Source organism: Callithrix jacchus, chromosome 2 (assembly GCF_049354715.1).
Source record: "Callithrix jacchus isolate 240 chromosome 2, calJac240_pri, whole genome shotgun sequence".
Taxonomy (NCBI): Eukaryota; Metazoa; Chordata; class Mammalia; order Primates; family Cebidae; genus Callithrix; species Callithrix jacchus.
Window position 1 is genome coordinate 167,078,144 of NC_133503.1, and position 288,358 is coordinate 167,366,501.

The following is a 288,358-nucleotide window of genomic DNA, read 5'->3' on the forward strand; positions in this document are numbered from 1 at the left end:
ATTCTCTGCCTTTCTTTTCCCTGCAGCTGGGCCTCTTCAGACTGCCCCTCGGTCCTTCCCTCCCAGGAAGAACGGCCTTCTGGGGTGGGGGTTGCTGCTGGAGCTCAGAGGGACTGGAGGCCCCTCCTGCCGCCTATTCTTCCTCCTTTGGGAACTCACAGTGCTAAAAACAAGCTTTCTGAGAACCATATTTTTCTGGGTTAAAGGTGAAAAATGCAGCGTTTCCTCCAAGTGGAAAGCCCTAAGCCTGCCAGCTCCAGCTCCGGGCGCTTTTCCGAGCTCCGTCCTCCCACGCGGGGAGGAGGCAGCAGCTCCTGCAGGGCGCAGAGAGGACGTGGGAGGGGAGGAAGGAGTGGGGGCAGCAGCAGGAAAGTGCCAGTGCCCGTGCCAGCAGGGCAGTCAGTGTGTGGACACCAGCCGGCCTGTTTGTGTTGGAGCGGCCCGGAGACTGGAACGGGACTGCGTCAGGAAATGAAAGACAAATACCAGGGTGGGAGAGCGAGCAGGCTGGGGCAGCTGCCTGGGCCACTGCAGGAGGGGACACAGAAGACCCCACAGACCTTCCTGAGAGAAATCCGGAGGGTGGGGGGCTCCAGGAACATTCAGGGTTAGGAAGGCCATCTTAATAGGAAAAGCAAGGACATCCTCACCCCACACCCGGTCACCCTTGCCTCAAACATGTGGGAGGTTCTGGGGAATTTTCTCGGCCCCTGATTGTGGGATAAAAGCTTTTCAGGATCCTGTGCCCCAGTCTATCTTCCCTCCCTAGTACGGGGACTGCTGTTAACCTCCCAGCTCCCTGGTGACACCCCAGACCTTTCTCTCCAGCTAAGAGCCCTGCCGGCCTTCAACATGCTCTCCCCACAGTGGCTACCCAAAAGCCAGGCACAGATCGCATCTCCCGGCCGGTCCAGTGCCTCCTCCTCAGAACAGCAACAGGACCAGCTACCAAGGGTCAGGGAGCAGGTGGAAGGAGGGCAAGGGGAAGAGAGGGCACCACAATGCCATGGGGGAGGGCAGGTGTTGTTCCCACCAGGCCTGGCGTAGCCAGGCACTGAAGATGTCATGGACTTTGCCTCCTGCCCCAAGGGTTAGAGAAGGTTGGAGAAGAGCTGTGGCCAGGGGGTCACAGCATCCCTACTGCACCCTGCTATGAATGACACAGGACTTGCTGGCGTGGACAGGGATTGCGTCAGCAGCACTACTTTTCCAGTGCTCCTGAGTCCATGCCCTCTGCCAGGTGGCTTGATAGTTCTCTCACGCTGGAGAAGAGTCCATATGTCACAGTGGGGGTGGGCCCATTTCTTCCTCTCTTGAATCCATAGATAACTGGTGTGTGGCAGTGCCAAGCTGAGGCAGCGAAAGGCCTTCCACCTTTACTCTCGTGCTCGTGCCCTCCACCATCTTCAGGAGAACGGCATGCTCAGGCCAGCCCATAGGCCCCAGGAGGAGGACAGGAAACACGAAGCAGACACAAGCCACCTCACCAACCCAGCCAAGGCTGTCCTGAATTAGCAACCCTGCCACATGTGAGCAAGTCCAACTGACACCAGAAGAACCACCTAGTGAAGCCCAGCCAAGATTGGCAGAGCTGCCAAGCTGACCACTCAAGGCATGTGAGGAAAAAACACTCATTGCTGTACGCCACTGTGGTTTTGTGATTTTTGTTATGCGGTATTATTGTGGCCATGCCAACAGATACACATAGAGAGAAAACTGGACACCCACGAGCCCACGTGGGATACACTGTCTCTTCCCTGTCCACTGACCCCGAGCCTCCCAGGGCATCAGCTCCTCTTGGATTCCTCCACTCTGCTGCTCTCTCACCTATCAGATCCCTACTCCCCTGACCCTGCCATCCCATTGGTCTTCTCCTGAGCCTCATCTGCTTCCCACTCAGAGGCAGGTGGTTCTACTCCCAGGCCTGCATCCCTGGGTCATTGCATTTTTCTCTGGGTATTACTTTCATGAAACAACTCAGCAACAGCTCTTCTAGCTTCAATTCAGCTGAATATTTCGCTAAAATCACAATGATATTTATAGCTAGAGGTAATCCATTCAAAATGGGCTGTAAAAGCAACTCCATGACATCTTGGGAAGCACTGGCCCCAACAGTACCAAAGGAAAAGGTGTTGGAGTGAGGGTGTCTAGGAGGTGGAGAAGCCACTTGCTACCATGTGGCATTTCTCCGGATTACACTCATGTAAGGTTGTATGTCTAGGAGTGGATGATGATGAGGATGATGATTACCATGATTCCTTTGGGAGAAGGGATCCTGGCCATCAAAGCTTCCCAAAGACAGGAGATTGGGGCACAAAGTGAACTCTCTAGTTTGTTTATTCATCTTTTACAATTATATATGTGCTTAGAACTGTGCCTGGCACAACCCCAGAAGTCTTTGCTGAATGAATGCTGCACAAACAAAAGTAGAGTCATGACTGGGACTAATTATAGGCTCTTGCATGAGTTAGATCATATTTCCCTCCTGTTTGGAGGCAGCGTTCATCTTACCTTTCCCTTAGTCAGTCCGGTCATGGGGATCTGCCAGTGAACCAGCTGTCTCTGGGGTCACGTGCATGCACAGCAAAACGGCACAGTTCATGGTACAGAAGGAAGATGTCCTGTTTCTCTGATTCTCACCCAGATGCTCTGACCATCCCGACGGCATGTCCCCCACCCCTGCACAGCCTTAGAAACACTGATTGTGTTAGTATCTGTTAGTACGGACCTGACCTCCACAAAATCAGTAACACCTCCGTAAGTGAATGGATGAAAGAATGAGTAAGTTCTAGCTTTCTTTGTCCCCTTTATTCAAGTTTACTACAGATATCTCCCCCCTTAAAACAAAAATGACAGTGACCTACCTCGGTGACACATGTTCCTTTTAATCTGCTTATCTTGGAAAGCTTCATATTCAGCCCCTTGAGCCGTCAACATTTACCAAAAGAGAATGGTCAGCTCCCCAAGTTGCCCACTCAAGTTACCTATCCATTCCACTGACACCGGAAACAGCCCAAACAAGTTTGTTTTGGGAGAAAATTTTTAGGAAAGGTGTGCAAGAATTCAGGGTCATCCACCCAAACTTTCAAAAGTATACTGTGTGGACAGTCTGCAGCTATAAAAATATACACATACAAAAGTACAGCTACAAAATCATGGAGCTCAGCTTCTTAACTTTGCATTATAAAAAGTAGGGATTTCACATTCGAGGTAAGCTCTGGGGAGGGGCCCGCATTATGATTATGATTCTGTGTTTGGTCTCCTTCCATTTTTATTTTCATGGATTGGTCAGAACACAGTGATCCAGCCAGTGAGGAGTGGAAGCGGTTAATCCAAACAATCCACTGGCCAAGGTAGGAAATGTGACGTTCAAGGTCACACAGTCATTCTGCTGTCAGGAAGAGTGTCATGAGTCAGGGAAGGAGAGAAGTATTTTAATACTGCCCTGCGGGTTTCTTTCTCTCTCTCTCTGTCTTTAATGTACTATGAATCACAACACAGTCATTGAGCTACAGCAGACAGGCTCTGGAATTTGCATTGATGTGTGATCTCTGGCAGCCGCTACATAGTCAATGGACAAAGTCCGATGCTTCCTACACAGAGGATTCTGCTGGGTCAGCTCGCAGAGTGTCAGCAGGAAAGGCCACCCAGGGATGCCTGTCTTGGTTCTCAGTTTCTCATCTGTGTGTACTTTCTCCTTGACGAGAGGAAACACACCTGGCCCTTGGGCCCCTGCATACAGCATCAGGCAGGGTCTCAGGGCCCCTGGGATTCTCAGAATAGAAGGCTCTGTCCCTTGGGCAAGGCCAGCTGGTGTTACTTGGCTCCACAAGTGTTGATGTTTTTCCCATCCACGGCATCTTCCACGAGGGAAATGTGGTAATCGGTGGACAGGGTGAAGTGAGAGATGCAGCCCACGAGCCCTCTCATATATTGCCTGTTAGTGTGCAGAGCAATTTCCTTCATTCCACCTGCCAGGAAGCAAGAGGGAGATGAGGTAAGCCAAGGGCAGGTGTCAGCAGAGCAAGGTCAGGGTTCCATTGGGGCCCCTGAATATCTGCTGACCAAGGCATCCCTTGATTAATAGGACCGTGAGGGCTGCGGGTGCCTTGAACTGCTCAGTACCTCATCTCTCTCTATTTTATAATGATTCTTGAAGGAACAGATTGACTTGGATCAATTTGGTACATGATCAAAAGCTATAAATTCATTTCTCATGTGTGATTTCTGGCCCAACTGACCACCTTGAGACCAAATAGTGTCTAGTAAATTTTGAAGTGTGGTATAATGTCAACAGAACGCAGTGTATAGTTACAACTGATATCATCTTAAACCAAAAGAAATGCGTTGATGTCAAATGCTTTCAATAGAAAATATCACACAGATAAAAACAGTTTTTCATTTTTATGTATCTGTACTAGTGAATGAATTACAAGCCATTTACAGAAACAGTGATTCTATTCTGTGAGGGGACAAAAAGACAGGTCCTCGTTTGTCAGGGAAAATTCATGGAGCTATATTTAGCAGGTTCCTGTTCTATAAACAAGAAAAGCCTGGTTTTCCTGGTGGATCTGTTCAAAGCATAAAAACATTGAAGGGAGCCCTTCCTGCCTTCTCAGCCATGAGTCAGCAGTTCAGAAAATTAAAGAATGGAATATTTGGAGAGTTTCCTGATTTTCAGGTATTTGAGCCAGCAAAGTGCACAGCCTTGGCACAGCAAATGGAAGACTAACCAGAAAAGCACTGATTGAGTTTTGGTAGAGGGTCACTTACCCACATACAGAGCTCCATTGATGTTAAGCTGCCGCATCGTGCCTGGAGATTTGCCTGTTCTGGCTCCATAGTCATCCACAGTTATCTTTCCTGACTGGCCATCCCTGTAAAATACCAAACAAAAAGCCAAGCATTTTTGGAGCTCATTCAATCATTCATTCATTTCAATACAAATGTATTAAAGCACCCACTATGTCCCAGGTACTGCACTACATGATGGGGCTGCAGAAATCAAAGCAAAAGGCACATCTGTGGCCTACTGAGGAAGTCTCCTACTCAGGAGTCTGTGGTCCACTGAGGAAGACGAAATGTCATACTGTGATTGACAACACAGTGCCAGCACTCCACAGCAGAGGACCACAAAGGTGCCGTGCAATTACACTGGAGGAGCAGTGTCTAACTAAGACTAGGGAGAGGACAGTTATTAAAGAGATGGTCAGAAAAAGCTGCTCTTAAGAGATTCTGTTCAAAATGAGTCTTGTAGGCTGGGTAGGTAAGTCAACTGAAGGAGAAGATTATGCAAACAGGGGAAGCAACAATAGCAAAGAGAAAGACCAGGGGTTAGCACAGAGTTAGGAACTCAGAGAACAGTGGAGCTGGGAAAGATGAAGTCCCAAGCAAATGGTCAAGAGCTTGTAAGGAGTTGAGGATTTTTTTGTTTGTCTGTTTGTTTTTTTAGATGGAGTCTCACTGCCACCCAGCCTGGAGTGCAGTGGCATGATCTCCGCTCACTACAACCTTTGCCTCCTGGATTCAAGCGATTCTCCTGCCTCAGCTTCCTGAGTAGCTGGGACTATAGGCGCACACCACCACGCCCGGCTAATTTTTTGTATTTTTAGTAGAGATAGGGTTTTGCTGTGTTAGCCAGAATGATTTCAATCTCCTGATCTTGTGATCTGCCTGCCTCGGCCTCCCAAAGTGCTGGGATCACAGGCTTGAACCACCGCGCCTGGCCTAGGGAGCTGAGAATTTATCCTGAAGGTGGAAGCAGGCCAGGGAAGAACTTTCAGGTGAAGCCCAGGGGAGGAGAGCTGGTGGTGAGGCATGGCAAGCCATGGGGAGCTGGGATTCCAAGTACAGTGAGAAGCCAAGGAAGCAGTTTTTGTAGGTAGAGGATTGGGCTATGGGAAGATTGGCTCAGAAGTTTCTAAAGGACCCACAGAATCCAAAAGTGACTCTAAAGAGAGGAAAAGGGAGGTGTTCACTGGTGGCAAGGGCTTTGCAGTTTTCAAAGCTGTTTTCGAAACCTATCTAGCCCCACCAGCCTTCTTCAAGCAAATACATTTGCTTTTATAGCACTGGGGGGTGGACCCACTCAGGCCTCACTTCTTAAAAGCAGCTCTTCTAGAGCTTTGCAGAACTTTTACTGTCCCCATCCTTGAGATCACAAACTTCTCATTTGGGAATTGCTTTCTTAGAATCCCATATCTGAAAGCTGTGACAGGCAGCATTGCTTGCCTTGCTTGCCCTGTCTTTAAAAAAGTAATTATTCTAAGATATTCCAGTTTTTCTACTTACTCTAGTTCATAAACTCTAAGAATTTTTCATTTTTGATTTCTGAAATGAAGATATACCTTATAATCAATGGCATCTTTGATTTGAAAAAATGTGCTATCACCTTGTAACAATAATATGCTTCTTTATCATGTTTATTACTTATTGTCTGTTGCTTCCCATTAGTATGCAAGACCATCAAGGCAAGGGTGTTAATTTTCTTCAATGACGTATCTCCTGTGTCTGGAATAATCTAAGGCTCATCCTAGAAGATGAATGAACAACTGAATTTGTGGAGCTTCAGCATCCTCACTTGAGATGGAGATAACTGTAAAGCTAGTCGCCTCGCCAGGAGCTCGGACACGCCCATACCTCTCCGTGCCTAGAGACTAAGTCACCACTCTGTGCCGGGCACCAAGCTCTGCATTAGCACCTAGCCTACCGTTGAAAAACCCCGCTGAAATTTAAAAATCCCGCCAAGACCTGCCCTATGCAGCTGGCCCCGAATGTCCTCAGCCAGCCCACTTCCCAGCAGCCCCGCCTCGCTGCCAATAGCGGCTTGCCTCGTCCATACTCAGTGCCTTCATAACCAATGAGACTACCTCCACTTTATTTCCCCCACAACCAATCGACTCCCTATATAACCCCACACCCTAAATAAAGTGCGACTTCCCTAGCCCCTTTCCCCAAAACCATAGAACCTCGCCCAAGTGTTAAATAAATTAATAATTTTCTTATACTAATCTCATTTCCTCATTCTAAACTCAGCAATAACCCTTACAATAGCTATGTCCATCTCTCAAGACTATTGTGGAGATCAGACTTTATGCATACAAAGCACAGAGTATGATACCTGATACTATCTTGCTCTATAAAGACTGGTAGAGGAGTGTGTCGCTATTGTTATCATTATCATCATATTATCATTTTTATCAACAAACTGAAGATTATAAAACCTAAGTTGCTGTGAATATTAACGGAGACAAAGTATGTAAAGTACTTGGCACCTGGAGATGTTTAATAAACTGGAATTTATTTTCTCTTTTCCACTGGGATTAACGCCTGCAAGACCAGGATTCCCCAGAGTGACACAGTGTCCAAAGCATGACCCCCTGGGCAATCTCCTCTTCATTGGCACTCCAATCTCTAACCCTGGGGCCCGCTACAGAGAATTAAAGTATCCACCCAATCCTTCTTGCCATAATTGATATCCGTGGCCTTGACCCAGTTCCCCCTGAGATCTGTTATACCCTCTCTTCTAGGCCTGTCTGCTCACAACTCACAGCATCTGCTGGAATTCTTCCATTCATCTAGTTCCTGGGCTCAACTCCTTCTGTTCAGCCCTCATTGCAACCTAAGACCCACCAGGAGAGGTATCCCTGATGCCAGTAGGAAAAGCCAAGTCCGCTGAGCCATCTGCATGGTGCCAATCCCTGACACTCTGACATGTGAAGTTCTTCCTGTAGAACATTCCACTGCCTTATCCCTCATAAACATGTGAAATCCCGGCTGTGAGTGGGCTGCATCATGGGGTAGGATGGAAAGGGCTTTGAGCTGGGATTCTAATCTTGGCTTTCCCCACAAACAGTTGTATAGTCTAGGGGAAGGTCATTTAACATCAGTTTCCTTAGATGTCTAGGAAGTGCCTGGTATCCTCACCAGTGTGTATCTTGATATACATAATTAAACCACAACAACCGTGAGGGTATACAAATTATTCCACAATGTGTGAGGATTCTACCAACGATCTCCACCCAAAGAAACTAAGAGAAAGCTGTTCCCTGATGTTCCCAGGGTGGGGATTTGTAGGAATCAAGTGTGATTAGAGGTAAAGAGCTTAAGCATTTCATATTCCTTTGGATGTTTCTGGCCAAGCCCTTTTAAAGATGGGTAAGAGAGAGAAATGAAGAAGTTAGAAGACACAGAGTTTGGAGTTAGGTGGACTCCATGAATTTCTGACTTGTAGTTTAGAAACTATTTGAAATCCAAGCATATAGATATTCATTATGGGAAAACATTTCTTTTTTCAGAAAGTTAGAGGTGGGACTTCATCAAAATCACCCCTCTGTCTCAAGGGCTTTCTAGGCCACGTGGGAAGCTGAGAGGCACAGAACTGCCTCTGTATCCTCATTTCCTCTAGGGTTTCAAAGGCAGACCTGGCAGCCAGGGGATGGGGGCCCAGCAAGGCTCCCCCATCAGAGCCTACATGGAAGCTGAGTCGGAAAGCAGCCATGGTGGGCCCCATGTCTCCCAGACCTCACCTATGACTTCAGCCACTGACTTCCCCAGAAAGGGTTATGATAAATCCTCAGGGAACCCCAACCAGGGCTTCAATTCAGCTTATCTTTTCCTGGGACCTTTATCTAACATGTGTGATTGACATTTCTAAGTTTCAGTCTGCTATTTGGTTTCTGAAAACATATTATCAGAAATACAGACAAAGGTATTAATCGTAAAACTATTATATAAAGAAGAGCAAAAAAATGATTCATCCAAAGTTAACCAGAAGTCAGCGCAGTGATTACCTCTGTGATATGTAATTGGGGGAGATAAGTAATTGGGGCTGGGTGAACTACTGACAGCTTCTAAGTTTCAGATAATGTTTAAAAAAATGTGTCTGGGTGCAGTGGCACATGCCTGTAATCCCAACACTTTGGGAGGCCAAGGCGGGAGAATCACTGGAGCCCAGGAGGTTGAGACCAGCCCTGGCATGTAGTGAGACTCCGTCTATACAAAAAATAAAAAAAAAGGCCAGGCAGACGGTATGTACACCTGTGGTCCCAGCTACTCAAGAGGCTGAGGTGGGAGGGTTGCTTGAGCCTGGGAGGTCAAGTGAGGCTGCACTGAGCCATGATCATGCCATTGTACTCCAGCCTAGGAAAGAAAAAAAAGCTGGGGGAGGATTGCCAGTACAATGAGATTTGAAGCAGTGTTTTTTTGTTTTTTTTTGAGATGGGGTCTCACTCTGTGACACAGGCTGGAGTGCACAGGCTGGCGCAGTTCTACTACCTCCACCTCCTGGGCTTAAGCGGTCTTCCCACCTCAGCCTGCCGAGTAGATGGGATTACAGGCATGTGCCACCACACCCAGCCAATTTTTGTATTCTTTGCAGAGACAGGGTTTCACCATGAAACTCAAGCTGCTTTTAAACTCTGAGCTTAAGCAATACACCCATCTCGCCTCCCAAAGGGCTGGGATTACAGGTGTGAGCCACCACGCACGACAGAAACATTCTTTAAAGTCCACATACCCTGCACTCTCAAGGCCTCCTCCTCCAGTTCAGCCATCAAAGGGCTTTTTCTCCAGAAGGGTACTCTCAGTGAAGCCTCGAGGGTTCCGTTTCTCTGGTCTATTAGTGTCAGTGTAGGGCACAGCGGGAGTTGGTGGAAAATGCCCTGAATGGCCTGGATTGGGAGTACTAGGATCCCAGGCAAAGTTGGGGAACAGGATAGCACAGTACCAGGGAACTGGACACCGCATCCCACCGTTGCTCAGCTCTGGCTGTCTCACGCCATGGTGGAGACTCACCTAACGGCCTTAACTCGGTGCCACCGACCGTCGTTGAAGGAGCCATTCACCATGATGGATGCCACGCCACTGCCCAGGTTATAGCTAAGGCATTGCAGAAGAAGACAGAAAACAGAATAAAACACTCAGGCACAGGTAGACACTCTTCACAGAAAATTCTCAGGGCAAAAGTTCTTTGGAACTCAGAGTGCAGTTTCCTTCACACAAAACAAGATTGCTATAAAAGGTGGTGGGTTTCCAGGCTAGTTCATGAAATTTAAAATTACCAGACTTCTTAATTATGGTAAAATATACATAACATAACCATGGCCATCATAATTATTTTTAAGCACACAGTGCAGTATTCATATTGTCTGGCTAGCAGTCTCCAAAACTCATCTTATAAAACAAAAACATTGCATAAATAATAACCCCTCATTCTTCCTCCCCCAAGCCCATGACAACCAGCCTTCTACTCTCTGACTCCACGGATTTGACTCTTCTACATACCTCATATGAGTGGAATCATAGAGTATTTGTCTTTTTTGTGACTGGCTTACTTGTAGCATAATGTTATCAAGATTGTTTTTTAATGCCCTCATGTAATGAAACATGAGCACTAGAGTATCAGGAACAAGAAGGGCTCTATCATGAGTAATGTTTCATATTGTGTTACCATGATGGTCTAGCCACCCACCCCCAAATTCATGTCTACACAGAGCCTCGGAATGTGACCTTATTTGAAAATATGGTCTTTGCAGATGTCATTAGTTAAGATGAAGTCATACTGGATTAGGGCAGCCATGCATCCAATATGACTAGTATCTATATAAGGAGAGACTTGGACACAGACTCAGAGACACACAGAGACAGGGAACGCCAATAGGACAATGGAGGTAGGGACTGGAGTGGGGCATCTACAAGCCAAGGAACCCCAAGGGCTGCCAGTCGCCGCCAGAACCTGGGAGACAGGCAAGGAGCCGACTCTCCCCGAGCCCCTCCGGAAGGAGCCGATTCTCCCCGAGCCTCTCCGGAAGGAGCCGATTCTCCCTGAGCTCCTCCCGAAGGAGCCAGCCCTCACACCGCATCATGGATTTCCAGCCTTCAGAACTGCCAAAGCCCATTTCAATCGTCTTAAGCCACCTAATTTGAGGTCATTTATTACCAGAGGCCTAAGAAATGAATACATCTGTTTTCACTTTTCTGTTTAAACTGAACATTGCAGAGTAGGGTGAACCCCACAGAGATTACGGGAATTTGCCTAAAATCACAAGGCTAATGTGGAACTTGAACTTGGTGTATCCTCGGCCCTCATCCTCTGTTTAATTCTGATGTCAGGTCTCTCTAGTGGCTTCTTATTTTCTATTTCTGTTCCCAGATATGCTGATACCACAAGGGTTTCAAAAACATGAACATGTTGTTACCAGAGAGAAATTCCCCTCTTCATCCAGTTATCCATTCAATTACTCTAATTAAATTTAATTCAACAAATATTTAGTGAGTGACTACTCTAGCTCAGGCACTGGGCCAGCTGCCCAGACTTTCCCTGGATAATACACTAAAGCCTATGCCGCCATGCTTTTGAAGGGAAGTATGTTTCACCTGGGATAACTCCCTCCTCATTTTGTAAGAAACACATCTCTCCTTCACCTCATTGCCCAAGATAGAAGGATGTTGAGACAAAACCTGATTAGTTACCAAACACTCGCATGTACTGATTCTGAGAAAACAGCAAGAATAGAAAGTGCTTGGTTTTCTCCAGAGAAAGCACCATAGGTCATTCCTTTAATAATGGAGGCTCAAAGAAGTCACACAGCTCATTGACATTTAACCAAGAATAGGACTTGGGGTGACTTGACAAACCCTGGGACAAAGCTGCCACTCTGACCCTGAAAACCCCACTGTGGTCTAATGAATTTTCCCACATCAAGTATCTCCTTGTATAAAACAGCCTGGCAGAAATTTGAGATTTCATTGTTTGGCGGCTAAAGGCTTCTTGAAAGAATAGGAAGTAGGGCGAGCTGCTCGTGGGAGGAAACTTAGCTGAATTACTATCTATGGCTGTTCTGAAAGGCAGTGTGGGGTGACAGAAAAAGCACGGACACTCGAATTCAACAGACCTGCTTGATCCCCAGATATGCCAGCTAATAGCTCTGTGACCTTGGGCAATTTGGTTCATTTCTCTGAGCCTACATAGTCTCATCTGTCAAATGGGGCTAATAATCCCTTCCCAGAAGAATTCTAGGGAATGCTAAGTAACATAACATATGTAGGAAGCACTGTACATCACAGGAGCCAGATGAATAATCCTACTACTGCAAACAGAGGGAGCACTTAGTGCAGCTTGGATACGGGGTTGACAATGCACCCCAAGGGACTGGTAGGAAGGAGAAAGTTGCCACTGAGGCTTGAATATGTCACACCTCTCCTGGAAGAGTGGCCATGTGTGACAGCAAGCAAACAAGCCGTCAATATATAACCAAAGCAGTCTGGAACACCCAGATCTCAGTATCAGAGTGACCTGTGTAAGTGCAGGAAGGCTGGACTGGAATACAACTGTGATCCAGTGAAGGAAAACCTTTTCAGTTGTCTAAGATCCCATCTAGACAGAGGGTGCGCTTCCTTCTGTTTTCCAGCCCAACAACTCTCCTGTTCAGGCTAAGAGCCAGAATGTACTCTAGGGAGTCAACCATGAATCTGGCAGATGGGAATCCAGACATCAAACTGGGTGGGGGCAACTCAGTTGGTTTCTCCATGGCCTGATTCCCCAACCCCCCAATTCCAAACGATTTCAGACCCTCCAAAGAACCTCCCACTTCCCCTGACATGCTGATACTCACCCAGGAAAAGCTCCCTCATTTATATAACAATAAATGACCGAGAATAGTGGTTACCTTCACCGGGAGAAGGACCAGGGAGCATTTTTGGGTGGTGGACATGTTCTATATCTATATACTATCTAGGCGGTAGTGATTCTATGCTTACATATTCTAAATGTATCAAGCTCAACACTGAACAGGTGTACATGGCATGCAAGTTATGTCAGTATAAAAATGTAGAAACAAAAGCAGCATACAGTGCAGTAGCATTAAGTACATATTCATATTGATGGGCTGGCAATCTCCAAACTCATCTTACAAAACCAAACCATTGCATTAAATAATAGCCCCTCATTCTTCCTCCCCCAAGCCCCTGACAACCAGCCTTCCACTTTCTGACTCCATGGATTTGACTCTTATACATACCTCATATGAGTGGAATCACAGAGTATTTGCCATTTTTGTGACTGGCTTACTTCCCTTAGCATAACATTATCAAGACTGTTTTTTGATGCCCTCACATAAGAAAACATCAGTACTAGACTAGAGTATCAGGAACAAGAAGCGCTCTATGGTGAGTAATGTTTCATACTGTGTTACCATGATGGCCTGGCTGCCCACTCCCCATTCCCACCCTCCCACTGCCAAATTCATGTCCAACTTCTCTACCCACGTCTTGGGAATCTGACCACCGTGATGGGTTATTCTGAGCCGCCGAGCTTAGTGTGCACTAGAGGCTGTGAGGCAGAGCACCCCGGCAGGCCACCCAGTAATACCTTTCAGAGAGGCCTTTTGGAAACCACTTGGCCACCTTCCTGCTTTCCTGTGGTGGCACTTTGAATCATGTCCCCTTTAACCTGTAGCACAAGGCACTTCACTAATGTAGTCTCTTCCCTCTCCCTGTTGCATGACAATGTGATGAGGTGAAAATAGCAGGCAGTGTTCACTGTGAATGGTCAAGTGATGTTCACAAAACCCGCTGGTGATAGGTTTCATGCCCCACGTACAATCACAAAACAAACTGAAACAAAACGAAAACACAGCAGAAAACAGAAAAACACACTCATTTTTCTCTGAGCACTTTGATTTCCTTTTCTGCTAAATCTTGCACCAAAACTAAGTCTATATACATATATAGATTTTTAGAATCTCATTGTTTTCCCCTATTCTCCAGCAGAAAGGCTTTGAGCACTAAATTAGCCAAAAGACCAGAATTTAGGTAAAGAAAGTCATGAAAGTTGAGACTATATTTTATTATCTTAGGATTCCTCTTCCATTGTTTTGAGCCTGGATCAGACACTGAAACCTCAAGAACAATTTGTCTGCTCCGTAGAACGATTCACTCTCCGCAAGGGCAGGGCTCATGACTTATTAAAAATAACAATAACAGTAATAAAAATACTACATTTTAATCATAACTACATGTTCTCTCTCTGAGGTAAAGCCTTCTAAAACTCAGAAAACGCTTGACCATGGATCATCATTTTTCTTATCATTATCCTTAATTAGCTACACCAGACACTGTACAGAACCCTTTATATGAATTTATTCATTTGATTTTTACAACAATCTTGGTCGTTTTGCAGAGGAGGGGACAGAGGCTCAGACTTAGGTAACTTGCATGAGCTCACATGGGGGATCAGGCATGTGTGATTCCAAAGCCGCTTCGGACCCTGTTTCTCACGGCGTGGTTCCTGGAACCACTGGAGTTCTTGTTTCTCATCAGACCCGGTGCCCACTGCAACTGCTGCCTTGGAATCCCAGGGGGCAAGCCCAGGAGTCGACCTTTGAAACAAGCTCCCCAGTGACATCTTCAAACCACTGGCCTACACTGGAATTCCTCTCTGTCCCCAGGGCGCTTCCCTACATCAGTGTCTGGGGGTGTGGATGTGGTGAAATAACAGTGCAGATGGAGGAAGAACAGAGCAGCAGCGATGGGGCGGCTCCGGGACCGGGACAGGCACGGAAGTCGGCCTTGGCCTGGGTTCAGCCTTGTATCTCACACAAAACACAATCAGAACTCCAGGATTAGAAGAAAAACACAGGGCCAATTTTCAGGAACTGGAGAGAGAAATGGTAACAAGAAATATGTCCAAGATCCTAAGCAGGTGGGAGAGGGGAGGGGCTATCCGGGTCTGGGCGTGGGAGCTGGTGGGAGCTGTGGCAGCCCCAAGCCGACCCTGTTTCCCTGCTGGGGTAAAGTGGGTGGTGAATAGGTTCAGCTGGCAGCTTAGGGGGAAGTTGGACTATCCCACCCACAGCTGAGCTACTGTTTCAGTTCTCTTTTCTGAGCACAATCAAGTACTTGAGGCCTTGATGAGGTTAACCACAGGAAAACCACAAGAAAATGGCTTCAAGGCCGCCAGCCTGAAATAGGGTGTAAAGAGCTCTGTGTTCAACCTCTGGGTCAGCAATGGGTGGGAGGCTGTGGGGGACAGGAAAGTGGACATGGTGAGAAGCTGCCTCTCACCTGCCAGCCTCCAGCCTCAACTAACATGACTCTCTAAGGTCCCCAACAATCACAGGATTGAGTCACTTAGTATGCTCTGCTATTTAGGGATGAGCTTGACATTGGACAAGTGACATTTCCTCTCAAAATGTCTTTTATTCAACTGGAAAGATTTCTGTTATCCTACCTAGGCTGTCAGTAATCTTAGCACAGGACCAACAGGAACCCCAGAATTAAGTCCTCAACTTCTCCATTGTTCAATGAGCCCTCCTTTGTCCATTTCAATTCCAATGACTTTCACATCATTGAGCGAACACTCGAGCTAGTCATCAGAGGGGGAAGTAAGAAGTAGCAGCCCCAGAAACGCCTCCCCCATGGAGCTCAAAGCTTCAAGGGTATCAGAATTGCCTGGGGAAATGGCTGCCACACTGGTTGCTGGATCCCACCCCTAGAGTGTTTCTGGTTCAGTAGATCAGGGTGGAGCCTGAGAATGTGGATTTCTAAAAAGTTCCCAGGTGATGTTGAGGCTGCTGGTCTGGAGACCACACTTGGAAAGCCACTGTCTAGGTGAGTGATTTCTAACCTCGTGTGAGAATGTGTCATGACAATCTCTGGGAAGTGTTTTCATGTTACATGAGACAGTTCCTGCCCCATGGAAGCTCAGCTTTTACCCATTCTGGTAAGAAGGGTGGCGAGAAATCATTCAGCTCATTCTTTAACTACTTCATAGCTACCCATTTGACAAATTTGAAAATAGTCTAAATTCATTTAAAAAAGAGAAGAATTGGCCGGGCACGGTGGCTCACGCCTGTAATCCCAGCACTTTGGGAGGCCGAGGCAGGTGGATCATGAGGTCAAGAGATCGAGACCATCCTGGTCAACATGATGAAACCCCGTCTCTACTGAAAATACAAAAAATTAGCTTGGCATGATGGCATGTGCCTGTAATCCCAGACACTTGGGAGGCTGAGGCAGGAGAATTGCCTGAACCCAGGAGGCAGAGGTTGCGGTGAGCCGAGATCGTGCCATTGCACTCCAGCCTGGGTAACAAGAGTGAAACTCCACCTCAAAAAAAAAAAAAAAAAAAAGGGAAGAATTTCTGGCACTGCCTTATCAGTAATACCCAAGAAATATTTACCAAACTCTCATGATGGTGGATCTATTGAGACACGAAGCTGTGCTTTGTTCCTCTGGCAGCAGACACTGGAAAGCAGGGGTTCTCCTTCCCACTCTACACAGCTAAGAGGGAGCGGAGTCAATTTAAAGTCAGGGCTCCTGGAGCTTAGCGTTTTACACCTTCCTGAGCTGCTGAGTCTCAGACTGAGTACTCGCTTCCATGCTTGGCCTTCATCCTTGGCAGTATCCAAGTCCTCTGTCTGCTCCTTCCTAATTTGTGAGTAAGGAGCATGCAGCAGTAACACGCTAGAACGAGGGCACAGAACTGTTCCTCACAGGGCTAGACGGTAAATTCCTAAGGCTCTGCCATGCAGTTCCTATTGAGGCGACTCAAGTGTGCCATTGAAGCATGAACATGGCCATAGACAATATAGAAATGAAAGAGTATGGGTCGGGCATGGAGGCTCATACATATAATCACAGCACTTTGGGAGGCCGAGGCGGGTGGGTCATGTGAGGTCAGGGTTTGAGACCAGCCTGGCCAACATGGTGAAACCCCCATCTCTACTAAAAATGTAAAAATTAGCCAGGCATGGTGGCACATACCTGTAATCCCAGCTACTAAGGAGGCAGAGGCAGGAGAATCACTTGAACCCAGCAGGCAGAAGTTGCAGTGAGCTAAGATTGTACCACTGCACTCCAGCCTGGCTGACAACAGCAAGACTCCCTCTCAAAAAAAAAAAAAAAAAAAAAAGAAAAGAAAAGAAAAGAAAAAAGAAAAAGAAGAGAGTACTGTAGTATTCCCATAAGACATTTTTTTTCTTTTTTGAGATGAAGTCTTGCTCTGATGCCCAGGCTGAGGTGCGATGGCACTATCTCAGCTCACTGCAACATCAGCCTCCCAAGTTCAAGCCATTTTCCTGCCTCCCTCTGAGCTGAAATTACAGGCACTCACCACCACCATGCCCAGCTAATTTTTGTATTTTTTAGTAGAGATGGTGTTTGGCCATGTTGCTCGGGCTGGTCTCAAACTCCTGACCTCAAGTGATCTGTCTACCTTGGCCTCCCAAAGTGCTGGGATTACAGGCGTAAGCCACGGTGCCTGGCCCCAATAAGACTTTATTTACAAAAGAGTGGTGGGTCAGATTTGGCCTGCAGGCTGTAGTTTGCTGACTCCTGCTCTATAACATGAATGTTGGAAAGAAAGACCAGGAGCTTCCAATAAGCACTGGAGCTTCAGGCTTCAGCCAATTCCAGCAGACTGTGTTCTGGCTCCTTTCTGAATCACTCTGTTTGGCACGATCTGTACTGTCTGAGAAAATTGCAACGTGCTGCTGAAGGCCGCTGGAGAGGGGGTTGGTTACCTGAACACGAGGGCTCCATCCCGAAGGCCCAAGGAAATGAAGTCGCTATTGGGTCTCATGGGGCTGTCTCCCCTCCACAGCAGAAGGCCGTCCTTGGCAGTTGTCTTAAACCTCATGAACACATTTGATCTTGATCCTGACACCCTGGAGGAAATACACAAACAAGTCCACCAAATCAACCACCAACATCTGTTTCCAAGTAATTCCAGTTTTGTCTGCCAGCCCTGAGCAACCAGATGTTAAGGATAATCTGGCACTTTCTGACACTTACTTCATCACCATGAGTTGCCCCACAAGTCTAAGGTCTGGACTGCTCGCTCAGCAGCAGTCTCCCTCGCTAAGCACCGTGATCCCCCACCAGAGAGCATTCGCTGAGTGACAGCTTAGCAAGACTATGGCCGGTGCCATGGCTTAGGCTGCACCCCCGAACACACCTCATTCTTTTCTCTTTCCTGTTTTACTACTCCAGGTCCCCATTCCCCAACAGGAAGTGTGTTTCCCAACTACCAAGAGACTCAAAACGGCAGCCACCCTGGGCTAGGACCATGGCTATGGATAGCCAGTTCTGGCCGGTGACTGTCCTTAGGGGCAAGGTCTAGACAAGGGAAATGCCCAGGTGGTGGCGTCTCAGACAAGGAATATGGCCTGAGAGGTGAACGGTCTGGAGTGGTGCTGAGGCAGAGCCAGGGTGGAGAAGAACAGGAACTTCCAGGAAAGGAGGGGTGCTCAGGCGAGGTCGGCTTCATGCCCTACAGCCATGGCTGGGGATAGGTTCACAGGCTGATGTGCTCTTGGCAATGCTTGGGAATAGACTAGTTCAGAAATTCATTCTCATTAGCATGATCAGTGTTTCATCTTGCACAGGGAAAAGAGGCAGGCTGAGGTCCTTGAATCAAGGGTGAGATAGGCAGATCTTAATTTAATATCGCTGCCAGCATAACGCTATTGGGAAAGTTTCTTTGTCCACTCTCCAGTCACTTGTATCATCCCTCTCTTTGTCCCACACAGCTGGGTCTGTGTCTGCAGAGTGTCCTCAATCATGAACAGTGGAGGGGACTATTGTCTGGGCTTCCCAGAGCCTGATCTTGTTAGGAAGAGACCAATTTGCGTTCCCCATGCAGGGTCTCAGAGCAGTGAGGGAGCGCGCGGTTCCCAGGCTAGGTGCAGAGCAATCTAGCACTGCCTGTTCCCTAGAGACCCGCTTTTCCCACCTTTGGCTCCAGGTTCCTTCCCTCTCCCGTCTGCCTTGGGTATACTGATCCGCTACAAGTCAATCAAGAGGTTCCCATTTCTCTCGCCAGTGGTTGGTTCACGGGCAGGCATGTGGCAGCACAAAAGAGAGACACAATCGTATGCCTTTTGTCCAAAGAGACACAATTCTGGGAAGAATTCCTTCTCTTTTAAAAAGAGTCATATGAGGAAAAAAGTCTTTTTGATTTCCACTGGATAGAGTCATCTTACGTGCGGCTTATGGACAGCTGGGGAGTGGCCTCTGGAGAAGATGCTGAGGACAGTGAGCAAGAAATATGGACGAGGTTGGAATCTTTGATGGTACAACTGCTTCTCTTAATTAATCAACTCGAGATGCAGTGTCAGTCTGGACTCCTTGTGGTATGAAATAGTAAATACCCCTCATGGGTAAGACATTTTAAGATGAGCTTTCTGTTACTTGCCACCAAAGATATCTGACCAAAATAGACCCTGAACTTGACTTTTACCTGGAGCCTCACATACATGCATCTGTACCCACACATACATACATACACATGCACACACACACGTGCACACACACACTCACACACTACTGCACGCTATTGGAGTTGCTGTGGGTTTTGGCCTCATGTCTCCTGCTCTCATCAAGCCCCTCTACTTCCCCAAACCACTGGTGGCCTCTTACCGACCCCCAGAGCCTGAAGATTTGCACCCCTTTCACCCTGTCACTGCTTTCTAGGGACTGAATGACCTTCCATCTTTGGAGAGAAAGGGCTGAAGGAGGAGGAAGGTCTCTCTTGGCTAGGAATCCATTTTACCTAAGTCCCCATGCCAAGACAACATAGATAAATACAAGCTGGGATTAGAGAAGTGAAGCAATGTCTGCCTGGTGTGTTTTCGCAGTTACCAGAGACATCCAATGCCCTTGGAAAATTCCTCCCAACCACTTTTGTTCCCTGAAAAGCCACCGAACTCCACCCTAAGAACTGGATGCCTTTCGCTTAAAGATTTGCCTTCCTGTGTTAAGATGCAGTCCATTGGAAGAGGAAGGGAAATCCTAGAATGACTGTGTGGGCAGCAGAAAGGGGACTAGCACATTATAAACCACAAAGAACTGAGGGGAGGGAAAGAAAGAGACAAGGGGCAAACTGAAAGTGCCAAAAACAAGCTTGACCGAGTTGAGGATTTTGTCACGTAAAAGGCTATTCCAAACCAAGACCAAGGACTTCAGGCCAGGCTGGGACTTCTGCCCCCAGGGATGAGATGCCATGGCTGTGGCTTGAGCATTTCCCTGTGCCATGCTCTTGAATCCACATGAAGAGAGCTGAGAAGCCCCTCATTGAACTGGCCAGAGCCTGAAGAGGACACGAGATCTTTACTGATGAAGACACAGGGTAGGTACGGACCCAGTGGGCAATGGGCTTGGATCTGTCTGTCCTGCTGCTGGCCCAGGTCAGACTTGCACACTCTGGCCATGGCACAGCATGGAACTGCCCTGCTCAGAGAATCACACTCTTCACTCAGGCTTCAGGAACGTCACATGCTCACTGCTTCTCAAAGCCTGAATACTGGAAACTCTGGGACAAGCCATGTCTCTTTCTCCAGGCCCTATGACCAGAAAGATACTGGATTGTTTGTAACAGGGTTATTTGAAAGGTCAATTTCTGAAGTTTAGTTTGTTTTTAGTTTTATTTTGCTCCAGTTTCTATGTTTATTTCATGTGTGTGTGTGTTTTTCCCCTGAGGCCACTGCTGAATGGTCGTCTTTGAGAATTTTCTTCTGGCATGAAATATAAGAAAAAGCCCTGAGAAGGATATAGAGAAATTGACCACCAGAGAGCTGAGGAAGGTGGCTGTTGAAGCTTATTACCTCTTCAAGATATCAGGGTTGTCATACGTCAGGTAACTGCGGCCAATAAACTGTGGGATCTCAATGGCTTCTATGATTGCTGGAACAGAACAGAGAAAGGTTACATAGTATGTAGCTCTCTTGACTCCTGCACTCACACACATGGCAGGAAAATGCCCAGAAAGGCAGCTCCTGGAAATAGGATGTTTAACAATGTATCAGCCCCTTCCCTTCAACTGCATGCGCATTTGGCCAGGTTCACAGTTGCCCAGACCCATAGCCTGAAGTTGGCTTCTCCCCCGTTTTCCCCTCCTGGGGAAGTCCTGTTCCTGCCACTGGCCTCAGCTGCTGAGAAGTCCTCACAATGTGCTGAAACTTGAACTTTTTCCAATTATTCTTGGAAGCAAAAGATCAATATGGGGAACAGCTGGGGATAACCCCAGATGTTCTCCAAGGGAGGCAGAGAAAACAAATCCCTCAGTAAGGGCCACTAGGATTCTGGAAGCCTGATTTGCTATAGAACCCTTTAAGCTATGATTTCGAGAGGCTCGAAAGCACTGTGAATGAGGCTCCGAGTCCTGCATTTCTGATCACCTTCCAGTGTATTTCACAAGACCTTTTTTTTTTTTTTTTTTTTTTTTTTTTGAGATGGAGTTTTGCTCTTGTTGCCCAGGCTAGAGTGCAATGGCATGATCTCGGCTCACTGCAATCTCCACCTCCCGAGTTCAACCAATCCTCCTGCATCAGCCTCCTAAGTAGCTGGAATTACAGGCACCCACCACGATGCCTGGATAATTTTTGTATTTTTAGCAGAGACAGGGTTTCACCCATGTTGGCCAGGCTAGTCTTGAACTCCTGACCTCAGGTGATCCACCTGGCTCAGCCTCCCAAAGTGTTGGAATTACAGACGTGAGCCACTGTGCCTGGTCTATTTCACAAGATCTTCACTACAATCTCATGAAGTAGCAACTCGTATGGGGGAAGGGAATGGCTGGTTATTCTCATTTTATGGAAGAAGAATGTGAGTAGAAAGCATGGAGGAATTGCCTGAGATCACGTGGTTAACAGAGCAATAGGCTGTGAACCTGACCGGCTCTTCTTAATTCTGGCTTCTGGCCCTCTAAACTTTCCAATATTTTAGAAATTCATTTTCTTCCTCCCAAACTCTCATCACTATGTTTTCCTGAGGAATCACCCTTTTACACACAGTTAGCAAAATTATAGTTTAAGTGACTGTGTGGTGTCACGAACAGGGGATGAGGCTAGGGGATTTCTGCTAGAGAAATGACAGCATATCTCTTTCCTTTTTGGAAAGATACAGAAATGGTGGTTTAAGGAAATTAAGGTAGAATAAATCTCGAATTCAAAGAAATGTGCAAACTGACGGAGAATAAGCTGGCTAATAAAACATGTTAGAGTTTCAAGAAAATATGTGATTTGTGCAAAGAAGACACTGAATGAAGGACTTGCCACCTGGAGACTAAATGGATAATTATTCGATGCTATGAACAATCATACAGATTAAACTTAATCTTCAAACATAAAAAAAGAGAGGAAACAGCAAAGTTGATGACGTGCCCCCAAGTTCCAGTCCCTGTTTTGGCAGCTTCCCAGAGCCCTTCATAAAAACCAAAAAAGAGGCCAGGCACAGTGGCTCACACCTGTAATCCCAGTACTTTGGGAGGCTGAGGTGGGTGGATCATGAGGTGAGAAGTTCAAGACCAGTCTGGCCAACATGTTGAAACCCTGTCTTGACTAAAAATACAAAAATTAGCCGGGTGTGGTGGTGTGTACCTGTAATCCCAGCTACTCAGGAGGCTGAGGCAGGAGAATCGCTTGAACCTGGGAGGTGGAGGTTGCAGCGAGGCAAGATTGCGCCACTGCACTCCAGCCTGGGAGACAGAGTGAGATTCCATCTTGAAAAAAAAAAAGAAAAGAAGAAAGGAAAGAAAACAAGAAAAGCAAAGGATGAAAAAGAAAATATAAAAGACAATTTTGGAGGTAACTATCCAAGAAATGGCTCTGTGGTTCTCCGAAGCTGCGCAGCCCTGGACAAGGGCCTGAGGCTGCAAGGACCCAACAGGACGGCGGTGAAGGGCTCTTGTCCCTACAGTTTGGGGGTTGTACCCCCAGCCACTCCCTTCTGACAACGGGAGGTAGAAGGAAGAGGAGCAAGGAAGGGAAACAGAGGGAGGAAAAGAGAGTGGGAGGCAAAATGGCAAGAGGACGGGAAAGGAGCCAAGCAGGAGCACAGGTGGGAGGAGTGAGAAAGAAGGGACACTGCGGCAAGAAGAGGAAGGAAGAAAGTGCGGAGAAAAGACAGCGTGGAGGGTGGCCGCCAGGCACAGAAGGAAACGGAAAAGGAAAGAAGAAGCTGCCGGAAGAGGAGGGCCGGGAATGGACCCAGAGGAACAGAGAGAAATGCCAGGGATGAGGAGGACGGGCGGGCGGCAGGTAAGGGTACAAAAACGGAGGAGGTGGAAGGAAGCTCTTGGCGGGGGCAGCGGGCCCCTCGTTTCAGGACACCATGGCTGGGAAGGGAGAAGGAAGACAGAAGATCTAAGCTGATGGGCGGAGGAGGCCTTCCTGGAGCCACACTGAACCAAGGAGTCCCTGGTGGGTTTGGCTCACCCCCAGCGGGAGAGGGACAGCCGGGGCCCATCCCTGCTGTTGTTGTCCATGGCCGTGGCCATGGGCCTGTGGCCAACACCCATCTTTCTGAACTCCTTGCAAGGGTCAGGACGTGCCTGCCACACATCAGCTCTGCACGCAAGCTTCCGGGCGGGTCTGTGGGAGCCCCCAGCAGCTGCCGGGTCAGCCCCCAGCTCAGGAGAGAAGTGTCCTCTGGCCAGCCGGCGGGAAGGCTTCCCACCGAGTGTAGGCGTGTCCCGGCTCCCACACCACTCACCCTGGATCCCCTCTGCATGCGGTTGGCCTGCCATGGCAGGCCCTGGCCCAAGCCCAGAGCACTCGCACAGTCTCTCGTAGGACTTACTGTACTTACTATTGAGGCAGTAGTTCCCACACTCTGCCCGGTGCCAGCATGAAAGAAAACAGGGAGAGTCAGCCTTGCACAGTCTTTGTCAAATCCCAGTTGCTCTGGTTGCAGATCACTTGAAGTCAGCCTTGTTTCTCTCACAAAGCTCTGCCCGAGGGTCCAGAGCGTCCTCTTAGGGAATGTGAATATGAGCCCCACGGGAACCACTGGAAATCTCTCCTCAGGATGACTGGCACCGAGCCACCCGCCTCCCTGTCTCATCTCGGCTTAATGAAGGTGGGGGTGGCGGTGGACCAAGATGTCTAAAGTCAGCTGTCTGACACTTCTGAGGCTCCCTTGCCTTCAGCTGACAATCTGCATTTCTTCTAAATCTAGAGAAACAGCTCGTGCTCAAGAGTTACCTTGTCAATGATTATTATACTTTCCTTGGCTCTAGGCTGCCTGTGAAAAAGGAATGATTAGCCAGCCAGCTGCCTCTTCTCTCTCCCTGGTGGAAAATACCGCCCACACTCCCACCCCACCCCATCCCTCCTTGCAGGATTCTAGAGCCCTGGTTATCTTGTGATTAACAAAAGGCAGAGGCATTCTTGAGAAATAACACTACTGGATACAAAATGATAAAAATATGTTTCATTGAAGTGAGTATATATAGGGACATATTATCCCATCCAAAAATCAGAGCTCGAAGTGGCCATTGAGTCCTTTCTAGCCCTTTTTAGTTGGTTTAAATGTTGTAAGCATTATTATTATTAATTATTATTAGAGACAGAGTCTTGCTCTGTTGCCCAGGCTAGAGTGCAGTGGCACGATCTTGGCTCACTGCAATTTTTCCCTCCTGGATTCAAGCGATTCTCCTGCCTCAGCCTTCTGAATAGCTGGGGCTATAGGTATGTGCCATCATGCCCAGCTAATTTTTGAATTTTTAGTAGAGTTGGGGTTTCATCATGTTGGCCAGGCTGGTCTCGAACTCCTGACCTCAGATGATCCACCCGCCTCAGCCTCCCAAAGTAGCAGGATTACAGACAGGTGTGAGCCACCATGCCTGGCCAACATGATTATATTTTAATGTAACCCTATACCTAATTTTTTTCTTTTATTTTATTGAAAAAAATTTAATTGACACATAATTGTACATATTTATGGGGTACATAGTGATGTTTTGATACATATAATGTATAGGGATCAGATCAGGGTAATCAGCATATCCTCATCTCAAAATGTATCATTTATTTGTGCCGGGAACAGTCAAGGTCCTCCTAGTTATTTGCAACTATATAATATATGATTGTTAACCACAGTCATCCTACAGTGCTATGGAACACCAGGACTTACTTCTCCTATCTCCCTGTAATTTTGTATCTTTTAACCAATCTCTTCTTCCTATTCCCCCACTTCTTCTACAATTTCCAGTATACCTATTTTTTTTTTCTACATTATCTTTTCTCTGTTGGCAATGGCCTCAATGATTTATTAATTGAAATGCATTTTTGTTATTTTCTTACATTTATATCTAAAAGCTTGTGCCATCTGGTGACACACACGCGCGTACAAAAACACCCCAGTGGATGGCAACCTCCAAGCCAGAAGCCCTGCAGCCTAGGCAAAGCAAATTTTCCATTTGAGGAACTTGGAATTCTTAATAGACTATAAAGGGTTAGCCAGGTGTGGTGGTTCATGCCTGTAATCCCTCCACTTTGGGAGGCCCAGGCGGTGGATCACCTGAGGTCAGGAGTTTGAGATCAGCCTGGCCAACATGGTGAAACCCCGTCTCCACTAAAAATACAAAAATTAGCCAGGTGTGATGGGGCATGCCTGTAATCCCAGCTACTCGGGAGGCTGAGGCAGGAGAATCACTTAAACCTGAGAGGTGGAGGCTGCAGTGAGCCAAGATCACACTACTGCACTCCAGCCTGGGGTGACAGAGTTAGACTCCATCTCAAAAAAAAAAAAAAAAAAAAGTTGAAGGGACCACTGGTTCTTTCACATGTTTACAGGACCTTAGCACAGGAAAGGGCCCTGTGGGCATGGAAGGCCACCTTCCCCAACAACCAGGGCTCCTGTCAGCAGCATCCTTGATGGATGCCCATCCCACCAGAGCAAACATTTCCCACAATGAGTAGCTCACTCTTCCACAAGGTGGTACCTCCCGTGCTGGACCATTCTACTAGGTACAGATATCTTTATTATAGTATGCTGACTATAGCCACAAAGTAAAAACAAAAAACCTTTCCCTAAACTAGCAGCCCTTCAACTATCTACGATAAACATATACACTAAACACCCCAGATCTCCCATTCTGGGGGTGTTTGATGATATACCATCCACAGAAAAGAAATTCCCTTGAATTTGGCTCTTGCAGTTGATTTAAATGTTTTCTAAAGAAAGTTGTCCTTGGCATTGTAGTGCATAAGTACATCAGAGCATGATTCTAATCATCTTATATTTTTTATTTTCTGACATGAAGTCTCGCTCTGTCACCCAGGCTGGAGTGCAATGGCACGATCTCACTGCAACCTCTTCCTCCTGGGTTCAAGTGATTCTCCTGCCTCGGCCTCCCGAGTAGCTGGAATTACAGGTGTGCACTACCACACCCAGCTAATTTTTGCATTTTTAGTAGAGACAGGGGTTTCACCATGTTGGCCAGGCTGGTCGCGAACTCCTGACCTCAGGTGGTCCACCAGCCTCAGCCTCCCAAAGGGCTGAGATTACAGGTATGAGCCACCGCCCCTGGCCTGACTCTAACCATCTTAAAAATATACATTGTTATGAGGTATCAGGGCATCCGAATGTCTGGTTGGCCTCGGGTTTGTCTTTGCGGGCATTACTAAGCCGCTTCCTTAGCCACAGACATCTTACATGACTATGTGACTGAAAGGAATGTGCCTTGCTAGTTTTAAGGTAGAGTTGATTTTTAAAATGGTGTCACCCTGGCTCTCTGCGCTCCTGTTTCCCTAGCGAAGGTGCAGGAATCTTGGGAACCATCTTAGAATTGTGCTATTACAGGTTCCAAGGACTAAAGGAGGAAATGACCAGAATGAGGGACTGGGAACAGCCAACGTGGTCATTAGCCGAAGGACTGCAGGGAAAGAGTCTGGGTATTTGTTTAATGTGTATGTTTGCATGTTTCACTCTTTAATTCACCTTGAAGATAAATGTGATTAAATTTTTTTTCCTATATAACAACTGAATTACTTGTGTAACAATAATTAAATAACCTCTCTTTTCCAATTAATTTGAAATGACTTATTTTTAATAAATTTTCCTGTATAACAAAAAAAAAAAGAAATTCCCTTTAGTAGCATAATTTTTGTGCTTTATTAATTTGTGGTTTTATAAACAATGTTCTTATATTTACAGAAGCTATTTTTTTATACACTGGGACAAAAAAAAAAAAATCACCCAAATCAGACCCTGGACATGATGTGACTCTACTAAACAACACAGAATACTGTAAATGTTGCACGTGTGGTAGGTCAGTACCAATCAGGCAGCACTGGATACTTGAGGGCTGCATGTCCGCGAAGAGTACTTGCCCTAGCCTAGCTTTGTCTCAACAGCTATTGGCTCCGTCATGTGCGGGGCCACCTGCTACAGAGAAACACCGCCATCTAGTGGCCTGTGGGATCCTGCACAGTCTGAATTGAAGCTGTTCTAATAATACAGGGAAGGGAAGGAAGGGTCAATGCTTAATTTCCCAGGTGACTTGTCCACTATTGACTGAGAGAACCCAGAGAAAACAGCTGTGTCCTGCACTCACCCCTTAGACACTCAGAGCATAGCAAAGGCCCTGAGAAGTTCTGCAGAAGAGAGAGAATTGTCTTTTCACTCAGGATTATCCAAATGTATTTCACCGTAGAAGCCTCCTCCCATTTTGCGTATGTGAATGCTTGTGTGTGTGAATGCGTGTGTATGTGTGTGTTTTGTGTACAAAGCAGCCATTAATATTCCTCAGAACTTAGTTTTTTTACATGTGCCTTGTGAAACTCTGCTAGGACATTTTAGTAACTTAGATACACAAGCTCTGAGGAGCTGGGACACAAGATGGGTCCATTTGGATGCAAGTAGAGAAAAAAGGAAAGATGTCTCTAAGTATGGAAGTAATTTTTGGCAGGGGAGATCGTGGTAAGAAAAAAGGGGGCCTAGGTATTGGGTAGTACATGGGGTGCTGAGGTTGGGGTGGAGAAGATTCCTGAAGGTGACGGCCACCAAATGGAAGGTGAGGGGACCCCCCAGGTCAAAGCTTATGTTTTTTCTTGTTGCCTGAAGTCATGCTGGGAACAAGAAGAACCTCTGGCTTCTCCTGTCCTGGTGGGTCTTGAAGTTGGGACAGACAGGTTCAAGTTTCTGCAGTGGCCACTGCTACAGAAGCCTGTGGTACCCCGAGAGCATCTCAGATGCTCGGTGGGAGCTCAGTGTACCCCTCAGTCTGGGTCAGGTCCTCCTGCTCCTGCCTCCAGCCCCACAGGAAAAGGGGAGACCCTGAAACCACCAGGTAGTCTGAGTTTCTGGCCCTTGCTTTCCTGAATTGCAAGAGGTGGGAACAAGTGTCAAGCTGTCCAACTATGGCCCTTGTGGAACTCACTTGCCACACCCTCTGATGAGGCTGAAAACATAATCCAGAAAACCAAAGTCCTCATGTATGGACTGGGTGAGGCCTGGTGCTGGGTATTTCTATACCATTTTGCTCCATGTACAAGGACTGGTTTAACTTCTGTATGAATGCTGGGAACAGGTTCTTGCTTTTGAAGCATGGTTTGATTACGAGGCAGAAAAAGAACCCCAACTTTTAAATATATGAGGCTAAAAATCACCTTGCTGAATGAGACAGGATTCTTTCTGACAAGCACGGATGGCTTCTCACCATTCAAGGTCTCTCAGACTAAGGATTTACGCTAACTTTCTGTGTATTCTCTTGCTTCTCTGTGGAACAACACAATTGCCCATCTCTTTTCCTTTTCTTTCCAATCCTTACAATGGGACTAAATGCTTTCCCCAATATTATAGCAGACTGTATGGCAACTGCCCACAATTGGTACCTGCTGGGGCCTGGAAAAACTGTCCCAGAGCCCCCATTAGTCCTTTCCAGCCATTATGATCGAGAGGAAATTATGGGACAGGGGCCATGCCTCTGATATATGAACTGTCCTAGGATTTGCAAAGGATGCCATCTTTCCAGAAGCAGTATCTTGATTTCCAAACACAATCGGATACTGATTCAACATGGAGGGTGGCTGCTGGCTTATCTGGATTCCAATCTTGGTTCTAGACTGCTTTGCAAGAAAACAGGCCCCAGTGTTCTACAGTTCCCTCACTGTTGTCAGTTCCCACAGAGCTTGCCAGATCTGGGTGCTCACTGGGATCTACCCCATCATTCTGGTGAGATTTCTTCTCATTGAACCTGAACCTATAGTTACAAAGCTATAAATGTGAGCACGATATCTCTGTTATGGCGAATGTTCTACTGCAGGAAATGAAAGCTAAGAAGATTACATATTATCCTTTCCTTTTTCCTTTAATTCCCAATGCTAAATGTTCATTTAAGTCCAGGCTTTATATATTGACCATTAAGGTTAGATAAAAAGCAGGCAAAAACTCAGAGTGCCTGTGGTAAAATCAGAGGCTTAGGAAATTCAGATGCTGATATGTGAAATCCAAACCCAATTTTCTGAAAGAATGAGCTACTCTTCAGCTAAATCTCTGCAAGTACAACCTATTAGCTAAAGAGCAATTTGCTTGTTAGGATTATAATCAGCATAATTCACAAATGGGTCAATTAATCTTCCTTGTTAAAAATACATTTCATGATGTGCCATGTAGGTTTCAAAATTCATTTAAATATAAGAAATACTATGAAGTCTTCCAATTGGCAAATTGGCATCTTTCATATTTTCTAAGACTGCTGCAAAACAACTTCTCCTACCATTCTATATATCAATGTAACTACCTGTAATTTTTTTTTTTTTTTGAGATGGAGTCTTGCTCTGTCACCCAGGCTGGAGTGCAGTGACATGATCTCCGCTCACTGCAACCTCTGCCTTCCAGGTTCAAGCAATTCTCCTGCCTCAGCCTCCCAAGTATCTGGGACTACAGGCATGCACCACCAGCTAATTTTTGTATTTTTAGTAGAGATGGGGTTTCACAATATTGGCCTGGTTGGTCCTCCTAACCTCATGATCAGGCCCACCTCGGCCTCCCAAAGTGCTGGGATTACAGGTGTGAGCCACCACACCCGGCCGACTACCTATAATTTATAGTTTTCCTCTCAGCCCTAATTCTGATAAAAATCAAGAACCTAGAAATAGAAAAGACAGTGCTCATTCCTTCAAAGGCTCACTGCCTTATTTCCTCCAGGCCTGTTTGCTTTTTGGGCAGGTGAGGCCACACACTGAGACTGGAAAACAAAGGTCCATGTGGTCCAACATGATGGAGGTATGTGGGAAGCATATTCTAGATACCAGGGCCATGGCCTCTGGTTCTTATAAGCAGGTACCGAATGCAAATCCAGCAGGGTCTCATGGTCTATGACCTGCCCTGACTTTGAGTCAAGGGCAAGATGGAAACTGAGGTGCCCACAGCACCTGCTGATGGGTTTTATTTTTCTCCCCACTAATAATAATGACTAGTATTGGTTGGTTGGTTGAATACTTACCAGGCCCTCTCCCAAATGCTCATTGAGTCAACACCATAACCCTCTGTGTTACACACACAATACTATTGCTATTATTATTCCCATTTTACCGTTGAGAAAACTGAGACAGCAATTTGATAGTCTAGAAAATAGCACCATACAGAAGGCCATGCATACTTTAGTTTGGAGTAACTAATGTATAATTTATGTTGTTCTGTATTTGGGCAAGGTTTCTCTTATACAGCACTCACAGACAGGAGTCAAAATATTTATCAGCCTATAAAGCATAGGTATCCGTCTATCAGGATAGGCTCTGGGAGTGGCTCAGATGCAAAAGTCCTGGAAATCTCTACTCTATTATGGGTTAACTTTGGGGTAGCTAGACCATGAGGCCATTCTCAAGGAAGGAGCCAGGGCAGAGGATGGGGAACCTATTTACCCACTGTTAACAGAAGTATTTCAGCATTTAATTATTATTAAGGAATTATAGTGGTTTATAAATGATCATCTAATAAGTTATTGAAATAACCGATCAAAATAACCAGTGTAGCTGCACCACTGTTAAAACTCTTCAGTTAACAGTTGCAGTCCCCCAACTGGCGATCCGCTCCCTCCTCTCCCTCCAGGGAGCTGTGCCTCAGACCCCTGAGTGTACCTTTCTGGCAGTGAAGCCCCTCAAAGCCCAAGGGGCAGTCGCAGTCATAGCCCTCCTTCCTGGGCCGGCAGCTGCCCCCGTGGGCACAAGGGGCCTTCACGCAGGGGTGGGCCGCATTCTCCACATTCACTCCGGATGTGAAGTCATGCTTGACATGGATGGTTCGGTCGTTCAGGGTGATCTTGGGAGAGAAAAACATAAAGAAATTCAGGAACTGAGAACACATCTTTGTAGTCTTCTAAAGCTTCCCCTTGGCACATTAACCTAAGCTACACATAGGGAGATAAAAAAAGATTTTTTTTAAGTCCAGTTTTTCCTTTTTTTTTTTTTAATTTGAGATAGAGTCTTGCTCTGTAGGCTAGGCTGGAGTGCAGTGGCACAATCTGAGCTCACTGCAACCTCTGCCTCCTGGGTTCAAGAGATTCTCCTGCCTCAGCCTCCTGAGTAGCTGGCATTACAGACACCCGACACCATGCCTCGCTAATTTTTGTGTTTTCAGTAGAGATGGAGTTTTGCCATGTTGGCCAGGCTGGTCTCGAACTCCTGACCTCAGGTAATTGCCCACCTCAGCCTCCCAAAGTGCTGGGATTCAGCTCCCGTGTGGATGACAAGAATACAAAAGTAGAAACGAGGCCGGGCACAGTGGCTCACGCCTGTAATCTCAAGTTGATCCATTTGGGAGAATCTACAGAGTGAAGCGCTCCTCTGGTTCTGGAAGACTGGCCGGTTAGGTTGTAAAGAAGTTCTAAGAACTACAAAGTTTGGATTTCAACCTACCTACACATCAGAAATACCCGGGGGGGTTTTAAGAAATACTAATGCCCAGACCCACCCAGACCCACTGAACCAGAATCTCTGAAGGTGAGACCAAGTCATAACTTTAAAAAACTTTCGAGAGTCACTTCAGAAACCCAGGTTGGGAGACACTGCTATATAAACAGAACGGGGAGAATGCAAAACCCAGGGTGATGGACTCAGAGGTCAAGCAGGGTACCAGGGCTCCCCGTGGCTGTGGAATCCAGAGATGCTTCCCCGTGTACTCCTGTTAGTTTTCATCTAATGTTTTCAAGTGGTCTCTAAAATTCCATCAGCTGGACCTCACCGATTGTCCCACTCCTGCTATCCTCCTTCCCTGACATTCCTGAATCCCCTCCCTCTGCACATTCCCTTCCCCACTTAAGAAACAAAAGTGAAACCCAGGTCACATCTTTACCCCACTGTGCACAAATTTACTGGTGCCGAATAGCTCCTTTGCCCCTCTCCCTGGCAGTGTGACTGTGGTGAAACTGATCAATATGAGGAGGGGATACTGGGTTCCCTAGCCCCAAATAAATGGCTCCAATGTCACCAGCCCTTGGTTCAGAATATGGATTTACTTTGAATTGTTGCTGGGCTTTGTAGAACTTGGAGACAGAAAAGAATACCTCCCAGGAGAACCCCCACTGCCCAGAGGTCATAAGAGGTGAGCAACGGCACCTCCTGCCACGAATCTAAGTTTCCAAAGGCTTGCTGGCCCTTAGAGAGCATTGGGAGAGCTGAGAGAAAACTTTCCCCTAGTCCTGAATCTGAGAAGCTGCTGGAGAGTAGCCAGGATCCTTCTACAATCTCCCCCTTTCACACTGCAAGTGAAGGACCAGGAAACTGGATAATATGTGCTGAGACAAGCCAAGAACGGCACTGTTCACTCCAGGACATGGCCCAGCCCAGGAACCAGGCAGGAGAGGGCAGTTGTTCCAGCAGAAGACGGGAAGAGGGTTGTGTGTGCTGTGTGAAGGGCAGGGCACAGCCTGAGAAGGGTGGGCAGAGGATGGGAAACATCTTAGCATCCCAGCTTGTTTCCTAAGTGAGAATTTGAAGCACATGGTTCAGCATGGCCAAGCCCACTTGTGGGGGAGAATGGTCTGGATTGAGGTGTCACAGATCTCGGAGTTCAGTAACAAAGGGACAGGGTGACTGCCAGCAAATGTTGACCGGGCCTGACACTGTGATGGGAGATAAGATGGTCACAGCCACAGGGGTCCTTTTCAGTGAAAGGAGGGACTTCTTTCATCTTTCTTCCTTCACCTTAGCCTCCCTCATGCTCCATCTCAGGTCTGAAAAGGATCCTTTAGCCCCCACTGGTCACTAAAGGAAAACAGGATGAAGCTAACATCCAGGAACTAAACATGCTTATCTTCAAATCCTTGTGCTCCAAGTGTTTGGTGGCTGCAGCCAGGGCGTGTCCTCAGAACCACAGAGGTCATGGGCAGCACCAAGAGAAGGAATAAAACACAGAGAGCAGGGAAGTCGGTATCTTTTACTGAACTTCCTTTTTCTGAACCTTCTAGGGAAGGACTCTTTAATCTATGCTCTCAGGAGGTTGGTTTCATGATCAATGAACGATGCTGAAGTGTGGGGGTGAGGATGAGCATGGGCTGTAATACTGAGCAAACTGCAAAGTACCGCCAAAGAGAAGCACAGAGCCGAGGCTGCTGTTCACCTCCACACTCCTCCTTCCTGCTGTGGAAGTATCTGCAGACACCTGATGCCATTTAACTCTCTCAGCAGTCCTAATAGAGTTCGGTAGATTTACTGTAAAAATTCATCATCACCAAGTGGCATTCATGGAATGTCTGCCGGGCACAGACCCAGGAGCAGATGTTACAGGAAAGTGAGGTTGGGAAGCCATGCTGCGGGCATTACAAAATAAAATCTTAGCAATGTTCAAACTTTCTCCAAGTGTCTTTCTTGGGCGCAGCAGATGACACCGGTCACAACCCTCACTTTCATTTTTTGCAGTTTGAGTGGCCCAGTAAACATGAGGAAGAGACGTCTGTACCTTCTGGATGCTCCCACTGAAAGGCCTCAGGATACCCGAGTTCTTCTTCACGTCATCGTAACTGGGGACTCCGCCAATAAAAATGTCTGTGTTGCACTTAATCTGTGTGAAGCCTCCCTGCCAAGGGATTAGAAACAAAGCATGTGTAACTTTAAAACAGATGTTCAAAACGGTCAAATGGGGTTTTGGTTCCCTGTTGGGGAAGAAAATGGCAGGCACAGCCTCAAGATGCATCACTACAGTCTGTCCACAGATGTGCTTCACTTTCACGGTGTTTTTCATTGCTACTTCCCACCTGCCTGAATGTTGGTAAATGTCTTCATGTCTCTGAGACATCGTTTTATCGTCTGCAAAGTGGGAGTCATTGTATCTACCTCACAGCTATGTCATGATGCCTGGAAGGGTGCACTACTGTTCACTGGTACCCCTCCCCACAGGAAGATTGCCTCCAATCTGCCAGCTCAGATGCGCTTGTGTGACTTCCCATTTTTTTTTTTTTTTTTAGATGGAGTCTCGCTCTGTCACCAGGCTGGAGTGCAGTGGCCTAATCTTGGCTCACTGCAACCCCTGCCTCCCGGGTTCAAGTGATTCTCCTGCCTCGGCCTCCCAAGGTGCTGGGATTACAGGCATAAGCCACTGCACCCAGCCTTGTGTGACTTCTTATAACCAATACATGAGCAGAAGAAAAAATAATCACTTTTGGGCAGAAACTTTCAGAGCCAGAGAGTAGTCAGCTATGCCCTTTTCTCCCTCCCTCTGTTCCTTCAGCCTGGATCTCAGATTAGAGCTGCAGCTAACCATTGGTGGGTACGTATCATGAGTGAGAAATACATTTTGAATTTGAGAGCTCTGGGAATGAACACTTTAGGTAATGTTAAAGTTATTATTTCCTTTGATTTACAATAAAATAAATATAAATAGCAGCAGCTTTGATCATTTATTTAACAAATATTATTAGGCGCTTACTATAATATGCTCCAGCCACTGTGTTAAGTGCTGGACAGACAACAGAAAATAAGAAAGAGCCAGTCCCTGTCCTGCAGGGGTTTACGCAAGTAGGGAACACAGACAAGTAAAAGAGCAGGTGAGATCAGCGCTGGGAAGAACCAGGTGGCTGTGGGTGCACCGGTGCCAGACATGCGAGTCTCATATCCTACTCTAGACACAGGGAGTGGGAAAGGTGGTCAAAGAGTTAACACTGTGGAAACTGGAAGAAGTTGGGGCTTAGAGGGAATGTGAGTATCAGGCACAGGCGAGAAGGGGCCAGAGCATGCAGGACCTTATACGCCACATTAGGAGCATGAAGTTTACCCAAAAAGCAATGAGATTTAAGTAGAAGAGAGAGAGGTCTGTGCTTTGGAAGATCACTGGCTACAGGGAGGAAAATGAATTTGGGGTCAGGTCAAGGATAGAGAAGATGAGACAGGCGAATCATGGAGGAGGAGGTTCTGTTTATCTTAGGGCGTGCCCACGGCGGCTGGGTCCAGCCAGGTACCTCAGGGAAATTTCAATTAGATTAATAGACCAAAGTGCCTTCTATCAATAGCCTTCGGGCAGCTCTGAGGTTCTTACTTAGCTAGGAAGTTATCAAAGAAGCATAAAATCTTTCAGGAATTCTTGTGGCCCAACAATAATACCAAACCAGTCAGGAACTGTCACCACAAACCCACAGGCATCTTTCTTTTGTCATTGCTCTTACACAAAAGTTAAAATAAGATGGAAAGAGGAGAGGAGGAAGGACACAGAGTCAAGGAGGTTTCCGAGCAGCTGGCTTCTAGGAAAAAAAACCTTTGCATTATGATGTGTCCAGCAGCAGGGCTTCGTGGAGTGAGGAGCAGTTTCTTTTGGCTGCTCATCAAAATCCTCATCCAGCACCCTCCTGCTGACAAGTGGAAGGGCTGCAGCTGTCACGCCCATGGGGGACCACAGGAGAGAAGCGAACAGACCCCACCAAAGCCAGGCCTACTCTGCAGTGAGGGGCTTCATGTCTGAATCCTACACTTTGGCTGGGCTGGAGCAGTCTGCAAAGCTGAGCAAACCTCCAGGCTGGAGTTTCCTGAAAGCCGCAGAAGCACTGCTCCTCCATGCATCTCGAATAGTCAGATTCAACCCCAGGCTTTTGGTATTTCTCAGTGCTGCCAGCTGAGTGGTCTGGTGGTCAGGTTGAGCTGCACATGGGCTCTTAGCTTCTTAGGTCCTGGGTTAGCCCCTCAAAGTGTTCTCTAACCCCTGCCCTCACCTATCTCTGAGCTCTAAGACCACTGACCTGTCAACCACATTTCGACCATGATAGGGACAGCTGGGGAGCAGAATTCCTTGTGGAAAAGACTTGAATAAGGTTTAGCACATGGAGATCAGGCATTGGCCTTCCCACCCTGGCTCACAGCGGACTCAGCAGAAAGTCCTTCCAATGCACACACCAAAGCCACACCTTCTTGTGGGTTCGTTTTGCTTTTCTTTTGTGTTAAAACTCCAGTCTGCTCCATTCACCCACAGGCCGCCAGAGGTCAAAAAGCCAAAAGGGAGGGCACGGGCTCCACCTTATTGGTTTCATGCTGTTTTGCTGATGTGCAGTGATAGAAACTCTGTGCTGTCTCTTAGATCCTAATAGTAAATACTGTGTCCTGAAGAGTTAACTTATTTATAATCATGGACCTTGCCCCTACTGTTTATAAACATTCCCATCTGCAGCTTTTGTTCCTGTTTTATAGATATTTACAACTAAGATCTAGAGAGATATAATTGAATTTATATAATTAAGCTAACAGACAGCCAGTTGTATTCTCGCGAGCTTCTAATTCTGTCTTGGATTAAAGTTGGCTGCTAGAATGTTCTGGATTGTACCAGAAGTGACTCCGATTCCCCCTTTAAAATCAATTTTCCTTCATCCCCTCCTTTCTTCCCTTCCTCCCTTTAAAATCAATCCCCTTCCTTCCTTCCTTCTTGCTTTCTTCTTTCTTTTCTTTTCTTTCTTTTTCTTTCCCTCCTCTCCTTCCCACCTCCCTCCCTCCCTCCCCCCCCAGATATATATGGAACATTTTCTAGGTGTGAAGTGTGCCCACCTCTTGACATAGAACCCAATTTTGGATTCCCTTCATTCCCAAGGAGGTCCTCCTACCACTGCAGCCCCTCAGGCTGGCTTCTGGACATATCTGTCCCTCTTTCTTCTCTCTCCAATCAAGTACCTCTTTCCCCACCAAACGTCTCGTCTTCTTCCTTTTCTTTTTTCTACTAATATATTTGCTTATCAGTATATCCAAATTTGTCAACGTCCTCTTTAAATCTTCCTTTGAACAGAATGAAAACTGGTGGGAACTAAGGTACTGGCCAATCTAAAGTCCCCTCTATTTTTAAGGAACTGTAAATTGTGTGTGTGTGTGTGTGTGTGTGTGTGTGTGTGTGTGTGTGTTTGCAGAATCCTAGCAGGCTAGAGTTTAAAGTAAATCTCCCTGACTTTCTCTTAAAAATGTTATCTTTCTTTGGATATGACCTTGGAATTAAAATCATGGAGGGAAGTTATACACTTGAGTAGAAATTCTCCCTTGAGTCCATAACTGTACACTATTAACCACTGCTGCTACTGCTACCCCTACTACTACTGCTACAGAGAGCTATTTACTGCTGACCTGGCATCAGGTACTATTATGTTTTACATGTACAATTCTTTTAATTCTCACAACAATTCTGTGAAATAGGCACTATTATCATCACCATTATCCCCATTGATATGAGTGCTCCCGCCAGCAAGTGGAAGGGCTGCAGCTGTCACATCCATGGAGGACCGCAGGAGAGAAGCAAACAGACCCCACCAAAGCCAGGCCTGCTCTGCAGTGAGGGGCCTGGTGTCCAGATCCCACACCTTGGCTTGGTTGGAAGCAGTGTGTAAAGCTGAGCAAACCTCCAGGCTGGTTTATGAGGATAATGCTGGGATGAGAAAAACAATCTTGGTGGTAGGTCAAGTAACCAGTATGAGCTCACCCCACTGGTAAGTAATGGAGCCAGATTTTCAGCCCCAGGAGTCTGGTCTCACAACCTGTTCTTGTCCAGCCTCCCCCATACACCACAGGCCCTACCCCAGAGTCCATGTTCTTACCTACTACCTGGTACAGTTGATAACAACAAAGGTGGAGGTGGGAGGTTAAGAGGTGAAAGGCAATTCTTTAAGTGCTGAACGTGTTGGGTATCAACTCATTTAATCCTCACAACAACTCTATGAGGCCCATACTATAATTATCCCCATTTATAACTAAGCAATAGAAAAGTTAAGTAATTTGCCCAGTGGGAAGTTGGGATTTTGACACAGGCACTGAAGTCCATGTACTTAACCACAACACTGTGCTGCTTTTTTACCAAGACAGGCAGGAAACAGTGATCTGGTTCACACTGACCATCAAGAGAAAAGGCGTGCTATTCTTACCTCTGCCATCCCCTCCACTACCTTCTGTTTATCCACCTGTAAGATTCCATTTTTTGCTGTGCGAGATACACGAAGCTCGTGCCAGTTGCCTAGGGTGAGGGGATCTTCACTCCTGTGGAAGGAAGATGTGATGTTAATTTTATGTATCAAATTGACTAGGATAAGGAATGCCCAGAGAGCTGGTAGAACATTGTCTCTGGGTGTGGTTTCTGGAAGAGATGAGCACCTGAATCAGTAGACTTAGTAAAGATCTGCCCTCACCACCTGGCAGGCATCATGCAATGTGCAGAGGCTCTGAACTCAACAAAAAGGAAGAGGAAGGAGGTGTGCTCTCTCTTCTTGAGCTGGTACATCCACCTTCTCCTGCCATGAACATCAGTGCTCCTGGTTCTTTGGTCTTCAGACTGGGACCAAGACTTATATCATCAGCTTCCTGGTACTTGGGCCTTTGACTTGGACTGGAACTGACATCATGGGCTCTCTGGTTCTCAGGCCTTTGGGCTTGGACTGGAAATACACAACTAAATTTTCCCAGCTGCCAGCTTGCAGACGGCAGGGCATGGGACTTCTCAGCCTCCATAATCAAGCAAGTCAATGCCTCATGATAAATCTCTCTACATATCTACTTATAGCCTATTGGTTCTGTTTCCCTGGAGAACCCTGACTAACATAGAAGGAAACTGAGCATGGGTTAGCACATTATGGATAATTTTTATCAATCTAGCCATGAGAAAACCAATGCTAATCGTAGGCACCCCAATCCATTCGGTAAAAAGAAAACACTAATTCCTGCTTAGTAACAACAGCCGGATTACCTACCATTTATTGGACCCCTTCATACAGTAGGAGCATTGCATTTATTATTTTATTTATTCCTCACAATGAGCCTGAAATGGGGTTCGGTGAGTCTGGTTTTCTAGATGAGAGGTGGCATGAAGCTAAAACATAGTTATAATTGTGTATAAGCTTGGAAGAAGAGAAAAATTTCATGAGCTATGGTGTAAAAAACAAATTATTTGGTGTACCAATGTCTGTAACATACTTTGAAATACATAAAAAATAAGAAGGACCTTTCTGCTGTAGGCCTGAGCGGCTTCTGTTGAAATGGGCAAGTTTGTGAAACCTGGGAAAGTGGTGGTGGTCTCAGCCAGGTGCTACTCTGGACGCAAGGCTGTCACAGTGAAGAGCACTGATGATGGCACCTCAGATCACCCCTACAGCCACCAGATAGCCCCTTGGACAAAACCGTTATCAATGAAGACATCTTCAGAGACCCTGCTCTTAAACACAAGGCCCGATGGGAGGCCCAGGTCAAGTATGAAGAGAGGAACTGATGGGCAAGAACAAGTGGTCTTTGAGAAGCCGCAGTTTTAAATGCTTTGCTTTGGTCATTACATTTTTTTTTAAAAAAGGACCAGGCACAATGCCTCACTTTAATCCCAACACTTTGGGAGGCCGAGGTGGGTGGATCATGAGGTCAGGAGATGGAGATCATCCTGGCTAACATGGTGAAACCTTGTCTTTACTAAAAATACAAAAAATTAGCTGGGTGTGGTGGCACGTGCCTGGAGTCCCAACTACTCAGGAGGCTGAGGCAGGAGAATCACTTGAACCTGGGAGGCAGAGGTTGTAGTGAGCCAAAATAAGATTGCACCACTGCACTCCAGCCTGGGTGACAGAGTGAGACTCCATCTCAAAAAAAAAAAGAAGGATGGATGGACAGATATAACAATGGCTAGATACGTGATGAAGCAAATACAGCAAAATGTTAACTACAGACTACAGGTGCTCAGTATCAGGATGCTTACTGTACAATTCTTCCAATTTTTCTATATGTTTGAAATTTTTTATAATAAACTATTGGGCAGGAAACAGATTTCATATTTTCTGATATTGTAAAAATGATTAAAGTGACATTAAAAGTTCAATTATTCATTCGAAGTGGAAGTGCTTAAAGTTTAATGACATTTATGCAAGTCTTACTCATTACGTTTTACAGTGAGGTGTGCAGAAAGAGTCTCATTATTGCATTTGTGTTTCCAGCAATGTCTAGTTCCTGGCCCTGGCTGAACTTCCCAATTATTTTGTGGTCCTGGATCATCTTTAGAAAACCATGAGGAATACCAATGGGCACAATTATTGAAAGGTCACCACCCCCTCACTTGATTTTTTGCTTTGGCAAATGCTTTTGTGATTTGTTCTTAGCAATTAGAATTTAATCACCTTGGCTAAATCAATATGCAATAATGAAACAAGCAGCCCTTTTTAAGTGGTCTATCTCCATAACTGAGCCGCTTCATGTTTTTGTGCTGCAGAGGTCACTTGCTGTCGATGCATCATCTTCCTCAACACCCTTTTATCGATCAGGGCCATCAAGAACTCATTCCAAATGTCTTGATTTTTTAATCAAGTTCATAATGAATTTGCCCATCGTATCCTTTTCCTAAAGTTAAAATGATTTGGCCAATTCCACAACTTCCTGTAGTTGGGGCTTTCACTGCATTTCTTAATTAAGCAAGAAGTCTTTGAAATGGTTTTCAAAATAAACAGCTTCCAAAGGGGCATCTGAAATACCAGGAGTAATCACTGTTGTCAGGTAACAGTCAGGACAGGATGGGGTAAGGGGGAAGATGGTGATTTGTCCGTTAGAAACTCTTGCCTCATTTCCATCACCTAATTCTCAAAACTTCTTTTTCCAGTTACCTTTCCTGACACGCAGAGAAATACTGTTTATAAAAAAAAAACTAAAAACACGTTGTGTCAAAAATAGGCACAGAGTTATGAAAGAGAAAAATGCTGGACTTCTAAGGGTTCCATGTGCTTGTGACCCCACAGCTGGAGCTGCCACTGCAGACAGGCAGTGTGGAGAGGGCAGCTGGCCCAGGAGGGGGGCTGATGAGCCCCGACCCTCTCCTGGATCTTTCTGATCATTCCTTATCCAGAAAAAAAACCATTTAAAAGTGCAAGGTGATATTCAAGGTGTCTTCCTTCAATACAGTTCTAAGTGAATTGCTTAGACTATTTTGCATAATCATATGTAAATTGAATCAATTAAATCCCCACCAAAGTTGTCTTGAAATATAGGATGTTTTTGCATAACCAGAGGTACAACAATATTTGTCTGTTCCCCTGGGGAGAAGGTGTCACCAATGCGTAGGAATTCAGCCACAAGGACAAAAATAAACTGTCCTTTCTAAGAACTGTTGAAACCTAATGCAGTGAGCATTTTCCATCAGCCAGGAAAAATGATCAATAGTTAAGGGCAATGCACGGCTGTTACATCTCACCCACGTACTCTTTTTAAACATGACAGTCTAGCAATATGAATAGTGATCAAACACAGTTAGCAATATTCTTTGAAACAACAACAGACTAACTGATATCCTGTTACAGGGCAGCATGGAGCAAAACATCCTTGTGAGTTTCAAAAGAGAAGCATTAGACAAATGCAGGAGCAAAGAGTATGTCTGCATTTGATGAGTGGTCCATCTGGCTTGGAGGTTAAAACTACCACAGAAGGAGCACAATAAAAAGACGGAGACATAAACAAATAAAAGCAACTGCATGTACCAACTACAGGCTCCAAGGAACAACTGACCTGCTAAGTAATTTAATAGTACAAACCAGACAACAGTAGAAAATTTTGACTACTCAGATCAATTCTACAAATACCAGCAAGTACTGCAAAGCACCCACTTCCTGCTGTGCTATGGAAACCACGCATCATGCTTCTCTCTTGAGCGTATCAGTGAGGGAGCAGGTCTTTGCAGTGCTGATAATTCACTGTCAGTTTCCATTAAAAAAATAGTTCAAGAAGAAAGTGAAAATTTAGAGTGAGGTCATCAAGGACATTTTTGTTCATAAATACTTGTTAATACTTTGTTACGAGTTGACATCTATTTGCTGGGTGCCCATCATGTGATGCTCTGTATAAGATGCTGATTAGGGGCCGGGCGCAGTGGCTCAGGCCTGTAGTCCCAGCACTTTGGGAGGCTGAGGCGGGTGGATCACGAGATCAAGAGATGGAGACCATCCTGGTCAACATAGTGAAACCCCATCTCTACTAAAAATACAAAATATTAGCTGGGCATGGTGGTGCGTGCCTGTAATCCCAGCTACTCAGGAGGCTGAGGCAGGAGAATTGCCTGAACCCAGGAGGCGGAGGTTGCGGTGAGCCGAGATTGCGCCATTGCACTCCAGCCTGGGTAGCAAGAGCGAAACTCCGTCTCAAATAAAAAAAAAAGATGCTGATTAGTTACAGTTCATCAAGTTTCTGTGGCCAGCATGGCATAACCTTAGGAGGAAATGGGGGCAGTTTACCTCCAACTGAGGCAAGTCCATTTTCCCTAGTTTGAAGCATAGAACTGCTAATTGCTGGGTAGTTATTTGAGAAAAGGCAACAGTGTGGGCAGGAGAGCGCTCTCTATAGGAAGCCTGTCACCTGCATGAAGCAGGACAAATCAGGACAAGTTTCAGAGGATAAGCATGTAGAGAAGACAGGATGAGTTTAAGCTGTTGAATGGCAATTTTTTTTTTTTTTTGTGAAGGAGTTACTCTTTGCCTTTTTAAGGGAAAGGGTCCCAGAAGGTTTCAGCTCTCACCTGAGAATACCGGTCCCAGAGCCACAGTCAAAGCGGAACTCCACGTGGCCCTCTGCCATGTTGATGGATAGGAAGTCTTTGCTGTCTGTGTCATAGCTGTACAGGAGGACACCGTTTCCTGAATCTGGCCGAAATGTGATTTCAAACTCCATGAAAGAAAGGTAATGCTGGGGCTCCAGTGGCCAGGGCGTTGCAGCGTAGGATCTCAGAGACTCTCTGAATTGCGGAATGGTCAAGGTGAAAGCTAAAGAAACAAACACGGTGTTGGAAATCCCTCTGTGGCAGAAACTAACCAGATGTGCACCCATAGCTATGTTCTTTTTTTCCTGGATCAGACCTAAACTACAATTCCCAGCAGCCCTGCAATAGCTTGGTGGTGTGACTGAATTCCAGCCAGTAGAACATGGGTGAAAGAATCACACAGTCTGGCCCCTAAAACTTCCCTCCATCCTCCATGTTCTTTCTCTCCTCTCACATGCTGGCTGGATGCAGCTATCAGTGGAGGACTCCAAGGCCCCAGAAGAGCCATTAGATGGCAGAAACCTGCATCCCTGTATAACTGTGTGGAGCTGAACCCCTCTCTTACCACCATCTCTGCAGTGATTTTGTAATGTGAGCAAGAACCAGCTTTGATTATATAAGGCTACCGAAGTATGAGATGGTATGTAACAGCATTGGCTTACCTTGACTCATATGCCCTTTTTTAGGTGACATGTGATTTGAGAATTACAAAAGTTTTCCCCAGTATGGTATCTTAGGTCTAAATCTGAATTAGGGAAGAATTTGACTAGTTTTGTAATCTTAGCCTCAGTTTTATTTTCTTTTTATTTTAATTTTAGAATTCTGGAAAACTGATTTTGCAAAATCATTTTTGGAACTCTCCATGATCTTCCAAAATCTTTGAAATTTTCTGTTATCATTTATGTGTGTGTGCACATATCTGTATTTGTGTGCATGTGTTTTATGTATATATATACATATGTATGTACATGTATATAGTACATATTCTATGTATATACACTATTAAAGTGTGAAATAATTTAGTATAACAGTACAAAAAAAGGTTGCTTTTGTCTCATCACATTGTTAATGTTTCTGTATCTGTGTCTATCTTCCCAATATATATATATATATATATATATATATATTTTTGGAGATGGAGTGTCTCTCTGTTGCCCAGGCTGGAGTGGGAAGGCAGCCATGGGCACTTCCCACTTGCCACACTGCAAACTCTGCCTCCCAGGTTCAAGCAGTTCTCCTGCCTCAGCCTTTTGGTTACTTAGGGTTACAGTTGCACACTACCACGCCCAGCTAATTTTTGTATTTTTAGTAGAGAAGGGGTTTCACCATGTTGGCCTCATGATCTGCCCGCCTCAGCCTCCTAAAGTGCTGGGATTACAGGCGTGAGCCACCATGCCCGGCCCCAGCTTCCCAATTGTTCATCAGAAATTAACAGATACTCTAAAGGGCATAAGCATGAGTTTTAAATATTTTGAATTCAGTCTGATACAAGCCATACCAATACAGGCTCTTTAAAAGTCATTCAAGGGCCAAGAGGAGCCCATTCATTTTTGGCATCTTGAAATAAACATATGTTTGGCTGAGGGACAAAAGATGCCCCATAGTAAGAAGTTTGAAAGGCTCAACACCAGATGAGTGAGTTCTCTCTACCGAACACATTTTTGTACTCAGAGATGCTCCAACCCGGTTACAAACAAGTTTCCCCCATCTCTCCCAACAAAACAACACTGATCCCATAAAAACGTATGGGGCTTTATTAGCTTTGCTAAAAATACATTGATGAGGCTGGGCATGTGGCTCACACCTGTAATGCCAGCTCTTTGGGAGGCTGAGGCGGGCAGATCACCTGAGGTTGGTAGTTTGAGACCAGCCTGACCAACATGGAGAAACCCCGTCTCTACTAAAAACACAAAAAAATTAGCCAGGCGTGATGGCGCATGCCTGTAATCCCAGCTACTCGGGAGGCTGAAGCAGGGGAATCACTGGAACCTGGGATGTGGAGGTTGCAGTGAGCCGAGATCATGCCATTGCACTCCAGCCTGGCCAACAAGAGCGAGACTACGTCTCAAAAAAAAAAAAAAAGGAAAAAAAAGTTGCAAAGGGAGGAAAGGTAGAAAACAAGCAGTTTCCAACAACCCAGATAAGGGAGGTAAATTAAATATACAAAATTCAAGCTGGAAATTGCTGCTTTTGTTAGGGAGCCTTTGTCTCTAAGAAAAAAGTACACTGATGTTAAAGTGCATCTACAGGAATTAACATGCAGACGGAAACTGCCATCAACTTGCTTCTTTCTCACCATCTTCACAGTGTCGACCTTTAAACCCAAGGGGACAGAGGCAAATGTAGGAGTCGGCTTTGATTGCTGTGCAGGTGCCACCATTGATGCACGAGGCTTCATCACAGATTCCACTGCTGCACTCCCCTAAATACAGAATGAGAATTACAAAGCCAATCCGCCGTGTGTGCCAGTCCAGCACAGCGGCGCTGACTCCACCAGCAGCGCATGGCTCTGAATAAACACAGTTCAGTTCTTACTCCTGTTGATTTGCAGCCCTGCACGACTGCAAACGGGCTTTCAGGGTAAGTGGATCCTGCTCTTCACTTTAATTTGATTTTGGTTTGTCCTGTATGAAGAACCGTAGAGACTTTAAAAAACATGATGGACACAATAAATCAGATAATACATTTCTGGGCAATTTTATGACCACTAACTGGGATGACTGAGCTGTTTCCGCTTTACTTCATCTCTGTGTTGCTCCCACAAGAGCATATTTCAATCCCCCCAATGTCAACAGGGTGTTTATGCTAAAAGCGTTCTAAATTGCACCACCCCAATTAGCTTAAGTGCTGCTGCCTTGGTTCAAAGTTGAGACAAGCAAGGTAAGCATGGAAGGAGTTACCCAGCCACATCTAAGCTGATTAACTCACCTGGATTGTGGACTCCTCTGTCTGGGGCAGGGAGCTGGGAGGGAGCTGGGAGGGAGCTGGGAGGGAGGGCCCCATAATACGCTGGCACAAGGGTTTCAGAATCCCTATTTCTACTTCCAAAGTTATACTCTTATGAGGGACAGAAAGGTGGGCTGCAGTGATGAGGGCTGAAAGGCTCAACATCCGATGAGTAAGTTCTCTTCACCAAACAGATCAGAGAGCTACAGAAAGGGTATCCTTTGTCATTTTCAAGTGTAGGTCATCAGAGGAAAACAAACGGACTTTTCATGGGCTATTTTTCTTCTGCTTGTGTTTTCTCTTTGTGTGTAAGAAATCAGTTAGACAGATGGACCACCATCTGGCCCAGAACCACATGAGGGAGTACAAAACACTTTTTTCTGGGGGTGGAGGTAGAAGGGTGTTCCTCTGGAAGTGAAGGGTCCAGCTGTGCTCTCTCCGTCTTCAAGGCTGCTCTCTGCATGAGCTGGTAGCCCACCCTGTGACAGCAGGAGCCCTCCTTGGCCTGAGTGTGTCACCTCAGCAAGATGAGTCTCTCACCCTTCCCTCCTTGAATTGGTCCAGCCTTTTCATAAAGACTCACTGGGAGGAGGGGTAAGGAGCAGGTACCCAGGGTTGACCCAGGAGAGGAGACTGTCTTTATGGGTTGCTAACAGAATTTAGTTAAAGCCCTTGTAGATGGCTTGCCACCCCAGCTGCCGTGGGCTAGCCTCTGCTGTGAATTCCAGCTGGTGGCTACTGGCTGTTCACGCAGACATGACCAGTGGTCTCCAGCCACAGCCCTAAGAATTTTGCCCACAACATTCAGTCTCTACAGAGATGCTGGCTTTGATCTTAAAGAGCCAAACTCTCAAAGGTCCCTGAGCCCCGTCAATTTCTGTGGGTTGTGATTCCTTCACAGAGCTTGACTGGATCCACAGAAAGAAGCAGGGTCCTTGTGTTATTTTAGATGTACAGAGATGAATTACTTTACAAATCTTCTGTGTTTTAACTATTTTTAAGAGGTGGGCGTGGGGTAGGGGAGGTCATGAAAGCCAGATGGAAGTGTTGACTTGGTGAAAGCAGCATTTCAGCAAGATTCCTCTAGGAATGGCATGCAAGACAGACTGATGAGTGACGGGTGGAGGAGAGGAAAGAAGTCCTATAGGGGGTGAACAGGGTGGCCGCAAAGAAAACGGAGAGACTGTGAAGGATCAGACACCCAAGGAAGGAAGAAATGAGAGATTCATTCTAGAGGCTGAAGGGGCAAGAAGACTCCTCCAGCACAATCTCAAGGTTTGTTGCTTGGAAAACTAAAAGAATGGTGCGGGAGGGAAGAAATGAGGGTAGCTGTGGACAGAAACTGGCTTCTGCGCAGCAAAGGGAGAGGTTGGATTTAAGTCTAAGATGACTGTGGAAATACTCAGTGCTGGTAGCAGGCCTTGAAAGAAGGGAGAGAGGTTCCCAGAGTTTCCAAACCAGTGCAGGTACAGGGTTACACAAGGCATGGCACTGTGTGAGCTGGAAAGAACCTGAGCACGGGTGAATAAGCCACCACAGGGGCTCTGTGAACCTAGATGCAAAAAAATACGGCATCTCTATTTTCCCTAGCCTCTGCCTGGAGCTGGGTATGCATGTCCTTCAGCTTTCAATGCAGGCAAGATACTTCTAGTATTAGTAGTTCTGGTGGCTTGTGACCAATAGACCTCACAGTTGTTGTCACATCCCATTTATTGCAGATATTTCAAAGTATCATTTATACTTGTTGCTTCTTTAAAGTCATGGGAGTTATTTCACCCACCATTAAATAGTCCTGTTCCTTAATGCTTTATAAGAAGCACATATATTATTATAAAAGCCTAACTTAAAAAATATGTGATAGAGCTGGGTTTCAATATAACTGTTTCCCCTTATAATGTTATGTGTATTATTTTTCTGCATTAAATAACATCATTATAAGAAGAGGTCCATGGGCTTCCTCAGATCACCAAAGGGGCTGCAATGCAAAAAAGGTTAAGAACCCCTGGGCTATTGAGAAGAGAGAACCCTGGCAGCAAGGGCCCAGGGAAGCCAGAAAGGGTAAGCGGAGAGTGTAGCTGAATAGGTTCGTTTTAGGAGGAAAACTCTCAACTCAGAGTGATGGGAAGGAGAGGTGGGTGTGGCAAGGTCATGTATACACAGACCTCATCATCAATATGTAAAGTCACTTTCACCAGCGCCTACCATAGATCGGCTGTGGTGTAGATTTCTGTTAGATAATAAAGCGAGAGGTAGAAGAGAAATAAGACTCCTAAGGAGGGAAAAGAATGTGGAACATCATTGGGTGGAGTTCCTTAAAGAGACCATGAACAAGAAGAAAATTCCCAGTCCCCAGCCCCCAACCCATAACCAAGGTCCACCTATTTCTCCCCTAGTGATTTGTTAGATCCGTTTTGGTTTCTACCACCACCACCACTCCTAGATCAAACTGTCATTTGTCATGAGACCTACTGCACTAACCCTCAGCTGGTCTACATGTATCCCTGAAAGCCCCTCCCAGTTAGCTGTCAGAGCATCTTCTCAAATTACAAACTAGATCATGGCATCCATCTCCCTGGTCCTATTTCCCTGAAACAAGCCCTTCCCTCTGCCTGGAATGTCCTTCCCTCCCTTCTCTACCTTTTCACTCCTATTCTTGCTTCATATTAACTTCCTCTTCTGACAAACTCGTTCCCCACCCTCCAGGCCCTAAACCCTCCCTATTTAATATCATTGCTCTGTCACTTCTCCTTCATAACACTTACCCCAGGTGTAACTTCACCTTCACTGTGTGATTATTATATTAACTTCGTCTCTCCTCATGGCAGCCATATGAGGGCTGAGGTGGATCCTGTCTTGTTCATGACTTGATCTTCAGCACCCAGCATTGTGACAAGCACTAAGCAGGTGCTCAGTGAAGTATTTATTGAGTGAAATGAGGAAAAGAACTGGTCAGCCATGGTGAGACCCATGGTCACCACAGACCTCTTGAATCTCAAATACCTTGGGAAGTGGCTCTGTGACTAGCAGAATGGGGTTATCCAAGACAGGATTGACATACATGAGTGGCAGAAATATAGGTTTGAGAATCTGAATGAAAATAATCAAGAGCTGGACCAGAGAATGCAAAATTTTCTGAAATTGCTGACAGACTATTCTAGAATGTGACTTTCAGAGAGCACAGGAGCTGGGAACGGTCTAAGGAAAGACAGGAGATGAAGTGGAAGGAACTGAGTAATGAAAGGCCCCTCTGGGGAATGAAAATGAGTTTAGCGGGAAGGCAGAGAAAAAGTTGAAGGTGGCAATGCCAAGTTAGAGATATCGGATGGGGAACCATGACCTCCCTGGTGAGGCCGCATTTGACTTATAAAAACTGGAATTTCAGGAGGACTAACTCAAAGGACAGCAAGCATGGAAGCTGAGGAAGCTGTGGTGACCATGGGTCTCACCTTATACCCCAGAGGAAATAAAACGAGAACTGTAAATCACCAACATGGCTGACACGTGCCATTATTAATCACATTCATCTATATAGCAATCCAGTAGCCGTGTCCAGGGAGCTGGAGCCCTCAGGGTAGGTCCTTTTGGTGCCACCTGTTGGAGAAGTTGGTCTCGCACTGTGTGGGAATTAAAGCTGGCAGAAATCAGTTCTTGCCCACTTTGCAACCTCTGAACTACCTGTTAGAGGTTGTCATGCCATCTCAGGACTGCTGGCTTATTCAGGGAGTGTTTTCCTGAAGAAACAGATTATAGCTGATTTGATGTGTAGGGGTTGAATATTAATAATAATATTAAAAACAGGAAACATTATGAAATGTTTGCAATGGGCAAGGCCCTATTCCAAGTGCTTTTTATGCACAACTCATTTAAACAAAATAAACTTATAAGGTCGATACTATTTCTAGATGGGGAGACTGAGTTGCAAAAATTTGTCAAATCCAGGGGCTCTGCCTTCAGAGTCCAGGCTCTTAAACAGGGCATGTGACTCCTGATGGGACTGCTGATTCTGCATCATCACAGAGAGAAGGGGGATTTTTGGAGACACTGTCCTAACATAGTGACAGCTTCAATGATTGTTTCAGTCACTGCTGCTTATTGTTCACTTTGACCAGGTAATCAATGGATGGTAAACTTTTCTCGTTAAGTAAACTTCATCTTTTGTACTTTTAAGAGTGAACAAGGTGGAAGGAAACAATTTGGTAGCTGTAGTTGATTTTGTTAAGAGGGTGGGTCCTGGTGCCAGAATGGCTGAGGTCACATTAGGCTCTACCGCTTATTAGCTGTGTGGTCTTGGGTGAGTTACTTAACTCTTCTGTACCATTGGTTCTTTTATTCTTTTTTTTTTTTTTTTTTTTTTTTTGAGATGGAGTCTTGCTCTGTTGCCCAAGCTGGAATACAGTGGCATGGTCTCAGCTCACTGCAACCTCTGCCTCCCAGGTTCAAGCGATTCTCTTGCCTCAGCTTCCTGGGTAGCTGGGATTACAGAGGCATGCCATCACACCTGGCTAATTTTGTATTTTTAGTAGAGACAGAATTTCACCATGTTGGCCAGACTGGTCTCCAACTCCTGATCTCAGGTGATCCACCCACCTCAGCCTCCCAAAATGCTGGGATTACTGATGTGAGCCACTATACCTGGCCCCATTGATTCTTATCTGTAAACTAAGACTGATGTCAGCACCCACTTCATAATAACCTTGGAAAGATCAAAGTAATTTACAATGGTGCCTACTTAAAGTAGGTACTCAACTAATATTAGCTACAAGAAAAAACAAAACAAAAACTGTTCTGGGAGTCATGAGGATCGAATCCTACCTCTGATTGAGGAATAGAGAGAGGGATGAATTGATATGTGGTCAAGAAAATGCAGCAAAATGTTAATGGTGGAATTTAGAAAGTGAGACTGTGGTGTTCACTGTGCATTCTTTCAAAAGAGATGGAGGGAAGAGACTCAAGGAAAAGACCTGCCATTTCTTGCCAAGGACAGTCATGAGGATGTGGTGCTGGAAGTAGTGAGTGAAAAGGATGAATATCAGAGAGACACCAACTCAGAGTCCTGAAATCACAGAGACCCTGTTACGGACTGAACTGTTTTTCCCCTAAAATTCACAATTGAAGACCTAACTCCCTGTATTTGGAGATAGTATCTTTAAGGAAGTATTTAAGGTTAATTGAAGTCATAAGAGTGGGGACCTAATCCAGTCTGACTGGCGTCATTAGAGGAGGCTATTCGGACATACAGAGAGATACCAGGGGTGAGCATACACGGGAGAAAACCCTGCAAGCACACAGCAAGAAGGCAGCTGTCTGCAAGCCAAGGAGAGAGGCCTCCCCAGAAACCAACTTGGCTTGCGCCTTGATCTAGGACTTCCAATCTCCCGAACTGTGGGAAAATTAATTTCTGATGTTTAACTTGCCTAGTCTGTGGCATTTTGTTATGGCAGTCCTACTAGACAGTCCCTGAATTAACCAACCTTGGAATTATCTATCTGCTGCCTTCTGTGATAGAATTAATGTTTTAAAAATAAGCCTAGTTTCTTCATCTATAAAATGGGTACGATAATAATTTCTACCTCTTAGAGTTAGCATGAGGATAAATGAGAGAGCGTATGAGAAGATGTTTGGCACAGTGATCATGAATCAGGATTTAACCACTTCTGTTAGGAGCAGAGAGTCTATGAAAGCTCTTCTTACATTACTGTGTTGGCTCTTTCACTGGTCTGGTTGAGGTAAGTTAAAAGGGTTAGATTGCTTGTTGCTTTGTTCAGTAAGACCATGCCATATTTCATGATGAGGCTAGCAGGACACAACCAGGGTTTGGTGCTGTTATACTGTTATATTGTTACCATATATTGGTGTTCAGACTCTGGGTCACATGTCTGCAGAGCACCAACCTCACCCCTGGGGCCCACCTGCCCCCTGAAGTTCTGCAGGTACCAGCTTCCCAGGGTAGCACCTAATATTGCTGCTCCCTCCCTGGCCCAAGCCTGAAAGGCAGTCTCATAAAACATAAGTCCTGTAAGAGTACCCCAACTCACTGGGCAGCCACTTACCCACATCAGCCCCACTGAGTGCTTTTCCCAGGGGCCATGGCCTCATGTCGATTCTCCTCCCATTAACAGCGAGCAACTGCACACAGCCTTGAAAGCCTCGATTTGTTCCTGTTGCTCTGACCAACCAGTAAGCACTGGGAGCCCCACCAAGGTAGAGAGGTGTCCGGAAGGTAATTTTACTGTACTGGCCCTTTAAGAAAGATGAACAGTCCTGAACACTCTCACTAAACCAAATCAGAAGCCAAAACACAACAGATTTTTATGAGGGACGTGGTTAAGACATCTATAACAGCCCAGCGTTTTCTGCCATGTGTATTTATCTTCAAGACCTTGGCTTACTGGAAAATTAAACCCATGATTACCGTACGGAACTCATTGAGGTTCTCAGAGGGCTGTGCTTTCAGAAGGCAGGATTTTGGAATGCCGAGAAGGGAAGGGAAGGGAGGTCAGAGCCACGCCCGACCCACCAGGCAGGGGACCATGCTAGGCGTCCAACAAAAACGTTCTTTCCAGTCCTGACACCAGTTGACTGTGTACTTTGGAAGGGTCTTAGGGCTATTCTGTGCCTCCAAAGGTGATGATATTAATTTTGTATACAGTGGGCTAACAATTACCCTTTCACTGTCCTAGTCACTTTCATACTATACCCCGAGAGAAACATTGTGGGGGGAAATTACCAAACATATTATGATCCAACGTGTTTTGAAATTTGCTTATGAATATGACCTTTTTTTAAAGTGTTGTTATGGTGAGGTAGGGAAACTTCCCATCTTAGACCAAACCACAATCTGGATTACAGGCTTTAAGGTTACAAAATACAGAGCTGAAGATTAGGTGGGACAAAATTAAGTCACCCTTGGTCTTTTTTTATGATCAAAATATCTCATTCATTTCCATTACAGGATAAGGAAGAGTGTCAGGGAAAGGCATGCTGCCAGAACTTATAAAATGTTCAGAGTGTAAGACTCTGAAACCTAATCTTTATCCTTTAAACTTCTGTTACCAGCAAGTAAAAATCTAATAATTGTTTTATCTTTTCTGATGAAGAGATAAGAATCATTTGTAAATAGCAGACTGATCATGAGCTAGGCAGTGGGTTTTCAGGGTCAGTTACAGTCCGCCAGCCGCTGAGCATGCTATTTTCATTAGATGAGTTAAATGTCCTCTTGGCTTCTTTCAGCAAGATTCTCAGAATTCACTTCTTCTGGATCCCATCCTGGCCCTTCCAGTCTTGTTCCCTGATGTAGGACCACAGCAGGAGTCCTGACAGCTCCATCCTTTTCTAGAGCATAAGGTGCCTTATAGGGGTGGGTAGCTATTTTGCTGTGCCCTTCACAAGATCCCGGGGAATAGTCTACAAACCTGGCTTTTACATTTCAGATGAGGGTTGCCTTCTGATCCCTGGAGCCTGCTTTGCCTGCCTATACAGAGAAATGAAAGTGCCCTGGAATTCACATTCTTTCAGGACGGCCCTTAAGAGTTTGGGATGAGTCTGAGGTATAAGTTATACCCCAGAGCTCCTCTGCTGAATCAGGCAGAAGCCATACTCTGAAAAACGTGACCTGAGATCTCAGTCTTGCTGATATCCTCTTCTTCCCTGTCCACCTCCTCTCTCTTAGCCATTTCTCCTGAGAGCACTTTCCTAATATATCAAGTGGCACAGGACTCCACATCTCAGGTCTGTTGCTGGGGAATCCCACTTAAGACAGAATCACTGTCTCTCAAAACAGTTCATTAAACATCCACATCTGTGGTCCTGCTTTACAACTTGCTTAGCAAATCTCACTAGTATGGAGGCAATCTTTGGCCTGAGTATCCATAAAGCTACATGCTTCTTGCAATTAATTCTTTAAAAAAAAAAAGGTGGTGATATGGCTTGAAATCCACCCAAATATCATCTTGAATTGTAGCTCCCATAATCCCCACATGTTGTGGGAGGGACTCAGTGGGAGGTAACTGAATCATGGGCGTGGTTACCCCCATGTTGTTCTCGTGATAGTGAGTTCTCATAAGATCTGATAGTTTTTTTCCCCCTTTGCTCAGCACTTCTTGCTGCTGCCACGTGAAGAAGGGCGTGTTTGCTTGCCTTCCACCATGATTGTAAGTTTCCTGAGGCCTTCCCAGTCATGCAGAACCATAAGTCAATTAAACCTCTTTCCTTTATAAATTACCCAGTCTCAGGTATTTCTTCATAGCAGTGTGAGAATGGCCTAATACAGGTGGGGTCTGCCTGTGTTACCCAGGCTGAAGTGCAGGGCTATTCATAGGCTCAATCATGGCTCAATGCAGCCTTGAACTCCTGGGCTCAAGCAATCCTCCTCCCTCAGCCTCCCAAGCACCTGGAACTACAGGTACATGCTACCACACCCCCCACTTTTTGTTTTTTCTTGGAAATAGGGTCTTGCTCTGTTGCTCGGGCTGGAGGGCTGGAGGGCAGTGGCACCATCTCAGTTCACTGCAGCCTTGACCTCCTGGGCTCAAGTAATCCTTGCTCTTCAGCCTCCCAAGTAGCTGGACTACAGGCGTATGCCACCACTCCTGGCTAATTTTTCTATTTTTGGTAGAAATGAGGTTTCACCATGTTGCCTACGCTAGTCTCAAACTCCTGAGCTCCAGTGATCCTCCTGCCTCAGCTTCCCAAAGTGTGGGAATTACAGGTGTGAGACACTGTGCCCAGCAATTAAATTAATTCTTTTTTTTTTTTTTTTTTGAGACTAAGCTAAAGAAATGATAGGCTGTGTTAATAGAGTCATAGCATCTAAACAAGGGAGGTGATAATCTTATTGCCCAGGCTGGAGTGCAGTGGCACCATCTCAGCTGACTGCAACCTCCACTTCCCAGGTTCAGGTGATTCTCCTGCCTCTGCCTCCTGAGTAGTTGGGATTACAGATGCCCACCACCCACACCCAGATAATGTTTTTATATTTTTATTGGAGACAGGGTTTCACATATTGGCTAGGCTGGTCTTGAACTCCTGACCTCAAGTAATCCACTTGCCTCGGTTTCCCAAAGTACTAGGATTAGAGGCGTGAGCCACCGAGCCTGGGTCAATTAAAATAATAGAATTTTGAGATGAATAAAAAATATAATAACTCTTATAATTCAAACTCTCACTGGCTGTTGGATTCCTGGTACATCCCTAACAAGAAGTTTAGATAAGTTATCCTTTGAACACCCTGCAAGGATACCCCTCCCTCCTGAGATAGTCTGTTGCACTTCTGTCCCTTTGTATGATTAGGTGAAGCTAAAATCGATCTCCTGAGGCTCATTCCATTCATTCAGCTTCAGACTTGAGGGTCCATGGAGTAAATCTTTCTTTCCCAAGACTCTCCCGTTAACTCTGTAATGAAAAGCTGCCTTGCATGTCTTCATCTTCTCTTCTCCAAACTAAACACTGCTCCTTCAATCAGTCATTGAAGGGATTTCAAGTCATCTTCCCGCTTGGGTGACAATCCCCGGAACATGTTCCAGTGTGTCTGTGGCCTTCTTAAAATGTGATCCAGATGTGAATGTAATCCTCTCAGAGGACTAGAGTCACGAGTGGAGTCACTAGAAGCTATCACATAGTCACCACAATAGAATAAGATTATCACCTCCCTTGTTTAGATGCTATGACTCTATTAACACAGCCTATCATTTCTTTAGCTTATTGTTTCCACATGACCCTGTTTGTTAATGGTTATGAAACTTCCCCACTTTAAACCATTAGACATTTTCACAGGCTCCTATTGTAGCTTCCCATTTTGCCTTCGTGTTAGTATTTTGGACCCAAGCTAGAAGTTTCTCTATTCCCAGCCAACTAACTTTTATCAGGTTAGGCCTATAGTCCTGGCACTGATGCAGTTCATTGACCCTGTCCTTTTCTTCCTGAGCCATCTGAACATAAACAATCTCCCTGGACTCACATTTACTAAATTTGAATTCTTGTTCCTTTGGAACCAGTGGGATCGAAATTAATGAGATGTTTTCTTCTATTTTTTGGAAGGCAGGATATCAGCAAGGCATGGCCCTTTATATCAGGGTCTCCAATCTCTGGGCCATGTACCCACACCAGTCTGTGGCCTGTTAGGAGCTGGGCTGCACAGCAGGAGGTGAGTGGAGGCCGGGTGAGCGAGTGTTTTACCGCCTAGCTCTGCTTCCTGTCAGATCAGCTGTGCCACCAAATTCTCATAGGAGCACAAACCCTATTGTGAACTGCACATGTGAGGGATCTAGGTTACACGCTCCTTCTGAGACTCTAACCATGCCTGATGAGCTGAGATGGAACAGTTTCATCCTGAAACCATCCCCCAACCCCAGTCCATGGAAAAACTGTCTTCCACAAAACTGGTGCCTGGTGCCAAAAAGGTTGGGGGCTGCTGCTTTATATAACGTGTCTTGCTGGCAAAGAGTAGAGAGGAGCCCAGGCAGGAAGAAGATACAGGCATATACACAAAGGTTCTCTTACTACATTTTTCCTCGGAGAATACAGACACCTGCCTGATTATAATTACAGGCTCAGTTCCTTGGCAGGCTGCTAATCCAAACTGTTTATTCTGAACACAGTCCTAAAATTGCCCAGACCATAACAAATATGTGAATACTAGGTGATTTGCTGAGTAGCCCGAGAGTCTAATTTATTTTTTACCATTTCCTACAATTATGCCCCCCCAACAAGGGTAGATGAACAGCTTATTCCTGCATTTTGAACCAAGTGAACCTTTCAAGACTATTTTCTAAAGCCACAGGATTGCAACACCCTTGCCCTAAAAGCAAGCTTTGGGTTTGACACTAATAATGGGTTCTAGGCCGGGTGTGGTGGCTCATTCCTGTAATCCCAGCACTTTGGGAACCCCAGGTGGAAGAATCACTTGTGTCCAGGAGTTCAAGACCAGCCTGGCAACAGAGTGAAACTCTGTCTCTACAAAAAACAAAAGAAATTAGCCAGGCATGGTGGCACATGCCTGTAGTTCCAGCTATTTGGGAGGCTGAGGTGGGATGGTTTGAGCCAGGGAGTTAGAGGCTGCAATGACCCATGACTATGCCACTGCACTCCAGCCTGGGGGACAGAGTGAGATCCTGCCTCAAAGCAGTAATAGTAACAATGGGTTCTACTCTTCCAACATGAGCCTTCTTCTACCGCTGGCTTTGATGTACTCAGGGAAAGACAATTTGTCCTTGGGCACAGGCCTGAAGCATGTACCAGTGCACCAAAAGCAAAGATGCTTGCAAGTTTAATTCCTCTCTTCAGTAGATGTTGGGTGGATATGTGCCCTGAAAGCTCACCTGTAGTGCAAGAGCACACAGGAGCACATCAAAGGTCTGTTACATGGGTTCACCATGTGAAATGGGCCTCACCAAGCCCAATCAGAACTTGAATCATGCAGGCTCTGCCACGGCTCCCTGCAGTGAGTCCCTCTCAGGACTTCCGGTGGGCGGTAGGTAGGGTGGGCAGGGTGTGGGGCTCACACTCACCTGGGACTGACCTGTCACCGGGGTGCCATTGTTTAGCTGCAGCAGCCCGTTCTGCCCATCTCTGTAGAGCATAACTGTGTGCCAGCCCCCCAGTTTGATTTTGGTCTCACTTACAATGATGGCAACCCCAGTTCCACAATTAAACCTGTTTGGGGAGAAAGGGAAAAGCAGATTCTTTGATTAACTAGCTCATTATGCTTTCAGACTCCATGGACATCACTTCCAGGACAACAGCTCCTTTCAGAGTCAATCTGTTCAGAGTTATGTTTCTGAATATCAAGCACTGTTGAAATCAATACACAGAAGAACTAGGCACCTCTTCCTGGGGACGATCTCTGTCTGGTAATCTTTCATCTGCCCATAGAACCTTTCAATGTAGGGCCTTTGTAAACCTGATTTTTTTCTGGAGCTTAGGAAATGATGTGCATATAGGTACTGTGCTTGCCACCTGTGTGATGGGATCTATACCCCAAGCCTCAGCATCATGCAGTATTCCCATGTAGCAAACCTGTACATGTACCCCCTGTATTTAAAATACAAGTTGACATTAGGCTGGGCATGGTAGTTTACGTCTGTAATCCCAGCACTTTGGAAGGTCAAGGAAGGTGGATCACTTGAGGTCAGGAGTTTGAGATCAGCCTGGCCAACATGGTGAAATCCCATCTCTGCTAAAAATACAAAAATTAGCTGGGCATGGTGGTGGGTGCCTGTAGTCCCAGCTACTCCAAAGGTCGAGGCAGCAGAATCACTTGAACCCAGTAGTCAGAGGTTGCAGTGAGCTGAGATCACACCACTACCTAGGCGACAGAGTGAAACTCTGCCTCAAAAATAAATAAAAATAAAAAATAAAAGTTGAAATTTTAAAAAGCTTGGCACGGTGGCTCATGCCTGTATTCCCAGCACTTTGGGAGGCCAATGCAGGCAGATCACTTGAGGTCAGGAGTTCCAGACCAGCCTGGCCAACATGGTGAAATTCCATCTCTACTAAAAATACAAAAGTTAACCAAGCATGGTAGCACATGCCTGTAATCCCAGCTACTTGAGAGGCTAAGGCAGGAGAATCACTTGAACCCAGGAGGCAGAGGTTGAAGTGAGCCAAGAGTGCGCTACCCACTGCACTTCAGCCTGGTTGACAGAGACTCTGTCTCGAATGAATGAATGAATGAATGAATGAATGAATGAATGAATGAAATTAATGAAAGGTAATAGCTAATCTGCATTCCATTTTCTTTTTTTTTGAGATGGAGTCTCACTCCATCACTCAGGCTGGAGTACAGTGACGTGATCTCAGCTCACTGCAACCTCTACCTCACAAGTTCAAGTGATTCTCCTGCCTCAGCCTTCTGAGTAGCTGGACTACAGGCACACACCACCATGCCCAGCTAATTTTTGCATTTTTAGTAGAGATGGGATTTCACCATGTTGGCCAGGATGGTCTCAATCTCCTGACTTCACGATCCACCTGCCTTGGCCTCCCAAGTGCTGGGATTCCAGGTACGAGCCACCATGCCCAGCTTCCATTTTATTTTAACCAGAAGTAGATGATTACTTCTGCTCAGAAAAAAATTTAGCTTTCTCTGTTTCTGAAAAGGATAGGACCCATAAGAAAAGTAAAGGAAAGATCATAAGAAAGTAAAAAAGAAAAGAAAATGATGGGCAACTGGGAGCTCCTTCTTGTTTTCAGTGATTGCCAAATGTTTAAAGTGAATTCAAGGTACAGTGAATTAGAATGTGAGTTACTCTGCTTCCAGGGATTTCTCTGGGGACTTTCCCTGACTCTCAAATAACAGGTTCAGTGATACTAATAAAATATAAAAGTCCAGGTCTTCACACTCATTTTGGCAAGCTGGCCAGCCCTGCCATCTGTGCTTAGCTGTACCCAAATACAGGTGAGGTCCATAGGAGGCTCAGGGGTGAGGTGAGATGGAGGAGGAGTGTCCTCAGATGGCTGCATTATTCTTGTTTTCTTCCCAACCTCCCCATGGCCCAGGAGTGCTCACTATGCCTAACAGGTGGAATCTTGGACCTTTCTGCTCAACTTCCAAAGAGTCACCAGGCCACTTCCACCTGGATCCTGAGACTGCCTGTGGGGAAGGAGTCATGGCAGGCATTTTCCTTATTAGGATTTTCATTAACGGCAGCCACTCTCAGGCACTCCTTTTGTCTCAAGTTCATCAGTGAAGTGAGATGCAGTTAAGAGGCATTGTGGGACAGGCTTGCCCAGAGGAGGATAACAGATTCACTCAGTAGGAGTTGCATAGTTGGAGGGCTGCTACAGCTAACAACTGCCAGTGCTACTGAGAGTCTATCTGATCCTCAAAGTGCCAGAACCCCACAAGGTGAAACCCACTGCTCAAGATCCTGGGGGCTAACACCAAACTTCCATAAATCACGTCATTTAGCAAAGCACAGAGACCCATTTTCTAGCCTAAGTGGGATGCTGAGAAGCTTTCTTCAACTTAACCAAAAACACATTTTATGCTGAAAGCAATTTAAGAAGACAATAATGGTTGACGCTTATTGAGTACTTGCTCTGGGTCAGCACTTTTATGAATTAACTCATGTAACCCTCACAATAGCCCCATGAGGACACGCAGGCTTGGAGAGGTTGTGTCATATGCCAGAGGTCAGGCAGCAGGGGGTTGGTGCCATGAGGATGTCAACCAGTGCACCACAGAGGATGAGGCTGGCGCCCATTGGTTGTTCACAAAGAGGTGTAATGCACACCTCCACGAGAATCTTTAAAAATCCTCACCCCCCCACAAAACTCTGCCCCCCAGAAAACCACACCTAAGCTAAAGGTGGCTTCCAGAGTGTGTTGGGGAGAAACAATGAGGGCAGTGGAGGCTGAAGAGCTCCCCAGTACAGCACAGAGGAAGATGAGGGTGGGGAACCCATGGGAGCTTGTAGGCTTCTCTTGGTCCACACCTGTTGGTCACATTTACCAAAAGGAGATGAGAAAACCCCAGCTTTCTTTCCATCACATCCACTAGAGCTCCAGAGAAAAGGGACTGTATTCCTTTGGCCTACTCTCCATCCTCGAATTGATAGCAGTGTCAGGTACACTGTAGATGCTCAAGAAACATTCAGCAGCACCTATAGCACCAGGCACATCCAACAGCACCTCCAGAGCCAGGTACATTCAACGGCACCTCCAGAGCCAGGTACATTCAACAGCACCTCCGGAGCTAGGTACATTCAATGGCACCTCCAGAGCCAGGTACATTCAACAGCACCTCCAGAGCCAGATACATTCAACAGCACCTCCAGAGCTAGGTACATTCAACAGCACCTCCAGAGCTAGGTACACTGTAGGCACTGCTGAGTGAATGAATGATTACAAGGTTCCAAAACTCAAGTTTTATAGATTATTCTGCAATCCCAATACCCTAGTATTTTGTGAACTGATTCATGCTCATTTTATATAAACCATTCTTTTATCTACCAGAATCTATCCCGTATATATTATTTTCATACTATAAAAATGCAAATACAACGTAAGATAATGTAACAACAACAACAAAAAAGTGTGAGACTTTTGGCAGGAATTACCTGAACTGGAGGGAGCGTCGGATGATAGCCAGGGACATGAAATCCCCTCTCCCGTGTTCGTTCTCCCCACAGTAGAGCAGTAAGCCATCCTCCGCCTCCGCCTGTGATTATACAAACAAAAGCCACATGAACAGTAAGTGCCTCCCCTTCCATAAAGTGCCATCTGGAAAAACTCACAAATGTGAAACTTGAGCATTTTCTCCACCATGATCCTATCTACAAAGGGTCATGCACGTGGGCTCAAATTCGCTCCCAGATACCTGGTCCCAGTTCATTTTCAATAAACAAATTGCCGTGATATAAACTGTGTGTGGGGTGCAGTGAGGCGAGAGGAAGTTGACCCCATCTTTGACCCACTCTTTACTTGTCTTTGTGGACACACCTGCAGAGCCTCAGAAAACCAAATGTACAAAGGCCACGGTCACCGTAAGGATGTTGCTGGTGCACATCCAATTCTATTCTCACCAAAGAGCATTCCATGTTTCACTTTGTTCTTTCTATTTCCCTCCCTCTTGGGAGGCATGCAAATTTGCTTTTTCTATCAGGAGAACAGGATGGTAAGAACAGCTCAGCCGAAAGCTGTGCTGGTGGTCTTGGACTAAGACAGGTCATTTCTTGAACACTCAACACTGTGGCCATGACTTCAAATGGGACTTCTTTACAGACTTCCAGACCTTTCTGTGTCTTTGGAGACACCCAAAAGAATCAGTTTAAGCTGAGGTCACTGATTAAATTCTTATTTGCAGCTAATTCAGATCAGAGAACCTCCACTGGGGCCTCATGATGCAAGGGTTGCATAGAGAACTTTTTCTGTTTGTTCAGTGACAGCTATCACAATGAAGACACAGAATTGGGCTTTCCTTTTAAACAAACTGGAACGAGGAATGCATTGTTTCTTCTCAATCCTGACCTGGGAGAAATCACTGTTATAAACAACATTGCTAGGACCCCAACATTCTTACTTGGAGCCTTCACAGCAGCCCCTCAATAGTCCAGTGATAAACAAACCCACCCTCTCCTCATTGTCACACTTGAATGCTATGACCCACCCTCTCCTCACTGTCACACTTGAATGCTGTGACCCACCCTCTCCTGTCACACTTGAATGCTGTGACCCACCCTCTCCTCACTGTCACACTTGAATGCTGTGACCCACCCTCTCCTCACTGTCACACTTGAATGCTGTGACCCACCCTCTCCTCACTGTCACACTTGAATGCTGTGACCCACCCTCTCCTCACTGTCACACTTGAATGCTGTGACCCACCCTCTCCTCACTGTCACACTTAAATGCTGTGACCCACCCTCTCCTCACTGTCACACTTGAATGCTGTGACCCACCCTCTCCTCACTGTCACACTTGAATGCTGTGACCCACCCTCTCCTCACTGTCACACTTGATGCTGTGACCCACCCTCTCCTCACTGTCACACTTGAATGCTGTGACCCACCCTCTCCTCACTATCACACTTGAATGCTGTGACCCACCCTCTCCTCACTATCACACTTGAATGCTGTGACTGTGCTCCTCATTCCCACTGTCTCATGAGCGGCTTTAGAGACAGGCTCTGTGTAATCTTTACCTTTGATCGCTCTTCCTGCTGCCTCCCTTCCTCTCCCCCAGCCTTTGAATGTAGTACATTGCTGTGTTAAAGTGTCCAAAAAGCACTCATCAAACAACACATCCTCTTACCCTAAATTCAAGAGTAATTTGAAATGCCTGATAGGAGTTCTTCAGAGGTTCAAACGTTACATAGGAGTGGCCAAAGAACTGAGGATACTGGATAACAATATCTGAAGAAGAAAAAAGACCACACAAAAGAATGCCATTTCCTCACTTCTTCAAAAGCAAAAATCAATATACAACCTTGCCTGGATACCACTGAGTGAGAACCCTCACTCATCTGTTCAATTTCACTGTCTCCTTTTCTAGACTTTTTATACCTACAACTCTTATTCTTAGAGACTTTGAGCTTCTGAAATTCTTAGGAAGAAGCTGCATTTTTGGAGCCTGGCCCTGGCTTTTCTAAGAAGAAACCAATGGCTTTAAGAGCACTGTCACTTGCCCTCAGCTATAAGGGCCTTTGTGTAATATAAGCTGGCCCAATTGTTTTCCTTCTAAACCCTTGTGGATATGTTTTAGCTGCGTATTCTGGTAGAGATGAGATTATAGTAAAATCTACCTCCCTAAGGCAGTATCAGGATGATTTATCGATTGCTTTAAAGGAACTACATATTTGGCACACATAGAAATAGGGCTGCTGTCTACTTAGAAGCAATGAAAGTTGCCTCACAATTTGCCTTATATTGCTAATTTAATGACCAATATGCGGAAGAAGGAACTCACCTTGGAAAAGGGGCTAGAAGGAACTATGTTTGGATTACAGAACTGCCCTCTGGTGCTCAGCGGTACCAATTCATCACCACATTCTTCCTCTCCCCCAAGGACCTACCTTCTGAGCAGCTCTCACCACCTTTGCCGAGGTTGCAATGGCATCGCGAGCCCCCCCAGGTGTAGTCATTGACACAGAAGCTGTCGGCAGGGCAGAGAGTTTCATCACAAGGCATGTCAAAGAGCCTTGACATCATGGCCACACTATTCTTCCCCTTCCTCTCTGCAGGAATGGGCTGGGGAGCCACTGTGGCCACAGGGAGAGATGCTGAGGTAGGGGGGACAAGCCTGGAAATGGTCTTTGGGTTAGATATAGATATCCTCTTGCTTTCCACCAAAAATTTCTTCTTCCCTCCTTTGGTAGCAGGAAGTGGTTTAACCTAAAGCCAGAAAAGGAAAGGGATGAACACAGGGCATGGCAACCAGACTGCTTCATTTATAGTTGTTGCCTAGTACTTGAAAACATGGTCACTCCCAAAAACCCTAGGACGGAGATGGGCAAGATAGCACTGACTCCAACTTATGGACAAGGGGCTTGATGCTCAGGGACTTTCAGTGCCTTTCCCTGTATTACTCAGAAAATCAGCAGTAAAGCTGATATGACATGATTTATTCTTATTACAATATTATGAAGACGCATGACTTTGTCAAGGAATTGTTCATTTCCTTATAATGCCTGCTTTTCTGGAATTTCCCTTGATGGGAAATCTAAATGTTTTTGCCAGATTGTGAAGTCCGCAGGCAGGAGCTGCCTACAGAACTTCAGCAGGGCTGGTATGTCCCTACCACTAATTTATCAGCTCCTGGAGACTGGTCGTCAGAGGAGACAAATCAGTGTTAAAAGCAAATGGGCCCATTTAAGTTTTAAGTAAAATGTTTACAGTCCATTGGCTAAACTGCCTTGTTTGGCAAGGAAACATAAACACCCTGGGTTTTGAGAGCAGAGATTACTGTTACCTCCTCAAAGGAAATATCCAAATCTAAGTCGTCTTCAAATCCTTCATCATCCTCACCGGCTCCCATGTCGGTGATATAATGGGGTCCATATCGGCCACTTCCTGCCTCCTCAGGGCCTTCACAAAGAAAAGCAGCATGCCTTCCATCAGCACAGGCTTCACACCATGTCTAGCCTAACTCAGCCACAGGCAGAGCTGTACCGAATGGAACGCGGTGTATTGGAAACATAACAACAAATTCAACACAGAAAAGGAACCATCAATGACCAAAATATATTTTAAAATGTTTCCTCTTGTAAGTTATTAAGGAATTGCCTCCATTGAAACCAGAAAGAGTTTCCATTTTATACTGACAACACTGGCAAAAATGTCAATCAGGTAATAAAAATATTACTAAGGATGGGATCAATGAGGACTCCTACTCACTGTGTAAACTGGTCCAGCCACTTTGTGAAATACTTGGAAATATTTCATAAAGTAGATGTTTGTTCATACCTAGCAATCCCACCCTAACTTACAAAAGCTAGAGACACTCTTGCACATGTGTACCAAGAGGCATGTGCAAAACAGGTTCATAGCATCAGAATTTGTGCTCTTAAAAAATACTCCAAATATGCTATTTATAAGAACAAACGACATCCCAAATGTCCATCAACAAAGAATGACTATGTTAGAATGGAGTACCATATAGTAGGGAAAGGAGGGAGTGATCATTTAAGATATCAACATGGCTTAATCTCACATGATTTCATGCAAACAATGCAAGCTGCAAAAGGACACATCAGGTCAATGCCATTAATATAAAAGACAAGAGCAAGCAAAACAATATATTACTTAAGGATACGTATACGTGTAATTTAAACTCTAAAAGAGCAGGACAATCACAATCACATAAATACCCAAGGGAGGACAGAAAAAGGATGTGAATGAGGTGTGATTCACAGGGGCCTTTGAGGGTATTCCATAATATTCTATTTCTTAAGCGCTGGGTACATGTAAATATTCATATTATTTTTTAATAATATATATTATAAAATATATAATATTTATATATATTATATTTATTTTTATATATTAGATATATATTTATATATATATACACTTTTGATGTACGAAGTATTTCATTAAAAGGTCTTTAAATCAAGAAGGGAGACTGTAGTAAATACTCCCACGATCCCCCCAAAACAAGGGGGCCCTATAGGTATCTTGGGGGCCAACCATTTCATCCATTTTAGCAGGACAACCAAAATCTTTCAGAACTGAAAGCTGGGCTGAGAAAAGCTTTCAGATGACAATACAGAGCATTGTCCTTTGAGGGACGTTCAGTTGGCACTTTCTTCAACTATCATCCACAAAATCCACGGATCCACGGTGCTCTGATTCAGGCTGCACACAGGAAGCACTCCACCAGGAGAGGGCAGCCTTTCAGAGAGCGGCTCCAGGGCACCTGCGTGCTCTCACAGTGGGTTCCGGCCGGCACAGGTACTAACTTGCTGCCTGCTCTCAACTGAACAAACCAGGTGCCAGCCTTCAGGGCAGTAACAACTTTGACAACAGAAACTGACTTTGGTAGGTTGCTGATGCCCATTAGTTATTAGACATCCTGCGTTTGGATGACTAGCGAAAAAGGAAAAGGAAAAATTACACAAAAAACATAAACTAAAGTTAAAGACATTTTGCTTTCAAACTAAGCTAAGTCAAGGACCATTCTCACAAAGACAAACTCACCCTCCCACTTTGTCCATCCAGGCTGCGATAAAAGTACCATAAACGGATGGCTTGTAAACTGCAAACATTTATTTTTCACAGTTCTGCAGCCTGTGAAGTCCCAGCTCAAAGGGCTGGCAGTATCTAGTGAGGGCACAGATGTGCCTTCTCCCTGCATCTGCGCATGCTGAAAAGGGCAAACAAGCCCCTTTGGGCCTCTTTAATAAGAGCGCTGATCCCATTTGCAAGGACTCCACCCTTATGATCTAAGCACTTCCAAAGGCCCCACCTTGGGGGTTAGGATACAACAACATACAAATTTGAGGGAGACATAAACATTCTGACCATAGCACTCCTCCAAACAAAATAGCAATTGGATTGAAAATAGAGCAGAAGGAAATGGCAGAAAGTCATTTTTGTCAGGGGGTGTCCTGTTGACCAGAAATCAAGAGAGAAATATGGTCAGCAGATGACCCAGAGGCAGGGTGGAGTGAGCTGTTCTCAGGGGTTCAGGTTCATCTTGGTGGAGGTGGGATAACAAAGCAGAGGTGGTGTTCTCACCCCTTCCACAGCAGCTCCCCAGTTCTATTTAAAGTAGTCACCTGTCAACTGAAAATTCAACTTGTCAATGCTAGATTTATACCTGGATGCAAGTTCTCTCAAGCCACATGCGTGCAGCGTATCTGTGTGCCAGACGTCTCCACACAAAAAACCCTCGAGGACAGCTCCCTCCTCTTGTCTCTATCTCTGTACAGCAAGCCGTCCCCCTTATCTATATTTTTGCTTTCTGCAATCTCAGTTACCCTCGATCAACCACAGTCAAAAAATGCTAAATGGGAAATTCCAGAAATAAACGATTTATAAGTTATAAGTAGCACGGTGACATGGCACACTGCCCTGCTCCGTATCCACACTGCATATGCTCCCTGCCCATTGGTCAGCAGCCGTCTCAGTTGTCAGATTCACCGTGGTGGTATCCAAGTGCCTATGCTCGATTTCATAATGGCCCCACAGTGCAAGAGCAGTGATTCTGGCCATTCAGGTATGCCAAAGAGAAGCCAGGAAGTGCAACTTTTAAATGAAAAGATGAAAATTCTCAACTGAATTAAGGGAAAAAAAAAATCAGATGCTGAGGTTGCTAAGATCTTACGGTAAGGTAAGCACAAATCTTCTATCTGTGAAATCGTGAAGAAGGAAAATGAAATTTACGCTAGTTCTGCTGCATATATAGTGTTCAGTGCTATCTGTAATTTCAGGTATCCACTGGGGGTCTTGGAACGCATCCCCCATGGAGACAGACTATTGTATCTCTCTCTCCTGGCCCCTCTCTCTTTCTCTTTCTTTCTCCCCTCTGTCCCTTCCCTTGCTCCCCATTTCTATCTCTGCCTCTCTCATATATCAGAATTGTTAGATTCCAGAAGAAGAAATCCATCTGGTGGTAAAAGAATTACATAGCAGATACACAAAACGAGCTGGCTTTTGTCTTCAGTAAGTTGGTCTCTCTCCATCCAGGCTGTTCTCCCTTGCCCCGAGCACCTTCTTGGCACATTCTCAACAATGTTAGGTTCTTTTCATCTTTATCCTATGGTTTTCTATCTGAAAAATCACCTTCAGTGACTCTCCACTGTGACAATATAAATTCTAGGCTTCTTGGTCAAGAATTCAAGGTTTTCAAAATAGCTCCTCTTTTCCTTCTCCTTTCCCCCATCACCATGATTTATTTAATTCTCCCTTTCCTCTTCCTACCAGGTATTATTGGGTGCTTAACATGATATATTTCTAAACCCTTCAATAATCCTATAAGGTAAGTATGACTAACCCCATCTTGTACATAAGAAAACTGAAGCTAAGAGTAGTTAAGTGATTTGCCTAAAATCAAAGAGTTTATAACTGGCTGAGCCGAACTCAAGTCCAAGGTCTGTCTGGTGACTGCTCTCCCAATCGCCGGTTGCAGAAGAAGCCACTGGGGAGGTAGGAATATCCTAGAATCTGAGAAAATTACCATATATGGATCATTCTTCATGTGCCAGGAGCTTTTCATACATCGCTTAAGTTAATCCTCACAAAAGACTATAAAATTGATGTTATTACTCCCATTTTACCAAGTGGAGATACAGACACAGAGAGATGAAATAACTTGCTCCAAGGCAGGCAGAGGGTGATGGCAGGGCTAGCATTCATCCTTGGTCTCTCTTTTTACCACATCATTCTACTTCATCTGCATCCTAATTATGTTTTCAGGTGTTTGTTGTTTTTTAAAAACATACTCTTTAAAGCTATATAATAGCCAAACTGGTCTACCAGTTGCCTCCCTCATGCAGCTTGTATTTTCTTACCCTAAGATTTTGGTTAATGCTTTTTTTCCATTGCCATCTTCTCCCCACTCCTATCTCCTTACACCCAGCCTACCTATTATCCCAGGTGGCATGCATTCTGTGGAGACAGACCTGAATGTGTGCCATGAAAAGACAAAAATAAAGCGATATTTAAAAAAGAAAACAGACCCTTCTGGGGAAAAATGGTGAATCCACAAAGTAAGAAACCAACAAGACCTGTAGGACATTCCTTCATCTTCTCCTGGGTAGGGCTGCCCAGCCATGGATATATGCCTCTAATCATGAGCTCGGCAGACATGCCCATTGCTTGATAAAGTCAATGCATGCATAAGGTGGTACGCACATCTTCTGGACTCCTGGCCTTAGACTCTTGCCTTTGTGTTTACCAACTCAACTGCAAACCCTTTGAGGGCAGAACCCATATTTCAGATTTCTTGATATCCTTTCCCTTCCTCCACATCACTCACACTTCATGTACTCGACAAAGGTCAACACCTTGGAGAGGAGCGAGAGAAGACACCCCCACAGTGCTGAAGTATGTCCTGCCCTTGCCAAACATGGTGGGATTCTGCCTCCCAATCCAAAGACCCCCAAAACTGCCACCAATTCTGTGCCTTTCCCCAACTCAAGTTAGAAGTAAGAATGGAAAGAGACCTTAGATACCACCCAGACCAATCTTCTCATTTCACAAGCATGGAAACTGAGGCCACAGAAGAGAATTGACTTAAAACCAAGACCCTGCATCTCAGGAAAGGAAGCTGTCACTCTAGAACCAGATCATATGACTCCTAGTTCAATATCCATAAGACTCCGCCACACTATTTTTTTGGCATCAAGTATCTAGAGATAGTTCCGTCAGAAGAACCTGGAACCTAGGGCAGCTGAGGGTTACAGTGCAGGAGGCTGAGATCTCTTACTGCCCCTCCACCTACTCTAGGAAGTTCTGTTTCTTTAAGGGAACTCTTCAAGACCACAAACGAATTGCTGCAGCTACGAAATGATACCATGATGAGAATGGACATAATCCTAGATTCTCTGCTCATTTCATCAAGTAAAATAAGGCACATATTTCTCAATGGATAGAGTTCTTTGGTCTTTGTAAAAATTGTTTCTGTTTTGACACGTTTTCTAACCTATTTCTTTGAAACCTGAGTTCACTCAGATTGGGGAAACACAGGGTATGAAAGAAGGATGGGAAAAGGAAAATGGAATCACAGGATTTTGAGTCAAAGAAATTTTAACTTTTGTAGAAAGACTGCAGGGATCAGCTAACACAACCAGCCCATTTTACAGAGGAGTCAACTAAGGCTCAATGAATCCATGAGACTCACCCAGAAAAGCAGCTCATTAGTGGCAGAGCTGATCTAGAATTCTGGGCTCCTGCTGCTGCGACCCAGTCCTCTTTGCAGCATCCCAAACTCCCTCTCTCATAATACTCCAGGATACTAGTCATTTCCCATTTTTAGTAAGAAGGAAGTGAGCACAGAGAGAACCAGGCACAGCATGATAGAAGAAATCTGGAACTAAAGCCTCACTGCTTTTGTTCCCTCACTGCCTCGCCACCTCAGATCCCAAATCCACAGCTTACAGGAAGTTTTTACCAACATTATTTCTAAGTGAGCACAGAATGGACCATCCAAGCCAGTGATAAGAATTCTCCCTGTAGCCTGGGGTTATTGTAATTAAAGTGCATAACTTATCTCTTTCCACTTGGCACTTTGTTAATGAAAAGAGAACATTAAAAAGGAGGCATTTCTTAGAACCAGAATAATCAAACCACTAGTTGAGGGGTTATTCCACTGTAAGAAAAGTCAATAAAGAAAACACAAAGTTTTGTTAATAGATGAAAGGGTGACTTTTATTTTATAAAAAACCTGTGCTTTGTTTTATTAAAGGCATCACAGGTTTTCTATAAATTGTGAGCTTCTCAGCTATATCAACATGATGCAGTTGGAAATATTGCTGGTCATAGAATCCAAATAATTGGGAGGAGGACACAAACAGCAAGTCCTTGAGCAAGTCACTTAATCTCTCTGGGTCTTGTGTTTTCCAATAAAATAAGAAGTAGGATTAGACTTGATGACCTTGAAATCCTTTCCAGCACTTACATCCTGTGACCCTAAAAGTCACACTTTTAATTTAGACATATTGCAGGCATCTGTCATATGAAGCAAGGTTTGAAGAAGAAACAACTAGAGCATTTTACTTATGTGGATTAAAGAGAAAACAAGTTAGTTCAGCATGGAAGTCATATGCTTTAGGGATTGTAGCTTTATGTTCTCCTGTAAGAGGTGATCCATCATCATTTCTTAGAATCCATTTTCACTCAAAAGAACCAGGCTGTATTTTGAGTCCCTTCTCTTAATGTCTTTTAGCAATGACAAGGGAGGAGCACTTAATCCCTACTCTCGAAGTTCCAATCATGAGAATAGGGTTCCCCTAAGTACTGCTAGATTCTTGTCCAACCCCTTTCCTCCCTACAGAGGTGGGGACAGTGACTTGGCTGCTATGTGGAAGCAGTAGGTCAACATTTCTGAAGGAGGGGAGCTAATCTATCAGATGACCTTGGGGGCCAGAGCTGTGGCTCATGCCTATAATCCTAGCACTGCCATTGGTGCTTTTCATATGAGTAGTTAGGGGTGGGAGCAGGTTGGGATAGGTTGGAGAACCCAGGGGCTGCAAAGATCTGGATGGCTTTCCTTGCTCCTCCCTTTCCCCCAGATAATCTGCTGGAATCAGTCCCTTCCAATCTGCATGAATCTAATGAATGCAGGGGTTCGTTTCTATGATGGTAGGGTTGGGATTGGTGGGGAAAGTAGCTCTAATGCCGTCCATAGGCAGATACGTTGTTCTTTAATGCTCAACACGCTTCATGAAGCTCTTATTTGACCAAGTTCAAGAATGGCACCTCAGGCACCCAGTGACTTCCAGAGCCCTCACCTCAAAGCTTCTCGGATGCCTTTATCTTTATGTATGTCCACGCACATGGTGCATAACCCCTGTGGGGTGTTGTCTTTTGAAGTACGTAAGCCAGTCAACCAAACACAAGCCACTGTGTCTTTCTCCCTCAGAGTTTCCCTTTCTAAAGACAATGGGGCCATATAGAAAGTTAAGCAGATGGCCAGAGACCGAAGTGTTATGCACCTGCTTCTCTGCCACCTGCTGATGGAGGAGATACATACGCAAAGCATAATGGGAGAGGCGGCTGTGAACACAGCAGGAAAACCCAAGGCCGTATTTCCATCATGGTGTGTGAAAAATTTCAGGCTTGGAGCCTTTGCACATTTAGAGAATAATGAATAATAATTTACTGGCAACCTTCTGTGGCAATACTTCAGGACTGGAGGTAGGGTGGGCACTGCAAAATTCAGACAGGTGATTAAAGCTTTTCTAAACAGCTGAAATGGTGGCTGACATTAGGAATTCAGTGTTATATACACAGCAGGCACTCAATACCTATTTGCTAGATGAGTAAGTGAGTGAGTGAGTAAATGAGTGAGTGAGTGAATGTTTTCTATATGAGCCAAATCTTGCAGGGTGCTCTGCATATGGTAAATGCAAAAATAAATGTTAGTTGAAGGACCCCAGTTATAATCTGATTTGCTCTATGTATCTAATCAGTCATTTTCACTGGGAGTTTGGTAGCAATTGTAAACTGTTAATGGCAGAAAATTATTGCCCATAGAATCAGAAGGCTACGGCTTTAAACAGAAGCTTGCGCTTTGGTGGATTCTCTCTCTCTTTCTCCTTCTGTGGGATAATCGGGCAGTATATATCACATTCCTTATCATTTACACTTTTTAAAAATAAATTTAATGGCATGTGATATGTTTATGGGACAACATTATTTTTAGAAAAATGTGGATCATTGGTGCTTTTCATATAAGTAGTTAGGGGTGGGAGCAGGTTGGGAAAAGTTGAAGAAAGGAGGTTTTTAAAAAGTGGGCACAGTGAATGTAGAAGACAATAACTCTAGCTTGAAGGAAAGCAGGGAGATGGAATGGTAGGTGGCAGGTTGTGAGTATAAGGAGAGTCTTTTCTGTGAGAGGGAACAAACACACATCGGTGTGCTTATGGGGATGATCCACTAGAAAAGCAGAGAGGAAAAGATGAATCATTTGGAGAGACAGGAGTAACTAACTGAAAATTGACATATGTAATATAGTCTCCAATTGACTCCCTAAAATAGAGGGCTCAGTTCACATCTTGTACTCAGAAGTCAGGAGCTAGAACAGGGAGAGTGAAATGGCAAAGAGAGAGCAGATATAGTTTGTCGGTGGCTCACAATGCAGTGGGGAGGGAGACATACACACTGGCGGCTGTACAGCAGGAGGGCTGAAGCTAAGATGTGAGCACTGAGTCTGTGGAGCTTCTCTGTTCCTTAAAGTGGCTTTGCATTTGAGTACCAAGCACAGTTCACTTCTCCTTTAGGAATTCAGATTGGCAAATTGTTCAAACCAGAGACACTTACACCATCTCTTCTCACTCTTTTAAGACAAAGTGCTAGGAGAAAATAATCGTCCACACAATATGCTATATTCAGCCTGGGCAAGATGCTGAGACCATGTCTCTCCAAAAAAAAGTAAAAATTAGCCAGGGAGAGTGAGGATCCAAGATGGCCAAATAGGAACAGCTCTGGAGTACAGTTCCCAGCAAGAGCGGCACAGAGGATCAGTGCTCACTGCATTTCCAAACAAGTTTTCACTGCCCACAGACCAGGATATTCCCAGACCAAAAAGCGCCAGGAGTGTGGCGGTTTCAGCCGGTGCCACGTCAGTGCATGGAAACTCACACAAGTCTGGGCTGCCTTTTCAGCTGGTACCTGGAACGCCTGGGAGATAGAGCCGCCCATTCAACTGAAAGGGAGGGGACTAAGACAGGGAGCCAGGCAATCTGGCTCGGAGGGTACTACCCCCACAAAACAAGAAATCTGAAACACTGGATTGATAATTTAGCAGCAAGCACAGGGGACCCAGGACCGTCCAACTCAGTGGGGGGAAGGGTGTCCCCCAATACTGAGGCAGTCTGCCACTACCAAGGCAGTTCACAAAGCAGCAGGGCAGAGCCTACAGCAGCTCAGTAATGCCTCTGCTGGCAGACTGTGACTAGACTACTCCATGTGGGGCAGGGCATCTATTTAAAAAAGGCAGCAGCACAACAGGAACTTACAAATAAAGCCAACCTTCCTAGGACAGAGTACCTGGGAAAAGAGGCGATTATGAGTTCAGCTGCAGCAGACTTAAAGGTACCTACCCAGCAGCTCTGCATGAAACAAAAGAGCTCCCAGCACAGCACTTGAGCTCCTATAAGGGCAGACTGTCTCCTCAAGCAGCTCCCTAACCCCCATATACTCAAAGAGACACCTCATAAAGGGGAGCTCAGGCCAACATCTGGTGGGTACCCTTCTGGGATGAGGATAGGAGAGGAAGAAACCTATGGCAACCCTTGCTGTTCTGCAGCCCCTGCGAGCAATCCCCAGGCAAGCAGGGTCTGGGGTGGACCTCCAGCAGTGCTGCAGCAGAGCCTGACTGTTAGAAGGAAAACTAAGAAGCAGAAAGAAATAGCTTCAACATCAACAAAAAGGACATCCACTCAGAGGCCCCATCCAAAAGTCACCAACTACAAAGACCACAGGTAGATAAAACCACTAAGATGGGAAGAAACCAGCACAAAAAGGATGAAAACACCAAAACCCAGAATGCCTCTCCACTTCCAAAGGATCACAACTCTTCACCACCTAGGGTTCAAAGATGGATGGAGAATGAATCTGATGAATTGACAGAAACAGGCTTCAGAAAGTGGGTAATAACGAACTTCTCAGAGCTAAAAGAACATGCTCTAATCCAATACAAAGAAACTAAGAACCTTGAAAAAAGGTTAGATGACATGCTAACTAGGATAAACAGCTTAGAGAAGAATATAAACAACTTGATGGAGCTCAAAAACACAGCACAAGAACTTCGTGAAGCATACACAAGTTTCAATAGCCGAATCAACCAAGCAGAAGAAAGGATATGAGAGATTGAAGATCAACTCAATGAAATATAATGAAAAGGCAAGATGAGAGAACAAAGAGCAAAAAGAAATGAATGAAGCCTCCAAGAAATATGAGATTATGTGAAAAGACCTAACCTACATTTGACAGGTATACCTGAATGAGACAGAGAAAATAAATCCAAGCTGGAAAACACTCTTCAAGATATTATCCAGGAGAACTTCCCAAACCTAGAAAGGCAGGCCAACATTCAAGTCCAGGAAATACAGAGAACACCACAAAGATATTCCTCAAGAAGAGCAATGCCAAGGTACATAATAGTCAGATTAACCAGGGTTGAAATGAAGGAAAAAATGCTAAGGGAAGCAAGAGAGATAGGTCGGGTTTCCCACAAAGGAAAACCCATCACACTCACAGCGGATCTCTCAGCAGAAACTGTACAAGCCAGAAAAGAGTGGGGGCCAATATTCAACATCCATAAAGAAAAGAACTTTCAACCCAGAATTTCATATCCAGCCAAACTAAGCTTCATAAGCAAAGGAGAAAGAAGATCCTTTATGGATAAGCAATTGCTCAGAGATTTTATCACCACCAGGCCTGCCTTACAAGAGCTCTTGAAAGAAGCACTAAACAAGGAAAGGAACAACTAACACCAGTCACTCCAAAAACATGCCAAATGGCAAAGACCATTGACAAAATGAAGAAAATGTGGCAACTAACCGGGAAAACAACCAGCTAGCATCAAAATGGCAGAATCAAATTCACACATAACAATATTAACCTTAAATGTAAATTGACTAAATGCCCCAATCAAAAGACACAGACTGGCAAATTGGATAAAAAATCGAAACCTATTGGTGTGCTGTATTCAGGAAACCCATCTCATGTGCAAGGACACACATAGGCTAAAAATAAAGGGATGGAGAAAGAAGAGCTAACGATCCTAAATATATACACACCCAATACAGGAGGATCCAGATACATAAAGCAAGTTCTTAACAATCTACAAAGAGACTTAGACTCTCACACAACAATAGTGGGAGACCTTAACACTCCACTGTCAATATCAGATAGAGTAACAAGACAGAAAATTAACAAGGATATCCAGGACTTAAACTCAGATCTGGACCAAGCGGACCTAATAGAAATCTCCACCCCAAATCCACAGAATACACATTCTTCTAAGCACTGCATGGCACTTACTCAAAAACTGACCACATAATTGGAAGTAAATCACTCCTCAGCAAATGCAAAAGAACGGAAATCATAACAAACAGTCTCTCAGACCACAGTGCAATCAAATTAGAACTGAGAACTAAGAAACAAACTCAGAACTGCACAACTTAATGGAAACTGAACAACTCCTGAATGGCTCCTGAATGTCAACTGGATAAACAATGAAATGAAGGCAGAAATAAAGATGTTCTTCAAAACCAACAAGAACAAAGACACAATGTACCAGAGTTTCTGGGACACATTTAAAGCAATATCTAGAGGGAAATTTATAGCCATAAATGCCCACCAGAGAAGTGAAGAAAGATCTAAAATCCACAACCTGTCATCAAAATTGAAAGAGCTAGAGGAGCAAGATCAAAAACTTCAAAAGCTAGCAGAAGTCAAGAAATAATTAAGATCAGAGCAGAAGTGAAGGAGATAGAGGCACAAAAAATCTTTCAAAAAATCAGTAAATCCAGGAGCTGGTTTTTTGAAAAGATCAACAAAATAGAACACTAGCCAGATTAACAAAAAAGAAAAGGGAGAAGCATCAAATAGATGCAATAAAAAAAGATAAAGGGGATATCACCACTGACTCCACAGAAATACAAATTATAATCAGAGACTACTGCAAACAACTCTATGCACATAAACTAGTAAACTTGGAAGAAATGGATAAATTCCTGGACACTTGCATCCTCCCACACCTAAACCAGGAAAAAATTGAAACCATGAACAGACCAATAACAAGGGATGAAGTTGAGACAGCAATTAATAGCCTACAAACCAAAAAAAGTCCAGGTTTAGACGGGTTCATGGCTGAATTCTACCAGATGTACAAAGAGGAGCTGGTACCATTCCTTCTGAAACGATTCCAAACAATAGAAAAAGAGGGAATCCTTCCCAAATCATTTTATGAGACCAACATCATCCTGATACCAAAACCCAGCAGAGAACCAAGAAAGAAAGAAAACTTCAGGCCAATATCCATGACGAACATAGTTGCAAAAATCTTCAATAAAATACTGACAAGCTGATTGCAACAGTACATCAAAAACCTTATCCATCATGATCAAGTAGGATTCATCCGGGGATGCAAGGCTGATTCAACATATGCAAGTCTATAAATGTAATCCACCACATAAACAGAACTAAAAACAAAAACCACATGATTATCTCAACATATGCAAAGAAGGCCTTCAACAAAATTCAACAGCCCTTTATGCTAAAAACCCTCAATAAACTAGGTATTGATGAAATGTATCTCAAAATAATAAAAGCTATTTACAACAAACCAACAGTCAATATCATACTGAATGGGCAAAAACTGGAAGCATTCCCTTTGAAATATGGCACTAGACAAGGATGCCCTCTTTCACCACTCCTATTCAATATAGTACTGGAAGTTCTAGCCAGAGCAATCAGGCAAGAAAAAAAACTAAAGGATATTCAATTAGGAAAAGATGAAGTCAAATTGTCTCTATTTGCAGACAACATGATTGTATATTTACAAGACCCTATAATCTCAGCCCCAAATCTCCTTAAACTGATAAGCAACTTCAGCAAAATCTCAGAATACAAAATCAATGTGCAGAAATCACAGCATTTCTATACACCAATAACAGACTAACAGAAAGCCAAGTCATGAGTGAACTCCCATTCACAATTGCTACAAAGGGAATAAAATACCTAGGAATACAACTAAGAAAGGACTTAGAAAGGACCTCTTCAAGCAGAACTACAAGGAAATAAGAGAGGACAAAAACAAATGGAGAAACATTCCACGCTCATGGTTAGGAAGAATCAATATTGTGAAAATGGCCATACTGCCCAAAGTAATCTATAGATTCAACTCTATCCCCATCAAGCTACCAATGACCTTCTTCACAGAACTGGAAAAAACCACCTCAAACTTCATGTAGAACCAAAAGAGAGCCTGCATAGCCAAGACAATCTAAGCAAAAAGAACAAAGCTGGAAGCATCACACTACCTGACTTCAAACTATACTACAAAGCTACAGTAATCAAAACAGCATGGTACTGGTACCAAAACAGAGATAGAGACCAATGGAACAGAACAGAGGCCTGGGAGGCAATGCCATACATCTACAACCATCTGATCTTTGACAAACCTGACAAAAACAAGCAATGGGGAAAGGATTCCCTGTTTAATAAATGGTGTTGGGAAAACTGGCTAGCCGTGTGCAGAAAGTGGAAACTGGACCCCTTCCTGACACCTTACACTAAAATTAACTCCAGATGGATTAAAGACTTAAATATAAGACCTAACACCATAAAAACCCTACAAGAAAACCTAGGCAAAACCATTCAGGACACAGACATAGGCAAGGACTAAAACACCAAAAGCATTAGCAACAAAAGCCAAAATACACAAATGGGACCTAATTAAACCCCAGAGTCTGTACAATCATTAGAAAAAGAAACAATCATTAGAGTAAACTGGCAACCAATGGAATGGGAAAAAGTTTTGGCAATCTACCCATCTGACAAAGATCCAATATCCAGAATCTTCAAAGAACTAAAACAGATTAACAAGAAAAAACAAACAAACCCATCCAAAAGTGGGAGAAGGATATGAACAGATTTTTCAAAAGAAGACATATACGAGGCCAACAAACATATGAAAAATGCTCATCATTACTGATTATTACAGAAATGCAAATCAAAACCACATTGAGATACCACCTCATGCCAGTTAGAATGGCAATCATTAAAAAATCTGGAGACAACAGATGCTGGAGAGGATGTGGAGAAATAGGAACACTTTTACACTGTTGATGGGAGTGTAAACTAGTTCAACCATTGTGGAAGACAGTGTGGCACTCCCTCAAGGACCTAGAAATAGAAATTCTATTTGATCCAGCAACCCCATTACTGGGTATATATCCAAAGGATTATAAATCATTCTTACTATGAGGACACATGCACCACATGCACATGTATGTTCATAGCGGCACTGTTTACAATCGCAAAGACCTGGAACCAACCCAAATGCTCATTGATGACAGACTGGACTGGGAAAATGTGGCACATATACACCATGGAATACTATGCAGCCATAAGAAAAGATGAGTTCGTGTCCTTTGTAGGGACATGGATGAACCTGGAAACCATCATTCTCAGCAAACTGACACAAAAACAGAAAATCAAACACCACATGTTCTCACTCATAGGCGGGTGTTGAACAATGAGAACACATGGACACAGGGAAGGGAGCATCACACACTGGGGTCTGTTGTGGGGGGCCAAGGGAGGGACAGTGGTAGGGGGAAGAGGTCAGGGAGGGATAACATGGAGAGAAATGACAGATGTAGGTGACGGGGGGATGGAGGCAGCAAACCACATTGCCGTGTGTGTATCTATGCAACAATCCTGCATGATCTGCACATGCGCCCCAGAACCTAAAGTACAATAAAAGTAAATAAATAAAAAATTAGCCAGGCACAGTAGTTCACATCTGTAGTCCCAGCTACTCGGTGGGGGAGCTGAGGCAGGAGGGTCCCATTAGCTCAGGAGTTCCAGGCTGTAGAGAGCTATGATTGCACCACTGTCCTCCAGCCTGGGTGACAGAGCAAGACCCAGTCTCTTAAAAAAAAAAAAAAAAAAAAAACTTATGTTCAATTAAATGATTGTTCAACAGTAAGAGTGAAACAAAGACGTGATCACAAAACCTGAGACAGTTTATCACTAACAGATATTTAAACATTTATTCAAAAGTATATTTCAAGAAGAAGGAAAGAGTAAGATGCGAAGAGTTGTGGGCACAGAAAGTGGTAAATATGTGAATAAATCTAAAGAAGCATTACAGTTAGAAAAAAAAAAAAAAAAAAAAAGCCTAAACATGTGGCTACTAAGCCGGGTGGAACAAATATACTGAAAAGTAACACGTACCACAAGAAGGAATTGGTTTGGACTAAAGCTGCTAAGGTCGCATTGATACAGAAGGGCTGGGCTCCTGGCTAAACCCCACCCTGAAGTCTGGAACCACGGCCCTAAGTGAAAACAACTGACTCCTCTTCCGCCCAAATGTTGCCTTTTTGGCTCGCTTCGCCTCTGTCCTGTGCCCATAGGACTTCAGCTGGCACAGCAACAGAAGTGGCTGAGTGGCGAGGAGACAAGCAGCTGAGCAGCGAGAAGCAACAGAGTGTTGGACTACACACAGACGGACAGACGTGGCTAACTTCAGACGGGGCGGCTTCAGAGAGGCGCCTGGCCGGAGACCGCTGGGCTTCAAGAAAACATCACCTTCCCATCCCCCTTCCAGCCTCCCTTTCCACTGAGAGCCACCCACCACTCCATAAAGTCTTCTGCATTCATTGCCTTTCAGTTCGTGTGACCTGATTCTTCCTGGATGCTGGACAAGAACCCGGGTGCCAAGAGAGCAGGGACTACCCTCTACTGAGCTGGCTGGCACTTGGCTGTCCCTGGATGGTGGAGCTGAAAGAGCGTTGGTTGTAACATGCTGGGACGCTGCTGTGGGGCCCGCACAGAGCCTGCTCCTGCCGGAGAGGAACGATCAGCCAGCTCTAGCATTCCTTCCCTCTGGTTACCACACTCTTCCTCCCGCGAGGGGTGGCCTGTTTTGCACATGCCTCTTGGAACACATGTGCAAGTGTTTCTCTAGCTTTTGTAAGTTGGGGTGGGATTGCTAGGTATGAACAAACATTTACTTTATGAAATATTTCCAAGTATTTCCCGCCCATGAAGGGGGTCAAGGGAACTAACCTGTCTCATCATTACTGCTTTATTATTGTTCGAGAGGAGGGTAATAGAGTTTGATGACCTTTAGACTGTTTGAGAGTTAACAATTTATGGATGGTAAATAAAAGAACGTATAATTTCATCCTAATATAGGGGAAGAAGGGACTAAGAAAATACAGTCAATTCTACAGAAAATAGAAAAGGGCTGGGTGTGATGGCTCATGCCTGCAATCCCAACACTTTGGGAGGTTGAGGCAGAAGGATCACTTGAGACCAGGTGTTTAAGACCAGACTGGGCAACATGGTAAGATCCCATCTCTCCAAAACATCTTTAAAAGAAATTAACCAGGCAAGGTGGCACGTGCTTGTAGTCCCAGCTACTTGGGAGGCTGAGGTAAGAGGGTCACTTGAGCCTGGGAGGTCAAGGCAGCAGTGAGCTATGATTGTGCCACCAGATTCCAGCGTGGGTGACAGAACAAGGACCCATCTAAAAATAATAATAATAAAAATTAAAAATAAAGAAAATAGGAGAACAGCAAAACAAAAATCCTTCTCCAATAAAAAATGGAAAAAGCAGAGTAAATATAATAGCACAAAATAAGATTGTAGAAATAAATAATACATGTCAGCCATTATGATAACTATAAATGCAATAAACCTGTCATTTAAAAAACAGTGCTTGTCAGATTGGATTGAACACATTTGAGCTACATGCTGCTTCCAGAAAGTATCTAAAACACAACACACAGAAACATCAAAAGTAAAAGAATGCACTGTATATTCCAGGCAATACATAAGAGAAAGCTAGCGTACCTATGTAATTATTAAATGACGTAAATGTTAAGTGGGAAAAAGTTCCATTAATGATAAAGATGGTTATTAAATAATAATTAAAGGAATTTCCATGAATATAACATGATTCTAAACTCATATGCTCCTAATATCACAGCCTTACATATCCATCAAGAACAAATCTGGGAGACATATAGGGAGATAGAGTGATAAATTGTAATGTATCCTCTTAGTAATTGATAGATCAAGCTGACAAAAAAATCATAAGGATATATAAGATTTGAACAATTATATTAAAAATCTTGATCAAAAAGCTAAAACAGACTTCTGAATATAAGAGACTTGGGAATAAATTTAACAAAAGCTATAAAGAACCTTCATGGAGAAAATTATTTAAGTACACTAAAAGACTCTGAAGATCTAAATGAGATATAATGTGGTGATTTGATGATTCTATATCATAAAGATGTAAGTTCTTTCAAAATTAATTTATAAATACAATATAATTTTCATTTTAAAAATTCAATATATTTTCATTTTTAAATCCCAACAGAGTTTTTCATAAAATTGCAAAAACGATTCTAAAATTTCTATTGAAAGGCAAAGAATCAAGAAAAGACAAGACATTGTGGGCCAGGTGTAGTGGATCATGCCTATAATCCCAGCAATTTGGGAGGCTGAGGCGGACAGATCACTTGAGGTCAGGAGTTCGAGATCAGCCTGGCCAACATGGTCTCTACTAAAAATACAAAAATTAACTGGGCATGGTGATGGGCGCTTGTAATTGCAGCTACTCAGGAGGCTGAGGTACAGGAATCACTTGAACCCAGGAGGCATAGGTTGCAGTGAGCCAAGATCGCCCCACTGCACCCCAGCCTGGGTGGCAGAGTGAAATTGTGTCTTAAAAAAACAAAGAAAAGAAAAGGCATTGTGAAGAACAATGTGGACTGAAATCATCTACCGGATATCATGACTTTGTAAAGTTGTAAAATTAAAACACCATGTAAGGCCAGGCGTGGTGGCTCTCACACCTGTAATCCTAGCACTTTGGAAGGCTGAGGTGGAAGGATCACTTGAGGTCAGGGGTTCAAGACCAGCCTGGCCAACATGGTAAAACCGCATCTCTACTAAAAATATAAAAATTAGCCAGGCATGGTGGCGGGTACCTGTAATCCCAGCTACTTGGGAGGCTGAGGCAGGAGAATTGTTTGAACCCAGGAGGTTGTGGGTTGCAGTGAGTCAAGATCAGGCCACTACACTCCAGCCTGGACAATGGAGTAAGACTCCGTCTCAAACAACAACAACAAAAAGGAAATTAAAACACTGTGGTATTAAAGTAGGGATAAAGAAACTGACAGAGTATAGAACTCAGAAACAGATCCAGAAATGTATGGAGATCTGATATACCAGAAATATGTCATTATAAATTAATAAGGGAAAGGATGAATGATTCAATAATCATTCTGGAAACTGGTTATCTATATGGGAAAAAATTAATAAAGTAGGTTCTCCATATCTAAAAGTGAATTCCAGGTAGATTAACACCCTAAATATGAAAAGCAAAAATTTTAAACTTTTAAAATAAAAGCTATTGCCTAAGGACCTTGGAAAAAGGAAGTTGTTTTTAGCCAGAAAGCATAAATCAAAGAGGAAAAACTTGAGATATTTAACTACATTGAATTAAAACACTACTTCATAATAGATAACACAACTGAAATGAAAAATAAGTCACAGACTTGTAGGAGATATTTGCAACACATATGATTGACTAAGGATTTGTGTTTAAATACATATTTAATATTTATTACACATATAGTATATGCTAAATATACAATTGATACACATGGGTATTTATGCCAATAAAAATGGACATAGCATCTAAACAGTCAATTCATAGGATGACTAATAAAATTATAAAGTCATGCTTAACTTCATTAGAAATGGAGATGTACAATTGAAAATAATAATAATATATTATTGTACATTAATCATATTGGTATTTAAAAGTCTGATAATACTAAGTGTTGGCAAGAATGTGGAGTAAGAAGTTCGAATATACTGTCAGCAGGAGCGAAGACAGCAGTGAAACTGAGGAAGAATTTTATAATAGGTATCAGAGCTGAAGATATGCATGCACTGCAATCCAGTAATTCCACTTCAAAGCACATGCTGAAGAAACCTCTTGTACACATACACAAAGAAATATACATAAGACTGTTCATTGTAACATGGTTTATAATAAAAAATTGAAGCAACTGAAATGGTATACTCATATAGTAGAATGCTATATAACACTAACACTGAATGCCCTAGAATGTTATAATTCAACTTGCATAAAAGTCAAAAACATAAGGTTGTAGAGAAAAATTACTTGCAGAAGGATACTTGCCATGTCATAGCCTTTATAAAAAAAATGCTAAAACAGGTGTGATGGCTCACACCTGTAATCCCAGCACTTTGGGAGGCCAAGGTGGGCAGATCATGAGGTCAGGAGATTGAGATCATCCTCGCTAACACAGTGAAGCCCCGTCTCTACTAAAAATACAAAAAATTAGCCAGGTGTGGTGGCACACACCTGTAGTCCCAGCTCCTCGGAAGGCTGAGACAGGAGAATTGCTTGAACCAAGGAAGCTGAGATTGCAGTGAGCTGAGATTGTGCCATTGAACTCCAGCCTGGGTGACAAAGCAAGATTCATCTCAAAAAGAAAAAAAAAAAAGCTAAAACATTCTAAACAATATCATAAAGCTTGCAAATAAATATACGTATGTTGGTACAAGAATTAAAAGTAATGGGGGGAATCATAAATACCAGATTCAAGCACCTCTCAGGAAGCAGGAAGGGATAGCGTTGGGAAGTATGTAGGTGCTGCACTGTACCTTTAATGTTTTTTCTCTGCCACTGAAAGATATGTGGTACCTATTAAAATTTTATAAAGCTGGGTCATGAATATAGTTTTTGCTGATACTTTTCACTATGCTTAAAATAACTCACAATAAAAAAACAATGTAACAAAGCCTAAATTTTATTAGGAGAATAAAAATCCACACCTATGATAATAAGAAACAAAATCAATTCAGTAGAAATTTGAATCAGTGGCATGGGGGATGAATTTGAGAAGTTCTCCCAGAATGCTAAGAAAAATGTCAAAGATGAAAATAGGAGGGGAAATGAGGTGTATGGGTGTGGATACAGAAAACAAAATCCAAACTAAGAGATTACGAGTGTTTCTTTGGTATTTACCACAATAATGGAAATAAAAATATAAATTAAAAAAATAAAAATAAAACTTATCTGGGTTGGGGAAATGAAAAACAACCATAGAAACCCTGGAACAGCTTAGAGACCTACCCCTACGTATAAACCGACACAATTTCTACAGTATAAAGAAAAGCTAAGACTCAAGATGGTGCTTTCCACATAGACAAGCAATTAGGCAAATAAATAAATAATTGATGCTGACATACAGAATTCAAGAGGTGATTTATCTAGATTGTATCCGACTTAGTCTAGACAAATTAAGAAGGAAAAGGAAGTTTTATTACCTTCAGAAAGCGTGTCTGAACTAAAAAGAATTAAGATACTTTAGAAAAATTATGTTGAACTGTGGTTTAAAAGAAAAACTCTGGCATTCAACAGAATGTATCTTAGGTGACCATCTCTAAAACATACATGAGAAATTTGCTGACTAATTCTAAAGAACATGTTAATCATCAATTCTCCTAATTATCTAAGGGTTTTCTTTCTGTCAAGTTGGATCATCCCTGTGGAAATGCCATTCCTCAACTACAATTCAAATTGACTTCCTTAATTTTTAATGAGGATTAGTAAAAATCTAGCCATGCAAAACATACTTTCTCATCCACTATAAAACTGCTTTGAAAGTCACTATTCATCATGACATTCAATATTCTTTATACAATGATTCACTGGGTAATTTATTCTTGTGTATCGATTAAAAAATATTTTCACTGAAAAACTCGTTTGCATTTTTAAAGGATTTTTAAAAATTTTTTCTTAAGACAGGGTCTTGCTGTGTCACCTACCCTGGAGTCCAGTGGCAAAACCAGGGCTCACAGCAGCCTCGACCTCCCAGGCTCAAGAGATCCTCTCACATCAACCTCCTGAGTAGCTGGGACTACAGGTGTGCACCATTGAGCCCAGGTAACTTTTTTTTTCTTTGAGATGGAGTCTCACTCTGAGTGTTGCCCAGGCTGGAGTTCAGAGGCCCAGTCTTGGCTCACTGCAACCTCTGCCTCTTGGGTTCAAGCAATTCTCCTGTCTCAGCCTCCCAAGTAGCTGGGATTACAGGTATGTGCCACCATGCCTGGCTACTTTTCGTATTTTTTTTAGTAGAGACAGTGTTTCACCATGTTGGCCAGGCTGGTCTTGAAACCCTGACCTCAAGCGATCCACCTTCCTTGGCCTTCCAAAGTGCTAGGATTACAGGCGCCAGCTAACTTTTTATTTTTTGTAGAGACAGGGCTTCACCATGTTGCCCAGGCTGGTCTTGAATTTCTGGGCTCAAGCAATCCTCCCACCTTGACCTCCCAGAGTGCTGAGATTGCAGGTGTGAGCCACTGTACCTACTTTGTATTTTTTGATCAGACATTAAGAGTTCTGTAAGATCTTGATTTCTTTTTTTGTCTTTGCTAAAGGGAAGCTCAGAGTTGAGTGACATCGAGGGCTTAAGTAACTATCTCATCTCTAATCTTGATATAATCATGCCCCCTATCTCTATTTGATTTCTGATTATATTCTGATTAATTAAAATTATCTGATTTTAATTAAAAGGGTATGTGTGTGTGTGTGGCAGGGTGGTGGGGAGAGACTGCCTCAAATCATGTTTGCACTTGAGTGGAAATAAGTATCCATGATTTAAAAATACATTCAAATGTCTTGAGTAAACTCACATTCCAAAAGTCTAGCTCTAGTAGACAGGCTTCACTGTGGGCAGAGAATAACAGTGGCAACTAAGCTGGGGAGGGTCCCATCAGTGTCCCATAGTGAAGAAAACCTCCCTTACTTTATATATAAGGTCAGACAAAGGGAGTCAGTCTTGAATCAGGGAAACAAGCCTGGCTTGAGTCTTCACTGACCCATAACCATTTGCAACATTAGAAGAAAACTTCATAGATGGCCTGTGACAGGAGCAAGGCAGCCTCTCTCCAGGTCATAAGATTAATCTGTGTCCAAGAAACAGGTTTTCAAAATAAATAGGAACAAGAGTAGTTGGTTCTCATTTTCAAATAGGTATTGGCATATTGATTAAACCAAGACAAAGAAAGAGGAGGAACCAGGAGCACAGCTGAGAGCTTCCAAGCATTGAAGCATCACAAAGTCATTCTCCATCAGAAAGGATATCATGAAATGCCAGGACTGAGAATTCACTCTCTGAATAACAAATGGAATTGTGTGGTGGGCGAGCTCACCATGGGTTGCTTTCTAATGGAAGAGTTTCTGCAGTGATTTGCAACCTACACCTTGAGGAAACACCAACTACCTGGAAATTACTGATCAGAGAAAAGATGAGGAGATGGAATGGCCACAAAGGCTCCTGGAGACAGTTGGGATTGCTGGTATACCATCTGCTGGCATGGCGGGCTCATGATACGAAGCCAGGAGGGGTTGGCTGGGACTGAATTGTGAAAGATGGGGAATGTCAGGCTATCATATGGCCTTTACCCTGAGCGAGGAGGAGCAGGAGAGCAACAAGCTAGTGTGTGGGGAGTAGAAAAGTTCTTTTTTAAAATTTCCTTTCTTGTTAAAAAATAAGCTTGCTAATAACCTTGTTAAGCCCTACCCAATGTAGCTGTTAGATATGCCATGCTTATAGGCACATAATACATTTTACGTCCTTATACATTAACCAAAATATCTGTGCTGGATGTGCTCATAGGCATGTCCCAGCTCTCCATTGCTTTTATCTGTTTAGAAAAGTTTTAAGTTCTTAGCCAATCGGGTCCCCAGATGTGTAAGGGATAAATTTTACTGCTTTCCTTTGTTCACTGTACTCTCATGGCACAATGGCTGGTGAGGGTACCCTTTCTGCAGTCCAGGAAGTAAACATTTTGTTGCTGAAAGATCGTTTGTCTCAATGCTAATTTTTCTTTGCATCTATTTCCAACATAGTGGAGGTGGTTTTACATTAGCCCAACAGTGGGGTGCAGGATGGGTTTCTACTTTCTGCCTCTATGCCCCTATGCCTTTTGGCCTCTGGACAGTATCTGTGGCTATTCTCCAACACCTCCCTCCACACTCAACCCAGAAAAAACCTTCCGGGCCGGGCGTGGTGGCTCACGCCTGTAATCCCAGCACTTTGGGAGACCGAGGCGGGTGGATCATGAGGTCAAGAGATCGAGACCATCCTGGTCAACAAAGGTGAAACCCCGTCTCTACTAAAAATACAAAAAATTAGCTGGGCATGGTGGTGCGTGCCTGTAATCCCAGCTACTCAGGAGGCTGAGGCAGAAGAATTGCCTGAACCCAGGAGGCGGAGGTTGCGGTGAGCCGAGATCGTGCCATTGCACTCCAGCTTGGGTAACAAGAGTGAAACTCCATCTCAAAAAAAAAAAAAAAAAACACCTTCCACCTGATTCTCTTGTTCCTCCTCACCTCCCCCTTTGAAGACACTCCATAACCAGTCATCCCCAAACTCACTGTGCTGTGAAAACCTGGCCACACTACATCCCAGTTCCCTGACCCACAAAACCAGCATCACCCTCCTCTGTGCTACAGAGCAGTTTCTTGAATCTGCATGTCACTATATGCGTAGCCATGTGTCTGTGTGTGTGTCTATTCACTGAACTGGATTATAACCCCGGAGGGCAAGGGCTGCCTCAGCTCCTTCAAAAAGGTTTGGCAAAAATAAGTATTTGTGGACTGAGTGTGGTGGCTCACGTCTGTAATCCTAGCACTTTGGGAAGCCAAGGTGGGTGAATCACATGAGGTCAGGAGTCCGAGACCAGCCTCGCCAACATGGTGAAACCCTGACTCTACTAAAAATACAAAATTAGCCAGGTGTGGTGATGCCTGCCTGTAATTCCAGCTACTTGGGAAGCTAAGGCAGGAGAATTTCTTGAACTCCAGAGGCAGGGGTTGCAATGAGATGAGCTCGCGCCATTGCACTCCAGTCTGGGCAACAACAACAAAAAAGGATTTGTGAAATGAATGGCTGATCCTTTTGTTAACTCGTATACCTAATACACCCTTTCTTCATTCAGTACCCTAACATATAGTCAGATGTCGCATAGAGACATTTTGGTCAATGATGGAACCCATGTACAATGCTGGGCCCATAAGATTATAATAGCATGTTTTGACTGTACCTTTTCTATGTGTAGATGTAAGCACTTGCCAATGCTTACATTTGCCTGTGGTATTCAGTACTGTAACATTCTGTTCAGGTTTGTAGCCTAGGGGCAACAAGCTATACCATAGAGCTTAGGTGCGTTGTAGGCTATGCCATCTACGTTTGTGTAAGTCCGACTCCAGGATGTCCGCACAATGAGGACATCACCTAATGGTGCATTTCTCGGGATGTATCCCTGTTGTTAAGTGATGAATCACTGTACCTAGTTCAGTATTACAGAGTTTAAACCCATCAGTGAATTATAAAAATAATTCAATGGGGCATGACCTCATTTTAAAACTTGGAACTGAATGGTAGGAGAAAATAGGAAGTCCTGCATTTAGCAATGGTGAGTATTGCTCTGTGACATATTTGCACATGTGCACATGTGCTTTGATACAATTGACCCCCCATATCAGGGCCAGTGGGTATCGCAGCTGCAGATTCAACTAACCACACATCCAAAATATTTGGAAAAAAAAATGAATGGTTACGTCTGTACTAAACACGTACACTTTATTTTACTGTCATTATTCTCTAAACAATATAGCATATCAATTATTTATATAGCATTTACTATTGTATTAGGTATTATAAGTAATCTAGAGATAAATATGTAAAGGATACAGGAGGGTGTACATATGAAAATACTACTCTATTTTATATAAGAGACTTGAGCATCTTTGGATGTTGGTATTTGGGGGGCAGGTCCTTGAACCAATTCTCCACAAATGCAGAGAAATGACTGTTTATGTGTGTATTAGGTTGCAATGTAATTGCATATACTTATTTTGTTGGTAGTCCAAAGAGGTGTGAGAAATACTTCACTCTAGTTGTTTTATTAAGTGTCAGTTAATTTCCCAGCTGATTGCCACTTTATTTTGAACAGAGACTAGGCTTTGAAATTGGATTTTGTCCTATAGTCGGGTTCCTTGACTTCAGTACTCTTGACATTTGAAACCGGGTAATTCTTTGTTGTGGGGAGCTGTTATGTACGTTGCAAGGTATTCATATTTAGCAGCATCCCTAGTCTCTACCCACTAAATGCCAGAAGCACTTCCCTGCAGTTGTGACAGCCTAAAATGTCTTCAGGCATTGCCAAATATTCTTTAGGGATCAAAATCACCCTCAGTTGAAATCTACTACTCTATCATGCCCCCAGATGCTCAAAAGTATTTGAGAGCACCACAGAGTAGTAGCAGTTATGAAGCAAAGACCCTGTGGGAGCAGACTACAGTGCAATGGACCTGGGATACTGATCCCTAAACTTTCTTAATGTCTGTTGGGTTTACAGCCAGGTTCCTATGGCCCACTGTGTCACCGCACACTGTCTTCAGTCAAACCGCAGGATTTTCATGTGTGGGACATGCAGCAGGACACAGAAGGTGTTCCAGTTCAGGAAGTGGTCCTGAGGCACTAAGAAAGCCAAGGGCATCCCAGTACTTCTGGTTCATATAAGGAGATATCTCAGGGAACTGATGTAGAAAGTCCCCACTTGGGACCATGGGAGCAACACTCACGCTATTCTCAAGAGGAACCAACAGAGAATGGGTGAGAGGGGAGGGGCGGTGTAACCACGCATGTCAGCGGGGTCTCTGCAACAGAGAGGAGGACAGGAAGTGCCAGGGTCACTGGCTAGAGAGTCCTGTGAATCCAACGCTCATGGTGACTGTGAGATCTACTGAGAGTCACATCATCTGGCGGTGTCTCAGTTCTTTATCTGAAAATTGTGGAAGTCTGGCTAGGTCCTTCATTAACTCCCCAGTTTCAAAATTCTATGATTTCCATTTAGTGCCCTACCTCTTTCTTTTCATGTCTGTTCTCCTTAAAGCAATGTAAAACTGCCTCCTTATTGCTTCTCCTTCTCCACTGAGCTCCACACTGTAGCCACAGCAATGCTGCTTAAACTGTAAGTCAGCCCATGTCACTTTGCTGCTCAAAATGTCAACATCTTGGCCCTTAACTCTGAATAAGATTCAAATTCTTCACCAGGACCTATAAGGTTTGACATGCTCTGACCCCTGGCAAACTTTCTGACCTCACTTCCTCTTATTCTTCCCCTCACTCACCATGTTCCCGCCACGTGGGCCTCCCTCTGTGAGCTTCCGGTGTCCTCTGGGCCCTCACCCCAGGATTTTTGCACTTGCCACTCCCTCCACGTGGAGGGATTCTGCTCAAATCTCTCAAGAGAAGCCTTCCCTGATAGCCTATCCTAAGCAGCAGCTCCCACCATCCTCTATGCCCTCTGAGTCCTTCACTTTTCCTCTGGACACTTACCATTACTGATATTATTTATGTAATATAATGCGATACAGACTTATTTCACAGACTCTCCTGCAGGTACACCCCATGAGGGCGAAGACAGTATCGATCTTGTTTACTACTAAAACCTGAGCACCCAGAAATTCCGGGGCATAAACAGGCATCAAACATACATTTTGGAAACTGTGTGAATAAGTGCTTAAACAAGTGAAATAATCACTGCAGAGTCAGAAATTAGGTTATTACTCGAACATCACCCAAACAGTTTTCAGGGGTAATGATTAAAAAAGAAGAAAAAAAAAAGGCTGACAACTTTGTTTGTAGCCTTTCTCATCACTCACTCTTCTAATTTTCATTGTTCTAATTCTTTCTGAATTTTATTTCATCTTATTCTGAAAAGAAATGTACTGTGCCTGCTACCTACATCATTAGGACACAGCATTTATAAAATGTTATAAACGCCAAAGATGGCTGAAGAAATCTGTTTTTGCTTGTGGACATTTGGTTGTAACAGAAAAATATCTAAAATTAGTTCCCCTCTCCCATGTTGGCTGGGACTATTGAACTATAGAAGGTGCCTCCATCCGACGCAATATAATGGAGCTGCCCTCGAGGTCAACCACTTCAGGGGACTCCAGACTGATTCGCAAGGGCTCTTCCGGCTATGCAAGTCTGGGAACTACCGCCATCTGCTGGATGACTGTTGGTACTTCCTCCTGCGCAGCTGTGGCTGGCGGGTACCTCTGGCTTGAGGACTCTGGAATCTTCTGTTGGCCCCTGCACTCCCTTTGCAATCCTGTGATCAACACCAGTGATGGGAGAAACACTCCACTGGGCCAAAATGGAGGCGTAATCACATTTTAAAATATGGTAGATGCCGGGACTAGAGTTCAAAAACAGCACTAATCTGCGTTCTAAGGCAGGCCTCTGGCTCCTCAGACAGGCTCCTCTTAGCAGTGGGAATGAGAAGCTGGTACCACCAAAAAATTCCAACTGGGGCTCAAATTTGGAGACAGATCCTCACAGCAGCTGACTTGTTTTTCTATTTGAAAATACATTTTTATCTCAAAAGGTATATATGAATATTATGTGTTAATAAAAGATTAGTGAAACATAGACTAATGGTTAAATTCATGAACTAGCAGGTAAGAGACGGGTTCAGAACACCATCCACGTGATGATCAGCTGTGCACGTCAGTCTATCCATCTAGAAACTAAGGGAGAAGTAATGGCCCTGGCTCACTCTGCTTCTAAAAGATACCAGAAGGGTAGATGAGGTTGGACAACCAAAAGACAGGTAACATTACCATCAAGAGGCCCAGCTTTGTTTGCACCAGTGAAGCAATCCAAATGTCCATCAGTGAGGAATGAGTTTAATAAATGTAGCACACCTTTATCATACATTGCTGTTATTAAATGTTATGATGTAGATCTATTTATTTGTATTTATATATGTATACAGTAGTTTGTTGCACAGAAAAAGTATATGTCCTACTCATTGTAGGATTAAAAATACAATTCTGGAAGATACTATCTGCCAAAATATTAATAGCGACTATATCTAGATGCTAAAGTTAGAGATAATTTTCATTTCGACTTTTTAACGTTTTTTATGTTGTCGGAATTTTGTCACTAACAATAAGCATTATAGAGCACAACATTCCTTTTCTATTTAGCAATAACACAAATGCGATTTCTGTTTTGTAATTATTGCAGTGGCTTCCTCAGTTCCCCTGTTTTTGCCCTTGCCTCTCTATATTCTACTAAGAGCAATTTTGTTAAAACCTTAGTAAGGTCTTTTCATTCCCCTGATTAAGTGCCCCCAGCCCTCCCAGTCTTATCCCTCTCTGGGAAAAAGCCAAATCCAGTGGCTTCCAATTGGCTCCAGGTCCCTAACCAGCCTCCACCAACTGTGCCCTCCCTCTCTCTCTAACCTCATGTCCTTCGACTTTTCTCCCCAAGAACTCCCTTCTCCAGCTACACTGACCTTGTTCTTCTCTGAACACGCTTGAGGAATCAAATCTTTAGATAAAAGGAATCTCACTAATTTTGGGAATCAAGTACAAAAAGGTAATCACCAAACTGGGTTCTGGTCAAGGATCTGCCAGTAAGTGACCTTGAGAAGCTTGCTGAGCCATTCTGGGTCTGTTTCCTGATGTGTAAAACAAGGAGGTCGGTCCTTTACAGCTCTAGGACTTGTACAACCTCAATCAACAAAAAATGAGGTGTGAGGCCTCATTGTCTACTGTGTTCAAGGTTATATGCTAAATACACAGGATGGATGAAAGGCCAGTGCATTCAATCTGTAAAAATAAAAGCCAGGCTGGGCTTTGTGGCTCACACCTGTAATCTCAATGCTTTGAAAGGCTGAAATGGAAGGATCACTTCAGCCCAGGGGTTCAAGACCAGCCTAGGCAAGAAAGTGAGACTCTGTCTCTAAAAAAAAAAAAAAAAAAACAGCAGGGCACAGTGGTGTGTGCCTATAGTCCCTGCTACTCAGGGGCAGAAGGCTGAGGCAGGAGGATCGTTGGAGCCCAGGAGGTTAAGGCTACAGTGAGCTATGACGGCTCTGCTGCACTTCAGCCTGGGCAACAAAATAAGACACTGTCTCAGAATAAGAAAGAAAAGAAAAGAATGAAATGAAAATAGAGAAAGAACAAACAAAATTCATATATTCGAAATCTATATAATAGGCACCTTTCTCTTATTCTGTGAGATGATACTATTCCTTCTAATTGTGCCTTCCTTTCCTCTATTCCTCCGATCCACCCTCTGTCCTTCCCCACCCTGCCCTGTGCCCTGGGAAGCTGACCTGCCTGACTTCCACTCGTGTCCTGCCCATTCGGAAACACTAACAAGAAAGAAGAGAGCGGAAAAAGAACCAGAGTGTTCCTCGAACTTCTGCCCTACAAGGTTGTCATGGAACATGTCTGAAGGTCACAGCTCTTGATGGATGGCCCTCCCTGTCCATCTGGATGCTGGTCCCAATTAGCACATGACCAAGCTTTTGCAAACAGTCTTCTCATGAAACTTGCTTCAAATCACTCAAGTACTTATGCCTCTATTTCCTGCCAGGAGCCTGATGAAAACTGAGAAAAGTCCTCTTTTCTCCCACAGTTGCTTCTCATTGATATCTGTACATACATGTTTCATATTGGTTGCATTATCACATGAGATCCATCAAACTCAACCACACTGCACCAGGTCCTTCCTATGTGTCTGTCACTGTATTAAGCTGGTTTCACAGACCACCTCTCTTTGTGCAGAACAGCAATTGTGACCCTGCCCTCTCATCAAACAACTGAAACAATTCCAGAAGTTAGATGCTAAGACACAATCCCAATGAAGAACTATATAAAAGCAAGAAATACTCCAAAGAAAAGAACAGAAAAAATTAGCCATGAAACGATGAGTGTGAAGGAGAGAGAACAAAATGGATAGTAAAGTAAATAAAAGGAAACAAAGCAAAAATAGTTAGGATGTGTGTGTGTGGATATGTGTGTGGCTGTCACCTTAATATATTGTTTAAAAATCTATTGAGTGGAGTAAACAGTACATGGCTGCACATCCTGTGGCCATGAACTATCAGCCGACTAATGGAGCAGATGCTCCACTTGAAATCAGAGCACCATGAGTTCCTTTACTTTGAAAACTTACATTTCCTTATCACTTAGTCTTTCTTCTCTACCTAGCTAGAGGGGGTAAAATATCCGTGTCCCGATTATAAGTAAATGTATGATAATGTAAGATGCACAAAGGCCTCAGAAGAGCAATTAGTAGGTGGCGGGTATTTAAACGGCAAAGTGGATCATTCCCTTTAGAGCCAATAAAGTTGTGCAAATGACTGTTGCTCAGATTTACACGCATGGAGGCATCAGCAAATCAATAGTGCGATTGCCATGGAGGGCACCCTGAATGTAAAATCACATCTGAAGTTATACCCATGCTCAAATGCAAACTGGAAATGCAGTTCTGTCTAGGCTATGAGTGAAACAAATTATTTATCGCTCCTCTTGTTCCCTTTTTCATTTCACATTCTAAAGATTTGCAAATCCATGAAGCTCACCAATTTTTCGACCTATCCCAAGCTCCTGGAATAATGCTAGCAAAGCAGCCCCTTCCTCAGTTTTCTTTTTGTTTCTCTCCAATGTCACCAGCACAAACTGGTTCCAAAGCGGTTGGACTGCAGGCTCTCCAGGTCTCTTCTTTAAGAACATTTATGTGAAAATTAAATCACAGAGAGCTCTATCAAGGGAACGATTTCATTACTATGCGCTAATTGATTCCTTAAGAGCTTGACAAAATTGCTATCTAAAAGGGGATTTACCAAATTTCCCGAAGAATTTCTTGAAAATTTAGGGGAAAATACCCCCAGCAGTATAGGACAGAGGTCAGCAAACTATGGCCCACGGGCCAAATCCAGCCTGCTGGCTGTTTCTGTACACCACCAAACAATGGCTTTTACATTTTTAGAGGTTGGGGAAAAAGTTTAAGAAGAATAATTTCTTGTGACATAAAACTTAAATTCAAATCTCAGTGTGCATAAATAAAGTTTGATTGGCACACAGCCATGCATAATTATTTGTTGTAAGACTGCTTTCCTGCTATGACAGCAAAGTTGGCCTAAAAATCCTAAAATATTTACTATCGTGCCCTTTATAGAAAAGTTGTCTAAGTAAATGGTTATTTTGGGGAAGACTAAAAACAAACAAAGCTAGAGGCACGATACTGTAACTCTAGAGTTTTTCTTTTTTTTTTTTTTTTTTCCTTTTGCCTGAGTCTAGAATGTGCTTAAGTGGTAAGAGACATGACATTTTATTGTTATCAGAGCTTGTGTCTTGCAGTTTTATTTCTCTGACATCAGATCACTGCAGTCTTTTAAAACTAAGCAACCAACTGAAGAAATTCAGAAACTGCCCCCACCCCACCTCCGCAACACAAGCTGCTTTGCTGTGCTGATTGCTTCACACTGAGGGCACCTGGGGAGCCACATATTCAGTGAGGGGCTTTCTCTGAACTTCTCTTATCTGCCTGAAGACTGATCCTCCAAAAGGAATGCAATTGTCAAGGGATCCACTCCCCAATATCTCATTACCCAGGGAAGATTAGCTCCCATCTTGGGAGGGGAGATTGGGGGTTAACACCACACCCAGACAGACTGCCATGGGCTCTCTGTCACCTACCCTTTGGAGAGCCCATTCATCATTTACTCTCTCCTGTGTTCTCTGCATCCTCCCTCCCCTCTTTATAAACTTCTAGATCCCACTGGGTTCGGGGTTATTCACTTTTCTTTCCTTGGGTGCCCCTGTGCATATAAAAAAACATGTATACCTTTTCTCCTGCTGTCCATTTATTTCATACACTCAGCTATTAAACCCTCTGTGAGTAGAGGGAAAGTCTTCCCTCCCTGACACAGCCAAGCCCCATCCTAATGATTCTGTTGGACCTAATTCATAGGGCTTCTTTCATTTTTCCACTTACCAGTGAGGAAAGGTTTTGTTCTTGTACTTCTGTTTCTAAATTCTGGCATTCTGATGTCTTCCAAGAACAGAGTTCAGGGTCTGGAGTCTAAAGAAAAAGCTACAGAACCCTGAGCAGCTGCTGCTGTCAGTTACACCATCCTTTAGTGACTACGCATGGAGGGAACATCTATTAACATCTCCTTCATCTTGGAGAGTGGGCAGATGCCTTAACTTCTGTTCCACTTGTGTTTTCTTAAAATAACTCTGAGAAGTAGAAAATATCACCTACCTCAGGCATTATTGTACCCATTTGAGAGATGAAGTTGAGGCCTAGAGATACTCAGTGTCTTTTCTGAGGCAGTCCCACAGCAAGGTAGCAAGAGGATAGTTTCCCTGGACCTCAGACCCAGACTTGCCTGCCAGACTGTTCTCTGTCCAAGGGTACAGATGTCTGGGGGAAGTGAAGAGCGCAAAGGTTGCCAAGAACTTTTCATAGGCATGGATTGAAAGAGGCTGCAGCTATACATAAGCTGCTGGAGAGTACTGATAAGTCATAGGGACTTTGGAGCACTTCCTGATTGTTTCCTACTCGTCCCAGAACATGCCACTATCTTCTGTCTCCACTTGCTTCCCCTCTGCTCACTGCTACAACCAATTCAGGGGCATTGCCACCAGCCCTCATTTGTGAAAAGGGATAAGGGAAATCTATTCTGTGGCTCTATGACAACATATGCCTAGGGACCCTCTCATGCTGTAGCTGGTCTCCAGGCACACAGGCAATGAAAAACAGGAGCCCAAATCTCAGAGCAAAACTAGACAAAAGCCAGACTCACACATGGGCACTTACAGGACAACGGATTTACACAACCAACAGCAGCTGTACTAAGCAAGCAGGAAGGTGCAGAGAAGAAAAGAGGGGTGAGATGGGAGGGTGCTGTGGAACAGCATGGAAACAGATTTATTGTAGAAATCTGATTTGACAAAAGACACAGACTGGCAAGTTGGATAAAAAGTCAAGACCCATCAGTATGCTATAGTCAGGAGACACATCTCATGTGCAAAGACACACATAGGCTCAAAATAAAGGGATGGAGGAAGATTTACCAAGCAAATAGGAAAAAAAGCAGGGGTTGCAATCCTAGTCTCTGATAAAACAGACTTTAAACCAACAAAGATCAAAAGAGACAAAGAAGGGAATTACGTAATGGTAAAGGGATCAATGCAACAAGAAGAACTATCCTAAATACATATGCACTCAATATAGGAGCAGCCAGATACATAAAGCAAGCTCTTAATGACCTCCTAACAGACTTAGACTCCCACACAATAATAGTAGGAGACTTAAACACTCCACTGTCAACATTAGACAGATCAACGAGACAGAAAATTAACACAGATATCCAGGACCGGAACTCAGACCTGGACCAAGCGGACTTAATAGACATCAACAGAACTCTCCACCCCAAATCCACAGAATATACATTCTTCTCAGCACCACATTGCACTTACTCTAAAATTGACCACATAACTGGAAGTAAGTCACTCCTTAGCAAATGCAAAAAACAGAAATCATAACAACCCATCTTTCAGATGGGTTGCAATCAAATTAGAACTCATGATTAAGAAATTTACTCAAAACCATACAACTACATGGAAACTAAATGACTACTGGGTAAATAATGAAAGGAAGGCAGAAATAAAGATGTTCTTTGAAACCAGCGAGAATGCACCAGAATCTCTGGGACACATTTAAAGCAGTGTCTAGAGGAAAATGTATATAGCAATAAACGCCCACATGAGAAGCAAGGAGAGATCTGCAAGATCGAAAATCTCAAAACCTAGCAGAAGACAAGAAATAACTAAGATCAGAGCAGAACTGAAGGAGACTGAGACACAAAAAACCCTTAAAAAAAATCAATAAATCCAGCAGCTGGTTTTTTGAAATGATCAACAAAATAGACCACTAGCCAGATTAATAAAAACAAAAGAGAGAATAATCAAATAGATGCAATCAAAAACAATAAAGGAGATATCATTACAGATTCCAAAGAAATACAAATCATCATCAGAGATTATTACAAACAACTCTATGCATATAAACTAGTAAACTTGGAAGAAATAGATAAATTTCTGGACACTTGCATCCTCCCAAGCCTAAACCAGGAAAAAGTCAAAATCCTGAATAGACCAATAACAAGGGCTGAAGTTGAGGCAGCAATTAATAGCCTATCAACCAAAAAAAGCCCAGGTCCAGATAGGTTCACAGCCAAATTCTACCAGATATACAAAGAGGAACTGACACCGTACCATTCCTTCTGAAACTATTCCAAACAATACAAAAAGAGGGAATCCTTCCCAAATCATTTTATGAGACCAACATCATCCTGATACCAAAACCCAGCAGAGACTAAACAAGAAAAGAAAACTTCAGGCCAATATCCATGATGAACATAGATGCAAAAATCTTCAATAAAATACTGGCAAATTGATTGCAACAGCACATCAAAAAGCTTACCACCATGATCAAGTAGGCTTCATGCCAGGGATGCAAGGCTGGTTCAACATATGCACGTCTATAAACATAATTCACCACATAAACAGAACCAAAGACAAAAACCACATGATTATCTCAATAGATGCAAAGAAGGTCTTTGACAAAATTCAACATCCCTTTATGCTAAAAACCCTCAATAAACTAGGTATTGATGGAACATCTCAAAATAATAAAAGCTATTTACAACAAACCAACAGTCAATATCATACTGAATAGGCAAAAACTGGAGGCATTCCCTTTGAAATCTAGCACTAGACAAGGATGCCCTCTTTCACCACTCCTATTCAATACAGTATTGAAAGTTCTAGCCAGAGCAATCAGGCAAGAAAAAGAAATAAAGGGCATTCAATTAGGAAAGGAGGAAGTCAAGTTGTCTCTATTTGTGACAACACGATTGTATATTTAGAAGACCCCACCATCTCAGCCCAAAATCTCCTCAAGATGATAAGCAACTTCAGCAAAGTCTCAGGATACAAAATCAATGTGCGAAAATCACAAACATTCCTATACACCAATAACAGACTTAAAGAGAGCCAAATCAAGAACAAACTGCCATTCGCAATTTCTACAAAGAGAATAAAATACCTAGGAATAAAACTAACAAAGAATATAAAGGACCTTTCAAGGAGAACTACAAACCACGGCTCAACAAAATAAGAGAGGACACAAACAGATGGAGAAACATTCCATGTTCATGGTTAGGAAGAATTAATATCGTGAAAATGGCCATAGTGCCCAGAGTAATTTACAGATTCAATGCTATCCCCATCAAGCTACCAATGACCTTCTTCACAGAACTGGAAAACACCACCTCAAACTTCATATGGAACCAAAAAAGAGACCACATAGCCAAGTCAATTCTAAGCAAAAAGAACAAAGTGGGAGGCATCACACTACCAGACTTCAAACTATAATACAAGGCTACAGTAATCAAAACAGCATGGTACTGGTACCAAAACAGAGATAGAGACCAATGGAACAGAACAGAGGCCTCGGAGGCAACACCGCACATCTACAACCATCTGATCTTTGACAAACCTGACAAAAACAAGCAATGGGGAAAGGATTCCCTGTTTAATAAATGGTGTTGGGAAAACTGGCTAGCCATGTGCAGAAAGCAGAAACTGGACCCCTTCCTGACACCTTATACAAAAATTAACTCCAGATGGATTCAAGATGTAAACATAAGACCTATCACCATAAAAACCCTAGAAGAAAATCTAAGCAGAACCATTCAGGACATAGGCATAGGCAAGAACTTCAGGACCAAAGCACCAAAAGCATTGGCAACAAAAGCCAAAATACACAAATGAGACCTAATCAAACTCTAGAGCTTCTGCACAGCAAAAGAAACAATCATTAGAGTGAATCAGCAACCAACAGAATGGGAAAAAGTTTTTGCAATCTACTCATCTGAAAAAGGGCTAGTATCCAGAATCTACAAAGAACTAAAACAGATTTACAAGAAAAAAACAAACAAGCCCAATCAAAAGTGGGTGAAGGATATGAACAGCCACTTTACAAAAGAAGACATATATGAGGCCAACAAACATATGAAAAAATGCTCATCATCACTGGTTATTAGAGAAATGCAAATCAAAATTACATTGAGATACTAGCTCATACCAGTTAGAATGGTGATCATTATAAATCTGGAGACAACAGATGCTGGAGAGGATGTGGAGAAATAGGAACACTTTCACACTGTTGGTGGGAGTGTAAATTAGTTCAACCATTGTGGAAGACAGTGTGGTGATTTCTCAAGGACCTAGAAACTGAAATTCCACTTGACTCAGCAATCCCATTATTGGGTATATATCCAAAGGATTATAAATCATTCTACTATAAGGACACATGCACATGAATGTTCATTGCAGCACTGTTTACAATAGCAAAGACCTGGAACCAATCCAAATGCCCATCAATGATAGACTGGACTGGGAAAATGTGGCACATAAACACCATGGAATACTATGAAGCCGTCAAAAATGATGCGTTTGTGTCCTTTTGTAGGGACATGGACGAACCTGGAAAACATAATTGTCAGCAAACTGACACAAGAACAGAAAATCAAACACTGCATGTTCTCACTCATAGGCAGGTGTTGAACAATGAGAACACATGGACACAGGGAGGGGAGCACTGTTGTCTGTTGAGGGGAAATAGGGGAGGGACAATGCGGGGTGAGGAGTTGGGGAGAGATAACATGGGGAGAAAGGCCAGATATAGGTGATGGGGAGGAAGGCAGCAAATCACACTGCCATGTGTGTACCTATGCAACAGTCTTGCATGTTCTTCACATGTACCCGAAAACCTAAAATGCAATTATAAAAAAACAGAACCAAAGACAAAAACCACATGATTATCCCAATAGATGCAGAGAAGGCCTTTGACAAAATTCAACAGCCCTTTTTACTAAAAACTCTTAATAAACAAGATATCGATAGAACATATCTCAAAATAATAAAATCTATTTATGACAGACCCACAGCCAATATCATACTGAATGGGCAAAAACTAGAAGGATTCCCTCTGAAAACTGACACAAGACAAGGATGCCCTCTCTTACCACTCCTATTCAACATAGTATTGGAAGTTCTGGCCAGAGCAATCAGGCAAGAAAAAGAAATAAAGGGCATTCAATTAGGAAAGGAGGAAGTCAAGTTGTCTCTATTTGCAGACAACATGATTGCATATTTAGAAGACCCCATTATCTCAGCCCAACATCTCCTCAAGATGATAAGCAACTTCAGCAAAGTTTCAGGATACAAAATCAATGTGCACAAATCACAGGCATTCCCATACAAGTAACAGGCAAACAGAGAGCCAAATCATGAGTGAACTCTCATTCACAATTACTACAAAGATCATAAAATACCCAGGAATACAACTAAGAAGGCACATGAAGGACCTCTTCAAGGAGAACACAAACCACTGCTCAAGGAAATAAGAGAGGACACAAACAGATAGAAAAACATTTCATGCTCATGGTTAGGAAGTATCAATATCGTGAAATGGCCTTCCTGCCCAAAGTAATTTATAGATTCAACGTTATCCCCATGAAGCTACAATTGACCTTCTTCACAGAAATGGAAAAAACAACCTTGAACTTCATATAGAACCAAAAAAGAGCTTGCATAGCCAAGACAATGTTAAGCAAAAAAAAAAAAAAAGCTGGAGGCATCAGGCTACCTGACTTCAAACTATAATACAAGGCTACAGTAATCAAAACAGCATGGTACTGGTACCAAAACAGAGATAGAGACCAATGGAACAGAACAGAGGTCTCGGAGGCAACACCGCACATCTACAACCATCTGATCTTTGACAAACCTGACAAAAACAAGCAATAGGGAAAGAATTCCCTGTTTAATAAATGGTGTTGGGAAAACTGGCTAGTCATGTGCAGAAAGATGAAACTGGATCCCTTCCTTACACCTTATACAAAAATTAACTCCAGATGGATTTAAGATGTAAACACAAGACCTAACACCATGAAAACCCTAGAAGAAAAACTAGGCAATTCCATTCAGGACATAGGCATAGTCAAGGACATCATGACTAAAACACCAAAAGCAATGGCAACAAAAATTGAAATAGACAAATGGGATCTAATTAAACGTAAGAGCTTCTGCGCAGCAAAAGAAACTATCATTAGAGTGAACCGGCAACCAACAGAATGGGAAAAGATTTTTGCAATCTACTCATCTGACAAAGGGCTAATATCCAGAATCTACAAATAACTTAAACAAATTTACAAGAAAAAGACAACCCCATCAAAAAGTGGGTGAAGGAAATAAACACTTTTCAAAAGAACACATTTATGTGGCCAAGAAACATCTGAAAAAATGCTCATCATCACTGGTCATTAGAGAAATGTAAATCAAAACCACATTGAGATACTATCTCATGCCAGTTAGAATGGCGATCATTAAAAAATCTGTAGACAACAGATGCTGGAGAGGATGTGGAGATCTAGGAATTCTTTTACACTGTTGGTGGGATGTAAATAAGTTCATCCATTGTGGAAGACAGTGTGGTGATTCCTCGAGGATCTAGAACTAGAAATACCATTTGACCCAGCAATCCCATTACTGGGTATATACCCAAAGGATTATAAATTGTTCTATTATAAAGGCACACGCATGCGTACGTTCATTGTGGCACTGTTTACAACAGCAAAGACTTAGAACCAACCCAACTGCCCATCAATGATAGACTTAATAAAGCAAATGTGGCACATATACACTATTGAAGGCTATGCAGCCATAAAAATCGATGAGTTCATGTCCTTTGCAGGGACATGGATGAAGCTAGAAACCATCATTCGCAGCAAACACAAGAACAGAAAACCAAACACCACACGTTCTCATTCATAAGTGGGTGTTGAACAATGAGAACACATGGACACAGGGAGGGGAACATCACACACTGGGGCCTGTTGTGGGGTGGGAGAGCTAGGGGAGGGGTAGCAGGGGATGGGGGGATTGGGGAGGGATAACATTAGGAGAAATACCTAATGTAGATGATGGGGGGATGGAGAAAGCAAACCACTATGGCATGTTTATATCTATGTAACAATCCTGTGTGATCTGCACATGTACCCCAGAAGTTAAAGTATAATAATTAAAAAAAAAAAGAAATCTGATTTGAGCCAGAGTGTGTTTTTCTTCACTCAGTGGAAGAGTATGTTTCTGAAACTAGAAGAAAATAGTTTATGGGGAGAACAGAATGGCAAAAACTAAACCAAACCAAAACATCTCTCATACTTCCCTATGTAATCCCTGAGGATATGAGACCATAATTAGCCTTATTAGAAACAGGAGGAAAAGGTAGTCTAGAAATGTTAATGCTTATTATAATGATCAAGTAAGAACACAGGGGTAAATGAGTACTTGGTTTGAAAGAGGGTTAGAAAAGGTCTCTCCTGGCCGGGTGTGGTGGCTCACACCTGTAATCTCAGCACTTTGGGAGGCCAAAGTGGGCAGATCAAGAGGTCAGGAGATCAAGACCGCCCTGGCTAAGATGGCGAAATCCTGTCTCTACTAAAAATACAAAAATTAGCCGGGTGTTGTGGTGTACACATGTAGTCTCGTCTACTTGGGAGGCTAAGGCAGGAGAATCGCTTGAACCTGGGAGGCAGGGATTGCAGTGAGCCGACATCCGGCAACTGTACTCCAGCCTGAGAGACAGAGAGAGACTCTGTCTCAAAAAATAAAAAAGTCTCTCTCCCTTCATCAACCCCCATCAGCAAACTGTACTCTTTTTAGAACTAGAATCTCATCCTCACAGCCTTGAATTTAAATGCACTGCATTTTCTCTCTTCCTTCTTTGCTTCCTCCCTCTTTAACTCTGTTTGTTTACCTTTTCCTTATTTATACCATTGCAATTCTGGGAGTTCACTTTTGCTTACGAATCTTGCCAATAGGAAATTCACTTCTGGCCTAAATGGGTTTCTAGAACAACTGTTTGCTTTCATGTTGTCTTTGAATTTCCCATACAGCAGCAGTAGGGAGTTATCCAACTGCCAAAGTAGTCACAGACTCCTGGCTTGTTAAGTCACATTCACTCATTTACATACTCAGTAAATATTTATTGAGTGCAGACCTTGTATAGGGTATTAAGAACACAACATTAAACAAGTCATTCTGCTCCAATATGGACCTTATCTTAGAGAGGAGATACAGACAATATGATGCATAAAAAAGATTCAGGCAGTGAAAGTGCTATGGAAAAAATAAAGCAGGGCATTAGGCTGAGACCACAGAAGTCTGGGGCTGGGCACAGTGGCTCAGGCCTGTAATCCCAGCACTCTGGGAGCCAAGGGGAGCAGATCACTTGAGCCCAAGAGGTCGAGACCAGCCTGGGCAACATGGTAAACCCTTGTCTCTACAAAAAATGTAAAAATTAGCCAGGCGTGATGGTGTGTGCCTCTAGTCCCAGCTACTCAAGAGGCTGAGGTGGGAGGATTGCTTGAGCCCGGGAGCTGGAGATTGCAGTAAACTGAGATCATAGCACTGCACTCCAAGACCCTGTCTCAAGAAAACCTGAAGCCTATCTGAGAAAGTGACATTTCAGCTAGGATCTGAAAGAAGAAAGGGAGGAGGCTGGCAGCATGATCATAAAAAGATCTGAGAGAAGAGAGTTCCAAGCCCAAGAAACAGTAGATGCTGCAGAAAAGAGCAAGACGGGTTTTGCTAGGAACAGAAACAGTATCATCTCCTAGGAACTGATCTGAGGATACCAATTCACTTCAGTGAAAAACGTATTTGCTCTTTCTCTGCCCATATCATAAGGATAGTACCCTAAAAATTAAGTGGTTTTGGTGGTTCAGACCAAGTTCTATTCCTAGAAAAGTTATATAATTTTATAGTTGATTATTCATGTAAGTTATTTTTTATTAAATTCCTGTGTTGGGGAAAAAGAAGAAAGGCATGTGACCTTTTTACTTCTGCCATTTCTATGATTTACCATTCATGTCCTTTTTATTGGCTTTCATTCTACTTGAGGAAAGAATGAACTCAGTAAGCTTCAAGCTCAGTAGCTGATGGCCGGTGGATGGGATGAGTACATCCTTTACAAAGCCCCTAGTTCTGCACACCAACTGCCTGATTTACCAGATCAAAAGCAACTATAACGCTGCTGGTGTTTCTTTATTGCAGGGAAAAAAAAAATGCAGCAGGATAGGGGTAATGAGTGAGAGGTCATGATTTGGGTCTTCTTTGTATTTTCTCTTGGAAACAAAACAGGTGCTGATTTGTGTGGAATGCCTCCCAGGAGAGGATGGAAGAACATGTAGACACAGGGTCACATCATTATTATTCAAGGTCACCTAAATAATCCTAGTTCTCATTAGAGGACCTAGATACTAAAGTCTTGTTTTTTCCTCTGTGTTCTACTTATACTGTTGTGGAGCTGGAATCAGATATGGACACTGCGCAGACTTCTCAACATTCCAGTGGAACCACCAAAACCATCCTCCTTTCTCACTTCAGCCATGTGCCAGTTAACGATAACACTGGGCCCTGGCTTTCAATAACTACCAGCACAAGAGCAACTAAGATCTTCCAGTTGCCCCATTAAGGAATTAAGTTGCTAATAGTTCCTGGCACTAATAGGCTCAGTGGGAAGTAAAAGCTTCCCCAGTTAGTAGGGCTGAAGTGTTATATTTTCTCACAAAAGAGTTTAGACCTAAGATATACAGGCCATAGAGGAGCCCAGGGAGTGGCCTGTGTCCTGGGTGGGATCTTAGCCTCAATGGTCTCCTTCATCATTGTGTTGTGCGGTTGGCTGTTCAAGGAAGTGGGCATCAAATCAAGCGAATATTCACGGAGATGGAGAGGAGTGAGAGAAACGAGACTGGGACAAGCCCCACATGTAGAAATACTAATCTTACAGATGCAGAGTAACGTTCAAAACATTTACTGCCTTGGTTTGGGTCCAACTAATCTAAAGGGCTGCCAGCTGTAAAATAGTAGGACTATACCGATTTACATGGGTTGAATTTCAGTCCACATATATGTTTTACTTGTATTTCTGTATGTGCAATATACCTTACGAATTTTAAAACCAAAAGCAAATGGAACAAAAACAAAAATAGACAAATGGGACTTAATTAAACTAAAAAGTTTCTGCAGAGTCAAAAAAATAATCAACAGAGTAAACAGACAACCAACCAAATGGGAGAAATATTTGCAAATCATGCCTCTGACAAATGACTGATATCCAGAATCTACAAGGAAGTCAACTCAACAAGAAATAACCCCGTTAAAAAATAGGCACAGGACATTGAAACTACCTTTGCAAAAATTATAACAGAGGAAATTATGACAGTGAAAGAGATCAGACTTAACTGACTCCATCTTGCTTTTAACCTTTAAGCTGTCCTTATTCATTCCTGGGCTTTGGCTGAACTAACCTTGAGAAGGAATTCAGTTTATGGTTTGATTCTGAAACAAAATTGGTAATAGCCCTTTCCCACAAAGACCCCCTTCTTGCCTGGGACCAGTCAGTTTTTGTAGGAATAACAAATTAGCTAAAGATTAGAAAGTACGGTTTAGGAGTCATGCAACCACTGGCTTTAAGAGCCTGAGCTTCCCCAAATTGCTCCTGGGGATACATCACTATTGCTAAACCTAAAATCAGTGCTTGAGATATTTTGCAGACCCTGTACTGGATGGATCAGCTGACATCACCCAGACCAGTAATCTGGATCAACCAGTTCTGTGATCCCACCCAGGAACAGAAGACAGCAAGAAAACCTCACTTCAGCCCCCTAGGATTCCATCTCCAACCTGACCAATCAGCACTCCACACTTCCCGAGCCCCTACCTGCCAAATTATCTTTAAAAATTTCTATCTCTGAATGTTCAGGGAGACTGATTTGAGTAATAATAAAACTGTGGTCTCCTGCACAGCTGGCTTTGTGTGAATTACTCTTCCTCCATTGCAATTTCCCTATCTTGATAAATAGGCTCTGTCTAGGCAGCAGAAAAGGTAAACCCGTTGGATGGTTACAGCATGAACAGACATTTCTAAAAAAATGACATACAAGTGGAAAAAACTCAAGAAAAAAAATGCTCAATATCACCAATCATCAGAGAAGTGCAAATTAAAACCACAATGAGATATCTTACACCAATCAGAATGACCAGTCAAAAAAACACTACTCTGAATAAATTTGTGAGGCCAGTATTGTATTTCTACACGTTGGGCTTATCTCATCCTCACTGCTCCCACTCCCCACCATCTACATGAATGTTTACTTGATTTGATGCCAACTTTGCTATCAGATGTTGGCATGAATATGGAGAAAAGGGGAGGCTTACACACTGTTAGTGGGAATGCAAATTAGTACAACCTTTATGGAAAACAGTATGGAGACCTCTCAAATAACTAAAAACATAACTATCATTGAACCAGCAATCCCACTACTGGGCATCAACCCAAAAGAAAAGAAAACATTATATGAAAAAGACTCCGGCACTTGTATGTTTATTGCAGCACTATTCACCATGGAATATTACGCAGCCATAACAAAGAACGAACTCATGTCCTTCAGGCAACATGAATGAAGCTGGAGGTCATTATTCTAAATGAAATAACTCACAAAAGAAAATCAAATACTGCATGCTCTTGCTTACAAGTGGGAACTAAATAATTGATACATGGGGACATATAGATGGAAATGATAGACACTGGGGACTCCAAAAGGCAGGGGGGAGGTTGGAACGGGGGTGAGAGTTGAAAAATTACTTCTTAGGTACAATGGTCACTATTTGGGTGTTGGGGACACTAGGAGCTCAAATCTCACCATTGTGCAATATATTCATCTAACAAACCTGCCCATGTACCTGTGAATCTAAAACTTAAAAACAAAACAACGTTTAGAGGTTTATTCTGTGCTGTCAGAGTCTCCTTAGCCCATAGACTTAGACAGTCTACAGGGACTGTCCTGTCTTTTATTAATTGTTACCCTAACCATTTTCACGTTGCTTTGCATTAGAAGAAGAACAGCCTTCTCTAAACGTTTCTCACTCAAAGAAGCAGCTTTGCAGTCAGCCAAACCCAAGTTCAAATCCTGCCTTTACAATAATCAATCTTGCCAAAATACATGACCTTTCAAAAATTCAATTTTTCAAATCTGTAAAAAGGGGACACTATTCCTCCAGCACAGCGTTTCTGTGAGGATTAACTGGGCTTCGTAGGTAAAGCGCCCAGCACGATGTCTGGCTTGTTGCATGCGTTCCCCAGGGTAGCTCTGACACTCCAAATTTATTATCATTCGGATAGTGCTATTTGGTAATTAGGTAATTTTATGTATGGGAAAAGCATATTTTGGAAGCAAAATGATACTCTAAACCAATACCAAAATAAAAATATATAAACGTATCCCAGAATAAAGGGTTTTCCAAAACATCAGAAGTGATCAGGAGAAAAACCACACTTGAAATACTAATTATAGCACTTTCTTCTGTATTCATGAAACAAGCCATCTAATACATTTTGTTATTCTGATCTGAGTAACTGTATATACCTAAAGGCAGTAAAATTATGTCTATTTAAGATTGTTTCGTAACTGAGAATTTTCACTGATTTAGCATGGTTTTGTCCACCATCCCGCCCAGAATTATTTGAAATTTAAAAATTTTACTTCACATAACAGACCAATTATAATAAAAGGATGGCAGGGGATGGGGGGATTGGGCAGGGATAACATTAGGAGAAATACCTAATGTAGATGACGGGTGGATGGAGGGAGCCAACCACCATGGCATGTGTATACCTATGTAACAATCCTGCATGACCTGCCCATGTACCCAAGAAGTTAAAAAAAAAAAAAAAGATCAGAGTCTTCAAACAAAAAAGTGCCAACATTTCCATTCTCAGCTTTCCATGCTACACAGAGTTCTAGGTTTACAGAAATACACCCTCCGTTCCCCAAATACAAAAAACGTCTAAACTAGGCTGGGCTTGACAAAGTGGTCTAAGCCCTTGACAATCCAAGAATGGTTCTTGGCATTGCATGGGTTTGTTAAAACCCAGACCAAAAACAGGATCTGACTTTAACAAAACCCCCAGTGATTTGATAAGCACTGGCCCAAGTGTCTCGTAGGCACTGTGAGAACTTCCACCACTGGCCACAGCCCCAGCTCCGTGACAGCGCTCAACTTCTTCAATACTCCTAAACTATCTATCATTCAGAGGAGTTGATGTTTTTTGAACATCCTTGATTTTTAGGCAAACACGAACCCTGAAGCCTCAGAGGGTAGCCTTAGTTTTTTCTCCTATGTTTTTAAGATAAACTCATTTTCTCAAAATACGAAAAGAAGGGGGAAACTGGACAGCATTTTGCTATGTGGTCTGTTGTGTGACTGTGAAAGAAAACTGACCTCAGACTTCCCAAGGATGATGCAAATATAAATCCTCTACTGAGCTCCAGGACATAGAAACAGCCGGTGTCCCTGTTGACAGCCTCTAACTTCCCAGGGGCTGGGAAAACCGCAGGAGGAAAGCCTGGGATTAGCCCTTTTCCAGGCTGTCCTTCCGCACGGCATCCAGGTCAAGAGAGTCCTCATGAGGCAAGCACAGATATGCAGCTCCCTCTGTCCTTCAGAAGGGCCATGATACTCACAGAGGGTCCGGATGATGTTGCTGGGCCAGCTGCGGGGGCTGGGGCCATGGGAATTCATTGCCCTCACAGCAAATTGGTAGTTGGTATCTGGATCTAGGCCCTTGATAACCATGGAGTCCATCTGGATCCGCTCATGGATTAAGGTCCACCTCGTGTCGAAATCTGGCCTTTATTGATTAGAAAAAAAAGAAGCAGTAGTTCAGAAATACCAGAGGAAAGGGAAGCTAGCTGGCTGTGTAAACTAACGGTATTTGAACTCTGGGAGCAATACTCATAAAAGTTAACATTTCCTATGTGAAAGTCATCCTGATTTGAAATCACAAGTCATCATTTGCAAGTCCCTGACGATAAAAACGTAGATTATTTTCAGGGCCAGTTTTAAACGCTGCTTAAAGACCATGCGCTTTTCCTTGCAAGGCCCTCCATACGATGAAAAGATCTCCACATAGGAATTCACTTTCAAGGACTCTGCCTTCCAGATGTTTCATAAACAGTCCTCCCTTTGACAGTCCCCATCCCCAGAGGTCAGAAGAATGTAGATTCCATCTATTCACAATCTGTTCACAAAATAAACAAATATACGTTTTATAGGGTGACTAATTGCATGAATTACCATGGGAAAACCCAAGAAGAATCTGTTCACGGACATTTTTAGTCTTAACAAATTATATAACTATGCCAACTTGTGCTGAATTTTTACATGTCCTTTGGAGGACCCTACAGAGAAGGCAGACCTTTGTTTGGAGCTCCCATGTGGGAGGTAATATACAGAAGGTGGGAGGATGAGCTCTGGAGTTCAAACCCTGACTCTTCTACTTATTAGCTGCTACTTAATTTCTTTAAGACTCAGTTTTTCCATCTGTAAAACGGGAATAATAAAAGGTCCTACCTAAGTTAACTGCCATGAAGATCAAATGAGATATGTATCTTCAGGCTAGTACTCGGCATCAAGTCGTAAACACTCAGCAGGTACCAGTCAAGGGACTTATTCTTAGAACTAGTAACTTACAGCTGCCTGCTTCCTGTATAACTGCATGATCCAATATGGTACCCCATGTGGTAGTCAGCACTATCACATGGGGTACCACATGGGGTACCATACTGAGAATTACTATAGTAATTGAGATGTACTATAGTTTAAAATGTGAAATGTAAAGAAAGAAAAAAATATGAAATATCTCAGTAATTTTTATATGGGTTATGTTAAATGAGTATATTTTGGATACAGCTGGTTAAAATAAATTATTGAAATTCATTTCATTTCTTTCTATTACCCTTTAAATGCCACTCTTAGAAAATGTCAACTTTCACATAGGCTTGCTTTGCATTTCTACTGGATAGCACTGCTCTACATGGACATCCTAGTTGGAGGGGAGAAAAAAGAGCATTCCAGGTAATAAGAACTACAGATAAAAGTCAGAAGTAATTGTGCATGGCCTGAGGACAGTGTGAATGGCCTAAGTGGAGTAGAGGTTTTGTGTTCATGGCTAATAACATCAAGGGCTTTCCACCTACCAAGCACCATTCTAATACTTTAACTCATTTACTTCTCACAAATGCCTATGTAGTAAGTACTAATATTAAACACCCCCACCTTTTTTTTTTTTTGGACAGAGAAGGGAACTAAGGCACTGAATGGGTAAGTAACTTGCTCAAGGTCACATAGCTGATAAATGGTGAGGCCAACCTGGACTGGTAAGATGAGGTTAGATTTAGAAGCCCCTTAATACTGGACGGAAAACGAGTGATGGTGGGTGAGAGGCTATTTCCGATTCCTTTGCTCGCTCCCTGCCCACCTCTCAGGTGTTCTGTTGTTAAATGCCTCTGCTCACAGATATTTAGAGGAAGGCAGGAAATAAAAAGTTCTGTTTGTCTTTGATGAACAACTTTCCAGGCAAGGAAACAGAGACTCATTTTGCTAAAAGAAGATGCCAGGGTGAAGAGCGGATTTCTTTTCAATGAGCTCACCCAGTTTTTCATTAAGCAGGAATGATTGAAAGCCAGACGGAGTCCTTTCATCATTTACACCCAGTAAATGTGCTCAAACTCACAGAGCTGGGGGTAGTGTGCTAATGTGTTTGGAAAAGCAGAGTTCACAGGGTATACCCACAGAGGAAGCAGGGCTGGTTTTTCTTTCCTAATATTCCTTCCCCAAAGATGGAATTCTCATGTAAACTAAATTTATCATCAAAGAGGAAAACCCATGAGTAGAAGGAAGCACATTTACAAACTCAAAGTAGAACTAAATCACTTTGCAGAGGAAAACCACAGGGGATACCTAAAAGTAAAGTCAGAAAAGATATGATCTTTAGATAAAACTCTCCTGTTATCCTTTGCTAAGCTTCCCTTGTGATATTTAGAGAGGAAATAACCCATATCTATTCTCAGAGTGTGCTGTTATTTACCCAGGACTACCCACAAATACCTGCAACAATCTTCGTGTAAAAACTACAGCAAAACAAAAAAGAGATTATTTTGTACATGTTGTCCATTTAATGCAGAAAAGAAAAACTCTTATTTCCAGCGAATAAGAGATTGAAATCATTAGCATTTATTTTTATTCCATAGAGCGAGAGACGAGCTCATGCAGATTGAATGCCACTTCAAAACGTTTAACATTTTGCCTCTGATTTTGTCATGAGTTTTTTATTGGAACGTTTTTAGATTCTCTAAGTACAAAAGTACAAAGGTCAGGTTGAGAAAGAGACAACCAGGCAAAAGAACTGTCTTAAATCATACCCAAAAACATCTTTATCTTTTTTTGACTAAAGAAAATTACTTTATCCTAACTACAAAGTTGTTGGTCAGATCACCATAGCAACACTATCAAGTTGACTGACAATGGGCTGCCACCCCCCGTGAACAAATGGACAACTGGCAGGGTGGGGTGGCTCCAGCCTGAAATCCAGCACTTTGGAAGGCTGAGGTGGAAGGATGGTTTGAGCCAACGGGTGGAAGACCAGCCTGGGCAACATAGTGAGACCTTGTCTCTGCAGAAAACTTAAAAAAAAAAAAAAAGTTGGGTGTGGGAGGATTGTTTGAGCCTGGGAGGTTTAGGCTGCAGTGAGCTGTGATCACACCAATGTACAATGCCTGGTAACAAAGTGAGACCCTGTCTCAAGAAAAAAAAAAAAAAAAAAAAAGACATGGACAGCCATCAGCAGGGCATACACTTCAAGCATCTTGCCAGTAGTGAGATAGGGTTGAGCCAGGCATCCTATACCTCAGGAGATCGGTGGCTCACCTTTAGAAGGTTGCTGGGCAGGGGAGTTCAGGTGTGGGATAGAGAATGCGGCTCTTAGAAATTGTATCCAAGATTTTATCATGAACATATTTTATTTTTCTAAGTAAAGGGTCCTTCACATTTATCAGATTCTCAAAGATGAAATCATGATCCCAAAAGCTTTGAGAGTCACCAATCTGATCCAGTCTCTCAGTCTGTCCATGGTCACTGAAGGAAAATAATTTACCCAAAGTCACAGAACCAGTGGCTGGTACATCTTTCTGTTGTTATGACTACCTTGCCCATTGCCAATCTCAACCTTAGTGAACAATCATTTTTCTTGATACCACCAAACCCATAGGTAGCTGCCATGGGCTAGTCAATTGGCAAATGAGGAATGATTATCAACCAGGCACCATCACAGGAGTTATATTCCAGGAGGCTCCACAGAAGTTTAAGCACAGTTCCACTTCCACGGAGCAATTCCATTCCAGGATGGAATCTAATAACCTGGGGATACAATACACCAGGAAGCTTATAATCTAATAACCTGGGGATATACTACATCTGAGCATCAGTGCAGAAACGGTACCTCTAAGGACCAGCAGGAAGCCAGTGCAAAATAGCACATTTCAAGAGCTGTATTTGAATAGGTCATTGTGAACTAGAATCCTCAGGGAAGTCTATGAGGACCAGGAAGAACTTAAGTTACATTTTGAATGTATTTGGGCTTGGATAACTGAAAAGGAATGGTGAAGGAGAGACCAGAGCAGCATCAGCTGTGTGTGTGACATAAGCTTATTAAGTGCTAATTAAATGGAAAATATCAAGTGGGTTATCTAAAAAGAGTATGTGATATTAGTCCCTGATATGAATCATTTCATCTATACACAAGATGGGTACAGCTTATAAAAACATCAGCCATTGGTAGGTAAATGAGTATTTGGTGGTGCCTCCCTGCATACACAGGTAGTCAGGGCTTCCTTGTCAACCTCTGCCTAACCAAATTAACCAGTGATCTGCCTTTGTTTTCACCAATTGAGATACTGGCTTATCAAGGTCAGTTGTGTTTATTTCCAAACCTGTTTATGATGTTTGTGTTTATTTTAATTGTTATTTAACTGAATAGTACATAAACCAGTGACATATGAATACAAAAATACAAGGGATAGCTATGTGAAATGTTTTTGAAAGATTTTGATAAAGCTGAATCACTGGCCGGGCGCCGTGGCTCAAGCCTGTAATCCCAGCACTTTGGGAGGCCGAGGTGGGTGGATCACGAGGTCAACAGATCGAGACCATCCTGGTCAACATGGTGAAACTCCGTCTCTACTAAAAATACAAAAAATTAGCTGGGCACGGTGGCGTGTGCCTGTAATCCCACACTCAGGAGGCTGAGGCAGGAGAATTGCCTGAACCCAGGAGGCGGAGGTTGTGGTGAGCCGAGATCGCGCCATTGCACTCCAGCCTGGGTAACAAGAGCGAAACTCTGTCTCAAAAAAAAAAAAAGCTGAATCACTTAAAAAAATGCCTTTGAACTAGGTAAAAGTGAGACAAATGCAAAAGACTGGGGGGAAATTATAAAATTCTAGCAGAATTCTGCAGTCAGCTTTGCAAATAACTTTAAGTATTTTGGTTCACTTGAAAAAAACTTTAGGTAGAAATTGCAGGTGATACCTGATAGGTATAGTTTGTGCAAGAATATCAGTGGGGTGCTCAAAACAGTGGGCCCACATTCAAAGAAAAGACCTTAGCCCTATATTAAACAAATGGTGAATTGATGCATATTTACAGAATTTATCTAAAAAGAAGAGTGTTTAAGGTATTCTGTATCATTCAAAATATATGGTTTCTGACTTTAACTGACTTGAAAGACTTCATTGAAGGTCATGGGAGAAATGATTAAGAAAGGCTAAATGTTCCTAGATGTTCTGCCTCTCTTCCAGATAAATGTTGAAAAACAGTTACTATTGTTTGAATGGGTTTCTAAATTATGAGCCTGCCACATGTCTCAGAGAGGCTCAAATGGGTAAACAGGCAGATGAGAAGGTGGGAAGGACTGTCCCAAGAATGATTCAAGTGGTTAAGAGGAAGAAAAAATTGACAGGATAAAAAGTCTTCAAGGGAGGATGGAATGCTCAGCTCTGATCCTTTACCTTTAATTGTAGAACCTCTATGAAAAAGTCGAAAACGTAATAGAATCTCAGTAGCCCAAAGTCAGAAGAAGAAAGAGTCCATAACCAGCTGTATTTAAAATAGTCAGAAGACGTTTAAGGAATGTAGATCATTGCCTGGGATGTGGCGTCCCAAAATAAGATGCACCACAGAATAAAAATTCAAAATTACCTCAATATATAGAAACACAAGGGCAAAATCAACCCAAAATGAAATTTAGCAGGATGAGTGCAAAATGTTAGTTTTTTTTTAAAGGTTAATTTCATAGCTATAAGACAGAGATAACCTGGTATGGCAAATATCTATGGTGGGGGCATACACTTGGACTTTAAAAATTGGTCACAAGATCAAGTGGATGTCTGGACCAGCTGCTGTTGAAAAGTCCCAGAATCCATATCCTAAGGAGACACTGATCACTGGGCAGAAGTTAGCTTGGACCCATCTCCACCTAGCAGATACTGCTTGGCTTGAGTGAAGAAAACTTAGTAAGGATAGGGCAGTGTGTTTACATAAGAGACAAATAAAGATAGTATGGAAAGCTTCTGTGTTTTCCATGTTGGAATAAGAGGCCCAGTGGTTTTTTACATAGAAGCCCATGGCAAGAAAACCTTTTTTGATGTCAATTAGGATTAACTGACAATGAAGCTGACTGCCTTGGAAAGGATGAGCTGTTCCTCGATGACTACATTAAAGCAAAGCGGGGTGGTCCTCAATCAGGAATGACAATGTAGCAAGTGACTTCCTGGTCAGAGTGGGAGCTGGAACTTAATTCAGTGTCTCTGACCTTGACTCACATTAAGAAATACACTTTTCCATAGTAAATATACCAATGCACACAATATGTATATTATATGAGTACAAAGCTGAAAAAAGTTTCCAGAAAAATTACTTAGTTTTATTACTTTATTCATGTTTCTCCTTTCTTTCTCTCCTTTTTCTTTCTTTTTTACTTCTCTTTAAAAAAATGCTGATAAAAGACCAGTAAATTGATCTTGTCAGTCACTGGAGTGCTGTGGCCCACAATTTAAAAACACACTGCACTAAACTTTTCCTCCTAGAATATCATTTCCAACTCCACAATTCCAAGAATAAAGAAAGCAGGTGTCATTAGCCCCTGAGAGGAATCTGTTCCTTGAACTTGAATTCAATATCTACACATGGCAAATGAAGCCTGTTCAACCTCAAACATGCTCTGGATTCATCACGTAGCAGAGCTGTGTTTTTGAATGATCCACAGTTAAGACATACACTGGGCATTGTGACCCAGCAAACACCACACACTCACACACACACACACACACACACACACACACACACGAAACAAGTTTCACAAAACAATTCTCCTTTTTCCGATGCCTGGGAGCCTCTGCTATTCTCTTTTCTATTCTATTTCATCTCTTGGTTTGAGAGCTCCTGTTCCAGAAAGATGGAACTGAGATGAAGAGTGAAGCTCAAGCATGTTATGGACGTTAATTAGGAAATGGCTAAAACTGGTTAAATCTTGCTAGGAAAATACTTTTGAGAGTGGAATTTGTTGGAGCAGGAAACTGTCCTCTAGGGGATATAGCAGAACATCCAGAATAGCCTTGACAGTGGAGGCCACTCTACTAGCCTGAGAAGGAGAGGACCAGAAGCCTAATTATAGCACAGCCAGGCACTTGTGGCCTTCTTCTTTCCGCTTCCAACCTACCAACCCACAACGGGATGCTTTCTGGAGGATGCTGGGTTATTTGACAGCTCCCTCCCTAAAGTATTTTCTCTCACATTATTCCTCCTTAACATCATCTTAGAAACAGAATTTAAAAAGACTTTCCTCTGGACAATCCCATGCCTTGAATCTGATTCTACTATCACACTGATTAGATCACTTTCCAATATAATTTTATACTTCTGTTTTTCCTCTTGGGCTGTGAGCTCATTAAGCATGGTGACTTTGTCCTCTTCATCTCCGTGTTCCTTGAGATGTCTGCATGATCTTTCAAAGATGTGAACACTACCAGTCCCTTTCCTGCTTGCAACTTTCCATAGCTCTCTATTCCCTTCAGGATACATACAGGCTCCTCTATAATGCCTTTCTTGGTGTGATCCTCGCCTACCCATCTCTCACCACACAGAGCTCCACGCTTTCTAAGCAATTACAGGAACATTTTCTTCTTGCCTCCAAGCCATTGCTTAAGAGGCTTCCTCAGCCTAAGCCTTTTATGTTGCTTACTCCCTCCCCTTTTGCCTGGTAATCTCTGATGTGGCCTTCTTTGCTCCCTTAAGAAGCCTTCCAGACTCATTCAAATCTAGGTCAAATCAAGCCTGTGTTTCTCTAGGTTCCTAGTCGCCATGCCTGCCTACAACACTCGCTGCTCCTGTGAACTCTGTCCATCTGCATTCCCCGGTAGACTGTCCAACGGTGGAGTCTAGAGTCTACAGCTGATCATCCCCAAATCTCTTGCATGTTTTTCATATGAGATACTCAATACATACATGTTTGTATGAATACATGCTCATAGGAGGTATCCAATAAAGGGTGATTGAGCTGAATTAAAATATCTGCAGAATTCAACTTAGAAATAGCAAGATGCCCTAAATCAGGGTTGGCAAATTTCAGCCAGCTGCCAGCCTTAGTAAATAAGGCTTTACTGGAACACAACCACACCCATTTAAGTACTGGTTATGGCTGCTTTCCTACTACAGTGGCAGAGTTGATTCGTTGAGACGGAATTCATACAGCTGGCAAAGCACAAAATACTATTGATACTGTGAGAAAAAGTTTACCAACCCCTGATCTAAGACAACAGCATGCTTTAATCTGGCTCACACCACTTTGATGGTCTAATGACACCTATGAATCCCTTCTCAGCATGTTTTAAAATGCATCAAATTTATAGGTTCACATAGGAAACCAATTATATTGAAAATAATTATCAAAATAAAAATTATGAAATAATATATATATACTCCTTTATTAATACATTAAGTAACAAAGCCTAGCAATGGATTTAATAACTATGCTTATTTCAAAGTAGTGATAAACATAACTGGGTATTCTGAGATACGTGCAACCTTTATAACAAGATAGGAAAATACCTGTGATTCTAATGCTGACAAGCTCACAAGAACCGTTAATACCGTGTGATTTGTTGTCTGTATTCATTTTTGAAGAAAATGCTAAATTTCCATTGGTGAAACTAAGAATATAATTTTTTTTCCAACCAAAGTCCAGGGACTCCTTGAATTCTATCCAGGAAACCCTTGGGTCTCTATGGACTGCCGGTTAAACACCCTGTTCTAAGGGAAGAGATGTGATCCCATAGATTACCAGGGCAAACACAACAAGAGTAAGAGAAAAGCTCACACTCAGAAGAGCCTCTGACTCTGTCAATTTTACAGACTGTTTGATGCTGGATTTGCTCTACACTAAATGAATTGCAGAGAAAAGTCCAATACCACTCAGTAGTCAAAGATGAAAAAAAAAAAGATGTCTTATTTGATCTTCAGCTTCAGCCTTCTTTATTTACACATTGGTTCAACCTAACAAAATGGCAAACAGATGGATACGATGGGGTTATGATAAACTCAGCTGGCAGTTTGTCCCGGGTGGGGCAATAGGAGAGCACACTTCATTTGCAGTTTACAAATGGCTCCCAAAGCTGTTACATAATTCAGTTTATGTCAATTGCCATCAATCTCACCATGAATTATATCAGGAATGCTTAGGGTAGAAGGAATTGAAGCTTTATGGCATCAAATTGTAGAACTATAGGTTGGACTTCTTGAAATCCTTTAGAGTAATCCTTCCATTAGGGCCTGAGCAGAGCGACTAGACAGCTTCTGGAATTTCTAGGACCAGGCTTCAGTCTAGAAGGTGGTTCTGAGATTTTCAGTTTCAAATCCAAGGGTAAGGAACAGAATTCTTTGTGAAGTAGCACTTGTTGCCTGTCATGTGAAATCCCAGCTGACATTCAAGCAAGCTCATTCTTGCTTAAATCTAATTCTATTGCTAATGATAATGAAAGCTTATGCTTAAATAGCAAAACTCCTTAAACATATTTTTGAAAAGACAGGGGGATTTGAGGGGTTTGTTTTTTCCCATTTTTCCCCAAAATTAACTGTATAATTCTTTTTTTTTTTTTTTGAGACAGAGTCACTCTTCTCGCCCGGGCTGAGTGCAATAGCATGGTCTCAGCTCACTGCAACATCTGCCTCCCAGGTTCTGCCTCAGCCTCCTGAGTAGCTGGGATTACAGGCGCACACCAGCATGCCAGGCTAATGTTTTGTATTTTTAGTAGAGACAGGGTTTCACCATGTTGGTCAGGCTGGTCTCAAACTCCTGACCTCGTGATCCGCCCGCCTTGGCCTCCCAAAGTGCTGGGATTACAGGAATGAGCCACCGCACCCGGTCGCAAGAATAATTCTTTAAATATTTTCAATTCTAACTTTTGGGGGCTAGCAAGCCAACATCAGCCTACATCACTCTTAAATATTGCAGTCATATGCCCAAGTTTTACTATACATTCTGGTAAAATGCTATGAAGGAAGGTGGCAGTTCACTTAGTTACTATGATGGCTCTAAGACACGAGTTTGCATTCCACATGAAATAAAATCACAGTAGGAGCTTTCAAGTTAGTCATACACGTTTAGGTATTATTTGAAGCTTTATCACATCCTGAGATTATTTTTAAGATAAGAAAACATCAAGATGAGATTTAGATGAGGAAAATGGAAAAAAATAAAAAAAAGATAAGAAATTGATAGCAATAAATAAACTTTCAGCTGGGATTGAAGTAGGGCATTGGCGAGGGGTCAGGGACGCAGACATGCAGATCCTTGTTGGGTTTTGTATGGTTTTTACTTCTGTAGTGGGTGAGGTCAGATGTTGGTTACTATTGTGGTACAGGATTCACTGATTACTTGTGGGTAATGCTTTTTACATTATTTACTTAAAAATAAGTAACTGCTAGTGTGAAAATATATTTGCGTGTGGCTTGGGTTAAAAAAAAATTAAAAATCCTCCATGAGCCATTCTTCTAAATGCTATACAGACCATTTCTTTTTTTTCTTTTTTCAAGACAGAGTGTCACTCTGTTGCCAGGCTGGAGTGCAGTGGGGCAATCTCAGCTCACAGCAACCTCTGCCTCCCAGGTTCAAGCAATTCTTCTGCCTCAGCCTCCTGAGTAGCTAGGATTACAGGGGCGTGCCACCATGCCCAGCTAATTTTGTATTTTTAGTAGAGACAGGGTTTCACCCTATTGGTCAGACTGGTCTTGAACTCCTGACCTCGTGATCTTCCTGCCTCAGCCTCCCAAAGTGCTTGGATTACAGGCATGAGCCATCACACCCACCCAGACCTTTTCAACTCTGCAACCCTTCTGAGGTAGCCACTATTACCATCCATGTTTTACAGCAGAGGAAACTAAGGCTTAGCAAGACTAAGTGGCTTGCTCAGGGTTCCAGCTAGGTGCTGGCATCCTCTAGAACAAGCTTGTCCAGATCATCATTCAAGGGCCACATATAGCCCAGGACAGCTTTGAATGTGGCCCAAAATAAATCTGTAAACTTTCTTAATGCATTATGAGAGTTTTGGGGATTTTTTTTTTTTTTTGCTCATCAGCTATTGTTAGTGTTACTGTTTTACATGTGGCCCAAGGCAATTTTTCTTCTTCCAATATGGCCCAGGGAAGCCAAAAGATTGGACACCCCTGCTCTAGATCAATCCCATGCCTGCCTGTGTCCAATGCTTACCAGCATATATTTGACATGTGGTATGTTCACAGGGCTAGGTATTTGGTATTCTGTATTCTGCATTCCATAGAAAGGAGCAAGGTAGACATTGCCTTCACATTCCAAGAGGAAGACGGATTTTGAGAAAGTAATTAAGTACAAGTATGCTGAGTATGGCAAATAAATGTTGGAGGTATAGCTAACCTAATTTGAGAGTAGAGGAAGGTAGGCAGGCAGGGCTTCCTGGAGGAAGTGACACTTAAAGAGGAGTCTTGAAGGATGAATAAGAGTTCGCTAAGTAAGGAGGCAGAAGAGCTATCCTGGCAGAGAATAGCAACCATAAAGACTTGTAGCCAGGAAGGGTGCAGTGGCTCACACCTATAATCCCAGCACTTTGGGAGGCCAAGGTGGGTGGATCACTTGAGGTCAGGAGTTTGAGACCAACCTAGCCAACATGGTGAAACTCCATGTCTATTACAAATACAAAAAAAAACTATCTGGGTGTGGTGGCACATGCCTGTAATCCCAGCTACTTGGGAGGCTGAGGTGGGAGAATTGCTTGAATCTGGGAAGTGGAGGTTGTAGTGAGCCAAGATCACACCACTGCACTCCAGCCTGGGTGACAGAGTGAGACTAGATTCCATCTCAAAAATAAATAAATTAATTAATTAAAATAAAAAAACAGAAGAAAGCAGGCTATGTAGGAAAGCAGAAAACACCCACTGAGAAAGCCAAATAGGAACAGTTTGCATTTATTGAGCACTTACTATGGGTTAGGTGCTGTTCTAGGCATTTCATGTGTGTCCACCCATGTAATTTCACAATAACCCATGAGGCAAGTAAGCTATTATCCCTATTTTGTTGTCTGAGGCCCAGAGAAGTTAAATAACCCACCAAAGATCACACAGCTTAGAAGTAGTAGAGACATTGTTTGCCCTAAGGAGTCCAGCCCAGAGCCTCTGTGTTATGCGATCCATCTGTATGGCCTCCCCTATGTCTTGATGCTAGACAAGCAGAGTCACAGGATATTAAATGTCACCCTTCCAGCCTGCCTTAATTTGCAGAGAAAGAAACAGGACTGGGATCTAGCAACTTTGCCAGGCTTAGAGGCTGGTTCAGAACTGTCTCTTCTGATTCCACATTTGGACACACGTAAACCTCAAGAGATGATACCATGAGTCAGGCTGTAAGCCTCAATTCTGAATGAGAAACTCCTTTAACCTGGACAGCTTTTGACCTTGACCATGAGTCAAATCACATCATCCCTTAGAACTGTTCAAAGAAAATCCATCCTCTGTTCAGCTTCCATTCTGAATCCCAGACTCGATCTTCATTTCAGTAACAGCCTTTGCAGGGTCACTTCCTGCGAGGAAACTAATTAAGTCCCTTTGTTACTTACAGAATATGGAAGTCTATGATGAGATGGAAAGAGAGATGACTTCTGACAAAAATATCAATTTTCGAGCACTACTTTAAAAAACCCACCCAGGCTGCATGACCTTGAGATTCTCAAATGAAACCAATATGTAGGCACTGCAATCCACCTAGAAGCAGCCCTGTGTGAAGATGAATCTTTCAAGTCTTATTACGGGAGGCATCTGCCAGGGACCAGAGAATTATTTAGGCAGAAAAGTAGGAAAGGAAGAAGAGGGAAAGCATTGCTCCTTCTCATTTATTAATATAAATGTCTTACATTAAGATTTAGAGATTTTCAGGTTTTTTGATCTGAGTCCCTAAAACAAACATGGACATATTCTGAACTTTCACATGTACCCAAAATAAGCCAATAGTGGACTGTGTGTGTGTGTGTGTGTGTGTGTGTGTGTGTGTGTGTGTGTGTGACAGAGTCTCACTCTGTCACCTAGTCTGGAGTGCAGTGGTGTGATCTAGGTTCACTGCAACCTCCACCTCCTGGGTTCAAGTAATTCTTGTGCCTCAGCCTCCTGAGTAGCTGGGATTACAGGTGTGTGCCACCACACCCGGCTAATTGTTGTATTTTTAGTAGAGATGGAGTTTCACCATGTTGGCCAGGCTGATCTCAAACTCCTGGCCTCAAGTGATCTGCCTGCCTCAGTGTGCTGGATTACAGGCATGAGCTACAGCACCCAGCCAGTCGTGGACTTTTACCTGAAAACAGCCATTGCTGAACTTCAGCCTGCCCTTTCAATGCAAAACTCTGAAGCAGTTTTAACCAATCAGGTGACACCTTCAGAAAAACTGTAGTTAAGTTAAATGAAAACTATTTTTAACCTTTATCCAACTCAATAGATAGCATGCGACAGTCATGGCACCCCAGTTGGAACTTCAGTGATGAGGAATGTTTTTCCAGGCCTGTGGTTTTCATTGCCACCATACCATATATTTTTGGCTTATGAGAAAGGCACTTACCCTGGGGAAATTCCTAGGCAGAAGGAGGATGCTTTCTCAGATATTTATAGCCAAGATATTTCAAAACATAGGTAGCTATATTTATGCTTGGTTCTTATTTTAATAAACACTACGCATTGCTGCCCACAAAGAAATTTTTAGTGTCACTTTAGAAAAGAAATATCCTCCTTCACCTCAAACACATGGCTTTTGTGTTTTAAAAAAGCAAGTAAAAGTGTTTAAAACACTGCAAAATATGTTACAGCCTGAAGGCTTACTCAGAACTTGCCTCTTTAGATCTTTTCTACACTGCTTAAAAAATAGAAATCTAGGCTACAAAGAAAGCTAACAAATAGCCCTCAGACCGGCTTTGGGAGAGAGCATGAGGACTGCCACCATCGAAAAGCTTTTATTCTACCTGAGCCTGAGACCAAGCTCTTCTCTGAGGTAGTTACTGAGAACACCTCCAGGGTGCTCACGCCAGAGGTGTCCTCTATTTTGGGGGTAGCAGATGTTGGATGAAGAACAAAATTCTTCTTGGTCCTAAGCCCCTGACTCAAGAGATCATCATAAATGCATAAAGTCTACTTGAAATATCATCAAAGCTGGCAAATAAGTAGTCAGCACTCCCACATCCTGGTCTCACAGTTTCTCAGGTTAATCTTTTATTAAGCAGGGGTCTCACTCTGTTGCCTGAGCTGGAATACAGTGGCACAATTACAGCTCACTGTAGCCGAAAACTCCCAGGCCCAGGTGGTCCTCCTGCCTCAGCCTCCTGAGTAGCTGGGATTTCAAATGTGAGCCACTGTGCCTGGTTTAGTTGAATATTAAAAAAAAAAATGTTAGACTATCTCCTAACAATGTCTTTAATAGCAAATAAGAAGAGCCTAAGACAGAGACAGGACTGGAACCTCACCTTCCAGTGACAGAATTCAGACAAGAACTTCACATGAAGATATCTGAATCTGAGGATAACTTCTGGGGATAAACCACTTTCTACAATTTCCTAGCTTGGCCTGTCGAAGTCTTAGATGTATAATGACAAGGACTTTTTGGCTCACACAGAAACCTGTCACGTGTGTTTCTGTACACAGGAAGTAGAAAAAGGAATTCACTATTAAATATTAAATGGACCTCTCTGGGGAAAATAAAATAACTGAAGACCCCCCAAAGCCTTTCATCCTTTCATACCATCTTAGTCTTTTTTGATGGTTATAACAAACACCATAAATTAGGTAACTTATGAACAACAGAAAGCTGTGCTCACAGTTCTAGAGGCCAGGAAGTCCAAGATCAAAGTGCCAGCAGATCCAGCGCCTGGTGATGGTCTGTCTTCTTTTCTTTTTGCTTTTTGAGACAGGGTCTCACTCTGATGCCCAGGCTAGAGTTCAGTGACATGATCATGGCTCACTGCAGCCTTGATCTCCCACGCTCAAGTGATCCTCCTGCCTCAGCCTCCTAACTGGGACTACAGTGTGCGATACCACACCTGGCTAATTTTTGTACGTTGTCCAGGCTGAGGGTCTCCTTTCTGGTTCATAGATGGCATCTTATCACTGTGTTCTTACATGGTGAAAGGTGTGAGAGATCTCCCCAGGCCTTTTTTATAAGGACACTAGTCCTATTCATGAGGGCTCTGCCCTCATGACCTAACCACATCCCAAAGGCCTCATCCTAATCCCATCACCTTGGGAGTTCAAATTTAATGTATGGGTATTGTGGAGGACATAAATATTCAGACCATACATAGCACACACAAACTGCAGTTTCAGCTTTAGAGCCCAGGAAAGCTCTCTCTGAACATATATTCTCAGGCACTCACCTATAATGGGATAGGCTCCGAGATGTTTACAAATGGATTCATTTTGCAGCCCAACATTAAATGCTGCGAGAAGCTGTGGAGGCTTCCTTTCAGGAAGACATCAAACAGTGGCCTAAGAGGAGGTTTCTCATTTCCTCAGCCAGCAGGACTCTGGGCAGGCTGGGTCTAAGCTTCCATCTCTGAAGGTGGGTCACAAACATGAAAGGACATGGGGATTCATAAAAAGCACTGGGCCGCAAGACAGGAGAATTCAGTTCTAATTTTATTCTGTCCCCAACTAGTCATTTTATCTTGGCAAAGCAACTTATGCAATGCAGTCTCAATTACTTCTCTTGTGAAAGGAAAATAGTGTTATGGTGGGATAGAAACAGACACCTGTTTCTATTGAATGTCTACATGTATAGATACTTTATGACTAAGAGCAATAGCTCAGCAATGAGGGTTACATTTGCTTCATATTACAGATGAGGAAATAGGGGTTCTGAGAAAAGATGACTGAAGTTACACATTCTAGAAGAAATAGAGGCAGATTTCCTAGCACAGGGGATGTAACAAGTGACTGGGCTTTCTCATATTACCTACCATGTTCAATTTGGAATTCAACGACATGCAAGAATTCTAAATTTGAAGCTAACCTTCCAGATACCGTGAAGGTATTTTGTTAAGGTAAACAGATAAATAGATATTACCAGTTAGTTGGAATGGCATATAAGTTTAAAATATACATAAGAGGCTGGGCACAGTAGCTCATGCCTGTAAGTCCAGCACTTTAGGAGGCCAAGGCAGGTGGATCACCTAAGGTCAGGAGTTTGAGACCAGTCTGGCCAACATGGTGAAACCCTGTCTCCACTAAAAACACAAAAGTTAGCCAGGCATAGTGGTGGGTGCCTGTCATCCCAGCTACTTGGGAGGCTGAGACAGGAGAATCGGTTGAACCCAGGAGACAGTGGTTGCAGTGAGCCAAGATTATGCCGTTGCACTCCAGCCTGGAGGACAAGAGCAAAACTCTGCACACGCGTGTGCACGCACACACACACACACACACACACACACACAGACCTTAAGCCCCTTAGATATTAGAGAGCTCTGAATGTTAAAATGCATCTTAGTTTATACTTGTATATAACACCCACATATACCTTAAACTTTTGTAGGTTTTTAATATCAACACAGATTCTTCTTACACAAAGTTCTTTCTCTTTCTCATATTTTGAAGAATATCACTTGATCCTCCTAACCACACACTGTAAGGCTGGAAGAAGTCATCGCCCACATTTTACAGATAAGGAGATGGTAGCCAATGGCTCTGGGGCCATGTCACCTCCCCTTGTTCCACTTCTGTTTTCAGCAGCAGCTGTGGCATGGACAGTTCTTGGAGGGCTGACTTGTCTCCTGTGGCCAGCATGTCACCTCAGGCACACACTGTGCTCCTGTCACTCCTCACCTCTCCAGATTCCACCCTTCACCATGAAACGTGTAGGAGTTATGCCCTCAGGGGCAATGCGCAAAGGACAGAGGAGGAAGAAGCCACTGGATACACGTCTCCTGTCTTTTTAATGGGAAATATGAGAAGAATTCTGTGGGTTTCAGAGAGATTTCAATGGAATCAAGACCCCAGTGATGACCCTGCTACCTCTAGCAGTGACTTCACTAACACGCCCTTATATGTATCCTGCTTTCCTGTCTCATTCTCCCCACACTCTCATTCCCACGTCCAAATAAACCGCTTGCACCCAAGTCTTTATCTCTGGCTGTCTTTTGAGGGGACTCCTCACTATGAGCGGCATCAAGGCTCAGGAGGGGAAGTAACCTGTGCTGGGCCACACGGCTCGCATCAGAGAAGGCGGCACTCTCTCCCAGTTCTTCTGTCTGAATCCAGTGACTCTCTTTCATCTTCTACTTTCAGGTGTGCACACAAGGTTAAGAAACAACCATTCTACCTTTTGCCAGTATACAGACATAGAGAAACGTTCAAAAATATGTGTTTGAACAAAAAATTAAGAAATAATACTTACCTTTGGTCAGGGTTACACAAATTATCTCCTAGGCTACCATAAAATCATAAAAAATTATGCTTTATTTTTTGAGACAGACTCTAACTGGGGTTGGAGTGCAATGGTGTAATCTTGGCTCACTGCAATCTCCGCCTCCCTGGTTTAAGTGATTCTCATGCCTCAGCCTTTCAAGTAGATGGGATTACAGATGCCTGCCACCATGGCCAGCTAATTTTTGTATTTTTAGTAGAGATGGGGTTTCACCATGTTGGTCAGGCTGGTCTCGATCTCCTGACCTCAGGTGACCCACCCGCCTTGGCTTCCCAAAACGCTGAGATTATAGGCGTGAGCCACTGTGCCCAGCCAAAACTATACGTCTTGCAAAATTTTAAAGTATTACATCTTGCTTTGCTGGTGTTGTCTAATTTATTGTGTAAGTAAATTATAAATATTAAGTTTTGCCCTAAGTTTTACTGATAAGAAAGCTAAAGTTTTCGGATTTTCAGTGTAGCACATTTAATTAGTATTGGAACCAGGATTAGAATCTTTTTTATTTTAGGTATATTCCAGGCTTTGCCTACAAAATCTGCTCAATGGCACGGACATTGATTATCTTCAATGCACAGCATTTTTCTGGGGCTTTGCAGTGGGCATTATAAAAAAAAATTCTTAGAATCTGTTCCTCTCTTTTCCAGTACATGTACCACAATTTTCCTTTGAGTATTCAGTCTTCTTGAACACTGAATCCACATACTCCAGGTTTGAGTGAACAATCAGTTGTTAATTCCAGAGCTTGGAATATGATCAGTGCCTGACCAATCCATGAATTCTCCCCACCTGGGCCACAGTGACTGGTGCAGAGGGTGGAAAGGGACCTCAGCCTGGACAATTAGAATAAATATTGAGACTTTGCTGGGTCCGTGGAGAAAGTCACTCTCCTTCCTAGGGAGCTAGTCTGGTCACTGAAGGTCTTGACTGCCTGGTGTCCATTTCGCCACCATCTGGGAAAAGCCCATCTGAATATGAAGCCACTAAAGCAGAGAGACGCTTGGAGGCAGACTGCTGAACTGACACGGATCTAGCCTTCCCTGAATTTAGATTTGCTGATGGACTTTACAGTTACCAGAGCTGATGCATTACTGCCTCATCTCCTTTCAAGCTTCTGACACTTGCAATTTAACAAGTCCTGTGTGAAACACTCTGGACTCAAGCAGTAAAGAGATTCAGTGCAATACCTCACTTCTGAAGAAACAAATGTGTGCTTTCCATTACCAAGAAATAGGCTGGGAAGTCAAGACACAGAAGCAGAGCTAATCAAATCTTGGGAGAATCCTTTGTCCCAGCTTCAGAGAGCCTTAGGAATGAGGTGCTGAGCCAGTCTCTTTATGAATGCAGAAAGCAGCAGGCCTCAGACAAGCCCTATCACCTTTACTGTAAAGAATCCCAACTCCACAAACATTGTTTTCAGACTCCTTCACCAGCCACCACTTCCATTAAAATCAAATGGCAACTAGAGTTCAGGAAATACCTTAGCTTGGGAATTCTTTTTGTTGACCTTTGTTTTCTTTCTCTCTTTCTTTAAAATTACATAGCAGCACTGAATTGAGAATCAGTGCTTTAATATCTGTAAAAATTTCCAATCACTCTCTACCCTCTGCTAAGTTGAATAATAAGAAATGGAGAGGTAGATGAAAGAAAAATGTTGAAACCAAACCAATACACTTGCCCCAAGGCAATATGGATGTGAAAGAAACAATGGGTTGTCCTTGTTTTTAAAAGGTTTTCCCCTGCTCCTGAGAAATGGCATCATCAAATATTTACTTTCATATATGTCTCAAAGCCAGGAGGGCAAGGTTCATGCTTGAAATGTAGTCAGGCCTATCAGAAATGGTACCTCTGGAGTTTTCAGAGCCTAAAACAGTCTCTGCCTGTGCTGGGGAAATGGAGAAGAGGTATGTGATACAGACAGGTTTACCGGACCACCCACCAACAAAGAGATGTGGGGATCATTATCACCCCAAGTAGACACACAGGCCTCCAAGCCTGTGTTGGCTCTTAAATATACAGGCAGTAGAGACCTAGAGGTGACTCTCCCCATCGTCTTACATCAGGCTTGGAATTCTGAGCTCTACACATTTGGCTTTTGAATGTGACATGCAGACTTACCTGATAAATTCCACAGAGTAGTACTGAATAGGGGTGCCTCCTTCACTTGCTCCAGGTTTCCAGGACAGGGCCACCTCAGAATCCGAAACCACAATGACGTGTGGCTGCTGGGGAGCTGCTGGAGGCAGGCAGTAATCTAGGTGGGATGGCAAACACAACTATATTAGGCTGGTGGCCTCAGCCACTGGAGAGGTTTAATGTAATACATAAACAGCACGAGTACTCCCTATACCCAAAATATCTCTGTTCAGAACAGCCTGAAAACCCAAACCAAACAAATACAAAAACATAATCACAACTTGATCACCGTGTAAGGTTTGAGCCAATGAGAGCTGGTCTTCCCTTCTCCCCCCTGCCCCTCTGACTGCAAATCCAATTAATTATATCCCAGCCATTGACCCTAGGACACACAGCGTAAGTTCCCTAGAAAATCTTCTATCACATTCTCAATTCCTAATAGCCTTCCATCTCTGTTTGCATTGTCAGAACTGATATTTACCTTCAAGGAAAATTAAATGCTTACATTCATTCTTTATGTGTTTTATCCCTGACAATCAGAATGCATAGTAACCGTAGATCATTTGGGAAATGCCCCCCTATGTAAAAATGTAGGAGTCACCCATGATCCCCTCACCTCAAGTGACCGCTGTTTCTGATCATGTCCAGACTCACATATTTCCCAGCCTTTGTTCACACTACTCCAACTGCCTGGGAGATCTATCCTGTCTTTTCTTCCTAGCAAAATCTTATGCATTTCTTGCAACTCAGGCTGAAGGTAGGACTCTTTGTGAAAGCCCCGCTGAGCCTGGGCCAGAGGAAGTCCGCCCTCCTCTGTGCTCCACAGCCTGCTGTGCAGTCCTTAGAAGTGCTACTGCCTCTCATTTGCCATTGGCTTCTCCTTCCGCAGTGATAACCATCAACCCACCTTTGTACCCCACTACCCATCTTGGTGCCACCTTAATAAACATTAGTTGTAATCTCTTTGCCTATAAATCTCTTCTCCTATGCCCTTTCCTCACCTTCATCATTCCTACTTACCTGTCGGATCTCCGCTAGCTGTCATCTCTTCAGGGAAGAATTCCTACAGTGCTGAAACATCTATCACACTCTGTGACTACACACTAATGAGAAAATATCTTGACTCACCCCACTAAGTTCTGAGAGGGCAGGAGCTGTGCTTGCTCTTGTTCTCTGCTGAATTCCCAGAGCCTAGCACATAGTAGGTCTCTACTGATATTTGCTGAATGAAAGATGCATGGATATCAGTCCACCACCTATTAATGAATTTACCTTGGGACAAAGTGGTGACATGCCGAGGAGAGCTCGGCCGCCCTTTGCCAGCCTGGCTATAAGCTGCTATGCTCACACGATATTCAGTGCCCGGTTTCAAATCTCCGATCACTTCCTCCTGTCAATGATCAAACAAGATGTCAATAATCAGAAGATCTGTTTGGGCAAATTGTACGATTTCCATGAGGTTTATATCTTGAGGCCCCTGTGAAATTGCTTGGCACAGAGAATGTTTTGCTTTGTCTAGGACTGACCCAGTTTTAACCTTTGCCAAGAAAAAATTGCCATGATGTATTTCCCAAGGCTGGAGGATGAACCTTTATTGAAATCTATCCATGGTCCTAGAACTGGATACATTCACACTAGCAAATGTTACTGTGAACATCAGAATTCTTTGATCAAATTATTAGGCTGCTAGAAGGCAGGTAATGATTCTTCCCTAGGCTGGAATTCTCCAGTTCCTTCTTTCCGTTTGCAGATTTCAGTTGCTCAGGGAATCACTGCAGCTGCACACTGAGGTCTTGATTTGTACCTATAAAGTAGGGACTGAAATTTTAGTTCTCAAATTTCAAAGAGCATTAGAACCACCAGGAAGACTTTCTTAAAAGTGTGTGCGTGTGTGTGTGTGTGTGTGTGTGTGTGTGTGTGAACTTCCCCTGCACAAAGGGCTCTGAGCAGGAAACCCCAGCCAAAGAAGGCTCTCTCCACCTTGAGCTTTGGCAAAAGTGGTGCATCCCCTAAGCTACAGCGCTAAGTAGTCATTGGGAGCCTGGGTTCAAATGGTGAGAAGCAGTAACACATTATAGTGGAAAGGGCACCGGCATTGCAGTCAACCAGCCCTGGGCTTCAATCCTGATTCTGCCACTTATTACCAGCTGTGTGCTTGATATTAAATTCACTAAGCCTCAGTTTCTTCTTCTGTAAGATAGGCATGACATATAGCCATCTTGCATGATGATAGCATTTGAGAGAATGTGTGTCAAGTAGCCAGTATGGAAGATGTGCTCAGGAAATGAGTGGTGATTATTGTCTTGGGCAGGTGGGAACCTTCCTCTTCTCTGCTTCCAAAGGCTCCCTGACTACTCCAAAGGCCAAGCTCTTCCTTTGACACCTTCCTGACCATGCAGACCTGGTGGTCTAACTCTGCTGAAAATTGTGCCACTACTTTAGCACATTTACATTGTATTTATTAAAAACTGTTACTATTTTTCTTAAGGGATTATAGGCCACTTGAGAGCAGGGATCATGTCTTATAACTTCTTCACAACCTCTTTTGCCGACGTTTGAACATTCAGTGTTGCTAAGAAGAATTAAGGGCATCCCCACAATTTTTTAAAGCATTCAACAAATAATTGTTGAATACTTAACACAGTTCTTAAACCCTGATTACATATTAGAATCACTCGGTGATCTAAACAATGGTGAACTCCACACCAGCCACTTAAATCAGAATCTATGGGGGACAGAACCAGGCGTCTGTTTGTGTAAAGCCCTCCAGGTGATGCAGCCAGGTTTGTGAACTGCTGGTCTAGGGCTCAGCTCACCTCTCATGCCCTATCTGTTCCCCTTCCTCTCATTGTCCTGATCCCCAGACGTGCCAGTATCTACCAGACCCTTCTGTATTTACTATGGTCAAGACTCTCCCACCTTAAAAACAAGAATTCCCGACCACACAGGCACCCTTAGCTCCTCTCCTCAGAGGCAACATCCTTGAGGTTCTCTTTGTGGCCGCACCTACTATTTACTCCTGAACTTATTCCCTCCTGGCCTCTCACAACAAATCTATTGAGATGTTCTTACCAAGACGCCATATCATCTTTGTAGCGAACCCAGTGGGTGCATCTCGGTCTTTAATGACTCGTTGCATCTTTCAGTACTATTGTCCACCCTTGCTTCCTTGGTCTCTTCAAAATCATGACTCTGCTCATCCGTGGTCACCTTCTACTTCTCGTGTTGCTCCTTTCCAATACCCTCCCTCCACCCCCTTTCTCTGCTACGTCTAAGGACTGGTCTTTCCCAGGAGTTCACCCCGTCACCATCTTCTCTTTTCTCTCATAGAGGCTTGCTTGGGTAAACTCATCTACCAGTCCCTTAGCTTCTGGCACCATCTTCAGGGTAACACCTCCCAACTCTGAACCTCTAGCTCAGGCCTGCCTCTTGGTCTCCAGGCATGGATTTGTGAGTGCCTCTTGAACATCTCTACCCAGCGACTCCCAAGCAAGCCAGGTGCAACATAACCAAAGCTCAGCTAACCACTCCGCCCCCTACTACCAAAACTAAACAAACTAAGCCTCTCTGCTTCCCTTCTCTCTCACTCATTACCCAAGGCCAGAATTCTTGATGCTTTCCTCTGAGTTCCCCCTTCAGCCTTCACCACCATCCAGTCAGTTCCCATGCAGCAGATTCCACCTCTTTCATATCACTTGAATATGTTTCTGCCATTTCATCCTTACAGCCCTTGAAGACCAAGTTCTCATAAATATGACAATGGGCTCTGATTCCTCTGCCACTAATGCCGCCCTGCCTGTACCTCCAATCTGGGCTCCACAGTGCTTTGCTAATTATCTTTCTAAATCCCTAATCTGATCATGTACTTCACACTTTAAAGCCCCTCAGAAGAGCATGTTCCTGTCCTCCTGTTTCTCCTTCCAGCATCATCCCATACCGTGTCCCCTCCTTACATTCTACATTCCAGTCATACTTAAGAACTTGGCAGGGCTCGAATTTATGCCATTCAATGCCTCTGGGCCTTTGAACCTGCTGCTCCCTCTACCTGAAATGCCCTTCTCCCTACTCTTGCCTGGCTCACCCCTACTCATTCTTCATGACTCAGATCAGCTGAGACATTACCTCATCTCTCTGGCCCCGCCCCAGTCTGACTAGGTGTCCCTGCTCTGTGCTGCCCTGTTGTCCTTGGTACACCTCAATCTGAGCACCACTCACCTTGTATTTTAATTATCAGTTGATTTGTCACCTTGTTCCCACTTACCTGAAGCCAGTAAGCAAGATCTTATTCCTCTGGCATCTCAAAGCTTAGCACACATCTAGCAAATGTTCAATTACCAGACATCTAGCAAATGTTCAAGCAATGCTTCTTGATGAATGAATAAATGAACTAATGAATGATGAAAAAAAGAAATCAAGCCAAGATGTCTCATGTAAACAGATGACCTCATCAAGAAGCCAGCAGATACTACTGAGCCCTGCATCTTGACTCACGGCATCAGTACCCCGCCCCCAGGACCTGGATTAGCACTTCCAGGGACAGGACTGACTCTCTCTTGCCCACCTCCCTCTAACCACCTGCACCATACCTTTCAGACTTGCTCCCTTCTTCCATTTCCACGTCAGTGCTCAAGTTCTGGCCCCTTTGACTCCTTGCTTAGGGCACCTCCAGGAACAGGACCAACTCTCTCCTGCCCACCTCCCTCCAGTCACTCCCAGCATGCCTTTCAAACCTGCTCCCTTCTTCCATTTCTACCTCAGTGCCTGAGTTCCCGCCCCTTTGACTCCCTGCTTGGGTCTTCAGTCTGCCCCTCCCTCCCTCCCACCTCCGCTCTATCCTACATGTGGCTTCACAAGGGGTCTTTGCTGTACTTGTGGACCCGCCTTCAGAGCCCCTCTCCAGCTCTACTTCCTCCCATCTGAGCTCCTGAGCGTCACCTTCTGTCTCCAGGTTTCACGTCAAGTTTGGTGGTTAAGAGACCGGAGACAGCAGGTGAATCCAACTTTTGTTCTCACTCCCCTCCCAACTGCCAGGCTTTCCTCATGGAAGCAGAAACACTTTCAAACCAACACGGTGCTCTCCCGGGCTTTTGCTTGAGGATCCTTTACTACTAGGAAGTCATTATGCTGGATGAAGTATGGGTGGTGATATGGTTTCAGAGTGTCGTAGATATTGGTCAGTACCAAACACAGCTACCATTAATTACCAGTGATAGGGTATTTTCTCCATTTTAGGAACAAAGGGAAAGAAGGCTATTATGTGTAGCCTTATTTAGTTCTTCCTTCGGTTCTGTGAGGCAGGTGTAACTCTTATTTTCATTTACAGAGGCGAAAACAGAAGCCCTGAAAAGTTCACAATTTGCTCAAGCTGTGGTCAGTGGCAAAACAGGGATCTGAGGCCTTCTCCATTTAACATCAAGGCCCGAATTCTAACTGGCCAGTACACGTACAAAAAATATTAAATAGGCCAGGTGCGGTGGCTCACTCCTGTAATCCCAGCACTTTGGGAGACCAACACAGGTGGATCACAAGATCAAGAGTTCGAGATCAGCCTAACCAACATGATGAAACCCCATCCCTACTAAAAATACAAAAATTAGGCAGGCGTGGTGGCAGGCACCTGTAATCCCAGCTACTTGGGAGGCTGAGGCAGGAGAATTGCTTAAACTCAGGAGGTGGAGGTTGCAGTGAGCCAAGATGATACCACTGTACTCCAGTCTGGGTGACAGAGCAAGACTCTGTCTCAAAAAATAAATAAATAAAATAAAAATAAATAATGTTTAAATCAGCAACAAACATTACTTATCAAATCACTGAAAACTAGATTATTACTACTTTATAAACATGGAAGTTAATGTATCAGAAATTTAAATGTTATCACTGAAAACCAAGCAAAATCGTATTTGTAGTTCCATATATAGATTAGATGTGGAAGATCAGTGCTACCTTCAGCTTGGGTGCATTCTGAAGGTAGAGGGTGACCTTCCCAGACGCCGCTGTCTCCTGTTTGTCTCTTTTTCTGCACTGACATGCCGGGAAGCTGGCATAAAGGTAAAAATCAAGGGGACTGAGTGGTCAGTGCCATGGAAACATGAATTCAGAGACTTCACTGTCACCTCCTCCCCTGACATCTCTCCTTTCAAATGGAATCCTCATTATATTGTGACTTGTGATAACCCTTGCAATTTGTAGTAAATTACCACAAGCCATAAATCTTTGTATTTGTCCTTAAAGGATTTACCATCACCATTTCAGCCTTGCCTCAAACTATGGCAGATGCTGAACATGCTCTTTTCAAAGTAGAGAAATAGTCTTTCGCTTTGTTACTTGCCTTGTGGAAGTATGAAGACAAGTCAAGACATTTCTATCTCCTGCACTTCATTTCTACGCAAGTTAGTGAGAAACAGGGTTGCGGAAATTGCTTTCTTGGAGTAGAGGCTGGAGTGACCTCAACAGTCTTGCCTAGGCTCCCCCCCCCATTTTTTGGGTGAAGCTGAGTGCTTTGCTGCAAAGTAACCCCTACTTTGTGTATGCCTAGTTCTTCAAAACCTCTCTGTCTGCTCAACACCACTGGTGGCTTTATGTGAGCAGTGAATTTACATCCATAGAAGAGAAAAGCAAGGCTGGTCACTGAGCCCAGTGAGAAAGCTCAAGGATCTTTCAGGACTCTTGCCTTCTTCACAGATTGCCAGAACCACAAACTTTCATCTGACAATAGGAATAATTATAATTTTCATCGAAATCGCATTTTGGAATATATAAAATCGCTGCACACCATTGCTTCCTTTAATCTTCACAACAAGCCTAAAAAGTCAGTCCTATTATCTCCATTTTGTAGAACACGAGACTGGATGCAGAGAGTTTAGATAACCGCCCCTGTGGGCAACAGTGGCTCTGATTTCCCGCATGAAACACATTATGACTTTATATGGTTCTAACCACCTGGCTGGTAGACACGGCATAACTAACTAGTTCTCAGACCAGCACCTTGTTTTTCAGATGTTCAACTGCCCTTTCCATTCCCTCCATTCACAGTCTGTCACCTGAATGGCTCGTCCCCCAGTATCCATTCTCTCCTTTCTCATAATAGAATCCTCATGTTTCAGTTGGGCCACCCAAATACTACATTCTCAGCCTCCTTTCCTTCCAGGTGTGGCCCTGTGGCTAGATTATGTCTAAAAGGTTGTGAGTGAGAATGCTGAGGCCAACTTTTGGGATATCCCTTAAAAGGAAGGGGTGTGTTTCCTTCCCTCTTTTCCTCATCTATTGGCTACGGTGTGAATGTGGCAGCATAAGCCATTCTGGACCATGCGCAAGAGGGCACAAGGGGTTGGCAGAACCATGGGTTGGTTCTCTCCTGCCTACCTCCCTCCAGCCACCCCCACCATGCTCTCTGATCAAGTGAAGCCACCAGAAGGTGACATCCAGACAGTTCCCTGGGGGGAACATAAATGCACATCTCATTAGAAACACTATCGAGTTTCTGGCCTGTTAGACTTATATCTAATACATGACCCAATATACAAAACCAACCTGGGTTACCATGTAAGAAGAGCCCAAGAAAAGATGAGACTATTTTGTGTGTGTGTGTGTGAGACAGAGTTTCGCTCTTGTTGCCCAGGCTGGAGTGCAATGATGCCATCCCGGCTCACTGAAATTTCCGCCTCCCAGGTTCCAGTGATTCTCTTGCCTCAGCCTCTTGAGTAGCTGGGATTACAAGCATGCACCACCCTGCCCGGCAAATTTTTGTATTTTTAGTAGGGACAGGGTTTCGCCAGGTGGGACAGGGTTTCGCCAGGTTGGCCAGGCTGATCTCAAACTCCTGACCTCACATGATCTGCCCACCTCAGTCTCCCAAAGTTCTGGGATTACAGGCATAAGCCACCGCGCCCTGCAAGACTATCCTTTACTACATACTTTTCACTCTACATTGAAGAAATCATGTTGAATTGTTCCGAGCTGAAGTCTCTGACTCTGATTTCAGGCCTCGCCTTTACCTCCTTACATGCTGCTGTTCATTCTCCTCCTACTGCTAAAAATACAGATCATTTGGCTTCAGAAATAAGACTAGAGGCTGTCCTATTCACTAGTTCAGATGAACGCAGTTGAGAGGAGGCATGAATTGAATAGAGCACTAGACTGGGAGCCAGGAGACCCAGGTTCTGCTGCTAACCTAGCTGTGTGGTCTTGGGGATGCCACTGAGCCAAAGATTCAACACTGAAATTCTGTGATTCTTCTAAAACAACCTTCATTGATACCTAGTAAAAAAAAAAAAAAAAGTTGACCCTACAAGTTAAGACTGGGCCCCAGTTGCCTTAGTGGCAGTTGGGACCACCTAGCATCATCCAGTGGAAGGCACCAGAGAAAGAGAAGAGCGCTCTCTTCCAAGCATCCTTCCTCCAATGCTCTGAGAATGGCTGTGCAGAGCAGGGTGGAGGGAGGAGTTGTAGGGATTTCTATTACCTGGGTGGTCACAGGAAGTTATTTTCCAGAGTTCTGCTTCAGGGCAGCATTGGCTTTGGAGGCTGGACTGATTTTCCTTATGTGGATCTGTCCTGTGTGCTGCAGGAAAGCTTGCATCCCTGATGCTTGCCCACCAAACTGCCCCAAAGGGGACAAAGGTACCCCCAGTTGGGAACCATTGCTAGTCCATCCCTTCTTTTTTTTCTTTTCTTTTCTTTTTTCTTTTTTGAGACAGAGTTTCACTCTTGTTGCCCAGGCAGGAGTGCAATGTGATCTCGGCTCACTGCAATCTCCACCTCCAGGTTCAAGTGATTCTCCTGCCTCAGCCTCCCGAGTAGCTGGAATTACAGACACCTGCCACCACACCTGGCTAATTTTTCTTTCTTTTTTTTTTCTTTTGTATTTTTATTAGAGATGGGGTTTCACTATGTTAGCCAGGCTGGTCTCAAACTCCTGACCTCAGCTGATCCATCTGCGTCGGCCTTCCAAAGTGCTGGGATTACAGGCATGAGCCACCGTGCCTGGCCCCATCCCTTCATTTTACAGTTAAGGAGAAATTCTGAAGAGCTCGGTGACTTCACCCCTGCTCTGAGAAGAAAGCAGGAACTAGGTTCAAGTCTTCTGATTCCTGGTTAACTTTTCTGTCTCTAAGTTTTGGGTCAACCAGTGGACTCTGAAGCAGGGTGGTGCTGTATCCCCAGGGATAGCAAGACAATCCACTGAGATACCACAAGAAAACACAAGAACTCCCTATTTCTGTTTTATCTCCTCCTTTACAATTCTGAGATTTTATAATGTACATAATATATGAGTACAGTAGCATATGTATAATTTATAAATACACATATTTGGTGCATGTTCAAATATTTTTTAACTGATGGCATGCACGATCAAAGAGCGTAAAGACCACCACCCTAAACACCCTTTTCTAACTCTAAAAAAATTACCAAATTGCCCTGATTTGTTTTACTATTTTCCAGGAGGAAACCTACAGGATATTCTTTAAAGAAAAAGATAAGGTGGGCTTGAAATGATACCAAATTGGAAGCCTCTAGAGGGCAGATTATCAAACAATGCAGCCCAACTCCACATTATCAGCTGGGGTATTTTGGTTATTTTATCAGTTAAACCAGATTAACTGTTTGTCAACCCACTCCCAGGTTTGGCATTGAATCCAGAGAACCAAATCTACCGTTTTAAGGTAATTGGTCCTATCTTACTGAAACACAATCTGGAATTGTGAGAGGAAATAAGGGAGTGAGAAAAGAGGAGGTAAAAGAAGGGGAACTACCTCCAGAGAGGTGCTCACTAGTTAGATATTTTCTCTCCTTTTCAATCTGTTTCACCTACTCTTGATCCAGAGCTTAAATTACTTCAACCTTCAGAGAGGTTCCCCTTAACCCTGCTCTGCTGTGCGAGATGAAGGAGTGCCTGCAAGGATAAAAGTGGAGTCCTTCTAAACGATTAAAAATTCACCAGTAGCTTCAGCTGTCTGTGCTTACACTAGAACTAGGTGCTCTCTGCTGAGCCTTAATCAGCATGAGAAAGATGCAGGAAAATCAACATTTTGATGAAAAGAGATCCCCTGAATCCTGGGTTGGGACAGAGGGATAGGAGTTAACTTTTCTAAAACACACTTGCCTAATGATCAGGTTGTCCCTGGAGAGAGGAAATAACAGAAGCAACGTGAACAGAAGAAGAAAACTTGCATGGCTAAATCAACTCTGTAAGTTTTGGGCAGCAAAACTTACATATCTGCTGCTATGCACAGGCAAGGGCAGCAAACACACATCTTTGCAACATGAATCATACTGGCCACTTACTAAGCTCTTCTTCTGTGCCAGGTATCGTGCTGAAGCTTCTATAATCTTGACCTTATAACTCAGATCTTTATCTGTAGAATGACATTATATAGTACAGAGGTTCTAAAACTTGCTCTGTTCTTGCCACCCTTAGTGTGCCAGTAATGTTTACAGCATCTCTATGCCAAAAGAAATGCCTAACTATTCCATTTATTAAGTAGTTATATCCAAACAACTTGGTAATAGTAGTTGGTAAGGTTTGACTCTGTGTCTCCAACCAAATCTAATCCTTAAATTGTAATAATCCTCATGCATCAAGGGTGGGACCAGGTGAAGGTAATTGAATCACAGACATGGTTTCCCCCATGCTGTGCTCATGTTAGTGAGTTCTCACGAGATCTGATGATTTTATAAGGGGCATCGACTTCGCTCAGCACACATTCCCTCTCCTGCCACCCTGTGAAGAGGTGCCTTCCGCCATGATTGTATGTCTCCTGAGGCCCCCCCAGCCATGTGGAACTGTGAGTCAATTAAGCCTCTTTTCTTTATAAATTACCCAGTTTTAGATGTTTTTATTAGCAGTGTGAGAAGAGACTAATACAGTAGTTCACACAGGTGTTGCTGTTTTCCTCAAAAATGTTAAATATTCCACCGCGCCCCCATGAGACTGCTGAAGAGCTCTGGAGCACTCTGGCACACAATTTGGGAACCACAGACACACTATGACATAGATATCTTTGGGATCCCTGTTATGTCAATGAGGAAACTGAGACCCAGTAAGGTTAAGAAGCTGGTTTGATGAAATGTAGAAATCTGAACACAAGTCATAAGAATCCAGAACCCATGCTGCTGTATCAGGCTCCTCCTGCCCCCTTACTGAATCACTGCCTTTATGTCTAGTCATTATTTCCTCTTTTCATCTGTTTATTCTGCAACTCTCCCCACCCCCTACACACACACACAGGCATATCTGCACACACTCACGCTCATTCATTCCCTGGGCTCAAACCATTCCAACTGGGATGTCCCTCCCTTGAGTCTGCCTTTCCAGAAAGTTCCTGCTTTAGTCCTCAGTCCCAACTTTCACCTCCTGACCACTTGTTCCCACACTCACCTCTCCCTCTTCAAACACTAAGCATCATGTTAATGACATATCTACTAAGCAGCATGTTAATAACATCTGATCTTATGTTGTTCCCTAATTGTTTTATGTGTGTGGATGTGGTTTTCAGAAGACTGAAAGCCGTCCCCAAACAGGGACTGTGTGTTGTCTTGTGTAGGGCACAGAGTAGCCCCAATGCAAATTTGTCAAAATCAGCAAGATGATCAAATGCAGAAATTGATAGCATACCCTAATGCCTGGATGTAGATAGTGGGGACAATATATTTAAGTCATCAGGAATGATAACTAACATCCATGTGGCTTTTATTTGGTCCTCACAAGAGTATAATTATTACACCCCTTTCATGGAAAAAAAAGTTGAGGTTTAGACAGGTTAAGTGACTCTGACCGTCGTTACCCAAACTGTAAATGGAAAAACAGGCCTAAAAGTCCAGAGTGTTGGTCTCCCTCCCAGCCCTGTTTTACGTTTATACAGCAGTGACCTTCAGATAGTACCAATTTTCTGCCCATGTTCTGCAATGGGCAGGATGTCAATTTCAGAGGCAGTGTCTACACTGAAAGGTACCTGTCACCCTTGATACCTGGACTGTCTTCCAAGCCAAGCAGTGAGCCCTGCAGGACATGAGGCTGGGATGGCTGGGGACACTGCTAGAAGCAATCAGGCTCCTTGGTGAGGTCAGTGAGCTTATTGAAAGTTCCAACCCATCTCCCTTTCTTAAGACGGAGTAAACTATAGAGGCTGGGGTTGACGGCTTCTGCGGCCAATGCTGGGTGCTTAAGCAAAAGTCTGTTCTGACCTTAAAAGCATGTCATACAAAATAAAAGCAAGCTGGAAATAGGCATCTATTCCTTCTGAATCATGAGAGCTTTGGTAGAACCAGCAAGGGCAGGGGCTCAGAGGTCAGTCAGCTCCAAGTTTACAGTTGATGCTGTTCTCACTAATGTATGATTTGAGGAAAGTTACTTCACCTCTCCGAGTCTCAGCGTCCTTGTCAGTAAAATGAGGTCATAGGATAGTTGTGAAAATTAAATGGCAAAGCAAATGTAAAGCAAAGGGTGGTGGCTGCCAGGTAACAGCCGCTCAATAAGTGATAGTATCTTATCACAGATGACAAACAGGTGCTGCAGCCAGAAGGCATGGGTGAAATAGGAGTTAGCACCAGCACCACCATTAGAGCAGTGTTATGCCGGGACTGGTGTGAAATCCTTGTAGAGCAATTCAAAACTCTCTAGCCTGGAGTAGTAGCAGAATGAGAAAGGCGGAGGGGAGTAAAAGAAAGGAAAATACAAGATGCCTAAGGCAAAAAATTCACCCAGAGAGACCCTGATGAGAAACAGAAACCAAATAGATGAGGAGCCAATAATTGGTTAGTAGAAGGACAGGGTGCTGAGCTTGAAAAAAAAATAAACAACTTGGACTATTTAAATATACATTTCAAATTGCATCCTCTTCTTCTGCATTGTGTCTTCAGGTACCTTGGAAGATATAAATGTGTCATAGTTACGTAGAAAGCTTTTATTGGGATTAAAAAAAAAAAACAGAACTGAACTTTATGAAGAAAAGAAGGGGAAAAACCAGCAGTAGGGTGGCAGGTTTCTTGCATGATAAAATGGGGTTGAGTCTGAGATGGAAGCATTTACGCCAGGATTCTCTTGTCAGATGCCTGTCTTTCCAGAGATGTAGAAGGCCTGGCTCAGAGGAAATGTACATGGAGGATATCTGGAAATCCTAAAGGACTATTACAAGTGTTAGTTATTATTAACACATATAGTAGCACACCCACCAAATCAGCAATCTGCCTGAATATCGCCCATGTGCCTTTGAGGGGACTGTCAGGATGGAGAGACTCACCGTGGTCGGGATTTCCTGGCTGAGGGGCACACTGTGCGACTGCTCCTGCAAGGATTTATCTGCGCCAACCTCGGAGTAAAAGACCTTGAAAAGATGCAGAAACCCTGGTGAGAGCAGCGCCCATGCTTGTGTAAGATCAAAGGTTGTAATTGCACTCAGTGGCAGCAGGCTCTGAGGTGCGTCGCCTTACATCAAGTGCACTAGTTCTGTAGGAACCACGTGAGACCTACTTGGGTTGGGACGGGAGTGGTGGGGTGGTGTTACAAACTCAGAAGCCTGCGGAGTCCAGGAGGAAGACATATAGTAATGAAGTGAGATGCAGAGGTCTGGATGTGGCTCCTGTTATTTTTCCCAAAATGCATGAGCCTCCCAGGTAATCTTTCATTTTCTCACTTTCAATAAGACATGAGTCCAGAAATATATTTCTCTACTTTTAAGTAACAGTAAGACAGGCTGGGCTCATCCCTGTAATCCCAGCACTTTGGGAGGCTGAGTTGGGTGGATCACAAGGTCAGGAGTTCAAGATTAGCTTGACCAACATGGTGAAACCCAGTCTCTACTAAAAATACAAAAATTAGCTGGGCATGGGGGCAGGCACCTGTAATCCCAGCTACTCAGGGGGCTGAGGCAAGAGAATCACTTGAACCGGGAGGTGGAGGTTGCAGTGAGCCAGGATCATGCCACTGCACTCCAGCCTGGGTGACAGAGCAAGACTTTGTCTCAAAAAAAAAAAAAGAAAGAAAGAAAACAATTGGACAAAGGCCACAATCAACGGCTACTGAAAAGGAGACAGTAGCAGGTGGTGGGATTAGGGTGTTACTGGGGTCTTACATCTCATCTAAAATGAGCAGCTCAATTCCAGCAGGTTTGGTGCCTTATGGGAATGCGGACCGAATGTGGCCAGCTCCCCACATGTCCCAGAGAGTTTACAACTCCAAATATTTATGTGAAATGTCTTGACTTCTCGAAGTTATTCAAAGAAAACATTTTGGTGAAATGAAATCAGCCCAATTTGTAGCCTCTGACAGATAAGAATGCACCCTCTGCTGATTCCTTCACTTTGCCTATCCACCTTCTTACTTTAATTCAGATTTTACATTATTTTGTACTTATTGACAACATTCCACAGTGATTTCCTGTTTCCCATGTTCATGCTTTATTCTCCATATTGGACTATTGGCAATTGAATAGCAAGAACCATGTCCTTTTAGTTTATATTTTCCCACAGCTGGACAGAGAAAGGACTGGATAAATCCTAAATGAGTAATGCAGATGTGATGTGACACTCAGAGCGTTTACAAATACCCTTCAAAGGGGGACATTTATTCTAGCTTATGGAGAGAGAATGGGTCTGTTATTGATAGAGAAGAACAGATATCTAGAAAAAGCAAGGATGAGAAAGACATACAGTCACACAACATACCCACTGAGGAAACTCCCGTGCCCGTGTACTCACAGTGTACCCAAGGATGGGGCTCCCAAGATGCCTTGGCATTTTCCACTGGATGCTGAAAGCCGTACAGTTCAATGCGCCCAGCTTGATGTCAAGAGGTGGCCCTACCTTCCCTGCCCCCAAACAAAATAGATTGTGTTAGCACATCCCACCTTGAGTACACTTACACAAGATTTAAGAGTGCATTCTCTGACAGATGAAAAGCACACTTAAAGATAATTTCAGAAACGAAGTCAATCTCTAATCTACCACACCTGTCTCAGCTGACCTCACCCACTTTGCTATCGCTCCCAACCGGGCATTAGTAGGTAAATCAGCCCAACTATGACCCTCGTTCTCTTGGGTAACTTCTAATAGGTCAGGGACCAGCAAAGAGGATTCAGGGTAGCACAGACCACAGACACTTCTGACTTGCCTCTGAAAGTTTAACATGTACTAAATAATATGACAGACATATTTTTATTTGCTCAATAGCATATATGTTTTATGTATACATTATGTAGATGTGTTTGCTTATACAGTTAGGATATACCCTATGGTGGGACATTTCAAAAATATAGTTATGTATAAAAGAAGTTTAAATTTTTCAAATGTTTCACTATCTATTTATCTTAAGTAACTTCACAGTTATAGATAGTAAGATTTATAATTATAAGATAACATATACAGGTTGCCACCATTTAGAAAATATTAAAAACTTATATCTAATTCTAACATTCAGAAATGAGTCCTATTAGCATTGTGTTATATCCCCTGTTGGTCATGTGCAATTTAAACCAATTGTTTCTCTCTCTCTCTCTCTCTGTGTGTGTGTGTGTGTGTGTGTGTGTGTGTGTCTGTCTGTGTGTCTGTGTGTGTGTTTCTATACAGTTGACATCCCTTATCTGAAATGCTTGGGACCAGAAGTGTTTCAGATTTCAGATTTTATTGGGTTTTAGAATATTCGCAATATACTTAGCTGTTGAGCATCTCAAATCCAAAATGCTACAATGGGCATTTCCCTTGAGCATCATATTGGTGCTTAAAAAGTAGGATTTTGGAGCATTTAGGGTGTCAGAGTTTTGGATTTTGGATGCTCAACTTTGTGTGTGTCTGTGTTTATGTAATTTTTAAATTGTTTTTGTTATATATAGTGATTATGTATATATACATGTATGTTAATAATTGTAAGTCTTAGTATAAATATATAGAGAGAATATATATATAAAGAGAGAGAGAGAGAGTACAAATAGCATATTTACAATCATTAAAATCATTATTTTTAAGGCTGTAAATTTTTCCATATAACACGTTCCATAATAAACAGCATTTGCCATCCCACTATTGTTAAGCAATTTACTTCCAATACTTTGCTATCTTAACTAATGCTCCATGAGGGCAGAGAGTAGGTCTATCTTGTTCGGAGTACAGAAACTAATCATAGTAAGAGCACAATAAATATTCCTTAAGTGAATGAACATTCTGCAACTTGATTTTCCTCTTACTAATATATCGTGGTAAGCTTTCTTTTTAAACATTGCATATAAGTCTCCAGCATATCCTTTAGGATACTTGTAATTCACAGAGATCTAATGTATCTATTTAATGGACTGCTGCTGGGGCTTGTCATCAGTGTGTTTAATAACGGAACCCAAAGTTTTTCTGGTGGATTGAGTAATAGAAACCCTGTGCTGTCAGCAGGAACCATGAGTCCAAGAGTCCCCTCCCCTCTACCCCATATACACTTATGACTGTTACCACTCAGAGATTTAATCCTTAATGATCTCTCTGACTCTGCCATTAAATCTGCTCAAGATTTAATGTCATGGCTCATTGGCTAGACTTAGGCCATGTGGCTTCCTCTTGGCTCAAAGTACAGGCAGGAAAGGAAAAATCAGTCCTTTCTGATTTCTAAACTGGGAAATGACAGGATGTGACACGTTCAGGAAATTGTTCTTCCACCAAGCCCATCCACAGTAAAGAAAGAAACCAGCAGGAGGACAGGATCATAGCAAAGGGTAGTGGGAGGTTGGATAGCCAAAACTCTGCTTTTCAGAGCACGCGTGTACATTAACTATTGCTCCACTGATTGACACTGAAGTTATTTTCAAAATATCACTGTTAAAAATAATGCTGAAAAGAACATCTGAATATGTGCCTTTTTATGCACATGAGCCAGTGTTTCTAGGATGGATACCTATAAAATTTATCAAGAATATACATTTTCATTTTTACTACTGATGACTTATTGCTCTCCTCAAAAGAAGAAATGAATAAATCTTTAGGTGCATTCAATTATTTATTTGGGTAAATTCTTAAAATTCTTAAAGCAAAGTTCTTGTGTCTAAAATGGTTTTTCCACCTTGACACTGTTGACATTGGGGGCTGCCTCCTTTTTGAAGGGGCTGTCCTTTTGCCTCATAGGATGTTGAGCAGCATCCCTGTTCTCTACCCGCTGAATGACAGTAGTATTCTCCAACCCCATGTGAAAACTCAGAACATCTCCACACACTGCCAAATGTTCCCCAAGGGGCAAAATTGTTCCCCATTGAGAAGCATTGATTTAAGAGAATGAATGTTTTAAAGATTTCTAATAAATATCATCAAACTTACATTTAGAAAATTAACTAATTTAGAAGTTTATAATGGTGTATGAGATGTATAAGTAACAGTATAAAGTAACACAGCCCCACCAGGTCTTACTACTGCCACTTTTTAAAGAACTTTTGCTCAGAGAATGAAAAAATATATATAAAAAAGCCACAGGCCAGGAGAAAATATTTGCAAAAGAAATATCTGATAAAGGTCTGTTATCCAAAATAGACAAATGCTATGGACAAAACATGTGTGTCCTTCCAAAATTCATACGTTAAACCCTAATTCCCAATATAATAGTATTTGGAGATGTGGCCTTTGGGAGGTGATTAGGTCTTGAGGGTAGAGCCCTCATGAATAGGATTAGTTACCTTGTGAAATAATACCCTAGAGAGCTTCCCCTCCCCTTCTGCTATGTGAAGACACAGCAAGAAGACAGCTCTCTGTGAACCAGGAAATGAACCTTCACCAGACACAAAATCTGTTGGTGCCTTGGTCTTAGACTTGTCTGCTTCCAGAACTGTGAAAAATAAATTTCTGTTGTTTATAAGCCACCCAATGTATAGTATTTTGTTATAGCAGCTGAACAAACTAGGATAATGCAGAACTCTTAAAACTCAACAGGCCAGGTGCTCATGCCTGTAATCTCAGCACTTTGGGAGGCTGAGGCAGGTGTGTCACTTGAGGTCAGAAGTTTGAGATGAGTCTGGCCAACATGGCAAAACCCTGTCTCTACTAAAAATACAAAAATTAGCTGGGCATGGTGGCGGGCACCTGTAATCTCAGCTACTTGGGAGGCTGAGGCAGGAGAATCGCTTGAACTCAGGAGGCGGAGGTTGCAATGAGCCAAGAACACGCCATTACACTCTAGCTTGAGCAACAAGAGTGAAACTCCGTCTCAAAAACAACAACAGCAATAACAACAAAACCTCAACAATAAAAATAAACAACCTGAGTGAAAAATAGGCCAAAAGATTTCATTACAAAGACATCAAAAGCAATTTCAACAAAAGCAAAAATTGATGAATGAAATCTAATTAAACTTAAGAGCATCTGCACAGCAAAAGAAACTCTCAGCAGAGTAGACAGACAATCCACAGAATGGGAGGAAATATTTGCAAACCACGCATCTGACAAAAGTCTAATATCTACAATCTATAAGGAACTTAAACAAATTCACAAGAGTAAAACAACTCCATTAAAAAGTGGGCAAAGAACATGAACAGACATCTTAAAAGAAGGCATACATGTGGCCAACAAGCATATGAAGAAAAGCTCAACATCACTGATCATTAGAAAAATGCAAATCGAAACCATGATGAGATACTAACTCACACCAGTCAGAATGGCGATTACTAAAAAGTCAAAAAAATAACAGATGCTGGCAAGATTGTGGAGAAAAGGGAACTTTTATGCACTGTTGGAAGGAGTATAAATTAGCTTGTGGAAAGCAGTATGGCAATTCCTCAAAGAGCAAAAAGCAGAACTACCATTCAACCCAGCAATCCCATTACTGGGTATGTACCCAGAGGAATACAAAGCATTCTACCATAAAGACAAATGCATTCAAATGTTCATTGAAGCACTGTTTGCAATAGCAAAGACATGGAATCAACCTACATGCCCATCAATGACAGAATGGATAAAGAAAATGTGGTACATATGCACCATGGAATATAATGCAGCCATAGAAAGAATGAGATCATGTCTTTTGTGGGAACATGAATGGAGCTGGAGGCTATCATCCTTAGCAAACTAATGCAGGAACAGAAAACCAGCTACCCCATGTTCTCACTTGTAAGTGACAGCTGAATAATAAGAACTTAAGAACACAAGGAAATAACAGACACTGGGGTCTACTTGATGTGGGAGGGTGGGTAGAGGGAGAGGAACAGAAAATATAACTTTTCTGGGTACTGGGCTTAATACCTGCATGAGGGAATAATATGTACAACCAAATCCTGTAATACGTATTTACCTATGTAACAAACCTTCACATATACCCCAAAACTAAAATAAAAATTAAAAAAAGAAAACAAACCAAAAATAGAAAAATGGACCAAGACCTTAGCAGACACCTCACCAAAAAAGATACAATGATGGCAAGTAAGCATATAAAAATATGCTCCACATCATATGTCATCAGGGAAATGCAAATCATAACACCAATGAGATACCATGCCAATATACATATTAGAATGGCCAAAATCCAGAACACTGACATGAAATTTTGGCAAGGATGTGGAGCAACAGGACTCTCATTCATCACTGGTGGGAATGCAAAATGGGACAACCCCTTTGGAAGGCAGTTTGGCAGTTTCATACAAAACCAAACATAATACCACTCACATGTGCACTCTGTGGTATTTACCTAAAGGAGTCAAAAACTTACATGCACACAAAAACCTGCACATGGATATTTATAGCAGCTTTATTCAGAACTGTCAAAACATGGAAGTAAACAAGAAGTTCTTTAGGAGGTGAATGGATAAATAAATTGTGGTACTTCCAGACAGTGGAGTATTATTCAGTGCTAAAAAGAAATAAGCTATCAAGCCATGCAATAGACATCAAAGAAACTTCAGTGGGTATTCCTAAGTGAAAGAAGCCAATCTGAAGAGGCTACATACACACTGTATGATTCCAACTCTATGACATTCTGGAAAAGGCAACAGTAAAAAGACCAGTGGTTGCCAGGCATTACGGGAGAGGAAACGATGAATAGGCAGAGCTCAGAGGGTTCCTAGGGCAGTGAAACTATTCTATATGATACCATAATGGTGGATACATGTCATTATGCATGTGTTTAAACGCATAGACTGTACAACACAAACAGTGAACCCTAATGTAAACTATGGCCTTTGGATGACAATGATGTGTCAATGTAGGTTCACTAACAAATGTGAGACTCTGGTAGGGAATGCTGATAAGGGGGAAGGCTATGCATGCATGGAGATGGGGGTATATGGAAAGTCTCTCTACCTTCCTCTCACATTTACTATGAATTTGAAACTCTAAAAAGTCTTTTAAAACCTTGGCAAATTTGATCAGAAAAAAGGTTAATTATTTTAGCACCTTTTTTATGGCTATTTTTCTTCCCATTTTCAAGTATTTTGCACATATTTAATATGAATTTTAGGTTTTTTTCTCATTGATTTATAAGTACCCTTAATATGTGTAATATCTGAATTATTCACCTATATTTTCTCCAGGTAGTTTTATGTTTGCTTCCCCCTGTGTAATTATCCAGTGCTAGCCATATTTATTGCTAAGTGAAGAGGTCTACTCTAACATAGCCTTAACGGTGGCTGAAAAGTGGGGAGAAAGATAATGGGAATGATTTATCAGTCCCTTCTAGAACCATAAAATAACCAGTGAGCACAGCCTCATCCATAGTCTTAGGAGCATTTCTTGCTTCCTTTGTTCTGGGAAAAATTGCAAGTGATCAAGGCAGGCTCCTTGGGTCACTAAGAGAGAAACCAGCTCTTGTGTCCCTTGTGTATCTGCAATGGTTCAGTGCAGAAAATAGAAATACTCTAGGTATTTTAAACAGGAAGGTGGCTATGGAAATTGGTAGAAAGACTGGAGAAATTAATTTAGGAGTCTCCCATGGCTCTATTAGAGAGAGAGAGAGAATGAAAATGAGAGAATGCTATAGCAGTGATTCAGAACCAAGAAGCCTCTGCCTTCACCCTCATTACTGGTATTACTGTTGCCACAACTGCTTCCAGACACCCATAAGACTGGCGATGGGCCCTGGAATAATGATTCTCATGTTGTGACGGCCTTGCTTCCTGGAGAAATAGCAGCACGAAAATGGCCTCCACTCCACTCCTGCCTTCCCTACTTCCCAAGAGTACATTCAACTGGTGGGACCTAATTGACATTCAGAATATTGGCTACAAGATAGTCTGGGAAATGTCGTTTTTATTTTCCCAGGCTTTGAATTATAGTCATAGCATTTAGAAGGAGAGTAAAATAAAACAGTCACCTAGAAGGTGAACAAGCCAATCTAAGGTATTCATGACCTCTTGGCATCCATAAAAAGAATGAATTGTAATGTGCTATCCTCTTTACCTACATATTACTTAGGAAAGTATTTAAATCAGGCCCTGCTGAGACCTGGTTAGGGATGACTCTTATTTTATTGGCATTTTCACCCATTTATTTGCTCTTTCACACACCTAACACATATTGAGCACACTATACGAACCAGGCACTGCCAGTCTCTACTTTAATAATGAAGAGAAACACAGGGACACAAATTAGCAGAATATTAAGTTTGGGAGTGAGAATTAGGGTTGGGAAGTTGGAGCACTTTAGTGGCATACAGCAAGGACATACCAGACCCTGTGCAACAGACCCATAGGAACGAGGCAGACAAAGTGGGGATGGGAAAAGAGTCCCGAGCAGAGAAAGCAGCTTATACTCTTCCCCGAAGAGTTGGGGGAAGAGCCAGGAATATAAAACTACTGAAACTCCACAGCTGGGTGAATGTGGGTAGTGAAAGAGAGAAAGAAAGTAGAAATTAGGTGGCTCCAAGGATTCTGGCTTGGACAACACAGAGGAAGAGGATGCCAGCTACTCAGCTGGAAGCGACTCAGCTTGACCATCTATGAAGTTGGAGATGTGGTCACCAGCAGCTGGTGAGTGAGAGAGAGGTAGCCAAGTCAGACATTTGGACCAAATACCAAACATAATCCAGATGAGTCAGTTAAATACCCGATCACAAATTATAGAAAATAATTGAATTTTAAAATCAGACTTTTAAAATTTATTTAATTATTTATTTATTTAGTTTTGAGACAGGGTCTCCCTCTGTCACCCAGGTTGGAGTGCAGTGGTGTGATCTCAGCTCACTGCAGCTTCCACCTCCCAGGCTAAGCTGATCCTCTCACCTCAGCCAACTGAGTAGCTGGGACTACAGTCACATGCCACCACATCTATCTAATTACTTGCTATTTATTTATTCACTTGTAGAAACAGGTTCTCATTATGTTACCCAGGCTGGTCTCGAACTCCTGGGCTCAAGCAATCCTCCTGCCCTGGTCTCCAAAAGTGTGGGATTACAGCATGAGCCACTGCACCCAACCTTAAAACCAGACTTTGAGGAAGAACCTTTCTAAGCTTAAATGAGACTAAAAATAAATGAATTTTTAAAAAATAATGGAATCTACAACATAGAACTTTTATTATTCTCTTTGAAAATTACAAAAGAAAAATTTCAGACAGTAGATGAGGGGTAAATAATTGCAGCAAAATGAGAGGCCAAGGGATATCTTTATTATAAAACTCATGCATATTAATAAGAAAATTCAAACCCTAATAAATAAAATATGAAGAGACAATTTGCAAAAAAAAAAAAAGAAGTATAGCTCATAGACACACATGGGGAAATATTCAAATTAGCTAGTTACTAAAGAAATATACATTTCAAAAATTGAGATGTTTTCACCTATCAAATTAACCAAAATATTAAACTGAGAGTAATGAATGCTGACAGGGAATATGAATGCGGTACTCTCAAAAAATTGCTCGTGGCAGGATAAATGAGTATTTGGACACTGTGGAAGACAATTTGGCGCCAATATGCAGCGATATCCAGGGCCATAAATCCGTTCTTATCCTTGGGCCTCCAGAAGTCTGATTATAGTCAGCCATAAGGAAGGAAACTTGAAAGAAGAGAAGGCTACTAATAGGGTTTGGATCTGTGTCCCCACATGTTGAAGTGTACTCCCCAGTGTTAGAGGAGGGGGCTGGTGGAAGGTGACTAGATCACGGGGAAGGATTTCTCCCTTGTCGTTCTCCTGATATTGAGCGAGTTCTCATGAGATCTGGTTCTTTAAAAGTGTGAGGCACTTCCCCTTTTGTTCCTCCCGCCCTGGCCATGTATAAGACATTGCCTGCTTCCCCTTCACCTTCTACCATGATTGAAATTCCTGAGGCCATGCTTCTTGTACAGCTACAGAATCATGAGCCAATTAAACTTCTCTTCTTTCTAAATTGCCCAGTTTCAGGTGTTTCTTTATAGCAGTGCGAGAACGGACTAATACAACTACCCAATGCAGATGCTCTTCATAGTACTGCATGTGATACGGAAAAACCGTAAGCAATCTAAATATTTACAAACAGGGCAATAGTTAGACCAAGCATAGTGTATCACCTGAATCTACTGATATATACACATTAAACACAAGATGTTTTTATGGTATCTTGAATTGGACCCTGGAGCAGAAAGAGAACATTTGTGGGAAAACCAGTAAAATTAAATAAAGTCTGTGGTTCAGTTGATAGTACTCTACCATCACTAGTTAGTACTATCACTGATTCATTGTTTAGATTTGACAAATGTGCCATGGTTTTGTAAGGTGTTCACATGAGGAGAAACTGGTAAAAGGTGTCTAGACGTTCTCTCCAGTGAATACGCAGCTCGTCTATAAATCTAAATTTATTACAAAATAAAAAGTTTATTTTAAAAAAGAGGCTTGTATGACACTGTGGCAAAACTATGATGTAGCATTAAACAGAAAGGTGTACTCAATTGCCACCAATACTATTATTACAGTTATTTAATATATTCATTTGAAAAATAACTTGAAGGCAAGACAAGAAGCTAATTGATACATTAGGGTGGCTGAGATGAAGGATAATTTTTCTCCCATGTTCTTCTATTTGGCAAGCTTTCCAGAATATTATATTGTTTTCCCAATTTTAAAAGTTCTCTTTCAAAAATTTGTACATCCAAAGATCAAATGACATATGGGTGCGGGTATAACCCTGTTCCTTGTTTACTAAAGAAAATCCACAAAATAGCATTGCTTCATGAAGTTTGCACCACTTGGGTTGCAGCAAATGGTGCTGTCTCATGTTTGCAGCCTGTTTCTCTGCATTTCAGGGTAAGGCTAAAACTAGTTTGTGATCAATGATGCAGATCTTTTAGCTCTCAGTAACAAAAGGTAATATATCCGCGTAAAATGCCTTTAACAGCTGGGCACAGTGGCTCACGTCTATAATCCCAACACTTTGGGAGGCTGAGGCAGGTGGATCACCTGAGGTCAGGGGTTCGAAACCAGCCTGGCCAACATGACGAAACCCCATCTCTACTAAAAATACAAAATTAGCCGGGCATGGTGGCTCATGCCTGTAATACCAGCTACTTGAGAGGCTGAGGCAAGAGAATCACTTGAACCTGGGAGGCAGAGGTTGCAGTGAGCCAAGGTCAAGCCATTGTACTCCAGCCTGGGCTACAGAGTGAAACACTGTCTCAAAAAATATATTTATACATATACCTTTATCAATGGACACAGCAAAATGAAGGTGCCCAATAAGGAGGCTGTTAGTGTTGTGAACAAGGCCACAGGGAATTGTCGGCAGACGTGAACAAAGCGCTGTCAATGAGGACCTGATTATGAAGAGCACAGAACCAGCGGCTGCCTTGCTCCTCTCTACTTCAGTGGCTGCTCATCATCTAGAATAGGATTGTTCAAAATGTGTTGCTCTTTATGTCCTGGATTCTCAAGGACAGTTTGGATTCTAAATGATGTCTCACCATTATGTCTGCTTGGGTTCCCCATCATAGCAGTGGAAGCTAGAGGGGGACCACCACTGGCCATCACGGGCAGGTGGGACAGGTCTTACAGTGTCTGGGAGGGGGAGACAGACTGAGACCAGGGCTGTGGCAACATGTCCTCATGAAGGTTCTGAGCCAGAGCTGTGGGAAGCCTGGTACTCCCAGCGAGCGGTCTTTGCACACACTCACCTGTCCCCACAAACTGATTGGAAGAGTTTTTTTTTCTCTTTCTCAAATTAATATTTATAATATTTATACAAATAAACCTAATATATACATAAATATAACATTTATATAATTCTATATTAATTTTCAGATTTTTTTAAAAGAAAATAAAGCTAAATAAAATACAGCTGAAATTCCATATTGCATCTGTTTCCTCTTCTTTCCTCTCTTCCAGAGATAACAACCATTCTGATGTCACTGGATTTTATCCTCATGGAGTATGTACTTTTATCTGCATGTTTCTTTATTTTTCCTGGAAGAAGCTGACTGCTCATCAGCAAAGAGATGGATAAACTGTGTTTTACCCAGACAGTGTGCCGGTATCTTTACCACTTGAACATGTATTTCTTTAAAGAGAGAAAGATCTATTTGAGGAGAGAGACAGAGGGAGGTGCAAGCCTTTATAAATCTTAAAACACTGCTAAAACCTTAGCCCAATTCTGATCTTTGCCTCACTGCTGGCATAGAAATCATCTTTCCTTGGTTTCTAAATCTGTTGCCACTTGTCCGTTCATATTTTGGTTTCTCAAATGTTATTGCTGCCATCTTTGTCTCTTTCCTTTGTTCTGCTGGCTACTACTCCTCCTCTTAGTTTTACAAGCATTTTAGTGGGGAGTTAGAGGACCAGTAGTGTTTGTTCACCGTGTTTGCCAGAGGTAGTAGAGGAAGGCATTATTCCTGCTTTACAGATGAAGAAACTGAGGTCTAGAGTCTGTTGAATGAGGATTTATCAGTGGAACAGTGAGGAAGCAGGTGGAGAAGTTCTTCCTCTCCCCTCCCCTTCATGTTGATGTTCCTGGTGATTATGCCTGGCCTCCCTGCTCAGCCTCCCTGTTCTCAGCTCCCACTATACCTTCTTCCCTGCCAGTCACTGCTACATATGTGATGTGGCTCTTGAACCCATTTCTCCAGCCCAGCCCTTCCCTTCAGAGGAGCAGACCTATATACCCAACTGCCTAGTGGACCCAGATGACACTGGGCCTCTCAAATTCCACATAAACGAACTGAATTCATAATCTTTCTTTTTTAACTGAGCCCCTCCTATAACCCTGGTAGATGACATCACCATCCACCATGGCTTCCAGAAATCTGCAGGTCACCTCAGCATCAAATTGGTCACACTGTCTCCATCCTCTCTTCTTCAGGGAAGCCTCAGAATCCTGCTCAACCATGGGCCTGGAGCAGCACTATTAGTCATTCAGAGCTGTGCATACAGCGGAACCCACTGCCATCCCCGGATCCTAAGGGATACGCTTTCCCTCTGCACAGCTTCCGCAGCCTCTTTTGGAGAATGTATGCTTGTAAATAAAACTTATTTTACCTGTAAAGCAGTTGAGTGCAGCACAAAGATTGGGGCCCCTGGATTGGAACCTCTAAAACTTGTGTGGAGAAGGGCTTATAAATGACAGATGGAAGGAAGTACCAGAGGTCTTCTCAAGCAACATTTGCATTTTGAGCACAGCATTTTTCTATTTGTGTGTTTGTTTGAAATGTCCTTAAGGGCAGGGCAGGACCAAGTCCAGGCCCATCTGAAGCTGTATTTGCAGAGCAAGCAGATTGATTATATAGAAATAGTATGATTTTTGGGGTATGTGTGGAGGGGGGCAGGCTAAAGGGAGGACCAAGTACCAGTGGGAGCACCCATGGGCTAGAGATAAGTTCTAAAATCAGAAAGGTGGTGAACCCAGAAAGGCCAGAGAAACCATCAGGCAAAGTCATGCCGCATGGTCTGGTACCACCATTAGAGACACAGAGATGTTAGGATATAGTCCCACCTGCGACGAGCAGATCAAAGTAATTCTCCAAATCTCTTCCAACAACCAGGGAGAAACACAAGAGGGAAACCAGGCTTTCCTCACATCTCTACAACGTCTGAATCATCAGGGAAAGCTTTGGCCTGGGCAAGTAAAGCTTTCTTTTCTTTTTTTTTTTTTTTGAGACTCATTCTGTCACTCATGCTGGAGTAGTGGCATGATTTCAGCTCACTGCAACCTCCGCCTCCTGGGTTCAAGCAATTCTCCTGCCTCAGCCTCCAGAGTAGCTGGGATTACAGGTGCCCACCACCTGTAATTAGATTAACTTTTATATTTTTAGTAGAGACAACATTTCACCATGTTGGCCAGGCTGGTCTCAAATTCCTGACCTCAAGTGGTCCGCCCACCTTGGCCTCCCACAGTTCTAGGATTAGAGGCATGAGCCACTGCGCGCAGCCAAAAAATCTTTTAATGAAACAAAACTTTTTTATAGTGGTTATAACTCTGAAGTCTTCTGGGATCTTATCCATTATATAGAAACATACTAGTGCTTCCTCAATATTAAAAAAAATCTAAGTAGTAGGCCACTTACATATGAGACAAGTCATATTAAGCAGTTAAATACAAAAGTAAAACTCGTTTCACCAATAATTACAAATGATGGAAAATATGGTAAATGATAGCAAACTAGTGGTGAAGAAACATAGCATTTGAAACTCAAATAATGCATGAGACAATATACCCTGAAGCTGTAAGCTGAAAGCTACACTACTTGAGAGACAAGTAAATACAAAGGGTGTTTCTTTGCTGTGAGGGAGCAGTATGCTGGAGCTTTCTTCTCTAGAGGAATTTCGAAACTGTATTAGGCTTTTGCATTAGAAACTTCTGAATAATTAGGTCAACATCTTGCAGAAATTTTATTTCATAAAATAAGTCAAATTCCTGAGCAAAATTCATCTCTGATTCAAATAGTTTTATAATCCAATTCATAAAAACACTTCAAAATGCAAACAAAAATATTGTCTGTGACAGAAATACATTGCTAGCTTTTTAGTTATTTGATTTTCACAGAATGAACCAAGTTACATTCACTGATGCAACAGAAAATGCCCAGACTAACTAAAAATAGTCAGAAAATTCTGAATAGGAAGACAAATACCCTATTTCCCTCTGTTTGAAGCTTGGTCCAACTATTATTATTAAAGCAGCACTATGAATATGTGACCCGAAAAATGTGGCCACTAGAGCTACTTGCAAGGTGATGCCTTCAAGGCAGCAGTGAAAATGTGGGTTCAAGACACCGAACAGTGTTTGTTCTAGTTACCTGTGGATTAAAGAAATTGTCAGTCACTAAGGAGCAGCAGGAAGAGTTTTCCAGAGCCCTGCTAGCTTTTCTCTGTGGAGCAGTTACCCTTCACATCAGAATCATGTTTCCCTTTGAAATTCATCAGGCCAGAGCACAATTCCAAAGTATAGTTTGCCACTCCAGAGTGTAATTCCAGGGAGTAATCCATCATTCCCAAGTGTAATTCCAGGGAGTAATCCACCTTTGCGGACCGCTTCCGTTTCCTCATGTCCTAGCCAATAGGCTGGATTAGATGATCATAAATTAGAGTTCCTCCCTAAATACTTCATGGGGGTGTATCTGCAGAGTACTAGCGGTGAGCAGGAAGAGATTCGCTCACTCAAAACAGCTCCTCAGGGCAGTGCTCCCTCAGACCCAGGCAAAGTGGGCCCTGTTTGAGGACCAGTCAGGATTCTCCTCTAGCCACACCACTCCCCATGAGTGGAGTGTGGAGTCCCAAACCAAGAGGACATTCCTATGGAAAGCCTGTACTCCATCTACTCCTTGGGTACTCACCACCCTGGAATTCCCTGCCCAGAGAGGCCTGAGCCCTCTTCCTGGTCCTCAGTGGCCTTGTTCCTGGGCATGTCCTTCTGAGGGTTGACTGCACTGCTAACCATGTGGGCTCTCAGGCAAGAGGGTGGCCAATGGGTTGCTGTGCTCCAGGATGGGCAGTGGACAGCACTAGCTAGGGTTATGGGCAGAGGTGTCCATAAGTGTGCCTATGTACATCCTTTAGGGAGGGACAGACCAAGGCCTGGGGCAGACGAGCGCTCAGGGGGCAGTTCTCACCAAGTAGAAATAGAAGTTGCCTCCTCTCGAAATAGAAATTCAACGAGTCTGAGAAATTGGAATTTTAACCTGGTCTTTCCGGTCATTATGAACGTGTACTGTATATTTATCAGGTTAGAAGGAGAGAAAATATTGCATCTAACAATTTGTTAGCCTGTTTAATGACTTGTAAGTTTTTAGACAAATGTACGTGGGCTTTTGTGGGAACTCTTGTGCTCCATACACCAGTGTTAGGGGTAGGTCTGTCCCTCTGAGTGTCATGCTGCTTCACAAATTGGGCTCGGCTGGGTTGTAAGCGGATCTCACAAAGGATTCTTCTGGCCCAAGTGTTGACATCTGGTAGAGAGCTATCCATGCTGAGAGCCTTTGGCAGTGGTTCCTGTTTAGACTCAGTTGGAAATCCCAGGGGAGCACAGATGCCAGAGATCAGGAGTTGCTGGGATAGTGGCAGCACCAAAGAGTTGACAACATACTAGAGTGACAATTAGACAGTCAGCTACCTGCAATACCAGTTATGTTAGAGAAGGTTAAGGCACAAAACCACTTCTAAGCACCTACCCTGTGTGGGCGCCTGCACAGTATAACCTGTTTCTATTGCGGACTCAAGCTCACTTCTTACATCAGGGGGCCCCCACTCCCGGGGCCATGGACCAGTACTGGTCTGTGGTCTTTTAGGAACCAGGCAACACAGCAGGAGTAGAGTGGCGGGTGAGTGAGCCAAGCTTCATCTGTATTTACAGTCATTCCCCATCACTGGCATTACTGCCTAAGTTCCGCCTCCTGTCAGATCAGCAGCGTTAGACTCTCATAGGAGTATGAACCCAACTGTGAGCTCTGCATGTGAGGGATCTAGGCTGTGTACTCCTTATGAGACTCGAATGCCTGATAGACTGTCACTGTCTCCCATCACCCCCCAGATGGGACCATCTAGTTGTAAGAAAACAAACTCAGGGCTCCCACTGATTCTACATTATGGTACATTGTATGATGAAATAATTATTTTATTATATATTACAATGTAATAATAATAGAAATAAAGTACACAATAATTATAATGCACTTGAATCATCCTGAAACCACCTCCCACCCCCATCCATGGAAAAATTGTGTTCTAAGAAACCAGTCCCTGGTGTCAAAAAGGTTGGGGACTGCTGTCTTACATCATCTAAGAAGGCAAGAAGGAAAGCTATACATCTCCACCCACCAACTTCCTATCACCACATACACACACACACACACACACACACACACATACACGTAAGCGTATGCACACATGCAGACACGCTTATACACAGGCATACATACAACACACATATCCTCCCGCCTCAAGGAGAAATTGACTTACGATCATTTAACAATTGGAGGAAGACAAAGAAGCACAGACTATGAAACCCGACAAAGGCATCTGAACAGGCATATGGTGTAGAAGCCTTAATGCTAGAAGGGAGTTTCAGATTCATCTAAGCCAGTGGTTCTCAAACTTCTTTTGGAAGCATCGGAATCACCTGAAAGACTTGTAATAACTGCCTGCTGGACCCCACCCTCTTTCTAATTCCACTAAGTCTGGAATGGGTCCCAAGACTTTGCATTTCTACCAAATTCTCAGGAGATGCTGATACTGCTTGCTCTTGAACCACTGCTGTAGTCTAATCTCACATTTTAATGATGGGAAAATTAAAACTCAGAGAAGCTAGTGTCTTGTGTGAGGTGACAGTAGTTAGGGAGTCACCTCCCTGGAATGAAGACGATTTATTGAGTCCCTGGCAAGGTGCTTTCTACCCCTAGCATGTTCTTCCAAAATTCACACTGCTGTGATGGCTTCCCATTTTACCTGGGCCCTGTTCTCCAGCCATACAGTGAGTCTTGCTGTTGCTTCAGCATAGACAGCCTCTTAGTAGACACTTCAGTGGCAGTGATTCCTAATTGGAGAGGATGCCCCTAGGGAGTGTTTCAAATTCTAAAAGTCTGGGTCAAGAGCACTGTTTCATGGAGTTTTAAGAAGCTCCCCAGGTGGCCCTGACATGCCCCTGTTCCGGCCTGAGCCCCACTGTGAGTCCCATTCCACCAGGTGATCTCAGCCATTTGTATAGTGTTCCCAGGCACCTGCTAAATGTGTCTTTTCAAGTACACTCTGCATATCTAACTGGGTACTTCAGCCTTGATGGCTCACAAACACCCAAATGCCAAGCATTCCAGCCGGGACCCATCATCTTTCCCTTTCAGATCTCCTTCTCCTCCCACATTCTCCATAGTGCTGAAATCCGGGAGTGTTGTTCACACCTCCTCTTTCTGTGTTCCTGATATGACTGTCAGTGTCGCCCCCAGTAGCAAACTCCATGAGGGCAGAGACTTTTGTGTTCCCTCTTTATTCCTGGAATCTACAACAGTTGCCAACCCTTAATAGGCATTCCATAAGTATTTGCTGCCTGATTGACTAAATGACTATCTGGATAAATCCCTGTCCTCCTTCTAGCCCTACCACTGTGATGCTATCCAGCCTCCCATCAACCTGTGCTGACATCCCTCAACCTGAATTTTCCCTTCTAGGTACAAAGACCACAAAGAAAAAGAAATCATGGGGTCAAGCATGGGTCATCTCTCCACATCAGACCCCTGTCTTGGTCGGGATCTCCCCAGTCTGAAGGTCTAAAGAGAATGTCTCACTCCAGTGAGTGCTGGGAGTTATGGGTCTGCTAGAGGAGACAGGGCTCTGGAATAAGGTCATCTTTCCAAAGAAGGTGTGGAGGAACCACCGGGGAAATGCCAAGGTGATGTTTACCCCTAATATGAATTCTCACCATGTCATGGGCCCGGAGCATGACCACATAGGGACTCCTAGTAAGGACTATGGATTATCACATCTGCAACCAGCCTTCTAGAAAGTTCTGTCATATAACCTCAGGAACCATGGTTTATTCTTTCAGAAAGCAGCCCTCTCTAGAATTTCTCTGGCTCACTGCTAGATGAGTGGCTTTTGAGTCACTGTGACCACACTGAGGGTCATTCTTGAGGAAAGAGAGAATCACATTAAAACACCAGAGGTCAGACATGGTGGCTCATGCCTGTAATCCTGACATTTTGGGAGGCTGAGGTGGGTGGATCACCTGAGGTCAGCAGTTCGAGACCAGCCTGGCCAACATGGTGAAACCCCGTCTCTACTAAAAACACAAAAATTAGCTGGGCATGGTGGTTGTCTGTAATCCCAGCTTCTCAGTAGGCTGAGGCAGGAGAATCGCTTGAACCTGGGAGGTGGAGGTTGTAGTGAGCCAAGATCACACCACTGTATTCCAGTGTGGGCAACAGAGTGAAACTCCATCTCAAAAAAAAAAAAGGAAACCCACCAGAGATCACTGCTGCCTACAATCCATAGGGGAATGCTAATATTAGCCCATAAAGCTTTAAGAAACAGGATGTTTGCATAGCATCAAAATATCTATATCTATATCTATGTCTATCGAGAGAGAGAGAGAGAGAGAGAGAGAGAGAAATCGAGTTTTGCTCTTTGTTGTCCAAGCTAGAGTACAGTATCATGATCTTGCCTCACTGCAACCTCCGCATCCCAGGTTCAGGTGATTCTCCTGTCTCAGCATCCCGATTAGCTGGGATTATAGGCGCCCACCACCACGCCTGGCTAATTTTTGTATTTTTAGTAGTGACAGGGTTTCACCATGTTGGCCAGGCTGGTCTTGAACTCCTGACCTCAGGTGATCCATCAAATTATTGTGGCTTTAATGTGTCCACAAATTCCCTTCAGGAGGTGGAGCTTGTCTTAGTCTGTTACTGCTACTATAACCATAAACTATATCATACTAAACCATAAACAAAATACCATAAACTGGGTAATTTTAAAACCACAGAAATGTATTTCCCACAGTTCTGGAGGCTGGGAAGTCCATGGCCAAGAAGTTGGCAGATTCACTGTCTGGTTAAGTCTCTCCTTTCTGGTTCATAGATGGTGTCTCTGTGTCCTCATGTGATGGAAGAAGAGAACTGTGGTCTCTTCACTTCCTTCAAAGGGCAACAGTCCCATCCATAAGGGCTCCATCTCATGACCTAATTATATCCTGAAAACTCCATCTCCAAATGCTACCATATTGGGGATTAGTCTTCAACATATGAATTTTGAGGGGACATAAACATTCAGTCCACAGCAGAGCTTAACTTACTTCCTTGAGTGTGGGCTGGATTTAGTGATTCACTTCTAACATAGTACAAAAAGGGAGGAATAGTAACTTTACAGTGGAGAAAACTGGAAGATACCACTTTAACCAAATAATCAAGGTTACCATCACCAGTGATAAGCCATTTTGATACGTATTTCCTAATATGATGGGATGAGAAGAGCATATCACTTCTGCAGTATTTCTGCTAAAAATACACAGCCCTTGTCTAATCAAGAAAAATATTAGCCAAAAGTAAACTGACACTGCAGAATAATTAATGAAGACTTCCCAAGTGTCAAGTTCATTAAGACGAAGACTGAGAATCTGCCACCAATTGGATGGGACTAGGGAGACATGACAACAAAATGCACTGTGGTAACCCAGGTTGGATCCTGGAATAGAAAAAAGATATTAGTGAAAAACTGGTAGAATTTGAGTATAGACAGTACTTTAGTTAATAGCATTATAGCAATGCTAATTTTTAAGTTTCAATAAATGTACCATGTAATATAAGATGTTTACGTTAGAAGATGCTGAATGAAGGACATATAGTAATGATATACGATCACCATAACTCTCCTGAAATTAATCCAAAATAAAACAACTGAAAAAAAATGGGGGTCCTTTCTTTCATCGCCGCAATCCCAGTAGTAGACTCTCCTCTGTCAGGCAGGGCCCATTTCCCCAAGCAAGGGGAGCAGAACTGTCCCAAGTCCTGAAAATCAGTAACAGAAACCTGGTATCTTCCTTGAGTGCCTGCTCACAGCCATTGAACGACCGCATTAACTCATGGGTGAGAGCACCTTTCCTTCTTTCTCTCATTCTTAGGATCGGGTTTCTCTCTGGTTTCCTCCTGCCAACACTGGCCTCTAGCACATAAGGCAGCACATCTGGTGAAGGGCTCTCTAACCTACACCTGCCTTAGGAAGCAACTTCTCCCTAACCCTCATAATGGGCCAGAATCTGGCCTCTGCAATTCTGACAGCAGCCTTAAACATTTAGCCAAGGGTTCACTTATTGCTCTTACCTGTAAAGCCACTGGGTTAGAAGAACATGGAGTTTAATAATTTAATGTCATACAACCCTGTATGTAGTACAAAGGCTTGACATTTCCTGTCTTTCAAAGAATAGAGATTAACAATAATTTTTAAATAGAAAAGAACCAACCACATCCCTTTTCCCAAAAACCTGGTAACTTTGAAGACTCGTGGTTCTGGCATATGAATTTGCTAAGGATGATAACAGCTATAGTTTATTGGCCACCATGTCCAAGCTTGGCACTCTTTGGCATTTTACAAAGACAGTCTGCTACCCCCAAGCCTACAGGGCACAATTTGGAAAACAGAAAAAAAGATTCCCCTTCCTGGCAGACACAGACTCCAAGGCCAGGCACAAGGCATGATGAAAGGATGTAACCCACTTCCAACCCACCATCCCATCTTCACCCTCTCCCTGCCCTGCTCTCACCTGAGCAGTTTCCGTCTCAACAACTCATGGCTTAACAAGATGATACCCAGCTGAATTAAAGATCTCTGCCTTCCCAGCTGCACACACATAATATAAGTTACTCTTTTTAATTCTTTCAACAGCTCTTCAAGGTAAGTGTCATTAAACCCATTTTTCAAATGAGGAAACTGAAAACAGACTTTTTTTTTTGACATGTTCAAGATCTTGCTGCATCCATGTGCAAGAAGTCAGGAGTTGACCGTGGGTCTCTCTGACTTCACAACAGATGTTTGCAATTACTTCTAGGATCAGGTGATAGAATGGACATTGGAACATTGCAGGAAGCAAGCAGACACATGGGGAAGTAATTGCTGGCAGAAGTCACATCAACCATTCATCCTGCTCACTCTGTCCTTGGCCCAAAGCAGCAAGTCTTCTCTTGCTATCACTTTTTTTTGGTAAGAACTTAAAAAATGACATAGGAAAACTGATTTATTTCCTCAGATTTGGGGATAAAGAGCAGCCTGTCCTGGCAAGGTTATTCTCCAAAAGAGAACAGTGGGAGCAGCTGGTTTGGAACTCATGTCCCAAGGGTGTTCAGAGTGTAGTGAGGGCATGTTGTGAGCACATGGGCTTTGGAAGGCAGTGGAACGTCATAGAATTGAGCCCATGGTATGGAAGAGATGCAGAATCTTTAACAAAAATTGCCAAAATCACAAAAATGTGGGAATGAAGAATAATCACAGCTAAAATGTACTGACTGTCAGTAGCAGTTCTAGGGTCTTTGGATGTGTTAACTCATCAATCCTCACAACTCTACAAGGCAGGCACAATTACTGTCCTGTTTTAGGAATGAGGAATCAGAGAAACAGAGAAGTTAAGTAGCTATTTCAAGGTGATCCAGACAGACCACGAACCAGGACCACTCCAGAGACTGGGGCCCCTGGGGAGTAACACATGGAGCTTCGTGTTTGCATCTGGTGAGGATGGAAATGACACCATCACGGGAACTGGAGCTAGTGACAGAATCACACTCCAAAAGATGTAAAAGACTCTATGTCAGAATCCTAGAGACAGCCTGGAGTTGCTCTGAGTCCTGAAATAGGGGTCCAAGCCAACCAGCCAACCAACCAAAGAACAGGAGGCACCCGACAGGTCATATTAGCAATCAAATCAATAACTGCTTTAAGGACCAGATTCTTGCTTAGGCATTTTTTTTTTTTTTTTTTTTTTGAGACAGAGTCTCACTCTGCTGCTCAGGCTTGAGTGGAGTAGAATGATCTCAGCTCACTGCAACCTCTGCATCCCAGGTTCATGCAATTCTCCTGCCTCGACCTCCTTAGTGTCTGGGATTATAGGTGCCTGCCACCATGCCCAGCTAGTGTTTTGTATTTTTAGTAGATACCAAGTTTCACCATGTTGGCCAGGCTGGTCTCGAACTCCTGACCTCAGGTGGTCCACCCGCCTTGGCCTTCCAAAGTGCTGGGACTATAGACATGAGCCACCATGCCCAGCCTGTGCTTAGGCATTTTAAACATATGTTCTCATTTAGACTTCCTAAGAAGCCCATTATACATGAGGAAACTAAGGCTGTGAGAGAGATTAAATAACTTGCCCCAGTCACACACCTCATAGGTGGCAGCTAGGAATCCAGGTCAGAAACCACCCTCTCAGTCGCTGGTTCTTTAGTGCTCTCTGTTGTTGGGGAGGACATCAATTTCCTCTCAAGCCTCTCATTTCAGGACATCTATATAAGGTCTGTTCAGGTGGGAGCAGTAAGATCTTATGATTAACTGAGAAAGTATAACAGCAGCATATCACACATAAACTTTTTAAACACAAAATGCACTTACATATTGTGCAATGAACAGCAGTATAGCATGTGAAGGGACAGAAATTTCATAACATGGATGGTGGCTATCAGGACTTACGGTATCAAAAATGAGGAGAAAAGGTATGCATAGCCGACACAATAAAGCGTGATGAGTTTTCAATTTTCTGGCACAAGCAAATCATGTCACAAGGAGTAGGGAAGAGGGGAACACAAGGGACTATAAAATACAAGTTCGAAAATCAATACCTAGTAAATGAGATTTGAGATATGCAAAGTCACCTTAAAGAGATGGGATGATAAGACTTGAAAAAAATGCAAGGCTAAATCATCCTGGATGCACCTTCTCGGTGTCCTGGCTGGTATCTATGTTGATTTTAGTCAATGCTCATGTTATACCAATTGTTAAGTATTTTGACTAGTCTCTTGCTATTAGTCAGGGTAGCCTCGGTTGGCTATTAGAACAATGACCCCCAAAGACAGTGGCTTATGACAAGGATTTTTTTGTCATGCATTCTAGAAAATCACTGAGGGTCAGCTGCAGCTCCATTCCATACTGTCCCCACTGTGGGCCCACGCTAATGGAACAGCCTCTCTCTGGAGCATGGTGAAGCATGTGCTCACTGTTCAAGCTGCTTCCCAGTAGTGACCCAAGTCACTACCACTCCCCTCTCATCGACCAGAGATAGTCACATGGTCCCACCTGAGTTTAACATGTCACCATTGTGGATTAACAATAGCATTCTGTCAAGGTTTGAGGAAAAACAGTGTCTTTTGGGTGGGCAGTAAGGTTTCATGTGGAATAAAGAAAAATCTAAGAGAGGAAAAATGTGGCAGTGCTCACTTAGGCTCTGTCCAGGGGACCCAATGCCTGGGAGCCCTTCTAGGGGACATATCTATATCCCCAAGGATCTCTTTTCAACAGAGCAATCACTCTGTGATCTGCTCAGGGTCCAAAGACAGGCAAAGAGAACAAAACTATCAGGCATTTGTGTAAGCTAATTGCCCACATCCTCACATTCACATAATGGTTCTGGCTCTGCTGGACTCTCTCTTGAAATAGTGGACTTAAAATACCCTTTAACTATAATTAAAACACCATGGTATTGGCATAGGAATGGACAGGAAGATCAATAGAACAGAACAGATAGCTTTGGAATGTATAAAAACTTAATTTATGACAAGAAAGACATCTTGGATCAATGGGGAATGGAAGAATTATTCAGCAGATGACATTAGGATAGTTGGTTAGCAAATTAGAAGAGAAAATCAATTGCTAGCCTTAATTCATACTACGCCTCAACATAACTTTAACTCCAAATGCATTAAAGAATTAGAAAAATATACATTTGTAAAGCCATAAAACAAGAAGATTCTCCTCACCCCAGCATAATTACTTTTAAGTTTTTCTTAATAGAAGAAATCCTACACAAAATAAACAGATTATACAATAATTTTTTGAAACATTTCTTTCTGTCAAAACAATAACCAAAGTTAAAATGCAGCCTGGGGACAAATACCTACAGATAGACAAAGATTAATATCACTTAACATATAAAGAACCAATACAAAATACAGCAAAAGCATTTTATGGTGCATAGAGAAAAATGGACAAAGGCTTACATAAACAATTTATCAGAAAAGGTAAAATTTAAAAACACACACAGAAAACATTCAAATATTTTACATGAGTAATTCAAATAATACACAAGTAAAAACAAAAACAAAAGCAAAAAAAATACACAAGTAATTAAGGAAGTACAACTTACTGCAACCCTGAGGGCCATTGCTAATAAATTAAGACAAGTTTTTTTTAAATCATAGAATCCAGTTCTATAAAGAGAGTGTTTTTATATATTTTGATTAGTGGTTTTCCTTGGTATAACTCTTTTGGAAAGTTTTTAGGTGATATATAATGACTCTTTAAAATCTACTAATATGCCTTAATATTCATACTTCTCACAATTCATCCTAAAGAAATCATCTTGGATATAGGAAAAATAATTTATACATGAGCATGTTCATCTCAATATATTTGTAATACTTAAAATTAAAAACAGCATGAATTCAGGCAAGAAGTTTAAGCAAATTATGATAACATATATGTACTTGATGACCTATTACTGAAATGAAGCTTGCTGAGAATTTAAGATAACACGTGGAAATGTTTTTGTTATGATGCATGTAAACAATGCAGTCTATGAAATGAATGTCTGTACAATATAAAATTATGCAGAGCCTCCCGTTGCATCTGCCTGAGCTAAACTAAAATTAGGCAGTGCAAAATCATGAGATTAAAAAAAAATCAACAAAAGAATAATGTGTTCAGCTCAAAATGATTAATTTTTCTACTACTTTTCTGTATATTTTATTTAATTTTTATTTTTTGTCTTATTTTCTTTTTTCGAGATGAAGTCTTGCTCTATCATCCAGGCTGGCATGCAGTGGCACAATCTCAGCTCACTGCAACCTCCACCACCTGGGTTCAAGTGATTCTTCTGCCTCAGCCTCCTGAGTAGCTGGGATTATAGGTGTGTACCACCATACCCAGCTAATTTTTGCATTTTTAGTAGAGATGGGTTTTCACCATGTTGGCCAGGGTGGTTTTACACTCCTCACCTCAGGTGATCCATGCGCCTCAGCCTCCCAAAGTGCTGGGATTACAGGGGTGAGCCACTGCACCCTGCCTGCATACTTCAACTTTTCTCTAAAGAGCATGCATTACTTTTATGACAGAAAAATAAGCATCTTCATAGTTGATAATAATAACTGAGTGTTGACTGTGTCAGGTGCCAACTTGGGCACTTTACAAAATCAGGGCACAAGTACCCACAACCAAAGGCAGAAGAACATCATCTAACATGTTTTAGATGCCAGATATATTCTAACTAACCCCATATATTTATCCTGTGGGTGCTGTTATCATCCCTGTTTTATAGATAAGAACCTGAGACACAGAGAGATGAAGTAACTTTTGCAAAACTACACAGCTGGTGAGCATGTGATGGAACCACGATTTGAACCAAGACAGACTGGCTCCAAAGCCAGCACTTATAACCATACTATACAGAGATTATTACATTTAATCATTACAGCACCCCTGGGAATAAAGTAACTATTATCACTAAATCATGTAAAATGAGAAAACAGGTTTTGAGACACGAAATGATGATGGTGACAGGGCTAGCAAGAATGGACCCAGACACTCAGACTCTGGAATCCCCTCCCCTTCCAAGCCACTGGATTAAATTGCCTTGAGAAATAAACAATATATATAGGTCCCATACTCTGTCTTTTTTCCTCTGCTGCTCCCTTTTTCTTGGTTAAGGGCATATAGCCTTGGTTGCTCAATTTGTCAATTGTCCAAGGACCTCTTGTACCCATTCCTTCCTTCTGTTTCTTTGCCTTTTTTGCATCCCCTTCTCAGTGTTAGCAACTCTAGGATTGCCAACTTGACTTCGAGTTTGTGATTTGCTAAAAATCTTGGTAAAGAGGGAAGTGTAAGGGCTGTTCAATGTTTTATAGATGTCTTTATTTCCATGCTTGCTGTCATTACTACCAAAAACAGAAGAAATGAAAAATTACAAAAAACAGACAGATTTGTCCATCAATGGATGCACAGACAAAGAAAATATACACACACAATGGGATACTATTTATACTTTTTAAAAAGAGGGAAATCTTGTCATTTGCAACAACATGGATGAGCCTGAAGAACATTACATTAAGTGAAACAAGCCATGCACAGAAATATCACATGATCTCACTTATACGAAGGATCTTACAAAGCTGAACTCATAGAAACAGAGAGTAGACACTTTTACACTGTTGGTGGGAGTGTAAATTAGTTCAACCATTGTGGAAGACAGTGTGGCGATTCCTCAAGGCCTTAGAAATAGAAATTCCATTTGACCCAGCAATCCCATTACTGGGTATATATCCAAAAGACTATAAATCGTTCTACTATAAAGACACATGTACACGAATGTTCATTGCAGCACTGTTTACAATAGCAAAGACCTGGAATCAACCCAAATGCCCATTGATGATAGACTGGATTGGAAAAATGTGGCACATATACACCATGGAATATTATGCAGCAATCAGAAATGATGAGTTCGTGTCGTTTGTAGGGACATGGATGAATCTGGAGAACATCATCCTCAGCAAACTGACACAAGAACAGAAAATGAAACACCGCATATTCTCACTCATAGGTGGGTGATGAAAAATGAGAACACATGGACACAGAAAGGGGAGTACTAAACACTGGGGTCTATTGGGGGGAAAAGGGGAGGGCCAGTGGGAGGGGGAGGACGGGAGGGATAGCCTGGGGAGAAATGCCAAATGTGGGTGAAGGGGAGAAGAAAAGCAAAGCACACTGCCATGTGTGTACCTACGCAACTGTCTTGCATGCTCTGCTCATGTACCCCAAAACCTATAATCCAATAAAAAATTAAAAAAAAAAAAAAAGAAACAGAGAGTAGAATGGTGGTTACAGGGTGTGGGTTGGGGAACTGGAGAGATGCTGGTCAAAGGATTCAAAATTTTAATTAGACAAGAGGAGTAAGTTCAAGGGGTCTATTGTACAACATGATGACTATAGTTAATAGTAATGCATACTTGAAAACTCCTAAGACAGTTTTGAAATATTTGAAAGATTTGAAACATTCTCACCATGAATAAATGATAAGTATGTGTGTTGATAGACATGTTAATTAGCTTGATATAACCAGTCCAAAGTGGCTGCATATTTCATAACACCATGTTGTACATCATAAATAAATATAATTTTTGTCAATGTTTAAAAATTTGAAAAATAGGTGACTGCATGGGAAATGTGAGCAACCCACGGCTCCAAGTGGGAGAAGGAATGGCAAGGAGCCAAGCAGAGGAAGGTCACAGGGCACTGGGAGATTAAGGACGGGGTAGGTGCATCTCTCTAGGGCTGTCCCGGTCACAAGGCTCTGTGGCATAGCCAAAGTGTCACCCTCAGATGGTCATTTTTCAGTAATTCTTACACGTGAAAGGCTCTTTGTGAGAAGAAAAGAGTTTATTGGCCAAACTGGCTTAAATAGTGGTGTGCTGGGTCAAGTGCCTGCGAAACGAAAATCTTAAGGAAGGTCCTCATCACTACCTCTGCTACCTTGTGCTATGTTCAAAAATTGCCTGCAAATTCAAGCCACAAGGGTAGATATTGATAATGGCCTTAATATCTGTGTTAAGGCAATAGGAAAAAATGGATATGCTTTTTCTTTTGGGGAGTTAAATTATAACACTCAAACAGAGAGATTCCTAGAGAAGGAGGTAAAAGGATGAAGAAGGTAGGAGGAAGAAAGGAAATTGTACAGGGGGCATGGGTAGAATAGCTTCATATGAAATAGCTAAAGAATTATTTTAACAGACAGTTTTTGAGCCCTCTGTCACACAGGGTGTGACAAGTGCATATGTAGAACTCATTTAATCTTCACAATCACCTCATGCAGTACGTTGTTACATTACCCCCAGTACACAGAAGAAGAAACTCCGGTACAAAGTGTACAGCTAGTAAGTGACAGAGCTTGGATTTGGACTCTCTCTCACCCTGGAGCCCACAGCTCTCAACCACTTTGCTAATGTGAAGAAAGCAATCTCAGAGCCACACAGTAGCTTACAATAAATAAATGAAGAGAAGGAAAGATTATACTGTTTGGGGATCTGGAGGATTAAGAGCTAGAAAAGCATATGCGAAAGGACATCCCAATCTGTCTAACCACTTTAAAAGATAAGAATCGACTGTTGCTCTAGGGGTGGAATAGCATCTAGCGTCAGTGCTTCTCCATGTGTTCCTCAAGCACTCGGCAATCCTTAAGGTCCTGAATGGTGCTAGCAACTCGGAATTCCCCGTTGTGGCCTACTTGAGCCATTGCTGTCATGGCTGGTGCCACTGTCTGGCATTACACCCATGGAGGCATTTGGTGTTACTGTGTAATATTCAGTCAATGTCATTTACTAAGGTGTAGGCAAGCTGGCTTTTGCCTGTCCCCCAAAGAGGTGAATTTGCTGTCCTGAAGTGGACTGGCTGTTCCTTTGGATGTCATCCCAGAGCAAGAGGAACGATTAAACAAAAGAGGCAAGTGCAAGGCTAAAATATCAGCATTCTCAGCTCACCGGCCACACAGGCTGAGCTGCAACCTTCATGTATGCTTTACCGTACACAGTGTTCTTGACTCAAGGCTTTAGGTCACATTGTCCGAGTGTTCCTTTGCTTACACTGAGTACACATAATGTGCTCGTGGGCTTGTCAGTATGGGGTACATTGAGCTCAAAAAAGTACTGAAAAGGAGAGACAGGGCAGAGCAATCTACACTGCAGGCTAATGGGGTGGAGCAAAATCTCATTGCCTTCCACTCTCCCAGTTTCTTTTCCCTACTACTGCTAGTGATTGGCTTAAATATAATCAACATGCAGTGAGCTAGAGAAGAGTGAAATGTTTTCATTACTGTTTGCATGTCTCAACCTTGCCTATACTCAGTGGTGTGCTGGTAAAAGTTTTTCTGAAAGCCCCAACTTGTTGTGCATACCAATTTCTGTGGTGTAAATACTCACACTGTGGCCAATTTTAAGTTACCATTGTAATATCACTGAACACATCTTTGGGAAGAGATGTGAAGTTATTAAAACATTATTATGTAGTATGTACTTCCGCGATACAAATAGTAGATGTAAGTAACTTCAAGAACACAGACAACATAAAAATGTAGTAAAATAATTAGGAAGTGATGAGTTTTTAGCATTTGATGATATATTCATATAATTTAATTTTTAATAATAGTTATGTTGGCAGCTGGCTTGCAAAATCCCTGAAAATTTAACAATTGGCTCTTGTGAGTCAGTAGGAGCTGTCTCTAGCACACCACTGTTCCTAATTCTACACAGCTACCAACACATTTCAGATTCCTAGGCAGTCAGAGCCCACATACTGTACAGCTGGGCGATGCATTGCACAACCTGTTCAACCCAACGCAGCAATCTTGTAGGTAATATGCAAACCAGGGCTATCTTAGTTCTTCATTCCAGAGTCTTTCTTCTCCCCCAGTCCTCTTCTGTCTGACTATCTTGGTTAAATAGGCCTGTTAGAAATAAGCATTTAAAAACTCTCTGACCTCCATTTATTTCCCTAGAGTCAATCATCATCCTCATCCTCTTTATTGCTACTTTTTTTTTGTTTTGAGAATCCAAGTTCTGAGTTCTTAATATAATTCACTTTTAAACCTTGGTGTGACCCTAAAAGTAAGCATTAAATATCCTACTTTTTGGGTGATGAAACCCAAGAGAGTGTAAGTAACTTGCTTAAGGCCATGCAGCTAGGAAAAAAAAAAATGCCAGAGCCAGGCTTCTGATTAGATCCGTCTGGTTCCAAAATTGGTGCTCTTCCCATGACACAAAGTTGCCAAGCTTCTTTCCCTTTGTATGTACCAGCCTTCAGCATGCGGAGGGTCTCATGAGCAGAAGCCACTCAATCAGAGCTTTACTAAGGGAAGAGAAAGAGCTGTAAGGACATTGACAAGTGGCCCCATTGGTGGGCAGGGCCCCACATCCCTGTGAAGGAGGGAATAAAAGGCACAAGAGTAGGCCTGGCTGATTTTAAAATGTTAACAAGAGCTTTGTGGCTATGCCTCTTTGGTGTAGTAAAGGCTACTCTTTTGTCTTTTATTTAGCAATTGTGAGAGGGGAGGGGTTTTTAAAGGGACTATTTAAAAAGCATGTACAGGAAGAAGTCTGTTTATTCCTCAGAGGACATCTTGCCAACATTTTTTTCTGGGAAACTATTCTTTCCCACACAACACTATGGTGATGGAATAACCAGGCCTTCCTCAGAAGCTGCAAACACACTGGGACCCAAGAGTCAGAGCATACCATAGAAACATCAAGACCGCAGTCAAAGCCAAGAAAGCCAGGGCCACCCCTCAGGCTGGACTGGGCAGCAAGGCCAGAGGTCAATGTAAATCTGGGGTCAAAAATGCCGGAAAATCCTACCCAGTGAATTTGTAGACCCTTAGGCATATTGTCCTTTTATATCTAAGCAGTTTCAAATATTTCTTCAGTTAGAAAGACATGCAAAAGAAAGATCACTGTCAAGAGAATAATATGCAAAGAGTAACAGAACAGCAGCAATTTTTTCAGAGCTTTGTGATAAACTGAAGTTCAGCAGAAATCCCAAGGCCTACACCAGGTATGGATTAGTTCATTCTCATGCTTCTATAGAGAACTGCCTGAGACTGGGTAATTTATAAAGGAAAGAGGTTTAATTGACTCACAGTTCCATGGGGCTGGGAGGCCTCAGGAAACTTACAAGCATAGCAGAAGAGGAAGCAAAAACATCCTTCTTCACATGGTGGCAGGAAGGAGAATGGCTGAGTGAAGGGTAGCCCCTTACAAAACCATCAGATCTCATGAGAACTCACTTATTATCATGAGAACAGCATGAGGGAAACCACCTCCATGATTTGATTACCACTTACCGGGTTCTTCCCATGACATATGGGGATTATGGGAACTAAAATTCAAGATGAGATTTGGGTGGGGACACAGAACCAAACCATATCAAAGTACCAGGTACAACAGATAAATAAACAAAAATAGGAATATATTATCTGTTACCAAAAACCCCAAAACTTAATGACCTAAAATAACGATATTATTTATTCACGATTCTTCAGGTTGGGCTGAGCTTGGTGAAAACAACTTGTCTCTGCTCCACACAGCATCAGTGTTGGCCTGACTGCGGCTGGAGGATCCATTTCTAAGATGACTCACCCACACTGGGGACTAGGCGCTGCTGCTATTGGCTGAGGTCAGCAACCCAACGCCTTGGTTCTTGGTTCTTAACTGCCAGCTGGGCTATTGATTCTCCTGTGTGAGGACTCTTCATGTAGTAGTTATACTGAGCTTCCCCATAGTATAATTCTCTTAGGGTATTTAGATTTCCTAAGTGCAGAAACTGTCAGGATTTTGTAAGGCTGAGGCCTGAAATTGACGAAGTATCACTTCTTCTGCATCCTATTGATTAAAGCAAATCACAGGGCAAGACCCTGTCCAAGGAGAGGGTACAACATAAGTATGCAAATACCCACAGGAATAATCATACATTGAGGATCACTAATGTAACAAAGGGTGATCTTTCTCACTAGTCTGAGGAAAATTGTATATGCAGCAGTATAACTACAATGTATATATAAACAGAATAAATTAGAGTTACATGAAAGCAAAAAGGACAAAAATTATAGAATAGCTGCAACTGCAATTTAGTAAACTGGCCCTGAATATGAGATATTGCACTCTAATAGCCAACATGGGAGAGGAATGGTAGCTTCCCTGTGAGCCTAGAAGCCAGGCCAGGCCACCAGCAACTGGGACTTCAGCCTAGCCAAGCAGCCACCTGGTGGAAAACACAGGCTTTTTCTGGGGCCCATTGTCTTAGAATAGCTATTACCAAGTGATCCAATGTTGAACTTTGATATGTGAGTTGGCTAATAATTTGGTGCCCCTTCAAAGTGATACTCTCTCTTTAAAAAAAAGTCACAGTAATTCAGGTAAGATTTCTATTCATTAGGCCTAGAACTTTTCCACTTTCACAAATCAAGGAATCATTTATTAGACTGCTCATCTGTTTCAGTCCTAAGGACACCATGATGAATTAGCCAACGCCAGAGCTCTGTAGATCAAGCCATTCTGATTACTGCTTGGCTCTACTGCCAATTACGATAACCATGGTCACCCACTCAGTCTCTGGAGATTAAATGCTACCTCTTGGCTCACATAACCTAGGGTCCCATCATCCCCACTGAATTTAGGGAGCCACTTTGATGCGGCCATTTACACTCTCAATTCTAGCTTACACAGAAGAAGCTACTACCAAGTTCTTTCAGGATGCCAGGACTTACCTAATGAATGTTCATCTTACTGCCTTGGGGAAGGATGTGTCCTCTGAACATTTCTGGGGTCACAGTGAGAGGGTGACAAACAGGCCTTACATAATAAATTCACTCCAGTGTTCCAATCTTCCTAGTTTGGATTCCCTGGAATAATACAACACTACTTTTGCCAGTCTTTTAAATCTCTTCTCAAGACATTCAGACATGTCAGATATTTTAACAACATTATTGTGCAGAAGTTTTATCCAGAGCCTGCTGGCCTGTTCCAGTTGGACTAGTTGCCTTTTCTATCTAGTAAACATTTGTTATGCTAGCATCTCCTTCCTACCATTATTCTGGGGACTCCTTGCATCCCTCTCCTAGGTTGGATCTTCTGTTTCCTGTATCTTGGGTCCTGCATCACGGTTCTCTCCAAGTTTTGGTGGAGGTCATCCTCCATCACCTTCCTGAGAAAAGATGCAAAGGAGGTAAATGTATCAAGAATCTTCCATGCTCATCCTTCATTGATAGTTTGGCTGTGTATCGAATTTTAGGTTAGGAACACTTCTCCTTCAGAATGTAGAAGTAATTACTGTACAGTCTTCTTGCTGCCAGTATCGGTAAGTCCAAACCCATTTTGATTCTTGACTTTTCTTGTTTTTGTTTTTACTTTCCAGAATTTTGTAGCATTTTCTTTTTATCTCCTGGCTTGGGTCTATTTTCACCTTTTTGTATAGCTGAACTGTTTCATTGGTGACGTCTTCTTGGTTTTTTTCTCTTTTCTTCCTTTGTAGAATGCCTGTTATTTGTACAGTTGATGTCCTGAATTGAGGCACTAATTTTCTTATCTTTTCTCTCCTTTTGCCATCTCTTTATTTTTTTATTCTACTTTCCAAAACATTTCTCCAAATTTCTTTTTAATCCTTAGAGTGAGTTTTCCATTTCTGATATCATATTATTAAAATCCCAAGGCTCTATTTACCCTTTTGTTATTGTGTATTTACTTTTATATACTATCCTGCTCATATTTATGGTTGCAATATTTTATCTGTCTAGGGATCCGACTGAATGTTTTTTGGTGTGTTTCTGTTACTTTTCTTCATTTCTCATGTTCTCTATCTTTCATGTTAGAGGCATTGCTTAGATACCTGGGAATCCTTGGTTATCTGCTCATATTTAAGTGTTCATGAATAAAAAGCTAATTGTAAACTTTGCATGTGTGACTGGGCCTTCTCGACTGTGAACTTTATGGTAGCTGTTTTGAGAGTTTTGAATATAAATATCATTATGTTTTTCCTCTTAGGCTGGTCAAATCCCAGGGAAGATCTTTCAATATACTACCTAAAGGAACAAGTCTGACCAAAATATGCGAACTTAGCAGAGAAGAAGACTGGAGGTCTCTGCATCCCATGTGCATATAGTTTTCAGTATGGTATCCATATCCATAGCCCCAATTGTAATGGATGCATCCTGTTCACAGACCTTTTTTTTTTTGTTTTGTTTTTGTTTTTTTTTCTTTTTTTTGAGACAGAGTCTTGCTCTGGTGCCCAGGCTGGAGTGTAGTGATGCAATCTTGGTTTACTGCAACCTCTACCTCCCAGGTTCAAGTGATTCTTTTGCCTCAGCCTCCTGAGTAGCTGGGACTACAGGCGTGCAGCACCACACCTGACTAATTTTTGTATTTTTAGTAGAGACAAGGTGTCACCACATTGGCCAGGCTGGTCTTCAATTCCTGACCTCAAGTGATATGCCCACTACAGCCTCCCAAAGTGTTGGGATTACAGGCTTGAGCCACCATGCCTAACCTTTTGCTTTTAACTAGTCTTTTGGGAAGAGGGAGGGGATTGCCTGGCTATGCAGATAGTAGAAAGAGATTTGGAATTCTGACTACTTCTCAATCATACTTTCAAGCAGTCTTCTTTATCTTTCCTTTTACCTTCTACTTCCAGAAGTGCTTGGTACCAAACTCCGAGAATGTATGAGATTTCAAGGTGTAAATCTGAAGGCTTTCAGTGTTCCTTAATGCTAGCTTTAGATTCTGTTTCTCTTTTTCTTTCTCTTTCTCTCCCTTCCTCCCTCCTTCCCTCCCTCCGTCCCTCCCTCTCCCCCTCTCTCTCTCTTTCTCTTTATCTCCCTCTTTCTCTGCTTCCTTCCTTCTCCTTCTTTCTTTCTCTCTCTCTCTCTCTCTCTCTCTTTCTTTCTTTCTTTTCTTTCTTTTTTGCTTTTGTTGTCCTGGCACAATCTTGGCTCACTACAACATATGCCTCCCAGATTCAAGCGATTCTTCTGCCTCAGCATCCCAAGTACCTGGGATTACAGGCTCCTACCACCACGCCTGGCTAATTTTTTGTGTTTTTTACTAGAGATGGGGTCTCCCCATGTTGGCCAGGCTGGTCTCGAACTCCTGACCTCAGGGATCTACCTGCCTTGGGCTCCCAAAGCATTGGGATTACAGGTGTGAGCCATCACACCCAGCCTAGATTCTGTTTTCTTATGTCTATTAAGTCATTTGTCACTTTTCCATCTACTTTTCATTTCAAAAATTTTGTGACTATTACCTTTTTTTTGGCAAAAAAAAGAATTGTAGTCATTTTAGTGAAGCTTTGAGTAGGGGCAAAAGTAGCTATGTGTCTAACCTATACTCATTGCCTTCAACATTTGAGCAGAAACCCAAATAAATATTTTTTACACATATAAATTTCTAAAGTTTAGAAAGCTAGGCTGGTCACTACGTGAGGGAAGATAAAGAAGAGTAAGTGATCCACAGTTTCAGTTTTGACGTGTAGCAATTCAGCTCTGGCCCCAGACTTGCCTAGCTCTCTCAGCAAAGCTTAGAAGCCCTATAGATAACTGGACTCATCTCCCCTGCACAGCATTTTGCAGACTCTCTTTTGTTTTTTTTTGGGGGGGGAGGGAGGAAGGCAGGAAAGAAGGGAAGAAGGACGGTAGGGAGGAAGGAAGGGATGAAGGAAGGGAGGAAGGGAGGAAGCGGGGAGGGAGGGAGGGAGGGAGGGAGGGAAGGGAAGAAAGGCAATCAAGCAATGAAAGAGACATTGCCGACCTGGATCTAGAGGTTTACAAGTTGATTTCTTTTTTTTTGAGAGAAGGAAAGAAAAAAAAAATAATAAGTGAAGGAGAGGAAGAAAGAGGAAGAGAAAGAGGGAGAGTAAATGGAAATATTGCTTTATTTTGAAAAAAATTGGGTATTAATAATGGCCAATCAATGTTTCATTTAAACTAATGGGTAGGTGTGATGTGGTATTGACAAGAATGTATATTTTGTGTATTTGAAGTGGAGAGCTCTATAAATATTTATTAAGTTTACTTGTTCCAGATCTGAGTTCGAGTCCTTGATATCCTTATTAATTTTCTGTCTCATTGAATCTAAGTCTCCTATCTGGGTGTTAGGATCGTTAGCTCTTGTTGTTGCATTGATCCTTTTACCACTATATCTTTGTTGCTTTAAAATCTATTTTATCCAATAGAAGAATTGCAACTCCTGCTTTTTATTTATTTATTATTTATTTTTGCTCTCCATTTGGTTGGTAAATCTTTCTCCATCCCTTTGTTTTGAGTCTTTGTGTATCCTTGCCTGTGAAACAGGTCTGGATGTAACATGCCATTGGGTTTTGGCTGTGTCTTTTGATTGGGAATTTAGTCAATTTAAATTTAGGGTTACTGCCATTTGATGTTGACTGGCTGTTTTATCCATTTGTTGGTGTAAATTCTTCTTTATGTTGGTGCTCTTTACTTTTTGGTGTATTTTTAGAAAGGCTAATACTGATCGAGGACTCAAGATGGCGCTGTGAGAACAACCCAGGATTGGAGCTCACGTTGAATCCGCAAACGGTGAGTCAGAGCTGCATTTCCAGACTGATCTTTGTTGCCCACAGAACGGGGAAACTCCCAAGTATAAAAAGACACGGGACGCCAGGCAGTAAGTCTGCCTGGCGAAGCCGGCAGCCGGGGCGGCGGTGGCCGGCCCTACCCAGCAATCCCCACAGGGCGCGCTTGTCCGGGTGCCCTGTTGAACCGGCAACCTGAGACTTGAGAGGGCTGGACTTGAGACTGAACGAGACTTGGACAGTAGCCCAGCCCAGGGGATTGCAGGGACAGATCGTTTGGGATACACAGTGGGACGAACAAAACCACGATTTCAAACTATCCCGAGCAGACGGTCTGAGACGCTCTGTGGGGGAGGGGTGTCCACCACTACCGAGGCAACCCGCCCCAACTGAGATACACGCCCACTGCTGACGCAGCCAGCCATTGCCAAGGCAACCTGCCCCAACTGAGATACACGCCCACTGCTGACGCAGCAAGCCGTTGCCGAGGCAACCCGTCCCTACTGAGATATACGCCAACTGCTGACACAGCCTGCCGTTGCTGAGGCAACACGCTACAACGAAGAGACTCCGCCGCAGGGCGTGGCGGAGACCACAGCAGAGCCTGCAGGAACAGGGCGAATCACACAACAGCAGGGTGGAGCCTCGGCAGCCAAACAGTGGCTAGTCTGCCTTCTAGCTGGGCAGGACACCTCATCGAACATCCAAAAATAAAGCCCAAACCCCTCAACACAGAGCATTTGAGAAAAAAAAAAAAAAAGGTTTTTTAATGAGCTCTGTTGCAGCAGAATCAAACATAGCAGCCTAACAGCCCTGAAGGAACAACAGAGCACACAGCTCAGCAATTAAGCCCCTATAAAGTACAAACTGTCTCCTCAAGCAGCTCCCTGACCCCTCTATATCCAAAAGACTGACATTAGGCAGGCATCATCCTGGGACAAAGATAGCAGAAAAAGAAACTGGTAGCATCCCTCGCTGTCCCACAGCTGCTAGAGGTGCACCCCAGACAAGCAGGGTCTGGAGCGGACCTCAGCAGTCATACAGTGAAGGTGCTAGACTGGTACAAGAAAATCCAAGCAACAGAAATACTTCATCATCAACATTCTGGGTGTCCACTCAGAGACCCAATTGAAAAGTCAGCAACTACGCAGACGACCAGCAGACAAATCCACAAACATGGGAAGAAACCAGTGCAAAAAGGAGGAAAACACCCGAAACCAGAACACCTCACCTCCTAGAAAGGAACAAAACTCCTCACCAGCAAGGGAACAAAGCTGGACGGAGAATGACTGTGACGAAATGACGGAATTAGACTTCAGAAGATGGATAATGAGAAACTTTTGTGAGCTAAAAGATCATGTATTAAATCAATGCAAAGAAACTAAGAACCTTGAAAAAAGATTTGAAAAAAGATTCGAGGAAATGATAACAAGAATGGATAACTTAGAGAGGAATATGAATGAATTAAAGGAGCTGAAAAACACAATACGAGAACTTCGCGAAGCAAACACAAGTTTCAATAGCTGAATTGACCAAGCAGAAGAAAGAATATCTGAAGTCGAAGACCAACTCAATGAAATAAAACGAGAAACCAAGATCAGAGAAAAAAGCGCAAAAAAAAATGAACAAAGTCTCCAAGAAATGTGGGACTATGTGAAAAGACCTAACCTACATTTGATAGCTGTACCAGAAGGGGACGAAGAGAATGAATCCAAGCTGGAAAATACTCTTCAGGACATCATCCAGGAAAATTTCCCCCACCTAGCAAGACAGGCCAACACTCAATTGCAGGAAATACAGAGAACACCACAAACATATTCCACAAGAAGAGCAACCCCAAGGCACATAATCGTCAGATTCAACAGGGTTGAAATAAAGGAGAGAATACTAAGGGCAGCCAGAGAAAAGGTCGGGTCACCCACAAAGGGAAGCCCATCAGACTCACAGCAGATCTCTCGGCAGAAACACTACAAGCCAGAAGAGAGTGGGGGCCAATATTCAACATTCTTAAAGAAAAGAACTTTCAACCCAGAATTTCATATCCAGCCAAACTGAGCTTCAGAAGTGAAGGAAAAATAAAATCCTTTGCGAACAAGCAAGTACTCAGAGATTTTGTCACCACCAGGCCTGCTTTACAAGAGCTCCTAAAAGAGGCACTACACATAGAAAGGATCAACCAGTACCAGCCATTCCAAAATCACACTGAATGCTAAAGAGCTTCAACATAATGAAGAATCTACAACAACTAACAGGCAAAACAGCCACTTAGCATCAAAATGGCAGTATCAAACTCACACATAACAATATTAACCCTAAATGTAAATGGACTAAATGCACCAATCAAAAGACACAGACTGGCAAATTGGATAAAAATCCAAAACCCATCAGTGTGCTGTATCCAGGAAACCCATCTCATATGCAAGGATACACAAAGGCTCAAAATAAAGGGATGGAGGAAGATTTACCAAGCTAATGGAAAGCAAAAAAAAGTAGGAGTTGCAATTCTCATCTCTGATAAAATAGACTTGAAAGCAACAAAGATCAAAAGAGACAAAGAAGGCCATTACATAATGGTAAAAGGATCAATACAACAAGAAGAGCTAACGATCCTAAACATATATGGACCCAATGCAGGAGCACCCAGATACATAAGGCAAGTTCTTAATGACTTACAAAAGGACTTAGACTCCCACACAATAATAGTGGGAGACTTTAACACTCCACTGTCAATACTAGACAGATCAACCAGACAGAAAATCAACAAGGATATCCAGGGCTTGAACTCAGACCTGGAGCAAGCAAACCTGATAGACATTTACAGAACTCTCCACCCCAAATCCACAGAATACACATTCTTCTCAGCACCACATCACACCTACTCTAAAATTGACCACGTAATTGGAAGTAAAGCACTGCTCAGCAAATGCAAAACAACTGAAATCATAACCAACAGCCTCTCAGACCATAGTGCAATCAAGTTAGAACTCAGAATTCAGAAACCAACCCAGAACCGCACAGCTTCATGGAAACTGAACAACTGGCTCTTGAATGTTGACTGGGTAAACAACGAAATGAAGGCAGAAATAAAGAAGTTCTTCGAAACCAATGAGAACGAAGACACAACGTGCCAGAACCTCTGGGACACATTTAAAGCAGTCTCTAGAGGAAAGTATATAGCAATAAGTGCCCACATGAGGAGAATGGAGAGATCCAAAATTGACACCCTATCGTCAAAATTGAAAGAGCTAGAGGAGCAAGATCAAAAAAACTCAAAACCCAGCAGAAGACAAGAAATTACTAAGATCAGAGCTGAGCTGAAGGAGATTGAGACACGAAAAACCCTTCAAAAAATCAATAAATCCAAGAGCTGGTTTTTTGAAAAGATCAACAAAATAGACAGACCACTAGCCAGATTGATTAAAAATAAAAGAGAGAACAACCAAATAGATGCAATAAAAAATGATAAAGGGGAAATCACCACAGATTCCACAGAAATTCAAACCATCATCAGAGAATATTACAAACAACTCTATGCGCATAAACTAGTAAACCTGGAAGAAATGGATAAATTCCTGGACTCCTGTGTCCTCCCAAGCCTAAACCAGGAGGAAGCCGAAACTATGAATAGACCAATAACAAGGTCTGAAGTTGAGGCAGCAATTAAGAGCCTACCACACAAAAAAAGCCCAGGTCCAGACGGGTTCACAGCCGAATTCTACCAGACACACAAGGAGGAGCTGGTACCATTCCTTCTAAAACTATTTCAAACAATCCAAAAAGAGGGAATCCTTCCCAAATCATTTTATGAGACCAACATCATCCTGATACCAAAACCCGGCAGAGACCCAATGAGAAAAGAAAACTTCAGGCCAATATCCATGATGAACATAGATGCAAAAATCTTCAATAAAATATTGGCAAGCCGATTGCAACAGCAAATCAAAAAACTTATTCATCATGATCAAGTAGGATTCATCCCAGGGATGCAAGGCTGGTTCAACATACGCAAATCTATCAACGTAATTCACCACATAAACAGAACCAAAAACAAAAACCACATGATTATCTCAATTGACGCAGAGAAGGCATTTGACAAAATTCAGCAGCCCTTTATGCTAAAAACCCTCAATAAACTCGGTATCGATGGAACGTATCTCAAAGTAATAAAAGCTATTTATGACAAACCAACAGCCAATATCATACTGAATGGGCAAAAACTGGAAGCATTCCCTTTAAAATCTGGCAGTAGACAAGGATGCCCTCTCTCACCACTCCTATTCAATATAGTACTGGAAGTTCTAGCCAGAGCAATCAGGCAAGAAAAAGAAATAAAGGGTATTCAAATAGGAAAGGTGGAAGCCAAATTGTCTCTATTTGCAGACGACATGATAGTATACCTAGAAGACCCCATTGCCTCAGCCCAAAAACTCCTGAAACTGATAAGCAACTTCAGCAAAGTCTCAGGATATAAAATCAATGTGCAAAAATCACAAGCATTCGTTTACACCAATAACAGACTTAAAGAAAGCCAAATCAAGAGCTAACTGCCATTTGCAATTGCTACAAAAAGAATAAAATACCTTGGAATACAACTCACAAGGAACGTAAGAGACCTCTTCAAGGAGAACTACAAACCACTGCTCAATGAAATCAGAGAGGACACAAACAGATGGAGAAACATTCCATGTTCATGGTTAGGAAGAATTAATATCATGAAAATGGCTATACTGCCCAAAGTAATTTACAGAATCAATGCTATCCCCATCAAGCTACCATTGACTTTCTTCACAGAACTGGAAAAAACCACCATGAACTTCATATGGAACCAAAAGAGAGCCCGCATAGCCAAGTCAATTCTAAGCAAAAAGAACACAGCGGGGGGCATCACACTACCAGATTTCAAACTATACTACAAGGCTACAGTAATCAAAACAGCATGGTACTGGTACCAAAACAGAGATATAGACCAATGGAACAAAACAGAGGCACCGGAGGCAACACAACATACATACAACTATACAATCTTTGATAAACCTGACAAAAACAAGCAATGGGGAAAGGATTCCATGTTTAATAAATGGTGTTAGGAAAACTGGCTAGCCATGTGCAGAAAGCAGAAACTGGACCCCTTCCTGACACCTTACACTAAAATTAACTCCAGATGGATTAAAGACTTAAACATAAGACCTGGCACCATAAAAACCCTAGAAGGAAATCTAGGCAAAACTATCCAGGACATAGGAGTAGGCAAGGACTTCATGAACAAAACACCAAAAGCATTGGCAACAAAAGCCAAAATAGACAAATGGGACCTAATGAAACTCCACAGCTTCTGCACGGCAAAAGAAACAGTCACTAGAGTGGATCGGCAACCAACAGAATGGGAAAAAATTTTCGCAATCTACCCATCTGACAAAGGGCTGATATCCAGAATTTACAAAGAACTCAAACAGATTTACAGGAAAAAAACAAACAAGCCCATTCAAAAGTGGGCAAAGGATATGAACAGATACTTTACGAAAGAAGACATATATGAGGCCAACAATCCTATGAAAAAATGCTCATCGTCACTGGTCATCAGAGAGATGAAAATCAAAACCACATTGAGATACCATCTCACGCCAGTTAGAATGGCGATCATTAAAAAATCTGGAGACAACAGATGCTGGAGAGGATGTGGAGAAAAAGGAACACTTTTACACTGTTGGTGGGAGTGTAAATTAGTTCAACCATTGTGGAAGACAGTGTGGCGATTCCTCAAGGCCTTAGAAATAGAAATTCCATTTGACCCAGCAATCCCATTACTGGGTATATATCCAAAAGACTATAAATCGTTCTACTATAAGGACACATGTACACGAATGTTCATTGCAGCACTGTTTACAATAGCAAAGACCTGGAATCAACCCAAATGCCCATTGATGATAGACTGGATTGGAAAAATGTGGCACATATACACCATGGAATATTATGCAGCAATCAGAAATGATGAGTTTGTGTCGTTTGTAGGGACATGGATGAATCTGGAGAACATCATCCTCAGCAAACTGACACAAGAACAGAAAATGAAACACCGCATATTCTCACTCATAGGTGGGTGATGAAAAATGAGAACACATGGACAGAGAAAGGGGAGTACTAAACACTGGGGTCTATTGGGGGGAAAAGGGGAGGGCCAGTGGGAGGGGGAGGTGGGGAGGGATAGCCTGGGGAGAAATGCCAAATGTGGGTGAAGGGGAGAAGAAAAGCAAAGCACACTGCCATGTGTGTACCTACGCAACTGTCTTGCATGCTTTGCTCATGTACCCCAAAACCTATAATCCAATAAAAAATTGAAAAAAAAAAAAAAAGAAAGGCTAATACTGGTTGTTTCTTTCTGTGTGTAATGCTTCTTCCAGAAGCTCTTGTAAAGCAGGCCTGGTGGTAATAAAATCTCTGAGTTCTTGCTTGTTCATAAAAGATTTTATTTTTCCTTCAGTTGTGAAGCTTAGTTTGGCTGGATATGAAATTCTGGGCTGAAGGTTCTGTTCTTTGAGGATGTTAAATATTGGCCCCCACTCTCTTCTGGCCTGTAGAGTTTCTGCCAAGAGATCTGCTGTAAGTCTGATAGGCTTGCCTTTGTGGGTAATCTGACCTTTCTCTCTGGCTTCCCTTAGTATCCTCTCCTTCGTTTCAACCCTGGTGAATCTAACGATTATGTGCCTTGGGGTTGCTCTTCTTGAGTAGTATCTTTGTGGTGTTCTCTGTATTACCTGGGGTTGAATGTTGACCTGCTTTGCTAGTTTAGGAAAATTTTCCTGAATAATATCCTGAAGGGTATTTTCCAGCTTGGATTCATTCTCTCCGTCACATTCAGGTACACCTATCAAACGTAAATTTGGTCTTTTCACATAGTCCCACATTTCTTGGAGACTTTGCTCATTCCTTTTTATCCTTTTTTCTCTAATCTTGTCTTCTTGTTTTATTTCATTAAGTTGGACTTTGACCTCTGATATCCCTTCTTCTGCTTGAACAATTCGAGTGTTTAAACCTGTGCATACTTCTCAGAGTTCCTGTATTGTATTCTTCAGTTCCATTAATTCACTCATACTCCTCTCTAAGTTGTCTATTCTCAATAGGATTTCATCAAACCTTTTTTCAAAGTTCCTAGTTTCTTTACGTTGGGCTACAACATGTTCTTTTAACTCACCGAAGTTTGTTATTATCCATTCCTTGAAGAGTGATTCTGTCATCAGGAGGCGCTCGTTCTCCATCAAGCCTTGTTCCATTGTTGATGTGGAACTGTGATCATCTTTAGAGGGAGAGGCGTTCTGATTTTGAGTATTCTCAGCTTTTTTACGCTGGTTTCTTCCCGTCATTGTAAATTTATCCTCCTGTCGTCTTTGAAATTACCAACTTTCAGATTAGGTCTCTTGAGTGGACGTCCAGGTTGTTAGTTCCGAGGGCCAGAGCAGCGGCGTTAAAACTGATGGTGCTTTTCTGCCCAGGATTCTCCTGTCGGGCTTCCTTCTTGTTTCTGTAGTAGGCGACTCTGCCTTCCCGGGGCTCCAAACCTCGGTCAGAAGGGGAACCGGTCCTGTTTACTCTGCGCCGAGCGCTGCCGCGCCGAGGTGCCGGTGGAACTGGTGCGCCGACCACGAGAGTCGCGCTGGTGACTCGTGTGTTTCCACCACTGGGGGATCTTCTGCTCTGTGAGCGACCAGACTTTGTCTGAAAGTGTGGCGTCCTCTAGTTCTCCGCGCCTTCCCTGAGAGCTGCAATCCCGGGATGTTAGCGATCAGCCATCTTGGATCATTCTCGACTCTCTTTTGTTAACAAGAATTCCCCTTGAAGGTTTTACCCCATTCACTGGATCCCAAAGCATCTTTATCAATATTTATCTTCCACTCATAAAGTACTGTCTTGTAAGAGGTGTTCATGTAATTACCACTGTCTTCATCTCATATTTCCAGTGACATTTTTACCTCCTCGTGATATTTTAGCACCCTTGAGGCAACTGCTCAGCTGCCTCTCCCCTAAATTTTTCACTAATTGAAGACTGATGAGAATACTTACTACAGTAGACTTGGGGAGATAATTCAGATTTGGGGAAAGTTTTTCTCTTTAATGAAGCCCTTTAAAGAGTATGCTGAATAAATCTCAAGGACAACGGGTCTATTTCTGCTTTTCTTATCATTTCTTTGAAATGGGAATGGCAACCCTTCCCTATCTTTCCTCACAAGCAGCTGCACAAACTGAGTTAAATGGCACCTGCTAAACCCTGGTATTCTAAGAATCCAGAATGAGCTCATTATTGAATCTGGCCTCTTAGGACATGAAGATAGCCAGGGGTAGTGAGGATAGAGGTTTCTCATGAAATCCTCACTCAGACACTTAAGGCCTGTTCAGAAAAAATGCTTGGAAGCTGAGATAACTGGGTATTGCCTCTTGCCAGGTATCAGAGAAGCTTTAGAAAAATCTGTATCACCTATGTTACAGTTACATAAACATGGGGAAAAAGACTTGTTTTCCATGTATTCTTTTTTGATTCTCAGATACCTTAAAAATAAATCTCTTAAAGAAACAGAGTATGAAATGTCAAGAGTCTGTATGCAGAAGTGCTTCTGAGATGTTGGGGGAAAATGAACCCAAGAAATGGAAATAAAGTTGATTTATATTTTAGAAAGGAGAACCTTCTCCTCTTGCTAATTTTCTGACCATTTGTTTCATGTCAAAATTTATATTTACATTTATTCTTTGAATTCTTATAATGATCTTAAGAGGTAGTAATTATTATTGTCCCCACAATGCAGTTAAGAAAATGGAGGCTCAGAGACTTGCCTAAGGTCATGGAGTAGGAGGACGGCCCCCGCTGAATTGTGGATGCAAGCTTGTCTGATTCCCACGTCTATGCCATGTCTGTCATTATTATCCTTAAGGAACCCTGGCTTTAAATAACCAGTCTATGTTACAAAATCTATACATGTAATTGAAACTAATCTCTCTCTCTCTTTTTTTTTTTTTTTTTGAGATAGACTTTGCCTCTGTCACCCAGGCTGGAGTACAATGACACTGTCTCGCTTACCACAATCTCTGCCTCTGAGTTCAAGTGAATCTCCTGCCTCAGCCTCCTGTAGCTTGGTATTACAGGTTCCCGCCACCATGCCTGACTAATTTTGTATTTAGTCGAGACAGGGTTTCACCATGTTGGCCAGGCTGGTCTCAAACTCCTGACCTCAAGTGAGCCACTCACCTTGGCCTCCCAAAGTGCTGGGATTATAGGTGTGAGCCACCATGCCTGGCCTGATCTCTTTCTATCGCAAGATTAAGCTGGACCTTTGAGGCAGTCAGGGAAGGGAGATATTGGAGATTGATACCAACTGCATACCAGGCACTAGATAACAAACTTGCCTGGCATAAGACACTTGGGTTGATTTAGACATGAGTGGTAACCAGCTCTTCCCAAACTCTCAGAATATAACAAGTTTCAACCTTAATATAGTTCTTTTTCTTCCCATTATTATTTTTATCTCATTCTCACCCTACCCCACTGCCAAGCTACATGACCCAAGCATAATTCTTTGTTGTGTTTTCTATGTTAACCATAGCACAGAAAGATGTCTATATGCTATTTAAAGAATCTGAACTATATATCACTTAAACCTACTATTATTTTTCCGATCTTAAAATTTTCTTCTGACCCTGTTTCTCTAGGCAACTACCAGCCATTTCTTTTCTCCTCTTTCCAGCAACAGAGTCATCGATACTCATTGTCTCTTATTCCTCCCCTCCCATTTCCCTTAATCTCCCCTCAGTCACTTTTCACCCTCATTATGCCACTAAATACCTTTCTTCGAAGCCACCAGTGTCCTCTGCCTCTGCTTAAACCCCGCAGCTAGTTCTCTGTTCTCACCACACTTGACGGCTCAGCAGCATTTGAAGCTGATCTCTCGCTCCTCCTGACAGTCTTCACTTGGGTTCCAGTTCTCCTTGGGAAACCCTCTCCTGGTTTCCTCCTGGTTTTCCCTCATTCCCTCTGAGAACCTCTGGTGGGTTCTCCCTTATCTCTCTGCCTTCTTAATGTTTTAGCACCTGGTGACCTCAGCACACCTGGCTTTCAGTACCATTGTTCTGACCACAGTTTCTCCTCTGAACTCCAGCCTCATATATTCAACTGCCTTCCTAACACATGGACGTCTAACAAGCATCTCACAGGTAAAAACACCTCTAAAACACCTCCTGATCTCCCAACTACCATCAAATCTGCTTCACTGAGTCTCCCTCATCTGACTTGACATAAAGTCCTTCCTTCTAGTTGCTCAGGCTAAAAATCTCCGCTTCATTCTCTGCTCCTTCCTCTCCTTTACTCATATCACAGCCACAGGGTAAGGAAATCCTGTTGGTTTTATTTCAAAACATTGCCCCAATTTAATCACTTCTCGCCACCTGGACTGAGACGCCATCTTCTTTCTCTTGGATTACCAGAATTACCTCCGAACAGATTTCTGTTTCTCTTTTTGTTCTCAACACAACAGCCAGAGCTTTACTTCGAAAGGAAAAATACAGCCAGGTGCGGTGGCTCATGCCTGTAATCCCAGCATTTTGGGAGGCCGAGGTGGGCGATCACTTCAGGTCAGTAGTTCGAGACCAGCCTGACTAACATGGTGAAACCCCATCTCTACTAAAAGTACAAAAATTAGCCAGGTGTGGTGGTGCATGCCTGTAATCCCAGCTACTCAGGAGGCTGAGGCCGGAGAATTGCTTGAACCCAAATGGTAGAAATTGCAGTGAGCCGAGATCGGGCCACCACACTCTAGCTTGGGCAACAGAGTGATACTCTATCTCAGAAAAAAAAAAAAAAAAAGAAGAAGAAGAAGAAGAAGAAGAAAATAAGAGAAGAGAGAAGAGAAAGAAAAGCAAAGAAAAAAAATACAACGGGGTTATTCCTCTGCTTAAAACCAGCAGAGGCTCCTAATTTGACTCAATGTAAATGTGACCCTTGGTACCATGCATGATCTGACCCCATGGTGCAGGTCTGCATTCATACCTCCTGCCACGCAGCTACAGCCACCCAGGCCCTGATGTTTCTGGAACAGGCCAGCCACACCCCACCTTGGGACTTTTCACTGGCTGTTCTTCATATTGCTTACTACCTCACTTCCTTTAACTCGTTAGCCTTCTCAGTGAGACCAATTTGATCACCCCATTTAAGACTGACCCCTATCTGTCTCTGCCTAGCACTCCTTATCCTCCTTACTTGGCAGCACTTCTTACTTTTCTACAGTACCACCCATATACATTTATGTATTTATTTTCAGATTGTTTATTTTCCCCCTCTAAAGTGTAAGTTCTATGACAGCAGAAAACAGTGTCTGTTTTGTTCATTAAGGCATCCCAAACACCTAAAACACTGCCCAGCACATAATAGATGCTCAATAAATACATGTCAAGTGAATCCTAACACCTTTCTGGGAGACTGGCCATCAGAATTTGCAGCTTTCAATCAAGGCAGAAGGTAAATGGAGAAGCAATGTATTATCTAGTGAGAGCAGGAGCAAGAGAGAGTGGGGGAGGCATCATGCTTTTTTAAGCAACCAGATGGTGCATGAACTCAGAATGAGAACTCACTCATCACCAAAGTAATGGTGCTAAACCTTTCATGAGGGATCCACCCTCAGGACCCAAACACTCCCACCAGGGCCCACCTCCAACACTGGGAATTATATTTCAACATGAGATTTGGAGGGAGCAAACATCCAGACAATGACACACGCTATAGTCAAGCCTCACCTTGGCTCACTGTCTTGCCACAGTGTCCTGAATTCTAAATTCTCATTGGCTGTGGCTTCTTTATGTAAGCCACATAGTATGTGGACACTTTTAGGTAAATAACAACAAGTAGGCAAAAAAGTTTTATTTTTCTGCAGTAATGAGCACCTGAGTCTTGTCTGTACTCATTCTTTCTTTTGCGTGGCAAAATACAAGCCATAGCCGAGGGGCAGGACATGGTGGTGACCAAGAGCAAAGTCTCTGGACCGCAGAACCTGGGTTCACAACCTGCTTCCACCACTCATAGCTATAAAGTCCCAGGAGATATTTCCTTACCTTTCTGTGCCTCAGTTTTCTCAACTGTTACATAGGGAGAAATAGTTGTGCCCCTATCCAATAATGTTTCAAAGATTTGCAGTTTAGGATTAAATTAGCTAATACAAGGTAAGAAATGTGACACTTTGGGAGGCTGAGGCAGGTGGAGTTCAAGACCAGCCTGGGCAACATGTTAAAAGCCTGACTCTACAGAAAATACAAAAATCAGGTGGACATGGTGGTGTGTGCCTGTGGTCCCAGCTACTGAGAAGACTGAGGTGGGAGGATCACCTGAGCCCGGGAGGTTGACACTACAGTGAGCCATGATTGCACCACTGCACTCCAGCCTGGGTGACAGAATGAGACCCTGTCTCAAGAAAAAACATTAAAAAGGTAAGAAACTTAAAACAATGCTTAATATATAATAAATATTCAATAATCTTAGCTAACATTTGTCTGAATGTTTTATTTTATACTGATATTTACTTTGGTGCATTAGTGGGAGGCTTGGCTTTGATGTTCACAGGCATGTAGATAGGGCTCTATGAGAGAATATTTAATAACATCTCCAAAGCGCCACACGGGAGTGTCTAACAAATGACTTAAAGGCCCAGAGATGATCTAACAAATTGGGGCCTGTGGAAGTGTGATCTCATTAGGACTGAGTGAGGGAGTATTTGTACAGCATCATGATCCTAGGGAGCAACGGAGAAGGAACAAGGAGCTGAGACGTTTTACATCAGAGCGCCCTGGAAGACAGTATCTAAAAAGTTATCTCTAATGATGACTCTGACGTTGCTCAGATTCAGCTGGAATTATAGTTGATTAAAGCCAAAGCTTTAACAATGCTAACTGCTGTCCAGACGGGAGAGAAGAAAACATCAAAGGAAGACCCACTACTAGTAAAGGTTCCCAGCCCTGTGTGTTAGAAAACCATCTTTCTCCTTCTCTAAGCAGACAACAGATCCCCTGTGATCTATGTTGTCAAGTTTGCAGATGTTTTCTGAGTCTTTGCGAGCCCTTGAAGTCTTCAGTTTTCTCAAAGCCACTCTTCCCAGGGTGTTCTCCACGTGCTGTGTGGATTTGGGCTGAAGGATGGTGGATCCTGACTGAAATGCGCTGGAGGAACACTGTCCTTCCCACAGTAACCGGGAGAGGATCCCAGCTGCAAGCCGTCTCCTCCTTGGTCACTTCTCTTTACAAAACGATGTAACACCCAGAGGCTGGGGGTGCCCAGAAATAGCTCTGATTCTTTGGTGAGAGGTTTTCAGAGCTGAGAAATTACTGGAACATCTCCTACTGCTGTTATTTGGACCTTTGGTGCTAATCACACTTCTAATGAATGACTCTTGCTAGCTTTTTGCCCGAGAAGTGTGACTTTAAAAACCAGGTAATTACTGCAGAGGACAGGCTCAGAGTCAAGCAAATTTGGATTAGGACACAGTGTTCTTAAAAGGCTTCCTTCCATTTCGGATGTGATTTAGTCTTCATATAACCTAGGCTTTAGAAAAATTCCACACCCACAGCACAGAATCCCAAGGAATAAAATATCCAACTGCCAGTTTGTGATAAACCGAAATTATGTGATTTGAAATTCATTGCCAAGAGGTAAGATATTTTTAAAATTCTAGGAATATCTATGTTTCTGGATAAGTAAATAACGGAAAATAATGGCCTTTATTTGGTAGAAAGATGACTCTCTAAGGATACAGTAAGGACCCTAACCTCTCCTAATTTAACACCATTACCTCTAACTTTTTTAACTTTTGATTTTGAAATAAGTTTAGACTTATCGAAAGGTTGCAAAATTAGTATAGAGTTTTAATATATCCTTCACCCAGCTTCCTCTAATGTTAAATCTTACAATGGTAAAAATCCAAAAAAAAATTAACATTCATACAAATTTTGCCAGTTTTCCACTGATGTCCTTTTTCTCTTTCAGGATTCAATGAGTATCTCATATTACATTTAGCTGTTATGCTTCTTAATCTCCCCCAATCTGTAAAACTTCCTAAATTTTTTCTTATCTTTCATGACTTTTATACTTTCAAAGAGTACTGGCTGGTTATTTTGTAGAATATCCCTCAATTTGGCTTTGTAATTTTTGTTCACAATTAAATCGAGGTTATACATTTTGAGCAGGAATACCACAGAAGTGCTGTGCCCTTCTCAGTAAATTATATCAAGGGGTACACAGTGTCAATATGTCTTCTTACTGGAGCTGTTAACCGTGGTCACTTGAATGAGGCAATGTCCGCCAACTCTTTCCACTGTCAAGTTACTACTTTTTCTTTTGTAATTAAATACATGCGGGTGTAGACTATGGTGGGATTATGAATTACCCTGTTTCTCTCAAACTGTTGCCCTCTCATGTTAGCATCTGTTGGTAGATCTTGTCTGCATCAGTTGTTATTGCAGTGTGTGCCTAATGGTGATTTTCTATTTCCCTCATTCCTTTGATGTTTATTAGTTGGAATTCTACTGTAAAGAAAATGTCATTCTCTTTAAGTGAGAGGCAGCTGAGTATACTGCGAAGCAGCTGAATTTAGATGAAAGAGCATGGACTTCAGAGTAAACTGGCTTCTGTGAGGATCCAGACTATTCAACTTATTGGGCTACATATTCAGTAAGATGACTGTATCATCACCATCATCATCATCAAATTAATGCTTATCTGCTATAGAACAACTATTCAGCTTGGTTTAGAGTGGTTACAGCAATAAACATCAGACTTTCTTTCTGCCTTGGCTTTTCCCACAAAGAGACTGGATGGAGACCACTCTTCTTCCTAAGCCGAACCCATCAATACCCTATGGAGCCTATTTTCCTTTTCTTTTTTCCCCCCTATACATCATTCCTTACCCCTGTCCCAAATCCCCATGTTGATCATATACATTATTTCTAACACATTTCCTAGTCAGCAGGAATCAACAGACATGGCAACCTGTCTCCCATCCACCCACCAAAGGGCCTTAACAATTATTTTGAGGCTTGTCTCTGATTGTGTTTTGCAATCTAAATAGCACTAATCCTAAATATATAACAAGTACTCCACATTTCAGGATTGCAAATTGTACCAGGTACACGGTGATATTTGCCTTCACAATATAGAGTTAAGGTCTTTTAACCCACTATCAATTGAAAAAGGAGGTTTGCTTAAAAATGAACTACATTCTGCTTTACACAAGCATTTTTTCCTACTGCAAGTGTGGAAGGAAGACAGGTTTTACCAGCTGCCTAATAACCATAACCTTACTCTATTGTTTGGTACATTTTGAGGATAGGAGAAATTATAAAGGGATAATTTTCACATCAACATCTATCTGTCCATTCTAGTTTTAAATTTTTAAATTAAGCCAGATTTCTATCTTTAATAATTATATTCTAGACTTTGCCATGTAGTGAAATAATGAAATAATGAGATCTTCTAACCTACATCTGGGAGAAGGAAAAGGGGCGTTCTGTTTGGTCATTCCCTATTCAGCAGTTTGTCAATCTAAACTTTATTCACTAGCCATATTTTTAAAAACGTTTTCAAATATATTATGTAAAAACATCTATTTATTCAAAAGACCTCTCTCTGTCTTCACTACTACTGCAAATATGCTTTCCTTTCCAAGTCTAACTGAGAATAAGTGAATTAAAAAGCCCTGGTCATTGCAATACTCAACAAACTTTGTATTATAGTCAACTGTTCAGATACTGTGGGTAGTGGTTAGTGGGATCTAGCCATGCTTCTTAGCAATGATGTGTTGCTACCAGCATGAGCTTCATTGCAAGCATGTTATTGCTAATTATACCTAAAGTACAAAAGTTTAAGAAGGAGTTGCTTTTTAAAATAAATCAGGGTAGATTTTAAGTTAAACCTTAATATCATGTGGATTATAACATACTTTCTGGAAAGGGAGAGGAATGGTAAAATTATAGCTAGAACCAAGATAAACCTGTAAAACCTATAGCCTTTCTGATTTTCTTTTAAACAATGGAAATGATGCTGTATGGGAGCATCACCCTGTGACCATCACCTTCTATGTGATTTCAGCACTGGAGAGGGGTATTGGACTGTCTATGCTTATACTATAAAATTTTATAATACCTATGAATTTGCTTACAGAAACTCAACTATATGCACTTGGCAATAAGGGTGGGCTAGATTATTGATAAAAAGTATTTAATCTCCTGCCCCAACATGGAAGGACCATACTTCTCAGCCCCTTTCACTTTGGGGATGGCCATATTACTTGCTTTGGCTTCACAGTAAGCAATACTTCCCCACTCCTTGTGTTTAAGTTTAAAGATATTACTTGATTTGACCAATGAGGTGTTAGTAGGCATGATGCTCGAAGTGTTCTTGCACACTTGGGCCTCCCTCTTTGCCTCTCTCATTGCCATGAGAAGCTGCTGCATCCTCGGCCTGGGTCCCAGCATAGACATAGGTGGAATAGACCCGAGTTTAACCTGTAACAAGGAGTCCAAGTCCATGAGAATCTGCAGCTGCAAACAGCACTGCCTAGCTGAGTCCAGCCTAGATCAGCCTGACCCTGCACAATCTGCAGAGACATGACTTAGAATAAATAATAGCTCTCACAAATCATTGAGTTTTGGTGTGGTTTACTATGAAGCAATAGCTGGTTAATAGGGTAATTTTAAAAAGAAAGAAACATTAATATAAAGGGTGCTTAATGAGTGAGCACCTGGAGTGAGTATGAGACGAGAGTCCTGAATTTACTGTTCTTTAATAGGTCTTAATTCTTATGTGCATCTCCCAGTGTGAGACTCAAATCCGGAATGAGATTTTGGTTTTTAAAGAGAAATATTTTTCCTACAAATGGCTCCCTATATGAAAGTCATATGTGTAGACACCAAAGCACATTACTATATGAATATAATATAAACGACTTTCAAGACTAATGTTGATTTCTTGCATAATTTTTATATAATGCATTGACCTTAGAAAATAACCCCATAAGACCTACAACTCCACCATTTGTATCTTGAAGAACCATATATGAAACCACTTTGGAGAACTAGTAAAGGAAAACAGCTAAGGAAAAAATATGTTTTCACTTTTTGTGTGTGTGGATAACTGTTTATGATTAAAGTATTTCAGGAATGGAAGAAGATCTTAAATGAGGAATTCTTGGCAGCCAAATCTCCATACTGTGCCAGTACAATAATAGCATTGATCATTCTTTTAAAGCCACTTAAAATTTATACAATGCACATGACTAAATTTAATCCTCACTGTAATTCTGTGAGCAGTAAGTATTGCTATCCTTACTTATTTTACAAACAAAAAAACAGAAGTTCAGAAAGGTTGAAGGTTCTGTCTTGATGACACAGCTGAGACTGTTACAGGAACTGGGACTCGAACCCAGGTTTTCTGATTCAAATCCTATGTTCTTTCATACAAAAACAACTGCTATACAGCCCAGATTAGAAAATAAAGGGTCTTCATAGTTTGAAACACCAGATGAATTAAAAGGTTAAAAGTAAAAAGCCTTATTAAACTAGAAGCTCTCAGTCAATAGCATTTCAAACTCCTCCAAGTGGAAATGAAAAACATATGGAGTCAGAGGCTCAATGGCAGAAATAAAAGCTGCAACCTAAGAACAAACAAACAGCAAACAGGAAAAGACATTTCTAATGAAGCTGATTTTCACCAGGACAACTCTGTTCTATGTTCCATGGGGGAAGAGAACAGACAGAGAAAGCAAGATATTTTTTTTGTGATAGTTAATGGTTCCCCATAGAAACTCTGACTTACCTCATCTGGTGTAATAATTATAGTTGTTTACATGACTCTTTATGCTATTACATTCTTTTCCTTCCAACACTGGCACATAATTTAACTCCTCCAGAAAGTTCTCCTTGATTAATCACACATGCCACCCAACCCCCAGCCCTGACCAATCTTCTTACACATATTTATACAAAATTTTCCTGATAAGAACACATACCTTTGCATAGTATACTTAAATTGCCTATATGTGTATAGGTGGGTACTATGCCTTTAGTATACCTGGGATTGTTGTGCAATTTTGATACAGGAATAATATCAACTCAATGATCTGGGTATTCAGTTAGCATTCATCAGGGAGGTGGGGAACACGTGATTAATAAACGGGATGATTTCAGAACTGGAAGATGAAAGCAAACTTTTAGGTTACCTGTACTTGCAAGAGACCCCCACTGGGCAGCCGATTTTTTCAATGTTTTCCTTTTAAACTTTTTATTTAAACAGCAGTGACAAACATGTAAAACACGACAAAGCCATTCCTCAAACAAACTCCTAGCCATGTAAGAACAAAGGGGTGGACAATAACATCAGAAGGCAACTCGTTTAACACATATAAAAGAAAAACCTTTTTTTTTTTTTTTGTCCACTGCATAATTAACTTATAAATTTGCTGTGCAGGAAATTGTTGAAGCAAGTAATTTGATAAGATTTTTAAGGATTTGATTAGGAATATTCTGTTTCTGCACATCTGGGGAGGGGGGAATGAGAAGGGCCACTTATCTTTGTTTAGGATGAATCACCATCTGTGGCTCAAAGTTCCTGTCTTGGGTTCAGCATTTCAAACTGAATAGCAATATTAACAAGGAAAGGTTGGGATTACCATGTCAGAAAACTTCACAGGTTTTCTGTGAAGAGCGACTCCCTGAATGAGGACGGGGCTATTGACTCTTACTTCTTCACCTAGAGGTCTGCAGTGCAATGGAAATCTAAAAGCCATTTTTCAGAAACATTAAGTAAGGAAGAACTAGGTGGAATTTCCCTCTTTGGTCGACACCATTTTTCTTAGACTATGAAAAGTGCAACTCTGAATATCAGGTGACAGCCCTGAGGAGTGGCTTCCTTTTTCTAGATCGGAACCAAACGAAGCCAAAGATTTCTGTCACCTCCTAATCATTAGCAATCCTTGGCATATGGCTGAGAGTGTCAGGTTTCTGGGCAATTTTCCTTAAGGTTAATTGCATTCTCTTTGTCACGTCATCAGAATTGAGCAAACCATCTTTATTCCACTTACATTTCTAATGGGAATAATGACAGGTACACATTTCCAGATACAACACGTGGAGAGGAACCTGCTGCAAACTGCTGGAAACCACCCTGCCCTCATTAGTCAGCTTCCTCTTCTGTTCCTACTCAGGAGTGGAAACTGCAAGTGGCCACACAGATGCCAGAGGTTGGGTGAGTAGAGAAGCTGGTAGTGGTGCAGGAAACAGAGAAAAAGAAAACCTTCTCCTCCCAAAATCCAGACTTCAGTGTGACCTTTGGGAAGGTTAGCCAACATGGGCCAAAAATAAAATGAATATGTATATGGATACGTGTGTGCACATTTACAGTCATATTTACCTGCCTTATTCCACCAAATATTTGAAGCAACTTAATAAAATATGGTCCATGCCCTCAAGGAGTCTACAGTCTAGTCCAGAAAATGATCTCTAAGTGCATCCCTGCTATGCGAGATGCCACAGAGTGAGTGTGGCAGGAGCATAACCGACCCCCTCAGGGTTTTAAAGGAGAGAGGCAGCATCCCAGAGGGCAAAGAGAGCTTCGCTCAAGGAGAAAGCAACTGAGCTGGGCAGGGCATGGGCAGAATTTGAATTGGAGGCCAGAGGCAAAGGGAACTCTAAGTGGAAGAAGAAATGGCATGAACAAAGGGATTGAGAAGGTCAAGATGGCTTGGAGAGAGGTCAGTAATCCATTTTAGCTAGAGTAGTAGCAAGTGTTAAGAGGTCAGTGTGAACAGATTGTAGGTTTTGGAAGAAGACTGGGTTTAAATTTCACCCACTGCATTGTTCTGTAACAGATGCTGTCAATGGTCATATCCCCTTGGGTTATCGGCACAGTTCCAGAAAACTGACAGCTTCCTCACCTCTGCCTATGGGTATATCCTGGCTGACAGCCTGTGCTTGGCTTGTGGCAGGGCAGGTGGACTTGCTGGGGAGTTAACATCTCAAGAACAAGTCTCAACCAAGCAGGGATAGGAATCGGTGGAAAACTAGCCCAGCTAGGTGGCCCACAGTACGGAGCTCTGTTCCTCAGGCTCTCAGGGGGTCTGCAGCTGTGTGGAGCCCCAGCTGCTCACAGTGGTGACTCACTCATCACATTAATGACGTTCTACACTGATACTTCCTTGGGCTTCCAAGTCTTCAAATCTATTGTCTGATTTTTGGGAAAACTCAAACTAATATACTCTTTAATGCTCAGTTGCCTCATCTGTCAAATTTAGATAATAATGCCCACCTGAATACCTGTTGTGAGATAAAATCATGGATATTAAGAACCTAGCAAAGTGCCAGACATAGTAAGTGCTTCATACATATTGGCTATTCAATAAATGTGAGAGATCCTTACGTTTTGGGCTGTTTGATGAAGAGTAGGAACTGTTGGCCAGGCACGGTGGCTCAAGCCTGTAATCCCAGCACATTGGGAGGCAGAGGCGGCTGGATCACGAGGTCAAGAGATTGAGACCATCCTGGTAAATATGGTGAAACCCCGTCTCTACTAAAAATACAAAAAATTAGCTGGGCATGGTGGCGCGTGCCTGTAATCCCAGCTACTCAGGAGGCTGAGGCAGGAGAATTACCTGAACCCAGGAGGCAGAGGTTGCGGTGAGCCAAGATCGCACCATTGCACTCCAGCCTGGGTAACAAGAGCGAAACTCCGTCTCAAAAAAAAAAAAAAAACGTGGGAACTGTCAAAAGACTTAGAGTAATGGAGTGCTTTGAGGAAACTACCGTGGCCTTCCTTAGAGGACCCTGGCCTTCTTTGGAGAAACCTAGTCTTGAATGTAGGACCCTGGCCTTCCTTGTAGACCCCTGGTCTTCATTATAGAATTCTGACCTTCACTGTAGGATACACAGTATCCATTTCTCCATGTGTTCCAAGCCCATGAGAGGTTTACATGTTTCTGCCATGTGATTAGTTCTGGCCAATGGCTGTGAGTGGAAGTTAGTGTGTCATTTCTTGGACAGAACATTTGTCAGTGTGAGATCCCTCTCTCCACTTTCCCCCTCTATCAGAAACTGACAAAATTCTAAGTAGTGAAGCTTGGGTCACTGAGTCAAGATGCTTCAGAGATCAGTCTCTTATAATCTGCCATGCAATGTAGCATGAACCACAAGTAACATTTGTTTTAAGCCATTGAGGTTTGTGGCCACTTGTTGCTGCAGCATAACCTGGCTTACCCTGACTAATACAGATGGGTATGAATCAGAAAAACTGAACATAAGTTAGTTAGGAGACTATTGCAGGTTTCAAGTAAAAAGAATCTGAAATAAGACCTGGAAACTGAAATGTGAGGGGAAAAAAAGAAAGAGTAATTGCCAAGGAAGAAGAATTAGCAGGTAGAGAAGGAGAGGAAAGAAATTAAAGATGACTCCAGGGATATGAGCTTAGCAAACTGAAAGGAAGATGATATCATAAGAGACAGAGGCAAGACTAGAGGAAGAGGGGTATCAGGAAGCCTGGTTTGCTATGAGACCTGAATTTATGAGACCTGAATTTAAAGAGGTTTTGCTTCATACCACCAAAGGAAGCCTTCCTATTCCCACTTCCCTAAAAGGGCAGGAATTGGGGGATTAATAAGGAGATGAGCCACTAAGAGTTTCTCTAAGGTTACCCTCATAAAAGCATGTGATGATCACAGACCAAGTTACAGGAAATGAGGGTGGGGTAGCTTATACTCAGGGCCTCTACCTTATAACACAGTGCTGTCCCTACCACTCAAAACCGCCCCAATATTGAAGAAACAACAAACATATGGTCTACAGAGCCAGAGGAGCAGCTGCTCAACAATTTGGTTAATTTAATATTGTCTAGACAACTGAAATATGTAACTTGTAAAAGAAAAAACAAATATTTGTCGTCATCTCCTTCCTTACAGTCTGAGAGTGTTTTACTTGAGAAAAATTAGCATTCAGGCTGTCCCAAGCTTCATTATGTAACTGAACAATACCACTTCTCTCCAATAATGGTAAGAGCCCTATATTTTCTCAGTTTGTGAACCAAAGCTTCAGGAACTCAAAAGTCCACTCTCAAACCTTAAATGTGAACTATTCAGTCAAACTCTTGGCTACTATCAAGTTTTATGAAATCATTTAGTTTTTCTAGTTAAAGTACAATTGTGAAAGGAGGTCCTTCTATTTGATCAGCAGGCTGGAATAATAATATGCATAATAGATCATATCACAATGGAGACCCTATCTTTCCTAGCAATATGTTTTTTCCATTTTCCACTTTTGAAGCTGACCATCTTTCTTTCATAACCCCAAAAGTTACAGCTATTTTACTAATTATATTGAAAATGCTAGAAGATGTCATGAAAATTGGGTAATACAATGAAACAGCCTTACCACATATTTAAGCCCTTTTATCTTTAACAGTTTTTTAAAATCTGCAGACCATCTAACCTGGGCAGTGAATTTTCATTTATATAAAACTACATTAATAAAAATCTATATTAAGAAATTACACTGAAAAAGCAGTTCATAATGTACCTTTCAGCTTTATAATTAGTTCTGTAATCTGTAATCAGATGATTTAAATCTAATATAGTTAAATTACAAACTAAGTAATTTCTATTTCCAACAGGAATCATTATATCTTTGAAATTTTCCAAAGCATTAATGAGTTTTAGAGAAATTATTATATTTCTCACTCACTATGTTCCCCGAAGTTAGCACAATACCTGGCATATGGTACTTAAATAAACAATTGCTAAATGAATACATGGATATGTAAACATGAATGAATGATTAGCAAAATCACATTGATTCGTCATTGCCTCCACTTAGGGCATTAAAGATATTCATTTCCATATCTCAGCTTAGAACATGAATCCATTTCCCTTTGACTGGTTGGGAGTTCATTTCGACCAGTTGGTGCCTCTGCCTTACCAGTCATTAAATAGAAATATGCTTGTCTTGGCCAGGTACAGTGGCTCAGACCTGTAATCCCAGCATTTTGGGAGGCTGAGGTGGGCAGATCACCACTTGACACCAAGAGTTTGAGACCCACCTAAGCAATGTGATGAAGCCCATCTGTACAAAAAATACAAAAATTAGCTAGGCGTGGTGGTACACATCTGTGGTCCCAGCTACTCAGAGGCTGAGGCGGAAGGACAGCTTAAGTCCAGGAGGTGGAGGTTGCATTGAGCCAAGATCATGCACTCCAGCCTGGGTAACAGAGTGAGACCTTATCTCAAAAAAAGAAAAAGGAGATCCATATTGAACCTACTGCCAACTAGGCTCTGAGCTAGGCACATATATGATTTAACCGATAGCATTATATGACATAACCCATAAAACCCCAAAAGGTAAATGATTTATCCCCATTTTACACATGAAAAAAAAACAAAAACTGAAGCTCAGAAAGATTATGGAAACTGACCAAGGTCACAAATCTAGGAGATAGGATTGTAAAATACATCTATCTGACTTCAAGATCTGTTACCTAGGACTAATCACATTGTTAGCAATAGTGATCCTGGGAGACAAGAGTTTTGTAAACTGAAGTACCATACAAATACAAAGCTATTGTTACCATCATCTGTCAATGTCCTACATTTCTATCATTGCCCTCACAGACTCTCTTGTCTGAAGGTGATGAAGACCATTTAATATATGAGTCAAGTACTTTACTTTGTCAGGGTCCTGTGGTAGGCTCTGGCCAGGCCTGTTGTGTTCAATCCCTTTTTGGTCTGTTTAGATTGGACATGGCTGCCAGAGCATATTCACACCTTGGTTACCAAATCATAGGCGCAAAGTCACTATTCCGGGGTGATGTCTACTCACTGTTTTATAATCTGTGTAAAATGCAGCAAGATGGTGCTGATGGCAAAGTATCCCAAACTCAAATATTCAATCCAGAGATACAGCTTCCTAATGGCAATTTCTACAAAAGGCAGGAATGCTGGAGTTTCAAGGTTACATGGCTAAGGATGACATAGGCTTGGTAAACTCCTACCTAGGGCTTTCCATGTCCTGACAAAACTTCATTCCTGGCAGGAAGTCTACCATGGCCACTAAGTCAAGCAGTTTTTCCTTGAGGAGCTGGATAACTTGGGAAGGTGCGCTCACCTCTTACTTCCCCTAGGCTGATATATTTTGCTGAGAACCTATCATTTGTGCTCTTTGGAATAGACTGTAAGATATAAAAAGATTTTTGTATCAGAGTATTCATTTGAGTCATGTCTCCAACCCTCCTTCTGTAGAGCAACTTCAGCCCTGGAAAAGCAAAAATGAGATGCAGCCAAGAAAAAAGTCTCCAGCCCAGCCTGCGCTGGTTCGAACCCTGACTATTACTTCACCTCTTTCTGGCTCAGTCAAGAAGCTTGAGCACTGCAAGATGATCATGGGGAATACCTACTCCAAAAGGATGTTAAGAATAAAAGTGTTCTCGTTTCTAAGTGCTTGAAATGCAGCTGGCACATAATTAAGCTATAGAAACGTTTACTTTTTTTTCAAAATGCTGAGTTTACTGATCACACTAATTTTTACATATGTGTGTCATTACAGAAGATTCAGGCTTTAGCAATGACTGGAGGGTCACTCATGGGAATTTCATCAGTTGGAACTCCACCAAGGTAAAATGAGTTGACAATTTCATTATGGTTTGGCAGAAACGTGTGTACAACATACTCTAAAGAGATTATCTGAGTAAATACGAGTGTGAACAGCCAGGCAGAAAATTTATTTCAAGAAAACAAAACAGCTTTTTAAATCATGGTGAGCAGAAGAAAGTCTACCTAAGTGATATGATTTGGCCCGGTGTCCCCACGCAATCTCATCTCCAACTGTAATTCCCACCTGTTGTGAGAGGGAGGTGATTGGATCATAAGGGCAGTTTCCCCCATGCTGTTCTTGTGATAGTGAGTTCCCAAGAGATCTGATGGTTTTATAAGGGGCTCTTCATGCTTCATTTTCTCTTCTCTCTCCTGCTGCCTTGTGAAGCAGTTCACCTTCTGCCATGATTGTGTTTCCTGAGGCCTCCCCAGCCATGCAGAACTGTGAATCAATTAAACCTCTTTTCTTTATAAATTAGTTAGTCTCGGGCTGTTCTTTATAGCAGTGTGAGAATGGACTAATACACTAAGTTACCTCCTGAATAGACCAATGGCCTCCATTCCCTCTGTCAAACATTTGACACTGACCCTGAAGGTGGCTTGGGCTGGCTGGGGATGCACTCTCTGTATGGCCCTGGTGCATCCTCCCCACCACTTCCACCTCCTGCCTGATGTGGAGTGTGTGTGGAATGTACAGTTACCATGAGGCCATTGTGATAGTCCTGGTAACTGTTTTGATCACATGAGTTTTTATTTTGTAAATGAATGAAATACAAGTACAAGAAAAAGTTGTTTCTGTAAAAACTAAGGTGATTATTTTAGAACAATTGCTGCGACTCTAAAAGATAGGGAAATCTAGAAGCATTCTGCACTTCAGTCATGCACTGGGCTGCAGTTTGTGCTTGAAGGATTACCAAGAACTCCAGTTGGTGGGCTCTCATTTTGTTAAGAAAGTTCTCATTGTGGCTGGGTGTGGTGGCTCACGCCTGCAACCCCAGCACTTTGGGAGGCCGAGGCGAGCAGATCACAAGGTCAAGAATTTGAGACCATCTTGGCCAAACTGGTGAAACCCTGTCTCTACTAAAAACACAAAAAATTAACCTGGCGTGGTGGCACATGCCTGTTGTCCCAGCTACTCGGGAGGCTGAGGCAAGAGAATCGCTTGAACCTGGAAGGCAGAGGTTGCAGTGAGCCAAGATTGCACCACTGAACTCCAGCCTGGAAACAGAGTGAAACTCGATTTAAAAAAAAAAAAGGAAAAAAAAAAAAACAGTTCTCATTGCTATTTTGAACTGAAAAAATATATAATAAAATCTAAGTGAAAATAATCCCCTTAACTTTTACAATCAACTAACAAATCCAAAGTGGATTGGACAAGAGAGTTTCTACTGTAATTATAGGAAAATAGTCGCTCTTGATAACAATTGCGTCTTGTTTTTTTCTTTATAACAGAGCTATTGTCACTACTTCAAAATATGAGCAGAGTGGGTATGGATCATGTCTATAAAGCTGTGTTTATGTATTTTGAATTACATAGTTATTATTGCTATTATCTACATCAGAATGGAGAGTTCATGTGGTGATGTCTTTATGTTCTCAAGATTATTTACAATTAGAATGACTCCAGCAACTACTGAAGCTAACTCCACTGCATTTTCTCTTGTGGCAGCATACATAACAACCATTAAACTAGCTCAGTCTTGCTGGTGCTTGAGAATTGAATAAACCTATTTGCCAGGAAACAGGAGAATTTCAGCAGGAAAAAAGAATGTTCACAATGTCATTGATGAATGAGGAGACCATAGAGCACGCATACCAAAGAAAGTGGCAGGTCTGCTAGAATGCCCTATCTGAAGGCTCAGGGTTCAGCAAACCACAGCCCATGGACCACATTTGGACCTCAACCTGTTTTCATAAATAAAGTTTTATTGAAACTCAATCATGCACATTTATTTACAAATCACCTATGGCTGCTTTTGCTCTACAATGGTGGAGCTGAGTAGTTGCAAGAAAGACCCCATAAATAGAAATAAAAGTGAATAAAATATGTATTGTCTGGCCTGTTACCAAAAAAAAAGTTCGTTAACCCTGGCTCTAAAGGATCCATTCTATATGAGGCAGAGCTCTATGAGGTATGACTGTAACTGTGTTTTACACAAGTATTCTGGAATCTTGCCATAGTAGATTAATTCCTCAAGGTTAACCCCAACAATGAAAGGCAAGCCAAGTGATTAACTAAGCCACTGACACTGTCCTATGACACAAATTTCCCCTCTTCTTCCCCTTCAGGAGTGTCTCACTTTGGAGTCTGCTCAAGAGATCATTCCAGAGGGGAATTTTGACTGTATAAATGCACTGTCTTCCCACCTACACTGACACTCCTGCCTTTCTACCTGCAGGTGTCTGTGGCTTACAAGCTGGTGCCTCTCACAGACCCTGCACTTTGGAGCTAATGAAGAGCTGAGAAGGTAGATTTGGCTGTGACAAGAGAGCAGGAATAACCTCTTCACAGGTCATTTGTTTCTCCAGGCATGCACTGTCTTACAAACCAGGGCTGAGAGTTCAATGCCTTTAAATGTAGAAGCAAAGACTAAATTCAAAAGGCAAGAACTACTTAATGAAAACAGAAACTGCATGACACATGTGTTTCTTCTACCTACTCCATGGAGTCAGAGAGGTGGTGATTCTAGCAGAGACAGGTCTAGACCAGGGGTCAGAAGACTTGGGTCCTCGTGCTGATTCCACCACTAACTGGCTGCATGACCTCAGACAAGTGACCTATCTGCCCCAGACCAGGCAGGCTTGGATAGTTACCTCTGAAATCCCTTCTAGTGCTAAAATTCTAAGACTGTACCATACCAGCCTTAGGAGGCTGTGCTGTTACTATCAGTGGCTGGCACATAACAGGCACTATATAAATGTTAATGATTATTATTGTTATGTAAAGTCTCAATGCATGCCTTTAAACGTAAATGTGGATTCTTTCCCATTATAACAATGAATGAATGATGTAGAAGCAAATTATAAACAACAGAGTATCATAAGGTTTCAATGAGGTAACTGAGGCCAGTTATTGAAATAAAGAAATTTAGTCTCTCCTGGGCGAGGTTCTATGGTCCGGGGAAAGGGGGCCAGAGAAGTCGCGCTGCCTTCCTGGGGCGTGGGGTGTTTATGGCTATGAGGAAGAGCAACAGCTGGGTGCTCTGACTGGCTCCAGGGGAGCAGGATTGGGACGGGGCGGGCCGCTATTGGTTGGCGGGTTGTTGGGCGGGTTTTCCTGTGCGAGAGCCGGCCAGGGTTGGTCAGCTAGAGACTTCCAGGGTAGCCATGAGGCAGAGCTGGGTGCCAAGAGCAGAGCCTGGTGCCAGGTGCAGAGTCAGGTGCTGAGTGCAGAGGTGAGTGTGTTCGGCCTCCCGGCAAGGCAACCGGCCTTACAGGTATAACGATAAGCAATGAAGACTGTAATTCCTACTGGTCTTTCTTCTCAGCACAAATGAATAAAGTTCCCCCTCCAGTAATTGCTGGAGGTGGTTCTTGGATCCAAATCCCAGGCCCTTCCAGAGTATCTCCAATTGGAGAACTGGTCATTCAGTGAAAAGGCTATAGACTGTACTGTGATGTAGATATTTTTCTTCCCCGCTGAAAATCCCAGGCCAGGCACAGTAGCTCACACCTATAATCCCAGCACTTTGGGAGGCCTAAGTGGGCAGATCACTTGAGCTCTGGTCAATATAGTGAGATCTCGTCTCTACTAAAAATTAAAAGAAAATTAGCCTGGTGTGGTGGCACATGCCTATAGTCCCAGCTATTCAGGGCACTGAGGCAGGAGGATCACATGAGTCTGAGAGGCCGAGGCTATAGTGAGTGCAGTGCTACCACTGCACTGCAGCCTGGGTGACAAAGCGAGATCCTGTCTCAAAAAAAAAAAAAAAAAAAAAAAAAAAAAAAAAAAAAAATCCCAATGCAGGTTGGGAATGAGAACTGGGATTCAGATTCAGGATCTGGAATTTCTGAACATGTTTTGCCTTCTTCCTATGATATATACAGTGCATAAACCTGGTAGGAGAAGGGAACAGTTGTCTGTCAAGGGTAAATGGCATTCAGTCTTAAGTTTCTAAATAAAGTTAGCAATTATGGGCATAGCCAAAATGTGAGTGCTTGCCATAACATCTCGGGCCTCACCACTTCCAGTTACCAGGATCTGCAACTTTTTGCCTGAGAGTTTTCTCAGAAGACACAGAAACTGCTCTGCCTATAAGCCTGGAAGTGCCAGGGAATTAACACCTACCTTCCCACACCCTCCCACAGTGACTGATAGCATTGATATTGATATCCCAGCTCCTCCAACCCTCAGGTGGGATAACTGAGCTGTTTGTTCTATACCCGTGATCTAGAGTTTCTCCCATGAGTTTAGGTTCTAATCATCTACATGTAAATTGCTTGATAAGAAAACCTTTATTGACTCCTTGTCTCACTTCCCCCTCCCCTTATTTGTTTTGTTTTGTTTGCACTTTTCAAATAAACTATTTCCATTCAAATCTTTGTCTTAAGTTCTGTTTCTGGGAAATCCAAACTAAGACAATGGAGGTGACCTAATTAATTCTAAATTTTAAGTTTGACTAACAATCATTTTCAACTCTACTAATCAGTAAAATATAACTCTACTAATCAGTAAGTATAAGATACTGACAGCCAAGAAATCAGAAGAGTCTGAAACATATTGAGACCATAAAAATCAGCAAAAAGCCAAACCTAAACAGAAGTGGGAAAGAATCCGAGCTTACAGTGATCTTTCCCTTTAGGTAAAACTCACTGAAGTTATATGAGGTTAGTTTGGGTTCATGATGACTCTCAAGAGATGGAGAATTCTCTTCTCTTTATCCCATATGTGTCCAGAAACCTTTGGATTCTTAGAATTATTTTTCCAGTTAAATTATTTTTATTCGAATAAGTAGAACAATAAAATAACTTTATCTTCTTTAGCAGCTACAGTGTATCAAGCACAGTCAATTTATTTTTGGCCAATCTTGCAGAATCTGCAAGTCTTGTGTAGTAAACCCATTTTATTGGGGGAAGGTGGTAAATCATGTGGAAGGTTAATTTTCTGGCCCCATTTCACCCAGCTAGTAATGATAGATTCCAGATTCAAATACCTATCAGTTCTCTTCCAAATGACATGCTCAATTTCCCCCTGTGCCACTTCCACAAAAGACATATGGCTATGACCATCAGGCACAAGAGGCACTGAGACTGAGAAAATATAATATGACACATTACTATAATTATTATATGATTAGGGTTCCCAGATTTAGCAAGCAGAAATACAGAATGTCCAGTTAAATTTGAACTTCAGATAAACAATGTTTTTTTTTTATATAAATATGTCCCATGAAATATTTTGGGTAGCTCTACATTAAAAAATACTTGTTTGATGCAATTATTTTTTAATAAATGCTTTTTTTGTTTATCTGAAATTCAAATTTAGCTGGGCACCCTGTATTTTTTATCTAGCAACACTAGATAGGATGTTTAGCTTATTTATTTAGTTCATACTTTAATCAAAACTTAGCATAATTATGTGACAGGATTAAGTTTTTAAAAATATTTGTGGTAAGAGAACCTAAGAGGATCTACCCTCTTAACAGATTAAGTGTAAAATACAATGTTGTTGATTACAGGCACAAGGTTGTATAAGAGATCTCTAGAACTTATTCATAGAATTCTGTTGAGTCCTGGATACCACTGCAATCATTTCTCAACACTACACAGCCCTGCCTATGTCAGTCTTAATATCCCCTTATCTAAGTGGTCAGATTTGGGCCCAGGGGACTAGCTCATCCTCAAAGATTACGGTTTCTATTACATTGTAGTTACTGCATGAATTTACAGCAGGCATCCTTTAGCTAGATCAGACCTGATTCTCAGAGAGTTCTGAATGCAAACTAAACACAAACCAAAACCTTATGCTCATGCCTTAGGAGGAAAATACAAATAGGGCATATATTACAAAGCAGTAGTACCAAAGGTATCAATTAGGATCCCGGCAGGAAGAGGAATTTACTTAATCAAAGAAAGATTTCAGTTAGAATACTACTTACAGAGGTGTGAGCAGCTTTAAGGAACAACTAGGGACACTGATGCACCCAGAGACCAGCACCAATAAGACTGTTATAAGTGTGAGCAACCAGGGCCAAGAGTACAACTGGAGAGTAGTGTCATGGAGCCAGCCAGGGTGGGAAGCTATGGAGGGCCACCTGTAGTTGTAGAGAGACACAGCTGTCGCCAATGAAGCTGTAGCAAAGGAGAGAGGAATCCGGGAAAGGAGATAAAAGAAACAAATTCTCTCCCCTGCTTGCCTTTGATCTCCTTCAGGTGCCTCCCATTGGCTGAAACCAAAGAAGCCAGAGGACAAAGGAGTAGGTGACACAGCTGGTGAGGCCAGGCCCCATAGAGCACTAAGCAGGGCAGACAAGAGCTGACAGTAACTGTGGAGTGATGAGCAGGACGACTGTAGCAAACCCACTGATATGTGGGTGTACAGCAGAACATGCCGGAAGCACACTATGGGTAAAGATTTGTAATCATTTATTTCTTCTAGTTGGTAGTTTCTTTAGTTGGTAGTTTATATTTTTACATCATCACTTTATTATAAAAATATTCAAGCATATAGAAAAGTAAAAGAATTTTCGAGTGATTATGTGTATGTGCGCCACCTGGTAGAATCTACACTGGTTTTATCATAGATCTATCCAACAATTTCTCCTTTCTTCATCATCGGTACATCTTGTTTTTCTAACTTCCTTAAAATTTTTTTAGTTGAAAGCTAAAATTGTGTGTATTTATTGTGTACAACATGTTTTAAAGTATATATACATTGTAGAATGGTTAAATCTCACTAAATTGACAGATGTATTATCTTGTATAGTTATCATTTTGTGGGGAGTCTACTTAACATCGACTCTGCATTTTTCGGTTATCCAATATATTATCATTAACTATACTCACCATACTGTACAATAGATCTCTTGAACTTATTTCTATCTAAGTGTAGTTACATATCCTTTAGCCAACATTACCCTAACTCCTTTCCTCACTAACCACCCCAGCCTCTGGTTACCACCATTCTAGTCTCTAATGCCATGAGATCAACTTTTTTAGACTCCATATATAAGTGAGACCTGGCTTATTTCACTTAACATAATTTCTTCCAAGTTCATCCATGTTGTTGCAAATGACAGGATTTCTATCCTTTTATTATGACTGAATAATATCTCATTGTGGATATGTTCCACATTTTCCTTTCTGTTCACCTGCTGATGAACTCTCAGGTTGATGCCATATCTTGGCTAGTGAGACTAGTGCTGCAATAAACGTGGATGTGCAGATATCTCTTCAAGGTATTGATTTCATTTCCTTTTCATATATGCCACTAGTGGGATCACTGAATCATATGGTAGTTCTATTAATTTTTAGAGAAACCTCCATACTGCTTTCCATAATGGCTGTACTAATTTACATTCTCACCAATAGTGCATAAAAATTCCCTTTTCTACACATCCTCACCAACGCTTGTTATCTTTTGCCTTTTTGATACCTGCCATTCTAACTGTGACAAGATGATATCTCATCGTGATTTTGATTTGCATTGCTCTGATGATTAGTGACATTATTGAGCATTTTTTCATATTCCAGTTGGCCATTTGTATGTCTTCTTTTGAGAAATGTCTATTCAGATCTTTTGCATACTTTTTAATTGGGTTGTTTTCTCACTATTGAATTGTTTTAGTTCCTCATATATTTTGGATTATTAGCTCCTAATCAGATGTATAGTTTGCAAATATTTTCTCCCATTCTGTAGTCTGTCTGTTCACTCTGTTGAATGATTGTTTCCTTTGATGTGCAGAAACTTTTAGTTCGATGGATCCCATTTGTCTTTTTCTTTTTATTGCCTGTGCTTCATCCCAAAACTTACATCCAAAAAAATAATTGACCAGATCACTGTTATAGAGCTCTTTGCCTATGTTTTCTTCTAGTAATTTAATAGATTTGGGTCTTAGATTTAAGTCGTTAATCCAGTTTGAGTTGATTTTTTTATATTATGAGATAAGGGTTTAATTTCATTCTTCTGCATGTGAATGTCCAGTTTTCCTGCTATATTTATTGAATACACCATCCTTTCCCCACTGAGTGCCCCTAGCACTTGTGTCAAAAATCAGCTGGCTATAAATGCATGGATTTATTTTTGGACTTTCCATTCTATTGCATTGGTCTATGTGTCTGTTTTTATGCCACTACCATGCTATTTTTATTACTATAGCTTGTTGGTGCATTTTGAACTCAGCATGATGCCTCCAGCTTTGTTCTTTTTGTTCAAGATTATTTCGGTTATTCAGAGATTTTGTGGTTCCATATAAATTTTAGGATTTTTTTTTTTCTATTTCTGTGAAGAATGTCGTTGATATTTTCATAGGGATCACACTGAATCTGTAGATTGCTTTGGGCAGTACAGACATTTTAACAACATGCTTTCTTCTAATCCACACATATTGGATATATTTGTATCTTCTTCAATTTCTTTCATAAATATGTTATAGTTTTTCAGTGTAGAGATCTGTCACCTCCTTGCTTAAATGTATTCCTCAGTATGTGAATTTTTGTATCTATTAGAAACAAGATTTTTTTATTGACTGCTTTTCAGAAAGTTTGCTAGAAATGCTACTGATTTTGCAGGTAAATTTTGTATCCTGCAACTTTACTGATTTTTTAAATCAATTCTAACAGTTTTTTGGTGACTTCTATGGTCTGCTCTTACATAAGATCATGTCATCTGCAAAGAGAGATAGTTTGACTTATTCTTTCCAATTTAGAGCTTTTTAGATCTTTATCTTCCCTAATTGCTTTGGCCAGAACTTCTAGTACTATGTTGAATAAAAGTAGGGAAAATGGACAGCCTTATCTCATTCCTGATCTTAGAAAAAAAGCTTTAGACTTTTCCCTGTTCAATATATTAGCTGTGGGTTTGTCAATATGCAGCTTTTACTGTTGAGGTACATTCCATCTATACCTAATTTGCTGAGACTTTTTGTCACAAAGCGATGTTGAATTTCGTCAAATGTCTTTACTGCATTTGTTGAGATAAAATCATGTAGTGTTTGTCCTTCATTCTGTTAATGTGATGTATTTATTGATTTGTATATGTTGAACCATCCTTGCATCCCTGGGATGAATCCTATTTGATCATGGTGAATGATTTTTTAATGCATTGTTGAATTTGGTTTGTTAATTTTTTGTTGAAGATTTCTGTATTCAAGTTTGCTGGGAATATTGGCCTGTAGTTTCCTTTCTTGTTATATCCTTATCTGATTTTTGGTAGCAGGGTACTGCTAGCCATGTAGAACGAGTGTGGAAGTATTCCCTCCTCTTAAATTGTTTTAGAAGAAGGCCAGGCGTGGTGGCTCAAGCCTGTAATCCCAGCACTTTGGGAGGCTGAGGCGGGCGGATCACGAGGTCAAGAGATTGAGACCATCCTGGCCAACATGGTGAAATCCCATCTCTACTAAAAATACAAAAATTAGCTGGGTGTGGTGGCATGCGCCTGTAGCCCCAGCTACTCGGGAGGCTGAGGCAGGAGAATTGCTTGAACCCGGGAGGCAGAGGTTGCAGTGAGCTGAGATTGTGCCACTGCATTCCAGCCTGGTGCCTGGTGACAGAGTGAGACTCTGTCTCAAAAAAAAAAAAAGGCCGGGCGCAGTGGCTCAAGCCTGTAGACCCAGCACTTTGGGAGGCTGAGGCGGGTCAAGAGATTGAGACCATCCTGGTCAACATGGTGAAACCCCGTCTCTACTAAAAATACAGAAAATTAGCTGGGCATGGTGGCGTGTGCCTGTAATCCCAGCTACTCAGGAGGCCGAGGCAGAATTGCCTGAACCCAGGGGGCGGAGGTTGCAGTGAGCCCAGATCGCGCCATTGCACTCCAGCCTGGGTAACAAGAGTGAAACTCCGTCTCAAAAAAAAAAAAAAGAAATTTTTTAGAAGAGTTTGAGAAAAATAGGTATTAATTCTTCTTTAAATGTCTGGTATTATTCATTAGTAAAGCCATCAGGTCTTGTGCTTTTCTTTGATGGGAGACTTTTGATTACTAATTCAATTTCCTTACTCATTATTAGTATGTTCAGATTTTCTATTTCTTCATAATTCAATCTTGATAGGTTGTATGTATCCAAACATTTATTCATTTCTTTTAGATTATCCAATTTGTTGGTGTATAATTATTTATAGTAGTCTCTTGTGATCTTTGTGTTTCTGTGGTATCACAGTAATACTTTCTTTTTCATCCTGATTTTTACTTATTTACTCTTCTTTTTTTTTTTTTTAGTCTAGCTAAAAGTTTGTCAATTCTATTTACCTTTTAAAAACCCACTCTTTGTTTTGTTGATCTATTGTATTGTTTTTCTCGTTTATATTTCACTTATTTCTGATCTGATCTTTATTATTCTCTTCTTCTACTAATTTTGGCTTTAGTTTATTTTCTTGTTCTTCTATTTCCTTGAGGTACAATGTTAGATTATTTAATTGACACCTTTCTTCTTTTTTTATTAGGCATTTATTGCTAAACTCTTCCCTCTTAGAATTGCTTTTGCTTTATCCCATAGGCTTTGATATGTTGTAATTCTATTTTCATTTGTAAGAAATTTTTTAATTTATCTGATATGGTTTGGCTCTGTGTCCCTACCCAAATCTCATCTTGTAGCTCCCATAATTCCCAAGTGTTGTGGGAGGGACCCAGTTGGAGATAATTGAATCATGAGAAAGGTCTTTCCTGCGATATTCTTCTGATAGTGAATAAGTCTCATGATATCTGGTGGTTTTAAAAAGGGGAGTTTCTCTGCACAAGCTCTTTTTGTCTGCCACCATCCATGTAAGACATGACTTGCTTCTCCTTGACTTCTGCCATGATTATGAAGCCTCCCCAGACATGTGGAACTGTAAGTCCACTAAACTCTTTTTCCTCCTGGTCTCGGATATGTCTTTATTAGCAGCATGAAAGTGGACTAATACATTATCTTTTGATTTTTTCATTGACCCATTGGTGGTTCAGGACCAAGTTGTTTCACTTCCATGTATTTGTGATATCCCAATGTTCCTCCTGTTATTGATGTCTAGTTTTATGCCATTGTGGTCTGAAAAAATACTTAATATAATTTCAATCTTCTTAAATCTGTTAAGACTTGTTTTGTGGCCAAATATATGATCTATTCTAAAGAATGTTCCATGTGCAGTTGAGAAAAGTATGTATTCTGCAACTGTAAGATAGAATGCTTTGTATGTGTTTGTTAGGTTCAGTTGGTCTGGAATGAAGTTTAAATCCAGTGTTTCTTTGCTGATTTTCTGTCTGCCCATCAATGATAGTGGGGGATTGAAATCCCTTACTATTAATATTATTTTGTTGCAATCTATCTCTCCCTTCAGTTCTATTAATATTTGCTTTATATATTTATGTACTTACTCTGACATTGGTTATACATATATTTTCAACTATTATATCCTCTTGCTGAACTGACTCCTTTATCACTGTATACTGATCTTCTTTGACTGTTTTTAGAGTTTTTGACCTAAAGTCTATTTGATATAAGCATAGCTACTACTGTTCTGTTTTGGTTTCCATTTGCACAGAATATCTTTTTACATCCTTTCACTTTCAGCCTATATGTGTCCTTACAGGTGAAATGAGTCCTTATAAGCAGGGTATAGATGGGTCTTGTTTCTCAAGCTACTCTATGTCTTTTAATTTGGAGAATTTGATGAATTTATATTCAAGGTAACTATTGATAGGTACACACTGATTATCACCTTTTAAAATTGTCTTGTAGTAGATCTTTTTATCCTATTTCTTTCTGGTTAAGTAATTTTCTCTAGTAGTATTTTTGATTTCTTGCCTTTTATTTTTAGTGTGTATATTAAATATATAGTGTATATCTACTGTGTATTTTTGCTCTGTGGTTACCATGAGTCTTACAGAAAACATCTTATAGTAATAACAAGTTATTATAGACTAATAACAACCTTATTGGGGGGAAGAAAAAAACCCTCTACAGTTTAACTCCACTCCCCATCCACATTTTGAATATTTGATGTCACAATTTACATTTTTATGTTGCATATGTCTTAACAAATGATTGTAGTTATTATAATTAACAGTTTGTCTTTTAACCTTAATACTAAAGATGTAAGTGATTTATACACCACCATTACCGTATTAAAGTATTATGAATTTGACTGCATACTTACTTACCAGTGAGTTTTATACTTTCAGATGTTTTTGTATTACTCAATTGTACCCTTTTCTTCAGCTTGAGGAACTCCCTTTAGCATTTCTTATTAGAGAGGTCTGGTGGTGATTAATTTCTTAGCTTTTGTTTGTCTGGGAAAGTCTTCATCCTTTATTTCTGAAGGACAGCTTCGCTGGGTACTGTATTCTTGGTTAGCAATTTTTGTCCTTCAAAACTGAATATATCTTCCCACCTTCTCTTGGTCTATAAGTTTTTCTCCTGAGAAGTCTGCTGCTAGGCATATTAGAACTCCCTTAGATGTTATTTGCTTTTTTCTCTTGCTGTTTTCAGGATCCTCTCTTTGTCTTTGATCTTTTACAGTTTGATTATAGTATGTCCTCAGACAGCCTTATTTGGATTTAATCCGAGTAGAGACCTTTGACATTCCTGTAACTAGATATTTATATCTTTCTTCAGGTTTCAAAAGTTTTCTCCTATTATTTCTTTAAAAAAGCTTTCTACCCCTTTGTCTTTCTTCTACTCCCTCTTGAATGCGAGTGATTCAAACATTTGCTCTTTTGATGCTATCCCATAAATCCTGTAAGCTTTCTTCTTTCTTTTTCATTCTTTTTCTCTTTTTAATCCTTGCTGTATATTTTCAAATATCTTCAAGTTCACAGATTCTTTCTTCTGTTTAATCAAATTTGCTTTTGATATATTTTTCATTTTGTTCACTGTATTTTTCCATTACAATATTTTAGTTTTATTTTTTAAAAATATTTCTCTATTAAATTTCTCATTCTGGTCACTTATTCTTTTGTTCATTTTATTCAACTGTTTCTTGCATTTTATTGAAATTCATTGAACTTCCTTAAAACAGCTACTTTGAATTTTTTTCAGAAGTTCATAGTGCTCCATCTCTTTAGAGCCAGTCACTAGCACCTTATTTTGTTCACCTGATGATGTCATATTTCTCTAATTGTTCTTGATCATTTTGGTCATGTGACAATGTCTGCATATTGACAAAGCAGATACTTATTCCAGTTTCACAGTCTAGCTTTGTCTAGGAATGTCCTTCAAGAGTAAGCCTATCTAGAGATTTTGCACAGGTTGTCTGGTATGGTCCCCGATTGTGACTACTGGCACACATTGCAGTGCAAGGGGGCCCTCTAAGCCCAGGATTGTCACAGCAAGCACAGTGCTAAGCTGAAGTCCCATGGCTGCCAAAGATGTCACAGCACTGGGCTAGAATCTCATAGCTGCTGAGACTTTTGCAGTGCTGAGGTGTACCTGAAGCCCATGGCCACTGAAGCTAGTACATTGCTGGGGCCTGCCCAAAACCCACAGCTCCTGAGGCCTTTCTGTCACTAGGGATTATTTGGACTCCAAAGCCTCTGTAGTTGGCCAGCAGTGATACAGGCTAGAACTTGAGTCCATCTTGAAGGGGCTATGTGTTCCCATATGGTGTTGGGATAGGTCTAGGGGCCAAGTCTGTGGGTAACAGCGTGGCATTGGGCTGTGTAGGACTTTACAGTGCTGGGTTTTACTGTGGTGGGCCCAGTGTTGGAGTGCAAAGCAAAGTCCTATGCTTATTTCCCTTTCTTTCCCGGTATGTCTCTCCATGCTGTGCTGCCTATTGCTGGGGAAGGGGTAACATAGATAATGTATAACTGTCCTTCCCACCTTCTTCAATGTGTCTTTTCTATTATTATGCTATAACTAGGTATAGTAATCTCTAACCTGGTTTCTCTAGCTCTTGTGAAGTATTTTCATGTGTGGATAGTTATTCAAATTGATGTTAATGCAGGGGAATGATTGCTGGAGAATCCTATTCCACCATCTTACACCATCCTTCTCTTCTAAATCTTATTTTTGTAAATGTATTTCAAAGTAAATTTCAGACATTGGTACATGTATCTCTAATACTTTACCACTTCCTCATATCATTTACTTATTTTATTTTTTGCTATTATAATGCAGGTTACTTTTAGGTTACACACACACACACACACACATCTCTCAAAAAGTCAACTGATGAATGTTTCAGTCAATCGGTTGCTTTCAATAGGACTTACCAGGAGCATTCATTTTTATCAGGCATGTTGGTTCTCACAAAACAAAGACTGAAAAATCATTTGCAAAGCTGCTTTGCTTTCAAGGGAATACAGAATTGATCTTCATAAGCAAGCCAGGGTCAGTACAATAACACTGAAGAAGAATGTTGAAGAACTGGAGTACTGTTTTACTTATGACCTCACAGTCAGATCTCATTATGGCAGATTGAACTAGCTTTATCCCTTCTCCTGCAACTTGACTTTTTCAATCATACCTACGATGCCATTCCCATATAACCCTCACTTTCCTTTGGTTTTAAAAACAAATGGGGGAAGGAGGGTTGTTGAACATTGGACTATTTTAACCCCTCCCCACCTACTACTTTTCAGTGTATGAGTAAGCAGTATTGCCTTTGCTTCTTAACCTCCAAAGATATGATAAAAAGCAAGTCTGAGGCAGCTCCATGCATTACTTCAGCTCTACCTGTTCTCTAGGTATTGAAAATGACATATTTCACAGCACAGACTCAAACAGAGTCTCCTTAAAACCCCACTATTCCAATAGCCTTTGGCAGCATGTAGGTGGGATTTAAATTACACACTGCTTCAGAGTGACTCCCTGGGGAACCTTCTCTGAATCATACTGAAATGTGGGTTTTCAAATGTCTGCATATATTGTGCAAAAATGTTGGCACATGGAAGTGACACTTTTTCTGTGTGAAATGAAGTCAGGAGCTGGGAGTAGGATCAAATTAATCACACAATGTGAAAATGTGTTTGCCCCAAATGAGGCATTGGTTTTCCAATCCATAACTGGCTGTGAAGGTCCAACCACCTGTAAGACAATCCATTAGACAATGAAGGGGATACAAAGGCAGAGAAGTCATGGTGCTTTTCTTGACCAAGTTACAAATCTAGCAGAAGACATGAGTCAGGTATACAGATGATATAATATAAAGTAGAAAGGGGAGAAAAGAGGAATGGCTTCTGGCTGGAAGAGCATACGAAGACTTCATAGAACTGGAGGTAACTGGGACATGCTTTGAAGTGGTTGTTGTGTTTCCGTGGGTAGAGATAAGAGAAGGATATTCCAAGGATCAATATGTGAACAACATTCAGCATTGGGAAAATGAAGAGGAGGTCTATGGAATAGTAAATAATCTATCCTGGCTGGAATACACACATGTATTCAGTGAAAAGACAGGAAAGTGAGTTGGGGCTATATTGTGACAGATTCCAGAGTTCAAGCTTTAGGGTTTGGAAAACAGTAGTGAGCCGGAAAAGAATATTAAATGCAACAGTGATAGGATTAGAACTTCATTTTGGGAAGATTATTCTGGTAGAGAGTATGAATCAAAATTGAACACAGAGAACACATAGAAATAGCATATTTTATTTTATTCTTTTTTTCACTTTTTTCTGCTTGACTGCATTTTTAAATTTTTTTCCCTTTTTTTCAGAAATAGTGTCTTTTACATTTATTCTCTTAATATCACAGTAAAAAAGTGGCTAAAGAAATTTTGATATTCTAACTGCAAATAATGTCTTTCAAGGAGCTATGCAGCTGATGCCTGAAAATCCATTACTACTACAGTGGCCTGATCCTTTCTTCTTGATCTTGTACAAAGTCCAAAATGAATGTTGGGTGTTTTTATTAAACTCAAAGCTGACTCCAACTCTTTCATCAATATCAATAACTTTATAACTAATATAAACACCAAAAGTCATTATTTGAGGAAATAAACTCTAATAATTCATAATATGAAATTAAGGAAATGAAATTCTTTTCATTTCCACTCTCGTGGATGCCTATGCTCAATTATACATTTATGGCAAAGTTGTCAATATTTGGGGTTACATTAAATGGAGAAAAGCTACACCATACAAACTCCATAAACCACAATGAATCTAACTAATATGCACTACCATTGGAGTGCCCATCATGTACCAAATGTTTGGGTAATTTGTAGGTATATCTTCGGTCATCATAGTTTCTCATTTATTATCACACAAAACTTTTGCCACAGGTATTATGAACCTTAAATTTCAGATGAAATATATAAGGCATAAAGACACTATTCTGTCTGGAATCAGACAGCAACACATTTTAAAGCTAGAGTTTAAACCCAGGTCTGTTTGACCAGAGTCTTACTTCAGTTCCTCCAAGCGGAAGGGATGTGAAGGGTGTAGGTTGTGGCAAAGCTTATCAATTACTTTAAAACAGCTATCAAACAAATGCTGCTTTTTTTCTCAACTAATGGTTTATTTAACTACACCAATTAGGAAATCCCGGAACATCGAAGAGATGTTTGAGAAACTAACAGAAGCCTCGAGACTGGAATGACAAACCTTGAAATATGCCATATTGAAAGTCTAACAAATATCATTTGCTACTAAAGAGGATGGCTAAATCGTGGAGGGATGGAAAGCTTCAGAACTAGGCTGCACCATCTGGATGGTCCTTGAGATCCCAAAAGCGTTTTCCATAGAAGATATCTGAAAAGATTTTGAGGATACCCTCCAGCTGCTAAGGCTCCTTCTCAGTTGCAAACAGACCTGTTGTCATCAAGTAGTTTGTAAAACGAGCCACCTTATCCACATACCAACCAGTGAGGAGCATGACTGAAAGCTGTCCCAGGTCACTCTACAGAGTGTCCTATGACACACTCAGAATCTTTCTAAGTGAAGCCTGGATGAAGAGCGTGTCTTCTTGCCGAGGTCCCTCCTGGCTGCAGAGCTAGACTCAAGCACATAGCAACGATCATACTCTTACCCATTAGCTCCAGAAACACCTCTGGGTTGATGGGAAGCAACCAGGGCTAGAGGCTAGATGACCTAGGTTCATGTTCTGGCTATTCCCATTTCCTTTTTGTTAAGTCATCTGCCCTGACTTCCTGATAGGGCAAGGATTATAAAGATCAAATGAGATCATTTTTAGAAGTGCTCTGAAAAGTGCAGTGGTTCAACCAAATGTATCAATTTGTCTTTGTTGAGATCAGCCCACACCATCTTCATGGAAAAAGGCTGTGGTGTCTTTAAAAAAAGACTTTTATAATGTAAAAAGCAACTCTCACTGAAATTTCTACATGACTAGTCAGTCCTTTCTGTTCTGGGATGCAAACAGAAGGAGTTTCCAGTAAAGTGGGGCTGGGAGGGGCTAGAGATCTTCTAGTTGATATACCTAGAAACTCACTCTGTTTGATCCCCGGGTAGCGATGTTTTTGGTTGTTTTGTTGTTATTGTCGTTTTGTTGTTTTTGTTGTTATTGTTAAGACAGAGTCTCACTCCCATCACCCAGGCTGGAGTGCAGTGGTAGCCTCGACTTCCTGAGCTCAGGTGATCCTCCCACCTCAGCCTTCTGAGTAGCTGGGACTATAAGCGTGCACACCACCATGCCTTGCTAATTTTTTGTATTTTAGTAGAGATGGGGTTTCACCATGTTGACCAGGTTGGTCTCAAACTTCTGGGCTCAAGCGATCCACCCACCAGCTCAGCCTCCCAAAGTGCTAAGATTACAGGCGTGAGACACTGTGCCTGGCCAACTTTTTCTAAAGAGATTAATTTTGCCTTTTGTAAAATGTAGGAAATATATAGTAACATATAGCACATATGCACTTACCTATATACATATTTTTGAACCTTATTGCAAACTGTCCTAAATTAATTCGACTGCTTGGTTTTTAGATTCTTTTTTAAATTGTGGTGGCCTCCAGCAAGTAAAAGTAGACGGTAACTATCTGCTTTTCAACCAGGTTGTATACTACAACAAAAGCAAACTCCAAGTCCAATTCTGCCATGTATACAAATATCCATGGGCAAGAAGCCACAAAAATTGTTACAAATTGCTGTTGTAAATGTGGTGATATCTCCTCCTTGTCCTTTCAGGAACTCCAAAGCACACGTCAGAGACAATCTGCCACATCTGGTTCTTTTTCTTCCTGTGCACACTACTGAAACACATTTCCCAGAAATGTTACAGTTGGGTTGGGGCAACGTGACCATGTTCTGATTTGGCAGAGAAAATCTCTCACAAGCCTTCTTTTTCTTTACCTCCCACTCTGGAGATCCATTTTGAAGACTATTTTGTGTTATTAAATGGTGGTATTAAAGACAGAATGACTCAAGTCTTCAAGTCACCATTTGGAGGAAGATAGCTGAGGAGAGCTGCCTGGAAAGGAACATCCACTTTGGACTTAGATTAAGTGCAAAAAATAAATTTTGTGTCAAGCCACCAAGATGTGGATTTGTTTGTTACAATAGGTAATGCTAATTATCCTAATTAATACAAGCACCTGCTTGTATCTGCTGAGAGAGATACATCAATATTCTAATGGCAAAATCAGCAAACCATCTTGCTGAGGGGGCAGGCAAATGAGTCCCCTGTTGTGTGAGGGAAACACAGAAATGAATGAAGCTCTAGCCGTATTCAGCCACTGCAAAGTAGCTTGATTTCTAGAGTTGCTGGATTCTTACTCTTTGTCCACATAAAAATAGAGAAATATGAATAATCTTTCTAGCTAATCACATACTTCTGCATCTAACATCACTTATGCTAATTAACAAACTCGCTAGTATGAATATCTGATAACATGATTCTAAGTATTTTTGCTGCCACTTTGAACTTCATAGTAAAGTTCTTCAAATAATAACTAACCAGTCTGCATTCCTGCCTAAGACAGAAGTGAAGGTCCAAATATGTAACCACTGGCATTGCACAATCACCAAGAGATGAAAATAGATGTAAGTTCTTATGCCAGAATGGTGCCTTCTAGCCTGGATTACTTCAAGTGTTAACTAAGCTACCCTAGGGTAGAGGTTAAAATAATTCATACAGTCATTGTTTATATTGAAGCATTTTAAAAATAAATCACAGACAATATAACAGTTGCCTAATTTACAGCCATCACCCATTGTATTTATTTCTCTCCTCACTCCAAGAATTACGAGCAAAGGACCATGGGATCTATTCCTAACTGAGAGATTAGATCAATAAAATTAGCCATCTGTCCACAGAAGGCTTTAAACTCAGGTTGTATTTAAGTATTATGTTTCCAAGTGCCCAGATGTTACAGAAAAGTGCCTGCTGATACAACTCCTTTTGCACAATGTAAACCACTAAATGGCTAATATAAACTTATTGCACCAAGAAAAATAAATAGCACTAACATTGCATTAAATCTGATTCAGGATTTTGGGTGCCCTGTCAGCAAACACAAGTGTTAAAATTTAAATTGCTCAGGACTTGCAGAGTCAGACAAGAAAGAACTGTCAAGTGTCTTTAGGGGAATAGAAAAGGGGATACTGGAAACGAGATCAAAGCACTGGGAAGTATATCCTTGCTCCGTCTAGTTGGTGAAAATAATAATTACTATGACTTGTTAGATCATATACTGTCCTTGCCATAGGTAGCACTTCAGCTCTTTCTTTTATTTATTTTTATTTTTGTGAGACAGAGTCTTGCTCTGTCACCAGGTGCCAGACTGGAGTGCAGTGGCACGATCTCAGCTCACTGCAACCTCTGCCTCCTGGGTTCAAGCAATTCTCCTGCCTCAGCCTCCTGGGTAGCTGGGACTACAGGCCCATGCCACCATGCCCAGCTAATTTTTTTTGTATTTTTACTAGAGATGGGGATGTTGGCCAGGATGGTCTCGATCTCTTGACCTCGTAATCCACCCGCCTCGGCCTCCCAAAGTGCTGGGATTATAGGCTTGAGCCACTGCGCCCGGCCCCACTTCAGCTCTTTCAAAGCACTAGTCTGCTTTATTTCCTTTGATGCTTAAAATAAAATAGTGGGGTTATCTTGGATAAGTGGATTTTTTTCAGCTGAGGAAATATCAATAGGAAATGGACTAAGCCTGGTCTATTTTCCATGCCCTAACAGTGACTCCTGAATTACTCCAATCAACTTAGCAATGAGCAAAACCTGGACCATTTCTTAGCTCTCCGGCTTTATAGAGACTTTCACTGACTCCCAGTAACATATCAGTCTGAATAATTCTGTTTTAGGGACTGCTGCTCCCTTACCACATCCTGCAAAATTTCCCCCAAGACAATTACCAGACAAAAATCCTCCTCATTTTCCAAACCAAAAATCAAGGCAAGTGATTGACCAGAGAGTCTTTCTGATTTGTGAATTCATTTATCTGAAAAATTTTACAATTCAATACAAATTACATCACAGGTAGCCATACCTTAATACATACAGAAAGGAATAAAAGTACATAAAATCATAAATGCCTGTGTTTATGACTTCTAATGTATGGAAATATAGAAATTCTTTCAGGTTTTTCTTCCTTGTCCAGATTAAACAATCACAATTTCTTAAACATTGCCTTCAAGTGTCAGTCTTCTAATCCTTTTTAATGCCCTGGTACATGCACTACCTTATTGGATCTTCCCTGGAACACTCTATGGTAGAGTCTTTCTTTGTCCTATTTTTACATATGAGGAAACTGAGGATTACAGAGCGTATATAACTGGCCCACTGTCACCATGTAGCTGCACAGTGTCAGAACTTGAACCCAAATGTATGTAATATCAAAATATGTGCTATCACCCAAGTCTTCCTGCTCCGCCAAGAGAAACTAGCTTTGAAGGCTGAAAGAACAAGCTTGGGATTGGGGGTGAGGGGAGATAAGAAGGGGAAATGTTGGTTATATAGAGAACAGCATGCCTTTTTGTTAACGCCACTGCAAGGTTTCCATCTTTGAGCTGTTAACTGAGAGCCTAAGAACAGGGTTGTTCTGGTTAAAATACAGATGCCCAGAGCAATGTGTCATCACCATCAGCCACAGCTGGGCATGAGGTATGAAGTGGAGACGGTCAGCTAACACAGAGTACCTGGGTGGAGGTACCAGGGAGAGGGAGGCAGTGGGAGAGTCCAAACTCTGTTTTGGCATGTCTCAAAGTGTGCATCAAATCATCTGAGGTTCTTGTTTAAAAGGGCAGGTGCCTGGATTGCACTCTCAAAATTCACATCCACTTAACGCTGAATTACCTACGGAGGGCAGAGACCCGCGCAGAGCCAGCTCTGGAACGTGCGCCCTCTGCTGGCAGAAATGTGTTTTGACTCATCTACATGAGAAATGCATGAGGGGTCCTGCAAGGAAGCAAACGTCCACCTGCTCATTTCAGAAGGCTGAAACTACACCCTGGGGTCCTTCCTCGAAAGGGAGGTCCACAATCAGTGAAAGCAAAGGTTAGTTTGGAGGATTTCCCCTAAAAGCTGCCACTTCGGTTCTGCCATATCTCCTCACCTTTTCCCTTTTCCTGTACCTGAAACAACAGGTGCATCCCTAAGACGTGCAGCTTGACATGCAAAAACAAAGGCCAGACACACGGGCCTTAAGCAGCACGAAAGATTTTCTGCTGCATTCAAGACCTCCTATCATTCAGTCAGCTGGGAAATGCTACCGTCCTGCCTGCCCAGGGCATGAGGCAGGAGAACACAAGGTAGCCACGGGGTAGTCCTGGGCAAGCTGGGGTCCCACCTCAGCTGGGGATGCTGAGTTCTAGTCTTCCGGAAATCCAGCCAAAATTACTAGACCATTTTTGGGCTGTAGTAAGCCATGAACAGATGGACAACTATTCCCCAAAGAATGCTAAGGTTATTAAAGCCCTCGGCTCTGGGTAAGAAAAACAAAAAGCACCACTCAGCTCCTTTCTGACCAAGCCACTCTTCCCTGAGAAATAATTCAGAAAATCAAGACTTGCCTCACGTTAAACTACACTTACTCCTGACCTTGATTTCTCTGTCCCTTTACCTCACAGATAATTAATGGAAAGAGAGAGACTAACCAAGGAGATGGAATCAGAGAGAGAGGTGCTTCCTTATAGGGATTAGATACAACATTGAAACCGGAAGGCAGGCTGATGGAGTGAAGAATCAGAGGAAAACATTTCTGTCATGGTGCCTGAATTGCATGGGTGTTAGGAGTTGGGTGCTGGAGATGCGTGTGCTAGGTCCCTAGCACCTAACTTCTAGTGCCTCACGGCCTTTGTGAGCTACAGTTTTCCCTAAAAATCAGACAGCCTGAAATAGCACTGTGATATGGAGTACAGTGGGACAGGAAGGGACAAACGGATGAGACAATCTCCCCCAAATGCCCTGCTTTGGGAAGAGGGCTTGGATAAGAGCTATAAGCGAGAAAGTAACCAATCTCTTGTGAATTCCAGGTTGATCAAGGTGGCATTGGGAAAGCAGACCAGGATGACCCATGATCCCTGGCCCCTGCCCCTTAGCCACTCAGCCTCACACAAGCAGCAGCAGAAGCCCCCAAGAGGTGTACGTATCTCTACCAGCAACCAACAGGGTGTATTGCCCACAGGCTAACTCTCCTCTTTCAGCCTTTTGTTTTTGCTTCCTGGCTTTCCCTACATCTTTATTTTAGTTGGATTATAACACTAGAGAAATATTGAGAAAGCAGAAAGAAAAAGATGAGAGAGCTACATCTTGGTAAGGATGCTTGTGGATGCCCAGATCCTCCAGGGAAAACCTTGAACTCTGAATGCTGATTTGACCTTCTCCCACTGACCCTGGGGCCTTAGGCAAACAGGACAAGCAGGAAGAAAGGCAGGACCCATGTGCAGTTCTCCAGCCCCTCGTGCCAGAGAGTTAGTAAATGTCAGGAGTCTTGTCTAAATAAACAAAAAGCAACCCCAGGCTCTAGGCCTGGGAGCACTGGTCTTTAACCCCAGGAACCCTTCCCAGACATGCCACAGCAGTAAGCCCTAAGTCTAACTTCAGTGACAGAACCTTGTAGAGAGACAAAAGATCTATACCTTATCTACTGCATAGAAATGAGGAGGTCTTAACGGCGCCAGCCACTGTGGGTTGAGAGCTACAGCAAGCCTTCCAAGCCAGAGATCCCTTTGCCTCTGACGTACCACCCACCACCACCAACCATAAGAGTGCTTAGAAAACGAAGACAGTGTGTCCATACAAAAGCAAATAAATCTTGACTTATGCCTCATTCTTCATGCAAAATTCACTCAAAATGAATTATAGACCTAAATGTAACACCTAAAAAACTTCTGCAATAAACCATAGGGAAACATCTTTGCAGCCACAGGTTAAGCTTTCAAAAAAACAGCATAAGCCATTTAAAAAATGATAAGTTAGACCTTATCAAAACGTAAATCTGCTTTTTGAAAGATGCCATTAAGAAAATAAAAAGACAAGCCACATACTCGAAGCTGAGATTTACAAAGCACATATCTAATAAAGGACTTGCATCCAGAATGTACAAAGAATACTCAAAACTCAATCATAAAAAAGTAAACATCCCATTTTTTTCTTTCTTTTTTTTTCTGAGGCAGAGTCTTCCTCTGTCACCCACACCGGAGTGTGTGCAATCCTGGCTCACAGTAACCTCTGTCTCTGAGGGTCAAGTGCTTCTTATGCCTCAGCCTCCCAAATAGCTGGGCACGCACCACGAAGCCCAGCTAATTTTTGTATTTTTTGTAGAGCTGGGTTTTCACCAAGTTGGTCAGGCTGGTCTCAAACTCCTGGCCTCAAGTGATCTGCCCACCTTGGCCTCCCAAAATGCTAGGATTACAGGCATGGGCCACCACACCCGGCAAACATTCCAATTTTTAAAAATCAGCCAAAGATTTAAACAAATATTTCACCAAAGAAAAGATGGCAAATAAATGCATTTTTTAAATGTTCAATATAATTAGTCATTAGAGAAAAGCCAATTAAAACTGTGATGACATATCATTACATGTTTATTATAATAGAATCACTAAAACAAACAAAACCCTAAAACCAACTCTACCAAGTGTTGTAGAGGATTAGGAGCAGCTAGAACATTTGTACCTTGCTGGTAGGAATGTAACATGGTACGGCCTATTTGGAAAACAGTTTGATTTCTTATCAAGTTCAACATACAACTGCCCTGTGATGCAGTGATCTCACTCCTTCTGTTTACCAAGAAAAATGGAAACATATATCTTCCAAAGACTTACATGTGCACGTGTCTAGAAACTTTATTCATAATAGCCTAAAACTGAAAAGAACTTAAAAGTCCACTAACTAGCAAACGGTTAAACAAACTCATAATCCATGGTCCATACAATGCACCACTACTCAACAATAAGAAAGGAACAAACTTCCAATATATGCAACAACACGGATGGATTCTTTCTTTTTTTTTTTTTTTGACGGAGTCTTGGGAGTGCAGAGGCACGATTTTGGCTCACTGCAACCTTCGCCTCCCGGGTTCAAGCGATTCTCCTGCCTCAGCCTCCTGAGTAGCTGGAACTATAGGCACGTACCACCACGCCTGGCTAGTTTTTGGTATTTTAGTAGAGATGGGATTTCACCATGTTGGCCAGGATGGTCTCAATCTCCTGACCTTGTGATCTACCCACCTTGCCCTCCCAAAGTGCTGGGATAACAGACGTAAGCCACCATACCCAGCCAACATGGATGAATCTTAAAAGCATTACGCTAAGTTGATAGAAGGTGAACACAAAATATAACATTTTGGAAGAGGCAAAACTACAGGGTTAGAAGTTAGATCAGTGGTTACTAGGGGCTGGGAAGGAGTTGTTTTTTTCTACAAAGGGACACAAGGGAGTATTTTAGGATGATGGAAATATTTTATAAATTTCTATTACAGTAGTGATCACATTACTGTATATGTTTGTTAGGGCTCATCAAACTGTATACTTTATGGACTTTATTGTATATAAATTGTACCTCAATAAATCTGACTTTAAAATGATAATAAGGACAAGAGTTAGCAATATGTCCGTGGGAATGAAGTGACTTGATGCATGCTGGTTCCAGCAGTTGTCTGGACTTCCTTCTCCCTTCTTCCTGCCCTACCACAGAAGGCAGTCCTGCACTTTCTGGTGAGACTCAGGTAATGGGACAAGCACAGGCTACAGATACCTCGGGAGGGTGGGAGGTCTGGGTGCTAGTTCCAGTTCAGCTTCTGATGTTAACCTGGGCAAGTCACGGAGTCACCCTCGGCCTCATTGCAAAATGAGGGTTGGTTGGTTGGTTGGTTGTTTTTTGAGACAGCGTTTCGCTCTTGTTGCCCAGGCTGGAGTGCAATGGCACAATCTTAGCTCACCACAACCTCCGCCTCCTGGGCTCAAGTGATTCTCCTGCCTCAGCCTCCTGAGTAGCTGGAATTACAGGCATGTGCCACCAGACCTGGCTAATTTTGTATTTTTTTAGTAGAGACAGGGTTTTTCCATGTTGGTCAGGCCAGTCTTGAACTCATGATCTCAGGTGATCCACCCACCTCAGCCTCCCAAAGTGCAGTGATTACAGGCATGAGCCACCACGCCCAGCTGCAAAGTGAGGGTTTTTCACTTCCATCCAGGCCTATGATTCTAATTTGTAGTCTCAAAAGGAACAAAGGCCATCCAACACGTTGTGTTTCCACACCGTGAAGGCCTGGGAAAAGGAAAGGGCCCTAAACCCTCCCATTCTTCAGAGGCCCCTTTTTCTACCTTCAGGTACTCAAGTGGACCCTCTGACCCTCACAAGCCTTAATCCCCAGGAGTTCAACAAAAGAAGCAAGTGGTTCATCATCACTCCATAAGGCTACAGCCCATGATTCTTATAAATGAGGCCCTTAGACAGTAGCTTCTAAACTCTTTCAGTATCATATGCACTCTATTGTCTTAGGAGGCTTGGACATATTCCACTTACAAATGTTTAAGAGCAACTCAGGGTCCCCACACAAAACAGCAGCCTCCACCTAGCCTCCAATCTCTGACCCACGGGAGCTCCATCCACTCTTCAGCCTCCAGGAGGACACCCTGCAAGACATGCTACATACATCTGCAAACAGGGTGTTCTGAACTCAGTTTCAGGTCCTGAATATCAGAGCTTAAATTTCCATTCCACCGCTTAGTAGTTGTGTGACCTTGGGTGAGATATGCAACCTCTCTAAGCCACAATTTCTCCTTCAGTAAAACAGGGATAGTAATAGTCCTCATCTCCCGGGGCCATCGGGTTGATTAAATAAATCACTGTGAGTCCGTCCAGATTTTAGAACAGTGTGGCAAGCACTTAGTGTTAGTTATTATGACTTAATTTAACTTAATTTGAAAACTGTCATTTCTTGTGAGACCTGGAAAATGCAGAGGTTTCTTTATTAATGTTCAATGTCAAAAGATGAGCTGTCTTGGGGTGAAGGGAAAGGTTGCTTGTGTTGAACACAAACTAGACTCAAACTTGAAGCTGCTACTCGGTTTTTTTCTCACTAGAGGTAGGTGGGGATGGGGAATTTTCAGGTTGATTTTGAATCCAAGACTTGTCCAACAAAGCTGTACTTATCAAAAGTAGATTTAGGGGTATGAAGAGACAGGGAGGGTTATCCAAATAAAACAGAGCCGCTCCAGCATGCTTGCAAAGTGGCCACGATACCTTCAAAGTACTGTTTATGAACCAATTTCTATTGAGGAAACAAGGTACAAAGAAACTCCCATATGGATACTAGCAGGATTTGCTGGCGTCTGGGGAAGATTATAAATTAGCTGGTTGCTGCTCACATCAGAGCCAAGCAGGACACATTCAGTTTTTTAATCTGGACCAATTTTCTGGATCAAAAACTAGTCTTTCCAAGGGATGTAAATGAGCCCAGGAGGGAAATTTCCCCTGAAGTTTATGAAGTAGCTGTCATTTTAATCTTAGAAGCTTTCCAATCTGAAAGCCAGTGTCTGGATAAAATTATAAAGTAATAATAAAAAAAATCTCTTCTAGGTTGAACCTAGTCTAAACACTTCTCCTACCTCAAATTTGATGTAATTTAAAAGTCGGTATTTCCACTATCAAAACCCTACCTATGCTTCAAATAAAACCAAAGAGGCCAACATGGCATATTCCTGGCATGAATATCAGAATAAGCCTGAGTGAACCAGATAAAAAATCTTTTTAGGGGAGAAACAGCAAAAAATAAGAAAGAAAACATGGTGACCCATATGAGCAGTTTTATACAGGCTTTTAAAAAATACTTTTTAAAAATTACTCTTAAATGGATTAAAACATATCCTTAAAAAAGCATTGCATACACTGTTCATGCTTTGAAACTATACATATAACTATGCTTTGTTTAAAAATTGTGACAGTTAATCGATTATTTCACGTGAATAAATCTGTAAAATGCAATTGACTGTGATGGATGCATCTTAAGGAGGCAAGTTAGAAGCCCTGTCCTCAAATCCTTGAAGGTGTGTGTGTGTGTGTGTGTGTGTGTGCAAGCAGGAAGAGAAACAATATTACCTTGGACTGAAGCTATTATCTCCAAAATGAAGAGCTCATAAACGGAATGGCTCATAATTTAAATATGGTGTAGATTATGATAATGACCTTAGATTTCAAGGCAGGTTAACAAGTGCTGGTAATAAGAGATATGGCCCACAGACTTAGGGCGTTCCCAGAGCCGAAAGCACCAAGTCCTGTTTCCAGATGGTTTCAATGCCAAAATATTTAAGCATCCACATGGGATCCCGCTAAGACGATTTTCTTTGCCCTCTGATCAATTTTCCTAGCTTTGCCTCTTTCTTAGAGAAACATTTGTGAAGACAAACTGCACTTTCCATGAGGTTTTGCAGACTGCATTCACATAAAGTTATAGTTTTCCATTGTTCATAAGATATAATTAATCCCATAAGACAGCCTCCCTTACAAAGTAAGCTAAGAAAAAACAGATTTTTCAGAATTCTAAATATGGTCCCCCCCCCCACAAAAAAAGAATACAAATCGTTATTTGGGAAACAATGTTTAGAACTTCATTGTTTAGAATGTTCTACTTTGAATAATCTCACAACATAGGCCAAATCAAAGTAGACCAAAATACACAAAGACGTTTTACCTATATGCAGCTTGAGGAAATACAAGTTATTGTGGTTTCATGTTCTCCCCAATCCCTCATAACAGGCTGCAACGCACATATCTTTGTTTAAATAGCAGAGCAAAGACAGGAGTTCAAAACACGGTAAAATTAACCCACTGGGTGCTTCCTTCTGAACAAACGGCCCGAGTGGAAGAGGATGCTAAGTGCAGCGTCCACATCCCTGCACAGCGCGTGGGCAGGACCCGAGCTGGGCAGAGGGGCTCCAGGCAACCCTTCAGACACTTAACAGGAAATGGCTGGGCTCTGGACAATATGAATTCAGTAAGACGTTTGGAGACGCAGGAGGGGCTGCTTTGACTCCTCTGCACGGTTGCCATCCTCTGTAATTGAAACAGCACGACCGTTGTCCCAACTCTCAGCTCTCTGCGATCAAACACGGGGACCACCACCTCTACTATGTCTGGAAAACTGATCATTATTTTAACAAACAAATATCCCTAGAGCCGCCCGGGAGAGGGAGAGGGCGAGGTTCGCGTCTATTCTCAGTTCGGGGCAGAGCTGAAGCGAGTGAAGCCGACGCGGGTTGGGGAGAGGGAGGCGGTGCGCAGCCAGCTCAGCGTCCTCGCGCCGGAGCCCGGCAGGGGCGCTCGGGGCGTGGTGGCCCCGGGCGGAGGAGCGCCTTACCTGGTTTTCGGAGAGCAGCTCGGAGCGACAGCGTGCCGGGTCGGAGGCTGGAAGCCAGAAGCAGGAGCCGAAGCAAGACGCCTCGGGTTAAATCCATTTTGCCAGCGCCTGCAAAGTTTCACCAAGTCCCGGGCGCACAAGGAAAGGGCTTCTCCGGGGGCGGGGGCGTGGGGGACGCGGGTCCCCGCGGATCCCCAGTCCGGAGGGAGGAGGTGGGCGGCTGCGGGGGCTGGGCCCGGAACCAGGGGGGAGTTCCAGGAGGCAGGACGGCAGCCGGGAGGTCGGCGTGCGGGAGTGGAGCCGGCTGCAAGTGGCAGGGCTTTTCGCAGGGGCGGGGGCGACGAAGGAGGCTGACGGGAGGGACGGGCTGGCTGCAGAAGGGAGGGAAGCTCGACGGGCCTTGGGATGAAATTACAATCGAGTGGAAGTGAGAGGGGCAGGCCCTGAAACCCTTACTCCTCGCCCACCTCGGAAGCAGACAGCCCGCCCCTCACCCTCTCTAGCTACCCCCAGCTCAGCCCTTCCGCGCTGGTGACCTAGATTGGGGACCTGGGAGAGACTGACTTCAAGCACTGGAGACGCAGGGCAGGAGTTAGGCGACTGCGGATCCAGGACCCTCCGCGGTCTTCACCCTGAAATCTTGGGGAGCTCCCCACCCCAGCTGGGCCCTTCTCCGGCCGCTTACCTCTAAGTCGCTTTTACCCAGCCTGGCTACTTTTTCTAACACCTCAAAGATTGCTATCGTTGATCCTGCGCACTTGGGGGATGCGGAGGGTAGACTGGGGTCTGTGATTTGCAAGTGGGGTGGGGGTGACAGGAAGAGGGGCGGGGCCGGCCGGGTCTGAGGCGCTAAGAAGATAAATGGGATTTAAGGCGCGCAGATGGAGAGCTGAGGCCGGGCCGCTCAGACGGGAACGCCGGGTGCGGATTACGGCCGGGCGCGGGGGAGTGGGGGCCCTTCCCGGCAGAGGAAGGCAACTTGAGACCCTCCTGGGGAAGAGGTGAAACTCCAAGTTAAGCCTGGCGTCTCGGGAAGGGACGCGAGCTCTAGCCCCCGAAGCGGGGGTTAGGGGGTAGGGCGGGGGGAACCGAGAAGACCCCCGGGGGGCGCCCGCCTACCGGGCTGGGGCTGGAGCTGGGGCAGGGGGCCGGGGCGGGATCCTAGCCTCTGATCCCAGGATCGGGCTTCCTGGGTTGGCCCCCTTAGTGGGGAAAGACTCTTTCTCCTCTGAATTTGCTTCCCCAGGACTCAGTAAAATGTACCTTTTGCCAGATTTCGGAGCAGTGCCTGTAGAGGGGAGACCCTGGGACGCACGTCCAGTTGCACACTGGCGTTCTGACCTCCAAACCAGCAAGAAGAGAAAGCAGATACAATAAATAAACCAAGAAGGAATAAACTTAGAGGCAAACGCGGCCCTGGCCTGTTCATGGGGAATGATCAAAGGCACTAGGAAATGCCCCGCAGAGGAAGTCTGCAGTCACCAGAGAGAGGACCGCGCCCACCCCCGCCCCACCTTGCAGCGCTGCCAGGACTCGGTGGGCGTCCTGGCTCTTCACAGTTAGCCTATGTTTGGGAGCGCGGGAGGAAACGATGTTGACTAACATATTCTTCTCCCCTCCCCAACCCCCCAAACACACACACAGGATTTCTACTCCTCTTTTAAGAATGAAATATCCCCTGGCTGGAGAGTTTGTAATGAGCTCAATCTTGTGAGTTAACAAAGCTGAGTATGTTCCCTTATGCGTTGGCATTTTCAAGTGTGCAACTGTCTGTTCATAAATAAATTCAAAGTCCCCTCCAACCTGAGTATTTGGAAGTCTTAGCTGTGACACCGGAGCTTGTCCTCTCACACAGAACTGGAGCAAAGTTCACACAGACCTATGCTCTTCACTTCCAAGGTGGCCATGAAGCCTACTGCTAAGCTAAGCAAAGTGATTGCCCCCAGGACTGCTAGTCTCAAAGGTCCCAAAAATCATAGACCCCTTAGGACTACCAGGACCCCTGAAGGTCATCTAGGCCCTGCCTCCACTCCACACAGTCTGCTTTCAGCATCAGTGGCGGGTCATGCTACCTCCCTTTGAACTCCATCTGTGTTAGAGAGCTCCTCCAGCACCAGAGTCCCCTCTTTATGCGAAAGTGATTTCTTATCTCAGACTTAATGTGGCACCGGGAACCAAACAAGTGTTGCAATGCAGATACCTCCCATGCAGGCTTTCCTACTCAAAAATGATTCTCTGTGATACAGAAACTAGAAGTAATATTAATCGTTGATATTATGGCTACCATTTATTTAATGTCTTCTATGTACCAGAACCTCTTTGAAGTGCATTTTAATCCCAATAACAACCATACCAGGAAGATACTGTTATTACTATTCTTGCCTTTTACAGATGAGGAAGCGGAAGCATGGAAAGGTTAAGAAACTTGCCCAAAGTCATGCTGCTCCCAAGAGGCAGAAACGCACTTGAATCCACTTGAATAAGGGGTCTTATTCCAACCTTCAGGCTTTTAAGGGGACAAGAGGGAAAGAAAACACAGCAGTGTTAGCCAGGCATAGCAGCAGGTGCCTGTAATCCCAGCTACTTTGGAGGCTGAGGCAGGAGAATCATTTGAACCCGGGAGGCAGAGTTTGCTGCCAGCCAAGATTGTGCCACTGCACTTCAGCCTGGGTGACACTGTGACACTCAATCTCAAAAAAAAAGCCACCAGTGGACCAAGAGGATCAGGAGATGTGGGTGTTTAATCCTAGGCTCTGCATATAGTGTGCCTTGGTAAAAATGAAGGGGCTGGATGAAACAATCAGTAAATTCCAGGTTTTGCTTTCTCTTTATTAGCTGATAAAATAGCACCATCTAATCTAAGCTACATTTACTCTGAATGTGACTTTTAAAGGACCCGTGCAAATTGTCCATTGCAAATGTTGCAATCCTGGGCTTCAGTCTTCTTGTTCATGTCCTCCGCATGTGCCACACCACATGGGCATCCCTGGCACTTGGCCTCCCTTCCGTTTTTTGCAAATGATCACAAGTGATTTGGGAAACAAGCTCGGTTTCTTCAGAGGCCCCTCATGTTTATTCCTTGGGGGCATTAGATTATGTTGTTGTGTTTTACTTCTGAGGGCCTGCAAGCACTTCAGATCATCAGGACTTTGAGATAAGACCTTATTCACAAAATCTGCTTCAAATGTAGGGCACATGTTACATAGAACTTATTCCCATCCTTTGCAGTTCAAATCATATCCTCCAAGCTTCCCTCTCCTTCCAGTTTGACAACCAACTATGGCATTGGTAAATCTGACTAAAGACAAATAGAACACTTCTCTTTCACTCACTTCTGGCTTTCTGAGAGTAGGGGAACAAAAGAGGGACCAAGAGGCTTTGAATGTTTCATTAAAAAAAAAAACTGTTCAAATTCACTGGAGGTCTAAACTCAATTAATAAGGTCGCCCACAGAAGAGTGACCTGCCCACTTTGCTCATTATCATGGAAGAGGAATCTGACCTTTGCTGCATGAAATAGATTTGGAGGCTGTTAGAAGAAAGGAAAGGCAAACTTATCAATTATAGAATGTTTATTAAGACTCTAAATGAGAGTGACAAAGAGACAGCAGCCAAGAATCATTTTTGATTTGTTTTTCTAAATTGGTTATATGTACATGTAAAATTTGGAATGTGGAACAGGCCGTGTATAGTGAAAAATTCCTTTTCTTCCTTCTACCATCACCAGTTTCTTGGATATCCTTGTAGAGGCAGTCTATCAATAGACAAGCTAATTATGTGCACATATAGTTCACACAACCAAGAACACCTTCTATATACACTTCTTAACCTGATGATCCTTTCAATCACCAGATACAGATCTGCCTCCTTCCTAACTGCTGAATAATATTCCATTGTGTGATGTGTAATTTATTTGTTCTTTCTCCTGTTGTTTCTAGTTATTATAAACAGCATGGCATGAATGACACTGAATGTGTAATAGGTTGCACATGTTATAATAGACTGTAGGGGTCATTTCTACACTAACCATTGCTTGGTCAGAGAATAAATGCTGTTTCAATTTTGATAATTTGGCCAAATTTCCTCCCACAGAGGTTGTACTAATTTACTCCCCAATAAGCAGTACATGCACCTAACTAATTCCATGAACTCTCACCAACATAGTGTCTTACCAAACTAGAAATATATACATACATATATATTATATGTTACATTTTAATTAAGATACAACAGACAAAAGTATCAAATAGTAAGTGTACAACTTGATGAATTATAGCAAAGTGAGCACACTTGTATAACTTTTGTTAAGTACTGCCCAGATCAAGAAATAGGATGTGAGCAGCATCCCCTCAAAGCCTCTCTAGAAGTATATATTTCTGAAAAAGGAAGAGGGATGAGAATTCAAACCTCCTATTTATTTTTAATTAAAATACATGAATAAAAGTAGATCAGTAAAAATATGTAAACACTCTCACTACTCCAATGTAAAACCAACATTGAGACTCAATCCCATTATGTGTAAGGCTTTGTGCTAAGAACAGAAATAATATGTTAGAGTAGATGCAATCATATTTTTTACACTCAAGAAGGCTACAACTGTGTTGGGAGATAAAGACAGTTGCATGGCCAATTATTCCATAAAGCAGAACAACGGAAGCCCAAAATAAGAGTGCAAATAATGTGCTACTGGGTTGAGTGACAAAGACCCTGAATTACAAATGATAACATGTATATGATATACTGTATAATGCATAGCCATCTGCTATGCATTTGTCCTCCTTGCTTATAGTTGATTATACCTTAAGTATGTAATAAATGGGCTGACAAAGTAAATGTGTGCGATAAGCCCCCAGATTGAGAAATAAAACGATACCAGCCCCCCAAAAGGCTTTCATTCTTCCAACTAACCATAACCTACCCCACAACCAAATAGGTAACAATTTTCTTGATTTCTAGCACCTAGATTATTTTGGCCTGGTTTTAAACTTTATATAGATGGAATCATGCAGTAATGTAATTATTTATGCCTCTTTTACTCAACACTATGTTTGAAAAACTTCATCTAAGTTGTGTAGTTATTCATGTTCATTGCTGTGTAGTATTTCATTATACAAGTGTTTATCCATTTTACTCCTGATAGACATTTCGCTGTTGTTACCCAGACTGGAGTGCAATGGCAGGATCTTGGCTCACCGCAACCTCCGCCTTCTGGGTTCAAGCAATTCTCCTGCCTCAGCCTCCTGAGTAGCTGGGACTACAGGCGCGCACCATCATGCCCAGCTAATTTTTGTATTTTTAGTAGAGACGGGGTTTCACCTCATTGACCAGGATAGTCTCAATCTCTTGACTTCATGATCTACCCACCTCGGCCTCCCAAAGTGCTGAGATTATAGGCATGAGCCACCATGCCCGGCCGATCATTCTTGTATGTGTCTTTGGCAGACATGCATGTGTATCTGCTGTGTAAGCAGAAGTATTAGATTATATGATAGGCATATGTTTAGGTTTGGAAGGTATTGTCAAACAATTTTCCAAAGTGGTTGTATTCATTTACACTCCCATTAAAGTACATGAGAGTCCTAGTCATTCTAAATCATACTAAAACTTGATGTTGTTTGCCTTTTTTGTTTTAGCCATTTTGGTACATGTCAGTAATACCACATTGTGATTTTAACTTGTGTTTCCTTAATAACACGCCAGGCACCTTTTCACGTCTTTATTGGTTATCGTATATCCTGTTCTGTGAAGTGCCTATTCATGTCTTTTGCCCATTTTTCGATTAGGTTGTCTACTCTTTTCTTACTGATTTGTAAAAGTTCTTCATACATTCTGGATACAATTCAGAGGAGATTTTCTGTTGTAGTTGAATATCCTGGTATTTTCCCCACTCTATCTTGTCTTTTAACTCTCTTAATGATGACTTTTAATGTACAGAAACCCTAGTTTTAATGTAGTATGATTGATCAAACTTTTTCATTTATGGCTAGCAACTTGCCCCAGGTCACAAAGACATTATTCCATGTTTTTTTTTCTGAAAAGCTTTATTGCTTACCTTCTACATTTAGATCTGTAATAGATTTTTATACATAATGTGAGGTAGTGCTCACAGCATTTTTAACCGGACACTCCTTCCTGATTTTGATATGGGCAGCTGCATCTCCATAGGGAGGAGATGTGGTTTACAAGATGTGGCTTCTGTGCTGTTTCTTCTCTGCCAGCATCAGCCAAGCTGAGGCTCAGGGCTAAAGCTGGGTCTACACATCTCACCTGAGATAAGCCCCCTAGCTTGCCACCTTGCATTATGTGTTTTGGATGAAGCTCTATGTGTTTACAACAAAGCCTATCTGCCCCCAAATATCTCAATGTAAGTATTTTACAAATATCTTCTTGAAACTTCTGTCATTTGAAATAATCCTATGATTAAAACTATGACTCATTTATGACTTATAGTCCTTCTATTCCAAAAATCATGGGAGAGAGATGTTTTAAGAACTTTTATCCAGGTAGTCCCTCTTAAAATGGACATATGTTTCCTGAAAAGGAAGAAGGACTCACGAATGTTATGCCGTTAACACAGTGGGGACTCATTTGTTAGCTTATTTAACTGACACCTAGGACAGCAGCTCCAGGGTTTACAGCAAGTAGAATAATACATGAGTTTAATAGTGATTTGGGAAGGAAAATTTTCAGAATCTAGAATATGGATTGTTTGTAATAGCACAACCTTGAAAGCAATAAAGATAGCCATCATTGGAGAAGAGACTGGTAAAATAAACTGTGGAATGCAATAGAGCACTTTATAGGTCTATTTTAAAATAATGAGCTTTGGCTGGGTGCGGTGGGTGGCTCACACCTGTAATTCCCAGCATTTTGGAAGGCCAAGGCAGGTGGATCATTTAAGGTCAGGAATTCGAGACCAGCCTGGCCAACATGGTGAAACTCTGTCTCTGCTAAAAATGCAAAAATTAGTTGGGCATGGTGGCAGGCATCTGTAGTCCCAGCTACTTGGGAGGCTGAGGCAAGAGAATTGCTTGAACCCAAGAGATAGAGCTTGCAGCGAGCTGAAATTATGCCACTGCACTCCAGCCTTGGTGACAGAGCGAAACTCCGTCTCAAAAATAAAATAAAATGGGCTTAGACCTTCATGTGCTACAAGGAACAAAGTGAATCTAACAAATTTGGACAGTGCATGTTAGTAGCTTGTGGGAAGAGGGCTGGGGCATCTGAGGTGAATGGGGGAAATTCGCATTATGTTTTTTTCACTGCGTATGTTTTTAATCCTAGGAGAGTCTATTGGGGTTAAAAAATATGAATGAATTTTAAAAGAATATAGGGCAGTCTAGGTGGAGTACTTGGTAGGACAGGAAGAATGATGGGATTTGAGAAACCAAGAGACAAGATATAGATCCCGAACGCCTTAGGAGAAAGAGAGGATGAAGAGCTACAGACCAGCACTCCTAAGCGGGAGGAGGCCTCACAAGTTATATGGTTCTGTTTAGAGCTGCCAGATTGGATGAGCAGGAAAGATAGATGTGCACAGGACAGGGTCTCTCCCTGCATTTCAGGAATATGGAGAAGCCATCATCAATACAGGGAGACCCCCTGTCATGAGCATGTCTTGAAGATGTCGGGGATTCTTCAGGATCCTGTGATCTCCACCTACTGTGACACAGGACACAAAAAAAAAGAGACCCCCAAAGTGGCCACATGCAACTGCGTACCATACTAACAAGCATCTCCCTGGAGACCCCCACACAATTCCAAATGTAGGGCTAGTTTGTGAAATGACACGGCAGCAAGGAGATCCCCACAGAGCAGAGGTCAGGAGACCTGCACTCTTGTTCCATCTCTGTCACTATTGTCAGTGGGACTTTTGCAATTCCATCAACGACTCTGTCTCTTACTCTTCTCCTCTGGGAACTGAAGATGCCGGATAAAATGCCATCTCAGTCTGTCCCAGGGCTCACGATCTCCACTTTCATGACAGAGCTGCTTTCCTTTTCCCAGGACAGGCAGATGACACTTGTTAAACACAAAAGAGTCTTATAAAAATTGTTTATCAGGAAAAACTTTGAGGTTGGAAAGCAAGTCTCTAACCAAAAAAGTCAAATGAAAACAAACAAAATATGCAGCATTTAACAAACACACACACACACACACACACACACACACACACACACACACACACACACACAAAGATGGCAAGACAAAAGCAATGCCTTTCCTCTGTAGGAAGCCAACTCACAGTTTCCAAGCCAGCCCTATTTAGTCCATCCAGACAGCGGAAATGGGAGGCGTGAGAAGGGAGGGCAGGGAAGACTCCTAGGGGGAGGTGAGCGTAGGAAGCAGAGAAATGCTGGCTCCGCTTCTGGCTTCTTCTGCAATGGTACAAACAAATGCAGATTTTCTGATGCCAAGAAAAAAACCTGTAAAAAGAAGCAAAAGGCCAGTTTTCCATCTGAGTTTGATCTTTTTATGTGTTTTTCTTTAAAAAAAATAATTTCAACTTTTATTTTAGATTTGGGGGTACAAATGCAGGTTTTTTGCATGGATATTCTGCATGATGCTGAGGCTTGAGGTAGGGCTGAGGTATGGATGATCACCGCAGTACCGAACATAGCACCCGATAGGTAGTTTTCCAGCCCACAGCCTCCTCCATTCTTCCCACTTCTAGAAGTTCCCAGTGTCTGTTGTTCCCATCTTTATGTCCATGTGTTTTCCTTAAGGGAGGAAGTAGGACAAAGGAGACTGAAGGATTTGTAAGTACAGTATGATCAATGAGTGCCGCCAAGTAGGTGTCGAGAAGGTGACAAGTAGCTGAGTTAGGGTGAGCTATGCTATGGTGAGCTAGCTATGGTTAGGTTGGTACCCAGTCCCTGGGAAGGAAGGGTGTGAAAGAAACGGGTTAAGGCAGAAAAGAGGGTGTGTGGCATGTCAGGATGGCAGTGTTAGTGACAGGAAATAAGAACGAAACAATTTCCAAGGAAATTTCTTATCCAAAAAAGTAGGAGGGGATGGCTTAGATTCCTATTTTAAAATTAACTGACAATATGAAGAAAGATCAAGGAGGAAGAGAAAACAGCTTTGATTTCCTCCCCCCTGTGATGTAATGTAACACCTATTTAAAGGGAGTGCCTAACAGATAGGATAATCCAAGGCACTGCTCATGCCACACACTTGACAGTCTCTGAATGTGGGTCGGCTTTATCATTCCATTAGTCACATCTATCACAGAGACAAGCTAAGTCCTCTCCAGAGCTAAACTCTAGAAGCACAGTAGATTACTACTTAGATGGCACATGAGACTTGAGGCCAAAAGTGAAGCTTTGATCCAGATACTTTGTACAGGAGCTGGAAAGAATGAAAAATCAAGGATTGTACTTTGGGACAATGAATGATCTCTCCCAAAAGATAGTGAAATACCAGAATGGGATTCTTTGGGGTAGGAATCATGGCTGAGCCATCTAAAAAGAGGAAAATGCACACAGGATACACCCACAACTGGTCGGAGTCACCATTCAGTCCTGGTTGCTCCTGGGAACAGCTAGCCCATTCACATTTTCCTCCAGCTTTAGTGTCTCTTAATTTACCCAGTATGCCTGTTTTTCAAGTTCCCTGTTTCTAATCTTTGTTTATTACTTGTTATATGTCTTTAAATGAGTCACATTGCCTATCTGACATGAGTTTCCTGGGCTTAACTGGTAGACACAGGATCCTTCTCAGCTCAGACATTCTTGTGTCTGTGTTTGGGCATGGCAGCCTCAGACACATCCTTCTCAATTGTACCCAGGTCCCAACTACTTATCCTTGAGAAATGCTATTAACATTAAAATTCTGATGTCAGAGGTGAAGGAGTAGACTAACATGACCACTGAGTCCAGATGATGGAAAAACCCATGAAGAAAACTCAGAATGTGGAGATGTTGGCTTGTATGTAGTAGGTAAGCCTGTATTTCCTTGATGAACAGGGAAGTATGGCTTTAATCACTCTCTGGTCCCAAGCTCTTTCATAATCATGGGGTTTCATTGAAAAACAACACAATTCAAGCTATCCACTTTCATCAGGGTAAAAAGCGGATGGTGGCAAAATAATGACTGTTATTCTAACGCAAAAGAAAGTACTGGTGTATGTATGTGTACCCCGTATGTGTACATGTATGTGTGCACCCATGCTGCTGGGCTTTCCCATACAGTATGGGACTATATGGAGGGAAATGAGGTCTAGGAACTGTCCCTGAAGTCAAGAAAACAGATTAGCACTCCCTACTCACTGGTCCTCCACCCACCAAATTATCCTTAAAAACTCATCCCTGAATGTTGGGAAGGCTGATTTGAGTAATAATAAAATCCAGATCTCCCATTAAAAAAGAAAAGTGAAAACAGATTAGAAGTGAAGAAAGGGGCCGGGCGCGGTGGCTCAAGCCTGTAATCCCAGCACTTTGGGAGGCCAAGGCGGGTGGATCATGAGGTCAACAGATCGAGACCATCTTGGTCAACATGGTGAAACCCCGTCTCTACTAAAATTACAAAAAATTAGCTGGGCACGGTGGTGCATGCCTGTAATCCCAGCTGCTCGGGAGGCTGAGGCAGGAGAATTGCCTGAACCCAGGAGGCGGAGATTGCGGTGAGCCGAGATCGTGCCATTGCACTCCAGCCTGGGTAACAAGAGCGAAACTCCGTCTCAAAAAAAAAAAAGAAGTGAAGAAAGGAACAAAAGTGGAAGCTGTGGATAGCAAGAACATTGTCACCTATATTCCAGAATGTCCACAGAATTAGCTCACAAGTTTGATACATTGGTCTCAAATTTAAACTGTTTATTATGTTAATGACAAGTCAAGTAGATAAGCAAAGTTCCCAGTCCAAACTGGTGGCTCCTTCTAGGTGTGCCATTTTTTAAGAAAGCTGAATTTCTATAAAAGATTCATTTGGGAAATGATTGGGATTTTAAAATAATTTTTAAAAATTTTTAGGGAAGTAATCACCGCAGGGCAACTTTTCTAAGTGTTTTTAACTTCAGAGTAGAATAGACCCTTAAGCTAAACTGTTAGCTCTAATTTCAATCTCTATATCTCCAAATATAAAGATAAAGCATTATTGAAATGAAAATATAAGCTGGTGAAAAAAGAAAATACATGTACCCAAATTGAGATTTAATTAAAAATGCAACTATTATATTATTGAAAGAAAACAATTATACTTAGGGGAAAAACCCCCTCTTAAAATGCTCTTCATCTTCCCCTCTCACATTCTCTTGGGAAGCCAAACTGCAGGTTGAGTGATGGAAAGCAGAAATACTCTGTGAGCACACCCATGTTCATTGCAGCGCTGCTCACAATAGCCAGGAGGTGGAAACAGCCTAAACATCCATCAGCAAATGAATGGACAAGGAAAATGTGGTACATATATACATACACTGGAATATTATTAAATTCAGACTTAGAAGGGAATCCTGCAGTCTGTGAGACATGGATGAACCTGGAGGACATTTTGCTAAGTGAAATAAGCCAGTCACAGAAGGATAAATACTCCATAATTCCACCTACATGAGGTATGTAAAATAGTCAGCTCTTAGAAGCAGAGAATAGAATGGTGGTTGCCAGGGGATGAGGGGAAGAGGAAATAGAGAGTTGCTAATCCATGGGCATAAAGTTTCAGTTAAGCAAGATAAGTACATTCTAGAGATCTGCAGTACAACCTTGTGTCCATAAATGATGATACTGTGCTGTACCCTTAAAACTCTGTTAAGGTGGTAGATCACAAGTGTTCTTACTACAATCAGAAACTTAATTTTTACATAAAAGAAAAATAAAATAAATATTCTAAGCCTCTTCATACCTCTTCAGGCACCCAAAACACAATTCCTTCTGCGTACAATACTTGCTTCATCTAAAGAGTAAACCTCAATAATACGTTATTTCTAAAGATTACCTATTGGGTCATTTAGAGAACTGATAGTCAGCTTTTCAAATCTCTAAAGCATCTATAAATCTGTCTAATGTATCTGATTTATTCTTAAACAACACTCTATCCAGATTTGAAAGTTAGCTAGCAAGAAATGGGAGGAAGAAGATGTAATGGGATTTTATTCTCAAAATCTAAATTAATTAGATTTATTTATTTTGCAAAAGTATTTAGTTTGCAGAACAAATATATATAAAAGAGAGTTTATAAGCTCTACATTTTCTAAATTTTAATATGTGAATGATACTCATGTAACATCTAAAATGTTAAAGCTTCCAAATGTATGTATTATTAGGATTTTATTTTGTGTTATTTTTATTAATAGCACACAAATACATAACTATGTACTATTAATTTTCCTTTTAAAATAACATTTTCTCCTTCCCCCTAAATTTTTGGCTGATTATGTGTTTAGTCTGTTCAGAATTACTTGTTAACATTACAAATATATTCCCAAAAATTATTCTAACACAGTACCACATAAATAAAGCTAGAAAATTTAAAAGCTAATAATGTGTTCACAAAATTACATTCTTCTGAACTCATAAAAAATCCAGATTTTGGTTTGGTAAACAGTAATGCCACAAACAAAAGGGCTTATTACTCAAGAGGATTATTGAGTTGAGACACACAACCAGTAGCTTTTGTGGAAGCAAGATTATAACATTAACAAAATTTCTCTTAGATCTATCAGGCCAAAGACTAGACTGGGGACCCCACGCTCAGCTGTCAGAGCCCACAACCCCAGTAGCTATAGAGCGTCTTACTTTCCCACACTTCCCTCACCCTGCAGCATCATGAATGAGGAAGCAATAGAAAGTGCTAGTAAACTGCAGTGAGTTGGCCACAGGAGAGCTTCAGGTCCTTGGCCCGGCCCAGTTCCTTCCTGCCCAGAGTAGCTTGGTTGACCAAGAGCTGGTCACCAGGAGGCATGAAGTCTGCTACTTAGCAACTGTCTTCACATCCTATGCTCTTATCTCATTCCCTAACTCCTGGCTTTCCCATCCCAGAATACTGTGTGAATTGCCAAGCCTCTAGTATATGATATTAGAGAGTTAGCAATAAATTATTTATGCTGATTAAAGAAAAAAACCTATTTCCAAGCAAAGTGTAAATGAGAGATAACATTTTTGCCTTTCTGAGGGCATATTTGCATTTTCACAGGAAATCAAAGCAAGGAGAAAAGTAGATAGCCTACGATGCAAATGGATGGCTCTGGATCAGTAGTTCAGAGCTTGGCTGCACATTCAAATCACTTGGGGGAACTTCATAAAATACCAATGCCTAGGCTCCAGCTGCAGAGATTCTGGTTTAATCAGTCAGGGAGGAGGCCTCTGCACTGGGATTTTTCACATCTCCCCAAGTGATTTTAATGTGCAGTCAAAGTTGGGAACCATTGTTCTAGAGTAAGAGGACATCTAGAATGATGTTCTGAAGCTGGAAGGTGAAGTTTGATGAGCCAAAGAAAGGAAAGGCAGGTGGGTTCCTAAGTCTATGAACTTTTCCATTGTGTGAAACAGCCTCTGTCTGTGATACCAACACTTTGAAATTTGTTTTATGGCTAATATGTGACCTAAGTTTGTTAATGTTCCAGGTTCTCTACTTGGTGGATACTGGTTCCAATTTGCATCAAATAAACAGAACTTATTATCTGAGTTGTTCAAATCTAGATGGGATCAGATGATAAAGGACTTATCTGAAAAGCAAAGGAGTCCAGATTTCATCTTGTAAACAATGGAAGAGAACTGAAGGCTTGTAACAGCGAGAGACATTTGGATTTCAAGATTACAAAGATTAGTCATTTAGATGTAGTAAATTACATTCATGCAAAGTAGAACCATGAAGAAAATGTGACAAGAGGCAAGAAAAGTGTACCTCAAAGAGCATGAACCATGAATAAGATCCTGCTAGGCGTACCCTGGCCTCCAAGAAAGGAGGTCTTTGCCTACATGCACAGGTTGGGCATTTTTCTAAAAGGACCAAGAACAGATCTTTGTTAAATGCTATTTGAAGATGTGGAATTTAAATTGATCTTTAGCTAATGAGCCCTCTGACAAGCAGATGTGTATGTTTTTGTTTGTTTGTTTTGAGACAGAGTCTCTCTCTGTTGCCCAAGCTGGAGTGCTGTGGCACAATCTCTGCTCACTGCAAACTCCACCTCCTGGGTTCAAGCAATTCTCTGAAGTAGCTGGGATTACAGGTGCGTGCAACCACACCCATTTTTTTCTAATTTTAGTAGAGATGGGGTTTCATCATGTTGTTCAACTGGTCTCAAACTCCTGCGCTCAGGCAATCTGCCCGCCTTTGCCTCCCTAAATGCTGGGATTACAGGCCTGAGCCACCATGTCTGACCAGGTGTGTATATTTTAATCAACAGCAAAATCATGGAGTCTAACCTTTGTTCAATAATGGGTAAAGTAACCAAAAAGGTCGACCTGATCACACTCTCACCTCCATTCACACAGAGTTGTAAACTCTGAATGAAATAAACCCTCAGCAAATGTCTACCCCTGCTTGCTACACACCCCGGAGCCCAGTATCCTTCACTCCAGTGCTAATTAGAACTGGCTTTCTGGGAGGTAACTAAATTAGTGATTAATCAGAAGAATGGGGTTTCTCTTCTGCCTCTGAGGGAGTAGGTGTTTGTCCACACTGGAAAAAGGCAAATGAACACATCTGGTTAATTATAAAGACAATACTATAGAAACAGAGTAAAAATCAGTGGTTGATAGAGGTTGTGGGAGGGAAGGAGTTGTACAAGGGAGTGCAGTAGATTTTGGGTGATAGAATCATTCTGTAGTTTGACTGAGGTTGCTCAGCTGTATGTGTTTGTCAAAATGTATAGAACTACATACTAAATGTAATTCATCCTCAGTAAACCTGACTTTAAAAATTGCATATGATATCATCTCCATTTCTGAACTAGTTCTCTATTTCCTTAATCTACTTCTGTAGCTAATATTTCCTGAGTGCTTAGTATCTGTCAGATGCAATGTTAAATACTAACTTAATATTATCTTGAGCTGTTTTATATTGCCATCTTTATAGGTCAAAAGGCAGTTAAATATCAGCCATTTCAGGTGATTTAGTCTAATAGTTATCACGATGCTTTGAGGTATCTATTAGACTAAGTGAAGATACTATTATCTTCACTTTGAGATAGCAGAATGAGGCCCAGGATGGTTAAGTAATTTTCCCAAGAACACAGTGAGGAATGAAATCTGGGTCCAAAAAATATATACTCTTAGTAGAGAAAACTGGTGAAACACACAAAAAATCCAAAAAGGAAGAAAAAAGACCCAATCACAAGCCATCACCCAAAGTGATAACATTTTAGCGTTTGATCATCAAATATTTTTCTAAGCATTCAATAAAGATTACTTCGATGCTTTTTTCTAATAATTGAGAAGAGAATTACAGATATCAAATAAATGCTGTACAATGGGGCTATAAATGAAGATGTTGGTCATATTTTAGCTTGCCAGGCATTCGATAATTAAACAACAGCATAATGCTATTTTATGCACTAAAAGCTGCACATATTTAAATGATATTGATAATTATCACAAATTTCCAATGCAATGGCAGCAAAAATGCTCTCATTAGTCTAAACATACAGGTGCTCAGGTAACTAATTACCACATTAATTTATCTTGAGGGCCCAGTTATCTTCCCCCTCTTGTGAATCACTGATAACTTGCTGGCTTCAGATGAATTCACTGTCTCAGAAATAGAGAAAAAGCATTGTAGAGTTAATTCCAGCTGCCAGAGAAACCCAATAAGCCCCCAAGAAGCTTTTAGAAAATCAAAAAACCCTTAAAAAGGTCCTTAAAAGTAGTTTTTCATGTTTGGCCCAACAAAGTAATAATGCTTCTTTAAAGATAGCAGGAGTGTGAGCCAATCAATACACTATTAAGACGCTGACAGCGCTGAGATAGGATTACATGGTGAAGAAATTGTGAAACCTTTAACTTTTTCATTTTCAGCAAGGAGAATTGAGGGAAGTGGCTTTTTAAAATTTATTTTTATCTGAATCACCTCAGGTAATACAATTTTTTCATTTTAGGCCAGGAAGTTCACATAGAACCAAGAGATCGAGTTAACTTTTTATCTTTTTTTTTTTTTTTTGTCACTTTTTTTTTTTTCGTGACTTTTCCCCCAAGTCTGGCCTGGCTTCCCGGTTTAGGGAAAAAAGAGAACTGCTCACCTAGTAGAGTGACTCTACAATTATTGCCTTTATAAGAGTTTGAGCAGATTAACTTACAAAGTCACTTGGCTGCTCTTACACATTAACCTGATCTCTGAAACATTTTCTAAACACAAGTCAGTGGCCTATGAGAGATTTTTAAGACTGGAAGGATCTGTGGAAAAATATACATCCCACCCCAAAGTTTACAGATGATAAAACTGAGGCCCAGAGAGGTTAATCGATTTGTTGAAGACCACACAGATGGAGAGATAGCATTAAAGTTGAAAATCACCTTGAAGTCTGGGCATGGTGGCTTACACCTGTAATCACAGCACTTCGGAAGGCCAAGGCAGGCGGATCAGTTGAGGTCAGTAGTTTGAGACCAGCCTGGCCAATGTGGTAAAACCTCATCTCTACTAAATATATAAAAATTAGCTGGGTGTGGTGGTGGGTACCTGTAATCCCAGCAGATCTGGAGGCTGAGGCAAGAGAATTGCTTGAACCCAGGAGCTGGAGGTTGTAGTGAGCCAAGATCACACCACTAATCTCCAGCCTGGATGACAAAGCACAGCTCTGTCTCAAAAAATAAAAAAGAAAGAGGAGAGAAAAAGATAAAGAAAGAAAGAGGGAAGGAAGGAAGGAAGGAAGGAAGGAAGGAAGGAAGGAAGGAAGGAAGGAAGGAAGGAAGGAAGGAAATCACCCTAAAACCCGGACCCTTAGAATGGACCAGTTCAAGTGTGAGTCATCTGGTAGATGTTACACCAACTATCATGTTAGGAAAACTCCCACTGCATGTCTTAAGAAGGCTTAAGTCTTTTAAAGGTAGCTACTCATTTCTGAACATCTGGAAATGTTCCCTGTGCTCTAGTACACTAACATCACTTTGGGGAGCTTGAAAAAAATCTTGACGCCTAAACAGCACCTCAGACTGATTAAATTACAATCCCTAGACCCAGGCATCAGTGTTTTTAAGCTTCCCAGGAGATTCCAAAGGTTACTCTCCAAGTGTGCAGAACGGATGGGTAGAGGCTTTTGCTATTTTGAGTGTTCACTCTAAGTCAACTTACCAACATTATAGGCAGCATGGGACATGCCTGATTTTGAACATACACCAGATTAAATTTTGTTCTTTCAAACATAATGACATATGGAAGTTTTTAGCACTATTTTCCAAATATTTCCAGTTCTCTGCATTCTAGGCACTTGGTAGAATTACATTTCCTAGCCCCTTGTGATTGAGTGCGGGCATGTGACCTGTGCTGGCCGAATGAGTTGTAAACAAATGTTACTTTGGAGCTGTAGCCGTCAGTTGCTAGTTCAAGCCATTTCAAAGGTCTCATTCTCCGCCACAGTGATCAACAATGCCCCAGAGAGTGGAAACTCTGTGAGCCTGGACCCCACAGTGAGAACAAGACTCAAATGGACATGCAGTGTAGATAACAAATAGACTTTGGTTGTTTTAAGCCTCGGAGATTTTGAGGTTATGTGGTTCCATAGGATAATCTAACCCATCCTAAATGACTCACTAGAGAACCCTAAAGTTATATTCTGTAAAAAGAAAAGTAAATTATCTTTAAAAGAGGAATAAGTTCTCTCCCCAAAAATTGTATTCAATAATTCATTGATCTTTTCTCTTTTCTACTAAGGCTAGGTCATAAATATTTAATCTTAAATTCAAACTCTCGAAAGTCTTGTTTTGCTCCCAACACTGATTATGTTATATTCATGCATCATAAAATGTCAACTAGAAGAATCACAGGGAACATTTCCAGATGTTCAGAAATGAGTAGCTACCTTTAAAAGACTCAGGTCTTCTCAAGACATGCATGGGAGTTCTTCTAACATGATAGCTGTTGTAACATCTACCAGATGACTCACACTTGAACTTATTTTAAGTTGTCTCTTTATGCTGTTGAGTTGTTACCTTACGGTTGTTTCTGATTTTTAAAAGTCTCCAATAGAGAACTCCATTGCTCTTAGAATCTGCATGGTTATGACTTGTGATCTAATTCACTGATGGACAATCACTCTGGGATCTGCAGAGATGACCCCTAACTTCCCTCCCTGGCTCATAGCCTAACATTCCTTTTCATGAATGTAGTATCTTCCCCTTTTCTCTCTTCCTCAGAGGCCCAATGGAGCCTATGGCATATGAAGGGATTATCTTAGAGAAAGGCATCTTCTATCTCCGACTCAGAACCTGAAGATGGAAGAAGCAAAATGTATCAGCCCCAAGTAAGGGCTAAAATCTGGCCAAGATAATGCCATGGGATGGGGAAGAATAGACTGTGGAAAGCTGAGGGTCTGAGTTACTAGAAAAAGTGGCTGAGAAGGGACGAGAGACACCAAATAGCTCCAACAACCTCTGGCCAATCTGCAATAAATGAACTCTTCACATTGAAAGAGACACAGCAGAGAGAACAACTCAGCACTGCAAAGGTCAAGTGGAGTGAACTTGTTGACCTAATAATGAGGCTCTTCCTCTCCTAACACGTATGATTGATTCTATGACTAGCACTGGAGCCTGTAATACTCTGTTCGAGCTAGACACATCTAAGTCTGCTGATCCTTCAGACACTCCTTTTATCCTGTAATTGATGAAACAACCCCATTTTTAAGCATTTATTTTCATTCTTTTCATTCCTCTGGGAAATTTCTTCCACCTCCTAGTAATCAATTTCACTACATAGCAGTGACTCTTCAACTTTAAGAATAAAAAGTATAAAGAAAGGAGGTAAAGTTCCTTTGCAATATTGTCAAGAAGGCTACATTTTTTTCTGAAGAGAGAATTACTTCTGTTGATGGAAGTTAAACTCTGCTAAGATTTTTCAAAAAAACCTGATCAATGAGTCATTGTTACTGGGAAGTTACCACTGTGTAGAGGAGAGACTCTAAGACTCAGAAAATGAAAAGCTTCAGATTCAAGTCTCACTCTATCACTCACCAGTTCTGCAACCGTGGAGATTAGGGATACTTTCAAGCATTAGCTTTTTCTATCTTAGAAAATAAGAATACTAATAACCGTGCTCTATCTTAGCTATTGCATTGGGATCTAATTGGATACTATACTCTTTACATTCTAATGCTGTTATTGATATGAGAGGATCTGAAAATTTAACCCCAATCATGAAGGAAAATGGGTTGTGAGAAGCAGTAAAGGGAAATGTTATGATGCCTATAATTTACTCTTAAAAACGTTCAAAATTGTCCAGATGCAACAGCTGACACCTGTAATCCCAGCATTTTGGGATGCCAAGGTGGGAGGATTGCTTGAAGTCAGGAATTCAAGACTGGCCTGAGTAACAGAGTGAGACTCTGTCTCTTTAAAAAAAAAATCAGCTTGGCCTGGTAGTGCATGCCTGTAGTGCTAGCTACTTGGGAGGCTGAGATGAGCCCAGGAGTTCCAGGTTATCAAGATGTGATTGTGCCATCGCACTCCAGCCTGAGTGACAGAGGGAGACCCTGTCTCAAAAAAAATTAAACTAAACAATATTCCATAAATGTGTGTTAGTTTTAATAATACTCTAAGGCAATTATTGCTCCAGGAGGACATGTGCATTCCCGGGATGCATCTGGTATTTAATCAGAAGACCACACTGCAGAGGCAGCTACTGTAAGCACTTTGGCTATCTTTATCACTGGTCCACACCACAGGTTTTTCTAATTAGCATAATGAATGCTAGAAATGGGCTTTTATTGGTGAAAATAATGGTACTTAATATATGTGAGTTGGGTAGTGCAGGAGTTGGCAAACTCTATAAAAGACCAGATAGTATTTTTGGCTTTGTGAGCCATAAAGCTTCTATTATAATTACTCACTCTGTCAGTGCAGTATAAAACAAGCCATAGACAATATGTAAATAAACTGGCATGGCTTTGTTCCAATAAAACTTTATTTGCAAAAACAGACATAGGCTATATTTGGCCTATGCACCATAGTTTGCCACCCCCTGGCCTAGTGTAGCCTAGAAACCCTGTCTGTCCTTGAATGAATAAGATTTAAAAATATAAATCTCTTCACACATTAAGATAGTTCCCAAAGTTGGTGTATTAGTTCGTTTTAGGTATGCTATGAAGAAATACCTAAGGCTGGGTAACTTGTAAAGGAAAGAGGTTTAACTGACCTACAGTTCTACATGGCTGGGGAGGCCTCAGGAAACTTACAATCATGGTGAAGGGAGGAACAAACATGTCCTTCTTCACATGGTGGCAAGAGTGAGAAGAATGAGAGAAAAGTGAAGGGGAAACTCCTTATAAAACCATCAGATCTCATGAGAACTCATTTACCCAATCCACAAACAGCATGAGCAGCATAAGGGTAACTGCCCCCATGATTATATTACCTCCCACCATGTCCTTCCCGTGACACATGGGGACTATAGGAACTACAATTCGAGATGAGATTTGGGTGAAGCATACCCAAACACTAAGATTGCCCCCCAGGCTCCTCCAAAATCTTATGTCCTCACACTTCAAAATATAATCAAACCCTTCTAACAGTTTTCCAAAGTCTTAACTCATCCCAGCATTAATTCAAAAGTCCCAGTCCAAAGTCTCATTTGAGACAAGAGAAGTCCCTTCCACCTATGACCCTGTAAAATCAAAAGCAAGTTAGTTACTTCCTAGATACAATGCGGGTACAGGCATTGGGTAAATATACCCATTTCAAATGGAAGAAATTGGCCAAAACAAAGGGGCTACAGACCCCATGCAAGTCCAAAATCCAACAAGGCAGTAATTAAATCTTAAAGCTCTGAAATAATCTCCTTTTGACTCCATGTCTCACGTTCAGGTAACATTGATGAAAGAGATGGGCTCCCATGGCCTTGGGCAGCTTTACCCCTGTGGCTTTGTAGGGTACAGCCCCCCTCCTGACTGCTTTCACAGGCTGACATTGAGTGCCTGAGTCTTTTTGAGGCTCATAGTGCAAACTGTTGGTGGATCTACCATTCTGGAGTCTGAAGGATGGTGGCCCTCTTCTAACAGCTCCACTACTCAGTGCCCCAGTGGGGACTCTATGTAGGGGCTTCAACTCCACATTTCCCTTCTGCAGTACACTATCAAAGGTTCTCCATCAGGGCTTCACCTCTGCAGCAAACTTCTGCCTGGACATACAGGCATCCCCATACAACCTCTGAAATCTAGTTGTAGGTTCCCAAACCACAATTATGGATTTCTGTGCACTAGCAGGCCCAATACTAGATGTAAGCTTTCAAGGCTTGGGACTTGCACTCTGAAGCAACAGCCTGAGCTGTATGTTGGCCCCTTTTAGCCACAGTTGGGACACAGGTCACCAAGTCCTGAGACTGTACAAAGCAGCAAGGCACTGGACCCAGCCCAGGAAACCACCTATTCTTCCTACGCATCTGGGCCTGTGATGGGAAGGGCTATCATGAAGGCTTCTGACATGTCATAGAGACATTTTCTTCATTGTCTTGGTGATTAACATTTGACTTCTTGTTACTTATAAAAATTTCTGCAGCAGGCTTAAATTTCTCCCCAGAAAATAGAGTTTTTCTTTTCTATGGCACAATCAGGCTGCAAATTTTCCAAACTTTCATGCTCTGTTCCCCTTTTAAACATAAGTTCCAATTTCAAACCAAAACTTTGTGAATACATAAAACTGAATGTTTCAACAGCACCCATGTCATTTCCTGGTTGCTCTACTGTTTAGAAATTTCTTCCACCCGATCCCCTAAGACATCTCTCTCAAGTTCACAGTGTCAGAGATATATAGGTCAGGGGCAACCGCTGCCAGTTTCTTTGCTAAAGCACAGCAAAAGTCACCTTTATTCTAGTTCCCAACAAGTTCCTCATCTCTATCTGAGACCACCTCAGCCTGGACTTCATTGTCTATATCACTATCAGCATTTTGGTCAAAGCAATTCAAGTCTCTAGGAAGTTCCGGACTCTCCAACATCTTCCTGCCTTCTTCTAAGCCCTCCAAACTGTTCAAACTTCTGTCTGTTACCCAGTTCCAAAGTTGCTTCCACAGTTTCAGGTATTTTTACAGCAGTGTCTCACTACCCAGTACCAATTTACTGTATTAATTTGTTTTCACCAGCTGAGCACAGTGGCTCATGCCTGTAATCCCAGCACTTGAGGCTGAGGCAGGCAGATCATGAGATCAGGAGTTTGAGACCAGCCTGACCAACATGGTGAAACCCTGTCTCTACTAAAAATACAAAAATCGGCTGGGCATGGTGGCACATGCCTGTAATCCGAGCTACTCCTGAGGCTGAGGCAGGATAATCGCTTGAACCTGGGAGACAGAGGTTGCAGTGAGTCGAGATTGCACCACTGCACTCCAGCCTGAATGACAGAGCGAGACTCCATCTCAGAAAAAATAAAATTGTTGTCACCTTGCTGTGAAGAAATACCCACAAACATATCCTTCAATGGCAGCAGGAGTGAGAAGAATGAAAACAGAGTAAAGGGGGAAGCCCCTCATAAAACCGTCAGATCTTGTGAGAACTCATTCACTATCATGAAAACAGCATGAGCAGCATGAGGGTAACCGCCTCATGATTAAATTACCTCCCATCAAGTCCCTCTCATGACACATGGGGACTATAGGAGCTATAATTCAAGATGAGATATGGGTGGGGACATAGCCAAACCATATCAGATGGGTTTCAATATAGTATTAAGTCTACCGATGGTTTGGAGAATTCTGCTTACCTGCTGGCAACCATAAGGCTAGCTGAATTCTGCCTCTAGGATATTATTGCATGTGCCCCAAATGTGCCATTCAAACAGGGAGTGATCAGTGCAACCAAAAGAGCAAATACCTGGAGCGATTGAATTGCATACTTTTATGCCTTTGTGTCGATAAATGTGTGGTTGCAGAGTTTGCGTCTTGCTTTTATTCCCTGTAGTGTGGTCATGGGCTTGGAGAGCTGTGTTCCTCACCTACCATTGACTATTGGTGTATATCCAATATTAATATAGGGAACCTAGGAACTCTGTGCTGCTAAATTGCTTAGGCCAGCTCACAGTAGAAGTAGAAAATAAGAAAGAGAAAGAGTATCGCCAATTAAGGAAAGAACTCATTCTAGAGAGGGGAAAAAGCCAAGCAAAGAAGCACCCAGCAAAGAAGTCAAAACCACCCAGGCGTCCATGTCACACAGAACTCTGTACTTACAAGTCAAAGATGACATTATCTCTGCATGTCTCTGTGGCTGGAAGACCACCCCAGATTAATAGCCCTTTCAACTCAGTGGAAGACAGTTCTTTGATTTGGGGCAGCAATTATTTTTACAAAGCCGGTTATTGTTGGCAACTTTGCTACTTTAAACTGTGTATGTGCTTAGAAAGATCACCTCCTTTCCAGCTGCTTGGTAGCAGACATTTCCAACAATTCTTTTACAGGGATTGTAAGGATTAAGTAAAACAGGTATGTAAAGCCTGGCCCTTTGTAAACATTCTATAAATGTGAGGTGTTTATGATAATCTCCTACATGTAATGTGGCTTCTGTCTCATAGGCATCCGGGGTTCTCTCTTTTTTTTCTTTTATAATTAACCCCTGTTCTTCCCGTTGTACTTTTATTCACAAAATGCTACAATTTTAGGGCAGAAAAGGGCCATCAAGATCATCTAACTTAACTTCTCTCATTTAATTCCCTCATCTCATGCCTGATCACTGAGAAAGCTCGACGACTTACCTTCCTAGCTACACATTTCCATTTGGAGACAGAAACAACATTAACAGAGCAGACTTTAGAATCATGTTGCCAATAACAGGTAACTAGAAGGCTTTATTCCAATCAAAACATGGGTCCAAAAACTAGTTTAAAACTACAGAAAAATAAAATACAGAGCAACTTTGTCAACAGTTCAAATCACTATAATACAAATATTTCAAATAAAAACACCCTTTCCTTTTCCTCCTCTAGGGTTTGGGGAGCCTATCCACTTCATAAAATGATTTTGGAAAGCACCTTAAAGAGTTTATTCATTTGCTTGTTTATCTAATCAATACATTTTAATAAATTACATGATTAGATTTTCCTCATAATGATTAAGATGATAATTATAAGCACAGAATTCCCAAAGCTCTATCTCCAGCCTTAACTACCTCTCTCTTTGCATTTTCATTTTCTTCTCCAGCTTTGTAGAGTGGGCCCAAACTTCACTCATTCTATAGATATTCACGAGACATCTATTCAGGGTCAGCCACAACTCTTTGCACCGGGGATATAGCTATAAAGAAGCCAGACACAGCCCCAGCTCTTATGGAGTTGACGTTCTGGTGAACTTCAGTAGTTAGTATTCCTTTGTACCTACACATGTTGAAACCTAAATTTACTTAGATTCTACTAACATTTGTCAAGTTCATTTGGTTTACCTGGCAGTTTCACATGCATTGTCTCTTTATTCCGTAAGACAACCTTGTGAAGTAAGTGTTGCTATCCTAATTCATCCAAGATCACACAGCTGTAGTTAAGTAGTGGAGGCAGAATTCAAACAGGTGTTCTAATTTCCGGTCCCATGTTCTCTCTCTCTTGCCACAATTGCACAATGAGCTTTTCCAAGTAGCCTCCCTTCTCTAATGTGTGCATTCCCTGGCATCGTCAGCCAGGCTATCCTTAATTCTAAATGTCATTGTTTCACCCGCCCAACCTTTCTCAGTCCTCTCTCACCTCCCTACTCCAAGCCTGAACCCTCTGGTGTCTTGCAAATATGTTTCTGTACAGCATCTTTAGGTCTAGGCTATTGTATCTACTTAGCCCTTCTGCTTGGACCAGGGAGGCCAAGCAAGTTGCTGGGAACTTGCATCACTGGAATTCTTTGGGAGATTTCCTCCCTAGTGGAGGAGTCCTACATTAGTTGTTGCAGAGAATTTATTATATAATCATGATTCTTTATGATGTCTTTCACCTTAAAAATGCTCATAACTTGTGTTCCTTGGTATTTGGCTAATAAATATGCATGCTCACATGTGCAAAATGACATTATTGGGCAAAGCTACTCATTAAAACACTGTGAGGGCAAGAGGTTGGAAACAACCTAAATATCCATTAATAGGGACTGGTTAAACAGCACATGCACAGCACATCCATAAACTGGAACACTATATGGAAAAGGGAAGAAGTTCTTTATATATGGACATGGAAAGATATTATAGATGTTATTGTTAAGTTTAATAAGAAGAGTTCCAAAGAGTATTTATACATATTTGTATAAATATGTATCATATTTGTCTAATATCTGCATGGAAATATGAAATATGTACCTGTTTATTTATATATATACTGAATACTTTGAAAAGATATAAAAGAAACTTTTAACAGTGATAGCTTCCAGAGTAGAAAACTAGGTTTCTAGAAGTCAAAGGAGAAAGGGGACTTGCTTTTTCATTGGATGTTCTTTTATTTTGTTCGGATATTATATGCATTGTATTATCTACTTATATAAAAAAATTACTCATAAAATTGAAAGATAAGATGCTCCTAAGATATTTGGGCTGCTCAAGAACAAAGCCAATTTTAAGTGTTAGATGATTTCTTGAAATATAAGTGTTGGAAACCTAGGAGTGGTAGTTATAGTATTTTGTTTGCCCGTATACTGAAGTAAAAAACTAAAGTCAACCACGGTCAATGCATTAGCCACCAATAGATAGACTGACGTTAAAAATGAATTGCATACGTTACAGATGTAATATTAATTCGAATTTTTATAATCATCAAACCTGATTAGGCTTATAAACCCATTGCTGTATAATAATGTACAAGTGAATACTTAGAACATCATTAGGAGCTCATTAAAATAGAACAATGGGAAAATGTTAAATCAGGAAAAGAAAAGGAATGAAAAGCAATTTCCCTCTAAACTTATAACAAGACGCATATGGTCAGCCACTGCTAATCACACTTTCCTAACTCATTTAATTACCAAGTATCTTTTTAGTTTTAAAGCCAATTTTAAAAATAAATTTGAATTTTTTAGATGTCATGGCTTCTGCACTGAAAGAAATATTAATTTTGAATGGAAAACACTAGAGTGCTCTTTAGTACACTCTGGCAGAGCTGGTTAGCTGTCTCTCTACACAACTGTGGTGTACGTAGGCAGACATTACTGCAGGCCAGTTTTATGAACAATTAAAATCCTGTCCTCGAACTACACCAGCTCGATTGTGTGTGTCACTTCTCAAGCTGAACTTTGATGCAGCTGTAGGAGTGCTTGGTCTAAGGCTGTTGGGGAATAAGTTGCTTTCATTTTGCTAAACCATAAAGGACTCATCACTGAGAACCACAAAGGTGAGGGCCCAGCAGCTAAATGTGCGACAGTTAGAGTTAAAAATTGAGTTTTAAAATGTTCGCATCAGCATTCAGAATGTTAACTTCTTCCCTACTCATCTTCCTCTAGGATTGTGTCAGTCATAAACTAACTGCTGGAACGAGCCGTTGCAAATGTCTGGTTATTTCTCGCTCATGTCTGAGTTTAATGCAGATTGGTGGGAGAGTAGGAGAGGGAGGGAAAGGAGTCTGCTCTAAGCAGTCATTCAAGAATCCAAGATTCCTCTGCCTTGTGGCCCCACCACCGCCAAGACAGGGACTCAGGCTTTTTTGTGTTATGGACCCATTTGACAGCCTGATGAAGCTTAAGGACTACCTTCGGAATAATATATTTAAATGTATAACATGAATTACTTGGCACTGTAAATCCAATCATATTCAAATATTGTTATCTAAATATTTAATCAATTATAATACAGGTGCTTCCTTATTAGAGTAAGATCCAGAGGCAGGTATAAGTAATAACCACCACAATGTCACAGTAGTAATGACCACACAGCCTTTTGTGATCTTATCAACAACTGTAATGCGATGTGAAAGTACCTGCTATTTCTGTCGGTGCCAAAGTCCATAGGTGACAGGTACTATTGATTCTGCTGTGCCTTGTTGCTTTTGTGTGTAGTAGAAAAAAATTCTAGATTTCAGTTTACCAGGGAAAGATACCTTTTTTTCCCACTCAAGTTCTCAGATCCCTGAATTCTATCCACAGACCTTCCCAGGGCTCCCTCCCACATCATCTCCTGGCTCCTCTATTCCCAGCCAGAAACAAGGGAATCTGGAGGACTGTAAAAGAGGTTTTCTGGGCCAGGCTTGGTGGCGATCGTGGTGGTGTTGGTGGTGGTGGTGAACATCATTTCTGCCCACATCCCATTGACCAGAACTCAGTTTTATGGTTGTATCTCCCTGAAAAGGAAGATGGGAAGTGCAGCCTAGTTGTGTGTCCAGGAGAAAATGGAAAATATTACACAGTCTCTAACCTGGAAAACTAATGAAATGCTGCTTACTGCACATTCAGAAAGGAAACATTCCTCTATAAACAACAAGCCTCTTTTCTAGACACTTTGATTGTAGGGAAATAATTTTACATGAATGAACTTTAGGGGATAAAAAGAAGAATTTACCTTCAGTGCAGTAATTTCAATACTTGAAGATCATTGTTTAAAATCTGAGCCCTGGGAGAAAGGTTCAGACTTGCACTACTCATTCTGGGCTGTTCTTGACTTGTCCTCCCCAGTCCCATCCTCGCTCCCACTGCTGCTGAGTCTTCCTTTGGTTCTCCTGTCCTGACCTGCACTTCGGCAGAACGTGATGACCTAAAAGCAATAATACACAATGGGTCCCTGGACAGAGCTGGCTAGGGTGTTGAGCTGTTTTGAAGATGAAACCTGAAGGCTTTCCTTTCACATTCTCACAGTGAGGGAACATGTATGCTTTTGGTCATTGAGTCTTTAAATTCTGAATGTTTAGCAATTCCCCGTAGGCTAAATCATAGAGAGCATGATTCTGATCTCAGGAATATATGTGGATACAGCAGGGTCATGACCCTAAGAACAGGTGTCTACCTTGGGCATTAGGATTTCAGCCCACAATTAACTCTGCATCAAAACAACAGAGACTTCCTTCTACAGCAAGCACACTGGCTCCATCTCAAACAGCCAGACCCTGTATCCTGTCCCATCCTTATTCCTTCATGGTCTCCCCAGCGCTTGTATGCACCTGAAGACAGACTTCAGCAAATCGATCTATTCATTTTGCTCTTTCAAAAGGTGGTACACCCCCATAACTTGACAAATGTAAAAGAAAAGAATTAGCCAGGTGCAATAGGGTGACAGAGCCCAACAAGGGATATGGGCTGAGTTCACAGGAAATCTTCAGCCCACAGCCACACACCAATATTTAGAGCAATTCAAGGTGCCCACTCCTACCTTGAGGACTGGCTGAGGGTAAAGTTCTCACCTCCTGTGTGATGAAGAAGGTGACAGAGTGGCCTCTGGGAAAACCACCTCACTCCATTTGCAGACTGAAGAGAAAGGCCAAGCGTCTGTAAATCTGTGTGATGGCTGCTGATTTCACTCATTCTCAGAAAGCATTTAATTCTCCATGCCACATTCTTCTCAAATGGTATCGGCATCTGCCCTGTACTAATGAGCCCCCAGGCGTGTGGTTTCTGATGGAGAGTAAAAGAAATCACAGCCTTTACATCACAAGCATTGATTGATAGGATTATTTATTCCATTGCAGTAGCATCCAGAACAATGCACAAATGAAAGCTCTGTTATTTATTTCTTTCTTTTACCTGGTTCTTCTGGGAGTTCAAACACCAGTTTATTCAGAATTCAAAGTGGCAAAACAAACTCCAGTAAAATGTAAACAGATTTCACTAATAGGTGAAATCTATTTGTATTATAAATAGATTTATTATAATTACATTATTACTTGTTTCTAAACTCATAGCCTAAACATCATCCCATGGACACTTTATCAGAAATTCTAGCGGAAATATTTTCTTAAGTCTGCATCAATTAAGCGATGTTTGCAGACGAGTAGCCCCATTTTCCCTTCAGTCATTAGAAAGCATGGCAGGTCTATATTTTAAACAAGTATGAAGCATACACAATGAGCATACCCAGGGTACACTGCACCAAATGCAGAGCAGACTGGTCTGGATCTGGTGGAACTTAGATTTTAAGAAGTCATGGTCAAGTACCCGTGCCTGTGTTTGGCGTTAGGTGAGGGTGCTGGCTGCACCATGTGGGTGTGTGCTCTCCACCGCATGCTCGCTAACCAGCCTGCAGCAGCGCTGCAGAAGGAGACCGTTCTCAGTTATTCAGAAGCTGACTGTTCAGTGTTTGAACCACCCCAAAACTTCATGTTGTTTTCTTTTTCCTCCTCATTGAGATTTACCCCAGGAGGAGGCGGAGGTTGCAATGAGCCGAGATCTCGCTACTGCACTCCAGCCTGGTGACAGAATGAGACTCCGTCTAAATAAAATAAAACAAAATAAAATAAATATTTACCCCAGGAGGCCGGGCACAGTGGCTTACGCCTGTAATCCCAGCACTTTGGGAGGCCAAGGTGGGCAGATCACGAGGTCAGGCATTCAAGACTATCCTGACCAACATGGTGAAACTCAGTAGGTACAAAACTTAGCTGGGAGTGGTGGCCAGTGCCTGTAACCCCAGCTACTTGGAAGGCTGAGGCAGTAGAATCGCTTGAACCAGGGAGTCAGAGGTTTCAGTGAGCAAAGATCATATCACTGCTCTCTAGCATGGGAAACAAGAGCAAAATTCCGTCTCAAAAAAAAAGATTTACCCTGAAAAGGCGATACGGTAATCTATAATCTTCCCTCCTTACACAAGTATTGGTTGGCAATCTTCCCTCCTTATACAAGATATTGGAAACTATTGGGAGTGAGGGAAGAGAAAAACTGTTAGCTATTTATTGTGATTATTTTAATTGAAACTGATTCATCATTATAACCGGTAATCAATTTCTCATATGCACAAAATTTCCCAGTCTTCAAAACACTATTCTTTCTCCATCACTTCTCCCTCCTTCTCCTCCCACTCCGTTCTCTCTCTCCCCCTTCCAAATCAGAAAGGTGCTAAACCCCAGCAAATTCATTGTCTCTTTCAATTATCAAGTATGGTGCTCATATACCGTCTCTGATTTGATTCTCACAAGAACGTCAGAATTTCCGTAATTCACTAATAAGGAAATTGAATATCAGAGAGGCTAAGGAACTTGCCCAAGCCCACACAACTAACACATAACAGAAGTGAGATCCAGACTCAGGTTTTGTGACTCAGATGCTTATTGGCTTCTGTGCATCAAAAATACTAAAATAAAATGTTCTTTAATATTGGTTGCTGGTTAATAATAAGAGGCCAGCTGCAGGTTTATGTTGAATGAGCATGCTCTGCCATAAAGGTAGTTTGACCTACACATATTTTCAATCCATAGCATTCACCATCAGTGAAGAGTCTGGGAAAAATTCAAAGATTCAGTACTGAGACAGCCAAGGCCGGGGGCAATGACTCACATCTATAATCGCAGAGCTTTGGAAGGCTAAAGCTGGAGGATCACTTGAAGACCAGAGCTTGAGACCATCTTGGGCAACATAGCGAGACCTCATCTCTACAAATAATGAAAACACAAATTAACCAGGCATGATGGCATATGCCTATAGTCCCAGCTACCTGTGAGGCTAAAGCAGAAAGATCACTTGAGCCAGAAGTTCGAGGCTGCTGTGAGCCATGATCACCCACTGCACTCTAGCCTGGACAACAGATCAAGACCCTAGCAAAAAAAAAAAAATGTGCAAATGCAGAGGGAAAGTATGTTGTTTCAGTTTGGCTGGAGTAGAGTAGGGACAGTTGTTGCAGAAATCAACACAGTGAACACACATGCTTTGCTCTTGACCAATCCTGCTGTTAAACACCACTGTCCTTTGGCCTTTGCAAGTTTGGAGGGCTGCATTATTTAAGACCAGTCTTTATGGTTGCTTATTTTATAAAATCATGGACTTTTATAAAATATCCACAAGTGAAATGAGAACAATTAAATGGGATAATATAGGCCGGGCACAGTGGCTCATGCCTATAAACCCAGCATTTTGGGAGGCAGATGTGGGCAGATCACCTGAGGTCAGAAGTCTGAGACTAGCCTGGCCAACATGGTAAAATCTCATATCTACTAAAAATATAAAATTAGCCTGGCATAGTGGCGCACACCTGTAGTCCCAGCTACTCTGAAGGCTGAGCCAGGAGAATTGCTTGAACCCAGGAAACAGAGGTTACAGTAAGCCGAGATTACACCCTTGCACTACAGCCTGGGCAACAGGAGCAAAACTTTGTCTCAAAATAAATAAATAAATGGGATAATATTAATTACCTAACAGTACAAAGCACATAGTAGGGGCTCAATATGATAGCTACTACTATTGTCATCATTATTATTGTTACTGTTTGAATTACTCTGCTTTTCTCCCTATTATGAAATAGCCAAGTTATATTTTTATACTTTGCCTCTGATACAACACACATAAATGCTTTATCTGGAACTTTATACCTTATTCAAGACAAGAACAATGACTAGTGGTGACAACCAAACCAACTTTCATACCAAGTCCATTCTGATCTAGCATATATTATAATTACAATATTTGAAAACTCCAACCAGAGTTGGCACTAAATATATAAACTGACTCTTAGGGTGGTATTATGACATAGCCGGCTAGAGTCCATCAGCTATGCTCATATTTCCTTTTCTCCCTCTCTTCCTCCTCCCTCCCACTTCAACCTTCTCCTCCCTTTCATGATCGTTCACAGAATGTCAAAGTTAAATCCTTGAAAGATAAAACAGAAGGCATCTGTGCATAGTAATCGGATTTGTATACAGTAGATTGGTTGATGTTTTGTTTCTTAATCCTGTAAGTCTTTGAAGATTTTTGTCTCTATGGGATCTGAAGTTGGAAAGCCACGCCCCCCAAATCTTCCCCATGCCTGAATTTCTTCCACTGGGGACTTGCATTAGGAACTGTCTTCTCTTTTCCCAGAACTCTCTTTAAAAAGGCAAACAATGCTGGGAAGGGTGACACTCTGTCCTCACAGCTTGCTATAGAGAAGTTTATCTAATGATTTCTTTTTTGACCTGAATTACTGAAGGATTTTGAGAACATTGAACAAAGAGATGAGGAGGTGGTAGAGTGGGGGAGGAGGCATTTTTAAAGCTAAGCATTATCTACCTGCCATTTACCCAGTGACTGTCTTGGCTCTGAGTTCATTAACTGCAATGCAGACACCTTCAATTGTTGCCAAATGGAACTCTCCAAGGACCAGCTGAGTTTGACAAATAGGTTTTCCATAAGGACATAAGGACACACAGTGGGTTTAGAGCAAAGGACTCACCCAAACTCTCTCATCTTCCCACATCAGGTCTACCAACTGCAGCCTCTGCACACATATGTTCTGTCTCTCTTCTGGTTATGCAGATGGTCTTCCGTCCTCTGAAAGACCAGCCCTCCATTTGCACTCTGACTCTCTCCTCCCTCACCTTCTTAAGGACGGTATTTCTGTGGTTCTTTCTTTTGTCTGTGGCCTTTCTATTCTATATTTATTTGTTCTCATCAGCATATAAACCTGCCGGCTCTGCTGGTCATCTGACATCAGCGATGTCTTTCTTGGCCTCCTTTGCTGGTTGCTGGAGCTCAGAACATTCAACCCCAAAATATGGCACCTTGGAAACTGGGAAAACATTGGAAGGAGAAAGGTCACTCTCTAACCTCTCTCTGCTTTTCAGAGCTGGCCATGAAGGAATTCCATGACCTACCTTTCCTGAAAGTAGGACAAGAGGCCGTGATATGACAGGCATCCTATCCTAGACCTGGAAGCCACAGATCCATCTGAACAGATAGGCCTTGCTGGGTTCTTCCCCAGTTTGTTCCCATTAAATCAGACAGTTTTTGTCCAATCATACTTCTACTGGACTATGCATTCTTCATCAAACTTAAGCATAAAAATAGAGTTTTTCCTGGGTTTGTGGGTCTTCATTACTCCAGACTCTTGTGTCATGTTAAACTTTGGTTAAATAAATGTATTATGCTTCTGTTTTGTTAATCTACCCTTTGTTATAGGAGTATCAGCCAAGACCCTGGCAATTGGTAAGGAAAAGATATTTCTTCTCCTTTACACACCTTTACTTTTACTCCTTTATACCTTCCCTACCAATTCTCCAAGCAGGGATTGTCCAGGGCTTTGCCTCTGCCACTTCTCTTTCCTAACTCCCATTCTCTCCCTGATCTCATCCAGTCCTTGGCTTTAAATAGCACCAATCTGCTGATGATGCTGTATATACATGTCTAGCCTTGATCTGTCTCTTCTACTCCACACTCGTGCATCTTTCCTTGGATTTGATGTATCTGCTTGGATGACTTGTAGGATCTCAAAACAGAACTGGTTTCCCAACCCAAAGTTACTCCTTCCTTTACCGTAATGACCTCAGCAAATGATTCTGTTTTCCAACCAGTTGATCAAGTAAAAAAGCTAAGAGAATCCTTCATCTCACCACCTCCTCCCACAATAAATCCACTGGCAAATCCCACCAACTCTCACTCAAAGTATGTTCCAAATCTATCCACTTATCTTCATCTCTAATATTACTATAATGCTGTTATCCAAATCTTTGTAATTTATTTCCTAAAATAACTCCTGCAGGCCTCCCAGATCTCTGTTTGTCTGTACAAGCCATTCTTCACTCATCTGTCAAAGTCATTTTTTAAAGACACAGACAATCTCACGCCATTCCTATAAAATCTCTCCAACAGTTTCCCATAGACGCAGCAGGCAGTGGTGGTGGCACAGATGGAAGCTGTATTATCTTTATGACCTAGCCTTGGAGTCTACAAATATTTTCATTATATTCTGTAGATCAGGGGAGTCACACATTCCTGTTCAGATCCAAGGAGCGGGAATATAGAGCCCACCTCTCAGTAAAAGGAATGTCAGTCACATTATAAGATGGAGATGTAGGATAGGGTATACAAGTGGGCATGCCGTCTCTGAGAAAGACAATCTGCCATTCAGGTAGTCCTGGCTGTGATTTTATATTGTATGGTCAAGTTTTCTTCTTTCTTTCTTTCTTTCTTTCTTTCTTTCTTTCTTTCTTTCTTTCTTTCTTTCTTTCTTTCTTTCTTTCTTTCTTTCTTTCTTTCTTTCTTTTTCTTTCTTTCTTTCTTTCTTTCTTCTTTCTTTCTTTCAACTTTCTTTCTTTCTCTTTCTTTCTTTCCTTCTTTCCTTCTTCTCTTCCCTCCCTCCCTCCCTTCCTTCCTTCCTTCCTTCCTTTTTTGTTTTTTTGAGATGGAGTCTCAGTCTGCTGCCCAGGCTAGAGTGCAAAGGCATGATCTCGGCTCACTGCAACCTACATCTCCCAGGGTCAAGTGATTCTCCTGCCTCAGCCTCCCAAGTAGCTGGGACTATAGGCGCCTGCCACCATGCCCAGTTAATTTTTTTATTTTTAGTAGTGACAGGCTTTCACCATACTGGCCAGGCTGCTCTCGTTTTCCTGACTTCATGATCTGCCCACCTCGGCCTCCCAAAGTGCTGGTATTACAGGTGTGAGGCACCATGCCCAGCCCCAAGTTTTCTTTTAGTAAAATTGATTCTGGTTCATATCCTAGAAGTCAGTAAATGGTTCTATATTCTATAGCATTTCACAGAGACTTCCAGGTACTCTGCTTCCCCAGAAGATTTGAGAACCATCGATCTCGCCCATCTGTCTAGTTTTGTAGTTGATAGAGCAAAGGACTAAAGGGGTGATTGTGATTTGCCTAAAGAAAAGCTATTGCCAAGCTCTCTTTCACTTTGCCTGATCTGGAAGACATTCTAGAGCAGATGAAACTAGAAATTGATTCCACAGAATGGAAGAGTTGGAGTTGGAATCATTGGACATGTTGTTGGGTGCTGTTGGCATATGGGATGGACTCTGAGAAACTCTGAAGCACATAGGTTTTCCCTTTTTGGACCCTGCAGAGTCCTGTCTGTCAGTAGCAATTAAAGGGAGTGCAGAATGAGCAGTAGAAAACAGAAACTGGGAGGAGATGAGGCAAGGTAGCCTTTCTCAAACTGCCTCTGGTGGGCAGCTGCATCAGAGTCAGAATCACCTAGAGCATGGCCACAAATGCAGGTTCCTGGATCCCACATCTTAAATCCTCTGGAGGTAGGATTTAAGAGCACATAACTTTAACAGGCTTTCACTGCATACCTGTGTACTCCAATATTTGAAAATTACCAAAAGGGACAATGAAACTAACTCTCGTTTGTGAAGTTAGGTCTGGATTAGAAATATGAAACCAGCAGAAGGGTCATAAATATCTGTGTGTCACCTGCACAGAGCTCACCAAATACAGTGGAAAGATACTCTAACAATGAATGAAAAATGAAGATCTAAATTTCCCTCCAAATAAGAGCATAATTTAGAAATGACTAATTAAATCTCAGACTTCCATTTTTGCCCTTGACGCACTATTCAGCAATATATCACAGGCTATGTCATCGTCATTTTCAACAAATGAATCTTACCAAATGAAAAGTCTTAGTTTTACTTCAAAACATTCTTTATCTAGTACTTCACAGAACTCAACAGAAAGGGGAACACATCTCTTCCTGTGACATTTAGCTGATTTGCACATGCGACACTCGGGGTGCACACATTTCCATCAAAGCCTATAGATGAACAGCCAGAATGCTGTTTGTATTGAGGTCCCTTGATCTGATCCAATTGTGCTTTGCCTCAAATCCTTCCATGGTTTCCATTAATATCTTCTCTGCCTCATCTATGAAATTCTTCATCATCAATGGCTTATTGTTAAAAACTCTCTTCCTTAGCTTCAGGCTCTTTTTACCAGACATCTCCATATCCCCCTGCCCCCAACCAAGATTCCTTTGTTTTTCCTGATCACTAAAGAAGAAGGAGCAACTTGAAGATGAGCAACCATTTCAAGGATGTTAAGACTCTCTGGCCACACCAATGGGAATTCTTTGGTCTCACTGGACTGGTGAGATGTCCTTATCCATCTAATGGGCAACCCAGAATGTCACAGTGACTCCCAGAGAGCTTCTCCATGGGCAGCTAACAGCCTCCATGGCAACAGCCATCCATCTATCTAACTTTTCCTGATAAGACAGTTTTCTCTCGCTGAGAAGCTCTGATTCTTGGGCCTTTATTATTAGGTCATGCTTTGCATTCTTATCCCAAGGATCCTTTTAAAAAATATATTCTTTAACTTTGTTTCTGAAGACAAAATTGTTGCTTTTGATTTGGATGTCTATGCTTTCCCCTCGATCCCCACCCCCTCTCCTGTGCCCCCCTTATTGGTGGCTGCTTATTGGCGGGCTATTAAACAACTTTAACACAGTGGCACTTTGTTCGCTGCATATCTATGTTTTTGGCTTTCTGAGAGGAGGTATTGTGCTAGGCAGAACTATTTGATTGGAGAATTGTTTAGGCTGTGGCAAATAGAACAGTTAAATATGGTGTTTTATGGAGCTACAACTTTGAGGACGAAAAAGGGACATCGTTAATATACAAAAAAGAAAAAAGTTGGCATGGATAGGAAACTTAGGTCATCATAAACAAGAGTCAACTCATATCTTAATCTCAACTGCACCGCATTGGAATTTTCACTTTGAAATGAACTCCAACTTGTGAACATTTCAGCTTCTGAAGAGGTAGAATTGGGAAAATGAAAAATTTGCTCAGAACTGCTCATGAGCATGAATCAAAGCATTTACATCAGTGTTTTTTTAAAATCCGGTGTCTTAATTTTTTCATAATTGTTGCTCTTTTTTTTTTTAATCAAGTGGGTTTAGCCAGCAGAGTGGTGCTTCTTTTCCAGTGCTCCTTATACCACGTAGAGTGATTGGGAGGAAGGCTGTTAAGGTTTGTGTCCAGATGGCACCCAAATTCTGATGCTGTAATGAAGCACATCTGACTAGAAGACAGAGGTCATATGAAGTCAACCCTTTGCTGGAGAAAGGGCAGAGCAATACAGTCTACAGTCTACTGTCCAACCCGCAGGCTTAAAACATTATGAGATTGCAATTTTTTAAAGTTCATCAGCTATCATTCATGTTAGCCTATTTTATGTGTGGCCCAAGACAATTCTTCTTCTTCCAATCTGGCCTGGGTAAGTTAAAAGAATGAATACCCATGGTCTACAGAAACAGATACTTGATTGGCAGCTAAGAGACCAGAGTTCTGAGCTTGGCTCTTCCACTGCTTGGGAGATCTTCTGCAAGCCTTTTAATTTATCTAGGTATCAGTCTTCTCACCTCTAAATAAATTTAATGAATTCAAATTTTCTTTTAGGTCCAAGTTTAGAAATTACTACCATTTTAGATCTAATATTTATTTTTGCATTTCTCATTCATCTTGCAGAAAAACTAAACGTGTTTTCTGACCTCATGGGTACTACAGGAAATCACTTTCCAATGAATCGAAAAATGTTTTGTTTATTTCATTTTCATTTGCTGTTGAGAATTCTGTGGTCCTCATGCACCAAATGCTTCACATTGACACAGTACAGCTGTGCATATGACACCTTCATCTTATGTGACATCTTTCCTATAAACCATGCCTTTAAGCACTTTACAGAGCCTCTGTAAGTAATACAATTATGGAATCATAGAAACAGGGGAGAACGGATGTGAGGAACATACAAGGAAGAAAAGATATAAAATGTGATTTTGTTTCACATTTTTCATATGCATACTGGTATAAAGAAATCCAGCTTCCACTAGAGAATAATGTGGACTAAAAGTCTCACCTGCCTAGGGCTTCAGACATGATGTGACTTCTCTTAGCTATTGAATGTATTATGAGTTCAAACAAGTGAGGCAAAAACCGATTAATTTGAAAGTCCACATTTTCAAATGGATATGGTGGATGTTTCAAAGATTTTAAGCTTAGAAACATGGATAGCATTTAGGTTTCTAACTCTCAAGCCAGAACACATCAAAGTAATACTGGTGGGTCAGGGAAATGAATTTCTATAATAAAAACCTTGCCTCAACCCCGAGGTGTACTGGATATGAAAATTTTCAATGCAGTTAATAATTACCAAGGGATTAGATATACCAAGCACAGGTATTAAGATGATATGCCAAAATTTGAGGCACAAGAAGGTCACGTGTCTTGATGGTCTGGAAATGTCCTCTGTCCTTAGACATCCGTCCAGAGAGAGATGACCGAGTCCATGCTGTTGCTGATGCTCATTAATCCTTAGGACCATGACTAATTCGAGTAAATAAATTATTTTAAATTGTAATTTTAACCTAATTGTATGTATGAAAATTATTGTCATTATTGTGACTTAATGTAAAGAATTAGTAGTAAATCCATGGTGTGTACTGATAGAGTTGCCACCTCTTTTTTCAACATGCTTGAGCTAAGTTTGCCAAAAAAAGAAATAGACATTTTTTTATTATTATTAACTGAATATTTGTGTCCTCTAAAATTCATATGTAAAAATTCGTGATGGTCTCAGGAGGTGGATCCTTTCAGAGGTAATTAGGTCATGAGAATGGAGCCATCATAAATGGGATTTGTGTCCTTATAAGAAGAGTCAGGAGAGGATTCTTTTCCCTCTCCCTGCTCTCCAGTCTCTGGAGATGCAATAGGAACATGGCCTTCACCAAGAACCTAATCAGGCTGGTGTCCTGCCTTTGGAATTCCAGTCTCCAGAACTGTGAGAAATAAATTTCTATTGTTTAGCCCCCCCGGTAGTCTATGAAACCTTGTCACAGCATTCTGAACTGACTAAGACAGGGATTGTAAAATAAATATATGCCCAAATTCAAAGAAAATAAAGAAAAGCACACTGGGAGACATGGCATCACTTATCCTACCTAACCCTCTCATCATCTAAACTCCCATGATGTCTTAACTATGTGTCCCATGTCTTTGGGCACCTTGAATTATACCGTTCTGACTCTTGGGACTTGTCCCAGGAGGACTGCTCCTCATCTGGTTCTGCCCAACAAAGGAAGGGGTTCTGACACTTTTCAAAGCTCCTTATCCTATTCCAGCACCAGGGCCTTCTTTGGCTCCTATACACTACATGAGCTCAAAGCCATACTCCATCTCCTCTCACCCACCTAGCTTGTTAAGAGCCCAGTCCGCCTTGCCTTGACCTCAGAAGGTTTCACTTGGGAAACTTGGTCCGTGTCTTGTAAAAGTTTGTCAATCTACACAGCATCAGAGGTGACATGCTCACAAAAGTTTAGGGACCAAGAAGGCCACAACTTTGTACAACTCCCAGGAGCACACTCATGCTGTATCTACATGAGGAAAGCCCTCGCAGTCCTCAGCAGGTGGATGGTACTGCAGGAGCTGGGCAACACGGCAGCCTGGTGGCCAGCATTCTCACATTGTGGGGGCCTGGCAGGGTAGGCACTCAGGCTTGCTGTTGCTGTTAGCAGTAGGGGCCACACCTCACACAGTCACGTGGCTCGTTTCCTGCTCAGATGCAGGCCCTCTAATGTGGTGACTGACACTCAGCTTTGTCTTCGCTGGTCATGCAAAAGGCCACTCATACCTTAGATTGACCCACAAATCATCTTAAAACAAACTCTAGTTCCCCATTCTGAATGATGTGAAGTAATCACCAACTTGTAAAACAATTCCAGCCTGTAATCCCAGCACTTTGGGAGGCCGAGGCGGGTGGATCACGAGGTCAACAGATCGAGACCATCCTGGTCAACATGGTGAAACCCCGTCTCTACTAAAAATACAAAAAATTAGCTGGGCATGGTAGCGCGTGCCTGTAATCCCAGCTACTCAGGAGGCTGAGGCAGGAGAATTGCCTGAACCCAGCAGGCGGAGGTTGCGGTGAGCCGAGATCGGGCCATTGCACTCCAGCTTGGGTAACAAGAGCGAAACTCCGTCTCAAAAAAAAAAAAAAAAAAAAAAAAAACAATTTCAGCCAATGCCTACATGTCGTGAAAGTGTCAATCTGAGTCAAAGAACCATTTTACACATCAGATATCCTGCACTTAAATTGAAGCATGCAGTCTGGAAGTATTCTGATGAAAACTGAGAAGGGAAAAAAAGCACATAGCTTATGTACTCACCACGCTTATTATTTAAATAATTTTTATTGCCCCTTTATTTGTGCCAAGTTGATCTTTTTCTATTGATTTGACAAAAACTGATGATATAGCCAACCTCTTTCTTTTAGTTTTTTAAACTAAAAACTCGCGCCAATTCTAGGTATGACTGACATTTAAAGTTGTGTTAAAGTGATTGACATTTCTTTCTGTTCCCTCCTCATTCTCTTTTCTCTCTCAGTCCTCCCTTGACCCTAGGCACCTTGTCTTTATTATTTTTTAACTTTTGTTTTCAGTTCAGGGGCACATGTGCAGGATGTGCAGGCTTGTTACACAGGCAAACGTGTCACACAAGTTTGTTGTACCAATCAGGTCATCACCTAGGTAGGTGTTAAGCCTAGTATCCATTAGCTACTTTTCCTCATCCTCCCCCTCCTCCCACCCTACACCTTCTGATAAGCCTCAGTGTATGTTGTTCCCCTCTATGCATCCATGTGTTCTCATTATTTAGCTACCACTCAGAAGTGAGAACATGTGGTATCTGGTTTTCCGTTTCTTGGTTAGTTTGCTAAGAATAATGGGCTTCAGCTCAATCCATGTTCCTACAAAGGACAATATCTCATTCCTTTTTATGGTTGCATAGTATTGCATGGTGTTTATGTACCACATTTTCCTTATCCCGTCTATCATTGATGGACATTTAGGGTTGATTTCATATTTTTTCTATTGTGAATAGTGCTGCAATGAACATATGTGTGCATGTGTCTTAACAATAGAATGACTTATATTCCTTTGGTGTATACCCAGTAATGGGATTGCTGGGTTGTTTTTTATCTTTTTTTTGGGGGATGGAGTTTTACTCTGTCACCAGGCTGGAGTGCAATGGCATGATCTTGGCTCACTGCAACCTCCACCTCCCAGGTTCAAGCAGTTCTTCTGCCTCAGCCTTCTGAGTAGCAGGAACTATACGCACATACTACCAAGCCTGATTGATTTTTGTATTTTTAGTAAAGATGAGATTTCACCATATTGGCCAGGCTGGTTTCAAACACCTGACCTTGTGATTGGTCTGTTTAGGCCTCCCAAAGTGTTGGGATTACAGGTGTGAGCCACCACACCAGCTGGTTGGTTTTTTTTTGCTTTTTAATAATAGCCATTCTGACAACTGGTGTGAGATGGTATCTCATTGTGGTTTTGACTTGCATTTCTGTAATGATCAGTGATGTTGAGCTTTTTTTCACATGCTTGTTGGCCACGTTTGTCTTCTTTTGAATGGTGTCTGTTCATGCCTTTTTTTTTTTAGGTAGAGTCTCACTGTTGTCACCCAGGCTGGAGCACAACTTGCAACCTCCGACTCCCGGGTTCCAGCAATTATCCTGCCTCAGCCTCCTGAGTAGCTGAGAATACAGGTGCCTGACACTATGGCTGGCCAATTTTTTGCATTTTTAGGTTTTCGCTATGTTGGCCAGGCTGGTTTCGAGCTCCTGACCTCAGGTAATCCACCCACCTTGGCCTCCCAAAGTGCTGGGATTACAGGCATGAGCCACTGCGCCCAACCTCCATTCATGTCTTTGCCTACTTTTTAATAACCCCAGGCACCTTGAACCCCAGCTGTTTTGGGTTCTTTGCTTCCAAGGAATCTTTGTCTACGAGTCTTTTCCTTTCCAAAATACGTCTCTCTTTGGCCCCATTCATTTACCTTCCAAAGAATAATACCTGATACATTGGTTTTTATGATTCTAATAACTTAATGTACTACCCTTCCTAAAATAATGCACCTGCATTCAAGTGTATTCATAGACATTTAAATAAGATACATTAGAACCTTAACCCAAAGGAATCAGCAGGGATGACATTTTAAAATAGTCACAAGTGCAGGTATTTGGGAATAAGATTGCCTGAAACTATAACTGAAATAACAACAAAGTGAACTGGATTGTTACTGTCTTCACTCAGAAACAGCCTTGTCCATCTCCTGTCCTCTCCTCTGTACCCTAATTAAATATGCAAGATATGATTAACAGGGTCACCTATCACTCCTTCCTCTGCACATCACAGGGTAACATCTTCCCACGGCAAAAACAAAGAGGTACCCACCCTTGAGGAAGAAGAGGTCTTTGTAGTCTTCAAACTCTAGAATTTGAAAGGACCAGAATCTCAGTGGATGTCTTATTAGTCAGGATAGGCTAGCTGGTGCTTCAGTAACAAATAACCTAAAATCTTAATGGCTTTTTAAAAAAGAAATATTTAATGTTTATTCACCTTGTGGTTTCAACTGGGAGTTCTACCTTGCATTGCTCACACTCAGACCCAGCTGACAGAGCCACCACTTTCTCTGGTTGCCATGGTGGAAGGAAGATGAGTAAAGAGAACGGAGGATGTGTGCACCCTGGCCATTGAAGTTTGGTCAGAAGTTATAGGCATCATTTCCTCTAACACTTTATTCCCCAAAGGAAGTCCCATGGCCATATTTACCTACAAGTGGGGCTGGACACACAGTTCTACCATGTGACTGTAAGAACAGAAGCAGCATATTTATGAAAAGTCCAAGTCATTAATTTAGAGTATCACATACGATTATTTTACAGCAAAATGCCAAAAGCAGAGCCTGGAATATCACACACTATCATTTTACAGTAAAATGCCAAGAGCAGAACCTGGCATTTAGCAAGAACCATTATTACGACTATTACTATTACTATTATCATAGTTATCATTGTGATTCATGGGAAAACACATCGAGGGGTGGGACATGATCACTTAAGATCACACAGCTAATTAGGAACACAGTGAGGGTAAGAACGCACATTTATTGAATCCAAGATGGGAGTGTTTTTTTCTCAATTCATCCCAATGCATAGAAAAAACATAATTAAACCCGTTGGATTGTAAAAAGACATAGTCAACTACCACCTTCACTATAAGATCACAAGAGTTTTGCTTTGTTTTCATGTTGGGTTATTTTCTAGGGCAGTTCTCAGCAAACTCTTTCTGTAAAGGGTCAGACAGTAAATATTTGTGGCTTTGCGGACCATATGGTTTCTGTCACAACTAATCAACTATGCCGTTGCAGCACCAAAACAGCTTCAGATAATATCTAAACACATAAGCACACTGTGTTCCCCTGCAACATTCTATACAAAAACACACAGCGCAGTGGATTTGGCCAGTGAGCTGTTTGCCAGCCCTGTTCTAGAGGATCTTTCAGCCGGGAAGCACTGCTTAAGGGAAAGTCTGAGAAGAAGGGAAACAAAGAAACTGTAGTGTGCCCGGGGTTTCCTATTCACTCAAAAGCCCATAGGGTGATGGTGAAGACTGAACAAGTTGATACATGCAATGCACTTAGAAGAATGCCTGGCACCCGTAAGCCACACATTCACCTCCACAAATAGCAATTTCCCCTTGCTGAGCATCAGCCACTGTCCTAGGTGCTGGAGGTTCCATTTGCAAACAGAACAAAGCTCTGGCTCTCCTGGAACTGATATTCTGACAAGTCAAAAACAAACAGACATATAAGCTATCAGGAGGTGCTAAGGGCTGAAAAGGAAATCATGCAGGGTTAAAGGGTGGCTAGGGCAGGTGATCTTAGGAAGTTTGATGTAGGCTGGGTCAGGGAAGAGATTTTGAGCAGCAGACTTCACAAAGGGAGGAATAAAGTCATGCAGGTGCAGGGAAGCATGTTGCAGCACACGTGCAAAGTCCCTGAGGCTGGAACCAGCCAGGAGATCCTGAGGTGAGGCAGGTGTGGTCAGAGCAGTGCGGGGTGGAGGAGGTGATTTCCTAGTGAGATAAAGTGGAGAGTTGAGAGGAATCTGAAGAGGACAAGTATGTGCCTTGGCAGGGACTTTGGATCTAATTCTGCCTGCATTGAGGAATATTATTAGTATCATTTATTATAATAGTAATTATTCTGTGCCAACAGTGCCCCTTTTCCTTTTGCTCACTGATTCTTCACTTTTCACCTTCCTACTCCTTTCTCACTCCTTCCCCTTTCCTCCTCTCTTTCCCCATCTCTGCCGCCTTCTCTTTGCTCCTGCAGATCCTTTTTTGCCATTTTGTAATCCTTCTTCTTTTGGGTGACACACACCTCTGTTGGCAGCACCTGAAACCAAGGACATCACTGTCCCTGGGAATAATGGGAAGGGGAAGCTTGGCCCAGATCAGGGCTTTCCAGAAGGATTTACGTTAATTCCTCAGACACTGGGCATCAGACAGAAAAGGCTTAGGGAGAACAAGATGAGAATTAAAGCAAAAGCCATCAAGAATATTATGTTATTATATTTTAAAATCATCCTAAAGCATTTAAAGACATATGCAAGTCGTATTGGGTTGGTGTGAATGTAGTGGGAGAAATATGGATGCCTAATCAATTCTTTTTACACTTTTTTCAGTGTGAGTGTGTGAGTGCAGGTATGTTTATCCCAGGATTCAGAGAATAATAAATTTTTGATTACCAGAACTAATGGATGGGATGCAAATATCACAAGTAGCTGAATATTAAAAAGTGATTTTCACACACATATTTGCAAGATAAGCTGTTGTGTTTTGATTAAACAAATATATGTGTATATGATGGTGAACCTGTGGGTGCATACCACAGAGAGGGGGAAATGGAAGGTGGGATGGAAAGAGAAAGGGAGAAAGAGTGAGAGAATATGCACAATATGACCTAAAATCCTGCCGTGCTCACAAGTTTCTGGTGGCATTTGTCTGGAGGAACGCACTTTTAAAAAATGGTGGTAGGAACACTTAACATGAGACATACCCTCTTAATAAGTGTGTAAGCGTACCATGCATGACTGTTGATTATAGGTATGATATCAGGCAGCAGATCTCTAGAGCGTGTTCATCTTGCTTGACTGAAACCTACACCAGTTGTTTGGTAAGTACCCCCTCCCCTCTCCCACAGACCCACCATTCTATTCTCTGAGTCTATGAATTTGACTATTTTAGATACTTCATTGATGTAAACCCAGGGAGCACTTTTTTTTTTTTCAATTTATAGGAAAATCACCTGTGGGCCAATGGCTCTTGTGTGGCTTCTCAAAGTCTAATGTGATATGAATCACCAGTGGAATCTTATTTAGGTGCAGATTTTGATCCAGTGGTTCAGGAGCAGATCCTAAAATTCTGTGTTTCTAATAAGCTCCCAGGTTTGGCCTACAATACAGTCCCATGGGCCATGCTTGGGGAGTATAGTGGATTTTTTAAGGTAAGGGTAAGCTCAAAAGCTTTAGTTACATCAAATATCTATTTTATTGCATTAAATGGCAACAAATACTCCTTGGCCAGACGTGAACAGACATGTCATTTCTGGGAGAGGACCTCTGGAATTTCTGAAAAGAAAAGGATTTGGTCAAAGTTTCCAAGGTAAAGTTACTTGATTTGGAAAAATGTTGAATCTATGAAGAAAGATTCCAAATGTGGTCCCAGTGTTGGCAGAGGTGTCCAGATGTCTGGAACCCAAATGGTCATTGATCAGTCCTGCCAAGTTGAGACCCCTGGTCTGAGCAAGGTGTGAGGCCTGTTTGCAAACCTATCTGACAAAGCCGTGCTGGGCACTGACTCAGGGCAGGACCTGGTAGCCTGTTGGCTTTGGGTGCCATCTTGTGGCAAAAAGCAAGAAAAAAAAATTTTTTAATCCAGGAACAATCAAAGGTAGTGTAGTTCTCACCTATGCATGATATGTTAGGTGCTATAACTAAGAACAATAAAACTATTAAATATCTAAACCGTATCGTTGAGACTCTTGCTAAATTCAACACACCTTGCTTTGGCAAACATTGTATGTCTACTCATGTCGGCTGTGACCCTGGGCAGATTGCTTGATGTTGCCAGATCTTGAGTTCTAAATCTGTAAAATGGGAATAATTAACCTACCTTGTGAAATTGTGGTGAATATCGCACCTATGGAAGATGCTTAGCCCCAGTGACTGATACGAGCTCAACAGTAAGAGAGCAAAAAGTGGTAGCAATGGTTGTTAATGGTTGTAGGAACAAAATAACAATTGGCCGGGCGCAGTGGCTCACACCTATAATCTCAGCACTTTGGGAGGCCGAGGCAGGTGAATCACAAGGTCAAGAGATCAAGACCATTCTGGCCAACATGGTGAAACCCTGTCTCTACCAAAAATACAAAAATTAGCCAGGCATGGTGGCGTATGCCTGTAATCCCAGCTACTCGGGTGGCTGAGGCACGAAAATCGCTTGAACCCAGGAGGAGGAGGTTGCAGTGAGCTGAGATCACGCCATTGCACTTCAGCCTGGGCGACAAGAGCAAAACTCCAACTCAAAAAAAAAAAAAAAAAAAGAGTTCTATTGTGTGTATGTCAAAATCTTAAACCCCTTCAAAGTCTGAAAGAAATCTGAGGTTGTACAGCCTGTTTCCAGTGTGCTCCTTCTACAGGTAGGAAAGGAGTCTCAAAGTAGACAAGCGGCAGCTTCAAGGTTATGAAAAGAGATGGGTCATGTCCTGGGAAGTGGTCCCTCGTGAGAAGTAAAGAGCCTTCACTTGGTGCCCTGTTACCGTGAGCCATTCTTGGGCCTGCTTTCCTTCCCACCTCACCGTTTCAGCCTCAAGAGGGATCCTTATGCCATCAGTTTACTGACGGTTTTATTCAATGGTGCTGGCTATTAGTGACTTTAAATGCAGCAGCTCCTGTCCCAGGACCTGGGGATGTGGCAGTTTGAATTTAATGGCCCCAATTCTTCATCCTGCCCTGTAGCCACATTTTCATTAGGTAACTTTGCAGCTCCTACTGGAAGTAAAGTCTACTTCTCCACCCTTTGACTTAGGGCTTGGCCATGTAACTTGCTTTGTGCAGTGAAATGTTAGAAGGTGTGATGCAACCAGAGGCTTGAACTGCACCTGAACAGTTGAACTTTTATCGTCTCGATCATAAGATGCTCCCAAAATCCCATTTATTCAAGGATTAGGGGAAATAGACTCAAGGGACAGACCTGGAATCAACCAGCAGCTTACAGCCCAGACCAGCCCAGCCTGGATCAGTCACCCCTTGGCTGACCTGCAATGGGGCAGAAAAAAAAAGTGTTTATTTATGCCACTGAATTTTGAGTTATTTGCCATAGAGAATTTTTATGGCAATAGCTTACTATTTGAGGGTATCCTTTCAAAACTCATTATGCTTTCTCTCTTGTCATTTAAATTTCTCCTAAAAATAGAGCATCACAAAATTTGTAGATAATTGAGGACTCAGCTAATAGCTTCTGCTTATCAAAGCTTTGTTATGGCATGTCACCATTTCCAACTAAAAAGGCACAAGCCTTGTAAGAAGAGAAAAATCTTGCATGCACGCTCTAACTGACAAAAAAAATGTTAGAAGGAAGAGATTGTTACTCAGAGTTTTGGTTTGTCCTTTTTATTTTCCATCAGACAGTAGCTGGAAAAGACGAATGAGACAAACAGGAGCAGAAAAGTAAGAGTACGAGGAAAAGGAAGAAATGCAGAGAAAAAAGAAGAGAGAGAGGAGTTGGGGAAGAGGGTGGATGCTAGTGGGAGGGAAAATAAGCAAAGAGTAAAGGAGGCCACGGAAGAAAGGGAGAGAGGCAGAGAGTTCTCATCCAAAAATCCAGGAAGTTGGAATGGGGAGAATGATCGGGGTAGGAGCTTCTCTCCACTCCATGGACACACACAACCACACATACGTATATTTGCTAGGCAAGCGAGATGCATACATAGCGTAAAAACTAAAGTTCTGAACTGTATTTCACAATTTATACAGCTGATTTCATTTACTTCTATATGATGGGGCTTCAAAAAGTTTGTAGAAAATGAGATGAAATGATAAAAATTAAAAAGATAAGCTTTATTTCTCAATATAAGCTCCAACAAGCTCAAGACACTTTTGTAAGCAATGGTACCAACCATTTAGTCCATCACTGAAGAACTGAAAGTCCCTGGAACTTAACCGTGTCAATGCAAATCTTCTTTTTGTATTAAAAACTGAAGAAAATGGGTGCCCTTTAAAGAAATTTTTAGGACTAGGAAGCAGAAAGAAGTTAGAAGGAGCCAAATCAGAAATATAAGCTGGATGCCTAATGACTTCCCATTGAAACTCTTGCAAGATTGCCCTTACTTGACAAGAGGAGAGCGTAGGAGCATTGTCATTGTGGAGGAAGACTCTCTGGTGAAGCTTTCATAGGTGTTTTTCTGCTAAAGCTTTGGCTAACTTTCTCAAAACACTCTTATAATAGGCAGATGTTACTTCTCTTTGGCCCTCCAGGAAGTCAACAAGCAAACTGCCTTGAGCATTCCCAAAAACCTGTTGTCATGATCTTTGCTCTTTGATGCTTTTCCTTTGACTGGACGCCTTCCACCTCTTGGAATCCACTGCTTTGATTGTGCTTTGTCCTCAGGACCATACTGCTAAAGCTGTGTTTCCTCTCCTGTTACAATTCTTCAAAGAAATGCTTCAGGACCTTGATGCCACTCACTTCAACTTTACATTGAAAGCTCTGCTCTTGTCTGCATCTGATCTGGTTTTGGTACCTATCAAGTGGAAAGTTTGCTCAACTTTAATTTTTCAGACAGAAAAGCTGAAAAATTTTTTCAGACAAAAGCTGAACCAACTGAGATGTCCATGGTGTTGGCTATTGTTTGTGTTGTTAATGCTGTCAGTCCTCTTCAATTAGAGCATAAACAAGATTAATTTTTTCCTTATGAATTGATGTGAATGGTCTGGTGCTGTGGGCTTCATCTTCAGTATCATCCTGTCCCTTCTTATAGCAAGTTATCCACGTGTGAACTGCTAGTTTCTCTGGGGCATTGTACCCACAGACTTTTCACACAGCATCAGTTATCACCATTCTTTTACCCAACTTTCAGCATGAATGTAATTTAGCAGGATTCATGTTGCTCTGTTAGGGCGTCTTTTCAAATTGGTGTCTTATCTTTCTTAGTACCTCAAACTAGACCCCCTGCAGATGTGTTATGACAAGTTACTGGCAGTTTATTTTGGTGCAAAAAAGAAAGAAAGAAAGAGAGAAAGAAATCCGTGCATAGTTTTAAATTTTTTCCACGAACTTTTTGAGGTCCTCTTGTAGTTCACGTTGCAGTACACTTTAGACAGTTACAGTTGCCCATCTTGGAGTGTCATGTTGGAACCTGGCAGGCTATCATATGAGGAATACAGGCTCCTACTCACTGCTTCCCCACTGCCAACACTAGTGATACTGAAAAGTGGCTACTGAGATGAAAGGTGATGAGAATAGGAATGGTAGGATGGGAGAATAGGGAAAGGGGGAAGCAGGAGAAAGAAGGGCCAGGGCAGTCACAAGAGAGGTAGGGAATGATGCTGTCCCACCAGCTGCCTTGCACTCCTAGTTGCCAACCCAGGCTCAGTACACCCCCGCCCAATGCCCCAGACCAATGGTTGGGCTGGACTTTCTTCTGCAGGCTGAGTCTGGGAGCTCTCCATGGGTTTGCAGAGAGCTGGTTAGATGGCATGACCACTTTTTCTCTACCATGTCTGAACTGTGTTTGCAAGATCTTGGTATGCCCATCCTACCTCTGTTCTTTTCCTCACTCCTATTTTTGTCAATAAGTTTCCAACTCTCAAGCCCAAGGCATGACTGTAACCACAGACATCCTGCAAGGGCATGGGAAGGTCAGGGTAACGGATTGCCTTGAAGCCTTCTCCATGGGTTTTCCCTTGGATATGCCCATTCAGGCCACCAGAATAATGCTTATCAAAGTTGTGTGGCCCAGAGACAGCACTATCATTCTCTTAATTTTCAATATGCTTTCCTGAGTGAAGGCACAAAGGAGAGATGAACAGGTCAAGGCTGGGAGTCATGCACAAACAAACCTGAGCATGCCCCACCAGGGTCACCTACCATATCACACTAATATGAACAAAAAAACCTTATTTCTAATGTGTCTTCTGCCTCCAAGCAAACAAGGTTCAGTACCTTCCAGATATTATGTACCCATGCACCTGACTCTGAAATTTCCTAGGAGAAAGAGGGCCCATACTATTCCTCAATGGTACAAGTCTTTGAATTCTACATTTTATCGAGACAAATTCAGTTAAATGTTTTTTGAGATGGGTTCTTTCAGCCTTCACTGGGGTAGTGGCTGGTTTTATTGGAATCCTCCTTCTTCCTCTCCCCTCAATTTCTCCACTGTTGAATATTGGTGCTATTGCTGTGTAGCTCTTTTATGTTGGGAAAGTTGCTTTACTTCTCTGAGTCGATTTCTGCATCCTTAAAACAAGGCAGATAATAGTACCTACTTCATGGAATGGTGACAATAATGAAATAACTAACAAACTAAGGGCCTAAAACAATCTTCAGCATAGCATGAGTTCAAGAAATATTAGCCATTATTATTAACTCATGAGGCTAGTAAAACAAATTAAATAATAACAACAGTAAAACTACCAGTGATTAAGGACTTATTATGCGCCAACCAGTATTGTAAGTATTTTGCCCCACATAAAAGAGGCAAAATAGGGAAGTGGTTAAAGTTCTGGAGCCAAAACTGATCAGAAAATTAGATCAGACAAAATCAGATAAGCAAATCAATTGTGTCAAACGTCTCAGGAATATGTGATTCAAAAGCCAGATGGAAATGAAAAAATGACTTATTGTTGGTGCAATTTAGACATCACTGCAGTGTAAGACAAGTGGTACAGTGCAGGGAATGACATTTATGCCTGGACCTCTCTAGCACCCTTCAAATAACACCTCATACAGTTGGCCATGGAACCGTTCTTTTTTCTACCCAAATGTAAGACGAGCTTCCTGGGGCTGTACTTTCAGGTGTTTGGGGTCCAATACAGAATAGCGACAGAATGAGGCTCCCCTCTAAACCAGAGCACACGTGTCGCTGTTAGTCTTCTAACCTGGATGGAACATCTGCTTCTATAACATCAGCCCCTGAGACAAGAAGTGACACCAACGAAAACCAGAATAACAATCAGGTGGAGAAAAGTAATAACTTGAGCCTTGCCAGAGCTGGATTCAATTTATGCCTGCAGCGTTTCAGTTTTGAGTCACTAAACCTTGGTCAGAGTCTTGGGAAAACAAGACAGTACAATTCCAAGAAGCAATCAAAAAGTGACTGCCAAGTTATTGGGAGGTTCCATGGTGCGTTTCTAAACTGGTGCTAATCTAATAAATGTACATGCAATGAACTGTGAAATTGAAAACATGACTGTCCATATTCTCTAAGCCAAGGGAATAAAATGGTCGTTTTCCCCTTTATTTCATATGAAAAAGGAATCAGAGATAATCTGTGATTTTGGACTTCTGTGCAAAACATGGAAGTCTGCATGTCTAATGGCATTGATTAGCAGTGAGAAAAGAATTAGAGAATTGTAGTTCTTGGCTGGCCAGAACCCCAACAGAACCCCAGCAAAAGTTAAGGTGAGGGCTGGACTTTTGAGTTAGAAGGTCTGGGGTGGGAGCCCAGCTCTGCCATTTAATACTGTATGAAGTGAGGGCATTTATTTCTATTTTACATTCTCAATGTGAGGTTTAAATGAGTTAATATTTGTGAAAATTGCTTTATTAAATTGGAAAGCATCATTTTAAGTGAATGAATGAGTGAGCGTGGGAAATAGAATGTGCAAATATTTTCATTGCTGTTTGGGAAATGATTGAATAAGACATTTTCTGCAATTCGCCCACAGTTATTTTTGTTTTACTTCTGATTTAACCTATTACAGCATAGCAAACATGATAGAATTGTTGAAAGCTGAAGGTATAGTTAGGATTGTGGGTTTAAACATCAATTCAAATTAACCCACATTTGCTGAGAAGATCAACTGAGTTTTGGGGACTGAGTTGGCTGCTACAGGAAACACAACTGTGATGAAGATGTGGTGACTGCTTTCAATGTGCTCATAACCTAATGGAAGTTGGGCAGGATAAAATAAGTGAATTTCATACAAAATATGGAGTTATAAATGCCAAAAAATTGTCTAAAAATGTCAACTAATTGCAAATAGTTAAAAGATTGCCTCTGGCTGGGAGCTCAGCTAAGACTTCATGGAGGAAAAGGCATTAGGGACATGCTTTAAAGAAAGGGTCCTGTATTGGCCAGGCAAGGTGGCTCACGCCTATAATCCCAGTACTTTGGAAGGCCGAGGCAGGTGGATCACCTGAGGCCAGGAGTTTGAGACCAGCCTGCCCAACATGGTGAAACCCTGTCTCTACTAAAAATACAAAACCTTAGCCAGGCATGGTGGCAGATGCCTATAATCCCAGGTACTCAGGAGGCTGAGGCAGGAGAATCTCTCAAACCCAGGAGGCAGAAGTTGCAGTGAGCCAGGATCGTGCCACTGCACTCCAGCCTAGACGACAAGAGCAAAACTCTGTCTCAATTAACAAAGAAGAAAGAAAGACAAAAGAAAGAAAGAGAGAGAGAGGAAGGAAGGAAGGAAGGAAGGAAGGAAGGAAGGAAGGAAGGAAGGAAGGAAGGAAGGAAGGAAGGAGAAAGAGAGAGACAAGAGTCATGCATTGTTCAGGGTCCAATCAAGAAAACAAGCTAAATACTTCTAAATGAAGTATTTAATTCCAGGAATTCGTTACAAAAGTGCTGACTGGGCCAAGAAAGCAAAACCTGAAGGGCTCTGGGTTGCCTAATCCAGAGATGAGCATCTGAAGGAAGACATTTCCGTTCCTACAAATGTAGAAACAAAGACAAGGTGGTTCCACCCACAGCCAGGAGCTCATTCTGTAGCACTTCCAGGGATGCCACCCAGCTCTCTGGGACTGTCAAAGAGGGGCTGCCATCAGGGACACTCCTGGAACCACAGAGCACTGTCCTAGAACCGCAGCACTGGAACATCCCTGATGGGCAGCTAGTCCCTGATGTCATCCTTGAGGACAGCACTAGTTTGCGGGGGAGAGGGGGCATGGTGTGGCTAGTGCTGGGACCAGAAAAAGGCTCATGCTGTACCTGCCAAAGACCAGAGCATACAGTCTACTAGTACCTGCTGGGGGGAACCTCAGAACAGTGCTAGTGTCCTCCCTGCCACGCTTTCCAGCATCCAGCCAGTCTCTCACTGATAGAACTCAACTAGAAGTCGGCTGGCAAGAGAGGCTAGGAATGGAGTTTGGAGTCCCAGCTACCCCACAATACTTAGCATAGTGGGGGCTGAAAGAAAGCAGGAAAACAAGACCGGTATGGGAAAGAGGATGAGAAGCAGAGCAAGAAGTACATTTCAAGACAAATCATGAGCATGGGCAAATATGCAGAGAGGTGGAAAAGTACAAGCTTGGCTAATGTACCAGACAGCTGGTAAATCAGCTTGGTTGTACAAGCTTGCTTGAGGTACAGACATTAACTTGGTTGATGTTCCACTTGGAATTAAGAGAATCCAATGTATTTTGAAGAAGGACTTTACAAATGGAAAGGTTGTGAGGTTAAAATCAAAGAAAAGCCTGGAAAACTAGGCCCAGGAAACATTCAGGAAGCAAGAGGAGATGGAGGAAAACACAGCAAGAGATCTCACCTTGGGAACAGAACGGTTAACACGCTACCGTGGGTGTTTCAGTGAGAGCTTCTGTGTCCTCCACTGCTGCTGGACACTGAACTGAGCTACAGCCACTACGAATAATGATCAAACTATCCCTGTGTCTGTGGTTTAAAATTCTTACAGATTCCAAATCCTGGGTAAAAGTGTCTTACGATCTGATTCTAGGACAGATGTACTCTAGTTTCCACAAAGTGCAGAAAAGAAGTATCTGCCACCACCCCTCCCCCTTTGGCTTCTGCAGTCAGAATTAAATCCCTGCCTCCACTGAGGCATACACAATGGAAAATTCCCCCAAAGCAGGTGGCATTTCCTCTACTATATGACCCAAGAAGGCAAATACAACATGTAGTCCTTCCCTTTGGCATCTGACAATTTTTATACTTCTGTCTTCCCTCAATTGTACTAATGTCCTTTCTTCCCAAATCTCCTATGTAACATCTGATTGATAAAACACCCTCTCAAAGGGACAACATTTTTGTAAGTTACTACATCCATTTCCATGTCCAGAATTTCTGGGTAATGTTCATTTCTACTTAATCTATTCAGTTCTGTCAAAACTCCACCTTGGTTCCAGCAATAATAGAATGAGATTCTGTTGGATGATTCCCCCGTAGAAAACAACTGTCAAGTCTGGACATAGCAATGAGAAGAAGGGTAGCTACCTGAAGAGACTAGACAGTGAGTAGAAGCAGACAGCCTGTGGTGGGGAGAATTTGGGAAAGACAGAGAAAGGAGCTGGGTAGAGCGAGCTCCCACTGTGTGTTTTTTAGCCTGGGGCAAGTTGCTGGGGTGTGCACAAGGCTTCAGCAGGAACACTGTCCTCTTTCTGGTCAGGGGAGTGAGAAAACCAAAGCTGGGGAATATTGAAGCCACTGAAGAGACTGGGAGAATCTTAGAAGGGTAAGAACCAGGAATGGGATCCCCAATTTTATTTACTTTCACTACCTAGCAGCAAATCTATTTCTTGGATAGCTGGGTCAACCATTATGGCCAATGACAATTGCTTGTTCATCCAATGGGTATGGAACTGAAAATGTCCAGATGGCATATTCAGTTTCTAATTTGATGTGGTTATTGTTGGTTCCCTTGGGAAAAGTCTTCTTCCTTTGCTTGTAAAAACCTCCAAAATAACAGAAGCTGGGGCTGCAGAGATGGGAAGCAAAATTTTGTAGTCAGGTTCTACCCGCTCATATCTACTCCTCAGCTCTTTTGTACTGTTGCGGGAAAACAGCACAAAAAACTCACCAGTCATTGGTTTTGAGCATATTCTCCACCTGATGGACAGCATATCACCTGGCACTGTAACTGAATCTTGTCTAAGCCATTTTACCATTCTCTAGAGCACATTGCTTTTGGGTGATGGAGCATATGGTAAGAAGAGAGCATCAGGCCAGGTGCAATGGCTCACACCTATCACACCTATAATCCCAACATTTTGGGAGGCTAAAGTGGGAGGACTGCTTGAGACCAGGAGTTCAAGACCAGCCTGGGCAACATAGTGAGACTCCCATCCCTAAGGAAGGAAGGAAGGAAGGAAGGAAGGAAGGAAGGGAGGGAGGGAGGGAGGGAGGGAGGGAGGGAGGGAGGGAGGGAGGGAAGGAAGGAGAAATTAAGGAGAAAGAAAGAAATGAGAAAAATAAACAAAGAAAAGGTGGAGAACACGGGTAGTCTGCATAGACAAGTCATGCTGCAGAAACAAGCAACAAAATTTCTTTCTCATTCACTGTGCATGGGACTGTTCACCTCTGCTGCACAACATCTTTACTCCAGGACACAGGTGGATGCAGCAGCCGCCTTCTGGAGCATTGTTAGTCTCACGACAGGAAACCATACACTGGCTCAAAAGCTGCTGCTTCAAAGTGACACATGTTACTTCTACTCACACTCACACTTTATTGGCCAAAGCAAGTCACATGGCCTCCCATGGGCTTAACAGGATGCGTGTGTAATCCTCAGGCAAAGAGGGACACTGAAAAGTGGTGGTGAGCCACCCAATCTACCTCAACTAGAGAATCCCTTGAGCCTCTATCATTTCTTTACTGTATCCACTGAGAAGTAAGTTCCTTTTGGTCAAAAGCACTATGATGTGGAAGATCATGAGTTGCTCAGTATGTCCACTGACGTCTGA

General features: G+C 42.4%; 1 protein-coding gene and 1 pseudogene across 6 annotated transcripts; one reads left to right on the plus strand and one right to left on the minus strand.

Annotated features, from left to right (window-relative positions):
• Positions 1-2,793: 2,793 nt before the first annotated feature.
• Positions 2,794-234,122, minus strand: EGFLAM (EGF like, fibronectin type III and laminin G domains). 6 transcript variants are annotated; one of them, XM_078365553.1, is made up of 24 exons: positions 233,937-234,122; positions 232,674-232,781; positions 143,771-143,880; positions 142,315-142,398; positions 130,349-130,466; positions 129,059-129,194; positions 109,599-109,765; positions 64,072-64,187; positions 63,176-63,494; positions 62,416-62,516; positions 60,723-60,823; positions 57,171-57,315; positions 51,717-51,906; positions 45,017-45,142; positions 42,700-42,943; positions 38,099-38,210; positions 33,682-33,798; positions 30,864-31,044; positions 23,587-23,610; positions 20,604-20,682; positions 17,523-17,666; positions 9,796-9,879; positions 4,774-4,877; positions 2,794-3,971 (listed from the first exon to the last, which is right to left on the minus strand). In XM_078365553.1, the coding sequence occupies exons 1-24, from the start codon at positions 234,100-234,102 to the stop codon at positions 3,817-3,819; spliced, it is 3,231 nt and encodes a 1,076-aa protein (XP_078221679.1). In that variant the 5' UTR covers positions 234,103-234,122; the 3' UTR covers positions 2,794-3,816. The 6 variants fall into 6 exon arrangements, with proteins under 6 accessions (XP_078221679.1, XP_035147540.2, XP_078221680.1 ...); XM_035291649.3 differs by lacking the exon at positions 233,937-234,122 and adding an exon at positions 233,359-233,488; XM_078365554.1 differs by lacking the exon at positions 23,587-23,610.
• On the plus strand, positions 39,203-40,545 carry LOC118148982 (large ribosomal subunit protein eL27 pseudogene; annotated as a pseudogene).
• Positions 234,123-288,358: the final 54,236 nt, after the last annotated feature.

What these genes read in the sequence shown, in the direction of transcription:
- EGFLAM (XM_078365553.1), bottom strand. Translation starts at nt 234,102, where the DNA reads ATGAACAGGCCAGGGCCGCGTTTGCCTCTAAGTTTATTCCTTCTTGGT. An exon ending in GCCCCATCCTTGGGTACACT is followed by an intron (nt 142,399 to 143,770) that starts GTGAGTACACGG and finishes CATCTTTTCAAG; the next exon opens with GTCTTTTACTCCGAGGTTGG. An exon ending in TGGATATTTCCTTTGAGGAG is followed by an intron (nt 63,495 to 64,071) that starts GTAACAGTAATC and finishes TTCTGGCTTTAG; the next exon opens with GTTAAACCACTTCCTGCTAC.